This window comes from Homalodisca vitripennis, chromosome 4 (genome assembly GCF_021130785.1).
Source record: "Homalodisca vitripennis isolate AUS2020 chromosome 4, UT_GWSS_2.1, whole genome shotgun sequence".
Classification (NCBI taxonomy): domain Eukaryota; kingdom Metazoa; phylum Arthropoda; class Insecta; order Hemiptera; family Cicadellidae; genus Homalodisca; species Homalodisca vitripennis.
In genome coordinates, this window is record NC_060210.1 from 1,974,913 (window position 1) to 2,263,270 (window position 288,358).

The 288,358-nt window shown below is 31.4% G+C and overlaps 1 protein-coding gene across 2 annotated transcripts; it reads left to right on the forward strand.

The window, feature by feature from the left end:
* Window positions 1-35,098: 35,098 nt before the first annotated feature.
* LOC124358889 (tachykinin-like peptides receptor 99D) lies at window positions 35,099-206,630 on the forward strand. Of its 2 annotated transcripts, none has more exons than XM_046811132.1 (8): window positions 35,099-35,198; window positions 185,067-185,109; window positions 186,607-187,356; window positions 189,342-189,557; window positions 190,883-191,033; window positions 194,398-194,594; window positions 200,929-201,074; window positions 202,924-206,630. In XM_046811132.1, exons 3-8 carry the CDS (start codon window positions 186,926-186,928, stop codon window positions 203,046-203,048), a joined length of 1,266 nt encoding a protein of 421 aa, XP_046667088.1. In that variant the 5' UTR covers window positions 35,099-35,198; window positions 185,067-185,109; window positions 186,607-186,925; the 3' UTR covers window positions 203,049-206,630. The 2 variants fall into 2 exon arrangements, with proteins under 2 accessions (XP_046667088.1, XP_046667087.1); XM_046811131.1 differs by lacking the exon at window positions 35,099-35,198 and adding an exon at window positions 62,728-62,874.
* The last annotated feature ends 81,728 nt before the right edge of the window (window positions 206,631-288,358 follow it).

Consider the following 288,358-nt stretch of genomic DNA (forward strand, 5'->3'; position numbering starts at 1 on the left):
TTTCATCGTGTAATTTAGATATTCTATAAATCAGTCGAGATTCTGCCATATTTGTAGTAAAATGATTTCCGTTGTATAAAATATTCAAAGATTCTTTCATTTGGTTGTAGAGATTGATAGAATTTGGTTCGTCATCAATGAACAAAATCTCTAATTCAGGATAATTTATTTTTAGATGTTTTAATCGGTTTGGTATTTCTCGTTTCTGAGCTCTGATAACGTAATAAGGCCATTCCCACATGTGATTCTTCTTAACTAACACAAAAACATGGTGTTTTTTCTTATCAAAATCTTTACATACCATATCTCTCTTCATTAATTCCATTCGCAATTCTTGATTCTCTATTTTCAATGATTTCATTTCATCTTTAATTTGTAACTGTTTTATTTTATCTTTTAACTGCTTATTTTCGTTTTCAAGTTTGTACTCGCCATATTTTCTAATACTCGGTAAAACTTCTTCTAAAACCCAATTTTGAAACGTTTCTGCAATCTTCATTTTAGATTTCAGTATTAAAGAATATATGCCTGGTTCATTGATGAAAATAGTGTCTGGATGTAATTTTTGTAAGAGTCGCGATTCGATACCCTTGTCAGAATCTATGTTTTCAAAGCTTTTTTTGTATTTTTCTTTAACATGATCTATGATAGCTTGTCTCGTATTTTTAAATTCCAATATTTCTGCAACATCTTTAGCCTTAAACCAAAATTCATTATTTTCGTCAACAATTGTAAAGATATGTTTGCTTTTAAATCTAAGTTGATTATTGAGTAGGTCTACAACTGACTCCATTTAGATAGAAAAGAAATTTAACTAGTAATTTTTATTTTGAGAATGAAGGCCAGATTCATTGATAAAAACAGTGTCAGGATGAAGATTTTGAAAGGGTCTATGGCATAGACTCTTGTTTTTTAAGTAAAAATATTGAATTTTGTCATCATCATCAACTCATTTTTATTCCTTTTTCAATCTTAAATATATTGTTGTTTTACTCTCATTATTTAATAAATTTCCCTCAGAGGAACAGTTAAGACGATTTTTTGAATTCTTTTAATATTTTTTCTAATTGGAATATAATCGATTTCATTCGGTTTTTCACTGATTTTTGATCCATAAGCAACATTTGGGAAAAAAGTGTACAAAATTTCAGATTCTTTGTGTAAATGTTCGGTATGATTTTCAAAACTAGGTTCAACGAGATTGCAGTGCACTTCAATTACATCGAACGGTCTAAATTTTGGCGTTTTATTTCCTAAATATACCTGATTTGGCTCAATAGTTTCTTGAACAAACCCTAACAAATCTACAATAATTGCTGAAAACATTATTCTTACTGGTAATTTTATTTGAATTTTATTAGAGAGATAATTTTTTTGCATTTCAAACTTGTTTTCGTCAAAGTTTAAAGATTTATCTGATTGTTTGAATGTTTTCAGATAATTTTTAAGGGAATTTTTAATTTGATCGAAAGTATAATATCCTTTGTTTAAACCATAATATTTTGTTATGTTCTTCTCACTAAATCCTATGCAATAAGGAGAACTTTCACTAATATTTATTACAAAATTGTCAGAATAAAAACCGCTTAAACCGATAAAATAATTTGATTCTTCCTCTAAGTGTATAGGATGTTCCAAGTTTAAAACTAATTTAGAGCTTTCTGAAGTCAACTTGAACAGCTTCATTTTCGCAAGCGTTGCTTCAAGATGAAAATCTTCTATTTAAATGGAGAAATTTTTAAAGCAAAAAGATCAGATAAAACTTCAAACGTTTGAAGAAAATAAGAAAGATCAACCAATCAGATTGTTAATTGTTGGTTCAAGTGGATGTGGAAAAACAACTTTATTATTGAATTTTATCTACAATAGGTTGATTCCTTATTCCAATTTGTATGTTTTTAGTAAATCTTTAGAACAAGACGCCTATAAAAAATTACAAGAAAGATTTGAAAATATTGAGAAAAACTTAAACAAAAAAATATCACATTTTTATAATGCTTCTGAGGACATAGTTCCGTTAAGCGAATGTAAACCCAATTCGTTAATCGTTTTTGATGATTGTATTTTGGAAAATCAGGACGTTATTAAGGAATATTTCGTAATGTCTCGTCACAAAAACATATCTTGTATCTATCTTTCTCAATGCTTTTCAAAGGTTGATAAACAAGTTATTAGAAATAATTTGAATATGTTGTGTGTTTTTAAGCAAGACGATCACTATTCGAGAAAGATTTACAACAATTATGTGGGATCTGATATGAGTTTTAACCACTTTAATGAATTGTGTGATAAAATTTGGAAAGAAGACTATGGATTTTTAACTATTAATCTAACTTTGAAGCCTAAAAATGGTAAATATTTGAATAAATTTTTCCAATATAAACGTGTGATAATCTAGTTGTTTTCATGATTTTACGTTCACGTTTACGTTTCGTGTTCTCGTTTTTACGTTCCACGTTCATGTTTCACGTTCATGTTTCACGTTCACGTTTTACGTTCCACGTTTCGTGTTCTCGTTTCGTGTTCACGTTTCCACGTTCCACCATCACGTTTTACGTTCCGTGTTCTCGTTTCGTGTTCACGTTTCCACGTTCCACGTTCACGTTTTACGTTCCACGTTCACGTTTACGTTTCGTGTTCACGTTTTACGTTCCACGTTTCGTGTTCTCGTTTCGTGTTCACGTTTCCACGTTCCACGTTCACGTTTCAAAATTTTCCTAAATAAATGGCGAACGTAACTTCTGAAGAAGCGAAAAAACTTGATCAAATCGAAAAGAAATTAATCAAAGAATTTAAAGAACAGATTCGAATTGATGAAAAAGAACAAGAATTTATTCAAAAAATTAATCAACCTGTAACATCTGCAATAAAAAATGTTGAGGGCAAAATTGAAAATGTTTTAAGCGATAATCAAAATTTGATGAATTTGGTTCCAGTTGTACGACAATTTGCTGATATTTCGATACCAGAATCTGAGTTTGAATTGCCAAAATTACCATCTTCAACACCATTTAGACCTCGAATCATTGAAGACTCTACCATAGTTGAACCAATAAGTCCTGGAACAACGGATATAATAATTGGTGAAATTCGTAAAAAATTTCTTCCTAGAGCAAAGGATGATAAATTTGGTTTGTATTGGGACAGAAAAAAGAAAATTTTTATGATTGGAAATTTGCCCGTGAATTTTGAGCATAATGATATCATTATTAATGAAAAAAACATATGAAGGAACTCAAGGTTTATGGAGATTATTAACAGGCACTGATGTTCCAAAAGACGGTTTATATTCTGAAGAAGACTTGAAAAAGTATACTGAAATTTTATGGAAATCTGATTCAATTTACAAAAATAATGATCCATCAACTAAGAAACCAAAGTCAAGTAAAGGTAAAAAATATCTCAATTTGATTAAACCAATTTGGGAAAAAAGAATCGAAGGATCAGGTGTGAGAAAATACAGTGATAATAAGATTGAATACAGATATATCGACGATTTGACAAAACTCGATGGAATTATTAATTATATTTATGCTCAAGAAAAGGCTGGAAACAACAATTTTTTGAACGAAAAGAAAGCGATTAAAGATTTTATTTCGAACAAACTTGATGAAATGATTGAAAAACCTGATGGAATTAAATATTTAAAACGAGTTTTGCCGGCAATAAGTTCATCTATGATTGAGGGTAGTGGACTTTTGAATGATTTTATCAACAATTTACCTTTTTAATTACACGTACCAACTTATCAGTATCTGGGGCCTGGCACAAAACTCGAAAAAAGACTAAAAAGAGGAGATCCTGGTATAAATAAATTAGATCAAGCTGCTATTGAACACGATATTTTTTATGCAAAACATAGAGACACAAATTCCAGACATATAGCAGATAAAGTTTTGCAAGATAAAGCAATGGATAGATTTTTATCAAAAGATGCTAGTTTAGGTGAAAGATTTGTTGCGCTTCCAACAGCTGGAGCAATGTTTTTGAAGAGAAAACTAGGAATGGGAATCGAAGAGAACTTGAAATTTTAACTATATAAATGGAGGTGAACGTAAATTTCAGCAAAAATCAGAAAGAAAAAATAAAATCCGCTTTTAAGAAGAAAATACCCGTTAGTATTCAATTTAAAATAGATCAACTAAAAAATGGCGAAGATAAGATATTTTTAACAAATAGACAATACAATAAACTCGAAAAACATAAGAAAAACAATAAAGGAACCAGAATAGAATTTTCTTATAATCAGTTGAAAGAACTTAAAAATGGTGGACATTTGAAAGATTTATTAGATTTTGGAGAAAATATTCCAGTTGTTAAAAAATGTTGTTCCTTATGTTCGTAAAGCTGCTCCAATCGTTAAAAAGGATGTGATTCCTATTGTTCGAAACATTTTAAATTGGTTAGATAAAGAGTTGGAAGATGTTACAGGATCTGGATTAGATGAAAAAACTTTGAATTACGTGAAATCAAACATTGAAAAAAAAAATTTAAACCTTTAACATTCGGGGAATTGGAAGAAATCTGCAAAAATATTAAACATTTTAGAGGAATCTTCATGAGAGATACATTACCTGAAAAAGTTAAGAAATTTGAATGTGGAATTGTGAATTTAGACTCGATTATGGGAAGTGGAACGCATTGGATTTGTTATTATAAAAATGATAAGAATGCATGTTATTTTGATTCGTATGGAAGAATTGAGGACAAACCACCTATAGAATTGATTAAATATTTGAAAAAATCAAGCGTCTACTACAATGATTCTCAGATTCAAGACTATAAAGATCCCCCAATTTGTGGTCATTTATGTGTTTTTTGTTTTGAATGAACTGAGTACTGGTAAAGATTTTTAAAGAAGTTGTTAACAAATTATTACTTAATAAATATGGATTCACAAAATATTTTTGACGTATTTGGAACACAAATTATTCAAAATGTAGATAATAGTTTGAATTTTGATAGTTTGAGAAATGAGTTTGATAACAAGTTAGAAAATTTATTACAAAACCTTCCAGATTCAGATATGTTTGCTGTCGAGATTGAAGATTTTAAAGCAGAATATGATAACAAACTTGCAAATTTCATGAGTTCAAATGAAGTTGCTGATAAAATAAAAACATTGGAAAAAGAAGTTGATGATGGTGTAAAAAAAATTATTTACCAATTTAATGTCTCATATCGAAAAAGCTGATAAAATTACTGAAGCAATCAAAGTTGAAAAGAATTATGTTAGTTTGGCTAATAAAAAAAGAATTGTCGGTGTTCGACCTGGTATTGACAAACATGATGTTGTTGTTAAAGAACAAATTTTAAAACCTCTAAAATTATCAAAAAACATCGATATTGTTGATTTACATGACCCGAATGTTAAAAATGCCTTAGATTTTAAAGGAAAAAGAATTAGCAGTGTTAGTAAAGGAATTAATCCATTTGATGTTGTTGTTATGATTCAATTAGAAGATCCTATTAAAATGTTTAATGAACTAAAACAAAATTATGAGAATCATAAACAGCATGTTAAAGATTTTACAACAGAAGTCTATGAAAAACTTGATGAAAGAAGTAAAAGATCAGTAGACGATGTTGGTGAAATTAATGAAAAACTTACTAAATTTAAAGAGTCTTTTGATAAGTTTAGTTTAGATGCTACGAAAACTTTTGAGAATATTGGTCATAAATTTGTTGAATACAATGATTCTTATGCTGTCAAATTTCAAAAATTAGAAGAAAACTTTAATAAATTTAAAGAAGATGTTGTTATAAGTTTTAGAGCCATCGACATCAGATTTAATGGATTAGGTGGTTACGATGACTCAATTTAAATTTTTCTTTTATAAATGGCGCTCATATACTGTGTGAGATGTAAAGAAAAAACTGCAACAAATGATATAAAATATTACGCAAATATCAATGGAGTTAAAAGAATTTCTGGAAAATGTGCTGAATGTAACGCAAAAAAGAGCCAATTTATAAAAACTTGAAATTTTTTCTTAATAAATAGAGATGGTGGGACATTACAGTGCTTTCGATCTTTTTATAATGCAACACGAAAGAGATTTGAAAAAAGAACATTGGGATGATATTTCTCAAAAATATGAATTATCCGAAGATATGATGAGATTATACGTAAACAAATTGAATTGCTATAACATTGCTAAATATCAAAATCTGTCCCCAGAGTTCATTCAAGAAAATATACATTATCAATTAAAAGATCATATGTCTGTTCTTTGTCTCTATCAACACTTGAGTATAAAATTTTTGGATGAAAATAAAGATACAGTTGATTGGAACAATATTATAGATAGCGGTTACTATCCTGTGCAGATTTTATTGAAATATGTGACCGAGATCGCAAAATTTAAGGAAGAGAATCCTGAATATGACGAAGTAGATCATTAAAAATGACTAAAATTTATATCTTTTCTTATAAAAACGTACATTAGATCGATGAAAAAATGATACACGATGTTTAAATTTTCTCTTATTAAATGGTGGACTACAGAAAGTATGCTAGTGATATTGAAAGGGCGGAGTTTAAAAATTTCTATCCAATTAGTAAACAACATTTGAATGAACCGAATAAAAGAACTGAGTTTAATATTGATTTTGGAGATAACTTTTGCTCGTCTAACTTCCAGTTTTATATTTCTGGAACTTTAACAAAACAAGATGGTCAAGCATATCTTGGAACTGATAATGTTAGATTTAATCGATAATTTTATACCGTTTTTATTTTCTAAGATTGAAGTAAGAAAACACAATAAATTGATAGAAGAAGTCGAAAACTGTGGTCAATTAAGCACAATTAAAGGAACTATTTGTTATTCCAAAAGTGATGTATTTTCAAACAGTTTTGAATCAACTTTTAAATTTGGACAATTTGAAGCGGTCGGTGATTTAGCACATTTCGGCTTAGGATTTTTTGAAAATGTTACTATTCCGATCTATAAAGGAGGATTTTATCTAAGTTTTATAAGAGCAGAAGACGATGATGTGATTCTGAAGACTGCAACTGGAAATGTTATGCCTGTTGATGGCAAAATTACAATTAACGAGTTTTTCATTAGAGTTCCGATGATTGATTACAAAACCACGAGTAAAATTCAGTTGATTGATGAAATTATAAAATCTCAAAACATCACGTTTAATTTTCTAGATTGGCAATGTATTGAGCAAAAAGGTATTTCCGGAACAAACTTATTCGTTCGATATCACAAATATTTATAGAAATATCTTCAATCCCAAGTTCGTTATCATTGGTTTTCAAACAGATAGACAGAATAATCAAGAAAAAAAATCCTTCAAAGTTCGATAGTTTGAATGTGAAAAATATCAGAGTAAAATTGAATGGTTCTTATTATCCAGATGAATTACAAAATTTAAACATTTCCGGTGGTCTTTTCAGAATCATGTATCAGATGTATCAAGATTTTTAAGAAAGTTTACTACAAAAATATGGAAATGTATTACAACCCCAAAGAATTTATAGCAAATAGAACCCATTTATGTCATTGATACAACAAAGAGTTTGACAAATATTTCTAGTTCAAAGAACGATATAATTATCAATATGGATTTTCAAAATGCTGTTACAAACGCGATTTGTTATGTTGTTGTTGTTTCTGAGAAATTTTTAGCCTATGATGTGATTAAGAACGATATTAGAGAAATTCAGTAGTTAATGATGTTCATATTGTTCTCTTTCATTCCTTCTAAAACTTTCAAAAATATACTCTTTCGCTGATGAAAAATCTCGATTTCTTCCGGAATAATCTTTGTAATCATAAACAAAATATCCTAAATAGTTGTACAATAGAATGAAATTATTTCTTTTTATCTCGGTAGTTGAAATATAAACATAAACATTTGCGCTGAAAAATTTATATCTCGGCAGACTTAGTTCCATAGCTTCCATTTATTCTTTTTGTAAAAATGGAAGAGTATAATGCCAACTGTTACAAGTGTTTATAATAGAGGAGAAATTATTGATAAAAGATTAGTTTGTAGAGATTGTAATTTAATTTTGTACGAAAGACCTAAGCCTAAGAAATTTCGAAATAAATTAACATATTTGAATAATCTGCTTATGAAATTACAATACGGAGACAAGAAGCAAACAAAATTTGTTACAGAATTTAGAAAACAGAATAAAAATTTTTACTTATCTCTTGGAACCATTGACAAAATTATTTTCCTTTTCAAAGAATACATTAGGTTTGTAGGTTTAAATACACACGTTTATTATGAGAAGATTTTACCTATAATCTTTCACTATTTGGACATTGAATTTGACTACGATTTTAAACCTGAAATCTTTGATGATTTTATAGTACATTTGGAGAAAGTAAATGAAGAACCTCGTGAAAAGAATGCGGTTTTACTCACATTCTCCCCGACTTCTCGAGTGATTGTTAGCAAATTTCATTATTTCCGTTTATAGATTTTTTATTAAGATTTCTGGATTTTTTCATTAAAACAGCTTAAGAAATTAGAAGCCTACAATGAACAGTAAAACAGCTATAGATTCGGTTAATTTTTCATTCGTGAGTTTACAGATTAGTTTATTGTCCTTTAAACAGTATTTTACGTTGATTTTCTGACTGTCCCAAAAGTGAGCTAGAACCCTCACATTCATATCTACTTACATACACATTTATAGAATTATATTTCAATTTTTTTTGGAGAGGAATCTTTGAAGGAATTGCTTGGTGATGTGCATTATTAATAAAGTACCAAATGTGGACCGAGTTGTGGCTGCGATACAAAGTACTGAGAGTTTATCACTGCTATCAGCGATAACCAAAGTTGTGTACAAGTTGGGTCCAATAGGAAGTTGTAAATCAAAGCTGCTAATTCAAAAGATTCAAGAGAATTAGAGTATTGATCAGCTAAGACAGCGAGGCACGGCCGCTCTCTGCAGTTTCACTTAACTGCCTTACTTAACGTCGCTGCTTTCAGACTTTCGTTACTCAATAACGCACCTTGAAACTTGGAACCGTTATCAATTGTAGGAAGTTTTCTCATTATTTCTTATCTATAAGTCTAACGTTGTTAAGCACGAATTGATACTTGGTAATTTACTAACGCAAATTCAAATTATTAATAAGGTAGAAGTACACTGTGGTTATGGGTCGTCTTCATTAAGTAGCATACAAAGTTTGTACGTCAATTCGATTTTAAGATTATCAGTGAAAATCACGCACACAGGCAGACAGACAGACAAACATACTGACAGAGAAGACGTTTGCTGAATTCCTTAATGGAAACCTAGAAAACAAAACGTACAAACATTTCATAAATTAATTCCCCCCACCCCCCCCCCCCCCCACCCCCCCCCCCCCCCACCCCCCCCCCCCCCCACCCCCCCCCCCCCCCACCCCCCCCCCCCCCCACCCCCCCCCCCCCCAAGACGCTAAAAACGCGCTTCAGACGAGTTTTTAACGCCTTGGGCGTTTGTACGTTTTTTCAATGGAATCCGGCAAACTGTTGATGAAACGGACACCTTGCCTGCGAGGGCAGGTGTTCATAAACCACCGTTCTGTGTCGCCCAGTACGGTAGTTGTCTCTGCCTCTCGTTCTATTTCATATTCATGCACGTCACGGCCCCTAGTCAGGGCACATTTTGACTTACAGAATAAAACTGCCTCCAAGATATAGAGACATGGCAGGGTCAACAGCTGCAATTTTTTGAAAGCTGGTCTACACGACTCTCTGAAGTTAATGTTGGCGATTGTTCTAATCGCTTTCTTTTGAAGCCTGAAAACTCTCAAAATTTGATTGTTTGAACAAGCTCCCCACAAAATCACTCCGTAGGAAAGATGTGGGTAAATCAGGCCGTAATACGCCGCCATCAGAACCTGACTTGGGCAGTATTTGGCTAAAGATCTTAAAACATAAACGCCAGATGCTAATTTTTGAACAAACTGAATCAATGTGAACAGTCCCATGTCAAACCTCGATCAAGGTATATACCAAGGAATTTGGAGGAGTAAAACTTCTTCTAATGTGGAGTCTCCCAGCATGACGGAAGGCCCACACCCCAACGTCCATTGGTCGCAGGGCGAAATTCAGAAAAATTAGATTTTGTGGAATTTGTTGTGAGATTGAGGCTATGAAAGTGTTGGACGCAATTGTTAAGGTCAACAAAAGCTTTTTGTTCCAAAACTTCTTTTGATTTATCGTTAAAACAGAGAGTCGTGTCATCAGCATACTGCAACTGCACGAGATTCCCGTACAGAAGTGATGACTCGATGTCATTGACATATAGGCCAGAAAAAAGGATTGGACTGAGAATGGAGCCTTGGGGAACTCCATATCTCAAATTCAATGGACTTGAAAGGTGATTTGTAATTTGGACAGTCTGTGTTCTATGGCTTAGAAATGATTTAATCCACAGCAGGGGCACACCTCGAATGCCATGAGATTCAAGTTTGTCAAGAAGTGTATTATGGTCAACACAGTCGAATGCTTTGGATAAGTCGAGAAAACACACTTATGGTGGGATTCCGACACTCTAACCCCTCTACAACCATTTCGACCAGACTCACCACAGCGTCTACCGTCGATTTTCCCGTTCTGAAGCCAAATTGGTCTTCAGAGAGCTGGTTGTGTTTGCTAAGAAAACAAAGCATTCTTGTCAAAAATAGTTTTTCGAAAATCTTGCTCACAGTTGGCAAAATAGAGACAGGCCGATAATTGTTAAGGGAGCATGGGTCATCTTTTTTGAAAATGGGGTGTACTTTAGCAATTTTTCAGGAGGGAGGGGAAAACTCCTGTTTGAAAAGACAGATTTACCAATTGAGTCAGAGGGCTCACAATATGCTTGGCACATTTTTTCAAGATCCACATGGACAATAAATTTAGATCGGTTGATTTTTTGGCCGGGAGCTGCTGAATAATTTTTTCCAATTATTCCTCAAGTACAGGTGCCAGTATCATTGATTCTACTGGAATACGTCTTCGCGCGTGATTAACCTGGGGCTCTGACGGTCGAGGACCTCGCCCACAAGCAACAGACGCAAAAAATCTATTAAACTCATGGGCGATCCCAGCTTCATCCTGCACCAAGGTATCTCCAATTTTAATTTTGATCTGTTTGTGAGCTTTATTTTTATTGTTAATAATGTCCCAGTTTTAGAAACATTTTTAGAAGAAAGAATTTTTTTTGAGACATCATATGATAGAAGACCAATTCGGGTTCAGAAAGGGTAAATCGACAGTAGACGCGGTAGCAAGTCTGGTCGATTTGGTTGTAGAGGGATTTGAAAATCGTAGGTCCACCCTCGGTGTGTTCCTCGACTTGTCTAAGGCATTCGACTGTGTTGACCACAAAACGCTGCTCGAGAGACTGGAATTCTACGGCATCCGAGGCGTGCCACTCTTGTGGCTCAGATCATTTCTGAGCAACAGAACTCAAGTTGTCCAAATTTCAGACCAACAATCCCAACCAATTCAGCTGAACTATGGAGTCCCTCAGGGATCAATCCTCAGCCCAATCTTGTTTCTCATTTATGTCAATGACATTGGGTCATCACTACTACATGGAAAAATTGTGCAGTATGCTGATGACACGACTCTCTGTTTCAGTGAAAAGACAAAATCTTTGTTGGAAGAACGATCTTTTGTTGATATCAACAACTGTGTTCAGTAACTTCAACAGCCTCAATCTCATAACAAAACACACAAAAATCCAACGCCATGAACTTTTCTCTTCGATCTGTAGACTCAGAGTGTGACCATGCCATCATGTTGGCAGATTCCATTCTGGAAGAAGTTTTACCAGTATCAAATTCCTTGGAATACACCTCGATCGGGGGTTGACATGGAATGTTCATATCGACCATGTTTGCAAAAAATTGTCCTCAGGCATTTATGTCTTCAGGTCTTTAGCCAAATATTGCCCTACTCAGGTCTTTATGACGGCATATTATGGTTTGATATACCCCCACCTTACCTACGGAGTAGTATTGTGGGGTGCCAGTGCAAACAACCAGTTGATGAGAGTGTTCAAACTGCAAAAACAAGCGGTTCGGATAATCGCTCATTTGAATTTTCGAGAGTCCTGCCGAGAAACCTTCAAAAATTTGCAGCTATTGACTCTGCCTAGTCTCTACATTTGCGAAACGACGCTGTTTTGTATGTCTAAGTGTGCCTTAACAACTGGCCGAGACATTCATTCGTATGAGACTAGAGGCAGGGAAAACTACCGAACTGGACAACACAGAACGGGGGTTTATGAACACCTGCCCTCACAAGCAGGTGTGCATTTCATCAACAAGCTGCCCAATGTGATCAAAAATGCACCATCGCCCCAGGCGGTCAAAACTCGGTTGAAAAGCTTTTTAGTGTCACAAGCATTTTAACAATGTGGCCGAGTTTTTGGCATTTAACTGGGAGACCACCCAACAGGGAGATTGACTTTGGCTGAGGAGGTGGGGAAATTGGCGAATGGAAGTGCGATGAGTGAATGCGGATTTGTATGTATGAGTGTGATCTTGATGTGGGGAGAGTGGAAAAAAATTTTAGTTATTATAGTGACGTTTGCTATACATGTTATACATGTCTATTGCAATAAAAAATGATTGATTGATTGATTGATTGATTGATTGATTGATTGACTGGTCATAATTGTACATATGAGGAGCTTAAGAACAATTTTTAAAGCATTTTGTAGCAGAGTTAAATAGGTAGAATAATATCCTGACATTATAATTGTGAAAAAATTTGGATTAAAAATGAAAAAAGTCTGTTAATGCAACTACCAATTTTTCAAAGTAGAAATCAGAACCATAGAGCAGGTGGATTTGTGGTGTTTGTCAATATCTATATAAATGTACTCTAATATGTAGATCAGTAGATTACTTACACTGAACTAAAACACACATTTAGCACGATAGCACTACACAAACATCATTTATTTAATGGACGTTGTTATGGAGAAATTGCAGGATCGCTTTAATTGACAACATAATTATACACGTGAAATAACGTTGCATTTTTCGGAGACATGAACCTAAATTTACTCAGTTATAGCGAGACTGTGGACTCTTACAAAACATTTCTGACATATAATGGGTTAGAGCCACTAATAAATATTCCAACAAGAATTACGCCAGCTACGGCTACTTTTGTTGATCACTTTTTTGCCAAGTTTGCTGATAAGGACTGGGTACGGTGCGGGTTTTGTTGACCTGCGACTGACAGACCACTGCTGTGGCTGAGCGGTAATGAGGTCTGCACAGACACTGTAAGTGTCTGGTGCACCGACTACACCAAGCCTCACTTGACTGTCTGCTTCACTTGGGGCCTAGTCTGATGTAAACAGGTGTTCAAACGCTTCAGTCGCGTTTAAAAAATTTTGTGATGTAAAAATTAAATGATTTTGAAAATTCTGGAAAAATATACAATTTAGTTAGGAGAGTTAAGTAATAGAAATAAATTATAAATAACAATAAAAATGGCAAGAATTGCTATTATTCTATATAATGCTTGAGATATATGCTAGGGACTCAAAGAACACGGGGAAATAATTAATGAAATTGATCATAACCTTCAACATCACCATCGTTAACAACATAAATACTACACCGCTTCCGTCAAAGATCATCAATCAGATACAATACAACTGACTAAACAAATTCTGAAACAATTAGTCCTCATACATGTCAACTTAACAGGAATGTTTAATTTCTTTTATCTGACAGGTAAAAAAGTACCGATCAATGTTTAGAGTACTAAATTAACTGTTATAAATTATAATCAGATAACATGAACAATTTGTCATCGCTGTCAATCATATCACTTCATAACGTTGTTATCCACTCTCAATTACAGGTGATTTAGTGAAGCTAATTGACAGTTTTTTATTCAAACTGAAATAACGGTGCTGTAATTAAAAACGATAATGTCTCCTCACACCCTTCTGTTTTATAGGAAGACCAATATTTTTAACTGTAACGAAATGTTTTCTTATCGTTGACTTCATATACGTTATTATACACATTTTGTAATTTTCTAATTACCTCTAGCGTTAATAATACAGTAACTAATATATCGAATAAATAAATAGTACAAATACGTATTTTTCATGTACTAATTTATCCTAGTAAACATTAAATACTGTTTAAATAGTGACGCAAGTGTTAGGCACAGTATTCAAAAGTTTAAAAAAAATGTCCAATGAGTGTAGAAGGTGAAAAAATGAAACACATTAGACTGTACTTTCTCTTGAATGACATGAACCTTTGTGTTGCTAGAGTTATAACTTTAACGTTGTCACTAGCAGACATGTACTTCGTTTTTTGAAGTCCACCTTACATATTTAACTTCACTAAAAAATAGAGTTATCATTCTAACAAAATACATATAAAAGAAATATTCTGACAGAAGAAGCCTAAATAAAGTTATAACCATGTCAAGAATAAAAAAAGCAAATAATCTAAAACTAGTTTGTTCCAGAACTGACATTGTGAAATTTCTAAATATACTTCCTTATTTGTATCTCAGTATATAACCATAAATAAAACTACTGATATACTTTAAACCGAAAGTAAACAAAATCCCAAACTAAATTCAAAAATGAAGAACATTTATGGTTATAATAAATATTTAATAATTAACTTACAACGATTGAAAATGATAAACCCTTAGAGGAAAAACACATATTTGTATAATATTGAAGTTAAGTCGTTTTTTAAATGTTCTATACTTTCAAAGGAAAACAGCCACAACCTAATCAACGAAAAGATATAGCTGTACCATTTTGTGATGTAATAATTAATGGTAAATTGTTGCACAGTTTAGGACCCAATAAATTAAAACTCTGAAAATTGCATTTGCAGGTCTGAGCACATATACTTTATCTTTTGATCTCGGTTTGTTGTCTTGTCAAAAATTTAATTTCCCCTTCTTTGATAAAATCTCGTTAATACTTTGTAAACAAATTGAAACCTTAAATGCAAAATTTATAATTATATAAATATTGGCTAGGATGTCAAAAAAGATCTTCCACTTATAATTCTTATGTTTTATTATTGCATGTTAATTTATTACTAAAAAAGTACCTCCTAGCATGCAATATCAAATTGTAGTTTATTTTGCACTAAAGAAAATTACAATGATTTAAAAGCAAAAGATAAAAAAGGCTGCGTAAAAGAAAGAAAACATTTTTCGCTACCTAATCTGTTTACATGGCTCTTATAATTTAATTGTTTAACCCAAATGATTCGTAAATATTTGATGTAATACACTCTTTTGATTTCCATACAGTTATTACCACATTCATTATCTCTACACAAACTTTCTATATATTTATATTTATTGGGTGCAATAAAAGTACAATTACCTGCTATTATAAGCTGTTTTCTCCGGTCTTAGGTAAATTTTTTTCAAACCACAATTTAAGTGGCATGAGATATTTAGATATCAACCTCTGCACATGTTGTCAACTACCTCCGACATAGCAAAGGGCAGTATCATCAGGGAAAGCTCTCGTTCAAAAACCTCCATTTCAAAGGTAATTGCTAAACATAATATGTATATATATATATAAAATTTCAATAAACATTGAATCGCCAAAAAGTACTCGCTCCGCCTGGAGTCGAACTCGGATTTCTCACTTGCCGGGTGAATGTGCTACCATTACATATTATTACATATATATATATATATATATATATGTTTTATACATGTAAGAAGCTAAGCATCAGAGACCAATGTTAATTAGCTGAAATATGTTTGTCTTGATCTGAGCAATAACGTTGTATACCGTTTTACCATAGTATTACTGGACACCCTGTATGCATAATCTTTACCGTATTACAAAGCATAGAGGTGGGATTCGCGAATTTCGAAAATAAAGCTTACTATCCCAGGTTATGCGGTTTTAAATGAGTGGGGAAAATATCTTCGAATGTTATGAAATTATTGACTTGCCTTTACAAATTGTTAAAAACAAGATAATGGACTGCTGAACTGACAGAAACGACTTCACACTTGGGGTTGGATGTCTTTGATTTTTAGTGATAAATACTGGATATTATGAAACAGAAAATACTTAATTATTCCAAATAAAATTTACAAGCACCACTTTTAGATGATAAATTAAAAAATATGCATATGTCTTGCCAAGTTGCTGCTAACATTGAGTGTAATGAACTAAAATGGTATCTGGAGGGCGTTCGTAATAATTTAAATTCATTGGAGATTTTCCTACGAACTTAATTATTTAATAAACATTCTAAATTGACTTCCCCTTAAGTTGACGTCGACTCACGTGCGCGGCGGCCAGCATATTGACACGACATTGCAGCCGTAGTCGAAAAAGAAAGTTAGAAAACTAGACAGTGTATACAGTACTTGAACTTGAACTTTATCTCAGACTAAGAGATAAACCGAATCTCCACTATAGAATATAGCGACCATATCAGCTATTTTTAGAAGCAAATTAAAATCACGACAACGTGATCTCCTCAGGAGGACATTATATGATCCGCATTGATCTGGCAAATAAGACATCATTACAGGAAATTACTCAAATATTTAAAATTTTTCATTATAAAACATTGAATATAGTTGTCTCGCACGAAAGGGCTAGTCATAATAAAAACAATTTACCATTTACTGATCTGTCGAATGGTTACAAATTTCAAGAGAGAAAAATTACTACACATTTAAGTTATTATTCCAACTAGAACTTCCGGGAACATCGGATATAAATAGTACTAAGCAGTAATAGGGTTACGAACACAAACACAAACACACACATACACATACATGTAACAACAACATAATGGTACATGCTGTTATACAAATAGTATAAAAATTAACTAAAATTTCAAGAAAGGGTAAATTAAATAACAATTATCTTAAATTACCATTAAGGGTGTTAAATACTATTGTGTTTTGATAAGGAAATTACAGATGTGGTTCTGTTTGATTTTTTTGCATAGATAAAATTAGGCATACATTAGCCTAGTGGACCATAATACATTTTACGGTTGGTTGTTGCTTTCATTTATATTTAATCTAAGTTTTCCAATGTTTTACCAAGTGTTTACCTAGACAAATAAATAAATGTATATATTTGTATATGTTTTTTCAAGGCCACGTGTAACTAACTTTCTGTGTTATGAACCTGTAAAGGTAGCGCGGCACAGAATGTCGTGCACCTCCCTACAAACCCAGACATCATATATCATGGCTGTCACGCCCTCCCTGTCACCGACAGGCAATAAACCCACATTATCCCACATTCATCCTCTTCTGCGTCAAGCTTTAATTAGAACTAAATATATAAAACTGTCAGATTCATGAGTGCCGTACAATGTAATATTTTTGGATATAATTTTTAATTGACACACAGGCGCATACATATTCAGAATGTACTATAATTCATAGAAGGTTACTTTCTGTTTGTCAATTCCTCTGTAGGTAGAGTCTTATAGCAACAATATTTGTAGTTTGCCGGGGACATAAATACATAAAATATTGAAGTATTGACGATGATTCCAATAAAATCTATTTTAAAAACTACCTTGGTGATTTAAAACTTTCGTATTGTGATTTTTAAAGTACCTCAAAAATAAACACCTGGTAAGTCAATAGTTGTTAAAATGCCAATTTTAATGAATGTACCCCTTTAAATCAACTTATCGAGGTAATCGATTAGTAACAGAACAAGAGCTTTATAATAGGTTTTCTGTTTAAAATTAGTAACATTATTATTATTATTCAGGTTTATTTTTCAGGTTTTGCACTTTCCCAGAACATTCCCAATTTTAGTTAATTACATTAAAGACGGGAAATTAAAATTCGCTATTTTGCTAAGTGAAAGAATATTTCTGGAGGCATGTATAATGTTGGTCTAAATGCATAAAAAACCATAATGGCGATGAGAAAACCTCAGAACAGATTAATATCTACGCAAATCGAGTACAAGAGGGTGATATTTTAACGCGTGACTTCGTAACACATTTAGCCTAATCATCAGAATAAAATGCGTTGTAAACTTAAATTTTAAGTGTAACCACACCGTTTTACGTGGCGTTGCAAACTTCTATCGAGTATTAATATTTCTACACAAGAATAATTGTTATAACTGTTTTGTGTTAGTATGAAATACTAATTATTTAAACTATGACGAAAATTAGTTGAAGTATTATTTTGTTTAATTTTATAAATATATGAAATAAGGTTATAAAACTCAAAATAGTTATTTGTGTTAAAAAGATTAATACAAAGATGCCATCAAGTATAATATTTAATGGCAATTATTTCTAAAAATTTACCATTTAAAGCTTGAACAAAGTTTTCGCTTGAAAAATAAAGTATAATATCTATGTAAAATTATTCATGCCCACAATCCTGTGGCGGTATCAAGGTAGGTTAGATAAGCAGCTAATCCTTCTCAAGGTTACCCAACCCTGATATTTGCATAATCCTGTAGGTGATGCCAGGGGCAGAGATAAACTCAGCTCTTATCATTTCTGTTTTTCTCCAGAAACTGTGCCGGAAATATAATGACGTGTCGTCGTTTCTGTTAAACTGACATTATACAAGGATTAGAGCTATTCAACATATGAAAAACTATAGTTTTTTCACTTAGTCTACTTTTAAACTACTTTTAACTTTGGTGTGGTTTAAAATTGTATTTCCCCTAATAAAGAAGGATAAATATTTACGGATACTCTTATACATACATTCTATATAGTTATGCGCTTCTTTGTTGCAAATTAAATTAATATTACAATATCAGCCTTGAAAGATAGGCAATAATAAAAATATCACATTATAATATTCTTGTAATACGACAATGAAATTACTTAAATCTTTGTATTACTCAACATTTTACACGGCCCACGCACTTTACATATGTTTAGCATGTTACTGCAGTAGAAATAAATCATTATAATTTCTAATTTATGATTCATATTTTTTTGATCATTAATATAATATACTAGCTGTTTAACACGGCTTCGCACGCTTTTCTGAAGCTTTGCCCGTGAATGTGCACTTCTGGTTAAAGTGAATTATATTTACAACTTCGATTTAGACTTTACCTAATTAGCACGATCAAGAAAAACAGTGTATATTTAAAGCCCGTGTACACGTGAATGTACTTTATTATAAAGTTGTCTAACACTCAACCTTTAAGTCTAACCAGAAATTTATCTTAAATACAAGTACCTTAAAATAGTGTTTGGCTTTTTAAGATATGTAACTATCTAGTAATCGCCGTTTATAATGTGCAGGCGCTTTGAAAAACATCTTTTGCAGCGCCGCTTTCTGGCGAGTTACATCAATGGGCATAACGTATAAAACTTCTCCATGGAAAAATACATAAATAACTTATACATATTTATGTAATATTAATAATTTTAAGTACTACTGTCTTGGTTAGTGGTGAAACAAAATGCGGGTGATATCTAACCCTATAATATTATATTGGGTGTGCCAGCCCCTGCCTACTTTGACTGGAGAGTCTAATTCAGATCTGCGCTCCCCTTCTTCCGGGGAGGCATGGCTTTGAGATGTAGTGCCCTAATTATTTCCCATGGATATTTCTAATAGGGGGCTGCCCGTAGCCCCTAACCTTACCCATCCTGTCACTCCAGAAGCAGCGCGAAGGTTCTTACAGGACTAATTTAAAATATCATTTGAGTGTACTCGTTTTGTTTACAAATACTTTTTTCCCGGTATTTTCTAGTAAACATCAAAATAAAAATCGAAAAATTTCGTTTTCGTTCAGTCAAACCCTATAGAGTGACACGCACAATGCTCGAATTCAGTGTTTCCTACAGAGAAACGAATTTTTATTTAAAATTTTATGTTTATTAGGCCGGATTGCTTTTGGTACAATGTGTGGGGAGATAGATTGAAAGACGGTTATGAAAATATACCAGCCAATTAAATCATAGTATTTGTTAACTCAGCCAATTAAAGAAGCAAATAAGAAAACTTTACCAAAAAAAAAGATTAAAATAGGTAACATATAAGACTAAATAATACGACGGGGAATGTATGATAATCAACCATTACTTTAAAATGTGACAAAAAAACTCTTTGTTATTTACATGAACCACATAGTTTTCCTGTTATTATTACACATTTGTACAAGTTACATTCAAGATTTGATTAGTTTTGGAAATGTTTTATCTATCTAGGAGAATAAAGTTACATCAATAAGACGAATAGATATATAATAGATTCAGTGCATTTATAAATTTAAATTAGCCATGTTATTTGAACGTTTTCAGTTTGTGGAGAAACATTTTTTTGTATTATGAAATAAAATATCCAGATTTATTAACAGTGCAATCTTGATTTCTTGAGTACTTTTCAATAAGTTTTTTTTTTAAGTAATTAAAAGTTGTCTGAAGTTATTAGATGCTTATTAATTACGAAAACGTTTTTCAATTAATCATATTTTCATTATTCTACTAATTTTATTCAGTTACAGAAAAATTTAAACCTCTTCAAATCTTTTCATTAAAATAACTATATCATTAGTTACACCTAAAAGTTATTGTATTCTAGTAAAACAATTTGACTGGAATTAAAAGAATATCTTTTAAGATACTTTGCGTAGGAATATTTTAAATCGTACAAGATCTTTCTCTCTCACCCCACTTTTTTGTCAGAGCCTTGTCAGAAACCGAAATAAATCTTAGTTACTAGGTCAGTCCGTGTAGCTCGTTGAGTGCGGACTGGGCCGCTGTGTCTTATACGGTGGGTACTTGCCGAACCATCTGCGTTTGGTGCAAGTTGATGGATATCGAACGTTAAAACTTAATTTCTAGTACTGTTTCACTTAAACTCTTCACATTAGGTTTTAGTTTTAGATTTCAACCTCTCTCTGCTACCTAATAAATATATTTTAGGGCAATTACATAACTTTGAACCCAGGGATATTTTTTTCATCAAATCATAGCTTTTTATTAACAATAAAAATATAGCAGAAGGAGCGTCCCCATTTAAACTGGCCTATCGCAGCTGTCACCACCACTACCATGCTTGTTTAGTCAACAAGGGTGAGTAAACGCTCCAAACGGAATACATTTTCTGCGCACAATTTTCAATTACACACATTTTCATACATTTAGGAACAAGTTAAAACTTTTAAAAGTTCTTTTAGAAATTACAATATAAGTTATACCGAATTCTATATAAACAATGTAGAAATTTGCCACATCATGTGTCGAGTAACAGGTTTCGCTGGGGTCAGTGCAGAATTGGAAGTCAACTGCTCATTTTATTATTGACAGAGAGACCGAGTGATAATCATAAGAACAAATATTACTAAATCTCTCAGAAAACCAGAGAAACATTTTGTGAGCCTACAGTGAAAGCCTTTAATGGCGCTAAGTAAATGACTGGACGTGCATCATCATAGAACTGAAACTCATCTCTTTAACTTCAGTTCTATATAGACAAGACTAAGTCTAGATATAACATTTTTCTCTAGGACCGTTCCACATGACACATTTATATTTTCTTTTTAAGTTGGGTTTATTATGGCTTTTAATAATAAAAGACTACATACCATGTAACCATAAAATGATGTCGGATAATGTATTACAAGTATCCTGAGTTGGTTAAAAAGATACTTAATTCAAATTCAAAATGTTCTAATAGCTATTTATAGCATAATAAAAATGGAAAAATCTGATAAGGTCAGCCAATAAATAAAATTAACATTCAGTAGGATAAAACACGAACGAAGCAAACTGTCCGGAAAAATCCTGTTTCCTTCACAATCCTTCCATCGTCAAAAATAACGCTAGCGTTCAAGATGGTTTTGCAGTTATCTTCTATAAAGATTGTTGAAGTAAATAGTCATACAAGAAGAAATTTCATTTTAAAAATATTCTTGTTGACAACACTTACCTGAAAAGTTAAATTTTATCAGCAGACCATAGTTTTCACGTCATAATATTGCAGAATATTACAATAACTTATTTTATTTATTTACACTTGGTTATTTAATGACTGAAACGCACTTCACTAAAACTTGACTGTTAAACTACTTCCTAAAACAAAGTAAAGGCATTGTGGTATATGGTAACTAATCAAAAGATCGGTACAAAGACATATAAAATATGCGGTGTGTTATTGTTAAACATTATCCATATTAATAAAAATCTAACTTGGTTACACGTATTATGCGTATAGGGTGAAAAACTATTACTATTATTCATATATTCTTACACATCTCATTTTAAGGAGCTTGGTTGGGCTAATTCAATAGCAAGTATTTAATGTTTTCTTCGTTTAAAACCATTTACGTGTATTTTAGTAGGATACAAATCCCTTTATCTAGGATAAGCTAGTCGTGATTTAAAATTGTTTGTGTAAGTCACTATTTATTACTTTCTTTATATTTATAAATATATAGGATTTACTTTCATTGTTTTAAAATCACAATAAATTCAAATTTCATTTTATAAATGTGAACAGAAGCTTTTTCTGTATTCAAAATTTGCATAGGTAAAATAAGTACGTGAGGAGTAACTATATAAAATTACGTTTGTATTATTATAAAGCAAATTGGGACTATTTATAAAAGTTCTAATGTTACATTAATACAAGTTTAAATTGTTTAATCGGAAAATTATTCTTTACCTATAATAATTTATTTTAATGTTCAGAATCCATCAATGCATTTATATACTCGCATTATTCGTAGGTAAACCTCAAAGTTTGATATGATTAACACCACTTGTGAGACTCAGCTGTTTGTAGAAGTTGTAATCGTACTTTGATATAGGCTAGGCAGGTGTTATGAAAGCTATACACAACACTTAGTAACGTACGATTTAGAAGCGTTAGTTAGGCAAGTTCGGATTACCACGTGACTTTGAGTACCTACGTTATATCAAAGTTTGACAAATTAATACATTTTTTAATTATTGTTTTTACATTCTGTTATAAAACAAATTACTAATGTTAGAAATGAAAATAAAATCGAAATAAAATTGTATTTTTAAATGTATACTCTTGTCAGCAATAATTGTAATCCTATCAAAGATATTTATATAATAACGAATTAATATATAATAAGCTATAACTAATTTGTCCATGAAGGAAACCCTTACCAATAACATGAATTCTTCATGTAAAGTTCACGCATATGCATTTTGTAAAAACCGAGTGTTATACAAATTACGTTATCAACTTCTTTATTTACATAATTTTCAAGGAAAACCCATTGGAACAAAAAGACACCTATTCCGGAGAGCCTAAATCATCATACCTTAAATCTTTCCACAAAAAGTAACAACACAATTCTAAAACTCTCTACCGTATTCGCTAAATATTGAAAGTAGTCTGCGTGTGTTTGAGATGCTTTTAAAGCGTTGTTTTTGGTTTGGCATTGCAGTGTTGAGTAGTGTACTTGAATATTGGACCTTTTCTTAAAAGTTATCTAACTGATACCATATATATTTCTACATTTTAAATAAATGCATGTACAAAATTAGCATTGTCTAAACGAATGTAAATGTAAAATAGTTGTCAAAGATGTGTTTAAGTGTAACACTATTATGTGGTATTGCAGCTGATAAAAATAGAATGTATAATGTTCTAGCCCCCCTATCTATCTCTCTCACTCTATATCTCCTTTCTCTCTGTCTCAGTAGTTACAGTAGTAAACACTTGCGTGTAGTTTAAATATCAAGGAAGTAGAATTTCATATTTTAGAGTTATTGAAATGCTCTCGAACAGGTGGTATACCTGACGTATCGTTATGTGTCACAAATTATAACAGTAAATTTCGAAAACTGAAATGTACCTTATTCGTCAGGTGTACAAAACCTTAAAACTTAAATTTTGTACACCACAAGGAACTCTATACTAAAAAGTACGATAATCTAGTGCCCTAAAAGGAGAAAAGAGCACAAAAACCAAGCCTCGCAGGCATTGGGGAATGTGTTCCACTGACGAGGAATCACTGACGATATTTCCTGTTGGATCTTAGTGCGTTACTATAAAAAACAGGAAGGCGATGGTCAGGAGGGACATAAGTGAAGGGCAGTTACATCCTACCTTATGTTGTAGTTTCTGGACCTCAATCAATAGTGTGTGTGTGAGTGTGTACGCATTACACTAAATAATGTTTGTTTGGTTGTTAAAATTGGTATATATTTCCTTGTTAATAATGTTCTTTAATATTAATATCCGAATATGGCTAACTTCAACAAAGCTAATTTTATGTATGATCTCCCAACAATGTTGCTTCCGAAATCCCACTATCCTTTCAAATCATCCATCATGAATAACAGTCTTTAAGAAACTTAGTCTCAAAAGGTTATACGCAATACAAAAGCTAGAAGAAACTTATAAATCTAGTCCATTCTTACTAGAGCCATTTTGGGATTGCATTTTAATTTGGCTAAAAGCACCACGTCGTCCCTACAAAAGGCGCTAGACAGTTTATACCCCAATAACCCGCAATTGATGTCTTCATATGGTTTACGAACCCCCTTTTCCAGTATCAATATACATTTGATAGAGTCTGCTTTTATATATAGAACATGTATTATTGCTTTAGTGAAATACACCAAGCTCATGAAAGTCGATACATGGTGCTATTTCATCCAAGCAGATCAAACGAGCAATATGGTTTACATTATTAAAACTTACTTTATATTCTATAATTAAGGTCATTATTTGTATATTGTTCGTTATGTTCATGTTTTATTATGTGTTCAGCTAGGAGAATTAGGCTTCATGACAAGTTTTGTTATTTTGTAGCTGCGGCTAGGATTACACCTGTTAAAACAAGTTTATTTTACTGCCAGTCTCGGATGTGTCATTTTCAATACGTTGATATCCATGGGCTGCTGGCCTCAAAGTCAAATCTACAACATCTATGTATATCCATAAGCAATTTATCTCTAAAACGGTCTTCCAAAGATGCTCTAAACTGACAGTATACTACAGGAGATTTAACTTGCAGCCTGAGTATTAACTTACTATCACGATCTGTTCCTATAATGTCTGCCACAAGTTCACCTAATGTATAGGAACCATCTTCGTAATAAGCCTCAATACCTTTTCAAGTTATGTCGAAGATTTAATAGTTAAAAATACAAAATTTTGCATCAGAAGAGGTATGCAAAATTTTATTACTATCACAATTTGGCGCAACGCTGTTTAATTTATTAATTATATAAGTAATAAATTAAATAGCTGTTATAAATATATCAGTAGAATATAATAATAAAACACAGTTTGCGCCAAACAGTGCTCAATATTGTACAAAAACACACACGAATATTGTAAATATGCCTTCATATGATGGTTTCCATGTCTGATAGTCTCGTATCGATGCGCAAGTTGAGGATTTTGTTCGTCCCTATAGTAAATTTAAAAAGCTAAGAATCAAGGATCCTGAGTTTTCTTCGTTTTCATAGGCAGTACTAAAAGACATATAGGTGATTTACGATGAGCAATATTGATTAGTGGAAATTTATTCAAAAACCAAGTGGTTGACAAATAAGTTATTGAAAGAAACATTTCTAAATGTTTTAGGAAGTGACAATCCCTCCCAGCCTACTTCTTTCATTCTCAAAAGCAGTTAGGCGATTCCAAAAATATTCGGCAGCTAAAATACGATCTTATCACCCGAAATAAATTTCGATTGTTGAGATATATGTTTAGATAAGGGTTGTATGAAGCAAAAGGTGAAATTGTGCTGAATTAAAAATTCTTATAAAATAAACCTTTTCCAACATAGCTGTGTAGAAAAATATGTTGCTCCACCATGATTCGGCATCGTGTTCAAACATCGCAGTTAAATTATTTTTGCACTAGAGAAGACAGTTAGATTACGTCTTCACCTATATTACACTGTACTTTGTAGTCTAGTGTCTGAGGTGTCAAAACGAAGTAAAGGGTTTATAAGCTTCTTAGTCGGTGACATTTTAAATCTCTTTAAACAAAAAATACATTTCTGGAGTCAAGCCTATGACAACATAACGTTTCAAATACTGCACTAAGAGGAATATGAACTGAAACTAAATACAATATTCAACCTGCTGTGAAACTAGATAATATCGAACTTAGTTTGAGTATATGGGACCAAACTTTCTTGGGGATTAAGATGGCTGCACCAGTATCTTTGCAGTTCACGGAGCTATCATTATGAACAAAAATATACATTTGAAAACATAATGTTTGTGTTTTTTAGGTTATGTTAGTTGCTAGGAGTTGTAATTATTGCTGCTTTAAAATTCGATTAGTATTCCCTTTCTTTAAATTCTTATGATTAAATCTGATACCTAAATGTCACAAATTGTCCTAATTTTCAAGTTGTACCTTCTTCAGATCTTCAGTTTTGAAGTTCGTCACTATGAATTTTGTGGTTTTATTTGAGGAGTTATTAGACCCCTGAAGAATCTGAATCCTAAATTTTTCTTGTTTAATCTTTATATATATATATATATATATATATATATATATATATATATATTATATATATATATTTTTTTTCTGTGTGTGTGTTTTTTTATGTTACTGAACTCCTCCTAAACGGCTGGACTGATTTTAATTTGTTGTGTTCTCAGGTGGGTTTGTGAATGGTTTAAATTCACGATTCGATTCAATTAAAATTTTTTATTTAAAAAATTTTTATTTTTAAACTTTTGTTGATTTTGGAGTGTTTTATATTGGTTGTGACACATAATGCATAGTGAACTGTTACCTAGCAGCTGTTAAAACTTTTATCTGAAGTTCGTTAAAGAGGCACAACAATTTGTTTACATCAAAACTTTTATTAAATTATTATTCTCTAATAATAATTTATTATTATTATCTAATTTTAAATTTTGATTGGGCCAATGATCAATAAACCACATAATGCTATTTATTCGTTGTTATAAAAATTACCTTATTGTACAAAGTTGTAAATGTTCCCAAATAAGATAATCGAATCTGGTTAGCTCCTGTCACATTACAAATGGTATTGTTATTGTAGCTGAAAAAAGTAAAATGGGGATAACACAGTCTTGCCCTTATACTAGAAGCTATATGCTTATACATATTTATTAATCGTTAAAAATATCAAAATCACTTATGCACAAAAAATTTATTTAAATTGGATTCCGAAACTAACTTATGAGATAATTTTTTTTGTTTGTGCAACAGAATAATTCAATTATAGAACCGTAAATAGACTAGAACGGGAGTGAATTTAAACGACCGGAAGACTCATATTGACCGCAGCAACGTTTTATGCGGTATACTTTCGTCACTGAAACAAAGAGGCAAACTTTTATTGTTATTGTAATCGTCGGCCAACTTTGATATATTATTATGGCATGTTGGAGTGAAATACGAATCTTATAAAAACTGTTTCACTTTACGAGTTTAGGATCCCAAAAAAATTTTCTTTAAATTTAAATCTGAAATGGGCCAGGAGATTGGAATAGCTTTGAGTGACTATCGATTATCTCACGACTGTTTATTATGTCATAGAAAAGAATACATTAATGTATCTTTCAACAGGAAATTGCGTGCGAAACCGAGGGAAACTGCTAGTACTTTTACATCATTTAAAATTTTAAGTGACTGGGAATATTTAGGCTGAATATAAGCAGCATCTCCTTGACGCTGGATGACAAAATTTGAAATTATGCTTGTATGGTTGTATCCAAACAATGTATATCGATGTATATAAAAGCCAAATACTATTGATAGATTAAACTTCTGCGCGTTATTTTTTGTAAGATTCGGGGAAAAGAAGTTGGTCAAATATTTAAACAGAAATACAGGCACTGAGTATGTTGTCTCAATCTGAAGATGTTCTACTATTAAAAACTGAATTCTTAATGTAGTCAGGAAAATTCACCACTGTAATATGCGTAGTATTTTTCTTATCTTACTCTGAAGGGAAATCAGGAAGAAAAGCGGTTTCTTACATTGGATCTGAGAGACATTCATCTCAAGCTTCCTTATCATCGCTATCACCAACGTTATTGGTTGTATATAAACTATATTCTAAATTAATAATTAATTTTAGAATGTATATATTCGTTTAAATCTTTATGAAAGATGCCAAGGCGAGCTAGGACAAAGATTCGTACTTATTTATGTTTTTCCATTTAGTAATATTACAATATTATTGAATTTACAACTGCATTTTAAACAAAAAGCCACTGTGAATACAGTGAATAATACTTAAATTGTAATCACTCTAACTGTTCGTTGTATTGAGGCGTAATAAAATATTCTATCACATAACCAATGTTTAGGAATTTAAAATATTTAAGAAATTACCCCACCAAATTTTGTCCTTTGAGAAAAATTTTAGAGATAAATTAATGTTATGAAAATATTTAATGTAAGATTTAGGGTACGAAAAAAGAATATGTGTAATATTTTATTAATATTATCAATAAAGATAGCGTACTACACGGTGATCAGCATCACTATGTAGGCTATATAATGTGTTCATTTTGAATTCTCTACTTGGAAATGGTGGTAAATAACTTCAAAAGTGTTTAGGATCATAGGACAAATTTAAATAATCGATTTTGTAATTTAATACAATTAAATTAAACACTAATTCGTAAACGGCTAACATATTAAAGTGAGTAGGCTATCTTTCAAATAACTGTTTAAAATTAGTGGTCTTCTTACATTTAACCGTAACTGGGAAGAGAGAGCATAGAAGTGTATAACACAGAGTTAATTTCTAAATAAATAAATAATATATATATATATATATATATATATATATATATATATATATACACAAATTAATTGTTTACTTGGTCCTAAAAATATTGATTACATTTATATAATTGGTATTTCTATTGAATTTATAATACTATAACTCCTAATTTGTATGACTAAAGAAAATTCGTATCAGAAATCATTTTTCTTTTAGTTTGGTAGGAACTGCAGATTACTCCTAGCACTTGAACTGTTAGTAAAATATAATAACTGGGGTTCAATATTTTCTTTTTATTTTGGACTAAAATGTTACCTATTTCTAATGTAGAAACTATACAAATGTGAGTTATTGTACTGAACTTAAAGCATGAAATATCTGGACGCACACAAATTTTATTCTTATATTGTATAAAGAACGTTTTATTGAGATGAAAATTTTTTGAATTAGATGAAATTTCTAAAGAAATCGGTATTTGTACATAAGCATATTTAATAGTTTTTCATCAAATCGTTTTTTTTATCTATCACAAAATCACAAATCTTAGACGCTGAAGTTTGAAGTTGAAATGATTGCACATCCTTGAGCCATAAGTGTTCGACAAGAAGTAGTAATGAAACTTTCTCTTAACTTTTGAAACTTTAGTTTAATTAAGGAAACCGTACATTAGAATGTATCAAAATATACCAGCGCGTTAATAAAATTAAACTCTAGGTTCTAGCACGAGAACCGAATTTTATTATACATGTAAGTTTACATGAATATTTTTTTACTCATTTGCACGATATGACATTTTATGTCTGAGAGTTTAAATATTTTCCCAGCCCCATTGCAAAATTTAATGTAAGCATTTTATAAATAATTAAAATGTTTATTCACTGATGTTCACTGTGTTTGTGATCAATCCTCACTGAGTCATTTTCGGGCCTCAAGTTTTGTAACATCCTTATATAGTAGTTCTCTCTATCTTTCAGTACACATAGTTTACTTTTTAAGTTGCATAAGTAAGATAAGAGCAATCTAAAAACTTTACTCCGTCATAGCTCTCCGACTTTATTAGTGATTTTTACGATGCTTTAAAGCACTATGGTTACTTTTCCAATGAAAAATATTCAATAATGGGTAAAGAAACATCTAGTTGTTACGCCCTTAGTAACATCTTTATAATCGATATAATGTAATCGATATTTATAATCGAGTCAATCGATATAATAATACTTTATTATCTGATAATAGAAATCGATATAATCCATGATGGCATCTCACAATTTAAGCAATAAAGTAACTTCATTTACGAGGGAATTTAAAAACTCCCGGTCCATAAGCGATCACGTATATACTGATCTTTCTGAAGACATTTTCAGTTGCTCTGTCGTGATAAATGCTCTTTCTGATCACCATGCACAAATCTCACATGTCAGGTATTTATCTAGTCCTGATTGCCCTAAGTTTATGCTTAAGCGATCATTTGTAGAGGATAATGTTCGTATTTTTAGACATCTTCTGGGTGGGGAAACATGGCATGATGTTTATGCAGCTAGAACAATGGATGATAAGATGAGCTTGTTTATGTCCTCTATAGAGTTTTATTTCATTCAGGCTTTTCCTGAAAAAGAGTTCGGATTCATGGGCGTTCTCCAAATGCCAAAATGTCTTTAATCCAGGAGCAAATTGAGCCACGTGATTTGGTTGAGCATTGGTATTATAAAACTAAAGATCTGAGTTCTTCTGATGAGAGAAGAAAACAATACCTTTCTTTGAAGAGGCAATATAGGGCTAGTGTGAGGGAAGCTAAGTCATCTAAAGTTAAACATTTACTGCAGACTTCCTCAAATAAAGTTTAGACTGTGTGGGACATAATGAACGAGCATAGAGGTAAGGCAAGAGTTTCAGCAGATATCCCTCGAACCATCAAGGATAGTAATGGAGTCATTGTTAGGGAACCGAAGGACGTTTCCAACTTGTTCAATGATTTTTTCATTAATGTGTCGTATGCAAGTTCATCTTCCATATCGTTGTCTCTTCTTCAACAACAATCATGTGCAGGGATGTCTTCATTTTTCTTTTCACCTGTTTCTGAAGTGGAAGTATCTGACATCATCAGTTCTATAAAAGCAAAGGCTTCTTCTGGCTTCGACAATATATCATCGAAGCTTCTTAAATCATGTATGGAGTATTTTGTTAGGCCACTTGCTCATTTGATAAATTTTTTGTTTGAAAATGGCGTGTTTCCTGACATTTTAAAGTTGTCTATAGTGAAGCCGTTACATAAAAGGGGACTGGTTGAGAAACTTGATAATTTCAGGCCTATTTCGGTTGGATCGACATTTTCTAAGGTGTTTGAGAAGGCAGTTTTGATAAGGTTAACGGCTTTCCTGGAGAGTATTAACGTTTTGTTTGACAAACAGTTTGGCTTTGTCAAGGGAGGCTCAACTGTGAAGGCAATGTTTGCTCTCTTGGATAGAGGTGTTAAAGCTCTTGATGAAGGAAAGTTTTCTGCTGGTATCTTTTTTGATTTGAGAAAAGCATTTGACATGGTTTCGCATGAACCTCTTTTACAAAAGCTTGACAGAGTGGGTGTGCGTGGCTTGGCATATCAATGGCTGTCATCTTTCTTGAGTCAGCGTAGACAAGTTGTGGAAATTCCATACGTTGACGTAAATACTAGGAAAAGATGCTTTTCTGACGAGCAGATTGTCAAGACGGGTGTGCCACAGGGCTCCATACTTGGACCCTTCCTCTTTATTTTGTATGTGAATGATCTCAGCAGTTGTGTTTCGAGGGGCTTGTTGTGTTTGTTTGCTGACGACACATCACTTGTAATTGATGAGTCTTGTAGTTTCAATATGGAGATAGATACGTTTGTACAGTACAATTCAATAATCCAGTGGTTTCAGAGAAATGGTTTGGCCGTGAATAGTGATAAAACTACATTGCTAGACCTTTTCAATTTCATCAAGACGCAATGAGTGTTTGGGTTGGTGATACAGAGGTTTGTTCTGAGCAAATTGGTCAAGTTTTTAGGCCTAATTGTTGATAGGAATCTTAGCTTCTCCTTTCATGTAAATCATGTCGCACGTAAAGTCTGTTCTAGTATTTTTGTTCTTCTTAGACTTTCATCTTTCACGGGCACCGATGTGCTTCTCACTTCATATTTTGCATTAGTTTATCCCTAACTTTCATACGCTGTTGAAATTTGGGGTTTTGAAAGTTGCAGAACAAACCATGTCTTTCTTTTGCAGAAGAAAGCGGTGAGAGCTATCGCTGACATCCGTCAATCAGAATCATGCAAATCACACATTATGAAGTTCAATCTTCTTACTATTCCAAGTATATATATTTACCACACATTGGTCTTCGAAAGCAGGGCATTTTCGAGTAACTAATTCCGCAGTCCGGACACTATCTCAGGAATAGCAACAAATTAAATATCCCCCCCCATGCAACCTCTTTTTTTCAAACATCACTGTTTTTATAATGCCGTAATTTTTTATAATTCTCTTCCTGTGGACCTGAAGAATTTATATGATGTAATGGTCTTTAAGAGAACACTGAAGGGCTTTTTTAATAGAAAAATGTTTCTACACCCTCAGTGAATTTATTGGAAATAAACAGTCTGAATGTATAGATATAAAAACTGTACATGTATTTTTTAAATATTTATGACGCAATCCAATGCATGTTACATGTCTGATGGAAATAAAGAATATTTTATTTGATTTGATTAATGTAGTTTGATAACCCCATAAAGTTTCTTTTACAACTTTACTAACATACAATTAATGTTTTATTTAAGCCTTCCAATTTCAAATGTTTTGGTGTCTCACTGATAGTAACTTATTTTAAAATAATATAAATGCTTAAAATTTAATTATATTAAACCGTAAAATTATTGAAAAATAGCTTTAAAATTGCATACTAGCTAATGAATCCTATTAGTAAACTGACAGTATATTCTTATACTCATAGATTCCATTATTGCTACTTAACACTTTGTGTGATTAAAAAACCTTTACCTTGACATTAGAATTGTAAGCACCAAACCAATTCCCGTATAAAATGTAATAATTAATGGTTTACGGCAACGTTTGACATATCTTTGAAGTTTTATTAAAGCATGGAATGGTTACATATTAGCATAAGCTTTTTAATTATTACTTGAGTTCAATACTGATAGATATTACACTTAATTACTTATTAAAGTGGGTCAAGCAATGTTTATATTGACAAATTAATAAACAGTTTAAAAAAGACCATTAATACATCTAATAACTTAGACAAAATTTTAAACACTACAGTTAGTCATATACTGTTTTATAAAACTAAATTGCTGAATTAAGTTATTGTGTAAACTCTAGTACTGAAAACACTTAGATAATAGTGTCGGTAAAAGATGAGCGTATGTACATTTCAAGTAATACGTTTTTAATAAATATTGTCAAGCATTGTTATTATATTGAGTGTTGAAGTTTTCTCTGATGTAAGATACTTATTACATGAGATCATTCAAAGTTAAAGGACAATGTTGCAGGTTGGTAAGACATAACCTCCTGACAAATAGAGTTTTATTATCTTTAGTTGATTTCATTCAGATTACATAGATAAGGCCCACCGTATATTTTGCTTCATTAAATTGGACAGTATAAACAACTTTAAGTATTAAATTAAACAAAAATGTCAAAACGGAAAAAGCAGTATTATAATAACGATCATTTGAAATTTACATAATTAAAGTTACGAATAATGAAGGTACATTTCGTATAATATATCGTACAACTAAAACAATACCCGGAAGTAAAATCATATGAATTATACATGGAGTTCGCCTATAGTTACCTAATAATTAACCTAGTTTGCAATAATTTAAAACTACACACACTAGTTTTTGCCTCTAATTTGTATGCAATTTGCTGCAGAATACCATGATTACTAATAGTATATCTTTTTTAACACGTACAGAATCGAGAAATCAAAGCCCTTTATTTTCCTTTTTGGGCACATTTATACATAACAGTATAAAATGCACTCAACTCTCATTCACTTAATTCTCACGTGCCCGTGGTTCTATTATTGCAGCTGCATTGAACTCAGAAAGTAGTCAGAGTCTTGTAACGCCCTCTAGGTCATAGGTTTATAGAGTTCAATGTAATGCGATGGTATGCTATGAACTCTAATATAACAAGGTTGGTAACAATGTACGCCACACCATGCATCACGTAATATTCGTTGCTGAGGTTCTTCGAAAAATTTCAAATATATAACTCATTTAATTCTAATTATATCTTGCGAGCGTATATACATACATATAATCAGACAGAGAAGAAATTGTCATAAAAATTACGGTCAGCCAAAATCCATGGTTGGCTGAACCATCATAAAACATATTTTTGCCTATATAGAAAAGTAATTCCATGTTAAGTTGTAATTGCAGCGGTGAAATCTTGTTTGTCTTACCACTTGATAATTTAATATTTTTCTTCATTAAGTTAGGTTTTATTGCAGTTTTTAAATAATAAAAATCTCGGTGAGTAGTTAGTGTACTATAACGCAAGAGTGAGCTGCTTAAAATATTCTCATAGACTTTTAAAATTTACTTTCCACTCGCTTTACGCTGAAAAATTTTTCATGTTCAAATATAATTACTTTAATCTTTATTTTGTAATTTTCTCGTTGCCATCAGAGACATGGAGTGACATACACTATCATCGAAATCAGTGTTGACTATAGAAAAACAAAGCTTCATGGAAAACAAGTCTTTTCATTATGTTACGTAGACAGACAAAAATTAATTTTTCCAACCTCTTCTAAATCTCATAACTTTCATAAAACTCAGCCAATAAATACATTAATAAAGTCAATAGCATATTAATTTACCCAAGTACACAATTGTAAAACTGTGTTATGCGTAACAATGCGACACAAATAACAGCAAAAATACAATTTTTTATTTGCTCATGATCGTATTAAATAGTTTTTTAAATGTGGTCGTATAAAATAATATGCAACCGCGTTTTTTTAATTCTCAATAGTAATTTGTGGTTATGAATACCTGACAGGTAAACCATGCAGGCCTTGAATTACATATTATTAGACTAAAGGTTATCACATATCTCCATTGAAAACCAATTCAAAGCTAAAACTAACATACGTTCTATATTTAGTTTGCACTCGATTATTTTTATTTAAAAGTTATTAAATCATTAGACATTATTTTCACTTATGTTTTACAATTTACAATTTGTTCATCATGATAATATTTTTGGGATAGAATGCAATGGCCAGACTTTGTGATAGCCTTTTGATTATTAGACAATAAAATACGTATCAAATCATGCAAACAATCGTTGTGAAATAAAAACAAGACAGAAGTGAGATAACTTCTGGCAATGACATGAGGGCGTGACTTCTGTGATATATGGTCTGGGACGGTCAGACAAACATACGCGTGTGGTAATATTGGACACAATGTTTTTACATTTATACCTTACTCTCCAAACTGTTGTGTACAATATAACTAACCGTAAGTAACAAAACATTCCAGTTTTAGAACTACTTTGTATACATATTAATCAATGCAGTTACATAATATTTAACCTGAATTTCTTTTCTTATGAATAACGAGTTAATATTTAATTTTAACAAAGTTTTATTAGTGATTTCATTTTTTACGATATTTGTTTACTTCTGTCCTTGTGGATTAATATAACAAGATTATATATACATTTTACCGGCTTCTCCTTATTTGAAACTAATTGCTTAATATATTTTTAAACACTCCAATAAATGAAAGATTTTTTGAGGCCTTTCGTGCTCAATGAACACATCGTCAGACCCACATAAGTGAAATAAAAGTAAAGTAATAATACAAACAATTTAGACTTCAATAAAAATATATGTCTTGAAAAATACAAAGAGATAAGATTTTAAAGGCCAGGAAGTATGTCTACTGTATATGTAAAAATTAATATTTAATTAGATTAAAGGCAGTAACGGTGAATTTTGTAGAGGTCCAGGCTCAGTATTTACTAAATAATTTTGGTTCTTCTGCATAAAAATAGTTTCGTAAGCATCGAGGAATTTGTTGTTTTTTGATTTCTTTTAATAATTTGACTTGTGAAAAGCAGTGTCCAGTATGAAGTGCATGTTTCACCATGGCCGATCTTTCCTCTTGTTGATACTTCAGACATGCTTTATGTTCCTTTACTCTCTTTTTTGTTTTCATTTTTATTTGGTCAATATATTTTAAATTACAGTTGTCACAATTATTTTGATAGATTCCAGAATTGTTTTTACCGTATGGAATAAAATTCATATTTAAGAAGCATATTGTGTATAATGATAACTTATATAACATCTAAATACAAGATAGGAATATGCGGATAGTATAACTTATATTTTATATTAGCATAAGCTGCGACATTGACGTTCTGTATTAGGGTAGCTATTTAAATTCCTATTTACATTAGGAGTTTTTAGGAGGTTTTCTCTATATGTCCGTGAAAAGAAATTTCCTTTGGTAGTTATATCATACTACTAAGTACCTTAATGTTCGTAATGGTTGAACTGTAGAGAGAACCATTATAATTTCTCAAGTTGTGTTTCAAATAAAATATTGTGGTCAACTAACTCAGTTCAGGATTTAGCGCTTAGGACTACCATTGCCGCAAGATTTATGTTACGAATTGCCACTTAACCCATTTAGCGTGATTTGTGTACAAAAAATAGTCCGACAACAGTAAGTCACATTCTCTGAAATTTTAGTGCATATATTTAATAAAATGTATTTCTATATCCTCTAAGCCATTTTATATACTATAAATATGTTTATACTGTAAAATATTGCATATAATTTGCAATTATATAACGTATACACAGTTATTACTATTTAGTACAAACATTCATACATCTTCAAAGAGACCGTTTGATAAGAGATCATAGCCTTCATCTTCACAGTTCTGTGCTCTGCTATTCATAGCTAGTACTTCCCATTAGTTAACGTTAATGTATATATAATGTATAGTCTAATATTAGGTACATACCACTAATAAAAACGTGAAATGAGTATCTTAGGTATAATACAAGAAGCGTAAATTATATATAATTTATAGTGTAATTTAAAAAATATTTGCTGAAATTACCACTTTATCATGCGTAAAATAAGCTTTACAGTAAAAGAATGCATGGTTTTCAATTTCAGTGCAATACTGTGCATGTGTTTGGAGTAGGGAATGATTACCTTGTTATCGTAAAAATTAAATTGTGTACAAGTGCAGTGTAAATGTTTGAATTCCAGCGCAAATCAAAATTCATTTATTTGAACATTTAAGTGAAAAAGGGAGATCGTTCATTTGTAAATCAAAACCCAAAACACAATTTAACTTAATATTAAAACCGCACCAACAGAACTATTATCAACCAAATCCTAGTTCAACCCGTAATGTATGTATATAAGATAAGGTGAATAAAGACAGATCAATATCATAGAGCATAGTGTTACAGGTTACTCTAATAACTTTCACAATGTACTATAACGTTTATGTTATAATAACGTTTTTACAATAATAAGTTTACGGATGACATTTAGTAAAAAGGTGAAATTAACTATTAGTAAGTAAATATAAAAAAAGTTTAGGTTACATACTTGCGTTTAAAATTTAAAGAGGGTTGATAGGCCATTATGATCTCCGCCTCTGCAATAAATAAATAAATAACGGCCTACGTTGTTTACCGTTGATAATTGAGTCGGCAACTGCGTAATAGCTTCATAAGTTCATTGTTAAGTAGAATATGAAAATAATTGATCTGTTTCTTTCTCTAAATGCCTGTGAAAGTTAAATCGAGATATCTAAAGTTTGAGGTTGCTAATATGTTTCAAAACACGCTCTAATTAAATCCTATTAAGGTCCGTAATGAGATAGGTCTTTTAATGCTTGCAAATATACACGATGGCTATACTAAAAATGCCAAAATAAATGAACATTTTTTAGTTGTGGAGTTTCGCTACCTAAATTTACTCCCAGAAAAAGTACAACCAATAAAACAGCTTCATAAGAGACCTATGACTTTTTTCTCCTGAATGCACATTGCGTTGTATTAAGTGCAAGTAGCTGAAGGCAATGGCTCAGAATTGTATCCAGAAGATAGTTTAGACGATATCATACACTCTAAATAGTTTGTGTGTGCCTTTGAAGTCTTACGGTCTCACTTATAAATATTTAACAATTCTTTGGCACACAAAATTAAATTTTTAATTTGAAGGTATGTTTCTTGGTCAATATCACATGTTGCGATATAAATGTTTATGATACGCTATATTTAAAGTCATTTTAGACGTAAAAAAGGTTTTATTTTAAAAATACAACTGTGAAAAATTAGAACATTTTTACTTAAATATAAAATTAGATTTGATTGCTTTAGCATAGATTAGGCCCTTATTGAGCAGAGCCTACGCATAAGCTTTTACTGAATAGAATTTGTGTTAGAAGTTCCCACCCCATATTTACGGATTATTGGATTATGACAACTTGTAAAATTGTTGAAATAGTACATGTTCCAATAAATGAATTTTAAAGAAATTTATAATTGAATCAATGCTGAACGGATTTACTAAATGATCATACTTTTTGGAAAAGTGTAGACTTTAAGCTACCATTGCTCAAAACACAGTTTTGACACTGAAGCTTACATAGCAGTCTCATTTTTGTGTTTTTTGCTGATAAATTTATATGACGGATCACAAAGCTAGAAAAACATTTAAGGCCCATGGGCAGATTTGACTCTATTTAACAATGAGTAAAAAGAAACAAGTCGGGATTTGCTCAAAAGAAAGATGTTAATATAGAATAACATTTTCCAGACGCACCACAAGAGATTCTTAATTTAAAGTTCTCAAATAACTCGTTTAATACCTATAGCAGCAAATATACTCCAATCATCGTATTGGTAACTGAAAGTCCATAGTATCACGTTATGTAACATTGATATGAGACAATTATAGACAAAAATAATATTACGAACACAATATAATTGTTTTTATGATACGAACCAGATTTATAATAGGATAAAAAGTTGAAAATAACAAATATAAACATCCATTTGTTACTGAATTTCTTAAATTAATTATCATTTAATTCTTTGGCATAGATTGAATAACTAACCGATTAACGTGACGATACTCTTGCGATATGTAATATAATACTTTTGGCCAAATTGTGTCTGATTAATTGTACTAGGAATAAAATAATGCTACCACTAAGTTAGATTGAGGAGATATATCCGGTTCAAGCTTAATGGACTTGAATGTTCTCCATCAAGACACCGTTTGATGTCTGAAACCAGTCAATTCACCGATACTGATTTCAAATCTTGCGTAACGTTAATTGATTGGATTTGCTGTCATAAAAATAATGTTACGTAAAGTTTTATATATTCATATTTATTATGTAACGTTTTCAAGTATTTTCTTTAAAAGTTACACTTTGTACACCTCATTTATTGATTTTATTAAGTACATATTTGTCACCATGACCACAATTTAACTTTTATCCTGATCAAGATCAGTTTGAACATTTTTTATTTCAAAATACATTGAATATGACATTATTATAGTCTTTACCTATTTTTCGTGCGTGAAAGCCTAATTGTGACGAATTTGTTATGATATATTTCCCACACATCTGTTATCGTGACAATATTTTACACATCTCATGTTATTTCTTGACCTATAATATATATATATATATATATATATATATATATATATATATATATATATATATATATATATATATATATATATTATAGGTTATATATATATATATATATATATATATATTATAGGTTTTATATATATATATATATATATATAAATATATATATAAAACCCTTAAAAGTTCATAAAGAACAGAGGAAATTTAAAATTTCGTAGCACTTGAAAATGGAAGTGATCAGATAATAGCAACGCAGTTGTAAATGACTAATAATTTACTATCATATCTAAACAATCTGTACGAGGCAAGAGGTTATTACATAAACAAATTTTTCTAACTTTATAAGAAATTGTTATCAAATAGTATTACTATTATAATTAATTACATTTAACCAACAGAAACCAGTACTGACTGCTAATTAAATATTTTTTATTGTTCTAATTATAACTTTATACAAACTGTAATCGTTATAAGTCTGGATTCACAATTGGAATCTGCAACATAAGTATACACGATTACTTTAAGAGTCTGTGTGGAGGAGGATTACGGTTGTCTCTTGACTCGCCTACTAGTAGCGATGTTTTCATCTTACTAGGTGAAAACATCTAGTAATAAAAGTGTTTCCAATGAGGATGTTTTAAATAATATAATCCATCTCGCAATATTAAAATAAACTTAAGTTCCCCAAGTTTATGGCACGATTGACTGGCTTGTCAAGTAGCTCAAGTTTCAGCCCCCACCCAAAGTAATTAACGTTAACCTTTGTTTGACAGTTTAAGTATCGAACAGAGAGCAGATTAAGTGGTAAGATTACATTTTTGAAAGTAAAGCATTCATAAACATATAAATTGTTTTAATATCAGTGGGTAGACAATTTAAATCATTACAACAATTGTCACTGTAAAGTATCCTTGAGAAATCTAATGTTTCATTGTTTGAAGTAATAACCTTCACTATTGTAATTCAACTATTATTTCTTTCATTCAACATTGGTATATTCATTTTCTGGGTTTCCAGTGGAAGAAGTTGATAATCACTTTCAAAATTTGAGTAATTGTACACATACATACATACAGCTACTACCTGATACAATATATTTGAGGATGGGTTGATAATAGGGTTAGCGTAAGTATTTTTAATCTGTTAACAACGTAATAATATGTTTCCAGTTTATTTTTACCTATATTTAGATACAGTATGTTACCATACCAAACTATATGTAAAAGTACAACATTTATAATGCATTGTGAAATACATCAGTCTGATAATACGACTGACTCAGCAGCGCTGATCACCTGCTGATATCATATCGGGTGTCTTTAGTGAGTTCGTCAGCGCCTGATGTACTCCAGAAATATTACTTTACCAATTAAAATCCAATCAGCGCAATCGTGATTGCTGTTTCTATTAGGGTTAACAGGAATGCCTGGATTATAAAGTACGTAAGCAACGAAAGTACGAGTAGATTATTACTAAGATTGACATATTTTAGTATTACATATCAATTTATGTTAAATATCATGCTCAAAAGAAGTATGTTTACTTATTGATTTGTAATAGATAGAAAAATACAGGTATGCACGTCAAAGCGGTCTATATATACATTTGTAAGCAATTGTTTTAAGACTCATTGAAGATATATTTAATGGTTACAATTATGTACAAACGACGCGCGCTCGTGTTTCTCCTGCGTTTAAATTACTCTAAACATATTATTGGGAATAAATAATCTGGGAGCATTCGAAAAAAGTTTAATTCATTCTCACAGGTAAATGAATACAAAATTTTGCAATATTTATTTTATTATTGCAAGGCCTTTCGGAATCAATGATTCCATCTTCAGGCACTTCACAAATCTCAAATCTCTTGCATACATCTTATCTGACTGATATTTTAAATTGGCATGCATTGTGTTTTCTTCCCAGTTTAGGTAACAAAAAAATCGCCTGTAAGGAACTTTGCGATGGCTTTACAAGAAAACAAGGATCACAACAAACCGGGGTTGGTCTGTTGACGTGCATCGTTTTTAGCAAGCGGAGCTTATTTAGCAGAAAAGAAGCCAAAGTAATTTACAAGTTTGCAATAAGGTTTGAAAGTTAAGCCGGTTGCTGATAACTGTCATAAAATCTAATAACGCAATCATTGTTTTGTAGTAATAAATGTTGATATCTAAACCGATATTGCCTGTTGTGCAGAGCGATAAGTTGTGAAATACTTTAAATGCATTTAGTTTATTACAGGAATTCGTGCATATATGTTTTCTTCATAGAATTCAGCACTTGTGTCTCAAGAACATATTTGATAATTTACATATAGTTTATCATCAAGGTTGCACAATCAGTTTTTTATTGTTAATGATTCATACATTACTTCTCGTTAATAAAACGTCATTAAAAATAGGAAAAGCCTAAAATACTTTTATGAAACTACAAAGATTGATTGGCATTAAATGTGGGGAACTTTTCTAACCAAGGCCTAGGCCAAAAGGCTACAGATAAGATTGCAAGTTTGTTTCAGTACGTTTACGCGTTATAAATTCAGGAAATGCTATGTTTTTAATGACATATAATTGGAAAAGTAAAATTTTAATGACACTTAAATTTAAGGAAGTGGAATTTATTTTTATCAAGTACTACTCAAGTGAGTTGTACATTTATTTGAATAAAGAAACATATCACACCATTCAATAACCTTTCATCTAAAGTTTTATATTCCTATTTTTTATCTCTGGGCCTGGTTATAAACTGCTCTTAAACTATACTTAATATCACACAGTTCTTAATAGAAGAGCATTTTAATTCATTATAACTCATTAAGAATCCTATAACTTCATTATAACTCCAAAATGTCGTCGTGCAATATATTATCTCCACCTATGCTTTGAATAATCTTGTAAATTATAGTTGTTTATTATTTGTAATGTATCCAATAGAGTATATTTAATATTCAGTAGAAGACTCTTTGATAAAAGTGGAAATAGTTTAGGACATTCATATGATAAATTAATAACTGGTGGGCTATGCAGTGACCTTTACACCTTTCGTCATATGTAACTAAACCTTCTCTCATTGGTGGACACATCACGTTGTCCCATCAGTCTGTCTGTCCGCCGTCCGGTGTGTCACTTAGACGCCCGAACGTTCAGTGGTACCGTAGGAGCCATTCGGGAGATATAGTCCAGTCGCGGTCACTCACAAAGTGCGATTTGTTCTCTCTTGGGCAAAGTAGTGCCGTCTTGGGTCTTCATATCCTCTTTCTTCGTTCTAGTTCAAAGTGCCTCGATAGTATTTTCGGAAGTGTCATTGTCCGGCCGTAGTAATTCCAAAGACCCGCACAGCGATTATTTTTTATTAGGCTATATAAAATAACTGGTCTATGTTCATCCCAACACTGACCCTGACGCAATTGAAGAACGCTATTCAGCAAGCTATAGCGGATATACTGATCGAAAGTTGGAAAATGTTGAACGAATTTCAGAGCCAAATTAATGCAGTGCATTGAAAACAATGGGCGAAATCTGTCAATGTCAACTTTAAAATTAAACAAAAATTAACTTTAAACGTATATGAAAGAATCTACGTATATGTTTTCATTAATTATTTTTCAATTCATAAATAAGAAAATTCCTCTGCCTCACCGTGTATTTATTATTTTGCAATTCAGAACTCTTTCTGTACAAATAAAATATTAAGAATCAAAGGTGCTTGCCAGCCTAGACATCCACCACCTGGCTGCTTTAACTGGAGAGGCTTCTCCTTTTTCCGAGTGACTTGAGATTAAGGCCCTAAACTTTTCTTCATGAATCTCGACAGGAGGCGGCTCCTATTCCCAACCTTACCCATCCAAAATATTCTGTCATTCCGGAAGCAGCGCAAAGGTCCATACAGGACTAGATTGAACTTCCTAACCTTCTTTAACTATAAGAACAAAAAAATAAAACAAAATAATTTGGTGCATATATTTACTGGAAAGAAATTTATAAATTTGTCAGACTTGGACATTAATCCCTGACGTCTCCTATTAGATAATTAGTCTGTCTGGGAAAGCGTGACGTGGACGCTGTACCCAAGAGTGCGCTGTCGGATTCCATCTCGGTATAATCTAGAACGTGATTGGTCGCTTAAAAATGTGCGGTCGTTGATTCGATTACCCCTTAAAAAGCAGTGTGCTGGTAAATTTGCTCTAGGAATAACCCAGAACACACGATCTCGTTTTTCTCTTTTATCGAGGTGTGGGGTATCTAGTATTCCCCTTGTCCCCCTTTTTGAAGTTGCAGCCCGTTTGTTTGTGGAATTTATGTTGTTGGTCAGACAAGTGACTTCCTTTTGTACCACTTGTCCTCCCCTTATACCAATGACTTTGTGAAAGCGATGACTCCAACTGCCTGTCTACTAGTGGACATCGGTCGACTCCATTAGAGCCCTGGGGATCCAACCTGGAAGTAGCGACCCGTGTGGCTGAGATTAAGCTAGAGCGACGTCGTTGAATTGGCATCAATTTAACCCTTCTCTGTATCCTCTCCTGAATCACTTGTTTCCTTAAGTGAATATAAGTATGTTTTAATTTTATTCAATAATCCATCAACCGTCAATAGGCTTGTTCTTTCTCTCATATAATTATTTATTTCATGGATTGAAGTATACGATTGAAAAAGGTTTTTTTTTTTTTTAACTTGGTTCACTTCAAAATTGTTGATGGTTGAAGAAACACACATCATTAAATTAGGATTAGCTGGTGGAGTTATCAATCGTCCTCGCTTAGAGGAAGAAGGATCGGATGTCATGAAATCAGCATTATTAGGGCTTTGTATTTTTCTTGTACTTCAAAGGCCACAGGGCATTAAACTATTTCCTTCACTCTGAAATTTCTGTTTTTCATTGTTCCTGCGATTGTCTTTTGCTTTCCTTCCAAGACCAATGTATGTACATTTTGTACATAGTTCAATGTAAAAAACACCACGAAACTTATAAAGCAACTAAATAGGTATATAAATTGGCCAGAACAACCGCTACATTAAACTTACATGAACAGGTTAAAATAATCTGAATGTAAACAAACCTCTCTGGACATGCCTAATGTACAGCTGACAATGGCTTCACTACATAAAATATCGTTTAAAACAAAATTAAGTCAGGTAAAATGTCCGCGCCGTCTTACTCAATTTGAGTAGCTCAAAATAATGAGCACATTTCACTTAATACTCTGAAATAAAAACGAAGTACGTAAGAGCATTAAAACAGGAGAAATTGAAAAAGAAATGGTAACTCTAGGTTTCAGATCCCCATAAAAATATATATGAGGGAAACTTGTTTGTATAAAACGTGAAAAACGCCATAAATAAGTGACTTAATACTTGATGCCTGATCTGTAAACAAATACCCTTCATTTAAAATCAAAATGATGGAAATAGTCCGTACGGAATTGCTATACTGACTTTCATTATATTCTCGTAAATTATTTTAATATATACATGGTGTTTACATACCACAGATACAAGTTACAATGCAAATGATAAATTAAATTAACCTTATTGTGAAAATCAGGGTAAATGAAAAATTCTTAACTCATATAATCTTTTAATAATATAATAATGTATTCTTTAAACACAAAATGATAGGCATCAATAAGTAAACCTTTGTAGCCTATCAATATTAGATAGTCTTGAAACATATGTTGAACTACGATGTTAATATAATGGATCGGTAAATCTATTTAGTATAGATAAATTTGTAATTTAAAATAAAAATAATAACATAATATTTTTAAAAAACTAATAAAATAAGTCTAAACTCAGTTAATATCAACCCTGAGAGTAAATTAGGCAGTAAATCTTAAAAATACGCCACGAGCAGGTTCTTGTTTAATGTGAATTTTACAACAATATCGGACTTATTTATGTTTTTATTTTGCTTGCTGGATTACGATTCAAATATTTTTCTGCATAGATCGTGAATTATTATAATACAAATATATAAATCTGTATTTAAAACCGTTTAAAATGTATAAGAGACTTTAATTATCCCCTAAACAAGTATTTTTATAAGATGCAATTTGACATTTTCAATTTGTTGTAGAACAGGGAATTCAGAGAATGTAACATTAAAAATTACTTAATTTATTCAAAATTTAACACAAAACTAAAAACACCGTGTATTGTTTGTAATGTTAAAGTACCATCATGTATTTGATTATTTGCTCAAAACTTGTTTTCGACGATGAAAGTATTGTGAAACAATCAGATTTTTTCGGAAACTTTCCATTGAGTGGTAAAACAAGAATTTGACTTTCCAGATTTTCAAGGGATTGCAATCTGATCCCTCCCTCAGGTGTAAATACTTAAAACATAAGTACAATATAGATTAGTAAACACAAATCATACCACAGCATTGTGACACGCAAATATAATGAATGACATCAAACAAGTTGTCTATGACTTTACGTACACTATCAAAAAAATGATAAAACAATACCACCAAATTTAAAACATTATTACAGAATTAATTTAAGTCTGCAGCAAAGGATCAACCACTGAAAACCGTCCAGAGGTCAATAATAAATGGTACGGCAAAAGGAAGATCGCGAAATATATTTACTTATTTGTTAAAGTAAAGTAAAATACAAAACGTTTTACCGGTTGAATTTAGGGCAAAAAAGCCCTCTCCAAGACAGCCTGAGCACCAACGGCTTAAAGGTGTCTTCCGCACCACCTGTATTGGCTGGGAAGGCGTACTGCTTGCGGGGATTTTTTGAGTTCGTCTTGTTATAAAAATATAATAAAATGTTTATACAGTGTGTTTAAAATATTACTGAATGTTTATCACTGAACGATGGAAAATGTCCAGTAAAATCCGGTTTTCTTATAATCCTTTCTTTGTCAAAAGCAAACTTCAAAGAAAGAATAAAATAGTAGGTGATTTAGTATATTGCACATCTCATTTAAATACTTATAACATAATAACTAAGTATATCTTTTGGATTAAAAAAACAAACACAATATGTCATTAAAAAGCCTCGGAGTGTGGATGTAGCAAGATTTTTTAAATCCTAGAGACATTTTTTAATCCCTTATTTGTTTGTGTAAAACATTTGAAATATTAAATCTATCTTGCCAGTGAAATTGCCTTATGATTAATGACTAATGTACATATGTTACACAATTTTTAACATGTATAAATAGAGCCACCTGTGTATGAATAAAAATTCTTATAAATAATCCTTTACATTCCTGAAGCAGAACATTTCAGATCACAAAACAAGAAAAAGTTATATAACTTCGATAAACGTTGCATAATCCGCAGCAAACAAGGCTCGGCGCGCGGCTTCTATTTAAATAACTTTAATCAATTACTACAGGCAATCATATTTTCCTGACGAGTAGAGTCAGACTTTATTTTATTAATCTAGTGTAAGGTATGAGTACGGTACAATACACGCCACATAAAAGCCATTGCTGAGGTTTCCATCGAGTTTAGTTATAGTATCAAGATAATATTATCTGATAACTCGAGTTCAATGGAGTGACGTATGCTATCATCTAACTCTATGTTGCCTACAAAGAATGAAATCTATAGGTCAGTTAGTTCTTCAAATATCGGTAGACAGACAGACAATTAGTAAATATACATACATTACATTTTTTGAGCCCCTCAAGTAATGGGTTTTGCTAACGGTGAGTCAATAAAAGTAACTAACTCTTAAATGCTTGCAACATTTATTTAGTTGGAATAAATTATATCACACCTGTTATTGTAACTAGCACTAAAAACACATCAAGTGAGTAAAAGATTTTTAATAAAAAAATGTCTTTATCGTTTTAATTGCACCATACCTGATGAATTTTACGTAAAACCAGATGATACAGCAGTTTTTAGAGTTTTTATTGTACTAGTTTTTATTTAGCTTTCTTCATGGCTCAAAATAATATAGTACATCTCCAAGTTGTAAGGCTAATACTAGCATAATATTTTCAGGAGTACAGGTATTGGAAGGTTAGTTGAGTGTTTTTTTTCTTTTTTTTTGGAATACGAGATCTAAGACGAATATTACCCCATTTATAGGAACATTCCTTACAAATGTTACTATTCAAATCGGGCTATTTTTATATATAAACTTTGTTTAATGTTTAATATGTATTACGTATGCGTATCTTTCTTTGGTTGCTAAGCTGATAATCGAAACTTCCTTAATGGGCTTTATAATTTGATTTGAGTAATTACTTATTACCTCTGAATAAACGTTACTGAATTAGTCAAAAATAGATTAAAAAGTTTGATAAGACACAGCAAACCTACATTATACCCTTGGAAATTATTTTAAGCTAATGTTCCTACGTTCACAACAGAAATGTACAATGATTCTAATTTAGAGAAGAGGTTTTAGTAATGAAGTAATTTGAATTCAAGTGTGCTGTAGCGCATGATTGTAGAGTTGTTGCTGCTTTGGGTTAAGTAGTACAACCCGATGATGGCATTAGTGTAATGTACACAGAGACATTGGATATTACGGAATCGGTATGAGATTTTCCCTCAGTTAGTTATTATAAATTTGACGACCAGTAATGACGATTAAAATTTAATATGGTTTATACCTTAATATTCCCTGCATACAGGTTATTTGACAATTCTTAGCAAAAACTTTAAAATATTTTTCAAAGGGCCAATAGCAGGCAAAAACGAAATGTAATAACGGTCAATCTCTTTTTGTTACCGTCTGAATGTCTATATGCATTTTCACTTAAACACATTTTTTGAAGAAATTAACAAACTTGAACAAATATTTACTCAGATTTTCATCTGGATAGATATATAAAACATACAAAACGACACTTAATTGCTTGATAGATAGTGAAAAAAGTGATGCATGTTAAAGTTTTTGTCACAATACAACTATTTGGGATATTCCATTTGAATATTTGAATTGGTGAATGTTAGCTTTAGAACATAAGTTAGAAATTTAAATATAAAAATAAAGAGAGAGGGAGAGAGAGAGAGAGAGAGAGAGAGAGAGAGAGAGAGAGAGAGAGGAGAGAGAGAGAGAGAGAGAGAGAGAGAGAGAGAGAGAGAGAGAGAGAGAGAGAGAGAGAGAGAGAGAGAGAAACGAAGAGAGAAGTCTGTGAGTTATCTGTTATGATTTATGTAAGTCTGTGTTTGCCTTATGCTACACTATTTGACTGTTACCCAATCTCGATAACGTGTAGATACAAATTCATTTTTAAATCCATTTCCAGGGAATTATCTATAATTCTACATAATATTTTTCTCATTTGACTTTGATTTAATAACACATGATTATGTCCATTAAATAGTATAATACTTCAGTCAGCAGACAGTAAAATCGTAAGATCTCTTTGCGATTCCTTTAGCGTGCTCCCATAACACTAAAAGAAAGACCAGAGTTTTCTTGTTGTGCCACCATGTAATTGATATTGTAGGTTCGAATGGCTTAACTCTTTGTCCACCCTCTTCGTGACCTCTCTCACGGTTCACATTTTTGATATCTCATCTCTCTCTCTCTCAATATATATATATATATATATATATATATATATATATATATATATATATAATGTCCTAGCATACCCATTTTCTTATTCTTTAATACGGTACAACTAGTATATTACAAGACGTTGATAAAAGGTCCTGTGAATTTTTTATTCAATACCAATGGTGCAAGGGAGATTTGAATACTTGATACGGTGCCAATGGTCGATATCAGTGTGAAACCCACACATTGTTCAAGGCGCATGTGAACTGTAAACCCAATAAACCGTTACATGTTGTCGTGAACAATTCCCGATTAAATGCGCCTCGTTCCATAAGTAAAGTTTCCCATCGCTTTTCGTGTTCTTCTATAATCCTTTACAATTACTTGAATTAATATATTTTTGTAATTTTTTGCTACTAATAATATTTTCATATTAAACTTTATTCATAGGATTACAATATAATTATATCAAAAATTCTATTTATTAAACATAATTAAAAAGACTATACATTTGTCATGTGTATATTACAAACCGTTATTAACCGTCTAAGCATAACATGTGAATTTGCAGTCAACAAATATTATATATTGGTATCAGGAGATAGAGAGTGTATCAGTAGCTAGCTGTTAAATATGATGCCGTTATTAGATCTTGGAACAGTTATAAGCGACAAGATGTCGGGGAAACTCGGTTGATGTTGTCAAACTTATAACTCAGTCAAGGTGCTATCTTGATAAATGTTATAAAAATATCCCTCTTCCTGACACAATTATAAAGTTCTTCTAATAGTTTTTTCGTTTAATAAGAAGACATTCTTTACCATGACACTTTATATAAACATATTTACGGTTCATAGGATCTGCCTTTTGAATTTAATTTTCTTTTTGTAGGGAAATAACCACGTTCCTAGCTTAGATTTTCTTTGAAAGTTATATCCTCGTTTCACAAGTATAATTTCATACATTACGTTATATTTGCGTAATAAATTACCACTGTGAATAAAGACTGGTTCCACATATGTGAATGGCAATCATTTGTTTACAAAACCCTATCAAACGACCTGGTCTACAGTTTTTCCTGTGTTACATGTTAGTATCTACAAACATTCGAATGCTTATGGAAGACAGTTGCTTAGCCGTTTTAGGAGGGCGTCTAGTGAAAAGCTTGACAATACTAGACCTGGCTATGAAGAAACATACCACCTGGTACCAAAAGAGAAAAGATGTCATAAAAAACTGAACCCAAACAAAATCGAAAATTAAACATCGGTATATGGGTGATGGAAATTCTTGAAATTTTCTGATATATTCTTTAGTCTTAAAGGGAGAAACGTAAATCTTTGTACAGTGACATACGACATACAATTGAACTTTTTGATGCAATCAGGAGCCCTTTACCATCTCAGGGGATGGTCCTTAAGGAGTCAGTAGAAAACTCTAAATGTAAAGATAGGTCGATGTGCATAAAATTTTAAAGGTCTAAATTAGTAGAACATCTTGCCGAAATTAGACCTTAAAAGGTTAATCCTAAGCAAAATGGCGGCGCTCGATCTCTAGATTTATCACTCCTTGATTAATTTTTCTGGGGTCATACCAAAATCAGGTTTATCGAACCAAACCACAAGATTTGCTACGGCTGACACACCTTATTGTAGAAGAAGTTACGCGTATTCCAGTAGATATAATAAACACTTTATCAACGTTTTACATCGGCTAGAATATTGCCATGAATACGAGAGGAAACATTTTGAACACCTCCTATAACAATATTGGTACGAGATTTTGTGGTCTTATTGTTACTAGGGACTAAAAATTTTTAATATGAAAGCATAATAATTAAATCAACTTCCTGAAATTTCTGATAAATTTACATTTTACTTTAAATTAAAAGCACCACCATTTTGTAACGAATAAAGCTTTTTAAGTGTATTTACACTATACTTTTCTTTGCTTGTCTGGGCCTTTAAAATGATGATATCAACCTATGTTTACTTTAAAAAGTTTCTACTACCTCCCCGTGGACCGTTACTATAGAAGAATACCAGAGCACTGAATACATCTTAAAGTAGTTGATTAATCAAATATGTGAATTTTTGTAGCTTCATATGGTTACAATAAAATTATCGAGCGCCGCAGTTTTGTTTATGATTAACCCTTTAAGGCCTAATTTGCAGCGTGAGTTTCTGATAATTAAGACCTTTAAATTTGTCTATGTATTGATTGAAATATGCTTACAAAGTTTCCACTGACTACTTATGGGCCATCCCCTGAGGTGGGGAAGAGTTCATGATAGCATCAAAAGGTTTACTTGAATTTATATTTCTACATGTTTACAGCATCATTAGATGCATTAAAAACAGATAAAAGCTTATAGATTCATTATTTACACATAAAATATTTTAAGTTTTAGGTGACAAAGTTTTTGTACTTAAATTTAACAACTTTTATTAGTCTTCAAAAGCATTTTCAATGTGAATAGTTTTACGTTATATAGGTTTGAATATTTTCACCATATACCATCTTTAAATGTAACATGATAATGAAACCTTAACTTTATTATAAATTTGAAACTTTGAGAACAGTACCTGTGATATATTTGTTTTTGGAATTAAAAATATAATCTAAAAACACGTGTATATGGAGAAAGAGGATAAACTATGCATTTCTGACCCATATCTATATTATCTTTTTCTTGGTGCAAAGAAAAATTCCCAAAATACAACCATAGCTTTTTAAAAAAACCTGTATATTTACTCCTAGCACCATTTTAATTTAGTAACCTCGTGCACATTAGCGACGAACTAGGGTTCTTTATAAGTACAAAAATACAGTGAGGATTGAATATTAATTAGCAGTATAAGAAGATACCTTAACCGGTTTTTAAGCGAAAACAACAGTTTTCCATTTAGATTCTCGTGATAAATGTAGAGGTATAAATTACAGCAACATCAGTAAAGTTGGAGTGTAAATTAGCTTTTTCGAACGAACGCCAATCACCTGTAATCGAGAGTGGTCATCGAAGGGGAGAACCGATACGATTGACATCGGTGACTAATCGTCAATGTTATCAGCGTACGCTTTTAACTGTTAATTCACTAATGCGCTGATGCGTCTTTTTGGGTTGACAAATAAAACAGTTTCTAATTTCGTGACAAATTAGTATTAACGTGATTAAGGACTGATTCATTGTTTGGGAATTAGTGCATCACATTGTGCTGCCAAGTAATGTATCATCGTTGCAGGCTTTTAATTACGGAACGTGATGAGGTGGAGGTGTAGGATGTGTAATAGTAAAGGTAGGAGTGCCGATGGTTGAGCAATTTCATCTAATCTCAGTTAGAAATAGTCACAAATCCTGTATGTGGTTGTTGCACTTTTTATCAGTATCATTGGCCTTGTACTATATCAACAATCTTCCTATTAAGTTTGATAAGATCCTTGCTAAGCCAGTGGCCCATGAGGCCGGGATGATTAAGGTTTGAGAGATATTTGGCCTATTCTTTAGGAAAAAGTAATAAAAATAGTAATAGAATCGGTAGTCGTAAGTTCGGTTAGTGTAAAAGAAATTTTGCATTTATTTTGCAAAATATGTTTTTAGATAACGCTACATATTTACCATAAAAATTTAACTATTAAAAAAATTATTGGAATATAATCAGCATCATTCTACACGTTTTTTTTATAAAAATGCCTTTTGCCAAATCTCATGCAATTTTTATTTATAAATTCTCCAGTTCACGAAATATTTCGGGCTAGTTGTAAAGAGAACTCTTTTATAATAAATTAAATCTGTAAGGAATTGAAAACAAATGGAGTTTTTCAAAAGCTATCTTCTACATGCTCAAAAATCTGGGCCAAGAAACAATCCAAACATGTCTTATAAAAAATATTAATCAAGGCAAATCCCTGCATTCAATATATGCCTCTTGTTCATGCATTTAGTGTGGGTATTGCAAGTAAGGTACTATAAATTCTGCTTATCAGATTTACATGTAGAGTGCGCATCTGTGTCTCTCTAATGAAGAGCAATTTCAGTTTTTAGATTACTCTTTTATCAAATCTAAATAAAAATTTTAAATGTGTGTTACCAAAAGTACACTCATAATGTCATAATTTACATAAAAATTTACAAATTCTTTGTTTGAAGTTTGATTTTGACGATGGAAGGATTGAAAAGGAAACAGGATTTCCAGACTATTCTGACACATAATTACAAACTAGGTTGAAATTATTTGTTAGGTATCGTATTGACCTGCAGATATTTACAAGAACAAATTGCAGATCTAGAAACGTAGTGTTATTGAATCCACACTTTAGTAGTATAAAAATAAAGCTAATCTATATACATTTATCTATATCTAATACCATATCTTCTAGACAAAACATGTTAAACACCATATCTAGTATAATCACACTATCATAACCTACAACAGATGGGTGTAACTGAACATGAGTCACATTAAAGAATAAATTAATATATTACTAAACAGTAATACATATATTACCGGTACTATCAATTACTACATATTAATTTACATATTTTTGCACAAATTTATTTGACTTCTCGTACGTCTCATATAATTTTTTTATTAGTTAAATTCTCAGAATGGTTACTTAATAATGACAAGAGTACCTAAGCTTACTGTCAATACAATATATATATATATATATATATATATATATATATATATATATATATATATATATATATATATATATATATATATTAGAATAATAAATCGTAAACTAAAAACCCTTTTAAATTTCTTTTCTTTCAGACACGTGTTTCGGTATAAACCATCTTCAGTGTGAACATTAACCTCTAATTAAATAATAAACAAAACAAATAAATATACACCTGTCGACTATTTAAACAGATGTTAAACTTATATGACACAGTTGTAATTTTGATTAAGATTATGTGTTTAATATTTTTTCAAAGATAGGATTTGTTTTATTTTTTAAATTGCTATTTAATATGTTGTGAGGGTCTTTGTTATAATTTAGATAAATATGTAATTCTTCTTTCGTGTTTAATTTTTCTCCTTTCCTTTCGATATCCAAAATTTCCATGTTATTTTCAATATTTTTGTAGTTATGTCCAGTTTCTAATAAATGTTCAGCGAAATTTGATTTTATTGTAGACATGTTATTTGTTTTCAAAGCTTGTATATGTTCTTTAAACCTTTTATTACAATTTCTGCCAGTTTGTCCAATATAATAGCTTTCACAGTCACTACAGTTAATTTTGTATACTCCATATTGTTTGTATAAATCTTGTTTCTCATCTTTTTGGCTTACTTTGTTTTCAATTAGTTTAAACGTATTATTTCTTGTTTTGTAACTGATGGAAAATTTTGAATTTTGAAAGGTTTTTCGAACAGCTTTGTTGATTTTAGTGAGATAGAGAGAGAGAGGGAGATAGAGAGAGAGAGAGAGAGAGAGAGAGAGAGAGAGAGAGAGAGAGAGAGAGAGAGAGAGAGAGAGAGAGGAGAGAGAGAGAGAGAGAGAGAGAGAGAGAGAGAGAGAGAGAGAGAGAGAGAGAGAGAGAGAGAGAGGAGAGAGAGAGAGAGAGAGAGAGGAATGAGTTATATGCTGGTGTAGATGAGCGGCATTTAAGTTTATCATAAAGCTCTTTGTTATCATAAAATTTTACTCTGAATGAAGATTTTTACTTACAAACTAACAGACATTTTACCATTTAAACTACCTAATATTTCAGAATTGTGGTAAAGTTGCGCGCGTGTTTTCTAAAAAAGTGGTATTTCCAATAGTTCATTAGAATATGGGTTATTTGGAAGTTTTACATTTACATAGCATTTACTGCAATGTACGTTAACATTATTGCCTTCAATGTTAGTAAAGGAAAAACTATTTTATCCGGTAAATTACATTAGCAAAATACAAATTAAATTTGTTGAAACGCCTCTAGACAATTGTATGGCTTTTATGAAGGGAAAAAATTTAGCGCTTTGTTATTATGTCATTCCATCAACGAGGTACGCAAATTGTCATCAACAGGGAGACGGTCCTTTAATGAGCTCTCCACGTTCTCCACCCACGTTGTGCACCCGGGGAATTACTTCGGCGTCTCATCAGGGTTATCTCGGTTCTTGTGTAACAGCTATTGATCACAAAAAATAGATAATCATCACAATCTGAATGAGGGGGGATGGTTCTCTACTGCCCTTACCTGTTAGTTATGTAGTGTCCCGTTTATTATTATTATTATAGGGAAATCTGTATTTGTTTATATTTTAAAACTCATAGCCCTTTAAGAAACTAATCCCTTAAGTAACAACCTAAATCCCTTAAATATAGAAACTATAGAAAAAAAGGCATTGATTATTCCATGAGGATTTTCAGGCATAGTTCGGAAATACAGTGAATATTTGTAATCCGGCCGAAATAATAAAGGTTGAATTGTTTTAACTGTACAGTATATAAACGACTTTTATATATTACTTACTATTAAAAAAATGTTTTATATAAAATAATTTGATAAATGATGCGTTTTAAAATAATATTGATATTATTAATAGTTTTTTTATGTATGGATAGTAACAGTTTAGTAATCATAAAGAATCCTACTATTCCTCCATTCATACTTCATATGTCATAGAGAAAGCAAATAAGTTGACATACTCTTATTAACGTTTTCAGTTGGCTAAGATTACAAAATCTCCCAGAATTGACCTTCAATTACATATAAACTTTTATTAGAATAATCAGTAAATATTTTGTTATTTTTACGTCTCCAGAAATGTTATCTGTAGAGCTGTGAGCAACACATTTTATTAAACTTAAGAACAATACCATTCCAACCAAAATCCAACTTCGCTACCTTTATTTATTCAAAAGCACAGCTGAAAATTTGTGTTGTATTATTTATACGAAATACATTCCACAAAACGGATAATAATTAGTTTGATCATCTAAAAATAGTAAACATTATTGGATATTTTTGCAGATTTCATTCATTCTATAGTATATTCTGATGAAATGAAACGTGATTTTGTTAGTACCATTAATGAAAGTGAATTAAACGGGAATAACACTCCTTTATATGTACCCAGTGTTTTAAAATTATTACGGAGTTAAATATTTTAATGATTTACACTATTTCTGGCAACTGGAACTTATAAATAGAATCAAAGAGCAGCCAATACAGTTTCGTTGGATATAGCTGTTTTTGTGTGCGTACACAGTTATTATTGTGTAATATATATATTAAGGGAATATATATAATAATATCATTATTAAATAATAATGGTTTTTTATCCCTCGTCAATTCTCCCACTAGATCAACCAATAGTACGGAATCTTGTATTGACCACGTTTTTGTGAGAAATAGAAATATAAGTTATTTTACAACGGATACTTTTGATCTGGGTTTGACTGATCACTGCCTGATTGGTTTAATGTATTCGGCTCCCAAAGTAAATGTCAAGAATGTTTTGTCTGATGGTTCCAGCGTATCGTTTAAAAAAAACTGTTATTGATTTTCATTCGGTTAGGACACATTTAAATGATGTTGACTGGAACATATTATACTCAGATGCCAATGTAAATAGTTGTTTATGATAAGTTTTATGACATACTTAATACTATTTTAAGTAAGAGTAGCAGATTTGTGGATACCACTGACAAACTAAATAAAGCCAGGTTAGTGAGTCCTTTGGATGAATGTTAACATCTTGAATAAAATTAAAAAGAGAAAGAAGTTATATAGAATATCTAAGAGAAGGCCATATGATACGATTTTTTTGAATTATTACAGACGTTTTTGCCTAGATTTAAGAGTTGAAATAGACAACACTGAATATAAATATTTTAAAAAAACGAATTGACGACTGCAATGGTGACTCAGGCATGCAATGGAAACTGATCAATGAGTTGACCGGTTCGGCGAGTGATAAGAGTGTAACAAAGGTTGAGGTTGATAACGAAATGATTACAGAGCCTCGAGTAGTTGCAGAGACAATCAACGACTATCTTATCAGCGTGCAGGACTGGCAGACTGCTCACCCTGTCCAGCGCCCTCGCCTCTAACACTTACCCGCGCTCCTTCTTTATCGCTCCGACTAATGTACTTGAACTTTTGGAAATTGTAAAAAGCCTGAAAAATAAAAGATCAACGGGTTTCGATAATATTAGTACTTGTTTGGTTAAACATATTGTCGACCTCATTGCACCAGTTTTGGTTCATGTAATTAATGTCAGTTTTAGCAATGGGATTTTTCCAGAAAAACTAAAAACTAAGTACGGTTATTCCCATTCATAAAAAAAATCATTCAAATAAACTTGATAATCTTAGACCTATCAGTTTGTTATCTGTTTTCTCCAAGATCTTTGAAAAAATTAATGTTGAAAAAGACTTTTAACATATTTAAATAGGTTAAATTTTCTTAGCGAAAAAACAATATGGTTTCACAAAGGGAAAATCAACGGAAGACGCTTTAATGTCTGTAACTAATCAAATTTACAACAATATTAACTCAAATAATAAAAACTACAGGTATCTTTATTGATTTTAAAAAAGCCTTGTTGATCATGAAATTCTTATGTTTAAACTTGAAACAGTGGGAATCAGGGGTTCAGCATTGGATTGGTTCGGAAGCTTTTAGGGGCAGGAAACAGCAAGTAAAAATCAGTAACCATTTTTATAGTTCGCAAAAAGAAGTCAAGGCTGGAGTCCCTCAGGGTTCCGTGCTCTCAGCAACTTTATTCTTAATCTTTATTAATGATTTGCTAAAATTGAATTGGAAAGGAAATATATCAGCTTTTGCTGATGACGTAGCCCTTTTTTACACTGACAGAAACGCTGAAGTGTTATCATAATACCGTGTAACGCAAGATTTATTATTGCTGAGAGATTGGTGTAAAATCAATAAAATGCACGTAAATGTTGACAAAACAAAACTTATGAATTTTGACCAGACTGGTTTTGAATTGCCACGTCAGATAAACTTTCATTCCCAATATTGCGATTTGTTGTTGTGTAACTGTAAAATAATAGAAAATGTTAAAAGATAAAGTATCTTGGACTCATTTTTGATGATAAAATGAAATGGGGATGTTCATGTCTCGTCTTTACACACTAAAATAAGATCATCTATTAGAAAATTTTATTTCTTAAGGAACTTTTGTGAAAGGTCGTTGTTAACAACGCTTTATTTTGCTTTAATTCATTCCCGTATGCAGTATGGCATTGTCTGTTTTGGTGGTACATTTAAGTACTTAACGCAAAAATTGCGAACTTCACAGTATTATTTTTTTACGTGTTATTTTGAAGAAGCATAAAAGGGAAAGTTCATTTCCATTATTTCAGGGATTTGAGTGTGCTGCCTTTCCAACACCTTTTTATATTTAAAGTCTTGAAACTATTTTACAATCGGAGTGGTAAGTGGGGAAAATAATTTCATTTATCACGTTACAAGGGGTGTTTCTTCTGGTTTTACCAAACTTACCCAAGGTGAATTAAATCCATTTTTAGACACTCGTATAATTATCTTGGACCTAAATATTTTAATCAGCTACCTCCTAATCTAAGACAAACAAGTAACTTAAATGAATTCTGTAAAAACTTAAAAGAGTGGCTACTTATGCAACCTAATGTAGAATATTTACATGAAGTAGTTAGTTAAAATGTATCATCTCACTGCAGGTATTTTCTTTTGTAGGTTTTATTGTTTTTTTGATTTTAGTTTACGAACTTATGAGACAGTTTGATTGTACATTATTGCTTAGTTAACATTTATTTTCACTTGTGCAAGCATTATGGATTGTGTCTTTGTTTTTAAAATGTATGCTGGGCTAGACTCAAGAATTGTTATTTTTGTTATAAATAAAAGTATTAAAAAACTGACCATACTACTGGAAATTTGGTCAGCTAATTTCCAAGAGATTAATTTGTTTTTATTGTATTTTTATTTGAGGAAATAAATCATTTACTCATTTACTCATTACTCATTTACTCATTATCATTTACAAATTGATAAAAAAAATGTTAGTACAGTTATTACGAGTAGCAGAAAGCATTTGGGTTTTTTCATTTGCGAACACTGGATCAATAGTTAAAAAAAGTTAAAATTGCATTCCGTATTATTTTCCATTGTAAGTAATATGCTATACATAACATTATAAGTGACATTAATAGCTGGAAGAATACGAAACAACCAAGAGTGACTGATGAATGTGTTGTACGAAAGAGAGGGAAGAGTTTTGAGGGGTCGATTACGACTACTTCCTATCAGTTTTCAATCTCTACGAACTAAAAAATACTGCTTCGTGACGATTCATACCTGTATGTACTAATCGAGTATTTATTGATGCAAGTTTACAGGTCAGAAGGTACAAATAACTCCATGAGATATTAAATATGAAAAAATGTTCATCAAAACTGAATATTACGTTTAGAAGTTTAGGAGGGAGTACCTTCTCCTACCCACTTTGACTGGAAAAGGCAGGAATAGAGCTAAACCCTTTATTCCAATGTAATATTGCGATACCCGCTACCATCTGCTATTCCTTCTCAAGTGATTTGAATAAGATGCGACTTCTGTCACGAATCTTACCAATTCTTTAAACCCTATATTCCGGAAATAAGGGAAACATTCGTTCTTGAACTATGTACATGATGAGTTATCTCAGCTAGTAAAAAAATACGACCGGTTATATTTCTTTGACGAAACCGAAGTTTGTGCTTATTATTTTGATGCATTGTGAATAAATTAGGAAAATATGAATTCATGAGGAATTCATTCCCAACAATTGTGCTCTACCTCATGGGCACGGTGAAATACGTCATTGGGCAAACTACGTTATACCAAACCGGTGGATGGATCATTGGAGGCCAGATGACGTAGGTTATTATCTATCCTACACGTTTATCCGATAGTATACTAGACAACACATAGTTTTAGATTATTATAGAGAATCCTATATGTATTTATCCATCTTTATTGTGGGGATAGGCTAGGAAACGCAGGCAGGGGGCCAGCCTGTTGTGTGGGACTCTCACAAAATACTTGAACTACTCTTTAAAGTCCTCTTTTATGCAGATAACACTATGAAAGCTGTCTTTGATGAAATTATTCAACAATTCTGACCTAGGTTAGACAAAATTATGTATTGACTATATCTTTTTCTGCAATATTGCTAAATTATGTAATTTTGTTGAAAACTAATTTGAAAACTATAAATACTAACAAAATTGTATTCTTTTTAATGTAAATACTTACATAGAAATATAATAATATTGTTAATTTATCGATGATGAATTCAAGAAAGCTTGATTTAAGTGACGTCTATTAATAACGGACTCTGATGCGATGCCATAGCCAGACACTGAAAGTTAGGATGAAGAGCAACGGTTATAACTTCTATTGGATAATCAGAAACAGTTTCTCTGCTAGTTCTCTACGAGTTCAAAACTGATAGGTAATCATTTAGAGGTTCAATAATTCTAAACTGGCGTACAGAAAATATAAGCGATAAGAGTTAAAATATAGACGTTTTTATCTAAGGAAATTACGAGATGATGATATGATTATACATTCTTTACAAATAAGATTTTAAACATTGTTTTTATTATATATATATATATATAAAATAAAAACAATGTTTAAACATATATATATGTGTGTGTGTGTGTGTGTGTGTGTGTGTGTGTGTGTGTGTGTGTGTGTGTGTGTGTGTGTGTGTGTGTGTGTGTGTGTGTGTGTGTGTGTGGGTGGGTGGGTGTGTGTGTGTGTGTGTGTGGGTGTTATACATGTAGGAAGCTAAGCATCAGAGACTAATGTTAATTAGCTGAAATATGTTTGTCTTGATCTGAGCAATAACGTTGTATACCGTTTAACATAGTATTACCGGATACCCTGTATGCATATAAGTTTTACCGTATTACAAAGCATTGAGGTGGGATTTACGAATTTCGAAAATAAAGCTTACTATCCGAGGTTATGCAGTTTCAAATGAGTAGGGAAAATATCTTCGAATTTTATGAAATTATTGACTTGCCTTTACAAATTGTTAAAAACAAGATAATGGACTGCTGAACTGACAGAAACGACTTAACACTTGGGGTTGGATGTCTTTGATTTTTAGTGATAAATACTGGATATTATGAAATCGGAAATACTTAATTATTCCAAATAAAATTTACAAGCATCACTTTTAGATGATAAATTAAAAAATATGCATATGCCTTGCCAAGTTGCTGCTAAAATAGAGTTTCATGAACTAAAATGGTATCTGGAGGGTGTTTGTAGTGAAAAAAAAATTGACTTTTTTAAAACTATAATTATGTGTGTCAAAATCATAAACGTCTAATCAATACTTGTGCTTTTGTACTAAAGTTTTTTCACGATGAATTTCATATAAATTATTGTTTATTTGTCTTATTTTTCCATGTTAAATTAGGGCTATACGCCCTATCTAACACTTTACCTGGAGACCAACGGGTAAAAACACTTACGAATCCCAACCAACGGCCGGGCAGGCGGGCTGCTTGCAAAAACAGGATCGCTCAGCGGTCACCCATCCAAGCAGCAGCCACGCTCAATGTTGCTTGCTTGATCTGGTTATCTTGCGATAATCGTTTTACCCGCTACTGCGCTATTGGCTGCGCAGTGTAGGTATCTACGGAATGTTTTAATCAGTCAAATATCCATATATCCATTAAATTTATTACGAGATTACTGAACTGGTCTTTGCTCTAATGTAGATCATATGCACACGAGGAGAAGAGTACAATAAATATAACCCACAAATGTCTTGTACTTGTTTGGGAGTCAATTGCATAATACGTTCGTTCAGAAAATCCAACTAAGCGTTGAACCAAATGAAAATGCAATATATCTACTCATTCAGAGTATTGAACTTATTCGTTCCATTAATAGACTTACCATGGGTTTAACAAAATATTGTATGTAACTAAATAAAACAAGATAGGAGTACACAATCTATGTGTCGTGTAATATGTGGACACATAGACAGATAGAAAATCATACACTAAAGAAATTGACAAAAAATGTAAGCATATCTAGATTCCAAGCCATATGGACATGCACCATCTTAAATATAATTCTTGTCTATGTTCGGATAAAATATGTTTCGATATATCCTGCCATATGATACATTCACAGTATTTTCTCAAGGTTTCTCGGAAGTATTAAAATATTGAAATTTTTGGAAGTATAGAGGTGTTACTACACGCAACTGTGCGCTTCAATCAAAAAAATTTGTGACTTCTAACATTGAATTTAAAAATTTAAAAACATGCACCATCCTAAAGTTTATTTGAAATTATGCTTTTGGTAAATAATGCGGAAGGACATAAATACAGAAATAGAAGTAAAAATTCCAACCTATGGCGAGATAGACTACGCTGTTTACGACATCCGGTGGAATTAAATCTTTTAGCCTCAGTTTTAATACTAACAGTATATTTTACTTGGTCAGTCTCTGGTATATAAATGTTATTATCGGAATTAGGTCTGAAAATTACATTGCAGAATGAATTTTAAAAATTATTTTAAATATATGTGTTGTACGTGTGATAAATAATAATTATGCGTAGATACTAACACAATTTAATTTCATACAAACTTAGTTTTACAGTAAGAAAATGTTCTAATTTAGTACCATAACTCTTATACAAAAAGTTTTTTCAATAAATATCATTGCCTTGTATTTAAACTCTTTTTACATAAGATGTAATATTTATGAGAGTAATTAACTAAAATTGCACAGTCGATTGTAACTCGTGTCTATCAGTGAATGACGTGATGGGTGGGCAGTGGGGGTTGTCTGCGGGGGAGGGGGCTGGACGCGGACGCCAGTCTACGCCGCGACGCCACCAGAGCTACTGCACGAGAGTCAGCTCCAGACTCGCCGATACGCGGGTCTAATCTACGTGAGTGAATAAAATGTGCTTTCTACTGTTCAACTGCATCTGAAGAGCACCAACCTGCGTTTTCTCACAGTTAACTTAACTAATTGGTAAGTTTTTCAGGATACATTTTAATGTGGGAATTTAATTAAACAAATTTTGTATTTAGTTTGGGCTCGAATCCGTTTAGCAACTCTAGTAACCGGACTTTGAGTACTAAATTTGAGTATTAACATCGGTGTGCTATATTAACTGTTTACTGCTTTACTTCAAATTCTAATAAGAAGTACAATTTCTACGATATACATAGCTAAAATAATAGTTAATTATAATATTGTAATGTAATTTATAAACAATACAATATCTAGCGTAATAAGTAATATTACATTTTAAAGATGGGTTGGAATGACATAATCACAACTTTTGTAACTTTTTACGTGTAATCATACGTTTTACGTCCCATTGCATACTAAGTATTAATATCGTAATCACAAAACAAACCTAGTTATACAATAATGTAAAGTGTTACTAAGAAATATTAAAAATGACAAATTAAATGAAACATCAGTGTAAACCAAATTAATACTTATACTGCCGTTAATACTTATAATCTGAAAGTCTTGAATGTTCACAATAACTGTATAATATACAAGGGTAACTTATGAATTTGTCTAAGAAAATAAACACTATAGTATTTTATAAATAAATCACCTAGTTCAGCCTACCTACCTAGTTGGTTCAGTACCTAGTTTGTGGTACGTAGGTACTTAACAAAATTTAAAATAAAAATTTGTTTTTTAAGCAAATATATTAGTGTAAAATTTAATTATACATTAGTAACCATAATTGTAATTTTTTAAATTTAATATTTACAATTTAATATGTGTAAATCATTTTCCTTAACATCATCATATCGATTTCCAGTAGTCAGCTTGTTTAAGCGTGGTTCTTAGAATAGGTTAATATACTTCACCAACTGACAGAAAATTTCATTCTGTTTGACGACATCGGAAATACACAAAAGCTCTTTACAGCTCAAAATAACATTTTTAAAAACACGGATTACATACACTATTTTATGATTATATATACGTGTATTTTTATTCTATGCAATAGTAAAGTTATAGATGACAATATTATTTATCAGCAAAAGAGGAAGATTTAATTAACTTCAGTTTTTCAAGGTACTGTTTTGTTATGTTTCAACAGACTTTACATCCAGTTTAAATTTTTCACGTTTCAAAAATGAAACAATATAACTCAAATTACAAGCTAATTGAATTAAACATTTTGGACATGCTTTTAAAACTTTATATTGGATGTTTTCTAATAGAAAAAATACAAACTTTTAGTATACATTAAAATAATTTATTTGATTTTTATAAAACCAGACATATAGCTGAATGCCATCTTATTACTATATTATTCTTAAACCTGACGTTATTTTAGCAGTTTTGCTAATTAAGTGGCTTTTCAGAAAATGCAGCAACTTAAAACTAACTGGAAGAAATTTCAAACTTTGTTTAAAAATTATTTTCAATATTGTTGAACAGAATTAGTTACCTACGGTCTTTGGTTAATTAACGATTAAAACATTTATAAGTAAATAAATATATTTATCACCGGGAACTATTTAGAACTAAACATTATTTAAAATTTGATCTTTAAGTATAGATTCTACTAAAAATCTTGTATACTGATATATCAAAAGTGAATTTCTACATCCGAAAGTGCATTATTTTTTACACCTTATACTAGAATATGCATATCAGTATAAGCTATAACAGAAGTGTTATTGATGCATTGAAAGTACAAAACATAAGGAAGAAGGAAACGTTTCTACATGTTACATACATAAAAACATGTACTGATAAGCATATTCTAGTATAAGGTGTAAAACATAATGCACTTTCGGATGTGTATATATATATATATATATATATATATATATATATATATATATATATATATATATATATATATATATATATATATATATATAAATAATTTAATTAACTAGACACAAAAGTATATAACTTAAAATATATCGAACACATTTTTCTATATTCCTAGTTTATTCGCTTCGGAACTACATATGTACGTGCGTAAATATTAGTTTAGAGAAACCTATCAATATTATATTAATATTTAAAGTAGTATTAAATCGTTTAAATTACTTGAGATATACTGGATCAAAATATTTAATTGGTTTTAGGAAAAAAAGCCTATATTAGGGATATTTTTTATAAATGCAATTTAAACTTGTATATTGATCAGCATGCATTTGTATATACTATGACGAGACTAATAATTTCCGTTATTTTAATTAACAGAGATGACTAATCTACAATGATGAAAAGAACTAAAAAATTTTAGTTTACAAGAATAATAGGAAAGACATTAGAGATAACTTAGGAGACACTGATGGTTTTACATTAGTAGAGATAATTATTGGCTAGGTTGGCGTCAGTAAAAATTATACAGTCCATTATCTTCCAATGTATTTTCTGATCGTTAGCAAAGGCATTAACTGAGGTGGTATAGAAAATATTCGCTTTCTGTTTTTGCCCCCTTTTTTTTTTGCTTTATTTGACTTTATTTATTTATTTCGACATTTAAATTTTATATACACGTTCAAAGTATCATTTTAAATACGAATGTAAGTATGTACTGCTCAGAGATAAAGTATTGTTAAAAGAATAGTTCTCGGAGAATTTCAGAAGTGTTTAGAAAACAGAGCCCAAAGTACGAGATGAAAAAAAGTAAATTCAAATCAAAGAGAACACGCGAAAACGAAATTAAAGAGATCAGTTGAAGTTTTTTGTAAGCAAACTGTATAGAATGTAATCAAGAATGTAAATTCTAAGGATATATGGTGATATATAACATAATGACCATAATGACTTGCATCCTTTCAGAATATCGCTATATTGAAAGGGACTAGTAGTGTATATTATATGTTGTAATAAGTCCCAATATGAGAAATTCTTCAATTCTATTCCTGTACAAACGTTTCACAAAACATAGTCTTTTTCCATACATAAATTTCTGATAAATATTCAACCTGGGTTTATATTGTAACTTTGAAGACTAACAAAAATATTAATTATTATCTTGGTATTATTGAAACGTAACTTATAAAGATTTGGTTATTTAAAGATAAATATTAGAAATATCATAAATATTCAAAATTTTTAAAATAAATAATTTATCATTTGGAAAATTTAAAAGAATCAGAAACGTAAGAATCTTTAGTATATAAATGTTTACAGTGGACCATGTTAAATAAATACATTGAAAAATTAGTTTTCCACCATGAAGATTCATGAAAATAAATTTATATTTTCAAGTAATAAACAAATTGTACTTATACATCACAAAGTTTCTGTATAATATATAGTCATTATTTTTTGGGGTTCTAAATTACTCAGGATATTATTTATTACATAAATTATTTATTTCGTTTAAAATATGTTTTACCGTAAAACTAATAGATTCTTATTACTTTGTCAATATAAGTTTTTTGTGGGGATGATTACGTCACGTCATTTTTATTTTGAGAAATGTTTGAGATGCAAGTAGATGAGCTAGTGCTAATAATAAGACATGATACATGTATTGATTTAGTAATTTCCTTTATTTATAAATTTAAAAGTATCTGTACAGAATTAATAAAATCTATATGGATAATTAAAGTTTTCAAAAAATAATTTAATCTAAAATTTTATATTTTTTACCATCATGGGTTTGCAAGAAAAAAGGAAACTTTGTTTAAGATTTACAGTAAAAATATTTGGACCTGTCATTATAAGATTTCCAATAGTAAATTAAATGGTAAAAATAGATATTTAAATATTTTAGTAAAACAACTATTTTAAACAGTAATTGACATAATATACAATTTTTAAGAAATGAATTTACATTACAATATGTATATGTGATCCATTGTTTATGTATCGCAATTAACATTCCTTTTATTAATTAAATTACATTAATTAAACTTAAAATCATTTGATACAAAATGTAACTATTTACTATATATAATTGCATTTCATATTCTACGGAAACTTTTGATTGAGATACAGAAAAGAACGCATGGGCTAAATATTGTAAATTTGTAATTAAATAAAAAAATTATATTTATTACACATTTTTATACTGAAACCTAACTTTTGAAAGTATAGTATTGAAACTGTACCTCCTCTTAAGGCACATATAAAATATAATGAAATAGTGTTTGTTAAGTTGATTGCTAATTAAAATATCTAAAAGTAAAAAAAGATGAGTTTAAGTTTTTCACCAAAAAGTAAACTCAAAATAATTATTAAAATAACATTTAACATATTTATTTATTTGTAATAAAACATTTTAAAACACAAACATTGAGTGTGTTAGTAGGAAGTAGAGTAAATCAAAAGTGAGAAACTCTTTGAAATGTAATCCTAAATATCCTGATAAAACTCTTTATAATAATTGGTTATACAGCAACTAGTCATTAAAATTACATTTTTAATTATATAAATAAGTTCATCTTGATTAATAATAAATTTGTCGAAAGAAATAGTAGAGGATTGGCGATTAACGCCGTTTAATATGTGTAATTTTTTATACTTTGAACGAAAGTGTAATAACAGTATAGTCACTATTCTCATAGTTCTAAAGCTCTCATTTCGATAGTTTGTAATATATTATAATATGACGTTATGATCCGATAGAGTTTTTATAACCATTTAGTTTAAATGTAAATGCCAATGCAACATAATTACCTATTACTAGACATATGTTATGAGTTTCAATGAGTGTAAACTTATAAAAAACCACACAGATGTGTAATCTTAGGACAAATACAGCACCCATGGTATATTCTTTTAATCAAGAGAATACAATTACTAATCCAACAACATTTATTTAAACATATAATAAAACATTTAGATTATGATTTTAGACTTGTTTTATTAAAAATAAAGTATTAATTAATTCCTAAGAATTTACAAAAGTTATGTAAAAAAATGTTTTAACAAATAACTATTGGTTTCACTTTACATATGGCTAAAGTAAACGAATAATTCCTAATATTAGACGATTCTATGCATAGTAATAGTTGTTTGCGTTTCTTAAACGTTTTTGTCGAAAAAGATGAATGATTTCAAAAGTTTAACGATGAATATTCATTTATGCAGTGATAAGCTCAGAACAGCGCGCTGGGGTAGGAGATCCATCAAAATGCAATGTTTTATTTCGGAGTATAGTTATTCAGTCATCTGTATTAGCGTTTACACAATTTCCATGTAAATTGCTAAGAGTTTTAATTAATATTATTAAACACCTAATTTATATAATTGAAAAAAAACTTTTTATTAGGTATTTACATTACATTGTTTGATTTCCATGAAAGAGATTTCAGATCTTAAGTTGAGAAAAACACTAAGAATTTGTGATTGGTAACTTGAAAATATTTATATACAAGATTGTGGCCTTTATGTTTATGTATAGTAATAAATTGTAGAAAAATAAAGAAAAGGTTAAAATGAAGGCAACTTCACTAATAACATTAAAGGAAAATAAATAAGTTCCTGAACAGGTTGTACACAGAGAACAGTTAAATTAAACAAAGTGTTTCTTGCATGTTATATGTACGTTTTGTCGCTTACACCGAGTCAATGATTGATGTAAATTTGGTTCACTATAAAAAATAGTTTAAAACTAGTCAATTAGTGTGATGGGATTAGATATGCTATAGACATAACAAAGAACACAATAAAGTATTATATACGATATATCACTGATGGTACTTATGTCCTAAAATAATACAAATAATACGTATAGCCTAGAAAATCCTTAAAAAATATTATTTTGTTTCTAACGATTAATATGTTTTATTTCTTTTTAGTACGCTGACGAAATATTAATTTGAAATCAACTGCAGTGTTTTAGATTATAGGTACCATTTTTTACTCTTAGTATTGCCTTTGCAACTTGGAAACTCATTCATTTCAATAAACTCAGTTTAGTGATGAAAAGATTATAATTGTATTTGGAATACTTTAAAATTAAACACTTGTGGTTTACATCTACATTATGCTCTAAATTAGAGGGTCCTAATTATCGGAAATCGGGAATAAATGATGACGTGCGCCGTAATTATCCCTTAGGAAATTGACGCTTGATGAAATAAATTCCGCCTCTATATTACAACCCGTCTAGTTCCATAAATGATGTTATCCATAAATTTAGTGAAAGCTTAAATCAATGAAAGGATAATAGGATCTCAGACATTTAGCATATTTGTATGTTACAAAATATATAACAAGTTTAGGACTTAGTCTCCCTTTAGACTTAGGATTTCTCAATATGTGCATAAAATTGTGCAATTGGTACCGACATTCTAAGAGCTATTAAATAACAAATCAGGAAACATTACAGACAAATTCAAAAAATTTCAGAGCTACTTATGACAAAACCTTTTATTCCTCGACTTCAGGGACTCATTTTTAAACTTGATATTGAAAGATATTGCAATAAATTTCAGTGACTATCTAGGGATTGTTTGGAATGTCGTTTCAAAATAATCATGTAATGGTATCCCTGTTTTTCAAATTTAAATTGGTTGCAAAGTTGTGGTTAACTGCTAGCGATGACTAAAAGTTGTTTGTCAAAACAAATTGCCTTTTATTCTGTAAAGGCACTGTTCCTTACCAACCACAACTAATGTTAAAAGGCAATTAAATTCCATAACCAAAGGAACCAAATGCTGTGAAATTGTGCTCATCTTACCTCACAATTTAGCACAAAAACGTTTTCCCTCTCAAATGTATGTAGGTACTACTCAGATCTATCTATTACTGTCGAAAAATAATAAATTTTATGATCATTTACCTTAAAATACCGTCTACAAGACACGACCTAAAACATCTATTTTTCTTTGAGATACCAGCGTTTCAAAATTATTGTTTCAAATTTCAGGAAATCATCAATAAGTGTTTCACGATAGCTATTAATAAATCTGAAAATGTTTACAATGCAACGTATATGTATGTTGCGTAGCACTTATACTATACTCCGGTGAAACTATGGCAAAGCCACGGTTCAAATGTATAATGTTATAAAAATTTAGTAACAATAAATATATAAACGTAACATCCTAGACATATCATTACATTCATATAATCCTATTAGAGCATTGTAAGCTATACATTATTAAGTTGTTTCAGTTTGAAATGTTTCAATTACATTTTTACTCATAACAATAAACAATTTCAATCGATTAGACATTCCAATAAAATTTTAGAATTGATATCGTTAATTGAACTTTAAATAGTGAAAGTTATTTAGAGGTTGTAGAAATTTTACTTGGCATTCTGGTATTTACACCTTATTATAAATAAGTAATTAAAAGTTTTATAAGGAAATAATCATAGATTACTTTAGATGTATTCACATACAAACTCACACACACATAGAGAACTATAATAGAAATATTTTGCAAACTCAGATTCATAAACGATACTAAAAATTTATTCTGAAAATAAAAGTTTTAAATTATAATATTACAATACTTTTTCATATAGTTATTGGAACGTAAATATTAGGTATTGGTACATGTAACCTGTATTTATACAACTAGTTCAGAACGTTTTCACTTAAACATTACTAGAAAAATAATTGTAACTGTGGTGTAAACTCTTTCAAATTAAAAACTTGTAAATAAAATATGTGTCTAATAGGCTTGTGCTCATACTTGCGTTTGTCGATACATCAATGTTAAATTATACTTCTAAGCTTCTCCCTTTCAAAGTTCAGAATATTTTCATCAGAGATATAATATTGTTGAATGCTAAGCTACCAGTAAAATAGTGGTGATTTCTCTAAGCTTATCGGAGCGTATTTACCGTTTGTTACTTACATAAATTTACAACGAAGGAAGGAGTACGTCACACCATGTGTCGTAACAGGCTTCATGGATGTTCCATGCAAACTTATAGTGTGATGTAGCTCATTTCATTCTCGAAGTGTTCTGTAGACAGATAGACAAACGGACAATCGTACAAAACAAAAAGTCGACAAAAAAAGTCGTGCGCATCATAAGACTCATTCAGGCATATTAAAGATACATGCAAATTTTAAATCTAAATATAACATTTTTCTTGCTACATTTTACATTCACATTACATACTAATTCACTATAAAATATGTTTTATGTGTTGGGATAGTTTGGTTATTTTTGATAATATTTTACATTTTCGAATATTTTTGGGTGTATTTACAAAGTAATGTATTCTGATATTTTCTCGTTGACATCATTGTTACTCATAAAACCATTGTAATCATATTCATCAACGTGCAGCCAAATTCCATGGATTGACATGCACAAAAAAACTGTTATCTATTTTGTTATTACGATTTGAAGGTTTTTAGTATTGTCTTCCCTACATACACGGATATCTGTACCTGCGTAGCACTTACACGGGGAATTCATGAATCATATAACTTTCTCTTTTATCAATTAATTTTTAGCTCATGAATTCCCAAGGTAATAAAGCACATGTAACGGACAGTAAACAATCTTGACTAAAAGCTTAGTGCAGTAAGAAAAAATATACCCTTATTGGAGGATTTTTATTTATACTCTATTCAGGAAACCGTGGCTCCTGAAGTATTACCGACCTTCTCCAGCTCAAGCCCTCTTACAAGCGCACACTGATATTATGGTTGGGATACGCTCTAAGTACTCTACTGTCATCTTGTTGACGACTACATTTAATAGTTCTTATTTAATGTAATAATTATTATGAAATATTTAGTATTGTTTCTAAACAAGTTCGTGTACAATGTATCAGGAAAGAGCAAAAATGTACAAGGTTATATACAAGAAGGTAGGAGTATCTAGACCATCTGTCGCGTAAACAGGGTTCGCTAATGTTTCCTGCAAAAGTTGATTTATAGCTTAATTTATTATTTACAAAAAGGTGGACATTCGATAATAAAAACAAATTTTACATCCCCTGGCAAACAAAAGCGATAATATGTAAACTGAGTGAAAGGCTCAGTTCGATGCAAGTTCGACACTCTGCAAAGTTCGATGTTAAAAGCTTCACTAAACTTAGGCTGGACGGCGCTTATCAATTAATTTTTGTCTTTCTAGAAAAGAAGTGTCAAGGAAACTTTACAGTCTAAGGAGTAAACCATCCTCGAGATATCTTGTCACATACCACATTCACACTTTTATTCACAAGTTAATTTTTATACCAGTGTTAAAATAACAAATGTGCCTTTGGGTTTAGAGGGTACTACAACTCAAGGGTTACTGAAATCAAATCTTGTCACCAACTTTTAAGGATGAACGTGCCGGGACTAGTTCCTAACTAAGCCACCACGGAGCAGCACCGCAATAAAGCTGATTTCCTTTTCTGCTCTTTTAGTTTACTTCAATTAATTTTAATTTTGAAAACTGATTTTCACAATGTTATCATAGAACTTTATGTATAGAAGAATATAAAATAGTTTATTTACAGTAACAGATTTACTGTGCTGAACTTCTGGATAAATTTGAAAATTTAAATTAGCAGGTATCACTTTATGGGCAATATTGTTTCCTTATTTCTGGTATTTATCTCAAAAGTATGAATCAACGCCACCCTGCCGCACCGTGCCTTTCCTACTGATATTCATAGATACTCGGTTCTCGATCAAAATTATTGGTCAAATAATAGTTCTTCGCTAATAACTACCATTGCACACCTATCTAAACCTGACAACTATCCCATTATTGCAATGACATTATTCATGTCATAACAATATTTATGCCATAATACATCTCTACTTCATCATTTTAATTTATTTTAGCTAGAGTGCATAAGCAATTTAACTCTAACTATGAAATAACGAAAAGAAAAAATAGTTACATTTAATTATTAATCTCCCTTAAAACTACAAAGGCAATATGGCCATGCTTGAAGAGTTGAATTAATATGAATGTTGAGTGTAGCTGCAGTTTATGGGCGAAAATGGCTCCAGATTCAAAGTGTAAAGTCCCTCGGTAGTTCATCACTATAAAGCAACATACATTTAAAAGTAAAAGTGTTTTATGTTTTAATTTTTTGTTCATGGGTACGGTTTATTTGATAAAATAATGCACTGATGATTTTGTTCTACTAACACATTATTTTTCACAAATTACTTTTCATTTTATACCAAACAGCTTTGCAAATTCTAGTCTGACGCAATATTTTATCTATAGGGCCCAACTATGACAATGCAAATTATAAAATACGAGTATAATGAACTAGCTAATAATGTAGTAGTAGTAAATAATGTGATAATATCATGACTAGCTCTCTGTTGGTGATATTAAGGCACGTGGTATACGGAGTAAGTGGAGAAATCATGTGCTAAAAAGTTAATTTAAATCTTCGTTCCCCTGATACTATGCGGCGACATAGACAGGCAGTGAGAAATAATGAAAGTTGTACTACTTGCATTTGCAATTTAAATATAAGTTCTGTACAATAATTTAGTCATTATAAATAACAAAGTTTTATGCCCCGATAAAACTTATGTAATTGTCTAGTTTACAAATCAGTTTTCAAAATTAAAATAGGTTAAAATGTAGAGGAAAGAATAAAAAAAGGCTACATAGGTGCTGCCATAAATTGGATAGATTTCGTACTATTTTTGGAATGTTTAACCTTGACTTTCTCTCCACTCACGTATTACTCATTTTACTTTATGAATAAAACTAATAAATTTCAATATCGTACAGTTACCCACAAGACAAAAAAATTGCTGAAGTGCACCATTATGAAACTCCCTGATGCTTGTATATAAAATAAAAAGCAACAGTTATTGCAAGCAGCACTGCAAACGTTTTAATTTTATAGGTTAGTTTGTTTCAGAGATATCGTGTGGCCAGACAGATAGATATTCATTTAGACAGTAATGAACGTTTTAAAGTTCCATGAGTAATAAGTTTTTGATAAAGCTCAGCCTTTTTCGTTTTAGGTTTTTTTTTAATATTGTGCTGAAATACTGACAGAAATTATATTTATTCACCCCCCTGAGTAAGAGGGTGGGGTAATAACATTATTTCACTAGTTTAACAAATCATATTTACATCAGGTTTAATTTAAAATTGTACTAGTCTGCCAGTAACGCTGGTTCTTCAGACAGAGCATAGGAATATTTAAGCACTTAGAGGCAAAGTAAATATTTGGAAAGCTGACAGTTTGTTTATAAAGATTTTGAGTCTTAAAAACATTATTTAAATCGAAATTTATTAATTTGGAAATAATTAAACCAAGTAGTACTTTAAAGCAGAGAAACAGGACCTAGATGGCAATTATGACATCTAGATAGAATAACTGGCACGTAGAAAAAGTAAGATTGATGGCTAGTTTTTTTAAGCTCAAATAAAAAAAACACTGAATATAAACCTAGAAATGGAAAATAAACGATGAAAATATAGTGTATTATTAGATAGATTTTAACTTTTACGAGTAGCTGAGATTCGATTCTAGAAGAATACAGTGATAATGTAATTAATCTTATAATATCTGACGTATAACATTTGCTAGTTGACAAGTAGATCGACTGATGTGACATTGAGATTGATGGATCTATTCCACTTGCAGACCAACAGAAATCTGATCTAACATTTCTTGCACATCCTAAATGGTGTAAATATTGGTTTTGGTATAGATTTTGAAGTCGTGCTTGGATTTAATAAGGTGTTTAACAAATAAATTACGTTATAAGTGACAACTGCATTAGAAATAGGGGAAGATTTAAAAATAATTGATTATTTTAAATTATTAATAAATACATTTGAGTTATAACGATTATACGTCCACCTAAAAATATTTATTTGATTTTCATTTATGGTTCGAATTAAATTGATACATAAACAAAGTGCTCAATTTAATTTATTCCGTACGTTTGAACAAAGGTGATAATTAATGCATACTAAATTGCATTTTAATTTTATTGATCCTTAACGGTTAATTTGTTTAATGCAGGTTTATTTAACTGCTGGTCCACATTTATCGGTTTTCCTGCCAACTGAAAGCTTTCATTAAACTCCAGTCAACCGGGAAAAATCAATTACCAGGTCAGTTATAGAGCCCTCACTTATAATGACTGAACGTATTGTTGATCTTTTGCAAACATTCAACTGTGGTCAATCTGTCTATCTCAGTCAATTGCATTTCCTGTGAATTTATACATAACTGTAAATTGATAAAACAGTAAAACTAACTTCAATTTGCCATTAATTGAAGAAAATAAATAATTAGGAATGGTTTTAATAATTATGGGGAATCCTTATAAACCGTTAAATAGTAGGCCAGAAATAAAACAAACCATTACTAACTACATTAAGGAGCAATGTTTGTGTTTGTGCTTAAGGTATAAATGATGTTTATATAATTTTACTATTGTACATATTTTCAAGAAATAAATATTTTTTCTATCTATCTATCTATCTATCTTCTATCTACATTTCTCTATAGCAAAATGTAACAAACTGGTAGAGTAGGTATTCAATGGAACGATAGGTTCTTGCTTAAGGTTAAATTGACGTACTCAACACTTCGATTAATTATGTTCATAGAAAAAGTTTAAGAAAACTTTCAGACACAAGTAAAATAAACATTCATTTCTTTAATTTGTATTTCGAACACTTTAAATCGTTTTATGATCAATGAAAGAACACTACGATTTAAGGATTGGAATTGATCCTCTTCATCAGGATGAAAACCCTAAATGCAAATAGAATAAACAAAGTGGACTTGTGGAGATTAACCGAAGTAGTAGAAAGCAACTAACAAAGCTGTACGTGAAAAGAAACTAAAGCGCACACCAGAAGGTCTAAGATGACTGTAGCTGGCAACAATCACATCACAACACAGAACAAGGAAATCCATAAAATACTAAATAATAAATATTAAAATTTTCTTGCTATTTAATTTTGAAAAAAACGATAAAAATGTTTACGGAAAAATTGTTGAAAATATTAAAACCTGTTACTTAGGTAATTATTACACATGTAAATATTACATGGAAGTTATATCCTTTAGTAATAACTTACTATTTGGTTGTACTATAGACGAAAAATATTGCAATTTAAATTCAAAATATAATAATATGCTAAATATTAAACAAACTTAATAAAAATCGGTAACACATTCATTCGAATTTGAAATATGTGTTAGTAAAACTCTTGTCACTGAATATGCTGTATGCAGCGGGAGTTTGTAACGTAACGAGAAAGTTCGCGGTTGGGTCGACTCTGCAAGTGGTAAAAGCTCCCGGTGATATAAAATAGAATATCCAGTGTAGCAATAGAGAAAATGATCAGAATTCGCCTTTTCATCCACATGATACATCAGAAAAGCTCGTTAGTGTTGGAATGACCTGCCATGAATGATTACCTCTGGAGTCTTTCAACTCGTAAAGTACATTCATTACATTAAGTTAGTTCTTTATCTTCTTCTACATACAACGATAATTATCATGTCGATACAAAAATTTAATATACAGATTTCTAATACTTGTGGACTTTATCATGATTATATTGTTAGTGCTTTCGAAAATTATTGTCTTGAAAACTTTTATTGTATATATAATTTTTTTTCAATTCATTCTGATAATTAGGCTACATATGTTATTATGCCACATGTTTAAATTCCTTATAATTCTACTCAATTTTATAAACTTTGTGATTTTCAACAATATATTTCACGGTTTTTGACTATACTAAAGGCTAATATAAAAACGCTTGCTCTAACGCTCAGTAAAATGTTTGCAGCCCATTGTGTGATAGGTGTTGCAAAAGCTTCGAACTTTATGTTTTCATCTAAAACTGAGTTAACGCTTTGCTAGGAAGTGAAGTTTATTGATAAAGATTAATGTAAAAATATATGTGTTACATAAAGAGTAAATATATGCATATAAGTATGCATATAAATATAAGTATTCAACCACAAATTGTTTTAAAGAATTCATAATTAACAAGTCCCGGGTTTTCCCACATGTACTCGGAAACTCATAGATTTCCAAGAACAAAGTATTAGGTTAAATTATTACCAAAAGCTTTGTTTTATCAAATATGAGTTTTCCCGCTATAAAAGATTGCCACACACTGTTTTTGATTTCCAGGAATCCTTTTTAATGAGCAAAATATTCAGAATAACCAACGAACTTCGTTCCGTTTATATAAGTACAAAATCACTAATTAAACTGAAAAGCAAATCTCCTTATTGGTTAAACTAATCGTAAAGAAATACTACATAACTCATTTTGCATGTACGATTCTTTGTTCTCCGCATTATCCTAGTTTCTGAAAGCTGATCATAACATTAACGTTTTTTTAGCTTTTTCTTCTAAAAATTAAAGATTTATTGACTATTTAGTCTCGTCAACAGGTTTATGAGACTCTAAACTTGATTCTTAAAGATTAGGTTTAATATTCCTAGTATATTTATATTCATTACGCTCTATTAGTTTGTGTGAAGTTACAAAAGTCTTTTTTTTCTTTTGTTATTTTGTTACCTTAAAATATTTAATTACGTTAACATTTCGTCTTACTATCTTAATATACGAATTATGAGCAAAGTATTAATATTACATCAATAATTAATTAAATGATTAGTTTAAACCATTTGAAGTAAATTAAACTTTGCTGTTAGCAATAAATGCATAGCAAATTTAAGGTAATATGACCTCTTTGAATTACGTCACATAGCTTATTCGTTATTTATAACGAATATTTAATAGTAGCTGAACAGTGTTTATTTCAACGATTATTAAAAATTTACAGAAACACGATTAGACATAGCTTTAAACTTCTGCAAGGAGAAAATATACCTAGACTATATTTTTGGTATATTTAATACTCTCAACACATAATTTCTGTAAAAATTCTATATTTCCTATTGGACAAATGATTACAAAGATAAAACTATTCCACACAAGACACGTTATGAAGTGATAGTGTCAGCGTAGTATCAAAAAGGCTACACTAAATATATTTTCAAAAGGTATAAATTAATAAAATAATAATTAATATAAACCCGTTAGTAAAAATCAATACAAAAACCTGCGAAATTAACATTTTACTTCTATTCTTTGTTTTATTTCATTTAATAATGTAAATCATGAAATTATACAAAAATGTATGGTGCTGTAAAACTTTTCCCTAGAAAGTGTTTTTTTTTATATCATTTACACATTTCGGAACAGATAATCTTTTCAAAAATATCTCGCAACAATGTAGCGTTTATTAAATTAGTTATATCTTGTTACAGTTTCACGCCAAAACAATAAATACGCATTTATTTCACTTCATTTGATATTATTTTGAATGTAATTATTGTTGACTAGTATTGTAAGTAATAACTGTTGATTAATTATTGTTCTTGGAGAAAGCCTAATCATTAGACATAGAACGTCAATTAAGTGTAGTAAATGGGTCTAATTCATTATCGACTTATAATCATTACACACAATCCTGAACGCTAAGGTTGCTCGAATGAAAGGATAAGCAAGAGCCGATAGGTTTTCTATTTTAAATACTTTTTTACAGTTGTTGATTACAAAATCTTGTCAACAGTCCGATTGTGCTCCTAACATTAGTCAGCCACGCGATATTGATCGATACCTTCAATGGAGCATTGCTCTTCAAGAATGGCTGTGAGTTTTATCTGAAACAGATGTAATTATTTATCTACAACGAAAAAGAAAAATCTTATATGAATTGAGATTAAATAATGGAGAGCTTAAAGAAGTTTTAAACTCTTCATATACATTAAGCTACACTTAAAAAAGTATGCTAATTGGTTTAACAGCATTTGACCGTTCCAACGAAAAAAAGGTTTTGTTCTCCCGATGAGTTAGATTAATCTTTTGTCACACATTGTTAAAAAAAGTTTTATTATTGTATTATTAGGTGTAATTTACAGATGTAAAATAAGTTTTAAAGTGTGATGAGCCGTTGTGTATTACTGAAAATCATTAAGTATTGCAAAATATCACTAAGTTTTTATGAAATACGTGTAATAATGGATTTAGTTTTAAAAGTAAAAAGATAAAGATTGTCTCATTTTAACAGGCAGGGTTAGGTCTAAGAAGCACTCTCTATCACTTGACCTAGGGATCAACTTTTAAGGGCGACCTGCAAACAACCACCAGTTGCCGGGCAGGCGGGCTGCTTGCAAGGACAGCATCGCTCAGCGGTCACCCATCCAAGCAGTAGCTCGACTTTGCTTGCTTCGTTTATCTTGTGATTTACGCCGTACCGAATACTCTCCGCCAGTTTTACACAAGAAGGCTGCAATGCATTAATTATACACTTGACAGTGAAGTAATGAGGAGTGTGAAATAAAACATTGATATTTCATGTACAAGGATGAGTGTATAAATCAATTGCTTGATTAGCTTTTTATCGTCTGACTTACAAAATACATTATGGATGAAAAGTAACATATAAATCAGAGAGGAAAAGTATGGCCCTTACATTTTAACAAGTACTTCAAAGGTGAATATGGGGTTTTAATGCAGTTTACGCAATGACACTACAAGCCGTCAATATAAAGTATATTAAATATTTTATTTGTGTAAAAATACATGTTTGATAATAAAAATAATTGTTAGAAGAAGTGATAGGAGAACTGTGGTGCATGAATTTATTATTTTAGCAAGGAAAGGCGAGGGATGCAGGTTCGACCCTGGTAAAGCTAACATTATTTGTTCATGAATCTTATCAGTGCTATCGTTGACTTTTTTATTAAATTTTTTAACCGGATATAGGAATAGTAACTGATGTTACATTTGAAGTTTTTAAGAGATTAAAAGTTATAATTTAAGGCAGGCCGCCTCTTCAAAAATAGAGGCCGTAAAAATGTAACATTTTTAAAGTATGTTATTAATTCATAAAGATAGTACCAAATTTCAATGTACAACAGGTAGCCTGTTTCATATAAAAAGTTAACTAAGAAAAAAATGTTTTGTAATTAGTGAGTTTTGAATGTTTAAATACGATATTTTGAGATTTTTTGTCCATGAATAGCGTTTAAAAAGTTGATTGGGAGCTAGAGGCCCCCTATTTGTCACAGATGAACAAAACAAAACAAATTGTAGGCCTTCTGAGGTGTTAAATATTTACTTACATCATTCTGTTTTCGTCAATATATTCTGTGTATATATTCATTCAACAATATTTCTGCCCATTCCTGTCCCCCTTCCTTTTTATTTCCGCCATCTTGTTTTTTTCTGCCGTGACGATTACCATTGGCTAGCGCCCTCTGGTCAGTCGTAGGTGGTCAGTAGACGAATGAAGACGTATTGTGACCTGTATTCCGTAGTTCAGTTATAATGATTAGTGTTTTGTATAGTTTTTTTTATTAAGTGCATGGTTATAGAGTTAGTGAAGTTGACAAACAACATGGTGGTTGTGATTCCTGACCTAGGCGTGCCACAACGCTTTGGTAAGATTTTTTTATTTTAGCCTAGTTTGTAATTATGTATTAGGTTAGTTCTTTACCTGAAGAAGAGTTCAGATTGCAGATCTCGAAACGTAGTGTTACTGATTTCTTGTTTCCGGAAAAATCCTGTTTCCTTCACAATCCTAAAATAAATAAATAAATAAATAAGTAACTGGTGAACAGTTCTGGGTACCCTTGTTATTGCAGATGTAGGAAACACTTCCTGCAAATGATCTCCTCGCTTTAGGATTGTAATATGGAAACCACCCTTGAAAATAAAAACATAATAACAGGTCAAAGGGAATTAAATAACTCATATAATTCTGTTTGTACGGAGATAAAGAACAAAAGTTTTAAAACGATGTACAGTGGAGTGTAGCAAAGTTACTACTGTACAAATGGCTTGTATCCCATCATTTTATTCATATTTCTCTGGCGTTAATTGTAGCGTCACTAACACCACTTATTTCGCACTGGTTCCCGCTAACTACGTGGCAACTTTTACGTATTATACTGTATCCTGCACCAGACGGGTCTGAATGTGGCCTATCTGATGTATTTAATTTGTGAAACTTATCGCCAAAATATTCATTGAGCATTTACGTATATAATTGCTTATAGAATTATTTCTCTGGTATAATAATAGTTTTTTATATATTCGTTTTGATATGGAATTTTATTTTATATGTAATAGACTAACACATTTTTATTCCTACTATATTACTTTATTATAGTAATTTAATGTAGTAACACTATATTAATTTTAATAGTGTGTGAAAGATTCCAAATATTTGACTTAAATTTTTGTATTGCCATTACATGTATTAAGCTCTTTAATTGTGATTATCATCAAACAAAATTATTTTGCTTTACGAAATAAAAAATTATTTACACCATAACGAGCGATTTAGTTAAATATTATTTACCGAATAATAAATATTGCTACAGTTGTAACATACTGAAATTATAAACTTGAGCTCTTTACGAAAGCTCTTTATATTAAAGTACTAATGCAAATTTGACATATTGTAATTGATGCATGATTTGGTAAGACAGTTTACAGTCAAATAAAGAGAATATAAAACAAAATAAAATAAATTGCTCAGGATAGGTCTTTAAAAAGAGAAAGGGTTTTATTACGAGCCATACTACCTCACTAACACTGTACTCACTAACGAAGCAGTATATAGCTTGCTCAGGGCTACCTCATGGGTAGGCACATTTGTAGACTCACTGAGAGCTGAAGGCGACACCTCTCTCACTCCACTATAACAGCTACTGGCAACGAACGCACGTTCAAGGGATTATATCTGACATCAAAAACGATTATGGGCTCAATGTAGTAATGAACTTCGGTGACTCAGTGTCTTCCCATCCAGGAACGATGTGTAATATGTTCAGCACGTTCTTCTCTTCAGTGTATGCGCCTGCTGACAACAGTTCACCACCAACAAAGGCATATGAGACTCCTTTTATCTTTTCCGAGGTCTTAGTTACTGCTGAAGCAATCAATAAAAGGCTGAAAGCTCTCGACGCTTCTAAGGGATGCGGCCCAGATAACATTACTCCTGGAGTCCTGAAGCATTGCCGCGCCGAATTAGCCCCCATCCTTCTCTTTTTGTTTAACTTGAGCCTTGCCAAGGGAGTTTTTCCTGAAATCCTGAAGGAGGGTTACGTCGTACCCATTTTCAAATCTGGTGACAGACAGAACATAACTAATTACCGGCCGATTGTGATCCTCTCAGTGTTGGGCAAGGTATTCGAGGGTCTGGTACTGGACATCCTTTAGCCGCTCTTTAAGAACATCTTCATTGAAGAACAGCATGGCTTCATGGCGGGGATATCCACCGTGACTAATCTTCTCGTATTCCAAAGTTATGTTGAGGCTTTCAGTCGTAGGCGCCAAGTTGATGCTGTTTACATTGATTTTAGCAAGGCGTTCGACAGGATCAGCCACAATCACCTACTTAATAAACTTGAGGGCTATGGTGTCTTGGAAACTATGCAGGCATGGTTCCGTAGCTATCTTACCGACCGCAAGCTGGTGGTTCGCTTTGAAAATCAGAATTCTGACGCCTTTGTCCCATCTTCTGGTGTGCCTCAGAGCTCCCACCTTGGCCCGCTTTTATTTTCCATATTTATTAATGACATCAAGGAGGCCACCAAAGTTCCTTTCTTACTGTTTGCTGACGACATAAAACTTTTTCTTGAAGTGTCCTCCAGCGCAGACTGCGAACATCTTCAGCAAGCTCTTAACTGTATATCGAAATGGTGTCAGTGCAACGGGATATCCATTAATGCCAGCAAGACCAAGCTTATGACATTCAAGAGAACCACCTCCACAATTGATTTCAACTACTCCCTTGATGACAAGCTTCTTGATCATTGTACATCCATCAAAGATCTTGGAATAGTTCTCGACTCCTCGTTTGGCTACAGTCTCCATATTGACCAATTATGCTGCCGAGCGTCTGGTATGATGGGGCTGATTATGAGAACTGCTAGGCATGGCCTCGGCTCTAATGCTCTTGTACTCCTCTACAAGTCCCTTGTCCTCCAGCTGCTCGAGTACGCTTCAGTTGTTTGGTCTCCTTACCAAGTGGGCCTCATTGACAGACTGCAGTCCGTGCAAAATAAATTCCTTAGGTATTTGAACTGGAGAGAGCCTGATAGGCCTCTGAACTTGCTTCGGCTACATCCACTGGTCGTTAGAAGGGAGGTTGCAGATGTTGTCTTTCTTTATAAGATTCTCAACTTTGTGGTAGTCTGCCCCCTCTTTTGGAGCGAATTGCTTTCCGTCTCCCTTCTGGCACAAGGTCGCGCCGCCTCTTCGAGCTGAGCCACTTAAACCGCAACTATCTCCAGTTCAGCTCTGTCCCAAGAATACTTCGGCTTGGCAACGAGGTGTGCAGTGAAGTAGACTTTTTCTGCAATCGACTGGGAGCTTTGAGACGTGCTGTGTTGACAGTGAGGCTGGAGACATTTGAGTCAGAGTGAGCTTGCCGAGTCCTGCACAGTATTACATTAATAGTTACTCCATTGTTATCTTTGATGATTTAGTCTATTACTGTTATCATTATTGTTATTGTTGTATTATTATTTTTTATTACTTGTTATATCACTACTTGTTATTGTTATTGCACTATTGTTATTGGTACCACTTTCGTTATGTTTCACATTGTATTAGTTTTATCTTTGTTATATCTGTTTATTTCACTATGTCGTAGGCATGGTCAATTGCTGAACTTGATTTTTCATACTGTACTCTTTTTATGAGAATTTATTACTGTTCTAGTCATCTTAAGTATTGTAATTTAGCAAAATGGTTATACCGTGGTAATGTAAATAAATAAATAAATGTCTCAGTCATGCAACCTAGGAAGCAGAAGAGGATAGCACTGTTTCTGCCTCTTATATAGCAGAGGTGTTCCCTCAAGTTTAGGCTAGCTAAATTCTTCGAGCAGACCTCCACCCAATCCAACCATGTTCTTCCGACTAGACTTACCGATCCACCCTTCTACCTCAATTACTTGACATTTGCTGTAAGTGATCTGCTACTTTTGGACATCCTTGGGGTTTCCAGGAGTAAGTTACAGATCGGTATTCCCTGTACTTACGTAGGTTCAACTGGAAGTTTTAGCAAGTCAGAAGTGAACCCTATTTGGGTTATTGTGTACAGTCTTGCATAACTAATAGTTAACAAAACAAAACAAAGTGTAGGCCTTCACACTTATGAACATACTTTGAAGAAATTAAGCGATTTTATTCTTTACTTACTTTTTATAAAAATTCGGAATTTATACTGATAGAATATGTGGTAAAAACGTAAGGTATCCGATTTTAGGTAATCACACATTTTATTGATTTTTTTTATTTTCTTAGACACTGTCATATTTAAAGCTGTTGAAATAGTTTTAAAAACACGTTTAACGTAAATGTGTTCAAATTCGATACTATATTTTCATAAGATCAAACTGTTTACACCATTGCATAAGCTTACTGAGTAATGTAAGAGCAATACGTGTTGACATGATTTTTCCAAACAGGCTTCTCTTATACTCCACCCGTAAATTTGTATTACTTTTGACTAATTATTAGACTGAAACACATATGCAATGATGAATACAAAGTATAGAAATATTGAACTGTGATAAATAATGTCAAGTCAATATGGATAGCAGAGATATTCGTGTCTTAACCAGTTCTGTATTTCGGGTGTAGCCATTTCCGCAGGAAACCACTGCCGTAGAGAGGGTGGCTCCATGGCCTGGAGATAAGTGGTGTAGCCCGTTATTTCCCATTTCCAAAATGATGTTCTCTTTTCAGAAACAGATAACATCTTCTTTGCTTAATCTTTTCCTTAAGGGTTTTTATTTGGGCATTGCGTTTTAAAACACCACTGTTGATATTTATAACTGTATAAAGATTGATTAAGTATTGTGCAAACATACCAATGTCATAACATATTCGTAAAATGTTAGATAATTTTCATAGAAGACAATTTATTATAATTATAAATTACACTTTACTCTTTTAAACAACTCTTTACATCCATAACTATTCGACAAAATTAAGAAGGACGTATTGAGTTGAAATTATGCGTATTAATTTATTTGTAATTAGCTAAAGAATTGAGTTTGACATATTGTAACGCAATCATGTTTACACTAGTAGTTACCCGCGTCTTCGCAAGCAAATTCGTAGACTTTACATGTATATGAGAACTTTTGGTTGGAGTGAATTATGTTACCATTGTGAAGGTTGCGGTTACCACAATCAAGAAAATATTCTAAAATGTCTGTATTAAATTGTAGTCATTATAACTTACTCCAGGTTTTTTTTATTTTTTATGTATACTTGTACCGTTAGTTAGTTCCATTTTATATAATGCAACATTTCACAACCTAGTTAGCCAGTACAACTTAATATTATTTTTTATCTAATGTTCCGGAACTAAATTATTGACGGAATAACTACCTAATTGGCACGCGTATGAATATTTTATTGTAAACCTTCGTAGCAGCCCACCTACGTGACAGATTTCACCTCGCACGCTATGTCCGTAAGTAAAATTTATATTTTCGTATTATTAAATTAGCCCTTTGATGCCAAACATATAAAAATGAATGTAACGTAAAGTAAAGTTGTAAATAGTAAAGTAACTTACCCTTGAAGATCTTTTATTTGCTTGATTGAAATGGATACAGGTTTTGGCGTCGTCCTTCTGACGAGCACGTTGTCGTGATAAGTTTTTTGTCTCATTAAATGGCTAATACCGTCGCGAATTTGTTTTAGGCGAGCTCACGTATTATTTGAGTAGATGGCTACCACTTTCATAACTTCTACTCCTCTTCTAGTAATTACCGACTAGAAATAACCCTTCTTAGACTACAGCTTCAATGCCTTGTGCCAAGCCCGGTTTGTGAGTCTACATATTGCGAAGGGAAGTAAAATCTTAAAGTTTTATAAAGTAAAATATCGTAGGCATAATTCCATAAAACATTGGATATTTCAGGCCCACCTATCAGATATACATTTTTAGTTCTTGTACTCTAATTGGCAGCAACGTGGCAAGGCATACATTTAATTTACCAACTAAAAGTGGTGCTTGTAAGTTTCATTAATTAAATTGAATTTATAAGTAAACTTAGCAATTCGAGTATTTATTACTATGACCTCAGAAGTCACCACCCCCATGTGTTATCGTCATTCGGTACACATAATATTTCTACAATGGAGACTAAAAACTATACGGTAACTTGGTCTTTACTGCCTTCATTATATTACTGACCATATACCGCTTAATTAATAACAATATTAGAAAAAAATTATAGTTAAGAGGAAATGTATGCACAGATCAGTTGGTTACATTTTATAGGCATTTACAAATAATGCGTTTTCTGTAATACAAATTTAAACTCGAAGATGGGGTTTTTTTTTAACCGAAGATGGTTCACTTAGAGAACAGTAGCCTGGAGTGATTTTAGAAATAGGAATATTCCATGTATGTTAACCAGGGAACCCATAAATTTCTTGTAAAATTTCAATACAAGCCTAAGTTAACTGTCTTTTGACAAAATTAGGGTTCTCAGAGTTTTTAGTCACAAGTGCTAAAATCAAATATGGAGGCAAAAATACTAACCTTAAAGTAAATACAATGACTATAAATATATAAATTTTAGCATATTTCCTTTATCATGTGAAGAAGGCGAAATAATCATTGGCGTCTGAAATGTAATTCACTTGAACCAGAAGTGCTCATAAATGTGCAAAACCTACAAAATTGAGTTTGAGTACACGAGTAACTGCTAGAATACAATATTTATCTTATAATTAGGAAGATGTACTACTCTCGTAACTGTTAAAAACATATTTTCTCAATTTAAGATTAATCTGCTTTATGAATTGAAACTAAACACGATCGCACAGTGAGTAATTGTGTTCGGTAATGGGTTGTTTCTCACAAGTACCGATACAACTCCAGTCCTATTTATCAAACCGAATTGGAAAAATGCCTGGAATGCTCTTGTAACATTGCCTTTTATTACATTCCTGAAAAATTGATTGAACCAATTTTGAGCCGGCTCTGGTTTAATTATGTTTAAATTGATTTTGGTAAAAAAGTGCAATACATAAACCCAAATAAAAAATGTACTGTAAGATCGTTTCATATCGCCTACGTGTAAGTCATACGTAAGTCACTTGCTGAACGTTTAACCGAAAACTTGCATATATTTTAAATGAAGTACGCACGATCTTCTCGATATATTGTGCGACAATCATACATTATAACCAAGTATAATTATATGATAATGTTAAATAAAATGACGTTTTATAGTAATTTTAATTCAATTCAATTGTTGTCTCCGGAGGTTGATAAAAATCCAACGAAACATTCTTATAATAGAACTTTATTTATAGAGTTAGATTACTCTACTTATTTGTTATTAATATAATATGTTGATTGGGTTAACATAACTTAATATGTAATGCAGACAGTAGCTGATTTTCTTTTGATGGTCTTGTTAAGAAATATGATCGTTTGCTTATAAAGATAGTTCTCATCATATATGTTTAAAATCACCCGGTGAAAAATTACTCTCGGGAATAGCAAATATATAAAAAATTATTTTAGTTATAAATATGATATAAAGTTCTTTCAGCGGCTTTGTGGAAAGCTCATAAGGGAAATGTTATTACAGTAAACGTGATGTCTATTTGCGAGCGAATACTGCAAATCTGGGGACGAATTAGAGTAGTATATTGCGGTGTAAGACCACCGAATTTTTACCTACAACTAAGAACTTTTTATAATCAGTGCTATTAAAGGATATTTAACATTTTTCCGAAAATTATTCTAAAGTATAAAACAATTTTATATTTAATGTAACTGTTCTATTATTATGTGTCAATTGTTATAATAGTTTATATCACTATACTCATGTTTCTCTATTTATATACATTTATTTATATAGTTGGGACATTAAAACTATGAAAAGTTCAAGTATAAATTGTATCTAAAGGATTCGTTCTATATGGGCTGACAAGCATAGAAAATAACATTTTTTTTAATTTTATTTTGGAAGTTTAATTCGTTCAAGTCATCCCGCGACCACCTAGGCTTTACTGACACTTTGCCAAAGCACAAAGTGGTTTCCTGTCGGTATTAGAATTCTTACATTTGTGTTATACTTAGTTAAAATAAGTATAGAATGTAAACAAAGGAGGAACAGGCAACGTAACGTGTCACTTGTTTGAGGTGGGATGGTAAAATGTCTTCAGCCCTTTTAATTTTTGAGATGTCCTGCGGACCTACGGATGGTGAATTAAAGAGACAAGCAGTAAATTATTATATATTCTTTTTGATAAAGTGAAATTAGGTTAGGCTCTCGTTGACAGATAACTTTAAAAGGCTTTTTGGCAAACTCAATATAGGCCAGTTCGTTCTTGAAATATGTTATAGAAAGGAAGACAGTCAGGTATGATATTATTCCAACCACTACTGTGGTAGGATTTGTTTATGCTTAGACAAGGAATGCTTTAATTTTGATACACACAAATTTAATAGTTTTAATGAATGAATTACACAACGTCTAATTTTTAGGAACCCAAACTACTACACTACCTAATATTCCATCAATCGTCTTCTTTCCATAGGTAACCCGGAGGATGTGTTATTGCACATTCCCATAATGTCTTAAATATCTCCAACTACTAAAATATTTGTCTATTTAAAACGATATTTTATAGTAAAGAATGTGCTCTGTATGTTATCGCTGTAGACACAATTGTCTTCTTTCCGTTCCATAGAGATGTTCATACAATTAGTAGTTGTGAAGATCTCATATAAAAAGTTTATCTTTAGTTGTTTTTAGCAAAATTATAGTGTTACACATTTTCATACAACTATTGTTTGAAAGGTAAGAGGATTAGATAGCATTAACAAACAATGTGGCTCGCCCATTTCGTAACCATAATGGTATGCACGCATTGATTTATGTTATTCCAAATCCTCTCTCTCAGTTACGTGAAAATATTGTTTCCCATACAGTGTTCAAACAGCGTACTTTTTCCAACCATTTCCCCCTGCTAGTGCCGAAACTTATTTAATTTTTACAGTGTATAATATATTGGAAAGAAATTATTTATTTGGTAATAATTTGGTAGTTGGTAATTAGTAATTACCAATAAATTGGTAATTGTATTTGGTTTTAACTAGCTTCTTATTTTATTTAACTAAACACATTACAAAATATGCATGTAACTAAATTTAAAACTCATTTTATATAATTGTTAAAACTGATAGTTCTCTAACCCCATTCACTCGATAGGGGACTATATTTCAACCCTTAATTTCCCTATTTAGGGTTGGGAGTTTAAGTTCTCATATATCCCAAACATAATATTTTTTATTGTGATTGCTTCCCCATGAATCTTTTTTAGTATTTTGCTCTTCAAAAGTTGTTACATGGGAAGAAGGAACCTTTTAGATAACTCGTATATAAATAATGTAACTAGTCAAATTAAATGGGAACCCTAGTAGTAAAGATTTAGAAATTATACAATTTCTTAAGAAACACAAATACTACGTTAACGTTAAAGAATTAACGCATTAATAAATGTTTATTCGTATACAATTTATAGCTTATGTTTAAACATTTAGAGCTCGGGATTCACTGTGAGAAGTTTGAGATGAGTCCCAGGTGTACCAACAATAATTTTGTAGCGTCACTAAAATCACTATATTCAAATTTAATACAAATAGGTGTTCTCAAAAGAAAATCTGTAATGAAAAGAGAACAATTTTAGGGATTCTAAGGTTAAATAGTGAGGTCTTAAATATTTAAATATAGTATTTCATTTTCTTGGTCTAGTAATGATGTTTAAATAGTTGGATAAGAGTTCTGGACACCCTAGCTATTACAGGTATAAAAACCTTTTTCTATACATTTTTTCCACTCTTTAGGATAGTAATCAAATCCACACATGAGGAGACAATAATAACAGCTCATAGATTTTAATTACTTCAATTCTTACCCTATGCAAAGTGGTGAAGATGTAAAAATTGTAAAACCACTTGGGAGTATTGCCGTTGCAGTACAAGTGGTTTATGTGTTTATATAATTTTATTCATTTTCCCTCACGATAATTGTACCGTAACTAACTCCTCTTCTTCCGCACTGGTTCCCTCTAACTACGTGGCAACTTTAGCATATTATAATGTACCCTCCCAACAAGAGCGGCTCAGTGCAACATAACTAAGTATTCAGTTAAAAAATGTTTTGCACTTGTCGCCAAACTATCATTGACCATTTACAAATTTAATTGCTTATAAAATATGCTTCTCTGAAATAGAGCTGTTTTTACATGCGAATTTTTTAACATAGATTTTCGAAATAATATGATTTGGTATGATTTGTTTATTTTAACCCAGTTTGTAATTATGTATTAGGTCAGTTATTAACCTGAAGAAGAGATCAGATTGCAGATCTCGAAACGTAGTGTTACTGATTTTTTTCACTAAACGATGTCTAATGTCCGGAAATATCCTTTTTCCTTTACAATTACAATGTTCTTCTACATGACTTATTAGTGTTGTTCCCCTACTGATTAATAGTTTACTGACTATTTTGTATTGCACTTCTGAAGTACCTTATTTTTCATTATTACACGGTATTAAATTGTTTAAATGCATTTGAATTGGTTGTGTTATAAATTTTCTTAAATCTTTACTTACATTTCGTTTTGTTTCTTAAAGTAACGGTATTTTTTACCATAGATTTTTTAAATACACAAAGTTGTTGTTATGATTTTAATTCACCTTATAAAATATATGAATTTCATCTTACATTATGAAAGTTATAGATTAAATTAAATGAGATTTATTTGGTAGCACAACAGTGTTAGTTTTATTTATGAAATTTATTATCAATTTATTTGCATTTTATTATCATTCCAACTGTAATTACTCTTATTATGCCAAGTATTAAGCCTGTCACTGTTACGAACTTTCAGTGAATTTTGTGTAATCAAAGACATTTTATATTACAGTATGCATTTTGGGTGCAATATGAGTGGAAATTCAAACGAAGCCTATCTTATTGCATTTGCAGAGTTCAAAATACTTAATAGAGTAAATTTAATTATTGCTAATCCCATTAACTGTCAACGTAACCATACAGTTTAATTACGTGCATGTGGCTGAATTCTACGAAATCGTCACTAACGCTCAGTATCCGTTTTGGTTGCTCCTTTAAATAATTCTGTGGCAAATAATTAACAGTCATCTGTAACTCTCAAATCAGCGCATATCCGATTATGTACGCATATCCGCTAAATAATCTATAGATTAAATAAATAATGGCTTACGTTCAGGATATTTAAGTACTTATTTCCCATTATATAACGTAATTTATCATTTGCATATAAATATAAATGTAGTTTTTGATATTTGCCAAAATTTCACAAGAACAGTATTTACGCGAATGCTTAGTTTATTAATATAATTTATACAATATTAAATTTAAATCTGTTTTCACTTTTACATAAAAAATATCTGATGATATGCGTTTATTATTTTAAAATAAATCAAACATACGTAATCTATTTACAATCACAAACAGTTTAATTGATTCAATCACATCTATCAAGAAGACAAACAAGAACGTCCGCATTCATTTTATTGTCGCTGGCGGTTGATACATTGAAGGTTACCTATTTTGTTAATGTGTTATGGTTCGCTGTTTACTGAAGATAAGGTGCTAAGAAAATCCTTCATTGCACTTATTCCTAAAAAGTCCTTTACTCTTGCTTCCTGATCGATATGCTTTTCAGGATAACTAACATCGGTGCTAGATACCACATACTTTGGAGATCTCATTAGTAGTAAATACGGGCTGCATGTGTCAGTAATGTCACATTGGAAGCAGGGGAGACTAGTTCTGATATAACCAAAGGTAAAGCAGGTAGCAGAAGATAATCCCTCAAGGTTAGATTGCAAAATCCTTTAACACAAACAGAGCTCTATCGACTCCAACAGTCATCCTCTGCAGTAGAATAAACCTGTTTATCGCCTATAATATAATTAAATTTTCAGTTAGTAATTCGCCATTCCACAACATGTATAGGGTTGCCAGTTGTAAGTTACATGTGAGTTTACTGTACTTACGTATGTTCATGTGGAAACTACAAACAAAGCACAAGTGAACCCTTCTTGGGTTATTGTACATCCTTGCATATTTATAAGCAATTACATATGCATTAAAAAGGTAAGCTGAATGTTTTATGTATTTAAAAAAATCACATTTGTTTCCCAACCTGCTAGACTTGAAGGGAAAAAATATATTATAGATACGTAATGTGTCAAACTTGGAATAATTAAAAATGTAAATAACTGTTTATATTGAAAGGTAACATATTCAATAAAGAGAGGCTTTATTTTAATGCTGTGCAAAATGAAATCTTATAGCACACTTTTATTGATCAACAGTGTAAATTGATATAACGTTATATATTTTACTATACGTTATTTAAGCAATTTTGAAACAATTTATTACATTCATAATTATTGCTTAGAAATGACAATGTTGTGTTGTGTGCTGAGGACGCCTATTTCCTTCATTATAATTTTATATTTATTCTCTAATGAATTGAATATAGATATATTATAACGTCATAATGTTTACAATAATAGTTACACTCAGCTTTCGTGCGTAATTTCGTAGGCTTTGAACGTTTATGAGAACTTCTGAAAACAGTGAATGATATTTTTAAGTATGTATATATGTATAGATAAAAAGCCTTGAGAGGCATACTTGTGTCAATAAGCAACTAAGATCAGTTTTATAACAATCAACACTAACCATACTAGTGAGCAATAGTAGTAGTGCTTTAGTAAGCAATTGATAATTATCTGTCTGATATCTGAATTACAATGTTGAACAAGAACTGTATAACGTATATTCGCTAAAAGTTACTGTTAAAACTATTTTTTTTAATTTTAAAAATGGGATTTTTCGCACTAGGGACTCTAGGGACCATGGGGCAAATCCTTCAAGGGATTTTTGAGAAATTAATAAGCCTATATGGTAACCAGGGACATTAACAATGTCCATGTCAAATATTTTTACAATAAGTGCAGTAGTTATTAATTGAGTTATTGATTGAGTAACAAACAGAAACGACACTATTGAAGTCGCAGTTTAAAAATATGTACCTCAATATAATTTTGATCTGCTTTATGAATTGAAACTACAGACGATAACACAGGGAGCAATTGTAATTGGTTATGCGTTGTTTCTCACGAGTACCGACACTACTCCAGTTCTATTTATCAAACTGAATTGGAAAAGTGCCTGGAATGCTCATGAAACGACCTTTTATTGCATTCCTGAAAGATTTATTTCACCAATTCTGACCCAACTCCGGTTCAATTTATGTTTAAATCGAGTTTGGTAAAAAAATATGTAGTATGTTTTACCTAAATCCGATTTTAAAATCGCCACAGTACAAATGAACTTTATGATTTACCTAAACCTTAATTTGCAGAAGTTCACCTAAAAATTATTTAATGTTGAAGTAAAATACTACGTTATTAAAAATTTTTTATGTTATATTCTTTAAAAATAATACTATAATTAGTGAGTTTAACAATGTAGAATAAGATAATAATGGTACTGATTATCTCATTCTACAAGATGTCTTTGGTTTTTAGTTTCAATTCAATAGAATTGCTGCAATTATTGCATCCAAGTGGTTTGATTGGAATCTAATGCCATGTTTTTAATTTAAACATAAAGTTAGGATTTATGTTGTTCATGTAATGCAATTTTATTACCATTCTTACTGAAAGTTGTAGTGCGTCAATACGAACTTAATATATAATGGAAACTATTTAAATGTTAGTTACTATAAATAATAATTTGTTTATGAATTTCGATTACATAAGATACATTTAAACTGAGATAATGTGCATTTTCTTTCTTGATAATAATAATATTTAAAATGATTTTAATTTTAGATGTATTATATAGAATATTTCAGCAGCTTGCTGGAAGGCTCATAAGGGAAAAGTTATTACAGCGAACGTGTTGTCTCTTTACACGCGAATATTGCATGTCTGGGGATAAATTAGACTGGTATATTGCTATGTAAGGCCACTGACTCGTTAAGAACAAATGAGGATTTTGCTATCAACAGTCCTATTGTTCGTACATTATTTAACTTTTTGCTGTTAGTATTTATTATTATTTCTGTGATATCAAAACTTTGCCAAATTATAAACAATCAAACTTTAAAATTATTAGTAATTGTTCTTTATTTAGTTAAACAGTGAATCCATTTCCATTCTTTCACGTTTCATTTGAATTTTAAATGATAGCCGGGACGTAGAAAATCATGATATGTCCACGACAAATTTATATCTTGAAGATTAGCTAGGATGTAGTTCTATATTGGCTAATAAACGTATATACCAACTATTATTAGCTCCTTAACTGATAGCAAATTATTCAGCTGTAGTTAGGAGTCTAAATCCATTCTAAAGATATTCCGAGACCATTTCGGCTTTGATAATGTTCACAAAAGCACTGAGCGGTTTTCTGTAGGTAGTAAAATTTTAAATTAGCTTGACTATACTTACAAACAAAGAATGGACACGCCACGGTACGTGTCGCAAATCATACTTCACTGAGATGGGATGGAAATCTTCAGCTGTTTTAATTTTTGAGATGTCCTGCGGACCCCCGATTGGAATATTGACGGTAGGTAGTAAATTTTTAAACTCCCTGCTGGACAAATGTGAACTAATGTCTGGCTTCTGAGTTATAGGGTTTAATGGCGTGCAAACAAATCCAATGTAGGTTAGTTTGTTTTTTAAGATCGTACAAACAAATAGTCATAAGGAAATTTCTATTTATATATTTCCAATATTCTATGTACAACGAGCATTTACCTATGCTTATTAAAAACAATGTATTAATGTTTATATACACAAAGGTCATAAATTTTAATATAAATCAAATACTCAACTTAATATTCAAGTAATCGTCTTCTTGTAATAAGGAGCCTTGGAGGATGAGTTTTAGTGCAAATTTCTTGAATGTTTCCACATCTCTATCTACCGAAACATGTTACAGACAAAAATGGTTTATTATTATGAAATACATATTATTACTGCACAAACAATTGTCCTCTTCCATTCAATTCCTTAGAAACGTACATAAATTTGCTCTTTTGAATATATCATCTACTAATTCTCTAGTTGTGTATAACAACATAATTATTTTTAGCTAGTGTTTTACACAACTAGTGCTTGCAATACAATAGGATTAGATAGGATTTATCAACAGTGTGGCTCGCCCATTTCGTAACCATAATGATATGTACGTATTGATTGACGTTATTTCAAATCCTCCCTCGCTGTTGTCTGAAAATATTGTTTTCAATATTGTTTTCCAACCGAATAGTAACTTATTCCATATTCAGAGCGTATAATATATTAAAAAAGGGGTGGTTTTTTGGTGTTTACCAACTGTGTACATCTGTGATATCAAATATACATAGTTTTGCTGATTTTGATCATTGGTTATAACAAAATAACTATTTTACAATATTTCCGTCGTTAAAACCCATTTCTGTACGACCCAGCGATAAGCAAATTTTTGTGAAACCCACTTAGACCACTAGTGTACATTGGATAGTTTTGTGCTTTCTGAGATTTGTGTATAGGTATTAAAAATTTATTATAGCTAAATGCTGATAATGACGGGTTACTTTCTTATAACAACAATACCCTCTTAATGTATTATTAACTAGGTATTGTATCTATTAATTGTAAATTTTAGTTAAATCGCCGTAGGAAACTAAAATGTTTATTGCATTAGATGGAAAGCATTGCAGTATATCTTCCATTAAACTCCCGATATTCATAGTGGTTGGGACTAACTTCTTTGGCACTATTTCTTCCGTTATAGTTTTACGTTAATGTGTTACTACCTTAAAACCACTATATCCACAATCATTTTAAGACATGGTTTTTATATTGGTACATGGCTTAGAATAGTAAAATGTTTTGGAAATATCATTTTAAATGGGTTCCATCATCACTCAATTATTCTTACAACCTATTAGAGGCACGCAATTCATTCATAGTAATTTTTAATCCCTTTAGCTTAGAATTTACGAAGTTACTATTTCAAAAGTTACAATTTCCTTAAGTTTTTAAAATTATGTAGTATCCCTTTTACAATGTTAAGGTAAAGGTATAAACAGCTTGGTTCAGATAGTTATTCCACAACCGCCCCTCTGCTATGCAGGACTAAAACTGCCTACAGCAATTACTTCCCTTTAAACGATCGCGCTTCCTCTCCTCTAAGACACAATCCTCATTTCCTTTTTCCATTATTTATATAATATTTCAGTTCCTTGTTTTGTATCACTTTTATTCTAAATCCTTAGGGTTATAACTTCCCAATAAATCAGTCCAAATCTACTGTATGTAGTATAAAAGTATAGTAGTATATCATTGTAATCATCACGCCTATTTTTAATATTGCTAATCTTGGATCAATTCAATCAAGTAGTTCTACCATAATACTGAATATTTATACCAGTTGTCATAAAAGTGTCACCCTCCCCCCATTAGATATTGAACTCAAATATATCAAGTCATATACATAGAAGGGGTCTGCTATAATACAAAAATTCATGGTTTCGTTATAAATGAGAACTTAAACCTCCGAATTTAAGAAAACTAACACCATTTTCAAGAGATCTCATTTTCACTCTCGTAAAATATTTTGGCCTGCTACACTTTACATTCTAAAACACTCAAACAATCTAAATCTGTCTTTACAATCTATTAATTTTTGTGATAAGATAAGTTTGCAATACATAAATAAATTAATGTTTGAGATATTAGTGCTACAAAAATAAAATGATTATGGATACTTACAAAAATTTTGTATAATTTTGATAATTTCGATTTTTATTTTCATTTACTAAACAAATGTTATAAATATGAATGTATTAACAATTACCTATACGAATACCAAGTATTACATACAGTTAGTTGTTTTAAGTAACATATTACTCGTGGAAAAATATGTGTCAATATTACAGATGTCAAAAATACAGAATTAGTTGAAACTAAGTATTTAAATATAGTACCATTTAAAAAAACTTGTGATAACTATGTATTGCGGACATTGTATTGTGGGTTGATTTTTCGAGAATTCTGTAAAAGGGTGTATATTTTGGAGCTACCGACATAATGTTGATTGAAAATTCAAGAACCCTCAGTACATATTTATATGTATAATAAAGAATAAATGTAAACTTAACCCATCACGTCCTTTATATTAATAACTAAAAATATTTAAAATTCAGCATCTCTTTGTTTGAAAAATTGTGAGCATGTTATATATTGTGAGTGAAAACAGATCTGATATATGAGTAAGCTATAGGTACAAACATAATAATGTATTAACCATAAAGTGGGTTTATTCATATTCAATCACATGTTTCTCTGTCTTAGTCCATGCATTTTCACTAAACTACCTCTAGAAATTATGAAATATTCAATTTTTATAAAAGTCTGTATGTAGGATGCACATAAATTTATAAAGATTGATAAGCTTTTAATCTCCATTACCTAATTACAATTTTAGCTATATTACACACTATACAAGTCACCATTATGATACTCTGATATTTATAACCTCAGATTTCTGAGGTCAAACCTATCACACCTTCAGATAGAATAACTTCGGTCGTTTGGAAGCTCAAAGGAGGGGGCGAACCATGTCGATTATCCTTGCTATTAAAACATTTGGACTTCGTCCAATCTATTTGGTTGAGACCGGGATACTCCCCGTGCTTAGAGACCATTTTCATCGTAGTACACTCGATAGTGTATCTGACGAGTAATATAAATTAACATTAGTGTTTTTGTTTTTACTGCAATCGGTGCAGTCTATGATTGCAGAGCTTACAGAAATTTAGCATTTGTTTCTAATTTCAAAACGACTTGACATTAAATACCTTGTGTCACATAACGGTTCAAATATTACGTTAACACTGCGCAATGGATTGTCAACGCGTTGGTTGTTGTCTTAGACAGTCACCGTTTATCCATACAGGCGACTTTTCCCCGACTTAGGTTCGGGAGATTAGGTTCATCCTTTATGAGTTTCAAAGTCTTCAATTGGTTTGAACGATTATTGTATTGGTCCTCTTGGATGAATTGCTTCCAAGGATCAAGATTACATCCACACCGAAATGATTATTACTCTTTCTTCGTATTTTGTTTCTGAAGATATTTCGTGTTTTTGTTTCTTCTGGTAAATGTGTGACATAAATTCATATATTGCTAATTATTTCTAGACATATTTCAAAAATAGTTTCCACAAAAATCATATTTATATGTTTTCCATGTTTTTGCCATAGGGCTTGGCTCAGATTAAGTATATTCTATTCTTAAACATTATAAATACCTATCGCTTCTGCTAGAAGCTGTGGTTAGGGTACATTCCTTGTCTCGTATAATTTATACAAACACGTAAATCATGGGTATGGATCAGTATTTCCTATTTCATTAATTGCGCATTTTTGCTTGGATTTTAGATTAAAAATCTTTAATATTTTATAACATTTAGTCTCTAGTATTTAGTTAAAAACTGCATGTTTTAAATCTATTATGTTATTTGTTCACACTAATATAATGTTGAATTTATCTGGTGTGCATTATAATCTGAGAGATATCATTATCAAGTACTGTAATAAAAGTGACGAAAATATAATTAAAAAATATCAGAAGAAAATTATTATGTAATATTTGTTAACAACAAATTGGTATTCTAATATTCGTAGGATGAATAGAAATGTATCCGATTTCTCCATATTTTCATCACTGAAATCACAAAATATAATTTAACTATTACCATGAAGTTGTACAGAAATCCTAAATTCATAATAAATGCTTCCCATCTTCATAATATTCTGATATCATGCAAATTTCTGCTTAAACTTCAAATGTAGAGCTTTTTCTCTTGACTAGAAATTATCGCACTTTTACAAATAATTAAGTCAAAGGAAAGTAAGGTTTCTGGAAGGAATATTTGAACAAAACTTTGCACTAATAAAAAATATGTATCCGTATCTTATAACATCTGTGTCACAAAGTTAAATGAGAGCCAATTTAAATATATGTTATTCGATGTTACAACAACTTGTTCAAAATTAATGTGGACAAATTGTTATAATTAATATTAGATAAGTTAAATACATACAGCGAAATGCAATTATCGTTAAATATTTTTTTCTAAAATTTTGATTTAAGTCATTATAGCATATAGGTTGTAATTCAACTGATAATAAATGAGTAAATGAGTAATTTTGAATTTCTTCAAATAAACTGTATAATATAGAATATTGAACATAAAATTATTAATTAAAAAAATCTAAAACCATACGGTAACATCTAACAGGTTTTATAGCGCATTGAAAAGAAATGCAATGATCAACAAATTTAAATTTTAACTATAATAATTTTTTAAATAATTTTTTTTTAATATAATTATTAATGAAATAAGTTTTTACTATTTTTGAAATAGTTTTATGATATAGATCCATATTGAAAACAAACTTTTAGATTTTAAAAATTCATGATCAAAAAGCAAGATAACTGCCAACAGGTTTTATAGCGCATTGCACGTCTTGTTGACAACATACGCCAGGTGTGCGAGCAGTCTGCAGCGGCAGGTGGGGTAGATGTTACTAGTAATTAACTTGTCCCCCTACCCCTGACTGGTCACATCTCCCTTAACAATACCGTACGTGCCATAACTCTCCGCCAGTTTTCTCTCGGTCGACGCTGAAAACCGCTTAGTTCATGATTTTAGTAATCATACCGATGAAAATAACAATAATGATAAATATTACGTATTTTATTTTAAATTTAAACCATTAAATATAATTAATTTTTACATTTCAATTCTATACCTGTATGTTTAAAGTCAATATTAAATAGTTACTAGCAAAATGTTTTATACGATAATAATCTATTTTCCATTTGCCTACAATCAATTAACAGGCAAGGTATAACTATACCACACCTCATGTCACTTAACAGGTTTTGCCCAGGTTGCATACACAGTTTTAATTTAGTAACAGATTTCATTTTTCAAATTTCCGGCAAAGAGTATGCCGGTCAGAGAGAAGTAACATTTGTACTTCTCCCCGGCATATTCAAATTATTGCCAGTCTACTGAGGTAGAAATGACGCTCAGTCAATAACACGGAATGGCATGGCACCGAAATTGAAGTTGTAGTTGCCTATTTAGAAATAAACTTTAATGCAAAACCCCATAGGCCAATCAAGATATTGTGCATACATACAGGTAGACAGACTGAAAATACATTTCCAGTGTAAATTGTTGTTGTCGCTAACGCTCAGCCAATAAGTTTTATTTCTGTTATGTTTATTTACACATCATTATGTTACAATAAAACATAGTTTATACAATTTCTTTGAAAAAAGGACAAGCCAATTTCCATTCATACGTCTCGGTACGGAAATATATTCTTGATTATACGAGTAAATTTGGGTTTGAAAATAGATAATTATCTATTTATTACTGCTCCCCACCTCTATATTTAATCAACTGTAAGCTTGATTCATATTAACTAAATTTTATATTTTTATCACTTCGGTGATACCTGTTATGCGACACATGGTGGGACGTACACCTACCTTGTTTTTTAAATGATACAATATGAAACTTGATAATAGGGTATAACCTTTAAATACCTGTTGTAAACAGTAATACGTTTTTGTATCTATTACTAAATTCAAAATAAATCTTTAATTATGAACCTGTTTTAATGCATTCCAGAGAAGCTTTAGCCCGCTCCGAGGAGCAGATCCAGTGAACTCATTTTATCTTTCAGTAACGTCATCCACATCTTAAGTACACCCACTTGTTTATCTAACGTTCATTCCAAAATAACTGGCTTTACTGGCTCTGCAACCCTTACCATTTACTAGCTCCATTGTAATGTATAATATAATCAATCTATGTTCTATAAAAGCGAAATTCAAAAATAACTTTTGAATATGGCATTTAAAGTATTTATTAGTGTATTGCAATCCCACTAAAAGTATCAAAGTTTTTTTAAATAAATGAGAAAGGTCGCTTGAAAACCAATGATTATATAATTTACTAAAATCCACATACAAGCTCACCGTAATGAGTTATAAGTAACTATTTTCAATAGATCATTTTATTGTGTAGAAGAAAATAACGCAAAGGTAAATTTCCTCAAACTTTGTACTTGAAGAAGGCGACGACATATGAGAACAAGGTATCGTCCTAGGGGAGAGAATTGTGTGATTGTTTTAGGAAAGTAATTGCTGTAGGGAAGTTGAGATACTGCATAGCGTTACGGTGCTTGTGTAATAACGTAACTCAACCATATGTGACTTTACTTTATAGAACACCGAATTTGAGTTTTACCTTTTCTGAACAATTTTACATAACATTAATGGTACTTATTGTCGTTGATACTTAGTAACTATGTAATTACTTACACTGTGTAACTTTCAATGCTGCCTAAATGGCACCCTTATGTATTGATTGATACATCATTGTTTGACAAAATTTTACATAAAGTAAGAATATTTTTTTCAAATAGTGTAACATTAACGATGCAGGCCGGATACGTAATATACATAGGCTTCTAGCGGTTATTATAATCACGAAGCTAAATCATTAATGTGAATTTACAATATACACTAAACTAAAGATAAACTAATTCGAAAGCTACATAATATTATAATGAATAAAGATATTCATAAAAGTATATTACAACCACATGGAAATATTATAATCATTTTAATAAATCAACAAAAGAATAATAAATACGATTTTAATCTAAATTTAACCATATTTAAGAATAATTTAAAGATAGATGACTTATTGAGAGCTCATTGGAACCGTCTTTAACATATTTTTACATTAAATACCATGCTCAGTAATTATAGGATTCATATTCTGATTAGTTGATAGAATCCACAAACGTTTTTTTTTGTATACACGCCTTAGAAAAATTCTTTAAAGATTAATTTAAAAATTATTATTAAAAATTACTGCGCTTTGATTAAGTATTAGTGATAAATTTAGGCAAAGAGTTATATTCTATCAAATTTCAGAATTGGGTCTCTATAGTGATTACAGTTTATCACCATTCATAAAAATAGTTTGATAAGAATTATCTGTGTTCACAAAAACCATATTAAACCAAAACTATATCCTACAAAAATCTGATAATAGTTTAACTTTCTACGTTAAACTAAAGGGCTTATATCGAAGAGTTGTTACCTAAAAGTGGGCTAAAATAATAATATTAGGAAAAAGAAGCTTTATTTATTATAAATTAATCGCCTTTTCGTAAGATAGTTCCTAAAGTGTCGCCATTGCAGTGTTTAGAAAATGCATACCTTCTTTCAATTTTAAAACAACTGCTTAAAACACTTTATTTTTGGGAAATTTGTCCACTTTTTGGTAATTTTCAATTTGCCTGATCTTTTTTTTCATGCTTCGGGACAGCGATAGCTACTGCTAACGAAGTATATTCCTTAAGGTTTATCTAATCTACAGTATCCGAAGATGAACTCTACTTGAGTGGGGATCATAAATAATTCGTCTAAACTATGACGTCAAAGCTTCCATAAAGAAATTTTCAGCTTGGTGGTGATTGCATTGATATGTCCAGTTATGCTGGTTCGAAAAAGCTCACCATGTGGATGTGAGCAGGCTTTCAGGAGATATGTTGTTTAATTTAAAGTTTATTTAGAAGTATTCTTATTTAATTATTAAATTTAGTTTAAACAAGGAGTGAGCGAGAGATATGTGATGTTCTAAGAGAAATAACAATTCTAAATTTATCACGTCGCGCAGCTCTGCTTGGGCCTGGGCAGTAGGGCTTTGCCTCTCGACTTGAAAGGACGTTAATAGGTCGTTGCCTCACTTGGCACTATCTATGTTTTCTCTTCTTTCCACCTGGGTCATTGTGCCTTCTGCACAGATTGTCACTTTCCTGTTAACAATCTTATATCATTCTCTCAATCTCAATTTTTTATTATTTACGTTACTTTTCTTCTGGTTGTTTACCCTTTGATATACCTTATTGTGCGTGGTAAAGTGACTTGCCTCTCGTGAACTTAGACTATTCCATCAGTGTGGAAGCTGGAGCCCCTCCCCTGGAACTCTCGCTGGTTTATTTCTCTCTGGTCCACAGACTCTTCTTTTGTTTGTGAAAAACACTTGTGTTGGTGAGTGACTTCATTTGGCACATCGTTTGAAATTTTTCCTATCCTTATTTAACCCTCTTAAACTGTCGGTAGTTGAACACTCCGAATGGTTTAAAAACATGTTTGAATAATTATTGTCAAATAGCTTATTGATTTGTTTAAACTTTCTTTTTTGCATAACACGTGTAGTTTTAGAAAAAAGCTGCTAGTTAAAGAATGTATTATTAAGCGATTTATTAATAAATGACTTGACAAAGAAGGAATAACATGTGTTTTTTATACTTAAAGTATTTTGTAACTGGATTTCTTGTTTACTTGTTTTAGTTTTCACATCATGACAGTGACAGAGTATTATGATGTGCATGTATTTATTCTGATTCTTCTTTTTCCGGCAATGTAAGAATTTTTTTATATTAATAGAATCTCAATATTACAAGTACATAAAATTATCGCTAAACATAAATATAATTTTGTCTGTACAAATTTATATATTTTGGTAAGAAGCACATAGAAACGTCGTAATAATATAATATATTTCTATTTTCAGTTATAAATTGCAAATTATAAAGTAGTAGGAACTGCAAAAGTGTTTATATTTCAACTCTTACGAGTTCTCAAACAGCACGCTTGAAATTTAACTGTTTCAATTACTGGAGAAACGCCTGACAAATTACATTCCGACCCGACGCCTGCTTATCCAAAGCCTTTTGTGTAAAATGCTCGTCCAAGATGCTAGAAATACTTTGTACTTTATTCTATTGATGTTATAACTCTTAGATATTAAGCTATATATGGTGTAATTATTTTTATTTTGGGAACTTTTACACGCTTAATAAAACATGCTTGTAATATAATACCATTATAATATAATACGAAGTAACCCTATGTTATTTTAAGAAAGTATATGTTATGTACAATTTATTTAATTTAAATAACAAAAGAGATAAAAATTTTAATATCATAGTAATGTCTAAATGCATTCTCTCCATTTCAACCGTCTAAATACATACCAGGCTGATGAACACCAAACTTGAATGTGTAACTTAAATGAACACATTTTTAAAGTGAGCTTAAGTTTAATAAATATTACAGAGAAATAAACGAACATGTTTATACCATCTGCAATGTAGAATACTTTTAATACCAAGAAATATAGATAGTAAAAAGGAGGAATAGAGAACTTATATATTGATCGTTTTAATCCAAAGATTTAAAAATTAGGTAGTTTGGAATTTCAAAATTCAACCATCAATTTATATTATGTTCACAATCTGGTTCAAAATGATACCTTTACGTTGAAGCAGTTTTATAAATGATATACGTTATGTCCAATGTATGTGTTTAGGGGTTATTTGAAACTATTTAAAACCAGTGATTGGTTAATCAATCTTTCCCTTAAAGGGTGATTGTTTTGTCAATATTAATTTTGGCACCGTCAAATGTTTAAACGTGCTAATTCTTTCCATGCATATTAACATCTGGTATTTGAGGCAGATGAATCGTATGCCTTTTTGTGGTTGTAAGAAATTTTAAGTGTTATTAGATTGGATTTGAATGAAGCACATTTTGGCCGATGGTAATATCCAAGCTAAACTTTGTTAAAACTAAATTTTGCTTCTTTAACTTTTAATTTAGGAAATTTTAAAAAATAATTCCCTTACTATACGAGTTTTTAAATCAATAGTTTAAATTCCCTACAAAACCTAATTATATTCTTAATTAGAGGTAATCCGAGAATGTTAGGTACTTTTCTGTATTAGGTAGTTCTGTATAGTTTAAATTAAACAATTATTAATAAAACATCATATGATGGAACCACATTATGCTAAGACTGTAAAAAGTAAACTCAAAAGCTGAGTGACTTCCATTCTGACACACTCTTACGTCATTCTATGTCTCAAGTTGCCTACAGCAATTACTTCCCTAAAACAATCACGCTTCTCCCCGAGGATATTAGCTCGCTTTGTTGTTGCATTATCTTATATCGTTGTGATTTGTCGTCCAAAAGAGGTAAGATGAAGTTTCTGTTTATTTGCCTGTAAAAAATTACTTTAAATGCATTTGAGAATTTGTGATCTTAAATTTAACTTGGTTCTATAAGAAGATAGTAGTTATATTCTTTCTTAAACTAAACCGTATATTAATTTAGTGGTTTATTAATAATAGTTGTGGTTACGATCTTCAGGATATCAAATATACAGTTATGCATTTATAAATCTGAGATATACTATAGAAAAAAATGACGTGCTTAATGAACATATTGAATTTTAGGCCTAAAATCTTTGTATTAAAGGAATGTTTATACATAACTGCGTAATTCAAATTATATCAAAAGGAGGAAAACATATGATGTTCAATCTAAACTTAAAACATATAGTTACAATATATAAGTATTTCGTTTTATACAGATGAACTTATTTAAAATTATGAGGCTTTCTGACCATGTTGTGGACAGCTATTAGCTGTTAAAGTGTGTTGAAACAAACTTTACAATACGAGAAACGCACAGGTACGTGAGGGGACGGAGATTTATCGTGATTCGCTGAAGTTTGATCCATCACCCATTAATCGAACAATCAACGAGCGATATGGTATTTTATCGATCATGTAATGCCTTTTCCTTAGGTAAAGTTGTTTTTCTTCTGGTGTAAGTCAATAATTTTTGTAGCATGACACGTTGCAAGAAATTATGTTTTGTAGAGTTCAATTGCGTTTTCGGTGCTGTATCTAAGATATTCTCTGCATATTTTTTCATTTCTTGATTTTTCTAATTTCTAAAAGTGCAATTTCGGTTTTTTCTGTACCTGTCTGACATTAATCATGCAAAACTGGCAAAGCCTATTATAAACTCTTATGTTATTGTCTAGAATATTATTAATACCTAAATTAAAAATGTTTATAGCATCAAGACCGAGCATTATCGCGTAAAAGAAAATTCTTTTAAGTGCTTTAAGTTTGTATTTATATTAAACGATAAGTATTAATTAGCTGTGTCTAAGAGATTTAATCTAGTTTTATAGCCTGAAATAGTGATTAAAAGTTAATTAATAATCAACATTTTTTCCATGTCGTATCAGAAGTGGACTGAAGCGAGGGATGTAGCTCGCACTGTATTGTTAACAGAGATGAGAGCAGTCCAGTGAGGGCAATGCGTTAATTACAGGGAAACTCTGCCTCGGATACCACTGTTTAAAACTCGTCAACACGCCATTCGTTGTGAAATAAAACCTGTTGGCTCGCTGCCATCAAATTGAACTTTATATTTACAAAGTATGTGTCTTTACCTGAATAGAGATCTATGTTTAACTAGGAATTAAATCCTTCATTACACTCATTTAAAGCAACATATAAATGTTGATTTGATATTCACTTGATATCTTCTTTTAAAATATGAAAATCACTTGAAAAGCTTATTATCTGCACTTATGAAATTATCTAAATTAGTAATTATTGGGGAATAGTACATGAGATAAGGCTAAGAGCAAATTATGGTTTGGCTGTGCAGTACACGCGGTCTTAAAATTGAAAGAATGAATACGTAACACAATCTTACCTTATTAAGATCGTTGTCATTCTTTTTAAATAAGCAGCTGTTCAGGTTTTAAAACAGTAATGGTGTTACAAAATTTCAGCTTCACAAGTTATTGCTTATACAACATGTATTATGATATATACACTAAGTAAAATACACACACACACACACGCATATATATATATATATATATATATATATATATATATATATAACTTAGTATTATACAATAAATATATACAGGGTGTCCAGCAACCATTCGTACAAACTTTGCCACATTGTTCAGCAGGCCAAAAAAAAAAAAAAAAAATGCAATATAAAAGGTGCCCTATTTCGCGTCGTTTAGCGTTTGTCTGTCTGTATGTGTTTTTTGGGGAAAAAATTACTACTCAAAAAGCATTAAAGATACAAAATTCAAACTTAACAGTGATGTTAACCTAGTGTTGGTTCTTTTCTGTAAAAAAATTAAAACAAATATCTCATTGCATTTCATAATTTGCGGCCGTTCAAAATTTTCAAATTGTATTAGCTATGAAACGGCTACTTTGAAAACAAATTCACCAGTATAACTTTTTTTAGCGTATTTTATTACCAATTCAACAATTTTTTTTTCAAAAATATTGAATAACATATAACTGAGTTACAGCACCAAACGTATAAACAGGCTAAATCCATGCATTGCAAGTACATACAACAATGTAGTGGATTTTTACGAATAAACTTTTTAAGGTTCTTTATTAAAATAGTGAACAATATTATAACCTGAAATTTAATATTTATTTTTTAAATTTGATTTAAAGGTAAAGTAAAAAAAATGTTCTTAACCAATTGTGAATCCTGGTTTTTAAATCTTAAAAAAAAATTTAATAGGGGTACGTTATGGTTGGGTATAGGGTTTTCTTACAATTGTGTGAAACAGCGTAATTAATTCAATGTGTTTAAAACATTTTATTGAATATGATATTTTTTATTAAGAAATCAATGATTACATTACTGTAAAACTTTCATAATCGTTGCTCAATGTGGCGTCCTTGTAACTCGTTGCAGATTCCGAAGCTTCGTAAGCACGATTCCCTCAAACCTTCAAAAGGATTATTGTCTTGAATAACTGCAGCAGCCTCAACAACTCTAGCTACTAGATCCATTTCATTCTGTATGGGAGTGGTATACACTAATTGCTTCATGTGTCCCCACAAGTAAAAATCAATGGGTGTTAGGTCAGGTGACCGTGGAGGCCAAGGGACGGGAACCTCCACGTCCAATCCAACGATCTCCATACACTTCATTCAAATGTTGTCTAGCAATCAGGGAAAAGTGGGCCGGTGCTCCATCGTTTTGGAACCACATTCTTTGTCTAGTTTCAATAGGAACATGTTCCAACAGCTCAGGTAAGATTTCCCTCAAAAAAACTTCATAAGTAGGTCCGTTCAGTCTATTTGGTATAATGTGTGGCCCAATCAAATATCCGTCTACTATTCCAGCCCAGATATTGACAGAAAATTTGTGCTGAAACTTACGTTGCACAATTTCATGAGGGTTCTCTTCAGCCCATAAATGGCAGTTTCGGCTATTAAATATGCCATCTCGAGTAAATGACGCTTCGTCAGTAAAGAGAACATACCTTGAAAAATCGGTTTCATCAACTAATTTGTGAAGGAACCAACGAGAGCAGTCGACCCTGAGAGGAAAATCTGCAAGTTCTAAGGCTTGTACTTTCTGATGTCTGTAAGGGCATAAACGTTGAAAATTTTGAACGGCCGCCATTTTGAAATGCAATGAGATATTTGTTTTATTTTTTTCACTGAAAAGGACCAACACTAGGTTAACATAACTGTTAAGTTTGAATTCTGTATCTTAAGTGGTTTTTGAGTAGTTATTTTTTTACCAAAAAACACATACAGACAGACAGACGATAAACGAAGTGAAATAGGGCACCTGTTAAATTGCATTATTTGTTAGTTTTGGCCTGCTGAACAATGTGGCAAAGTTTTTTCGATTGGTTGCTGGACACCCTGTATATATATATATATATATATATATATATATAATACTATAGTTTTGTTTTATTATTAAACAATAAATAGTTAAATTTCAGTTGAATTCCGTATCTATGTTTTTGTTATCCTAAAAGTTTTGGTGTTTCGTACAAATCACACTTATATTCCTCACAAGGTGTATAAAAGTAAACAATGAGAGTTTTATTATTAAGTCCTAACCACTTAATCTGGGAACCAATGTTTTAAAAGTGGTTTTAGAACCACCGTCAAGATCGCTCAGCTATTACCAATCCAAGCAGCAACCACTCTCGTCACAGGTTCCTTTTATCCGATGGAACTTATTTATATATATATATATACATATATATATATATATATATATATATATATATATATATATATATATCTACATGTACATAAAAAAATGTGTTACAGTTTTTAAAGGTTACATAAATACTGGCTTTGTTCTGATATTTGTGTGTCTATCAGTTCACTGGTATATATGATTCACGTTCTACATTTATTTGCAACTATAGATTAGATCTTTAGTAAGTCGTTAATTGATTAGAAGCTCTGTTTACTGTAATTAGCAAGCTGTGGTGCGCGAAAGTAAACTAAATTTTATCATGTGTATCAATGTTTAATCAATTAAAAGCGCCTGACTACCTGTATGCATACCACTTACGTCTAAATACTCCAAATGGACTATCCCATGAAAAGTTAAAGCTATTTATAGATGTGTGTATGTTCTGTTAGATTTGAGCCTTCTTGCTAATGGGTTTACAAATTCCTGGTCTATTCTGAGATGGCTTATCGCACGAAATGAATATCACTTAAATAAAATACACAGTCATCCACATCGAAACGGTTCATTTTTAGCTAAGCAATCTATCGTATGTTTATTAATGTAATATCAACCAGGTCAGTGAAGCAATATATACCAAGATTATTTAGTTTTTACAATTAATTAGTATATAATGTTTGTTTAATTTCAAAGACCGGGACTACTTCTAAGAGAGTTTATAACTTATGTCTTGTGCACCTTGAGGAATATTAACTATAAAACTTTTCTAGGTCGCTCCCGTTTTATATTGTAGCAACACGGATGATTAAAAATGTACATTTCATTGAATGATTTAATCCAACCGTTAACACTTTGTCGTACAATTGTAAGTGGCGAATTATGGATTAACTGCACGGTTTAAGGCATACTGTTCTTGCATTTTGAGTATGCTATATACAAATCGTTTCTCACAACAATATCAATTTTAAATTTTGTTTGAAATATAAACGTGTCCAAAAATATTCTATGCAAACTACTTATCTACATGCTTATTTTTGTTCCGTATTTTCGTATGTATTAATATTTTTATTGGATAGACACATGTATTTTAGAGTTAAGTAAGAAATATAAAATGTTGGAAAGAGTTTTAACTCTCTGACAGAATGCTCTGGAATTGATTGTATTACTCAACCAACAGAAGGAAGGTTTTCAGCCCCAGCATGTCAATAAGGCAATAAAGCTTTTATCAAACTGGTTCTATCAAAGAGTGCGTGTGTCCTGAGGTTTAAAACCATACTAGAACTATTGACATAAAATATTTTAATCCACGTTAATAATTTAGGCCTGTAATTGAATTACAAAGTATAGAAGAGTTTGAATGTATAGTACAAATTAGCTTAATATTGTTGATACCTATATAAAAATCTGCTTGGTTAAGATCCTTACTCTATTTACCTGTATATATGGCCTCAAAGTATTTATAGGGGTAAAATAACTGAGGAATATCCTAATACTATGTAATATTTATAAAATGAATGTTACCCGCTGCTTCGTAAGTAATTTCGCAGGCTTTGCATTTGTTGAGCATTTATGGTTCGAGTAAATTATATTTCCGACTCCATTTTTATGTTTGGTTTGTTGCTACAGTCAAGAAAATATATCAAAGAGTATATATATATATATATTTAGATCAATTGTAAATTTAACCAGTTAAGGAAATTATGTGCATACACAGATCAGAGAAACCTGATATTGTAAAAAGCCAAATAACACGGGTTCTAAAACAGTTTTTAATCGATATTAACGCTAGATAGTTACTGGTGTTTTATAACTAAAACACCAAAATAATAATAATAATATATAATATAATAATTAAAATATAATAATATTATAATATGTAGTAATTAATAATATAATAAATTAATAATAATTAATTAATTATTTATAAATCTGTATTATTAATTTATTATTTATATTATACGGGAAACAATGATAAAGCGCATATTTTAATCTGATACCGTCACACAACATTTTAATTATAACGAAATTTAGGTACATAACAAATTAGTCACCTTGCTTCGTAAATTAGGATCAGTACATATCTCATTCTTCCGGTTATGTGTTTTTTAGAAAAATACGTATTTGATCTTTAGAATTCTATCCACGATGAGAAAATGTTTGTAGAAGACATTGATTGACGTCTAGCATGCGTTTTCGTAGGCTTTATATTGCTAAAGTTTCTGGCTATGAAGGCTATTCTCCTTCCTGCAGAATCTCATTATACCTGTACGCCATGGCAGACAGGCCTAATATGCAATCAGACATGATGTATTAAGTTTTACGCTAAAACCTGGAAAACTAGAATATCATTAACAAAGTCAGCAAATATTCAGTAAGCACACTTTAATATGTGTTAATTCACGTATAATAATAGTTTAATAATAATAACGTAAATCGCGTTACAATTGGATGTTAGTTAGATTTTAAAGCTGATTTCGATGGTCATAAATTAAAACAGCAATACCACCAGACAACCTTCTTCTTGATTCTTTAACCTTTGTAAAATTTATGAGTATGGAGTTTAAGAGTTTAATTTAACTTAAAACGTGAATTAACATTAGGAATTGAACATTTGTATATAAGATGGTGAATTTCATATGTTACTTAATAGTACTGTATATTGCATATGTTTGATTTGCAGACTTAAATTCCATATAGAGCATGTTTACCTAGACTAATTAGTAAGGACCCGCTTGACCGACTTAAATTGTTTTGTAGACAGTCCGTCTGTCCATATGTGTGATATCCCTTTATACAAGTTTATAAACTAATAATTCATCTTCAAGTTGACAGCCTCGTGTAAAATATACACTTTGCCACCCGAGCCGGAAGGGGTATTTACAGTTCTAATTGTTTTTAATATAAAGTATTTCACAACACAAAAACTTAAAAAGGAGAATGGCTATCATCCGAAATAAAGAAATTTCTCCTTGTAATAATAAGTTCAACTTATGATACTTCCTACTCCAATACAAATCTTGAGTAAACGCTGTAAATATAATTGACCTTTACTTACTTAACTTTAAGAAAATTAAATATTAAAAACTAAAATTGCTTGACAATTATCCACATGTGCAATTGCCACAAGTATAATCTGTAGTTTAAAATTTACTCAAAATTTAAAAATTCCGAAAGGTAGCATATCCAAAACCTAAAAGCTACTCCGAAAGTTTCCTCAAACCAAACAGTTATGTTACAAATTGACCGGGCGTAAACAGTACACTTCTTACTTTAATGTGTAAACATTTTCAGACTTTTAAATTACGAGGAACAGTTTTTAATAAATATAAAAATATTGAAGTATAGTTATTTAATGGAATCACAAGGCGGCTTAAAATTGATGACAATTGGAGAGTAGCACAAGTACACGTATTAAAAGCTTCATATATCTATCGTACACTGAGCTAGTTCATCAGCTTGGGCTAGGAGCAAGGAGATAGTGGGATAGTGAGGAGTGGGTGAGATGGTCAGGCCTCCCTCACTGGTGAAACAATGAAAAAAAAGAATCGGACCGGTCCGATAACCGGCATCGGTCGCGGTTCTGATCCAGCCAAATGTTCCTTGACAAATACTAGACAAACCCTTGCCTTATTCCAAAAAAGAGACATAGTCATGGGTAATTGTCACAAAAAATAGGTACAGTACAATAGAATGGTACTACAGTCATGTAACTTAGTATACAGGTTTCTCCTAATCCACTTGAAAGCTCTATTGATTTTGGAATTAATTATGATAAAAAGGTCCGTCCGCATATATGTATGTGCTCTAAATATTGATAAAAAAGGTCGTAGAGAGTTCAATTTCTGAGTGTTTTAGAAGAATTTTTTGTAACGACTTAGTGAAAAGAGTTACATTTTCTTCACAAACATTTCCGATTTGAAATTTTTTTACCAATTTCCTCCAAAAAACAAACAATTTACATGTTAAAACCACATACACGAACTTGCAGCTGAGATCGTATAGAATTAACGTAATCAAAATTAACAATTCTGAACTCGTAGAAAAACAATGTTGTCTTTCAAATTTAAAATTAATAAAATGTTTCCTAAACTTAACAACCTAATACTTTTTAATGTAAGTAAGGTAATAAATACATAGTTAATTAATACCAGGAGTTCGCTTTGTACGTACACAAAACAGTTGAGATTTCAAAAAGTCTTCATAAAGGATTTCAATAATTTTGTCATAAAATAGTTACTGATCTACTTGCTCATTAATTCTATTGGCTATAATATTTCTTAGAATGCCCTTTTAGTTATGCATTTTATATCATATCTTATTAATTTTTGCGCAAAGTCAAACTTACAAAAGACAAAGTTTATCAGCTTCCCTTAATAATAAGCTTCTATTACTTAAATAGTAATTAACTACCCAGTTAATATGTATTTGTGTTAATAAAAAAACTCACAGGAGAGTCAATTGCCTGCTACGATTACTCGTAATCTCGGTGTCGAACTGACGATTGAGGACAGGACCATTTCCATTCCGCTGGATCGCCGACCGATATTTCCCGTATTGTAATTTTATTCAATCATAATTGGAAAACTTTAGAAAGTTATTATGTAATCCATAAAGTATAGTCGTATGTTTATTTAGGTCTTTTAAGACATTAAATATTACGTTAAATATTGAAGATTTCAAACTGGTAAATGAAAAAGCTAAACTGTACAAAATGTATTGTAATCCTCCATTTCTTTACAGGTAAGCTACTGCATAAGGTTGCGTGGGATATCTGAGAGTAATAATGTAATAAAATTTATCATCTGTATAGTATATCTACACTCCTGACCCTATCCTTCACAGAATTGTATTAGAGATGCTTCTCAGCTTTTGTGTGTCAACGATAAAGCTACAGCACACACAAAAGCTTGTACTACAGTACAAACTCTCTTCTTTTTTGTGTTTGTTTAGTTGGTCGGTCTATACAAGTTATAAACATACATCATTATACTTCAGTAAGATTTTCTTGAGAATATAATTATTTATATAGTTTGTTTACTAGGTATTTGAATACTTTCATATGGAGCTTCACTATTAACAAAATATCTTCTGCACCATATTATCATTACACACAGGCCTCGTCTTATGTGATAATATTTTCAGGAAAATAAAGGAAATGGTAAGTATTATTTGTTTAAAATGAAGATGAATTGGAATTTAAAAGTTTTAAATAAATATTTCAATTGAAACAAATTAAATATCACAAGGACAGCAGTGTGGATAGTGTATACAGAAAGAATTAACTCTAATAAAAGCACGAGAATATGTTGTGTAAGTTGCAAATATTTCGAAGCTATATGTCATTTATATTGCATAAGAAAATTGGGATCACTTTTTATATTTAATTATAATTTTATAATAACATAATTATTTATAATCAATCAATAAACAAAGTTAAAATTTATTTTATAAGTTCTAATAATTTGAAATTTTTTGTCCAATATTTTTGTTTTAAAAATTAATTATTTTATATAGGAAACAGCTGGTAGAAATCATACCACTAATAATTGCTCTTGTGCGTCAATTGAGATAAAAAAATTCTAAATAATCGTACCGAATGAACTAATCCAGCTGTAGCCAGCGATTACACAGAATGTTGATGAACTTTGCTGAACTCAACCTTAGACATCAACCCAATAAAATATCCGAGAATAGAAGCTTTGCACGAACAATAAATTGTATTTATTCTTTGATATTCATGAAACAAGAGAAATGAGTTCATCTTGCCGCAAATGTTTGCATTTATTCAAAGACGTCAGACGCTAAATAAATATTGGCTTCCCTTTCTCTATTACTGAATGTAATCACAAGCCGCTCACTACGGTGCAGGGAATGGAAAGATGAAGGAAAGAAAAATTCCAGTGAAATCATTCATAGAGCTTATAGAATTATACGATTTAAATACTACTTATTCGTCAAATGAACTGAAACTTAAAAATATATTTCAATATAAATTTAAAAATATATGTAACTAGTCGGGACAATTAAATTTTTCCCGAATGCCAGCAACTGGAATAAGCACTGAAAAGACATATTATTTCGTGTGTGTTAAAAACTATTTTACACGATACTACATTATAATATAAGTAATGTGATGATTCATGTTACATAATAGATTTGAAAACTCATAGGGATGCAAAGACATGTATTTTCTAATGATTTTGCGTGGTTCAGAAGATTACACTTTTTTAGTACTTTTATAAAGTACTGTTTTGATATTGTTAATATACTTCGAAAAATCTACAGTTGTCTTTAACATTACCAATTAATTGCTTCGAGCGGTTGTAGAATTTCATAAAACAGTAATAGTGAGAATCTTATAATCCAAATACTACAGATACCACTAACTTTGTTAGGTATTATACATCATATAAAGCAGCTAATATCCTGATAGTATCGAGAAAAGGTAATAAACGTCAATGCAAAGTAATATGTTATTATTTTTCCAAACAAAGTCCCTATAAAAATATACATTGAAAATTTTCAGATACTATATAATAAAATTAAGACTTATTCATAGTTTTACATATAAAATTAAAGGACTATCGTTTTAGCCCTGTACACTTTTGTTGTAAGCATTGCGTACCATTTGTGTTCCTGATTTTTGTATCTATATCATAATATGGTTTCACGTGTTACTTTCTCCTGGAAAAAACGTGTAAAGAATAAGTGGAACATTATCCTCGTAAATTACACCTAAAACACTCAAGAGGTAAATGTTGGTCACTGAAAATATTTCAATATCTTTATGTATATTTTACTAATTAATCTATACGTTGAAAAAGCAATATTTTCGGACCCAGACGATGGAAAGCGAAAGAATTTACCAATAATATACCATAAAATATATTGAATAAATAATAAAAATTCAATTAGGCTGAACAGCTCAAAAGATTTCAATAACGTGAACTATTTCAAGACACACTGGCGCAAATGATGAACTTAGGTAAAGCAACTCTTGTGTTAATGTGCGAACAGGCACACACACAGGAGACAGGAGAGCATTTTGCGTGAAGTATATTCAGATTTAATAATTGGAAAGGATGGCACTTGAGAGGCTTAAAATGTAATTTCTCTCTGTATGTATGTCTGTCTGTCTGTCTGTCTGTCTATATGCATGATACCTTTAGAATGAACTGCTCTATGGTCTTGAAATTTTGCTTGATGCTTAACTTTTCTATAGGCAGCACGGAACTCGATAATTAAGCATTTCAATAAATGGAAGTTGGCTGAGCGTTAGGAAACATTTTTACATTGGTTTCATGTGCTCATTCATATTTTGCTTCATTATGTTTAATTATATAATAATTGAGAATTCATAAAATTCCAAATGATAGTGAAATATTTATAATATTCTTATAATCATGATTTAGCACACTACATCAGATGGTATTTTTTACTGAATGCTAGAGTAATTTCTTATTAATGGATATTTCAGAATGAGGTGAGGAAATATAAAATATTTACTGTTTTATATGCAACTTGGGAATTATTATTTAACAGTTTCGTAATAAATAGTACCAAAGTATAATTACAGTAAGCATTTAAGGAAATATAGATAAAATTTAAAATTTCATTCATTTAAACAAAGACACAAATTAGAAGACTTTTTACCGGATTTAAAATTGGAAATAAAATATTCGCAGAATAGAGTATATAAAACGGTGTTGCTCTCTACGGACGGAGATTAAAAACTGCCGCATGGACTTGCTATTAGGGCAGGTATTACTGCAACACAACGGTTACACGGATACAGTTTCTATTCGTTTGCAAAGGTTAATCAAATTGCATTTGACAATTCATTTATGCCTGTGGAGAATGTTCCAATTTGGTACAGTGTGTTTTATCGTAACACAGTCAATATCAAGACATGCGTACCTATATAAACAAATACGTATGTTGAAAGCAAAGTCAAATTACATACTTCACAGAAAAATCTTGCAACATTCGAACTAAAAGATCTTGGTTTGACAATGAAGTAAGTCCTTTGTCGGAGATTCCATTCACTTTATTCAATCAGGTTCCATTGTCGGGGCTCAGAGAATGAAATGTGACAAAGAAAATCACTTTCCGTATTTTCTGGAGTGCCACTGATAAATCGTGAGAGGGTGAGAAGGAATTCATGTTTGAATTCTATGTAATATCAGCGAGTATATATTTCAGCACCCGAAGTCAGAAATTCACAGACATTAGGTATAAGAATCCCAGATACTTTTATGTTAGTAATGGATATGAGGTTTTATAAGAATGTGTTTATAGGTTTATATACCTTCATGAGGAGGTGTTCAGGAAATTTACCAAAAATCTGAATTGATTATTTAACTTATTCCGTTTAAGTAAAACATTGAGAATGCCAAGTGTTTATATAATGCATTAAACTTTTCTTAATTGCATCGTTTGGTTTCTAGTTCAATAGTTTGCTATTACCTTAACAATTGTTTAAACCTCTACATACAGTGACAAATTTTAATTTACTTTCCACAATTAATTCTTTCTTACCAAAGGATGATCTGTGTGTGATTAGATGGATCCAACAGAGACAAGATTGTACAGGATAATCTTGTCTCCAATTGATATCCTCGAAGGGGTTAGTGTGGACTTTGGTTGCTGAGTCGACACCGCCACAAGCAACATAATTGATTTATCTCTTCTTTTCCAATTGCGGTTTTATTTTATTGAGTTTTTTTACAGTAACCTGTTTAGAATATTTGTCTGTCTAAAATGTTTAATCAACATACAGTGGTGTATAATTTACTTTAATGTGCCTATTGTAAAATATAACATCTGTTTATAAAATAAAATCTAATACTGTCAGAAAAAAATGTAAAAACAATGTTAGTGTACGATATTCTGACCAAATAATTTTGCACCAAACTTAAGAAAAAAAAACATTATGAGATATCACTCAGTGGCATCAGGAACGATTAAATAAAAATGCATGTTTTTCTCAGTAACGTGGTAAATTTAAATAACCAAGGTAAGCTTTTTGTAGAATATTTGGTACGAAAGAAGGATGAAGATTAGACAATCTCTGGGTCTATTTAAATAATGAAGATTGTAGTAAGAAAAAAAATAATAAATAGGGATTTAAAATGTATTAGTAATTATTTACACTATAAATAATTGCGTGCCGTATTTTTCCGAGAAGTGTTTTAATCCCAAAAATACGAAAGGTTTCCTTTAGAGAAGTAAGTAATTAACTCAAAAATTGTCAGAGATTATGAGATGTCAGAGTGTACTCGCAAACTAAAGGCTACTAAATTGTAATTCATAGATTTAGTAGCATCCCTTAGTTGAACAAAAACATTTCTTGGTTGAATATAAATATCTCTTTATTCTGTGAGATTATTTTGTACTAATATTTTTTAAGTATAAGAGACACAGGGACACTTGCTAACTTAATATCTAAAAAAAACATAGACGTTTTATAATCTCTTCTTAAGTTGAAAATTATAAATATAACACAAAGTAATAAAAACTATATATTATTCAATAAAAAAATAAAAGTACTAGTAAAATCCATTTTCTAATTATTAAAATTAAAGAAACCTTATCCAATGTAGACGGACGGACAGTATAGTTGTTACATTAAGAAAAACAAGTAATAGATTAAAGGAGTCTCATGCACCATTAGTACCTATAATGTTCTAGATATTGATTTTAAATATTATATACGTATGGAATTGAATAATATAAAGAGTCAAAAATATAACAGAATGAGATAAAAGGTACTGTTTTAACTAATGATAAACATTTATTGACATTATCAATGTATTACTACATTAAATATGAAATAAACAAGATGAGCAGTAAAAATTAATTTCCAAACAAAAGTAGCTGCTTCTCTGATTATTCATACGACAAAAACAACGGTACGTTATGGTACTATTTTTATGGCTGTTATACCTGTTAAGGCAAGTGTTTTCTCTAACAAAAGAATCATTGATTATTCCTATTAATCATAGGAATAATCAATGATTCTTCATTCATCCCTATTAATCAAACACCAATGTTTGCTTTTAGTACTATTCAAATTACCAAATATGGATAGCTCATATTTAAACGTGAATGATAGCTTATCGCATATCTACTTCTCAAACATGTATGATCTGTCTTAGCATTATAATTTGTTACAATTTAAAACACTTTATTAAATTTAAGTACCTTCTCAACCGTGATAGTGTGATACAAATTAATGTGCAAGAGGATGGTGGATTTTGTGGTTTAATTTAGTATAATATATGGAATTATTTGAAAAAGTACTATGTATACAAAGCAATTTTTGTACCGGAAGAATAATTGAAGAGTACGGTACTTCAGGAAATAATTTGAAATCACCTATTTCAACGGTTTCATTTAGTAACTTACTAATTATAATCATTACAATTTTGTTTACTTTAGTAAACAATACTTAAAATAACATATCGTGACTATTCACAACTCATGCTTCTACAAACGTATGGCTTGTTAATAAACAAAAACAATTTGAGGTGAAAAACAACGGTGGTGCTCGAAATAAAGGGTAATTAAGAGTCAAGTGGTCAGTAATGCCACCAGGCTGCCCGTTTCCAGCTAGGGTTAATCCCAGCGTGCTAACATTTCAAATCGTTAAATTATATATATATATATATATATATATATATATATATATATACAAATAGATAGATACATATATTTATATTACATAACAAATGCGTTAATACAGTGCATAATAATGTTAGTATATTTTTTAACTAAATACCATTAAAACCCTTATAAGGAATAATGAAATCAATTTATTTATAAATGTTCCAAATACATTTTCTATACATTGGTAGTCTATAAAATTTCGTGAGACTTTATACTACCAGGGATAGGTACGAGATCTTTATTTTAATATTTAATGGGAAGATAAATTGGGTTAATCAACCATAACCCATCTCAAAGCGCATATTAATTCAGTTTTGCGTAGAAAATCTGTAAATATAAAGAATATCTAAGCAAGTAAGTCAACCAACAAAATAGATATTGGGAATCCACTGTTCAAAAAGTTTCGGACGTATATTTTAAAATACCTTTTCAAGTACGGTTTACGTGAGTTAGAAAAGTTTTAAGGGCAATTATTTAATTATACTTCATCTGCTCTACGTCTTAATATCATAGCCATGCACTAAACAACTTTACCTATTTTATACTGTATATATCTCCAACTCACATTGATGTAGTTACTAGAGCTCTGAGCCTACTAAAAATCTGTAATGTAAACATGAGATAGTCATAATGCAGCAGATCAGAATGTCCAAAGGAATTCAGGAAGTGTTCAGAACCAGCAGACGTGTTGGAATTCTGTCTCTGATAATACGAGAGGAAATTCTATAGAATACGTCATTGGACATTGAGAACTCCTTAAGAAAACTAAATATACTATCTAAAACAGAGACTGATTGTAATCTATCACAAGTGTTTTGGAACGGACGTTACAATTCACAATGACAATTTTTATTCTCTGCACTGGAAATATGAAACTTATTTTTATAGGTTTTTACCTACCATGAATGTGAATCTTGCGAAGCTTAGAGAAATCTTGTACATTCTTCGAAATGACAGTCATAGTCAGGAAATTGTTACCATCTGTATTCTTGATTATAAACTATCGTGCCAAGTAATTAACAATTATCCGTATCACTCATAGACTTAAAGTTTTACTCTATTTTACTTTATTTTTTATAGGATGGTAATAATTTACATGATTCAGCAAGAGAGTTTCTTGCAGTAAGAGGAACATATACGGTAAGTATCATATCTCCTTGATCTTATTCTCAAGAGTTAACTACATACAAACAGGCAGCGAACCAGGTGGTTATTAGAACACCCTATCTGGTCCTTAATTAAGGACTTTTAAATCCTAATATTATTAAATGTGATATGAAGTGTTTTGAACAAAGCCAGGTCATAAACCGCATTAAAGTAGCGAGTTTAATACAATTATCCCCAACGTGATCCCGAAATTAGACTTGTGTTGTCTGAGCTCGTTGCCCAAAATATCCCTCAATTAAGCAAGTTCCATTATACAAAATTATCCTTATAATGAGGATTTAAAATAAAATACCACGTGATTGTATTCTAACTTCATGTTACGCCTCTCCATTATTTGAACAAGATCAAATGTTTTATATGGATTCAGAGATAATGAACATTAAAGCATTTTCTCACAAAGTCTGCCACATTCCCAATTTTTGTTATAAGTTACTATTCAATTATCATTGATAAAAGTTTTAATTTTTATGCACACTGTCACTGATATAATTTTTATAAGTAGGGTATTGCTAACTTCTTGTGGTAGAAAGTTAATCTTTATATTTAATTTCAGATTACTAAATATTTTAATAGAAGCAATATCCCGGTTAAACCAAATTCGAACAAGGAATAATGGAATTCTTCTTACACATCAACGGGTTTTCAACAAAACCCGAGGCTTGTGAGAGTAAAGTTAATACCAAAAGTGTAATATCCTCCCACACAGGCATATTGCTTGTTTATGGATAATCTGGGACTGAATATTACAAGACAAGTGGGTTAAACAACTTTAGGCATCTTCTTTAGTCAATTTTACAAATACGTCAGTGTGTATTGGTCAGTGACACAAAAATTACTTTTCGATTTTACTGAAAGGATCTTAGTAATTTATTAGCGTTATCATTTAAATTAAGAAAAGTGCTATTTTAACATAAAGTAAATGGAACATAGCATCCTGTGTAAAAATAATATATAATATCGTTAAGTTTTGTAAATAGGTTTAAAAATAAATCTTTCCAACTAGAAAAAACGTGGAATACATAAATTCCTAAACAAAATACGATAATCAGAATAAGCTAGAACACGTTTTATATGGTTTTTCTTGCATTAATAAGAGTAGAGGCTATATCCCGAAAAGACTAATCAACCGAAAAAGTGTATTCAGCACACAGAACCACCCAAAAATGAGCAGTTATGTCATTTAAGTGGTTATAAAAAGGACGTTTGGAATAGCCCAGATCGGTTCAAAAATGATATCACACACGAATTAAAGTGCCATAGAATACGTCTTCACACGTTGTGCGATTTGTAACAGATACAAGATGGTAAAATGTTGTACTAAAAAATACTATTGGTGCTATAGCAAAATATCTTGTATCATCAAATTTTGAATGAAAGGCATTTTCTTATAATTGATTTATACCATTTATTCAACTTCTACATATTTGTTATAACAATGAAAATATTTTAATAATTATTTCTATTATTTAAAAAACTATTTCACAATTAAACTCCTATGAATTAATGTATATATTGTGAATAAATAGGAAAGAGCTCATACAATATGTCCTCCTTTCTAAAAGTCCCATGAATTCGGTTTATAATGAAAAAAAAATTGTATTCATAAAATCTATCACAATGTATTAATTTATAATAGATTAGAAAGAGAGTTTTTTATCAATCATTAAATTGAAATAAATCTCTTGGAATAAAGAAGTACTAATTTTTTGTGAAATATATACTGAAGGAGTTTTTCCTTTGTAATTATTCGCCTATTTACAATCACATAAGGTCACGTGACACTCGTTAAAATTTAAAAATTTTGGTTCAATCCCTTAATTGATACCAAATTAGGAGAGAAGAATTTTGCCAGGACCCTTGGTGATTGCTAAGCAAGGTTTAAACCTCAATTCATGCATGAGAAGTCACCCTAAGCTATAGGCTTAGCAAACACACATTTAATCTCGTGACTTGCACTGTCACCGAACTCAGCGATATTTTAACTATTCTAATTAAATAATATCACGGGGTATCGAAAGATGATTTTTTATGTCACGATATTCTCATACGTAAACATTCCATATGATTATGGTTTTTACAGTTGTTATCATGGTTCCCTATATCTCTTGTGTAAAACTTTTAAGTAATGCCGAACCACGATTATATTTACATAGTAATTACGCTTCATACATATTATAGTCTATAGATCGAATGGTTTTCCAGATATATTGCAGATACACAAGCAGAATGAAAAGAATTTTCACCGCCTTGATTTATAAGCTTCGCTAACGCTCAGCTAATAATTGATAAATTGCTGCTAGTTTTTATATACCCATGGCTTTTTTAAAGTAGTCCGTATAACTTCTAGATCTTTATTGTAATTCTAATATTAAAAATTTAGCCTCTAGCGTCCTTTAAATTTACATATCACAAAATTTAAGTATATTTAAATTTATATAAGTATAATATGGGAATGGCGTTTATTTTAATGCATTTCCTATAAGGCGAAAAGAGATAATATGGTCTAAGCCTCGCATAATAAATTGTTAATATAATAATGTTTAGTTAATAAATCCTGAATGAAGACCACAATGAGCATTAACCACGAGTATAAGCCTTTGAGGAAAATCATATGATGTATCGAAAGCACTCACCTACAAACTCTTTTATTGACATTCCTTGTGCTCCTCGGTGCACATGACGCTTCTGTTGTCAAAGTAATGCAATTTGCCAGAAGTTTTCACGTTCTCATTTCTGGCCTTTCACGGACATGGTTCCAAATATAATCCACAAACTATTTTACAGAGAACACGTGTTTCCAGTTGAGTTAGCTTGGTTTTCGTTTTTGATATCCTACATGGCATACCACAAAAGAAAAGCTAAACCAGTACACCCTATTTATATAAAAATGTATTTATATTCCTTACTTCTATTTATTCATGTTATTGTAAATTTTTGCGTAAATCTATCGATATTTAAATTAAACCTAAAGAAGACTTCTCTCTATAAACATTCCTTTAACATTCCAGCATTTTTATTCTCAAACAAAGATAAAAAGTTATCTTTAAAGACTTGTAATAACAAAGTGAATATAGAGTGTAGCTCTAGTTTGCCTTCCTTATAGTGCAGTATCTGAAACACATCGTATTGCACTCAGTTCTGCACCTGATAAGACAATGTGAAAACTCTTTACCTAGATTAAACCATATTTTGTAGTCTAGGTGTCTCTGGTGTCGAAGCGATGTAAAGAATCAATTTCCAGCTTCTTCTTAGGCAAATATTTTTCATCTATGGCTTCTGACTCTAAGAGATTCCAGACGCTGTACTAAGAGAAAGATGAAGTACAATTTTTATGTCTTTTATATTCATACCATACTTTGTATTTAAAGATTTAAATTGATGTAGGGCTACATATTAAAGGAAGAGTATTTTGTAAAAAATAGTGTAAAAAGAGAGTAAATACGAGTAAATTCTCGTAACTATTTTTGAGAAAAAGTTTTAAAAAGTTTTTTAATCCTATCAGGAAGAAACTGCTTATGATTTCTTCTATTCCAAGAATAGATACCTGTAGACTGCAGGCAATACCTTGGACTAGTTAAAAATTGTCTAGCACTTCCGGATATTGTTTCCGGCTGAACTGCAGAGAACATTGTTTTGGAACTGCAAACAAAAGAGAATTCTTTTTGTTAATTCCGTTAGGTAGTTGCTCACTTTGATCTTCTAGTTCTTACTCAATATTCCGAATTATACAATGAAACTATTGATGCCTTCTAGATGTGTACATTAGGAATAAAGAGCTATTTTCAAGCTCTATATAAGGTTTTCTCAATGCAGTTTTGGAGTTTTTATTAATGACAAACCCAAACGTTGGCAAAAAGATCTTTTCCACACTAACCCTAATCTAATCCTGATAAAGGATATGTGCAAGCATTTTAGGAATACTATTAGATCCCTGGATATAGTAACAAATTAGCATTCTTGACCATATATCCATTATTAGTAATAACTTTAATTACACTAGTAAATTGGTAGTGGATTTAAATTGTATTTAAAGGTTAAATTTTCTTTTTTTTTGACAGACGCTAGCTTTGAAAAATAGTTGATCACTTCAATGATTTACATAATTAATTTTGATTCAGAATACTGAAAATGTAACAAATAAGTATACACGAATTACGCTCTTAGCACTCTCACTATATTGAGAGTTAATTTCCTTGGTACCTACTCAAAACCTTTTTCCAGATGTACGTACGCAACACTATTTGTTGATAAACTTTCCAAATAGATTATTCACGCATTAAATTCCTGTTAGTTAAATTGAGCTTATACTTTATAGAAAAGTTATAGCATAAACACAATACACAAAATAATATATCTAAATTTTAATATATTAACTAAAGATTTACAAAAACCATTCTACAGTGACTAAAAAATCACCAATTTGCCAAATAAATTTCATATATTATTAAGTATATTATATTATTAGTATTTAATTAAATTATACAGTGAGTACAATAAATCTGAAAGTAAGGTAAAGAAAGCTCGAGTAGTGTTCACTAAGCTCTTCATGTGAGGTATGCTTTGCCAATGTGCACTTAGAACAAACATTATAATAATCTAACAGACGACTGTTCAAAAGATTTTATAATAGCCGTAACCATAAATATCTGTCTATACGTGAGGATCATTTTTCATAAATTTATTGATTAATGATGTAAAGTGATGGTGGAACAAAGGGTGGATAAATGGATTTTCCTTCCTGTTTTTACAGAAAGAAGATGATTTTTTATTGAAAAATTCCTTTACATTGCGTATATTTTAATACTAAATTACATTAGCAGACTTTGATATTTTATAGTTAAAATAAATTTCTTTAGTAATAGTTTTAAGCAGTATTAAGTTTGTAAATCTATTCTTATGGATCCAATCCTTTATGACATTCGTTAAATTATTTTTTTAATGAAACTAATTTGTAAAATATTTGATTATTGGAGAATTATTATATTCTGTTAATTTAGTGATTTTTTTATATTTAGAAATATTTAGATTTCAAATAATTTAGTGCATTTTGTTAATCAAAGTGAAAATAAAATCGTTTACAAAATATATTGTTGTTTTCAGTTTTTGAATTGTTTCATATATACTCTACCTTTAATGCCGTTTAATATATCTATTTGGCGCTGTTAAATTAAAGTAATTTTTGATTTATTTTTAAAATGAATTATTATTAGAAAACTGTGTATGCTGTGTAATATTTATAATAATGTTTGTAGCTATTTAAATTTAAACTGATCTATGAAAGACTTTAAACTGATCTATGAAAGTTAGTTATTATTTGATCGACTAATTTTTATTTTACACATTAAAAAACTCAAAACATAGTGATCTGTAATAGATTTAATTTAAGTAATATTCAATGCGATAGAAGTTAAAATTCATGTTTATGTTTTTGTGTAAGCCATTCAACGTGCAATTGCCGTTATTCATCAGCAAAACTAATTAACACCAAACAATTTAACTTTATCACTGACACACAATTACACCCATTTGAACTTGAGTGACACCTAATTTTCATGAAAGCTTGTGGTTTAGTATCATTAAAGTTTTATATAAAAATTTATGTAGAAAATTTACTCTCGATAAACATTAAGAGATATACAGTTCAAAATACAGTTTATCATAACGTTGTTACAAAAGCTTTCCTTTGATATTATGATAAATATTTTAGAAAATGTTGCCTATATTTATATTTATAATAACACTGGAATTAGTATAGAATACAGGATTCATGTCCAAATTGCAGAATTGTGTTATCTTTATTGACCTATGAATAAAATATATTATTAGTCCTAATTTTATATGGGCTGGTAATATTGAAACAAGTGAACCAACTAAACAAGTTTCAAGAGTCAAAACAGGAGAAAATTATAATATTGGCGAACCTTTTATTCACTACAGAATGGCTACAATGAAGTAAAAACGAATATTTCTCTTAGTTATGTTGTACTGCACGGAATCTGCTCTTTTCATATTTGAAATGTATTTAAATATTGAATTATACGAGAAGTTGGAAATAAAAAAAATTCCATATACTAATAGTGTTATAGTTAAAAATTTACTGAATTAGTAGAAACTTTGTAAATATGCATAGTAACCAAGGAAATGTCTTGAAGTATGATAATCAGATAAAAAGTAATTTTATAGCAGTAAGAAAATATAACTATTACAAGCTATTCGAGTGATAGTAGCGTAATCAAACTATTTAAACAAAAACTTCTAAAACAATGTATACATAAAAAGTCTTAATGTATTGATAAAAATATTTAGAAAATAAGTGAGCAATGTTTTATAGTAGGCTAGAAAAAACTCAATATAGATACTAATACCACCCGATTACCGTTTCCAATTCAAAAGGATGCAAATTTCTCTTAACTTTGTTATACAACTATGTTTTACCAAATCGCACAAAAATATTTAAATATGGCGGGAATAAATTTTAAAGATGACTGTTTGCACACAGTTTTACATTTCTTGCTACAGGATAAGTTCCTTTAGCAGTTTATTGATTTTATCTGCTGCTGGAGAGACGTCGTCTATAAAAGTTTCCAAGATAATATAAGCATTAGGGTTTTAATTTTTTTAATCTACCTCATTTTGTGAAAAAATTGCAATGTATTTGTTTTTCTCACAAAGTAATAATTTTACAAATTAATATCTATATAAATAGCAAAAATTTAAAACTTATCAAAAAGTTATAGGCATTTTCGCAAATATAAATTGCTTGAGTGAACCACGACTGGAGACTATAGTTACGTAAAGTTTCTTACAGATGATCTGATAAACTCAGTTTTTACAACATCTGGGGGTCTAGAATCACTTTGAGTAATTGTAAGTACCACGTTTTTAGGTTTTTTTTACAAGTAATCCATGTTTACACACTCTGAGGCTTTAGTAAAGTCAAGATCAAATAAAGCGGTAGGTAACTATTCCGGTATCTCTAGTTCAAGGGTTTTATTCCTATTTCTGTTGAGGTAGTGTTAGATTCATGATAAAAGATCTGCTTCTCTGAAGTATAACTAACTGATCTACATGTGTGCGTGTTTACAAGAAGCTTTGGCGCTTATTCTGAATATGACCTCTTGAAAGAGCTTACCGATTCTCAAAATAACTTACACGTTTACAGTACGCATTGTGATAATCTATTTTGCTGTGAACACTTTTCTGGGTATGTTTGGTGGTCTTGGTGGGAAAAGGTTTCTTTTATTAGAGTTTGTATTTTATTCGTCTAAATCTGACTGCTAAGTTTTGTGTGATATAATATAATATATCCTAAATATATTCACATACTTTAAATTTCGCATTACTAATATTATAAAAATTATATAAAAAGTACACCACATGTAGCGTAACTGGATTTGCTGAGTTTGCATTCACAATTTAAAATCTATTACGTCATTTTATTATTGAGATATCCTTCGGACATATTATAGCCGATGAATAATTGACGAAATTGAATTGAAGAAATAGACGTGACATAAGGGCAAAGACATTAAGTATACATTAAATGGCTTACCGTCTTCAATCTTTAAAGGCGAAATACTAAAAAATCTTTGTGAATGGGACTCTGAAGATTCTTCTCCTTGGCTTTACATTTATACAGAGTGATTCTTATAAATCTGCGCATTGTATCAGGGTTAATAGACAATGTAAATACTAAAACTTTTTGTCCAGTACACAAGGCTTGGAAAATTGTTAATTTCAGAGAAAATTTAGAATCTATGAAACACCTCCTTGTAGGCAACACTTAGTTGCACCATTAACATTCGGCCAGAAAGTCGCAAAGCTACCAAAAATATGTTTTTGCCTTGTTAATTACAAATTTAGAAACAAATTATGCAAACAAGGATGTTAAAAATACTAATGATAAGCAGAAGTAAGGAAAACTCCTGTCACTTTCAACATCTAAGACAGACGGTGTTACGAAGAGCTCAGCCTTACGTGAACACAAGCGTGAGACATTTTGAACATTTGCTGTAATAATATTTTTTTTACTCTGAAGGGTTTCTATTATGTAGTTGTTTGATGTGTTGTTACGAGGGAAATATTTTTTCTTTCAGGAGCTTAGCAATTTCTTTGCCGAATCTCAATGTTTTGCCCTTGATTATGAATCCTTCTAAAAGAGAGGTGTTTTTCACAAATTCTCAATTTTCTAAAAAAAAAAAAAAAAAAAAAATTAAAGACCTTGTGTGTATCGTACGAAACATTATTGTTTTCACGTCCTCTATCAACCCTGAATGTATTGGAATCACCCTGTGTATACCGCCTGCAGACAAAAATGTAATAGTTCAAACTTACTGAATAATAGTCTTAAGTAACGATCGTTCATGTACAAACGTGATATCATACAACTCATTATCGTTTATCAAGAAATTAACTTCAGGCAAATTGAAAGTGTACACGTCAAATCTTGCCAACAAGTTTAACTGTACTACTGTGACTGGTTCTAAAATAATTTATTTATCGTTATATCCGAACCCCGTGGAATGACATGCATCATCAATGAACTCTGGGTTACCTATATCAAATAAAGCTTCGAAGAAAAATTCAAGTATGTAGGTCTGTTTTCTCCGACTGAAAGAGAGAAAGAGAGACTGGCAAACTGAAAGAAATTTTTCCAACCCCTCAAGTTATAGGCTTCGGTGACAAGTATCCAATAATAATATTTTAATAAAAATATAAAGAAAGTTCTGGGTGAAAGTTATATCATAAAAAATAATACTATTATAATTTTTTACTCATAATGACAATCCTTTTATATTTTGTGAGATTAATTTCACCTCTCGCCTGTACAGTTGAGAACGTGAAATACTCTGAGAGATGATATACTGGTGGTAACAATTGCGCCACTCAGGTGGTCTGAACATGCCGCTTCCAGGCATGTCGACTTTCATATTAATGATGCATTCTCGTTATGTTTTTACCCTGGTTATCATTGAGAATTATTACACTACTATTTTTACCTCTAAGTTTTATGGTTTACCAAAAGTTTGGTAATTGTTCTCGTTAGGGACTTTGAAAAAGTATTTTCATACGAACTCATATTTTACAATGCTTTTGGTTTTAATATTTTTTAATTATTGGAAGAAATAGGCCCGCTGCAATTATCACCGTAGGATTGTGATGAACCTTTATGTTGGCGTTTTTCTTCTGAGACATTATTTATTTATTATATCATTAATAATAGTATAAATCACCCTAACTCTTTCATCTGCACCAGATTATATTTTCATGAGTTAAAACAAGCACATTATCGAATACAATCCATAAAAAATTAATAACCCAAATTTAAACCCTCGATATCGAATACTAGGAGGATGCTTAGTTAATGTTAGTGATATCACGATTTTAAACGAGTTTTCACAATTTGCAATAAAGACATGCAACAAGAATCCATCTTGAGCGTATCTGTAGGACATATTTGGAACCATAAAGGTAATTGTAACATTACCCAGTGTGATAGAACTTCTTATTACAATTATCGAAGGTTTTGGGAAATTTCGTTAACGTTGAAAATTAAAAGCAAATTTCTTAGCAAGCAACTGAGAGGTAAGGAAAGTTTGTGTATAAAAAAATAATTTTTTTATTTCTGAGATCACGATGATGAAAATGATCATTATCAGTATTTAAATCATTTCTGGGATATGAGAATTTTTTTTAATTATTTTCTTTTTAAAATACACATATATATACTTTTAGGTAAGTATTAACCTTGGCTATATCTTTAATGATTAAATTTTTACATATGTTTATACTTAGAGTCTGACATAGAGTAAGCATTATAATAAAAAACTGAAGTTATGTGATGATTTTATTTTCAAAATCAAATGAATACGGACACAATATTTCGACATACAAAAGAATAAAGCCTGGCATGGAACCGAAACAACTGATTGCGTAAAATGAATTGTAAAGGGATACTAATTGCAAATTGTATTTACACGATTACGAGACTTGAAATCGAATGAACCACGTTTTTGTCATTAAAACAATTGAATTCCATCTCCCTCAGCAACTCTCCTGATTTTAATTTAGCGTTTCAGATCATTGTCAAAATATCATCTATCTTAATTATTCATTTATACATTCGTGATGATAATCATACTCTCTCCCGCATGTAAAGGAAACATTATATTGGCAGACCATAATTTATTTCTCTGAAGAGTATTCAGATACAAATTTTACTTTTAAAGATTTATATTAATTCTTAACTACATATAAAATTTAAGTTTTCTCAAAAGTGTCAAGAAAGTATTTTATCGTTTATTTATTATTTTTTTACAAAGTACTTTCAATTCACGTAAATCTGTAGTTAAAAGCTATAACTTCTAGAATAATGGATACATTTACAAATTAAACTACGGTTTAAGACGAATTTACCAAAGACATACGTACCGTAAATGATAATTTGATAATAAAATATAGTAGTGATAGTGAATATGATGAAATTCCTGTCGTAGTTGTGTATAAAAATAGATATGTTTACTATTGCATTTATTATTGTTCTTTGTACCAATACCATAACGTACCTAATTTAGAATTTATCGATTAATCATTAGAATTTTAATTATACACCAACCATTTAAAAATATATCGGCTGCGTGTAGTAATGTACTCCTACGACTAACTTAAAGGAATTTTATGGAAATCAATGACGTATATTTTATATAATGAAAGTACTACATACATTATTGAGTAAACTACAATTATTTGAACAATTATTTTTAAAATATTACACTTAAAACAAGTTATTTAAATAGTTGTTCTAATTTAATCGAGAGTATTTTATTTCTAAGAGATGCTATTACCGTTTCCGTCAGCCACTACTATAGCCAGGAAATACTCACCTATTTCTCAGAGGGATAGTGAACTGGCGGAAATAAGATATCTGCCTTTGACAGCTAATTACAAGTCGAGAGGAACTTGCTCAAATGATGTATGATTTATACGCCATTAGTAAGTCTCGATTGTTCACCACAATGTTGTTGTTAGATTGCATTTCCATTGAATGAATGGGGATTCACTATGAAGATGTAGGTTTAGGTTTTTGTAGAAATAAATGCAATTGTATAGATACATCAAATCCATTGTAAATATTTGGCATTTATTTTACAGACTTTCCAAAAATTAAAATTTTTGTACGGATCTGTAAAAACATTTTTATTTGATATAAATAATTTAAGCTTAATTAAAATTAATGTATTATATATTTATATATGTTTTAAAATAACAGTGTTTAATATTAGTAACTTATATGTAGCAATGAGGATTAAAAAGATTTAAATGTAGATAATTAACCATTGATTCGAATAAATGTATTTTTTACTAAATTCACAGAGATAATTGTAATACGTAATTATTTTCTTTATATTAATATAAAAATAAGTTTATTTTATTATAAATAAAACATATGAAGTAATAATATATTATTAACAATTTTATGAGTAAATCTAATATATAAACAGCCGCAAATGTATCGCACTGACTGATAATGTTTAAAAATTTTAAGCCACTTCTAGTAGTGCTGGAAACATGAAATTTGGTATGCACTTAGCTTTTACCTTCAAACCACTGGGAAAAAAACCATTAAAATATGTAAAATTTAGCACTTTTTACCTTTTCAAGACTTTTTTTAGAAGCACTATAGCGGGCAAAAAGTAGGAAATAGCTCAAATTTCATGAAAATGCTTACTTTTAAAATAAATTTAAGTGCAACAAATTTATGTTAACTTCTTGCTTTATCTCCATTGGTTTACGTGTAAAATTTTGGTAATTTTAACTTAAAAAGTTAGCTTTCGGGTTCAATAGAGGCCAAACTGTTCGTCGTAGCTCAAACCAAATTAACAATTTGAAATATGAATAGAAGTGATATACAAAAAAGGTCACGTAACATTTTGCCCTATCCGTAATAGTTCGGCTGCAAAGCACCTTTAAATGCAATACTTTTTTAAGTATTAAGTAAAAATTTTGTTTCTGGGCTCGATTACAGTCAAACCATTTTTCGTAACTTGTTACTTATATTACAATTTTACTTAAATACAAAAGTAATATAATCTGTAAATAATATCTAGTGGACCCAATGCTCTATCGTCAATAATTTGGCCAAAAGCCGTTTAAATGCAAATATTTTATAATTTGGACATGAGAATTTTGTTGTTGGAATTGATAGAGACCAAATAATCGATAGTAGCTTGAATATAGAACTCTTATTAAACAGGAAATGGTAGGATGTACGAAAAAGGTCAAGTAGCGTCTTGTCGAATATCCCTAAATTAAGCCCTAAAACGCTTGTAATGTAGAATTTTTGTCTTGATTTGGCAATTTTAGTTTAAAATTAGTGTAATTCGATCCGGTTCCGCATTGGGTGACATAGGTTTGCTATGTCAATATAACCCACCTGGTGGTAATTGTTTTTAGATTAAATCCATGTTAAAAAGACATAGTTCAATGACAGCAGACATCCTCCGGGGAATTGACATTTATTATATAGGATATTAATTCGCAAAGGTTTCTTGTGTAATAGCTCAGATCTAATCAAATTAGTTAAACTTCTCACTCATTTTAACCCCCGGTAGATTTATTCCTCTGGTAAAGACTTGACCTTCCACCTCATAAACACCCCTTTAGTTATCCAGACCTTCCGTAATACCTGTCTCCTGACTTAATTATTCTCATGAGACACAAAACTCTATAGAACAGGACCCTTGTCCATTTGTCCCCCGGTGCCCCCTCTCTGATATGGAAAGATAATTCCCTGTGATAATTAATTCCAGTGATCCATTTATTCTGATCCGTACGTTTATTATCATAGCATAGACACAACTATCTCCAGAAAAAATAATTTTTTTCCTTTTAAAACCTGTAAATTCGAACTGGTATGGTCAGATAATCTTCTGCATAAATTACAACTCCTTATCAACCAATCCTGGTTATAAATATAACTGTTTTAGATGAAGAACTCTTTAGATAATAAATCGGTTTGTTCCCACCCACTGCGGTACTAAGTACACAGAGTCTAACACACTTCCTAGCAAGCTAGAAATTGGAAATTTTGTACAGTTCTAGAGTCCATGTAGGTATTAAAACGTCTGAAAGCCAACTCAATTTCTTCATTTGAATTGCTTTACGAAATCACAATTGTTGACCGTTGTAGTATTTTCTCCCAAGAGCTGTACCAGATAAACTAAAGGTTGTAGCATAAATCTGAGAGCATAATTGAAATTAAATGTCCTACAATAAACCTTCAGTCACTTTTTGTAGTGTCTGTAACAGTTAAGCCAAAAAAACACCTTTAAAGTCATAATTTTGTTTAAATCCAGGAGATTTGTAATAACTACCGGTCTACTTCAAACTACCTGGAAAACCTCATCTAAGAAACCAAATAGTCACCTAATTCCTCTTACATCTGAATTTTCAAAGCAATAGAATACACCTAAAAGCAGCAATTTCTACATCTACATACAATTTTAAACATCTGAATAGCCGACCTGTGCATTTTTTCCTCCCATGCTCTGTATCGGCTAAACTATACTTCGTAACTCAAGTCCAAGGGCAGATTCAGTCTTAATATTTAATTTTCAACAAGAAAGGCGCAGTGACTTTTTTCTGTATCTGTAACGGCTAAGCCGCATTTAAATTCAAAAAATGTAGTTACACCTTAGACATTTTCTGTTGTTATTCATGTTCCATGGACAATTATGACCGATATTGAGGTGGGAACACAAATTTAAGTCAAGACCTATATTGGAAATTAAGTGCCTTTTAACAAAGGTCATGTTGTATTTTCTCTGATATTTATTAGTCGTCCAGAAAATATCCCTTAAATTTGTAACTTTAGTAAACTCTTGCCAATTTCAGAACTTAAATTATTATTTTACTTCGTTATACTACTACATTTCGTCTGATTAAATTCGGTCTCGTATTAAGTTCAATTTTCTATGAAATCCGTTGATATTTGTATATACAACACATAATTTAGCTGAGCGTTAGCGTATCATTACGACACACACCATTCTCGAAGACATAATATACAGCTGTCGACATAAATGTTTCAAACCTTATTTTTTGAATTGAAATAATACCTATTTCCCCTTATCCCCCAATTTGAAAACACTCATCTCTGGGGGTCTGGTGGACTTGAGACGTATTCCCAGTGAACCAAAGGCAAGTTTAATTTCATACAATGGTATATTCCATAAACCCATTCATAATGATATAAAAACTGATAAACGTATCTAAAATCGGTAAAAACAACTGATACTTGACATTAGTAGTTCGATTACCATCGTGTTTAAAATAGTCTGAGATTAATGTTTTGGTACTGCTAAAATGTACGCTTTAACGTTTGTATTAATTTTTAATTAGTATATTTAATAAGATTAATTTACTGTTTCTATGTTAACAAGATGAAATAGAAGCAAGAATGCTAAAGCACCTCCTCTAAAGGGTAATTACCAATAAAGGCCTTTGTGTACATATACTCGAGCTCGTAACAAGATGTTAATTAGTTGGAATTGACAGATTCTGATGATTTAAAGGGCGAGTAAAACCTTTATTTGGTGAAAACAAATTAACTTTTAGGTTTCCAATTTATTATTAAAACTGGATTAAAAGTCTTATTTTTCTAAGATTTCAGAGAATAATTTGAACTTCGGTCCTGTTGTTTTACATTTCTGTACTACATTCAACATTTTAATATAATAAATAATACTTTCTACGTAATTTTTAATTCGTCACCTTCACAAGAAAGCTTTGTATAGTCTTATAAATCCTCATTTTATGATTTAAGCAATTTTAACCTCAGCTAAGAATACAAATTAAATTTGTATGTGAAATCACACGACATTTTTACTTATACTTTAACAGTGTGTTATCCTTCCCACGTACAATAATTTCTGTTCTTACGGGAAAAATGTTCCTTTTGTCTGTCTGTATATCATCTGTCCGCTCGATTTATTGGAAACTAATTAGGTTACATACTTAAAACTTTACAGGTAGGTGATTAATTCATCGCGGAAGAGAAAAATGAATAGACAATCTCTAGAGAAACATTTTGTTAGTGTGGGGAAGAAATTTAAGGTTGCTGATGTAAATTTAAGGCTGGAGGGTTATGTAGATTATCAACTGATGATTGAAGGTGTTCATGATCATATTCTCTATTCTAATTTGTTACTTAGTAGACACAGTGTAGAGGAAAACATTTAGTTCATTATTTTTTAAGTTTAACTTTTATACATTATAATTAATTCAGGCGTAATTAATGCTCAAAAAATCTTTTATCTATGAAATGAAATGAAATGAAATGAAATGAAATGAAACGTTTATTCTCTCTTCACAATCAATTAATTGTAACAAAACAACAACAATATTATACTTCTATACTTAGTGTTTGATCAAATAACGTGTTAACTAATTAGGATGTGTTTTTTCTATTATTGAAAATAAATGTTTTTAATAGAAATTATTAAACAAAACAGAAATATAAGCTGATGCAGAACTGCTGAGAGAATAAATACACACGCAAGAGAAGATAAACTCTTCTGATTTTGCGTGGGAGTTACCAGTATTTTATATTTCAATTTGAATTTTACTGTTGTCTCCTATTAACCAAACACACACACACACACACACACACACACACACCACAAAACACACATATCCACACATCCAATATGAAAAACATAAGCTATCACATGCAATATCATTACTGTATCTATTATCTGTCTTGAGGCAACTACTGTACATTTGAGGCAAAAATAATTTACCCAAAAGTAAATTTGTTTATAACTTTATTTTTTTAAATAGATTTTTTACTTATTCTTTAGAGGGACATATTATCTTACCTGTTTGGTTATTATAGTATTGTTTAAGAAAAGTGTAGTTATTAACTAGTTTAATACAGCAAACAATTGTTCCAATTGATTAGTATCATGATTCAAGAGCCAATCCTTGACACGGATATTTTTAAGGTATTCATTGTGGGTGAGTTTTTAATATAAACAGGTAAACTGTTGTAAAACTTGGGTCCGAGGTATATAAAAGACTTCTGTAGCAAAGAGCTATTAACTCTCGGTGGCCTGATCAATGCCGATCTGCCTGGTAATATTACCTCCAAGAGTTGTTTGCAGATCAACAGTGACTCCTGGATTACCACTAATTTGGAAAAAAAATAACCATAGCACTTTAAAAACATATAGATGCCGCAGTGGAAGTATTCTTAGCCTAAAAAACAATGGAAAAGCATGTTCACATCTATTTTTCCGAAAAAAATAATTCTAATGAATGATTTTTGAATACTTGTAATTTTCTTTAAATGTGATTTAAATGTACTGCCCAGCATGACAGACCATAGTTTTAATTTAGAATGAACAGATGCAAAATACATTTTTTATTAATACATTGTCATGACAAAGTTGTCTAATAAAATAAAACTTTCTAAGAAATACAAGTAAATATGTTCTAATTGTTTTTATATGTACTTTCCAAAGAAGGTTTTCATCAATGTGGAGTCCCAAGTACTTCACAGTGTTGCCCTGAGTAAGGGTTGACACAATCACATTGATTCTGTTGACAACTCAAATTATGGTACTTCAAAGGTTCATCCATAATTGAAAGTTTGAGTTAATGAAAAATTTATATATAGTGATTTTCTGAGCATTTAATGCAAGTCCATTGTTACTAAACCATAATCGAAGATAGTATAGATCTTGTTGTAATATAATTCCATAGAAGTAGTTCAGTTGGGGCACTATAAGATAAAGCTGTATCATCAGCGAACCCAGTTTAGTTTACCATAAAAAGGGGCCTCTATAAAGATCATTTATAAAAATTAAAAAAATAATATGGGACCCAAAACAGATCCTTGTGGCACACCGCACATAATTGTGCTAGTCGAGCTTTCATAGCCACCAATACAAACAAACTGTTTCCGCTCACGGAGGTATGATCTGAACCACTCATGGCTACACCCACGCACTCCCCGCCCTATCCAGCTTTTTTAGTAACAGCTCATGGTTGACTGAGTCAGAAGGCCTTGCTGATATCCAAAAAAACAAACCCGATGCTTTGGAACTTTTTGGATTATTCAAATTTAATTGAATTTGCGATATAAAATGTTTGTAGAGCCATTTCCGTGTTCATTCCCTCTCTAAAACCAAATTGTGTTGAAGCTATAAAGTTATAATGGTCTAAAAAATGGCATAAGTCTTGATTTAACGATTTTTTCTAATAATTTTGAGAAAACTGAAGTAATGATATTGGCCTATTAGTTTTCGATGGACGTACTTTTGTCCTTTCTTAAACACAGGCACAATTTGGCAATTTTTAGTTTTTCAGGAAACACCCCCCTCACTCAAACTCTTATTAAAAATATATGTTAGAACTGGAAACTATATGTGATGAGATATTTTTTTACTATGAAACTAGAGATAGAATCAGCACCAGGCGCCTTATTTCCAGATATCGAGTTTATCAATTTTACTAATTCATTTTCTGCTACAGGAAGCCAAAAAAATGGAATGAGGAGGCGAGTAAGTCCTGAACAACCTCTCATGATCAAGTCTTTGGTGCTCATTTGGTTGCTCAAGTGAGGGCAGCTAGATCAATAGGTCCACTAATAAAAAATTTGTTAAATTCATCCACAATTTGTTGCTGATTACTCGTCAATTCATTGCCTATCTCTAGTGTTAATGTTTTGTCAACACATTTCATCGCTGGGACTAGACCACTCAATTTATTAATTATATTCCACTGCTGACGTGGGGTTATTTGAACATTTATCAAACAACCCCTCGTAATATCGCTTTTTAGCGTCTTTGATCCACTTTTCAATTTTCCTTCTAAAAATGTCAAATTTAAATTTTTAATCGCTCATTGGTTGGCTGGCGTTTTAATAATTTAAGCAGTTCTAATCCCGATTAGCCATAGCTCTGAGAAGACCATTTGTCATCCATGGTTTCAATTTTTTAGATTTATTTACGTTGAATTTATTTTTTTATCTCAATTTTAGAGGAGGGCGATCGCCTCGTTTATAATATCAATAAACTTATTAAACGAGCTGTTTACATCACTGCTCATAAATACACTATCCCAAGATTCAAGCTCTAACAGATTGTTTAGCAGTTTTAAGTCAGTGGAATATCTACGCTTATTAAGCAAATTATTTTTTTCAGTATTGTCTACACATACAGACAGGCAGATAGTGCGATGATCCGTAATTAACGAGTCTATGACAGCAGGAATAGCCACGGTAGGCCGCTGAGTTCTAAACAGGACGTGATCTATACAGCTAGTGGTAGTTGTCAGTAACTCTAGTATCGACGTCAATTAACTGCTCAAACCCGAAACTACTCACAATCTCTACATAGTTAATCAATATGATTGTTATCAAGTTTAGTATTAATGTTCATATCTCCCAGACAAAAAACATTACTTCCGCCTATTGCATCCAAACATATCTTAAAATGTTTCTAAAAAATCAGATATTGACATTTCATGCCACCTATAGATTGCTAAGATAAAAAATGTATAATTATTACTAAGGGTAAAAACTTGCCAACAACGAATCAGCTCCTCGCAAACTAACTTCTCGGCGCTGACATCTTATGTTAGATTTATAATAAACTATTATTCCGCCACATCTGTTTGTACTGCCAACAGCTATCATATTGTTTCCGTCAAGTGAAAACACTGAGGCGTCATTCTCAGTGGATAGCCATGCTTCAGTCATATAATGGATATCAGGCTGGACAGTAAACCCATTGGCGACCGCCCGCAAACAAATCAAAGTTCTTTCTTACACTTCTAATGTTCTGATGAAGCACGAATAAATTTTGTTGTTGATTAAAGTCGGCATTAAATGATTCAACACTAGAGTAAACTTTTGTTTTTTGAGACATGGCATTGAGGTAAGATTCAACGTTATTCTGATTTAAAAGGTTAAATTGCTTGTCAATGTCAATAAACTATCCCCTATCAACACTCAATTAATTACCTGCTAGTTAATAAATTTTCTCATCTCATGTTTGCTTATAAATTTAGAACTTAGCGCCTAATTTCTAAAATATCAAAATTAATCATGACAAACAGTTAATAAAACACGGCCAATAAGAGATGATCGAGAAAATAACTAATGTGAATAAACTAAACTGAAACATTTACACAGAGCACCCAGACAATCAGACACAAAACATAACAGGAAAAAAAAAAAACAAAATTCATACACATGAGACAACCAAGATGGTCATATATAATGGATAATTAGTTTTGTTTTTGTATCCAATATGTTTTACCTTCTTTTAGCATTGTAAAAAATTTAAATCTGAATATTCCAGCTTTAAAAACATGAAATATAAAAACATAAAAAAAACATAAAAAAATATAATTAAACATGAAAAACATATTTTGTGTCTTTTTCCAAAATTTTTAATATAATACAATTCCTTATGACCTATCGAATTTCATTAAATAAGCGTAATTCTATTTTATGCATTAACATACTGAAAACCATTTTACATGGGTATTTCAGAGAATGAAAACTGTCAAGAAGGGAGACAAGTCCATTATTTTGTACGTTTGGTAGTGGTTGGCTGTACAACATTTCATATTGGTGACATTAGAGTCTATGTGAACGCCATTGTTTACATATTTGTTCTGGTATTGACATCCAGATATACAAGAATGTGATTCCTATATTTTATTTTTGACACAGAATACCTTTTGTTGGATGGGATATAAAGTGTTATTTACTGAATGGATGGACTAGTGTGGGGAAGCTATTGATATTGCAAGTAAATAATAATTACAGATTGTTCCTTTTATACATAACGATTTGGCACACTAATGTGTTTTCCAAGGGAAAATTTATATGTATTAAATTGCAATGATGTGGTACCACACTCACCCGGTAAGTGAGAGATCCGTGTTCGAGTCCCCACGGAGCAACTAAATTTTGTGACTAGCCACTATTGTGTAAATTTAGGCTATTGCGGTTTGTACAAATTTATATATATATATATATATATATATATATATAATAAATATATAATATTATATATAGTCTTTATTATATGACCCCTGGATATGAGCTGGATGTTATTTAAACTTTTTAAACATGTTATTTTGATTATGATGAACAGTCTTCGTAGCATTCCTTTCATTTATATTTGAAAAGGCAAATCAACAATTCACAGTGCTGTAGAAAAATATTGTTTATTTTGTCAGTAATTTTTTTTTAAAGGCAGGTATGTTCAATGAACGAAGTTAGGCAGATTTATAAAAGTACTACACCTCAAACTTCCATTACATAAGTAATTAATATTGAAAAAGCAAAAACGTTTTACAAATTGCGATGTTAAATAATTTTTTAAAATCATTAAGTCATCAATGTTATTATGATTTTATGAATATTCTATAACTCACGTTCTACAACTACTGCCGGTTCTATTTTATATTCTTCGTAATTTTCTCAATGACTTAAAATGAAAAATAATTATCCCTGCGAAGATTTTTATAAATTAATGCTGTACATATCTGTATACAATTTGTATATAAAAAAATAAATTGAAAAAAGTACTTATTTTAGTAATTATTTATTTTATTATTTTAATCTTTTCATTATTTATTAGTTTTTTCATCTCCTTGTGGCTGGTTACCCTTTATAAATTAATGCTGTACATTTCTGTATACAATTTGTATATAAAAAAAATAAATTAAAAAAGTACTTATTTTAGTAATTATTTATTTTATTATTTTAATATTTTCATTATTTATTAGTTTTTTCATCTCCTTGTGGCTGGTTACCCTTTATAACTTTAGTTAGTTAAATTTATTACTAGCGTAGTAATTATAAACATAAAATTGTAGAAAATATTTCATAGGAAGGACTTTAAGCTTTTTTACAGTTCTCTGAGGAAAAGTATGATTAGAATTCATCAACCGAACACAAAAGGAGAAAGACGTTACACAGCAAATCTGTAATATGACAGAGGTCAGTCTGACATGAAGCAGATGTTGTTTACGAGGGCCTCTGTTGTGTTCCGCCACGTAGTGCCTTGTTTCTTGTCGAATGGCGGCTTGTTTGCTTTGGAATTTCGTGTGGAAGTATAAACTAACAATAAGCTAAAATAAACTGATAGACAACAACGGGTTTTCAGGAGAGGTTTCTTAAATAAATTTTGAACATACTTTGACTCCAATTTAAGAATGATTATCTGGAAAGAATTAGTTTTCGATTCAGTAATTGTAACTATAAATTGTTGAGTAATTTAAACTTCTAATGTTACGGAGAAGAGTAAAATTTCTACGTTTGATGTAACTTTTCTACAATGGAAGATAGTGAAAGGAAAATTATTTTGAAATTCGCCATCGATATGTTGAAAAAACCAGACAAATCTCATTTAAATATACATTCTGATCTGTTACTTGGGTGTAACACGAACGTAACATAAAACACCGCTCTACTTTAAAGTAATAATTTTATTCTTTCTTTGAAGTTTGTTATTAACGATGGATGGTTTGAAATTATGACGGGAGTTTTGGCTTTTGATATCGTTGTGGTCCCACATCAAGCCGTTATCAGATAATATATGTGTATAAATATATTTTTGAGTAGCTGATCATTGCATCACATTGTAGGTTTTTAGTACATGTTTATGTATTAGGCTTCTTATACCTGAGGAAGAGGATGAATGTAAATCCTCGGAGCGTAGTACTATACATTTTGTAACATGTAAAGTTCGCAAATGCCGAAATCATATTATACTTTCAACCAGTTTATACCAAAACGTTGTGACACACAAAAAAAACTTACTGTGTCTCAACTTAATACTCAATATCGTTCAGATATGTACTTAGTAGCAACTTACATGTAATAACTAATACCTGATAACTGAAAAGTGGCTAATGTTAGACCACATTCATACCAAGGTTAGAGTTACCATATTATTAGACTCCTATACTATAAACCAAAGTGTATTCGATTATTCTTCAAGTTCTTACGTAATAGATGTAACATTATTTCATTGCTTGAGAGGTAAATAAAATCTCGCTTCTGGATTAATGAGGAATTACGTAACTCGTAATAATGCTTGACGCTTAATTATATCTTATTTATCATTGATGAAATAAAATTTATTTATAAATTAAATTTTTAATTTCTTTTTATTGTTGATTTTGAGTAGATAAATAACTTGTTAACAATCGTCTCTTTCGATAACTGTTTAAGACATGGATATCTGTTATTTTATTTTCAATAAGTAATCATGAATACGCTGTTTACTACCAGATGTGTAATATAAGGGCTTTAACCTATAAACCACTGTGTATATAATTTAAAAATAACTGCATCACAATTTAAGCCCTGCTTATCGTTAAAACAGTATATTTATGCAGTAAACAACACACTGATATAAATACCTATAGACTTAATCTTATGTTTAAAGTCGTTAAGATTATATTTTTATTGGTAATAGTAGCCATTACATTTATACGGTGTCGGTGGGTATACATGTTTAAATACAGGATCTGGGCTACAGGGACTATGTTGGAAAAACATAGCGGATACAAGTTTCCCATGCTTTATTTAATTAAATCTTATACCACCCTAATTGTTGTAATAATTTGTAGAAATAACTCATTATAAATAATAAATGATAGTGTTAATATTAATAACTGATTGTAAATCAGGCTAACTGTCAATACCTGTTTATCGTAAAAAAACAGGCTTCAGTGTTATCGTAAAGACGTTAAAAATTTACGACATTGTTAAAAACTATGTTTATATTATAATAATATTTCCAGTAAGATTACAGCTATTAGCAACTATGCAGAATATACATATATGATTGAGTGTATGTGTGTGTGTGCGCGCGCGCGCGTGTGTGTACGTTATACCAATTAACGGCTAATTAACATTATTGCTACGAATCTGTTGATTCCATGGTGGATTTCCCACAATTTTGCAAGAAAATGGAATGTCTCCAAGCAACTCCTTCTAAGTTTATGGTCATTGGATGGGCTTTATCGAAAAGGGCTGTCAAATTATTTTCTGTCCGCAAAAGTCCTCGAGGTCTAACTGAGCTACAAACTTACCATTTTGAACTCGACTTTTAGAAGTACAAGATAGATTTTGACGATGCAAAAGCTCCGCCATGGGATTTGCCAGAGGGTAAGCAAAGTAAAACTGCCTTTAAGATATTTTCGAGAATAAATTGATTTATAAACTTGATAAAGTAGGAAACTTCATTTTAACCAAGAAAATGTTTAGGGTCTTTTAGTTGATACTGTGTGCCCCTCTTTTTCTCTATTCAGGTAATCTACAAAATTTATACTAAGTAGAAATGTAGAAGCATGATTTAGCATATCCCTCTATGATATATGGATTAGCAATAGAGTAGCCAAACTATCCAAAGCGTATCTCTAGAACGAAATGATATCTAGACATTTGTATGAAATTTCAACGAACTTGTTACGCGATACATTGCTCTCGATTCGAAATTTCGAATATCATGTTCTGCTTTCAAGAATACTAATTTTGTTTACAATGGATAACGCAAGTATAAGGCAACAAATAGACCTAGCACTCTAACTTAATCTGGAATATGACTGGTTCGGATTCCAAGTGATTCTGCAAGAAAAAACGTGACAATTTGCTTATTGTTTTCTTTTCGAATCAGAACCAGACTTCATGTTGATTTATATTTTTAAATCTTAAACAATCAACTCGACATAATTATTTCAGTGTTTAAAAACTCCATAGTAAATTCATACTAAAAACATGTTTAAATTATTTGAATAACAAATAAATCCATTATGCCCGAGTTGCAAGAGATAGGAAGCTTACGTGTAAGTACATGTTGAGTGTATTGTTGTATCTCGTTAATGAATAGTACATCAAGGAAGGAAGTTACTGCAATCGGTGTAGTAGGTTCCTTGTTTACCGACGGGGTTAGGCAGACACGGCACACCTGCTGTTTACGGTATGGCAACCTTGTTCTGCTTAGCCCTTTGTTTGTTATATGCGGCAGCGTTGCTTAGACGACGGTGTTTTGGGAAACAAAACATTGTCGGTTAACATTTAGCACTTACAATTTTAAATATACTGCTGTATTAGAGCTTTAAACGAGCAAAATCTTAAATTTTGATTCAAATACGTGGAAGTTATATTATTAGGACATATAAAAGCACAATTAAAATAGACGAGAAAATTACGATGATGATGTAGCCTATGTAAAAAGATTTGGAAAATAAATAAATGATTACAGGTTGCTTAAACTGCTATTACGCAAATACTTAGCGTTGAGGTAACTCACTACATACAACGTTTTTAAAATACAAGATTAGTCCATAATGAAGTTTTTAGTTAGTAGCATAAAGAAATAACAGAAAAACTAGTAGAAATAACAATTTACACAATAGGAAATAACAAATAATAATTTTTCGAACGAGTTTCTTACATTCCTCATTCAGAATCCTTTTTGTAAATCCTATTACAAGGTTTATAACAGACTATGTATTGTAGATTAATGAGAGCCCACTCTATTCGTGTTTGAACAGATTCCAGTTTAAATTGAGTTAAATTACTACTGTATCAATAATTAGTATCCAGAAAGTTTCTACTTACAAAATTAATTAATGAGAGCCCACTTTATTGGTGGATTGCTGATAAATATTGCAAGTAGTAACAATTATTTTGAAACAAATTAAAATATTTTCAACTTAAATTATGTAGACAGATACCGAAAATATGTAAATATACAGCTTTCATGAAAAATTTCCAAATTTAAATTGAGTTTAATTACTACTGTGTCAATAATTTTCATCGAGAAATACTTTACTTACTAGATAAATAATTTTGGTTAGTGAAATAAAATTTTCCAGTTTGAGCTATTTTAAAATATGTTTTATGAATATGTTTGAACAAAATAAAAATGTTTAACGTAAAATATAAGGATATAGCCATCACAAGTAAATTTAAGGTTTTGGCTATAAATATACTGTAAAAATTTACAGTATAAATTGACTTAAATTACTAATGTGTCAATAGTTTGAATCCAGAAATATTCTACTTACTAATATAATAATCTTACTCAATAGATAAATAATCTTTGTTAGCAAAATATAATTTTCCAGTATAAGTATTTTTGAAATATGTTCCTTATGAGTGGCTGAGTAATACCAAACCGTGATATTACTCACATTAATAAAACAGTTGAGCTGAAAGTAGCATATTCAGAACGTAATGGAGCGTCACACTCATCCTCAACAATAAATCATTAATAAAACAGTTGAGTCTGAAAGTAGCATATTCAGAACGTAATGGAGCGTCACACTCATCCTCAACAATAAACCATTAATAAAACAGTTGAGTCTGAAAGTAGCATATTCAGAACGTAATGGAGCGTCACACTCATCCTCAACAATAAACCATTAATAAAACAGTTGAGTCTGAAAGTAGCATATTCAGAACGTAATGGAGCGTCACACTCATCCTCAACAATAAATCATTAATAAAACAGTTGAGCTGAAAGTAGCATATTCAGAACGTAATGGAGCGTCACACTCATCCTCAACAATAAACCATTAATAAAACAGTTGAGTCTGAAAGTAGCATATTCAGAACGTAATGGAGCGTCACACTCATCCTCAACAATAAATCATTAATAAAACAGTTGAGTCTGAAAGTAGCATATTCAGAACGTAATGGAGCGTCACACTCATCCTCAACAATAAATCATTAATAAAACAGTTGAGTCTGAAAGTAGCATATTCAGAACGTAATGGAGCGTCACACTCATCCTCAACAATAAATCATTAATAAAACAGTTGAGCTGAAAGTAGCATATTCAGAACGTAATGGAGCGTCACACTCATCCTCAACAATAAACCATTAATAAAACAGTTGAGTCTGAAAGTAGCATATTCAGAACGTAATGGAGCGTCACACTCATCCTCAACAATAAACCATTAATAAAACAGTTGAGCTGAAAGTAGCATATTCAGAACGTAATGGAGCGTCACACTCATCCTCAACAATAAACCATTAATAAAACAGTTGAGTCTGAAAGTAGCATATTCAGAACGTAATGGAGCGTCACACTCATCCTCAACAATAAACCATTAATAAAACAGTTGAGTCTGAAAGTAGCATATTCAGAACGTAATGGAGCGTCACACTCATCCTCAACAATAAACCATTAATAAAACAGTTGAGCTGAAAGTAGCATATTCAGAACGTAATGGAGCGTCACACTCATCCTCAACAATAAACCATTAATAAAACAGTTGAGCTGAAAGTAGCATATTCAGAACGTAATGGAGCGTCACACTCATCCTCAACAATAAACCATTAATAAAACAGTTGAGTCTGAAAGTAGCATATTCAGAACGTAATGGAGCGTCACACTCATCCTCAACAATAAACCATTAATAAAACAGTTGAGCTGAAAGTAGCATATTCAGAACGTAATGGAGCGTCACACTCATCCTCAACAATAAATCATTAATAAAACAGTTGAGCTGAAAGTAGCATATTCAGAACGTAATGGAGCGTCACACTCATCCTCAACAATAAACCATTAATAAAACAGTTGAGCTGAAAGTAGCATATTCAGAACGTAATGGAGCGTCACACTCATCCTCAACAATAAATCATTAATAAAACAGTTGAGTCTGAAAGTAGCATATTCAGAACGTAATGGAGCGTCACACTCATCCTCAACAATAAACCATTAATAAAACAGTTGAGTCTGAAAGTAGCATATTCAGAACGTAATGGAGCGTCACACTCATCCTCAACAATAAACCATTAATAAAACAGTTGAGTCTGAAAGTAGCATATTCAGAACGTAATGGAGCGTCACACTCATCCTCAACAATAAACCATTAATAAAACAGTTGAGTCTGAAAGTAGCATATTCAGAACGTAATGGAGCGTCACACTCATCCTCAACAATAAACCATTAATAAAACAGTTGAGTCTGAAAGTAGCATATTCAGAACGTAATGGAGCGTCACACTCATCCTCAACAATAAACCATTAATAAAACAGTTGAGTCTGAAAGTAGCATATTCAGAACGTAATGGAGCGTCACACTCATCCTCAACAATAAACCATTAATAAAACAGTTGAGTCTGAAAGTAGCATATTCAGAACGTAATGGAGCGTCACACTCATCCTCAACAATAAATCATCTTCAAAAGTGATCTCACCTTTCCACTGCGGTTCCTTCTCATCACGAAATTCCTGGTGGATTGGACGAAATAATATATTACTAGATATGTCGCATGGGGAGAGCTATAAACTGCATTCATCAAAGTGACCGCTTCCATAGTATGAGAATACGTACAGTAATACTATAATATAATATTACATTTATTTTCTCAATCAAGCATTACAAGTGTACATAACTGTTAAAATAGTACAAACTTAACTTATTCTAAATTCCAAATCTGACCAGTACAATGCAGCCGATTATACTAATATAACAATGATATAAAAAACACATAAAAAAGCTGGAAGAGAAAATAAGGGTGAACCTCCAAGGCCAAGGCTATTTAGAGGGGTCATTTTAATAAAAGCAAAACATTTTAAATAGGTTTAAGCAGTAAAAAACTGATAAAACAATTTCATTATAGAATCAGAAGAAAAAACTTCCAAAATTTTAACAAGTATATTTAACTTTTTATTGCAGCCTTGATCACAGCGTGTTTACGGTAGGGCTTTTCTGACGATTTCATAAAATCTTGTGGACAGACATAAGGGCTTTTAATCTTCTTTGAGAAGTAAATTCCTTTGAGCATGTAAAGTTTATCCATACATAGCTGTTTTTATGTGGAGAATATTTATTCCTGGACTAATTCCGTATAACTTGTGGTGGTGTGCCTAAATTTACTCTTTTCATATTTTCTGAATGTTTATTTGTTGCTTAGTCGCCAGGCAGTGCGACTTAAAATCTTGGAATTTATATCCAGCTTCTTTGAAATACTGGAAGTTGTCGTTGCATTTAAAAGGAAGGTTTCTTCAATTTAATCATAATTTTCTGCCTTATATGCTCGTAAAACACCATGATAAAGCGCATATCTGTGTTGCATCAGGTTGCTTTTGAGGTAGATCTAATCATAATAACTACAAGTCATTTGAGAGCTCTAGGTAGCTTTGATATCATTTAACTCTGAACTGGAACTTCTGTATCATCTGCATTTAAGAACTACTTGATATCAGTTGCAATAGTTGATCTATAATATAGATTATACGGAGATGGGGTAATTTAGATAAAATATACAGAATATCATTAATTTTTTTTTTAAAGCATATAATTAAAAATGTAAAGCAGACACAAGAATTCCATACCTAGTGTCTGCAAAGTTGTACACTACTGTATATAACACATGAGACTCCTGGGATCAGCTCACATATGAGAACCATTGTCTACATATTGGTTCTGGTATTGACATTCAGACGTACAAAGCATATGACTCCTATATTTGTTTGTTACACAGGGTTTGTAAATTCAAACTATATTTCACATATGCATGGAGTACGGTAACAAAATCAATAGAGTATTAAACAATGTTTTACTCCAAAGCTGTAACAAAAATATGAGTACATAAAACACTTAAATATATAGAAAACATAATTGGTTAAGAAAAAATAATTAGTTTAAAAACCTGTTCTTTAACTTTGTACTGAAAAGTTTATTTATATTTCATAATTTTTTACGTATAAATAAACTTTTTATAATTAAATTATTTTGTTTTTATAGAAAGCTTCAATGTGTTTAGGTTGGCAATAACGTATTTATCTCTAATTCTTAAACTTTCAATTTGGAATAGTAGTCATTGACTTCATTTCATAGCAGATTTTAAATAGTAATCTATTTGTTTGCATTAAGGAAGATGCTACAGCAGGTGTGTGTTTTAAGGAGAGATGTACGCCTATACGCCCGTAATGTAGAACTTATAGATAGAATGACTCTTTATCTCAGAAAGTATATAAAATATTTTTATATACACTAACGACACAGTAATTATTTTATTTTATTTCATGTATTTATTCAGTATTTTTATAATATGGTAAATATATATTTAATTTCTTTATATATACACACACACATATATATATATATATATATATATATATATGTGTGTGTGTGTGTGTGTGTGTGTGTGTGTGTGTGTGTGTGTGTGTGTGTGTGTGTGTGTGTGTGTGTGTGTGTGTGTGTGTGTGTGTGTGTGTTGTGTGTGTGTGTGTGTGTGTGTGTGTGTGTGTGTGTGTGTGTGTGTGTGTGTGTGTGGTGGTGTGTGTGTGTGGTGGGTGGAACTTTGATTAGAGTTAAAATGACGAAAAGAGAATAACTAGAGGCAAAATAGATATTTTAAATAACTTGCTTTTATTTCTAAGCTAATTTGTTAAATATTAGTTAAAGTCAAATTTTACTATCATTGTTTATCTAAGGCAAATAACAGTTTTATAAAGTGTATTAATCAATGTTTACAGAAAATAAAGACCAATAAAATTCTTGCCATTGGAATAATAAACAGAGTTTATATGGCTTTAAAATGTATCTTTTACCATAAACATGGAGTTTATTTCATTCTTTGGTTAGTGAATCATCCGACTAGATGCTCTCACAATCTAGACTCGTGGAATATTGATTAATATTGTTCTGGAGAGGTCCCAAACAAAGGTTGTTGCTGAAGACGTTCGAAACGATCTCCTTTCATCGTTTCTATCTAGGTGCGATACTATTTTGGCATTCGTATGCGGTAACAATTTACATCCTTTGTGATGTCCGTGGATTTTCATAACATGGTTAAAAAGCGATCTTATGATATTATTAAATACAATTTCACCTCCCTAACTTTACATTTTACATACCATTGTTATAAATCTTTTCATGATTACCTTTTACTTAAAAGCTAACTATTTTCAGAGTTGACGGCTATTTATAGCGTATACAAAATAAATAGTTGCATAACTCGATAACAAGAATGTATAATATAATAAGCTCTACTAAACGAAACAGTGCCACATGCAATCACGATTCTATCAAATAACTGTTTCTTGTTACATCATTGTAAATCTGATTGAATATTACATTGCGTGATATTACGTAACAGTATATTTGTTACACAACTATTTATTTATTTATTTATTTATCTCCACTTCCTTCGTATTTCGTACTAATTACCAATTTCTTATAACAAATTTATAACTGAATAATTTGTAATTAAATGTTTAAGGTCCTCTCTCATGTATATCGACGAAAGAAGACCTCTACCCTAACCTTACCAATTCAGAATATCATGACACACCGGAAGCAGAGATGAGGTCCTATTAAGACTATTTCTAGTGCAATTCCTCACCAAAAAGTTTTGGTGAGAGACCAAAACATTTTCAGGTTAATTTTTGATCTGAATACTTTTAACAGGTACCTAACTAGAAACGTACATTTACCGCTATTTTATCTTAAACATTTCACCACTTAGTTTTGAGAAATGGAGTATATTATCTTCTTAGGGGTAAAATTCTTACTTAGCGTAATGTCCTACTTTTGTAACATAATATCGATAGAAAATGTATAAAATATATTACAACGTCAAAGACAAAATTTTGTCTTAAACACGTACATATTATACCAAAAAGAACGAATTTACTTGCTTTTAAAAACTTCTTACTTAACATCCTATACGGTGCATTATTGTTTAAAAAAAATGTTTTTTTAATTTTTATATAGGTAGTTTGACCTTCACAGCATTCTAGCGGAAAGCTAAGATCTCATACGGAGAGGTTACAGGTTCGATTTCTTGAGAAGAAAATTATAAGTTTTTGATTATATGAGCCATATTAGTTTTAAATCGACTGAAATTCAATAATTAAAATGCTAAGGGCGTTATAGGATTACTCTTAATTATAAAATGAGTATTCAAATGTTTAAGACAGCAACATAGTAACTGAATATAATACATTGTTTAGAAAAAAATCTGGCAGGGTAAAGAAGAATAAGAACTATTCAGAAAAAGAGCTAAAGGGAAGAGCTTTGTAGGAACCGTGGGTAATCTGGAGAATTAAAAGCAGGGCTTAGGATGGATTTGAATAGCGCTTTTTTGGTATATACCTGAAATAATAATTTAAGAAATCATAATTTTTCCAATTAATTAATGTATGCAATTTTAAGTGTGAAACATTTGAAACCTCAGGTAGGCATACAAAATGTAAACCATCAATATACATACATATGAAGGCATTAAATAAAAAATAATAAAAAAACCTCTCTATGTCTTCCTGTTAGCACTTAAAAATATTTTTAAAGACTAGAATAATTTGTTTTCTAAGAGATTGTTAATAAGTTAAATCATCATAAATTTGTTTGTAAGTGTGGAAAATATATATAATGTATTGATACATCTCCTAGGATAGCTTTTAATGGTCTTAAACGTCCAATTAGTTGTAGATATTGCTAGTAACTGTACTATCGTTATATCTGACTGTTACAATAAAACAGACCATTACAACAAGGTAAAATGCTTTTAGCATCATTACAGCAATGAGTGATAACGACAACACGCAACTTGTTCGTGTCTCTGGCATTAAAAAGCTAATTAAATAATTTCTCTAATTAGAAACAGTTCAATATGATGAATAAAGTATGAGTCTAGCACTTTTATTCATAGACCAGCATAAGATAGTGTTACTTGTTTGTTCAAACAGAATATGATTAACATATTTAACTGAATATAAAAAACTACAACTGGCTTTACCTATATAAATATTCATATATATGTGTGTGTATCTGTGTCACTGCTAATTTGTTATATTGGAACATTAAATTAGTTTTAACATTTAAGGGACAGTTTGAAAATTTTGTACAGTCTTAAGGATAACAATGGTTGCAACGAGGAAATAGCAAAATATATAGCTTTTAAAACTAAACTTAAGCTTCAGTTATAAACATAAGCCATTTATTTCTGTGACATCAAAACATATGTAGCCATCTGAAATGAGCTATAGACTAGAAATATTGCATACAAACTCAGCGTAATATTAACATAATAAATATTATAACATTTACCAAAATCCCTCAATGAAGGGTAATAGAACAACTACGTCCAACTCTACGCAACCTCTAATAACATACCCTCTATAAATATAGAATAATGCATAATTTATTTACGATTCGAGAAATAAAATCAAATATGTTGTAAAACACATTTAGTAATTTCCATCTGCAGCTTATCATGCCTTAAATATAGACATAGTATGCGTTTTAAAAATTTGCCCTGTGCTATTATAAGCATTGGTATTAATTTTTTAGTTTCTTTACTTGGAAACAACAATTTGATGAACCACTTTCGAAGCGTTGAGTCTTAACATAAACAGTACTTCACCACAAATTCTTGCAGCAGTAAATAATGAATAGTTTTAATAATTTTACGAACGCAACCAACCACTTTTACTTTGAGAACTAGACGGTAGTTGATATAAATTTATTTACTAGAATTTTCTACCTTCAGAGATAAGTGAGAGTAGAACCGGAAAACAAAAGAAATATTTATTTAGGTACGCATTTCTGGGGTAACATAAATTGTACACGAATATTTTAGGGTAATGGTTTTATCCTGCATTAAATTAAGTATAACAACTACTTTCATAATCTAAAAGACGAGTGAGCTGGAACTGTGAATTTAAATATCAAATCAATTTCTCAGGAGGCACTTATGAGGTAAAATGAGTTACAGAGCAAAACATTGCTGATATTGCCTAAGATTTTAATAAAGGTTTTATCACATTCGTTACTTAAGTCTGTGATGACAGTATACATATATACACCTGTTCCCATATGCACTACAGCAATCTACAAACTGAACCATTAAATGCTTATACAATTCTATTGAAATGTAATTCTGACTAAAAGGTCATAATTGTTACTTTAAAGAATTTTGACTATGGCAAAGTACAGTAAGAGAACACGGGAACATATGTACTGCTAGAGGTTACACTTTACATGAAAATTTTAAAGCATATAGCTCTTTTCATTCTCGAAATGTCCTATAGGCAGACATAGAACGAGACAGAAAGTAAACTTAAGCAAATATAAGAGAACATTTGTCAGCCTGTTGAGACTATATGGACATCCAAGACAAAAATTTCACCTATTGCCTATATAGAAAATTGAGTTTTATGAAAAATTAAATGTCTATGGTAGATCTCTGTGATACTGCTATCAGGCTACAAAAACGCATAGTCATATTCCACAGACGAACGCACCACTCAACAACATGACGCTTTCTATGTAGAAATAGTGTTACATGGAAAATATTAAGTCTATAGCGCAAATCGGTCTTTAGATATCAAGCAGAATACATTTACGCATGTACATGGAGAGAAAGGCAGAATAAAAATTTGTCCGGCAGAAAAATCCTATTGGGAACCATTTAACATTAACTTTGACTCTTCTGTAAACGTACAGCCCTATAAAACACTCTAAGAGTATGAGAGGCCCTATAATAAATTAAAAGAACTTGCAGATCAATCCAACAAAGGAGTATCATTACTGCAACACATGATAACATGTAAAATAATTACTTTCCAAGTTATCTTCCTAAAGATATCTTGCGGAGATTTGTGCCACATGTGTTACGTGTTAACATTTCGTATGTGTGTACTCAAAGTTTAGACTTCATATAAAATTAAAATATATTTTATGGTATAAATATTTGCCACATAGAGAAAAAATATCACCATAATACTCCAAGTTATAATAGAAACTGTTGCCTTAACTATTTATTGGCAGTTAATTATGCATCAACTCACGTTCTTCATCGCTCTTACTTAGTTAATAAGATATTATTAACTCTACTTTTATGATGGATATCATATCACAAATGAACAATAATATATTTAGAAGCAAAGCACGTAAAAGAAAAAAGAACATTTTAAGTAATACACAGTGGTATGTTTAGTTTGTTAATCGCATGTATCTATGTAAAAAGATTTAAATAAAATTCTGTATTATAAACACCATTGATGATTTTAAAAAGATTTTTAACAAACATTTAGTGGTGAAATTTGAGGTGTTTTTCACTGCTAGCAGTGCTCTGTTTACAGTTCCACAGGAGCGAAAACACAATTGAAATGAGAATTCACGCACTGCTGCTTCCGTCTGGGAACAATATCCGGTTTGTTGGTAACTAAAGTGCTTTTGGTTTTCGGTAATAGACAGTAATCCCGGAATGGATGCTTTTATTTTTCAGTACGTGCGCGATAAAGGTTGCCTCATAAAGAGTTGTCATTAATTTTAACCAGGTACATATAACCTGTATTGTACTGACGCAGTTATATTACCACAATACAATTTGTCCACAATAATTGTGAAGCTATCTGTATGCTACTAAAAATAAACTGTATTCGGTTATAAATTGTTATAAAAATTGTTCAAGAGTTTTTAAAAATGTGAATTCAAATTAAAAAGATTTAATTAAACATTAACTTAACATTTAATACAGTTTTGTAGATTTTTTTAGACAAAATAAATGGTACGATTAAAATTGTTTTATTTACGAGAAATACTTTGCATCCTTATATATTTAAAATCGTAAATATAGGTTGCTTATTCGAAGAAGTTAAATTTAGGTGATTTAATCTGTTTTGTTTTCTGGTGCAGTGTGCTAAGGGAAATAATAAAACATTTAAAGATGAACAGCCTTATGTACGGCTTCTGGAGTGACAGGATGTTTAGCTCAGATAGGTGTAGTCGATTAGGAATGAGATCCAGTAGTAGACTCACCATGAAGAAGATTAAACATTTTATTGTAGCCTTATTTGATAGGGGGGGAAATGGGAAGTTGGCTTTTTTCCAGACCCTTATGAACGGTTTCCGGAGTGACAGGATTTAAAGAACGGATAAGCGTGGTGGATTAGCTCCAAAACCTAACGGTACAGTCACCATAAAAAGGGATGAAGACACTGTCGTATCTATATTACCTGGGACCAAATTCGAAGTTGGATCTGATAAAGCCTCTAGCGTTGTGGTAAAGGAAGGATTTCCTTCTCATTTGGGCTTCCAAAAGACTTTAACAGTAAGTACATTACCACATAAACATTATCTTTGAAAGGTTTTGCCTACAAATTATTCCTTTACACTAATGTCTTAGAGTTTGCGGTTAACGATAGGCTCCTGCTGGATATTCAAGAGGTTTCCAATATGTAAATAACGTGGTAGGTTTCTACTGAATCTAGTGTAGATTTTTACATGTTGGAATTAAAAATTTATTTTTTCAGATAAAACATCTTTTTAGCGAAATACGTATAATATTTTCGTTTTCGGGTGCTTTCTGTTGTTCCCCAAAACGTCTAATACAACTTTCAAATTTGAAAAATTTTATCAAATTAAATAAGTTCAAAGGTTTCTTATATTATGTAATTCATTAATAAAAATACTAGCATGAAACTTCTAGCAAACAAATACTCGCTCACTTTGATAAAGTTCAGTAGGAATCTGTACAGTTGAGTGCGCCAACATACACTGATTGCACATCCAACCATAGCAAAGTCTTGCTCACTTCAGTTGGTCTATGTCTCGACACTGGCCACACAAGAGCCAGGTGTAGTCGGCGTAAACCTTTGTCCACGACCAAATGAGCTCTAAAGTTTGTTGTTCTTTGTTCCTTTCGTCACAGCATTTTGAGCTGCTCTGGTTTTACAAGGTACATGCAGCTACAAATGAATTCATTGTAACTATCTTAAAATTATTATGTATTGTTATTATTATTTATTTATTATTTTTACGTATTAACAATGTATAACTTTAAATAACTCGTGCTATGGGGTAAGACTTTTACGATATTAAACTACCACGTGGATCTGGGTTCTTAATTATATATTTGGTTTACAATGATAAAAAGGCAGTGACACGATAATAACAGTTTAATTGTGCTTATTGATGATTTTTACCAATACATCAATGAACATTCCACACAAATACATATGTTCATTACAATTATTAATAGCTTTTTAAATGATTTCATATAGATATTCAAGCTGTAGAACCTCTCATGGTTACTTTCATTACGTTAATAGTAATAATTATATGTTATATTCAGAAGTACGTGTCATCTGAAATGTTACACAATGTTCTTACAAGAACGTACTGTGATGTTAAGCGCGCAAAAGATGCAACAAATGTAGTTGGTTTCTGGTATGAAAATGATTTTAATTCATTTAAGTAGACAAAGAACGGAATTCACGTTTGACGTTTAATGACCGATTTGGTATCATTATCATCATTATCAAAATGTTCAGTCATCTTGTTAGCATGTCAAAAGTAGATACATTTCAATTCGTTACAATTACAATAAAAATTATAATTAAACTTCTTACGTTAAATGGAAAAAATGGTAACTTTACAAACTAATAGAGCAATATAATATAGAACTTAATATAGAAGTAACACGTTCAATGAAATGTTAAAAAAAAACATGAACATATTGTAGTTGATCATTTTATGTACGTTTATAAATACAGTAACTTGTGTTGCAAACGGCACTATTGTATTTTATTACATTAGTTATATAAAACTATTGTAACTGGTATAATGAAATCTATTACTATTACTTTGGTGGCGTTAAAAACACTGCTATTAATTTTGTGGTTAACTATTATGTATGTTAAATTCATACTTGCTTATATAACTCCTCTGAAAACAGAAATGTAAGACGATTTCTGTACGATTATTCGTAAAATTACAGGCACCTGCTTTAAAGCAATTAAAGACCTTTTTGTAATCAAGCTTAAATACAAACGGCTGAAGATACAAATTTTAAAAATTTACAGTTTCTATGTGAATTGCAGCTTCAAATAATAACTTGTTTCATTATTCATCTGTGAAAACTTTTTTACGAAATGTTATGTGGCAAATTTCATTTTTTTAAAGATCTTTTAACTAACGAAATTAATTTTTAGGAGCTGTATATGGTTAGATGACTGTGACACAACATCTATGTCTGTGTCTGGTAGTTGGTTTTAATTTTTCCAAGGTAATATAATTGTAGTATGAGGAAAATATTTGACTTTATCCATGTACTAGATTCCAGTACATTTTGACCTGGACCAAAAATAAAGGTCAATTGCATTCTTTTTTAGGGGAATTTGTTTATCTCAAGAAAATTCTGGTTGTGTAGATCATAAAATAAAATGTTTGTACTTGTGTGAGATAATCTTCATGCAAATCCCTTGGCATGCGTCACTTATGTGGTAATTGATATTGGACTGACGCGTGATAGCCCACATGTGAATCTCTTGGCACGCGTCACTTATGTGATAATTGATATTGGACTGACACGAGATAGTCCTCATGTAAATATCTTAGCACGCGTCACTTATGTGGATATTGGTATTGGACTGACGCGAGATAGTCCTCATGTGAATATCTTGGCACGAGTCACTTATGTGGTAATTGATATTGGACTGACGCGAGATAGTCCTAATGTAAATCTTTTTGCACTCGTCTTTTGTGTGGTTATTGATGTTTGACTGACGTTAATATACCCGAGAGACGTATAAGTTGCGTAACACGCTACTGACGTGGGGTGTTTTTATATCAGTAACATAGAAACATGTGACAGGCAGAGATTCAGTATTGGTTGACAAGGTAAAGCTTGCACATAACACGTGTGACATGGACTATATCATAACTTTATTTTATTAATTTTTAAGTTAACAATTTCTTTGAGATGTACAATTACATAACAAATTAAAAACGGTTTATTATAAGATATAAGTAAGTCACCCCACGTGCCGAGTAACACGTATATCTGAGTTACATGCAAAATTTTCAAGCCCATACCTCTTTTATTAGTCTACATGTGTTACTATGTCAAAAGTCTTATTTGATTTTATTTTATGTGTTTTAAAGAATTTTCACTCTGGGGTTTTTTGTTCCATTATGTTTTTTTATAAAGAGAATTAATTGAGTAATTAGCTAAATTCCATAAATAGACGTAAACAATTATTGAATTAGACATAAATGAAAATGAAGCTCCATGGAAAAATATAGGTCAATTTCACGTCAATATATCATGCGGATGGACTGAAAAATAAATATAAAGACAGAAAGGAGTATTTACAGCATAAGTTTTCTTCACACTGCACAATTTAATTTTTAAAATTACGTGATTAATATGCAACTCTGTATGAAAAGGTCCGTGTTAAATGAATGAGTTTTAAGATCACAATGTAAACGCGTTTAAGAGATTTTATAAAAACTGCAGACAAATTTGGTGCAGTTTTAAATTTTCAGTTATTTGTAGGACTAATTATTAAAAATGTGTTATGCTATATTTATGAGATGTAAACCTACCAACAACATTGAATAGTTATGTGTACCTATTAAATTAAAGAGCGATGGTAATGTTTATTAATTATAGTGAACTAACTGATGTACTACATAAAAGTTCAAACCTGAATGATAAATTAAAGGTATAAAAATAATAAAATATTTGTTTTAGTATAAATATTAAACCTTTTCATTCATCCCCTCGCTCTGAAAGGTAAGTCAAGTCTATAGTCAAGTAAACTATGGCAGACAGTTTCAATGCCTTCAATGGATAAATATTCCTATGATAGTAATGGAAAGTAAACATGCGTTGTTGGTTATAATGTTGTGGTTAGGGAAGCTGCAATACAATTGAGGGAGGAAGCAGTGGTGAGGGGAGGTTACATTGTTACCACAATTACAAGCACTCAACCCTCCTGGCAAGTTTCTCGCTGATATTAGCACAACCGGAGTGGGAATTTTATTTTATATTCATTTCTAAACTAGCAGTTACTCGCGGCTCCCATTATATCACTTCGGGTACGAGTCATTTTTATTTCAGACGCCAATATTGATAAACAAAATATGTATTCAAGATTTCAAGAGAGTACGTGCAAGTATATTTCAGAGTAAAGACTTAAATTTTAATATTATTTAAAAGTAATTAAAAATAACCATTTAGTATATATATATATATATATATATATATATATATATATATATATATATATATATATATATTTATACAGATCTGAAAAGCCTACTTCTGTCAAAAGGCAACTAAGATGGATTTTGACATATAAAATGGCTTTTAAAATATGTTTAGAAACTTAATTTCGATATTTTAGCTAAATTTGGTTCTAGTTTCGAGTGCCATTCCGTTTATTGTAGTATTTCAGATCTTTTACAGCAGTGACCCAATGTTTCGTACTTGTAGGCTTGGAAAGTTTATGAGCACGTCTGGTTCAAATTAATCATATGTATTAGGCTCCAATGTTGAGTTTGCCTCTGATCAACTCTATCAACTAGAACATATTTCATAAATTTATATTTATAGCGATTCAAATTTACTCTGGTCTTAGTATTCTATCCCATAGTATTCGTCCCATATTTCTCATTATTTCCCGATGAAGAAATTACAAAAACATTCACAATTTTAAAGTGCATAAGAGAGTTTTAAAACTTTTTTTAAAGTTATAGTCAAAGTTAGGTATTAAATTGTCTTTTATATCTGTATTTGCATTAAAGTACTCACCAAGTACTCCATGTTTGCTAAAATGTATACTTAAAAGTATATTTTACTTAAAGGTTGTATTTTATTATCTTAATACATTCTTACGTTGTGATCAACAGCGGTTAATGAAAAAATTTCTAACACTATTGAACACAAATTGAAAATAGTGGCAAAATTAATCGAAATATATGGTTGTGTTGTCATAAAATTATGTACATTCATAACGGTTCATTACCTTTAAAAGGCTCCTTCAATTACTTTTCCAAGCTTAAGAGACAATGGCTGAATTTTTTGTTACTTTATAGACCAATACGACGTAGCATAGTGGGATTTCGAAAGGAAATATGCATATATTTTTGTATATACATATACAAGGTAACAGTAGAATGTCCATCTAACATTTCAGTATAATCAGTTTCATTGTTTATGTATGAATGCAAAACAAACAAACAAAGTGACTATTGCACTTATAATATTATTATGATTTTACTTAAACGCGTATAATAAAGTTGGTAAATATCTTACTTTTCAAAGTAAAACACATTCATATTCATTTTTCAGCAATTATGTAACAAATATTGCTCTTTAAAACAGTTTTCTTAATATATGTAAATATTACATATAATATTCATACTGTGTTAGGGCATTACAATTATGACTTCTACTATGAAAAAAATAAAGCGGTTCGCTTTTGCATTGTCACAGGCTTTATGCTGTATCATGCCCCTTTTGTCCGTAGTACAATAGGATGGTGCAATCAATTTAATATTTTATTTAGAAGTTCAATATACTCATATAAAAGGTATAAAAAATACTTCTATAAAAGAAACTGTGGACTTACTGAAAACTAACTATTGTGTTAAAAATAAAGTAGACAAAAATTAATTAACGAACACATACAATAATTTGTTTGAGCCACACAGTCCTAGAAAAACTATTTAGAATATAATATTGCTTCTCACAAGAAAAAGGGATATGTATGAGTACAAATTATTTCTAGCATCATAGCTGAAACATCGCACCGCAAAAAAATTACCTCATAGTCGATAAAACTAAAAATAAACAAGCATTGAAAACCACTAATATCGTAAACTTCATATAATTCGTTCATTAACGGCAGTAGAAAGAAGGTGATATATAACAACATTTTTCCAAAAATTCAATCACAACCTAAACATATAAATGCATAACCAAATCCGGAGACAAAAACTAAGGGCTGGATTATTTTTATCTCTAAATAAATGTTATAAAACACAACAAAACTTTAAAATATACGTTAAATAATATATAATATTGGTTAGAATTATTTTAATTTAGTGAAGAATATACGTTTACAACGATTTCTAAGGAACATGCATGTAATGCATACTTTCAGGAACCAACTCATTATAAATGCGCGAGTTTTTGTTACGAAACAGACGGATATAAGGTGATTTTTTTTTTCAACTAACATATTGGAAAATACAATTTAAGTATGCTTATTTTTAATTTTGATATAATTACACAGATAAGATGTGGAAATTTTCCGCATTTTATTACTCGACATTGTCCACTATTGTCCATTTAATATATAAAAGTCCATAACATGTTTATTGAGTATTTTATATAGATGAATAATTATAAAAGTATACTTAAAAAAATTTATGTCAATCGTCACTAAATGAAATCGTTTCATTCAATGAATGGAGCTTACTGTCGCTTTCAAAGCAAAGTAAATAAATCTGAATGAAAATGCCTTTATTAAAGAGGCGGAGTTAGGGCTGTAAAGCCCTTATTACCATTCAGTCTCATATCATATACAGTTAATTAACAAAACTTGAATACAGGCAAATGTAAATTTCTAACATACTTAACTTTATGACAAATGTAAACAACATTGCTTGGTTCACAATAAAAAAAAAAAATAGTGTCCTATTGAAATCAGTTGGGGCAGTGACCAATGTTACCCTTATTGTTTGCATTTTGGTCTTGTATTTCAAAAGTGATATACAGTCATACCATTTATTTAATCGTTACAATATTGTACAAGATATGAGTTAGTGTAAGAAAAAAGTTTTATAGTAGCCAAAATTAGAATTCATTTACTATCTTGTTCTTTGACCATTGATAATACAGTTACTTCTCTACCTAATAAATTTTGAATATTGCTATCCTATTTTTTTTACAATTTAATAAAATTAAAATTCTTTTAAATTACATATCTTTAAAAATACTGCTTGTTTATACGTTGATTAATAGTTAGCAAATAACGGGAAGTGAAAGTGATATTTTTGTAGAGAAAAATGCTTATTGGCTGAACTTAGCGAATCCTGTCACTGAAGGGGCTGGAAGAATTTAAGTAATGTGTGTCTCTTTGTCTATCTGTTAGTCTGTTTGTTGTCATTATAACCTAACAACTAACTGAAGTATACCTAAAATTGCGTATGAAGTTTCATTTCTATAATAAAAACGCCGAGTTCGATGATCGTGCATGTCACTACATGGAATTTGTCTGAGAGTTAGAATATTTTTTTATATCGGTCTTATGGAAAACTATCATGACAACGAGAAATTAGCAGGATAAATCAATTGTAAAAAATCTGAACGCAAGCATGCGAGATTATAACCCTTATATTTTCACCCATCACGTGGTTTAACTACTCCAATACGTAAAAATATTCGTACAGTTTTGCATAGTTGTGTAGCGTAGAGTAAATAACAAAAGGGATTAGATTCCTATTATATAGACATTGCACCAGATGTCATGAACAAAACATGAATGTATCATATGGCAACATATCTCAAGAAATATTTTACCTGTATAAGTCATATCTCATATGAAACGTCATTTCCGTATAGGCAGGAATACATTTATGACGGTCGGTGTCCATCCATTAGCTGAATGTTATTGACGCCTATCCCTTAGTAGGCTAACTCAATTTTCTTTAACATTCCAATGGGATACAAAAATGTTATTTTCTATATAATTGTCTTCATGTGTACTGGGCTACATTAAATTTCGATATTAAAATGAGCTATACTTCATATATTGCACGCAACCTCAGCGAAGCCTGTTACGTGACACGTGGTGAGCGTACTCCTACCTTGTAATTTTTAACTCTGTCATTAAGGATGGATGGTTTTAAAAGGATAACAGGTGTATAGATGTTTGCTATTGTTAGAATACTACAATAATTTTTGTGCTTATATCCATCCCGTTGATTCGCTTGACCGTCAGGTATATCTTGAGATTTTATCTTTCAACCGGTGTATGAAAAATATTACCAACTGATTAGCTTTTAATTTTTTACATGTTTTACGTTTGCCTAAAGGTTTTTACATCTGCAGAAGACGTAACCTTCTATTTTTGGAGCGTAGTGCTCTATTTTTTTAACATTAGCATTATAAAGAGTGGCTGAAAACTTCTATATCTGTATACAAAAATAACACATTTTTCAGTAAGTTTTTAATGATTCGTTATTATTGTCTTGCTGAGCTCCATTTGATGTTATTAGATAGCGTTATAATCATTACATTTTTATTTTAGTCGTAAAGTTGTTTACCACAAATTTATAAAATGCAAAGACAAACAATTCTACTAAGTTATATATCAATCATTATCGGAGATCTGGTAGCTGTCGGGGAAGTTAAGTGTTATTTACACCAGTAACCACTTTAAAAAATGTCACGACTTTTTGTTATTTTTGTACACGTGACGTCAGTTGCTGAACCTGTACCAACCTGTAGTTGCGTGACAAGGAAAATAAGATACTAAATATCAAACTAGTTTTTATAAGAAGTATTGTGGTAAAATAATGTACCAATGCTAATTGGTAAATTGGTAATTGGTATCATCAATAACATAAACATCATTAGCATATCTTGTGTAGCATTTGCAGACTGTAAACTGTAAACATATTAACCAATACTAGGATAAATTTAAACTACTACTAGTAGTCTCTTTCATGTTTTGTTTTAATAAAAACTCATGCATAGTCCTGAGTTATTACGAAATTAAAGTGTTATATTCTAAAAGGCTACAAATTACAAATTATATTGTGATAAATAATAAAACTTAGTTTAATATAAATTGCACAAAACTACAAAGTCATCACTTTAATATAACTAGTGCTCTTTCATAGAGTATGCACAAAGCTGATTCCATTACAACCGAGAGTTCATTGTGTTCAAAAGTAACACATGCGTTATAGTAAAATACGTCACTATTACAGGAACGGTTAGTAATGTTCGAATGACATCGCGTTATGTGATATGGTGTATGACCGACCACGTCACCACACTGTTGTGTCAGAATCAGAAGTCATTCATATCAGAAATATCAAATTATTGTATGAAATGTCATATACTAATAGGGACCAATCAAATAGAATAACTTACAATAATTCACTTGTTGGTACAATCTGACAAGAATTATAATACGAAACATAGACATTTGTTCCGTACCATATAAACATGGTTTTAACTGTTTTTTTTTTAATTTTTTGAGCTGGATTGGTTTTTTATTTGCCGAAGCAGTGCGTTTGAAAGCCGCAGAGTAAATAATGCATGGCCCTTTCAAGAAATCTTGGGCAGGCCATGTTACCCTTGTGGAGGCATTTATGCTGATAGGTATTTTATTTTAACGTATTTTATGCAAAAAAATTTGCATGATATATTTCAAAAATTTAAAGTTCAAGAATGTTGGACAATAATCCTGTTGTTGAAAAAAGTCTTACAGTGAACCCGGTTACCAGATCCTGACCTAATAAGAAGCCTCCTCTTTTAGAGGATACTACAAATTCCGTTAGACGACCTCTAATAGCCAATAGCATTTTTAATCTACTGGACGCGTAAGTATTTTATGGAAACTTTATTTACCAACCTGTAGCATTAACATTCGAAAAGCGACAGTAATTAAAAACAGCTTCTTGCTTAGGGTATCAATATTTTATATACGGATGAACAAAATGCGAATTGGGGGAATGTTTTAATATTGGGAACATTGGTACGTATGACAAACCGAGATCTGCACAGACAGGTCGATAAGATCACTGGGGCGATTACACTGCTCTGGGAACTAAAGATAGCATATTTTTTTATCAAAAACACATAACACGTTTGTCTGACTTGAATTCGCGTATTGGTTCACGGGGGAATGCTTATACATTAAGGATGTGATTTTATATAAATTGCTATATTTATTAAAGGACTGCAGTGTAATAAAAAGACGACATAAAAAGAATTAAACGCCTAAAACTTTATCAATGGATTTATAGTTTTGTGAAAAAATTTGAAGTTGCAGTTTATCTCCGTTTCTAACGGAAAACAGGACAAAATAATAAAATATTCCTTAGATTATTGGAGTGTAAATGCACAAAGTTGGATAACGTAATGCGCAAGCTTTCAAGTTTCCCTCACAATGCACAATTTTATTTTATTACCGACTGTGTTGAACGTATTACAAGGTTTATCGTACCGTTAACTCGAATTAGTTTTCATAACTCTGTTTAAGTGCGACAAAGAGACTATAATTATAGTAAAGGAACAGAAAGCCAACTTCGTTGTAAAAGTAAGTAATGGATATTTTCATGTAGTGTTTAAAGGAATTTACTCTAAGAAATAATCGATGATTTTAAAAAAAGCTAAAGATTGCAAACAATATATTTTTATGATCAGAGTGTCAGTAGCATAATACCCTTAAAACTAACCGTTGGAAATTACAATTTAAGTTAAAACAGCGTACGTCAGCCAACCCGATGAAGAAAAATTTTATGTGCCTTAGATTTGTGACATTATTTTGTAATCTAGCATTGATATAGTTATGGTTTATACGAATGGCAGCCGGTTTAAGTTTTTCAAGCTCAAAATGTAATTTAGTAGATATAGACGTTTTGTTTTTGATATTTTAAATCTTTCAAATAACATTTCCCATCACGACCACACCAAAATAAAGAGGCAGACTATTTCTTTATTTGTGGAATATAGTTTATAGATTTCATGAAATATTATTACGGTATGTGATTATATAATACAAATTAGTTCCTAAACAGATGGTGAAATGTTTTAATGGCGACAATTGATGAATATTCTCGTAATAGTAATTAAAAGAATCCGCAAGTTGTTGGGTAGACTGTTGTGATTAGGGGAGCTACTTCACAATGGAGAGAAGAAGCAGTGGTTTGAAGAAGTTATATTGTTATAACATTGATTATTACACTTAACCCTGCCCATAAGTGGTATTTCATCAATTACAATATGAGTTATAACACAAAATATTGAACATTTAATTTGGCATATGAAATAATACAATTATCACTAAATATATAACTGGAATTATTATAATGGTAAGATTTGTAATTTTCTTAAAATCCTTCACATATTTACGGTTAATTAATATAGAGTCATTTAATTTATAAAATCAAGGTAACATTTTGAAAAATAATGTAATATGTAGTATCTACTAGTGGTTTATTACGTACACAGAAGCTTAGCACTCGTTTTAAATAATTAAAAACTAGTGTAATAAATCAAATACTTTTTTTAAACAAGCTGTTATTTCTGCATAGGAAAAACCCGCGTGGCGGTAGCTTAACAGGCTTTGCTAAGGTGGAATTAGAAATTTCATTTAAAGCCACAATTTAATTTACTTCATATTTAATTGATACGTTCAAATCAATTCATGATTTTTGTCACAACAACCTTAAATGTGAATGATAAAGGTGTGGGCAATGGGTACGCACTAAGAAAGCAGCTACAATTATCCGCGTCTATTGTCTTGCATGTGATGTTGGAAAACCCACAACGGCGTGTTAAAAAAACGTGTGCTTCCGGAAAAAAAAATATCCATGTAGCACAACAAATTACATTCTACACTGCTCATACTCTGTATGCATGTTTACACACAGTCACATGTGGCATTCCAGCAATTATAAAATTTAATATACTTCTAGGAGTCTAACGTTTTAATAATCATAGTTAATTATTAAATGTTATTAGCGCCTTTAATAACGGGCTACCTACCAACCATAATTTACATTAATAAGGAATTTTTCTGTTTACGTAAAAATTAAGCCTCGTTAGTTGTTTTTTATACGTGATACCTAATAAAATGTAATAATTTATATTTTGGAATTTTTACAGTTTTACATGTTAGAGAATGTTATTAAGAATTTAATTGCGGGTATGCTTGGGAATAAAATAACTTAAAACCACTATTTTATTTTTTTATTTTTTTTAGATTTTCAAGTTTTAAATAGCCTGAAATGTTATCCATACAATGATATATAACATGTATATGTTTTATTATAGTTGGTTAGTTTAAAACAATATTTTATTTTCTGACGGCTTGCATGCTTTAGCCCACACAACCAAGAATTGAGCACGACGTAACCCTATGTGACTTCTTTTACACTAGTGCTAGTATGTCAATAATAGATAGGAATAATGAGTAAATATGCGATAGAGAAACTTCAGGCAGTATAGTTTACTTACTTGTTTATTACTTTTTTAACATTATAAAAAATCATAAATACAAAACTAAATTATATTGTACAAAATCCTCTAGTTTAAAGATGTTAATGTGTGTGAATTGGAATACATGCAAAACTTTCATTCCTGTAACTATTATAGTTTTTAGAGTAATGGGTACACGAGCTAAGATGGTGGAGATAGGGATATTAAATGTGGTCAGTAGATAAGAATATAAGGTTCCCTAGCTCACTTTCGGAGCCAACAGTAAATCAAGGGGAAAATACTGTTTAAAGGACAATAAACGAATCTGTAAATCACGTATGAAAAATTAACCGAATCTATAGCTGTTTGCTTATACTTTCTTGAGCAGTCTAGTCAATCTATTTGTCTGCTACGAATAAACGAAAAATCTTCTATTCTACAAAATTGATAGTAACACAGTCTTTATCTTTAATAGTCTTCTTTCCAGTAACAACCAAGTGTAAATTTATCATGTTTATTCAATTCTTTAATCTTTTTTTCATCCAAAACCGTCAAAAATCTATTTGGCAAATGTACTTTGAAATCTTCCCAACTCGGCAATTATTGTAAGCCCAAATTTATCTTTCATTTTATCCAATGTCACAATTTTTTATACTTCTTATTTTCTTCTATATCAATCAATTTCTTTAAATTCTTTGAACTTTAAATCACCAACCTCATTTAATTTCCTTTAGTAGCTCCATTTATATAGAACAAAAAATGTATTAGAGATTTTCTAAATTCCAATTTTATAGTGAATTTTCGAGAAATATCGTTCAAATTATCAACTTTTTAAGGTACATACAAACTGGTACTTTTGAAAAATCCTGAAAAATCTACCGAACTATCTCTAATTATTGCGAAGTTTTAGCTTAAAAGTTTGATAATTTGAAACGATATTTCTCAAAATTCACTATAAAATTGGAATTTAGAAAAAATTGGTACTTAAAATTTTTCTTATATAAATGAAGGGTGAAAAAAGTAACATGTCCGTTTTGTAAGAAAGAAATCCTAAAACATAACTATGATCGACATTATAGCTCAAAAATCCATTTAAAAAACAAACAAATTTACGAAAGTGAACTGAATTATTTTAGGAATTGGGCTAAAGAAAATCAAATTGGTCGATCATGAAAAGATGTACAATATAGAAAAATTACGAGAATTAAAGAAAAACTTTAAGGAAGATAAAAAAGATCTCAATCTATTTAAAAGATGAAAAAAATTCAATCAATCGCTGAAAAATTGTCCATAGAAACAAACGATAAAACTAAGTCTGAAATGATCGAAGAAATTGACAAAACTCTTAACGAAAAACATAAAAATATCATTGATGTAGAAGTTTTATCCTCAATTCACCGTCTTTTCAAGCAATACATTTTAACAAACTTAAACGACAATTCCCATGTCAATTTACAAATACCTATCAATTATGAGGCCAGAAATTAAAAGTTTAATCGAAAAATTTCAAGAAAAATGTTAAAAATATGAAAAGGTTATATCTCTTTGGAATGTGAATACGAAAGAACTTTAGTAAACGGTGAACCACAAACTTGCCCAATGTACTTTACTATAAAAGCAGACGAGATCTTTGATGTAAACGACTTTATTTACTAAGCAATTTAATAAATTAACACATCGAGAACAGACAAATCATCCAAATAGAGGTTCTGGATGGACATTTTAAAGTTTGTAAACAATTAGTTTTGAGCCTTAATAAAACACGAATTTATGAACGCAGGATCATATATCGATTTACCACAAGAGATCAAGGTAAAGAAAGCTTGTGTAAATATCAAAAATAAAGATGATTTTCTGTTTTGTTTATTCTATCCGATGTGCTATTGGAAAACCCGAAAAAGAAATGCTGACAGAGCAAAGCAATACGAGAAATTTGTAAATGACGAGATATTTTCGGGCTTTGAGTATCCAATTTCTTTAAAAAGATATACAATTATTTGAGAAACGCAGCTCCAATTCCAAGTACAAATATCCAAAAATGTCTATAAATATCTATACTTAATGACGAAAAACTCAACATTGTTCCATTACAAATTTCCGAAGTTTATAATGCAGAGTTAGAAATCGATTTATTGTATGTTAAACAAGAAGACAAATCTCGTTATGTTTTGATCACGGATTTAAATAAACTCGTTTTCTCTCAATTATCTAAATGTAAAAATAAAAAATTTCTTTGTAAAAGATGTTTGAGTCATTTCTACAAATATAGTGCTTTAGCTGATCATTTAGAAATTTGCAAGCAACATGAAGTTTGTAAACCAATTATGCCATTTCCAGGTCAAACAACATCATTTACTAATTATCAAAAGAAGTTTAGCCATCCGTACGTTATTTATATGGATTTTGAGAGCATATTAGAAAAAAATTCCGACATGCAAGAACAATCCACAAAGATCGACTACAACCAAGATTCAGAAGCACATTCCTTATGGTTTTTACTCTATATGTAGTGTCGAATGTGACCAATCGTATGTACAAGCCGATATGTTTATCGAGCAAAAAATGAAGAAGATTTGCCAAATGTTCCTGCAAAATTGTTTGAAGAACTCAATAAAATATCAAAATACATAGCTACAAAATATAATTCTAAGAACAAAAAACCTATGAAATTGACTGAAGAAGAAGAAATTTCATACCAAAATGCAAACGTTTGTCATATTTGCGAATGGTCTGCTTATGATGTTGAGTCAATTCAGTATGGTTTTACTCCTGATAGTTGGAAAGATAAGAGTTATAATAAAGTAAGAGATCATTGTCATTTAACAGGTAAATTTCGAGGCGCAGCTCATTCATGTTGTAATCTGAATCTCAAATTTCCTCAAATATTCCAGTTTTTCTGTCACAATATGAGTAACTACGATACTCATTTGTACATAAAAGAATTGGCTAAACAATATGGAAATGTCGATTTGATCGCAAACACAGATGAAAAATATATAAATTATTCAGTAAATTCAGGATATGGGTATGAGTTTGAAGATGATAAAACCAAGAAAGTTCATCAAGTTTTCATTCGTAGATACGTTCAGATTTATGGCATCATCTATTGAAAAGTTAGCTAAAAACCTCAAAAAAGATGATTTCAAGCATACAAATCATTTCATACAAGAGATGGACGAATACTGAACGCAATTCTAGATAGACAACCAAATGACGAAGAAGAAATCTTTAAAATTCTATCTGGAAAAGGCATATTTCCTTACGAATTTATCGATAGTATTGAAAAACTTGATTACACAGAAGACCTGAAAGTTCAAGATTTCTATTCACTTTTGACAGACGAGAGCATATCTGAGAAAGATTATCAACACTACTTGAGTGTATGGAACAAATTAAAAGATAAAAATCTTGGAAATTACTCTGATTTGTACAATATCCAAGATGTACTATTGCTCGCTGATAAATTTGAAAACTTCAAAAACATTTGTTTAAATTGTTACAAACTTGATCCAGCACATTATCTAACAGCTCCAAGTCTCGCATGGGACGCTATGTTAAAATTAACGAAAATAGAATTACAATTGATTAGTGATTATAATATGTATTTAATGATTGAATAAGGTATTCGCGGAGGCATTTCCTCAAATGTATTAAACGATATGTTAAAGCAAATAACAAATATTTGAAAGATTTTGATGAATCAAAGCCTGAAAACTATCTGTTGTACGTCGATTCCAATAACCTTTATGGTTACGGGCTTATGCAAAATTTACCATATAACGAAATCAAGTGGATGAATCCTAAAACATATACAAAAAGAAGAGTGGGCAAGAAACAATTTTAGAACTCACTGGCGACGAAGATTATGGCTATATTCTCGAAGTTGATCTAGGATATCCAACAAATTTACATGAACATCACAAGGATTTACCTCTTGCTCGCCCGAACATTATAAAAACAAACTTTGCACAACTTTACTGGATAAAACTGAATACGTTGTTCATTCAAGAAATTTGAAATTCTATCTGGAACAAGGTATGATTTTGAAACATGTGAATAGAGTTATTGCATTTGATCAGAAGCCTTTTAAGAAAAAGTACATTGATTTTAACACAAACATGAGAACCAAAGCTACAAGTGACTTTGAGAAAGATTTTTACAAGCTGATGAACAACTCAGTTTTTGGAAAATCTATGGAAAATGTGCGAAATAGATGTGATATCAAACTAGGAAATGAAGAATTTTTTCAATGAAACAAGCTAAGAAAACAAATTTCAAATGCTTTAATATCTTTGACGACAACTGTATAGCGAGTCACATGTACAAACAAAAGGTTAAATTTAACAAACCGATCTACATAGGATTTTCAGTTCTTGACCTATCAAAATTGTTAATGTACGAGTTTTATTTACGATAAATTAAAGAAGTTTGACCCAGATTTGAATCTGTGTTACATGGATACAGACAGTTATTTCCTAGAATTGAAACGAGATCCTTTTAAAATTATTAAAGAAAAAATTTAGATGACTTTGATTACAAGTGATTATCCAAAAGATCACGAATGTTTCACTACTAAAAATAAGAAGGTAATAGGGAAATTTCAAAGATGAGTTAAATAGCGAAGTTTTAGAAGAATTTTGTGGATTGAGATCGAAAATGTACTCGTACAAATATCTAGACAAAAATCCAGTAAGATGCAAAGGGATTAAGAGAAGCGTTGTAAATAAAACAATAAATATCGAAAACTTGAAGAAATGTTTGTTCGAAGATAAAGAAGAATTTTAGGGAGATGACAGTAATCAAAAGCTACAAACATGAGTTGTACACAGTTACCATAAACAAGCTGGCACTGAACGCTAAAGATGATAAGAGAATTGTCCTAGAAAAATAAGATCGATACAGTACCGTATGGCTATAAAAATGAAGCAAAATCTGATATATTAGACGAATTAAATAAACTTGGAAACTTTGAAAAATGAGAAATAACCTGAAGTTTTTTACGAATATGAATTGAGAAAGTCAAAGCTGTAATTTTTTTTATATAAATGGAGGCCCAAAAAGAAGTGTACAAAAGTGTCAAGAATTTAAAGATTTTGAAGAATTTTTATAAGAATAAGCAAAGAAAATATGGATTTTGAATATAATTGTAAAGACTGTCATAGTAAATATCATAAAGAATTATACGATAAAAAATGGGAAAAAAATTAACTTTAGAAGAGAAAGAGTGCACACGGTGTAAAAAGGTTAAGAATATTTCAGAATTTTATAATCTCCATTATAGTAAAGACAACAAACAAGTATATTGTAAAGATTGTGCTAAAAAACAAATCTTTGCTAGACCAGTTCTTTGCGTATGCGGAAGAGAGAATTCAACATTTCTATATAGTCTTAAAAGACATTTTACAAACAAAATATCATAATTCGAATGTTTAGTAAAATTTTAGAAACATTTTCATCGTGTAATGTAGTTATTCTATAAATCAGTCGAGATTCTGCCATATTTGTAGTAAAATGATTTCCGTTGTATAAAAAATATTCAAAGATTCTTTCATTTGGTTGTAGAGATTTATACTATTTGGATCTCCATATCTTAATAAAATTTCCATTTCTTTCTGGGTAATCAATTTCAAGCTCTTTCAATCTTTTCGGTATTTCTCTCTTTTGAGCCTCTGATAACGTAATAAGGATATTCCCACATGTGATTCTTCTTAATTAATACAAAAACATAGTGTTTTTTCTTATCAAAATCTTTACAAACAAGGTCTGGGTTTCATTAAAGTCAATTTTTACACTTTGTTTTGCGATTATTTCCGTTTTTATTTCATCTTTAATTTGCAAGTGTTTTACTTCGTCCTCTAAATATTTAATCTTGTTTTCAAGTTTGTACTCACCAAATTTACGAATACTTGGCAAAACTTCTTTTGTAACCCAATTTTTAAACAATTTCGCTTCTGATTTATGCGATCTCAAAAATTAAAGAATAAAGTCCAGATTCATTAACGAAAAACAGTGTTGTTTTGAAAGTTTGAAGGTAAGCTATTCAATAGCTCCCCTTGATTCATGTCTTTAAACGTTAATTTATCATCTTTGTCAACGTTTAATCTGATCGTTTGCATAGTATTTTCATATTCTAGAATTTTTGCAACATCTTTAGCCTTAAACCAGATCATATTGTTTTCGTCTACAATCGTAAGATATTTTTGTGTTATTGAATTTGAGTTGATTATTGAGTAGGCCTACAAGTGACTCCATTTAGATAGAAAAATTTTTAACTAGTAATTTTTATTTTTGAGAATAAAGTCCAGATTCATTAATGAAAACAGTGTTTTTTTGAAAGTTTGAAGGCGGGGGCGAATCACCCCTACCTTCATAATGTATGTTTTCGAAGCTTTTTTTATATTTTGGGGTCCATTTTTAATCCTTTTTCAATCTTAAATATATTGTTGTTTTACTCTCATTATTTAATAAATTTCCCTCAGAGTCTTGTATAGTTAGAACGATTTTTTGAATTCTTTTAATATTTTTTCTAATTGGAATATAATCGATTTCATTCGGTTTTTTCACTGATTTTTGATCCATAAGCAACATTTGGGAAAAATGTGTACAAAATTTCAGATTCTTTGTGTAAATGTTCGGTATGATTTTCAAAACTAGGTTCAACGAGATTACAATGTACTTCAATTACATCAAAACGGTCTAAATTTTGGCGTTTTATTTCCTAAATATAACCTGATTTTGGCTCAATAGTTTCTTGAACAAACCCTAATAAATCTACAGTAATTGCTGAAAACATTATTCTTACTGGTGATTTTATTTGAATTTTATTAGAGAGATAATTTTTTTTGCATTTCAAACTTGTTTTCGTCAAAGTTTAAGGATTTATCTGATTGTTTGAATGTTTTCAGATAATTTTTAAGGGAATTTTTTATTTGATCGAAAGTATAATATCCTTTGTTTAAACCATATATTTTGTTACGTTCTTCTCACTAAATCCTATACAATAAGGAGAACTTTTCACTAATATTTATTACAAAATTGTCAGAATAAAAACCGCTTAAACCGATGAAATAATTTGATTCTTCCTCTAAATGAATAGGATGTTCCAAGTTTAAAAAATAATTGAGAGCTTTCTGAAGTCAACTTGAACAGCTTCATTTTCGCTATTTAAATGGAGAAATTTTTTAAAGCAAAAAAGATCAGATTAAAACTTCAAACGTTTGAAGAAAGTAAGAAAGATCAACCAATCAGATTGTTTAATTGTTGGTTCAAGTGGATGTGGAAAAACAACTTGGTTGATACAATAGGTTGATTCCTTATTCCAATTTGTATGTTTTTAGTAAATCTTTAGAACAAGACGCCTATAAAAAATTACAAGAAAGATTTGTAAATATTGAGAAAACTTAAACAAAAAAATATCACATTTTATAATGCTTCCGAGGACATAGTTCACTTAAGCGAATGTAAACCAAATTCTTTAATCGTTTTCGATGATTGTATTTTAGAAAATCAAGACGTTATTAAAGAATATTTCGTAATGTCTCGTCACAAAAACATATCTTTGTATCTATCTTTCCTCAATGCTTTTCAAAGGTTGATAAACAAGTTATAAGAAATAATTTGAATATGTTGTGTGTTTTTAAACAAGATGATCATTATTCCAGAAAGATTTATAACAATTATGTGGGATCTGATATGAGTTTTAAACCACTTTATTGAGTTGTGTGATAAAATTTGGAAAGAAAGAAGACTACGGTTTTTTAACTATTAATCTAACTTTGAAGCCTAAAAATGGTAAATATTTGAATAAATTTTCTAATATAAATGCTGCTCAATGGTATGACAAATCTACTTGATAAAATATATTTGTTACAATTATTTTTTACATTATATCTTTACTTTTTATTTACATTATGAAAATAACAGAAAAACGGTTAAATCTGTTCACGTTCCACGTTCACGTTCATGTTTCACGTTCATGTTTCACGTTCGTGTTTACGTTTTCACGTTCATGTTTTACGTTCGTGTTTTACGTTTTCACGTTCGTGTTTCACGTTCATGTTTTACGTTCGTGTTTACGTTCACGTTCGTGTTTCACGTTCGTGTTTCACGTTCGTGTTTCACGTTCGTGTTTCACGTTCATGTTTTACGTTTCGTGTTCACGTTTATACGTTCCACGTTCACGTTTCAACATTTTTCTAATTAAATGGCGAACATAACTTCTGAAGAGGCGAAAAAAAACTTGACCAAATCGAAAAAAGATTAATCAAAGAATTTAAAGAACAGATTCGAATTGATGAAAAAGAACAAGGAATTTATTCAAAAAATCAATCAACCTGTAACTTCTGCAATAAAAAACGTTGAGGGCAAAATTGAAAAATGTTTTAAGTGATAATCAAAATTTGATGAATTTGGTTCCAGTTGTACGACAATTTGCCGATATTTCAATTCCAGAATCTGAAGAGTTTGAATTGCCAAAATTACCATCTTCAACACCATTTAGACCTCGAATCATTGAAGACTCTACCATAGTTGAACCAATAAGTCCTGGAACAACGGATATAATAATTGGTGAAATTGGTAAAAAATTTTCTTCCTAGAGCAAAGGATGATAAATTTGGTTTGTATTGGGACAGAAAAAAGAGAAGTTTTATGATTGGAAATTTACCCGTTAATTTTGAACATAATGATATCATTATTAATGAAAAAACATATGAAGGAACTCAAGGTTTATGGAGATTATTAACAGACTATGACGCTCCAAAAGATAATTTATATTCTGAAGAAGATTTGAAAAAGTATACAGAAATTTTATGGGAATCTGACTCCAATTTACAAAAATAATGATCCATCTACTAAGAAGCCTAAGTCAAGTAGAGGTAAAAAATATATTAACTTAATTAAACCAATTTGGGAAAAAAGAATCGAAGGATCAGGTGTGAGAAAATACAGTGATAATTAGATTGAATACAGATATATCGACGATTTTGACAAAACTCGATGGAATTATTAATTATATTTATGCTCAAGAGAAGGCTGGAAAATAACAATTTTTTGAATGAAAAGAAAGCAATTAAAGATTTTATTTCGAACAAACTTGACGAAATGATTGAAAAACCTGATGGAATTAAATATTTAAAACGAATTTTGCCGACAATAAGTTCATCTATGATTGAGGGTAGTGGACTTTTGAATGATTTTATCAACAATTTACCTTTTGAATTACACGTACCAACTTATCAGTATCTGGGGCCTGGCACAAAACTCGAAAAAAGACTAAAAATAGGAGATCCTGGTATAAATAAATTAGATCAAGCTGCTATGGAACACGTGATATTTTTTATGCAAAACATAGAGACACAAATTCCAGACATATAGCAGATAAAGTTTTGCAAGATAAAAGCAATGGATAGATTTTTTATCAAAAGATGCTAGTTTAGAGGTGAAAGATTTGTTGCGCTTCCAAACAGCTGGAGCAATGTTTTTGAAGAGAAAACTAGGAATGGGAATCGAAGAGAACTTGAAATTTTAACTATATAAATGGAGGTGAATGTAAATTTCAGCAAAAATCAGAAAGAAAAAATAAAATCCGCTTTTAAGAAGAAAATACCCGTTTAGTATTCAATTTAAAATAGATCAACTAAAAAATGGCGAAGATAAGATATTTTTAACAAATAGACAATACAATAAACTCGAAAAACATAAGAAAAACAATAAAGGAACCAGAATAGAATTTTCCTTATAATCAGTTGAAAGAACTTAAAAATGGTGGACTTTTGAAAGATTTATTAGATTTTGGAGAAAATATTCCAGTTGTTAAAAATGTTGTTCCTTATGTTTTCGTAAAGCTGCTCCAATCGTTTAAAAAGGATGTGATTCCTATTGTTCGAAACATTTTAAATTGGTTAGATAAAGAGTTGGAAGATGTTTACAGGATCTGGATTAGATGAAAAAACTTTGAATTACGTGAAATCAAACATTGAAAAAAAAATTTAAAACCTTTAACATTCGGGGTATTGGAAGAAATCTGCAAAAATATTAAACATTTTAGAGGAATCTTCATGAGAGATACATTAACTGAAAAAAGTTAAAAAAAATTTGAATGTGGAATTGTGAATTTAGACTCGATTATGGGAAGTGGAACGCATTGGATTTGTTATTATAAAAATGATAAGAATGCATGTTATTTTGATTCGTATGGAAGAATTGAGGACAAACCACCTATATAGAATTGATTAAATATTTGAAAAAAATCAAGCGTCTACTACAATGATTCTCAGATTCAAGACTATAAAGATCCCCCAATTTGTGGTCATTTATGTGTTTTTTGTGTTGAATGAACTGAGTGATGGTAAAGATTTTAAAGAAGTTGTTAACAAATTATTACTTAATAAATATGGATTCACAAAATATTTTTGACGTATTTGGAACAACAAATTATTCAAAATGTAGATAATAGTTTGAATTTTGATAGTTTGAGAAATGAGTTTGATAACAAGTTAGAAAATTTATTACAAAACCTTCCAGATTCAGATATGTTTGCTGTCGAGATTGAAGATTTTAAAGCAGAATATGATAACAAACTTGCAAATTTCATGAGTTCAAATGAAGTTGCTGATAAAATAAAAACATTGAAAAAAGAATTTGAAGATGGTGCAAAAAAAATATTTACCAATTTAATGTCTCATATCGAAAAAGCTGATAAAATTACTGAAGCGATCAAAGTTGAAAAGAATTATGTTAGTTTGGCTAATAAAAAAAGAATTGTCGGTGTTCGACCTGGTATTGACAAACATGATGTTGTTGTTAAAGAACAAATTTTTAAAAACCTCTAAAATTATCAGAAAACATCGATATTGTTGATTTTACATGATCCGAATGTTAAAAATGCCTTAGATTTTAAAGGAAAAAGAATTAGCAGTGTTAGTAAAGGAATTAATCCATTTGATGTTGTTGTAATGATTCAATTAGAAGATCCTATTAAAATGTTTAATGAACTAAAACAAAATTATGAGAATCATAAACAGCATGTTAAAGATTTTACAACAGAAGTCTATGAAAAACTTGAATGAAAGAAGTAAAAGATCAGTAGACGATGTTGGTGAAATTAATGAAAAACTTACTAAATTTAAAGAGTCTGTTTGATAAGTTTTAGTTTAGATGCTACGAAAACTTTTGAGAATATTGGTCATAAATTTGTTGAATACAATGATTCTTATGCTGACAAATTTCAAAAAATAGAAGAAAAACTTAATAAGTTCGAGGAAGATCTTACTGAAATAGGTATTCTCGCAGGGTTTTTATGCCTGATAAAATTTCCTTATATAAATGACTCTCATATATTGTGTGAGATGTAAAGAAAAAACTGAAACAAATGATATAAAATACTATGCAAACATCAATGGACTTAAAAAGAGTTTTTCTGGAAAATATACTGAATGTAACGCTAAAAAGAGCCAATTTATAAAAACTTGAAATTTTTTCCTAATAAATAGAGATGGCGGGACATTACAGTGCTTTCGATCTTTTTATAATGCAACACGAAAGAGATTTGAAAAAAGAACATTGGGATGATATTTCTCAAAAATATGAATTATCCGAAGATATGATGAGATTATACGTAAACAAATTGAATTGGTATAACATTGCTAAATATCAAAATCTGTCCCCAGAGTTCATTCAAGAAAATATACATTATCAATTAAAAGATCATATGTCTGTTCTTTGTCTCTATCAACACTTGAGTATAAAATTTTTGGATGAAAATAAAGATACAGTTGATTGGAACAATATTATAGATAGCGGTTACTATCCTGTGCAAATTTTATTGAAATATGTGACCAAGATCGCAAAATTTAAGGAAGAGAATCCCGAATATGACGAAGTAGATCATTAAAAATGACTCTAATCTTTTTAATTATTTTACTAAAATTTATATCTTTTCTTATAAAAACGTACATTAGATCGATGAAAAAATGATATCTTTCTTATACATGATGTTTAAAAATTTCTAAATTTTCTCTTATTAAATGGCGGACTACAGAAAAATATGCTAGTGATATTGAAAGGGCGGAGTTTTAAAAATTTCTATCCAATTAGTAAACAACATTTGAATGAACCGAATAAAAGAACTGAGTTTAATATTGATTTTTGGAGATAACTTTTGCTCGTCTAACTTCCAGTTTTATATTTCTGGAACTTTAACAAAACAAAGATGGTCAAGCATATCTTGGAACTGATAATGTTAGATTAATCGATAATTTTTTATACCGTTTTTTATTTTCTAAGATTGAAGTAAGAAAACACAATAAATTTGATAGAAGAAGTCGAAAAATGTGGCCAATTAAGCACAATTAAAGGAACTATTTCGTATTCAAAAAGTGATGTTATTTCTCAAACTTCTAATGGCTTTGAATCAGATTTTAAATTTTTGGTGTTTTTGAAGCAGCTGGAAATTTATCTCATTTTGGATTAGGATTTTTTGAAAATGTTACTATTCCGATCTATAAAGATGGATTTTATCTAAGTTTTATAAGAGCAGAAGACGATGATGTGATTCTGAAGACTGCAACTGGAAATGTTATGCCTGTTGATGGAAAAATAACAATTACAGATTTTTTTTATTAGAGTTCCAATGATTGATTATAAAATCACGAGTAAAATAAGGTTGATTGATGAAATTTACAAAAGTCAAAACATTATGTTTAATTTTCTAGATTGGCAATGTATTGAACAAAAAGGTATTTCCGGAACAAACTTATTCGTTCGATATTACAAATATTTATAGAAAATATCTTCAATCCCAAGTTCGTTATCATAGGTTTTCAAACAGATAGACAGAATAATCAAGAAAAAAATCCTTCAAAGTTTGATAGTATGGATGTAAAAAATATCAGAGTAAAATTGAACGGTTCTTATTATCCAGATGAAATTACAAAATTTAAACATTTCAGGAGGTCTTTTCAGAATCATGTATCAGATGTATCAAGATTTTAAGAAAGTTTACTGTAATAATAAGAAAATGTATTACAATCCTAAAGAATTTTTAGCGAATAGACCTGTTTATGTCCATTGATACAACAAAGAGTTTGACAAATATTTCTGGTTCAAAGAACGATATAATTATCAATATGGATTTTCAAAATGCTATTACTAACTCGACATGTTATGTGGTTGTGGTTTCTGAGAAATCTTTAGCCTATGATGTGATTAAGAACGATATTAGAGAAATTCAGTAAAATTTTTGAAAAAATCGTCTTATTGTCTATATTATTCATTGGATAATTCTACAACTTTACAGAATTGTTAAAGACATTGATATAAGTATTTCATTTTTAATTTCAAAAGAATATCTTAAAAATTGGGGATGATATTAACAAAAAACTATTCCAAGGTCATCTTAAGGGTTGGACCGGAAGTTATGATTTTAAAAAATACTTTAATATTTACTGATCCTATATACCAAATTTTCAGCAAAAAAGCTCCAATAGTTCTCGAGATATAAGAGTATTAAGAAAAGGATGATTGGGGTAGATTTTGAAAATTTTGTTATTTTCATGAAATTTTAAGTTGAACTCGCTTGTTTTTGAAGTTTCAGATTTTTCTGATTATTGTTTTTTATTTTTTTATGAATATTAATAGAAATAGGGGATGATTTCACCCTTATGGATAAGTTAAGTCGAAAGAGTTAAGTATTTACTATATGTGTACCAAATTTCATTAAAATCGGTTGAGTGGTTTTTTGAAATATAAAAATTATTAATAAATTTGTAAACTAGCACTCCTAATTGAACAACTTATATAGCAGAGATATAGCTTATAACTTTCGAGACTCTCCGTAGCTCAGTTGGTAAGACGCTTGCCTTCAAAGCCTGAGGTTCTGGGTTCAAATCCCAGAGCTTCAGGCGCGCTTTTTATTGAGGAAGACATGGTTGTCGTTCAGTGGTTGGGGACAAGTCTTTACACGAGTGGCCATAGTGTAATGACTATAGAAACAAGCCGAGTAATGACAACTGTGGTTGGCGCGCCATTTGCTTCCTCACCTTTCACTTCATTCCTTAATTCCTTCTCTTCCTTAATTCGTTCATTACATTCATCATTCACATCGTTCATTAATACAACATTACACTTACAAAACACCCAACACAAATTCCCTAATTGTATCTCTCCATCAACTTCTACACAGTAGTTACCAAAGAAAATTGAGACTTGGGAACAAAAAAATTCCAGAGTCTAAGACCCGAATTACAGCTCCTAGCCATTAACTTGGTTGGACAGTAGCAGTGCAGGGCCAAGTCTCTAAACAATAGACACCGTAGAAGTTGAATGTGATGTGATTCCCATAGCGCAAACACGCACACTAACAACACTACACCCAGAGACACAATCATTAATTTTGTATGTCTTTCATTATATCGTAATGAATTGCTGAATGGCAAACGTTTTTCTCTTTTCTTCGTCAGAACCACACACACACAATATATCTGTTTCGTAAATGTTTTTTTCCATATAATTTATCCCAATCTACAACAAAAGCGTGATCTCTTATAAATTCCTTTGATAAATCTTGTTGTTTACAAAGACTTGTTAAAAAACTAGCTGTATGCATAATTTCTTGTCCAGTATGGATATTGTCTTCTCAACATTTCAACAAATAAGCAATGAAATTTAGCATAAAAGCGATGAAAAATGTCAGATTGTTGGTGTTTTAGTTTATTTTGTAAAAATCGGAATATTTTTCTTATTTTTCTATTATTTAATTTAAAATCTCCTATTACATTTAACAAATTTATACTATCTAAGTTGTCTGTAATAATAAATTGCATTGAACACTTTTTTAAGTACTTAAAAGTTCTCTGAATTCGTTTTCATTTAAGGATTCGTTTTCACTTAAGGAAAATATCAACATTTGTTTAACATATTTAGGTAATTCAAAGAAAGTCTTTATAACTATTTCCTGTGGTAAGTTCTTTAAATGCTAGAAACTGAAGTGATTTTGGAGAGTTCATGTTGTTTGATGACTATTTAGTAGAATAGATTTTTTATTTAAGAAAAATAATTTGCTAAATTCATATTATTCTCTTACATTCCTTCTAAAACTTCAAAAATATACTCTTTCGCTGATGAAAAATCTCGATTTCTTCCGGAATAATCTTTGTAATCATAGACAAAATATCCTAAATAGTTGAATAATAAAATAAAATCATTTCTTTTTATCTCGGTAGTTGAAATATAAACATAAACATTTGTGCTAAAAAATTTATATCTCGGCAGAGTTAGTTCCATAATCTCCATTTATAACAAAAAATCTTTTTGTTTAAATGGAAGAGTATAATGCCAACTGTTACAAGTGTTTGTAATAGAGGAGAAATTATTGATACAAGATATTTAGTTTGTAGAGATTGTAATTTAATTTTGTACGAAAGACCTAAACCTAAGAAATTTCGAAATAAACTAACACATTTGAATAACCTGCTTACACAATTGCAATATGGAGGTAAAAAACAAACAAAATTTGTTACAGAATTTAGAAAAACAGAATAAAAATTTTTACTTATCTCTTATAACCGTTGAAAAAATTATTTTCCTTTTCAAAGAATACATTAGGTTTGTAGGTATCGATACACATGTTTATTATGAGAAGATTTTACCTGTAATCTTTTTTCATTATCTGGATGTTGAATTTGATTACGATTTTAAGCCTGAAATCTTTGATGATTTTATAGTACATTTGGAGAAATTAAATGAAGAACCTCGTCAAAAGAATGTGGTTTTTACTCACATTCTCCCCGACTTCTCGAGTGATTGTTAGCAAATTCCATCATTTCCTCCGTTTATAAGTTTTTAATTTATAGTTTATTTGTAGCAGACATTTCATTCAAATAGATTGATTTGAGAAGTAGAAGCAAACAGCTATATATTCGGTTAATTTTTCATTCGTGATTTACAGATTAGTTTTATTGTCCTTTAAACAGTATTTTTCCCTTGATTTACTGTTGGCTCCGAAAATGAGCTAGGAACCTTATATTCTTATCTACTGTGGTCTGCTCCTCTTTAGAAAAACAATAGTGGAAAACAATATTTTGACCAACGTGAGCTGAATCAATACGTACATTACAAACGATCTTGCCCCCTTACTCTCTTTTCCCTGCCCATATACTTTTTGTAATGGCAATCTGACCGTTGCATTGTCTTCAAGTTCTGTACTGGTGAAATCAATGTTCAAATTCAATACTCTGTGTTGTTTTTGTTTTAGACCTAGCCACCTTTGGTCAGGCATTAAACTGCGCGACTACTATATAAAAACGTTGAATTAATTAACAATCCAAATCCTCATCCCTGTGCTTATTTAGTTATCATAACGTCAATTTACAGACACATTAAATAATTAATATTTCTTATATTTAACTGTTAATTGCTAGAAACATTCTTTAATTGTGGCTGTAGTTTTAGGTACGTCGGCTGAAAACCTACTTAAGACTACCCATAGAAATCGCACGCTGATATACTGTACAACATATTCTTATTATGTTTTATTCCTAAAGATTTGGACAGATAAAATGTCACCTTATTATATTCAGTTGATTAAACTTTATGACAGATTGAGACGAATTGCTTTTAAATTCCAAAAGGTGTTCTTAAATCTATTTATCACCAAAATTAAATCCAACTGCTATGGATCCTAAAAGGGCATTTCCCTCTACATATTCCAAAGTTAACATCTGTAAAATATGTGTACATACCTACGATGCATATTAGAAAACAGTTTATGCAGTTTATTACTGCAGCGAATGGCTAGTTTTTGTTTTCCAGTCTTATCCTGCAAAACTAAATTATTTTGTTAATATCCGACTTAAACTTTTCTACTTATAGGATTGTATAACAATAATATTATATTCTGGGTACAATACCGTCATAAGTATAATTTTATAACTCTTCGGAGAATAGAGTCGTTGATCTTAGAACAACATACTGTACACGACATTAAGTTCTATATACCTTCTATTGAATCTTACACTTGATTAATTTCATTGTATACTATATTATTGAGTTTTTCTAATTTTTTTAAGTTCGTAAGTATTAATTATTAAGTTTACGAATATGTTGCATAGGCCATTTTAGCTATTATTAAATAGGTAATGCAATATTTATATATGTAGATAAAATGGTGAAATAAACTCGAAAAACTCAATGATATGATTTATTCTCTTTCGGTAGTAACGAAATACACAAACAGTTATTTCATATTTACTTGCTGTTTCCAGTTGTGTATTTTTTTAAGCCATGTTCAATACAAATTTTCACAACGATATCAGGTAAGTTAACAAAACATTTTTGTTTCAGTTTGCAGCGTGGCTCTAGTTGGAGTTAATTTTGAAGATTAAAGGTATGTGTAGTAATCATTTTTTTTCTTTCATTATTATTTACATGAACCCATCAAGGCATATTCTCAAACAAGTCCTTTAAAATAAAGATTTGCTGTTGTGTGACTGTCTAATGAATGGAAATCATACTAAATTGTAAAAAACAATTGTGCACTGGATTTAAAAATGAAAAAAACTACACAATGTTCAAATTGATTGTTATTCCAAATTCTTTATTGCTTCGTACACAACGTACGATACATTGAGAGGAACTTTTCCGTTAATTTACTAGTATAACATTGTTATCAGTTCACCCGTTTATTCACTATCAAATATTGTTTTATGATATCAAACACTCAAACACATAACACACATAATACCAAACGAACTATAATGTTTCATTGTTTGTTTTTTACGATAGAAGGATTGTAAAGGAGATATGATTTTTCCAGAAATACGTGATGTATCACATACCATCGGTATGATTTTTTTATTTTAACATAGATTGTGGTTATGTATTAGTTTAGTTAATTTGTTAATAGTTTGAGGAAGAGATCTAATTTCAGATCTCGTAACATCTGATTATAGGACATGGCCGGAAAATTGTGTTTTCTTCAAGTTTCATTTATTCTGAAAATATAGTTATTGGCATTTTATAAATCGAAAATAATGGCAAGCCTACAAAGAAAGTGTCACCAAGTAATTACAGATACGGTACTCACTGTTTACTAGGCGGCAAACTTGATTAACTTTCCCTTAGTAGTTTCACTCTTGAGTATTATACAATGATCCTTAAGTCACATTAAACATAGTCAAGAACACACGGTCCTATCCTTCGTGTCACATTCGCTATTGGTCCTGAGAAGGTTGGTAGTTGCCGCCATACAACAGTAAGTTGTAAATAATCGTCCAAGTATCTCTGTTCAGTGCCCAAAACGCAGCATATCTCGTCCGAATAAGATAAGGGAAGTGTGCAACGCCCTGTCAGTTACCTAATAGATTACAAGAGGGAACACTTGACCCAAAAGTACACTGCTTTTCAGGAGTTAATGAACTAACCAATTCTTAATTTAAATAATGGATTTTCAAATCAATTGCAGGTATTATATTAATTATATTATACTTACAATAGTTACTTTGAGTTATGTTGCACATTATTAAGACACTCACCTGCTTTAGCCATATCTAGTGAAACAACTAAATGTATTATCTAATAAGAATATTATAAAACATAAGACACACTTTTATTTGTGATCATACAGTTGTACGTATCTCTAAAGTAAAACATGTTGAAGATTTTTCCTTAATAACCTAAAGAAATATCTATACCCATAAATGCAATTACGCATAGATATACGAGTATTCATGATAGCTACGGCCAAAAATGAGGCAGTAAAAGAGTGTAAACAGTTTTTATTCTATTGGTTTAAAAAATATGAGGATTAATATATGAAGTAAATAATATATTTATTCCGTTACCAAAAATATTTTATGCATGTCTAACCCACTTTATGTTTCAGACGGTGGTAACGTTGGGGCGTACAGTAGAAAGAAAAAGTGCAAACAGTTTTTCAGTTGTATTTTGTGGTATTTTAAAATTCCATTCTAATTAACCGCCGCTAACTTCCCTATAGTGTAAAATAGTGTGGAGAATTTACAAATAGGAACTATCCGCAATGAAATTATGTAGTTTCAATGACAATACTCGGAAACAGACTTTGTGGGAGAATCAGATGAATATTTGTAATGATTTATAAACCCTAAAACATAGCTATATTTTATACAAAGAAACTAATATTGTAGATAATATGCAATCGGGAGTGAAAGCTATGTCAGGATATGACAAGTGAAAGTGCACTAAACGCAACTTTCACAGCACTCGTCAACGGAAGTGGCCTTGAAAACGGAAACAGTTCGCTGAACTTCACAAATCAGGATGAGCAGTTCAACCAGTTTGTCCCACCGCTATGGAAGAAGCTGCTGTGGACATTCCTGTTCACGGGGATGGTGGTGGTGGCTACTGGAGGAAACTTGATAGTTATCTGGATCGTGTTGGCTCACAAGCGTATGCGCACTGTTACCAATTACTTCCTGGTGAATCTGTCCATCGCCGACGCCATGGTCTCCACTCTCAATGTTACCTTCAACTTTGTCTACATGGTGAATAGCGACTGGCCCTTTGGGAACCTCTACTGCAAAATCAGCCAGTTCGTCGCTGTACTCTCCATCTGCGCCAGCGTTTTCACACTCATGGCCATCTCCATCGACAGGTACAGGATTATTACTTTTCTGTCATACGTCTAGCACCATACAACCAGAGTACAGTACAGTATGGTTTGGTTAGCTCTATTATAGGTTCAGCAAAATAGATTAACATAATAGCATTTTTATATTATTTTAAAACATTTTGTAATGGAAAATTCTTTGAAAACACGAGATAAATAAATTCCTACAAACTATTCTAAAAAAACTTTTTCATATAACTACTGTATTTAAATTTGTGTGCGTAGCATTTAGATAAAAAAAAATCAATAAATATTCATTCAGTCATTCCTTTTACTGCAAATTGTTTATTATATTCTCATAGAGCATCGGGAGTACATTTTCCTTTACGAGATTCTGATCAATGTAGCAAAAAGGGGAAAATGTAAACCTGGTTTATAATGTTGGCAATAAATGTACAACGTAAAAGTAGAAAAGTAACTTTGAAAAAATTACTGTTTAATGTGTCGGTTTGGTTTTATTAACCCGCTTAGTAAGAAAACTGAACAAATGTAACTTTTTGGTGATATTAGCTATTCAGCATATTCAAGAACTTCAGGTAATTACTTCAAATAAATATGTAACATGATAAAATAAATGTAGGACACAAAAAATCCCTCGATGTACCTTATTATATGTGTTGCAAAGTATCTATGAAAATTGATAACCTAACATCTCTATTGAATCGATCATCAAAAACATATAAAAAAGGTGCATACGATTCAGAACATTGTAATTCTGGTGATGTATTACATCACGATTCAGGAGATGTAATCAGAACATACTTTAATAAATTAAATAAATACCATGTACACTTTAACCCACTATACTGAAGTTTTCAAATTTTGGATGGTGTAAAACAATAGCCATAGATTTTGATCAAAGGGAAACGATTACCAACTATAAGGTTTTATTGGTTGTTGCTGGCTTTGAAACATATGCAAAGCCCTGTACAATAAGTGTTATCACTGTAAAAAGGTTATTTTGAATCCTTTAAAAATTACAGAATTTTTCTTCCATGTTATTGTGTTTCTAGGATACATTACAATTTACCACAAATTAAAGGCAATATCATCTAACTTGAAGTTTTTGCGTTGTTACTGGTTAATGGATTCAGCCAAGTCAAATATAATATCTTGGTATCAAATTTTATTCCTTATCTATCAATAATTACCGGCAGTTTTCGTGTATACATTATATTGCATATGAAAACTTACACAAATTCATATAAATACACGTATAAAAGCTTAATTGTAGTGAAGGTTTTGGATTCTATGACCATGAGTGGTGAATGAAGAAATATCTCAGAAATTATTTCAAAAAAGCGACTTAATAAGTCGATTTTTATAAAATCCGCAAAATATAAACGGAAAGCCCGGTTAATTGAAACGACAGAGTACCTGGATGTTGAGTGAATACTTTTATAAATACTTTTCACTCCCTTTTATGAAGTTTGTTTTTGACAATGAAAGGATTGTGAAGGCAACAGGATTTCCGGACATTTTCCATAGTTCAGTGATGCAAAAAATTAGTAACACCAAGTTTAAAGATCTGCAATCTGATCTCTTCTTTAAGTAAATAAATAATCTAACATAATTGACATAATTTAACTGTTGACGGGACGATGGCAAATGTCCGGAAAATCCTGTTTACTATTCACTGTGGTTCAGGATCTAATGAAAATATATGTTGCAATAGAAAGATTTTTGAAAACATATATTCACATATATTTTTTAGTATCAACTACAGATCGGTAAATGGTCCAAAATATCTAGGATGTATGCAATTAATATTAATTAGTATATAATAAGAAAATATAATCTAATTTTTTCCCACAAATTTCTCTTTGAACGACATTTAATGTACAAAAGAACGCAGGCATTACAAATAATCTCTAGAATATATAGCTCATAAAATTTATATTAAAGAATTCTACTTAGTGGAAGAAATATAGAAGAACAATATTAATGCTGTGTTAATGTTTGCTCATCAGATACATGGCGATCATTCATCCACTGAGGCCCCGTATGGGAAAGAGAGCTACGATGTGTATAGTCATAGCTATCTGGGTAGTCGGCATCCTATTCTCCATACCGAACTTCATCTTCTTCACCACCTACGTGCAAGACTTCCCCAACGGTGACCAGCGGGTCGTGTGCTACCAGGAGTGGCCTGACGGTCCCACAAACGAGAGCAAGCAAGAGTATCTGTAAGTCTTCTCATACACGTAGGATGAGTTTTTAAGGAGAGGCTAAACCCCTTTTAAGCTTAGTTCGGCCCATCCTGATGGTTCACTGCGAGAGTCTTGTCAAACTGAATATGCGACAAAGTCCATACATTAGGACGATGGTACTAATAAAAACTGCTACGTTCACAGGCAGAATTTGAACCAGCGTTATATATATCTCGGATATAAAGTCCAAAGACATAGACCGCTCGGCCATTGGCACTTCCGATAATTATGTAAAAACACCGTAACTCTTTCCGACTTTAAATTACTATCCACCATTATGTTTATAAATCATTAGATATATCTAGACATATTATATTCTGTGAACTGCACTTTTATATTGTTATGTATTTATACTAAAAATATGGAAATGAACATTAATAAGCACCGTTTTTGAATTCCATCAATCTCATGTTTCTCTGTTTACAAAAAAACATTTTTACCGCTAGTAATGTTACTGTATTTTTAATTACTAAAATCCTGTAAAATACACTAATACCCATTGCGGGATACGTGGAAGAAAATTATGGTGAAATAAGTGGACCATAAATTGAAACTTGATGGATTTTGGGACTTTGTTACTAAATGTAGCAGGCTTTTAATTATATTGATAGTCTGCTGATTTGAAATGTTTTGAACATATTGGCAATATATATTCGAAAGTAAAAGCAATTATTTATTGAATTACCAGTAACTGTACATAACCAACTGTATTAATGGCTAACAATGAAAATTACTGATATCATATCGTTGTTTTAGGGAAGAAGGAATGTAGCTTTATCTGTTTGGCTTATTACATTATGCATTACTACAGAAAACTACAAATATGGATTAATTCAATTTAATCTGTTTACATCTAGCTTTCAGTTGTAATTGTATTATTCATAATACTTACGTAAATTTACCCCTACTGGCATTAAATTGTAGTTATTTGGTTATGTGTGTTACTAAAAAGCCAATCAACTTACCTAAGCGTTGTATTCAACATTATTAGAGCTTCCGGAGTAACGTTATTTCTGTTTTTTGTCTGTACGCAACGACATTGTAAAAACGAACTAACCTATAGCCTTGACATTTTGAATGAGGCTTCATTTCTATGCAGAAAACACGGAGTTCTAGGACGGGGGCATCCGCCCTCCATGGTATCCACATTGTAACTCCATACGGATGAATTGGGGTATTATAAAATAGGTGGATGTGTAGTACAACATTTTTAATATGAAAAGTTTTTTTAGGTTAACTGTTGGATTTATTACATTGCAAATGCATCATGATAAAACGTAACTTTTACCTCTATTTTGCAGGTACAATGTGGTATTCATGATACTTACGTACTTCCTACCCATCAGCTCGATGAGCCTGACATATGTTCGTGTGGGTCTTGAACTGTGGGGAAGTCAGAGTATAGGCGAGTGTACACAAAGGCAGCTGGAGAACATTAAGTCCAAGCGACGAGTAAGTGGCAAAAAATAACTTGTTATTATAAGAATGTACAGGAATAATGCATTTAAACTAGATATTAACAAAGGACAGTAACGTAGAGGTAAACAACCAAATCTGATTCCCTCTTAATTAAACCACTTGTAAATAAGTTTAATAAGTTTAATATTACAGTAACTAAAACAGTTTATGGCGTAGCTTTGGTAGAAAGGAGTGATCCACTGAGAATATTGAGTTTAGATCCCTTCCACCTTCCACTTAGTGCAGCGTCCAAAATTATTAGATTATATTAGATGGTTGCTGCATAAACAATGTATACCTGTTTTTTTTAGTCTAGGTAACTCTGGTACTGAAAACGATGTAAAGAGAACATTAAGAACGTCTTTTTTACTATCGAATTTTTTATAGTTTCAAGCAGTTTTAAGCTTCAGATTTATGAAGTCATGGCTGTTACAATATCAGACTTCAGACGCTGAACTAAGCAAGCTAAACTCGACATTCACATTAGAAGGTTTATATATATATATATATATATATATATATATATATATATATATATATATATTTATAAAACAAATTGTTGTCGTAACCAATTTAATCTCATCATATGTTGTGGTTTTGCCGGGAAAGAGTGGTAATATGACGTATCTTCAACACTACACAACTGATTCAGTTTAAATACGTTAGTGAAGTCGTGGCACACACTAACTTGAAGTATATGACATGCTATAGTTCTTACAACAAACTTTATTGTTTTATTACTAGGTTTTTATACAGCTTAAATAAATATCTATTTATTTCAGATATAGTTGGATTTTATAAAAGATTCATAATAAGCCCTTTTAATACCATAGTGTAACGCTGGATAATTCCGGAGTCTGTCAGATCGGATGGATCACAGGCCTTTATACATCAATAAATTAAAAACATACTCCAATGCAGACAATTGAAGATGTGTTTAATAACTTGAATTTGTCATCAATTTTTTAAATACATAAAACTGAATCTATCGTCGTTCATAGAATGAATTATTAACTTTGCACCGTTAAAGTATATATATATATATATATGTATATATATATATATATATATATGTGTATATATATATATGTATATATATATATGTGTATATATATATATGTATATATATATATGTATATATATATATGTATATATATATATATGTATATATATATATATATATATATATATATATATTATTATTATTATCCTTCAGTTATGTTATATAACATTTCAATTTTGACGAGAGATATTCATGATATAATAATGTAATTAAAACTGAGAATGAAAAGAAATATTACTGACAGTGAAACCTACGTTCTTTGCTATCGATATTGTATTGAACAATGATCAATGAAAAGAATATTGCAAGTGAATTTATGTTACGGAATTCAAAACAAGAAGTAATTGATCAAGTGATTAATTTTAAAAACATTTATAGAAGAAAATGGTATTGTTGTAACATAGCCGTACGTATTTGATAAAAGATATAAGCATCAGTATTTATTCGCCTATGGCTAAATTTTTATTTGATTTGAAGTTTATAGACTTGGTTATGAATGGCGAATGTTGATTAAAGTAAATTATGACAAGATAGTATCAATGAAGTTGAAAAAGTAAGGAAGCCTCACCTCGGCAGCTGAGCACCTCGCCCTCAAGTGCCCATTACGCGGAACCTACCGGGGAGGTAATGGCGCTTCTACGCTGAACCAGCTCTCCATTATCTAAATGGACTTTCCAACTTTTACAACGCCTAATTTTGTGTTGGGTTTATAAAACCACACAAAACTAAACTTTGTTATGTTATAACTTGAGACATTCGAATACATATGGAAATATTAATCAAATCTGGAATAAAAACCAAACGTTAAACATAAGTGACATACTAATGATTAAAATTATGGTAATAAGGAGTTTAAGTTTGCTTTTTCATACACCATTACATGTTAAAAAATAAAAGATGGAAGAATTCAGGCTGTAGGTGAAAGCATTCATATTGGAATTTCATCGCGTATGTATGTGAAACACTCGAAATTGAATGTGATGTATGAACTGTATTGGCGTATAAACATTTTGTTGAAGTTAATTATTACTATTTTAAGAGCCGAGAGTCTATTAGTTCAGTTTAAGGATAAACCCTGCTATTGTAAACCAATACAGGAGTTTTGATTAACTGTATGATGAATATTAACCAAAATTTGTACTGATTTTATTAGATGTTGAAATAAAGGGCAAATAAATTAAAGGAGAGTATATTTAAAACTTGAATAATTCAATATACTGAATGTTGAATAATTATATTATCATTATAAAACCAGATAAAAAGACTGATAGTATTTTAAGTGCTACATAGTTATCTTACTATGATTTCAAACTCATTTGCACGTCCAATGATTGGATTTAGGTATTCCAAGCTAATACATTGAAGATATCACGATTTTATCTCATATTATTTAAAATTTACTACTTTAATGCTTTTTTGGTGATATCCACCTAATAGAGTGTTGTAGACAATCGATTTTATTCTTTATGTTCGTAAACTATGAAGTAATGTTGCTACTATTTTGCTTTGTTTTTTTAACAATAGGTACGTAAAGAAATATAAAATTTTATACAAATTATCTAGATAATTTAAGTTAGGTATTATAAATCCATTGAATGTAAAAATAATTATAACCCAAGTCTTATCTATGGCAAGGTTGAAATAGATTTGACTGCTGAAAAACGTAACAGATATTACATTTTCTTCCTTCGTAAATCGAATTGTAGAAGAGGTTTTATCGTGCACTTGTAGCTTGCTTTCCCACGCTCACTCTGATTCTAATCTTCCGATGGTGAAAATGATGATTGTGGTGGTGCTAATTATCGCGTCTAATGGCCGCCGTCCCGCATCTACATTATCGCCTCGCAGATGCCGGAGATCACACATGCTGGGCACATCCAGGACTCTAAATGTATATATATATAATGATTTGCTTTCCCATGCTCTGACTGTTTCTAATCTTTAGGTGGTGAAAATGATGATTGTGGTGGTGCTAATTATCGCGTCTAATGGCCGCCGTCCCGCATCTACATTATCGCCTCTCAGATGCCGGAGATCACACATGCTGGGCACATCCAGGACTCTAAATGTATATATATATAATGATTTGCTTTCCCATGCTCTGACTGTTTCTAATCTTTAGGTGGTGAAAATGATGATTGTGGTGGTGCTAATTATCGCGTCTAATGGCCGCCGTCCCACATCTACATTATCGCCTCTCAGATGCCGGAGGTTACACATGCTGGGCACATCCAGGACTCTAAATGTATATATAATGATTTGATTTCCCATGCTCTGACTGTTTCTAATCTTTAGGTGGTGAAAATGATGATTGTGGTGGTGCTAATTTTCGCCGTGTGTTGGCTGCCGTTCCACATCTACTTCATCATCACCGCTCACATGCCGGAGATCACACAGACTGCATACATCCAGGATATCTACCTGTTTATATACTGGCTTGCCATGTCCAACTCCATGTACAATCCTATTATTTACTGCTGGATGAATCACAGGTTCGAGTTATAAGTTGTTAAGTGATTTAAAATGCATGCAACATTCAATTAGACCTATATTTTATATCTTAAAAAATTACAAATTGTATATCTCCCCTGAAATTATTTTTGCGTCGGTATATTTAAATCAAAAGATTGATATTTATGAAAAACACCTACGTCCATTACACCCTTTCTTAGCGTACACGTAAGATCTGACTTTAGTGACCTTCAGTTTCTCTATAGAAAAGTATTACACCTCATGGACATTTATTTCCTTATTTTTATCTTAGCATTATGAGTAAAACATAGTATTTTGAAGATCCTATTAGTAACATACTATGCAATGGCTTTTGAGATTTTCTAGTAAATTTTACATTTTTTTAATGTTTATAGTTATAAAGTTATATAAACAAACTGAATACATATGTAAAATTAAAATTAAAAGGAGAAAAATAAAACAGCTATGAAATTATATACTTTGACCTTTATTGTTAGTCTTTAATCCAGAATAGTCACTCTTGAGCCTCACGACTAGGAGTATTCGCTCCAAAATTTCCATAATAGTTGAAGGAAACCGATTTCTGAAAGATATTTTTACATATGGCATGCAGTTACAACAACATATTCACTGTACTTAAATGATTATATAGCGAGAGATTTGCAACGTTAACGGGCATTCGCCAGTGCTCCTTGCTACTTCCTTCAACAGAAAAGCTACTGAAATTTCTTTTGAATACCGAATATTTGTTTTAATATAAGGAAATGAAAATATATTTAATTATTATCAGTGGTAATTCTATATATTTAAGTTGTACATTATCAAATTATCCTCATAAAACACGTATCAGATATACATAGAATTACGTACATTATACTAGCGGCTATCCGCGGCTTCGCACGCAACTTTGTATGTTTTGCACCTGCATGAGCACTTTTGGTACGAGTTAATTATATTTCCGCCGCCAATGTTGAATTTGACTTTTTCCCACAATCAATAAAGTATTTTCAATAGTGTTTTATAGGCGTTATAATTTAACCTGGTCTGAATATTTTTTTGGTTCCAACACTGGTTTTGCCTCTCCCCCACAAATCTCTCAAAGAATACTTTTGTCAAAAGACAACTTAGATAAATTTAATTAGAGTCTTTAAATTTATATTAAAAGTTAAACTATATTGTCTCTTGTATCTGCACCGTTAGCAGAAATTCGCTTCTTTGCATGAAATTTAGTGCACGTTTATGACCATCGCTAGTTCGAGTGAATTATATTTCCGATACCAAAGTTGAGTTTGTCTTGTTGCCACGATCAAGAAAATACATAAAAAAGTTTGTAACTAAGACTATTATAATTTACTTCGTTCTTAGTATATTAGTAGGGCATTGATTACAGACCTTCCCTAGGCGCTTTACTCGTCTAGACTTGCCTTCCATCCTAAAACTCCGCTGACCACGTACATACTTTTTATTGTTCATCTACTTATTATTGTCTTGACTCCATTAACTAAACTTCAGAAAACGCACAATTCTCTCCCAGCACTGAGATGTATACTAGTCATTGGGACATTTGTTTCAGAAGCTTCTCTGAGGGGAACCAACCCGTCTTCCACGATTTAGTTCAGTTCACTTACTATAAATTCTATGCCATAGAAACTAACAGACACTTTCAAATTTATAATATTATTAGGATATAATATCTTTAAAATTATACGTTTTACCGAAGCTTATGACACCTTCTGGACATATCATAGTCTGTAATCTGAATGTTTGGAGCCCTCCTAAGTACGCTCTAAGAAATTGTATGCATAAATCCCGGTTAGTAGAAAAAGGCCTGAAAATTTTTGTCTTTGGGAATGATAAAAAATGCTTACCTAATACTGAAATATTTTAAATCAGCTCCAAGTACCATAACACATTCCACGCATCATTTCTTAGTCTCAAGTTGTTTTCCAAATGCGCCAAAGCTAGTTGACTATTTATGTTTTTTATTAGTTGGAAAAGATTATAATGATTCATCACTAAACATTTAAAACTACTTTCTAGTAAATATCCTAAGAAAAATTCAGTGTATAAGTTCTCCCAATAAATAAATCGTACCATATTTTCTCATAGTAAGATTAATATGGATGGATTTTACATATTGGTATGTGCTATGATTAAATGGGTCCCTGCAAAAACGTTGTACGTATTTGAAAACGTCAGTTAAAATTATTTAACTTTTTATTTAGATGAATCGCAAATTGGGGTTCTGAGTTATCTGTTTGAAGTGGCAGGAAATAGGCCTTCACTCACTGAACAATGTACAAATATTTAGAAAGAGCTCATCGCTTCAGACATGTGTTTTCACTTCGTTCTGTGAATAATTGGAGCAATGGAAAATATTAAGATGAGAAGTTCTCAGTGTGAGAAAAATAATCTCAAGAAATGTATTTACGCACTAATACATACATACATATATATATATATATATATATATATATATATATATATATATATATACATATATATATATATATATATATGTATATGTATATATAATCCATTATAAATTTAATTATAATCCATTATATATATAATATTGTGTAATTATACTGTAAATATTATTATTAGCAATATTTCTTCAATCCAATTTAGATATAAATAAAAAATTATTGTAATTACACAATATTATACGTATATAATGGATTATTATTATAATATTATTATTAAAAATTACAATATTTAAATGTTCTTAATGCATTTTTCTGTAAAAATAATTAGTATATATATTTTACTATATATACTCACATAAACTATCTTGTTCATGGATTGAAATTTATGAATTTTAGGAGTTCGTTAAAACTTATTATTCAAATCATTAATTCGAGTTATATGTCTATTTTCACAGACATATTGTTATAAAATATTGATTTGTGGCTACTTTGAGCAGTTATACAAGTAAAAACTAAATAAAGGTAACTAAACCTGTTTCTCATAAGTTGCAATATTGTCAGATGCATCATTGTTATAGGAACTATTAATATAAAGCTAGTAAAATAGTTCATAGAACAGCAAGACTTAGTGTCGATAACTACTTAAAACATGAGTAGAGGAGAACTACGTGCCCCGAGAATCTTTAGTCAAAGGCTTTGCCACTTCATCTGTTTAATAGCTCTTAGAAAGCGTCAAAGCCATTAGCACTATACCGAAACTTTCCTGGAAGTAGAATACATATTTGTAGTTAACATAATATTTTCAAATTGATGCAAATAGCAACTTTCATAGAAAACCCCAAACGAATTGTGATTGGCTCTAATATGCATTAGCTTTCTGGTTCACACCGAAGTATTGCTTCCATGATTAAATTCATGAAATATTCCCGTCTCACTTTGAGGAGCTATCCCCACTTCACAGATGAGGACAAGAATTAATTTATATTAATAGTAAGTTGGTGTGGTTTTAACCAGGAAACTTAGATCATATTTGTAACACCGATGGCGTACACCTAAGCAATATGAAGGAACTCGTTGCATACGTCAAGTTGTTGAAGTTCCGTTCATGTTAACGTAATCACCTAAATTATTCAAGTTTCAATTCACGGTGTAAAATGTGTATGGACTAAGTTACAGGAATATCTTTAGTAACACATCACTTCTTGGTAATATCAATGTTCAATTAATAACAAAATCAATAAAAATAATTTACTAATTTGGTTATATAACACATAACTGTGTCTACTGATTTCATCCCACAATCAGTAACAGAGTTTTTAAGGGAACATTATTTTATGTTTTCTCAAAAATCATTTCAAAGAACACTTTGGAATTCAATCCCAAAATATAACCATAGTGATGAGAATCATGTAAATATTATTTAAATAGTATAGCAAAATCTTAAACGTTCAGAAGGTCCAGGTTGATTTCCGTTGTTGTTGGTAAGCCTGGTACATAAAATCTTGATAAAAACCACGCGGTTTCAGAAATACCCTAAAACCTAAACTAAACAAATACCAAAAAACTACAAAATTCAGATATAGGATTTTCTACATTGAAAATATTCCCTCTTGGTTCAAAATTCAGAGGAAATCCCTAAAAGTTGCAATTTATTCCATAGAACGTTCATTTTAGTTAAAACACATCAAAAGCCAGTTCGTACAGACTAATTGGTTATGTCAATTATTTTGAAAGAGCTGAGACCACTTGTCTGTAAAAATCACCTATTAATATTTTTTACATGTAAGTAGTTGTATACTAAACAGTTTTGGTCTGGGAATCCACTTCTTTAGCTCTAAAGTATTTTATGAGGTTTCCTTATGTTATTAATTGCTCAATAAAATAGCAACGTAAAATTTTGCCAAAACCATACAACATCAGCGTGTTTTGTATTATAACTAATATAAAATGGCTCTATTTCCTAAAAGGGCACCAAAAACCTATCAAACCTCAGTTCAATAGAACGTACGTGCCACTTTGTGTAAAATCCATCACTCATCGAGACATCTGCATTATTTGTGTAGAAAGCTCATTTCACCCGGGAGCCTTCATAATTACAATGCCGGTTATGCGTTATATTTTGTTACTATTTATTCTATAAAACATTCATTTAAATTTTACCCAAAATCCATCCAAGCATACTCACTGTTTACAAATGGATTTCATCCTAGATTATACCGCTTATATTTTCAAAAGTTGAAGAACCTCTTTCCAGGGCAATAATGCTTTTCATAGAACAAACCTTCTAATGTTTTTTTATAATCCAACTAGCAACAAGATGTTGTTAGTATCACGTAGAAAATGTTTTTTACCCAAAGGTTTAGCCCCTTGGTGCAATTGGCCTCAACAAGGAATATGACCCTTTTATTCACACATAGAACACCCATAGTGAGTTTCGGAAAATGCAAGAATTGCAAACGTAATCGAATGATACAAAAAAAATAAATAAATAAATTTATTTACAAATAACAACAAATAATTACAATAAATCCAACAGTAATACATAATTCAAAATAAGGTAAACATTACATAGCATATATAAAAAACACAACATAGCATATACAAAACAAAAATGATTTGCTCAGGATGACCAAGTTTACACTTACTAGTTAATTAAAAGGAAAATACAGTACACAGTATTTTTGTTGGTTGTTTTTGGAAAATGAAACCTCCAAGGCAAAGCCTGATTGGAGGAAATAACGTGTACTTATTGGATAAGAAATTGCCGTCAAGTAATACAGGGCTCTATATTCCAGTATCATTGACCCAACTCCCTAAGATTTAAAATAGTATATGAAATTTGAATTCTTATAAAAGACATTATTATAAATTATATAAGCAACACGCACTTAAACGGCTTTATTATATAATTGCTTATTATATAAGCAATTATATAATATAAATTATATATTATATGATACACGTAGGTACATAAAATAAAAATTTTTCATCTACATGCTACAAAAGGTTCATTATAAATCTACCTAAAACAACAACAATTTATTGTATTATATGTGTAATATATTTACTGGTTATATAAAAAACATATAGGTCATATATTTTTTTTATTAGAAAATCGTTGTCTGTCCATCCGTATACGCTACAACTCTTCATAAAGAAACTATAAATTTCAAATCTGATATATAGATATATGTTGGTCCAAGGAAGAACTCTTTTGGTTTTAGAGTAAAACAATTAAATAGAAATAAAAATGTTTACTTTATTTAAATTCAGTAGCGTTGAGATATATTTAGATGGATTGAAATATTATTACCCCTTTCAAAAAAACCCATTGAAGTGTAGATATTATCCATTATATTTACCTTCCCTTCTATATCTTACTCAAATATCTTGATAAAAGAAAACGTAAGCGCACATTTGATAGATTTATGTGAAAAAAGACATGTTACACTATAAATTCCATTTACTACAATATTGTTTTTACAGTTTTCAGGGTTTTTTTAATGAACCATAAAAGAAAGGAATTATTTTGTATGTATATATTATTACCACTAGTATAGTGTTTATGTTTTAAATGTGTTTACGAAAGAGAAAACATTATTGTAATATGTCATTGAATAGGTTACACAACTATTACATGCAAATTACCTACGTGTAAAATAAAAGTAATTTCTGATTGTGTGACGAATGAAAACGTTAATATTTAACATTTTCCAGCGCCTCAAAAGTAAATCAAAATCACATACGTATAAAATTTGTATTATAACAGTATGAATTAGTTTTCAGTTACATCTGCAATTCCACAAACAGTCAGTAAAATTATTAAAGTTAGCATCTGAATTCAAAGAAATTCAAATTTAAAAGCCATGTTTTATTACAGCGGCTGCTTTAATTATAATAACTAATATGTTTCTTTACTCCTTAGGTTTCGGCGAGGTTTCAAGCAGTTCTTTTCGTGTTGCCCCTTCGTGCACGTGACGCCAGATGGTCTTACACGACGGGAAGCAGTCACCAGTCGTTACAACAGCTGTTCTGGCTCCCCGGAGGCCCAATACCGTATAGTCCGTAATGGTACGACATAATAACCTATATTTTGATAGTTTATAAAATGATAAATTTCATGTTTTAAGTCTTTACTATTACATATTACCTTCATGTGTTATTTCTCCGAAATTATCCGTAGATATTCTCTCCTACAGTGTTAACAAAGAAAGTCAACTGTACCATTTCTTGAACATTAATATTCTAAAAGTCCGTATATACTATGCAATATGGGAATATAAGTACATCCACATTAAATATTAACAACTTTGAACAAACAAGAATACGAGAATCTCACGTATTTCCTTTACAATGCATTTTATGTATTATTTATCAATCTGTAGTTTTTGCGTGTGAGATATATTTTAATAGATTAGTTTTGATAGGTTATAAAAATATATTGTTAATGAAGTGTTACAACTACATAATTGTAAATGAATTAAAATAAGGTTTTATTTCTAAATTATATGTTTGTTAAGTGCAGAATCTGCAATCGAGCATCATACAATAAAGCGTACTATACATTTTAATATACATAGTATTATATAATTGGCTGATCGTTAGCGAAGCCTACTACTAAAAGGCTGGAAAATTTTTCTGTTGTCTGTAGGACGAATTTAGTTATAGATTCAAAATATAATGTGTTGTATTTCATTCAAGCCCAAAGACTGACATCCTCCGTTTGCTCTCCAATGGTGTCTATAAAATACTTATAACTAAATATTAAGGTTACTGTTGCATAAGTGTAATATTTTTCACTTTTCAGAATTCATAAATAATATATCCTTTGACAAAATGTTCGAATTGTGGTAAATTTCCAAATTTATATTGTCTAAATACATTTCAGGACAAATATTCACTAGTATAACTGAAAAAATATGCACAAATACGGTAGAGAAACCAATAGCAATGCCTAGGCTTTAGGGTAAGTTTCCCTAAATGCGAGGCTGTTGATGTAACTCAATTTAATTTAAATCAAGCTCAATTATATTGTACTACTTGTATTTTTATAGCAAAAATATTATAATTACCGTAGTATATAGATTACGTCATTTTTTCAATAAGTAGTCACAAATTTTGCAATTAACGCCTGATCAATCCGTTTCCCACCAATTCTTTTACTATTTTTATTAAAAATTTGCAATAATTTTCATGATTTCATAGAGGACATAACGCAATATAAATTTAAAAATTATACTCCAAACTCATAAAAAACGTAAACCACGTTGTTCAGCATGTGAAACTGACAAATAATATACGATAACTGAATTAGTCATATTATTACTGTATTAGTGTCTAGCTTATTTTAGTACATGTCTATATGCATGTGTGTTTATGGAAATCATTATCTCATAAACGATTTAATGTAAATTCATGAAGTTGGGAGGAAGACTTTACCATACCAATATACTCCATCATTCAAAATATCACGTTTAACCAGATATCCATTTCAAATTCCGGTGGTTTGTAATTTTGAAAGATGTTTGATCGATAACTAATAATTTTCAGAAATACGAAATATTTGATCTATGGTAGGCAAACCCATAGACGTATCAGGTTTTATCATCAAGTTGATGTTATTTTTCTATTAGTACCTTCACTGATTATTAATAAAACTCATTGAAGTGGCGCATAAACTTTGATAAAAGCACAGCCTAAATTGGGGAATAAGAAAATAACCTTGTGTATTTCGCTAATTATATTGTTTACCAAGTCTCAACGAAAGAAATGAAACACTTTGGAGTTTACAGGTTAATTTTTCTAAAGTTTTATATCTTGTAATTAATAATCCAACAACATCGAATGTAATCCAAAATCATTTAAGACTTTACAATGCCAGCTTACAATGGAACTAAACTTATACCGATCGTCTTTCCAGGGGCACTGCAGCCAGGTTCAATGGAGACAGGGTTGACCACGCTCGGGGACTCCCCCTCGTACTACCAACAACAGGGAGGGTACAGAGCGCGCCGGAGGTGGAAGAACAACGGAAGTGACTCCTGACAGGACAGTAGGGCTGCCCGGGTCCAGACCTGGATATAGCCCTCGGATAACTAAAGCAATTTGCCTTCAGAGGAACTCGCCATTTAGGCATGCTATGACGTCATTCCAAAATTCTATAACTAAGATGCCACTTGGAATAGATTTTTACACCCTAATTTGTGTACTGCAATGAAAGAATAAGCGTGTGTTACAATAGCCACGTTCATTGCAAATTACAGGTACCTATTATCAGTGGCAAATAATAGAATTAGACTGGTAATCATATTGTGAAATTAGGTGTAGCGAGATGAAAGTGGTGTTGCGGGGTAGGGGGACAGCACAGCGCGTTGTATGTTTGGCTGTCAACACTACGACAATTTGGTTGAAACCGAATAGGCAGACTCTCCCGTATGGATCATCAGTCTACTTCTGTTCTTGGTCTCTGCCGTTATAATACGTTAAAACTTATGTAAAAACCTAAAAAAGATATTGTTATAATAAATATATCGATACAGAATTTCAATTTAATAACATATCAGTAGTACTTGAATAATACTTTCACAACTTATTTATTGGCTTAAGTACCTTGATGTTTTTTATTCTTCGTAAAGTGCTTTTCCGGTATGTATAATCATGTAAGCGATTTATTTTCTTTATTTTCCTCAGTATGATCAAAAACATGTTCCTCAATATAATGTATAATATTGTTAAGCTGCAATATTTGCTACTGCACACGATTAGTATACTACTATAGTACAAGACATATCATTGCAAGCCGGGCCGTATATAACTAAAGCCCTCGTATATAACTAAAGATCTTTACAGCACCCCACTTCCCCCCTTACCATGCGGCGCTGCCACATTGACATATCAGCTAATTTCTTAGGATGATATGGCGCCACGAGTTCTTCGGCGTTCAGTGATTAGTATTTTTGCTCACGGTCTGAGTAAATAGTACAGTTTAATCGTGGAAGTAAAGGATTCAAGCTAATAGATTAGAGGTAAAGATGAGCAGTAACGATCGATCGAATGCTGAATTCAATTGAATAACCAATCATTAGTTATTCTTCCGTTACAGTTGGCAACATTGCGCCACTACCCAGGCTTGCATTTGTTTGTCACGTACTAAAACATTAGCTTTTCATTTGCTTTATTAATGCTTATATTACCTTGGAACTAAATTTATTTGAAACAAAATTCAAATATTATGTATTTCAGACAAATTTAAATGCTATCATTATTATTATACATGATATCTGACATAAATAAAAATGATGTAATAGAAAGAAAAAAATAAGTGTATTGCATTTTAAAACTAATTGGTAACATAGCTATAGAATTGAATACTCAATCTTAAAAGCTGGTTGATGAATAGGATTGTTAAGATACTGGTTGAGTTCCTCTGTCGCTAAGACCACTTGGCTTGAATATCATATTGAAAATTGTTTTAAGATATGTGCAGTCATCGTGAGTTCCTTCGTATATTTGTTACCTTTGCTACACAATACATATATCGTGTGTCCTTAAATTACTTTTTAAATTTTAATACTTGATTTTACAGATCAAAATAAGTAAAAACGTTAATTAAAAGTATTATCCTTCTTGTTTAATTTATTACGTGTACGTTTGTATGTTTTTCTTTATAGGGGAAGTGAATTTATCATTAACTTTCATACACTTTTTATATTCAGGTCTTGCCAAACCTTTTGCATAATTGAGACGAGTTTCTAAAAAAGTTCCATTCGAAAAGATTCAAAACAGTGGTTATATCAATAACAGTGTTTCTTAAAAACGAAATATTGTATGAACAATATTTAGTATTAGTGAAATGTGATTTATATTTGGTTAAACATGCAAAGTTTATTCTCTTCCATAAATAGTAACTGAGTTACTGTAAACAACTTATTGAGCGCAATTTTAATGTACGGATAAATTTGTTGTTCTATAACTCCTGATTCATAATAAGATAATGCATTTCACAGATAAGATCACTATTTCATTATAATAATTTCTTACCGTGTAAATTAAATTATTATTATTAATTAATTGGTTAAATGCATTATAAGATATTTTCTCAATTAATCTGCTATTAGTTTTATTTCTTTAAATATTATAATAAAACCCCAGATATTAGTTTACTTTTATAGCCGATTATAAAATGAATTGACTAAAATGTCTAGCTCATTGTTGTTAATTACGTTTAGTAAACAATCTAATTTAAATTAAGACAAAAATAAAATGATAAATTCATTAAACTAAACGAATTATATATTTCGTAACTGCTTTTTAAACACAACATATAATAAATTTCAATTTTTAATTCGTCAAAAAACGGGCACTCCATAAATATACATTACGAATATACAAATTGGCCAAACTTAAAATGTAATTTGAGCTGTTAGATTTAACCATTAGCTGTTTATTACCAACAGATAAAAAACTACGATATTTTTATATTTTGTACACAGTTTTAAAACCTTGTAGCCTATGGCCTCAATTTTGAAACTTAATATTGTATTTTTCAAAACAAGTCTTATTTACACTAAAAAGTTTTGAAAGGTAGAAGATTATACATTCATACACTTTAATGATATATTGTTTTCGTAAATTACACCAAAAGACGGCAAAAGTAGAATATTATTGTGTATTTTATTTGAAATTTATAACTTAATTCCATGTGAAAAATTTAAAAGTTTAATACAGTAGAGTAATTTATGGGCACCCTGTATATGATGTATATGTATATGCGACCTCAAATCTGTGATGATCTCAACGGGTTATAAATTGTATATATAGCCACTGTCATGTGTAATATTATTATTATTGGAACATGTATTGCACTATGAAATGTTTAAAATAACTTATATAGTGTTTTGTACAAAGTCATACTATATGTTTATGGATCAAAGAAATTATATATTATTGTCTAACCTTAGGAGGTAGTACATTCTAACTTTAGTAAAATTTATTAAAAAGTGAAATATTATATTTTAAAATAAGAAACAATAGCCGATGCTCGTATTTTTGGAAGAACTAATACTAAAATTATTATAAATTTATTGTTTATTACTTTACGACATTTGAGTGGAATGATAATTTTTAAGTAATGACTTCAAACTATTTATTATAAATATTGTTATTTGAATTTTTCTGATGTTTTAGGTTTTCATGCTTTTTGTGTGTCTATTTTGGAAAATTAAATTACATTAAAGAAACCTGTTTATTGGAACGATCCGATGTTTCTTTCTTCGAACTGAAACCAAAAATATTTATTAAAATCACGCACAAACTGCATTATTTAACTGAATACTATGTTTGACTGCTTAAGAAAACATTTATGACTCTTTAAAAAAGGTTAATTTGTGTACTTTGGTAGCAAATAGAGTTCATGCTGTATTTTGTAAATTTGAACTTTCAAGCTTTATTTTTAAACTGCAAAAAGTGAATATTTCTAGAAGAAGTATTTAATACAAATATTCCATTTAAATATTCTTACACCACTGAGATTATCTAAGGCAACTTTGCTTCTACACTAGAGTAAGGGAAGTAAAACGCTTTGTATAAAACATTGTACAGTAAAATAAAACTGTCCCCCTTTTTTAAGTCTCGTATTATTTTTTTATTACCTTTACCCATTACTACAACTTTATTAAATTGTAAACCAATCTTTTACTACGTAAAATTAATAGTTAGTTCAATGTATTAATCGGTACTGAAATCAACATTTGGAATTATGGTTACAAGAATTCCGTCTAATAGAAAGTTAGTATAGTCTGTTATATAGTTATTTGAGGGTGATGAAGTTTTATTTATCTGTTATCATTATTAGCTGTTTTATTATCTAAACATTAAAACTTATAGATAACTCAAAACAATTGATTTATCATATTTGTTATTAAGGAAGACGTAAAAATACGAAGAAAACCCTAAGTTTAAAAATTGATTCCAAAATGAAATATTTCATAGTCAATAATAAAAAAATACATTATTAAAAACAAAGCTAGCCGCCATATAAAAAAAACTGTGTTTAAAGGTTTGATATAAATATGTTTAAATATCCCTAAAAACAAGAAAAGTTTCCCCATTAAACGTTAGCTGTCAGATTTGTACATCCGAATGGTTTTAAGAGACAACCTGGATACACGTAATAAACCAAGTATTATTATATAAGCGAGAATGTAGGAAGACTTTATTCCGACATTTGCTTTGCTACGAGATAACCTTATATTAGAAAAAATGGTTTAATACATTATTTTTTCAGAAGAACATTTTCTTGTGTCAAATGCATAGGCAGTTATTCGTTAATGCTTTTAAAATATTCTTCTGTTCCATAACAGTATTATTTATATCATAATTAATTTTATGATTAGGAACACAGTTATATTTACAAAATCTGTAAGACTTCAGTTTGGTTGCTCTCCGAAAATTTCAAACAAATTATTTCGTTGTACTAAATCATCAAGAGTTTTTAACATGCTTAGCATAGGTAGCGAGAATGGATGGTTTAATTTAAATTTAGTTATCATAATTAGTGATAAAAAACTTAAGGAAAGAATCTGTTTGATTTTTAGGTTAGGGAAGTTGTTAAGACTTTGGTAAAACTTCGAGACGTGAGATAACTGTAGAGCGTCCTTTAAACTTTGTGCGATATACTTCAAGAACTACTGAACAGAATTATTCTGAAGTGGTTCGTAACCTTTGAAACATCTGAAGATGAAAGGCTATAACAAACCAACACATGAACATGTAAAGTTTGGCCGTTCGTTTGGGCATTATTCTTGAGCTTACATTCTGAGTAATAAGTTACATTTACACATTTTAAATAAAGTTCCAGAATACTTAAAATGATAACGTAAGAACAGTAATACCTGTTTTCAGATTTAGAAGCATTTAAAGTATCATTCATGATTCGAGACATTATTTTCACTTGATTTAAATTGTCTTAAGTTTATTTATGGGAGGTAACGATTATTTAAAAGATATTTATTAATACTATTTAAGAAGTCGTTGTACCTGTATTTGATTGAGACTTTGGAGGAATCAGACACAGTATATAAACATCAGCTCCTTATCGAGTTTGTTACCTTTCTAAAAATGAAAAATATCATGGAAAAAAACTTCACTCAAAAATTAAAACATACGGTTGTACAATGTTTGCGAAAGCACATATTAGGCCACACTAAACATTTCATAATTATATTTTATGTGTATGAAATGTCACCATTTGTCATAGCCTACACTATATATCTGAAAATTGGGGGTAAGAACAAAACTGCACTTTTTTCTGTTAACTTGGAAAATGTTTTATATGCATTCCCATATCAGTTACAAAACTAACTTGAACATTTTATATTATGCACCTATGTTAGATTTAATGTGGTTTAAAAAATTTTAATTTTTCAATCTACTGTAAGGGTAGATTTGACAAGACCAGTTATTGAGTTACGTGCTTCGCAAATGTCTTAAGCACATTTCAAATCTAAAGCTTATTTCGGTCTGACATATCCATGACACATATTGCTGAGAGACAGACTAGCATATAATCAGACAGAGAAATAATTTTATAACGCCCTTCACTAACGCTGTCAAACCCGATGGGAGAAGGATAAACACTAAACATGATTTTAAAAATTCAAACATGAATTTTGACTCAAAATCTAAAGTCAATAGGTCTAATAATTTTTGGGCAACAGTTTGACAGTTAGTCTTTGAGAACGCTCAGGCCAATCACATGGAAGCACATGTAACATTACTGAACTTGTTCATGCCTGTATATGAAGATTTATACACTATTTAATCTATTTAATCTGTACAGCTCAATTTCTTCTACAATGTCTTGCGGGCAGGCACTAAGCAGATTGTAGAGAACTTTTGCCACTATACTGAGTCAGTGTTCAACCAATTACTATTTCCGGATACATTCCAATATGTTTGCTTGATCCTGTGATATTCAAAGTTCAGGTAAGCAATGAAAAGTTGCCAACGTGTTCCAATCGGTACTTTAACGTTTCTCGTGTGGTATTGCTTTAGAGCTCTACGGCAAACAAGAGAAACCAACTTCTCTCCTATTTTAGGCTGCAAGGCACTTCAAAGGATTGGACTGTTTGAACAGCAAATATTCCTGACTGCCAAGTAAGCTTACAACTCCGCCTACTGTTAAATATACTTCGGATACAACGCAAGATTTATTATTCATTCCTATGAAACTGTTGATTTGTATCAATCATCAGATCAAAGTGTTCTTAACGGAGGTTGCATTAATTTTTGTTATAGTTTCTTTTACATATTGGTAATCTCCTGGATGCCTTTTTATTAAGTGCTAAATATATAAAAGTTGTGTAGAAAAGAGTGTCAAGAACGTATGTGGCTGATTTAAAACAAAACATGTCATACAAACACATGTCAATAAATGTGTATTTTAGCCACTACCGGCAATTTTTTCATTTATAAAAAATATAATCTCTGGATCTAGTTAAACTGCAAATGCTAAACTTTATATACATACCTTATTAAAAAAGAAATAAACCTAAAAATATAACTACGTTATTTCTTCTAGTGTTAACTAAATGGCGCCTATTGACAATTTTTCAGGGCAAATATGCAAAAAAGACATCAACAATCTTGCAATTGTTAATAAGATTCCAAAATGTAACAACGCATGGGCGAGCACGACTAATTTAGAGGTATACTTGCCCAAGCCGGGAGGTACAATCATTTTTGTGAGTTGCGAGACATAAGCTATTTTACATAGCTTTGAAAATATTTATTCAGACATTTGATATGGAAATTATATATTTTCCTTCTCATGAGCTACCTTTATTTATCTATATCATTTTATTCTCCTCAAAAGAAACATGCCGACTAAATCAGCATATATTGTTTACAAAAGGCTGTCTCTCCTTTCTGCAAAACAACAAGATTTACAACAAGCTGGCTTCGCTACGCTCCCACTCTCATTTTAGTCCCGGCTGTTTGTTGCGGAAAAGGCACTTGGGTTGCCGCTCAACCGTTCCCTTTTATGTCGCATAAAACCTCAAATTAGACTGTCAGCTTTACCCTTAACCGAATCAAACTCAGTCATCCGAATTATGGAGTGAAAATGAATATCTAGTGTTCCCAAAATGGTGATCCATCCAAATATAACTTTGTCTAATTAAGCCTATCACTCGGAGGCCTTGAAATAAATAATTTCTCTCTGTATGTTTGTATATCGGTCTGTCTGTCTGTCCGCACGACATCTCGAAAACGAACTGACCTATAGACTAGGAATTGTGCATAAGGCTTCACTTTTTTATAAGTAACACCGAGTTTGATGATGGTGAATGATAACACAATGGAATTAGTCTGATCGGTAACGAATACTTTTACATTGATCTTACCAATGGCAATGAGTAAAAAAGTAGAATAAATAATTTTTTTAGCAAACTACATACACATGTAAGAAATTCAGACATTTGACGTACTAATATATGTAGCCTAAAACATTCAACATTATGTAATAGTGATTTGGTGTGTGGAATTTTAAATTTACATTAAAACCACTTTAATGAGCATAAACGTGAATGCATCATATGGAAAGTTATGTCGAGAAATATATCATGTGTAGGCCTTAAATTTTCCATGAACTACATTTCTACAAGAATGAGTTATATCATGCGTCCTTTTGTGTCAATATTTATTTTATAATGGTCTGTATGTCTGTCTGTCCGAAATACATCTTGAGAATGAAATGAACTGTATATGTAAATTTTCTGCTCTACTCCTACATTGTATTTATTACCGGAGCGTTTTTGTCTTATTCGGCCAATCTGATAAATTTTAAATATTTTAAGATAGTATAGTTATTCAACAAAACGTACTAGATCATTTTAAATGTTTTTGCATTTATAGTGCTTTGTGGTCGACGGTATTTGACATATATTATATTATTTAATGCACGAGATATGTCACTATTTGATTCATTGCGTAAGCTGTGCAACTCATTATATTTGAGATATTTATAATATATGATATGTTTCACAACGAAATGTTTGGTAGTTTTGCCTCTTTCCTTCTTAATTTAGCGGGAAATTATGTTTTTGGGACTTTTAAGGGGGTCGGCATGTCCTATCTTCCCTATGTAAAATACCATATCTTTAGGTACACATATCTCAATAACTAATAAAGATATCCAGTTAATTCTTTTTTTGTTGTGTTCCCCACACCTTAATCTTTAATTAGAGCGATTGGTTTCTATTTCTCAAAAATGTTTTCCCAAAAAAATCTTTTTTTTAATTAGTCATTAAATATTTGCGGATGTTATTTGTATATTTTTTTAATGACAAATTTAAAAATAGGAATATCATAAAACCCATCGCTTAAAACAAAAGATATAAGTGTGGGGAACACAACAAAAAAAGAATTAACTGGATATCTTTAGTAGTTTTTGATATATGTGTACCTAAATGTAAAAAAATCTACTTTTCGGAAAACGCCAAAAAACCAACTTTATTATGAAAAACGGAAAAAAACCTACCTTAGTGCATGCCTGCTCCATAGGAAGGGTTGTCAGGGTCTTCCATATCTTCATAAACATCTTCTAACCTCTTATTGGCAATGCTGAGCTGTTTACGGCACCGTTTTTCAATTTCTTGCATAGCTTTATCCGATTTTTTTTTATCCGCACCTCGTCAAGCTCCTTCATGACACGGATGCAGTTTGACCCAGGATTGATTCCAAGTTTGTGTAAAATTTTACACTTTATAATATTACCACGGTTGTAAGTAGCTATTGCTTCACACACTCCTAGTTCCAAGGTATTCTTCATTACAAAAACTGCTTTAGGAACCCGAGACCAGATGACACTGTTCAGGGATTCGCTAGGATTCTGCGTGCCCCCCGTGCAGACACTACGCAGCAGATGCTCTTGAGGAGAGATCCCTGAAAATAGGCTTTATTTCATCCATAACAATTGGAGGCAGATGGGTGTGGTCCTTATGATTGTATGGGTTTTTTCCTCAGCTATAGCTTTCTTGAATTTGCACCATGTATCAGGTCCATTGGGGCATAGTGCATGAGCAGGTTCAGCGTTAGATGAAAACAAGATGAAAGTAAGTCGCCCAGACTGCTGCTTTCATTTTCTGCAAACTATCTGTATTCCTCATAATTGCCAGACCATAATATGTCTGTATTTCATCTATAACAGAGTTAGTCAAGCGACCACGGCCTCCTATCTTTTTACCATCGGAAAGATCTTTTTTCCCTATTTTAAGTCTTTAGAGTTCGGAGCCTGGTGCCCATACGTTTTCTAACATGAGCTATACACTCTAACTTTTCTGTTACATACTCTGGGCCATAAGGGGCTTCCTTTTGAATGGTTGGAATGCAGCACTGTCGCCGTCACCTAAGTAATATCTGTATTTGATACCCCTAGTAGCCTCTGATTTCCTGAACATGTCAACAACACCGGCCACCTCCATTCCACCACTTGTCCCGGCATAGTTAGCAGCACAATTACCTTCATGTTGTTGATTTAGTCTGTTTTTGCACCTACAAAATCTGCTAAATACCCTAACATCTACTACTTTCCCGGTATTAGCGGCAATAGCAGTAATAACACCGTTGTGTGAGACATGGCGCGGGCGCTGCCAGGTTCCGTCAAAAATACCAGTTATATTCATATCGCCATCATTTTCAACCACAGCTTCTGTGGCTGCTTGTTTCATTTCTTCTTCACAATTTCTTTTGCTGTTGCTGCAAGGGTTTTTGTTGTATACCTTGAAAAGAAGGATGGCTTTGTAAGTTCATAACTGAACAAAATGTCTTCGCTGCCTGCTCCCCCTTCCCAATACAGCGAAAAGCATAAACTGCTCGAACATTTACTTCTGATCTACGGTTTTCCTAATTTTTCACTGTTACTAGATGATACAGAAAATCCACACTCATTACACTTTATTTCAATTGTCACAGATAGGCCTACTCTGTTACTTGTTTGAAGTGAAAGTGAACCATTGCATTGAGAGCAAACCGCCATGTCTAAAAGCAACTTCTCAAAACTCAGCAAGTTTATAATATCATTACTACAATTGTTACTCATACTTATGTATTGCTCATACTCATCTAAACTACTAACTAACTTTTTCCCTGATGTGCTCTGTTTATTTAGATTACAATCATCACTTGGTCCAGGAGTAGGCGTAAGTTTCAGTGACATTGGAGCTAACACTAGGCCTAGCAGAAGTATCACCACCACTTCCATTGTTTGTCTTCCAAGCTGGTACCCCACTGAATAAACTTTTAACGTTTTCTAAATGTCTTACTAGGTACGCGAGGCATTTCGAATAAAAATATAAACTACAACCACTTTCAATAACTTGGTAACTAAATTTCACCATTGAAGCATAAACAATCACTGTCACAACATTACAAACACAAACATAACCAACAAGTCAGACAAACAATAAACAGAACATCTGACTGACACAACCAAAGTGTATCACGTGATGAAGTGTTGCCAACACAGCTATAATAACAAAAAAAATCTTTCGTAACAGTTTTAGAGTGAGTACTATATTGAAGCCCAGTTGGCGTGGTGGGAGCCACGAAAAAACTACGGTGCATACTGTAATAAAATGTCTCATAAAAAAAAATAAATATAATAATAAGGTAACTTTGGGATTATACCGACCACACTAGTATGAAGAACACAAAAATAGAAATTTATAGAAACAAACATGATAGAACGAAAAAACAACTCTTCAATTACAAAATTACAAACTTACAAGCATTTCCAGGTATTGTGATCGGTATTGTTGTCGCTGTTATCTTATCTTATCTCGAGAATCCTGATTACGGCAGGCCGCGCGGCATCACGTGAATTTGCACGGTACATAATTGCCTTTCCATTACAATTCAATTTATATTTCTGATTAGCCCCTCTAGAATTTGATATTTTACTGATAGGTACTATCTCGAGGGATGTTTTTCTTTCATCGACATCAGCGCGGGGCAGCACCGAAGGTGCTGCCAAGGCCCGCGCTGATGGCCGGAGGCACTCGCATTTTGGGTGGCGGAATGTGATCAAGAATAAAAACAAGTTTTAGTGTTTTTTTAATAAAGAGTTTAGTTTGGTAAATGATTGTTTTTGTTGAATTTTTGTGTTTGGAGAAATGTAGAGGTAAAACACGGAAGTACAACAAAGCGATGCACCAGCTGAACGGGCGGCGAGACTGCAATCACGTTATCTACTAGACGCTCGACTTTGAACCTCTGTCTGAGGATGGGGAGGGGTTTGCGATAAGACAATTCCTGTTTTATATTGACGAAATATTGTTCTACGCTAATCTAGTAATCAGTAGAAACGAAATGTGAAATAACGATTAATGTCTGGGTGTGGTCGGTATAATCCCAAAGTACCAATAATAATAACAGTAATTTTGGTATCAAATTAAAGCTAAAAAAGTAGAGGAATTTAGATAGCTAAAAATCTAAAAAATCGATTAATTTTGACGAAAATTCGTTCCGACCCCCCTTAATATGTTTATGCAGATGTAAGCACAGTATTGAAAATGACTGCTAAATTTTAGGTTAATGCTACGTTAAAAATCTCTTTGTAAATTAGTAAGCTATTTAAACTACATTATATCCTAACAGATCAAAGCAACCTGATCAGGTTCTATTAGTGTATTGTATTTCACACGATCACGGCATTGTCCGAAGGAAGCATTCTTGTATAAATAAAATACCTACATCCAAAATGAAGTAACAATTGACAAAAATGTAACTAGCTTTAAATTTAAACTATATTATTAATACCGTGAATGCTTGAATGGTTCACAGACAGCCCTAAAACAAAAAGCGCCACCGGCGCTGGAATTGTGGGAGTGAGACCATGTAGGAAGCTGGTGGTCTCTATAGGTCCGTATCCGACAGTTTTTCAGGCGGGGATCGCAGCTATTATGGAATGTGCTCGTGGGAATCTTCGTCTGGAGAAAGACGGTTAATATTTACACGGAGAGTCAGGCACAACTGATGGCGCTGGACTCTTGTGTGATCAAATCCAAACTAGTTTGAGATTGCTATCAAGCCGTTTCCTCCCTTGCAAGAATCAACAATGTGACCGTTTGTTAAGTTCCTGGTCATGGGGTGATCCCTGGAAACGAAAGAGTTGATTCCCTAGCCAACCGAAGCTCAGCGTCAATTATGACTGGCCCTCAATCGTTCTGCGGTATTCCAAGGTGTGAATCCTTTAGGGCTGTTTCCAAATGGGTTCGCGCGGAGCATGAGAGAAGGTGGAGGTTGCATCCGGGCTTGAGAATGAGCAGAATGGCATTACAGTCGCCTTCCTCTAGAGTGGCGTCGGACCTTCTCTCACTAAATAGATCAATTTTCGGGTTATTGGTCTTATCACGGAACATGGTCACCTGAGGAAGCATCTTCACAGAGTCGGCATCCTTCAGGAGGATCCACTCTGTAGAATGTGTCACGAGCAGGATGCAACTGCTGAATACCTGCTTTTTGATTGCCCTTCAATAGCAAGGGAGCTGTATGCCATCTTTGGTAGTTTGGACAAGGGTGGTGAATTTCCCCAGGAGGACCTAATAGGTAGTTTTCGGCGGTTTGTGGAACTGCTGAAATCATAGACTGGTAGGCCTCATAGTGTGTTTCCGGGGGGCTAAAAAAGCCCTTGAGGCTTAAGGGCATGGCAGTAGGCCGCCCTAATGGAAAAAAAACCGTGAATCCTAGAATCAAATCCAAAACATTACGTCATAGATTTAAATTTAATATCCACCAGTTAAGGAATTTTTAATGTTTTATATTTTGAAAAATCTTATACATTACTGTACAATAAATTATACCTTCAAATGCCTATCTAGTTACGTAAAAGTTGCTTTTTATTTACGAGTTTATTTTGAAGGAAACGGGATTTTTCCGAACATTTGCCATCGTTCAGTGAAACAAGAAATCAGTAACACTACGTTTCGAGATCTGCAATCTGATCTCTTCTTCAGGTGAGTTTATTTTTTCTGCTATTTCCTCGTTGCCATCATGGTGTCCTACACTAATGCCCAGTAAAATCCCATGGAGTTGACATGCTCCATCTTCGAACATTGCCAGGGTGCAAATGAATATACTTGCCACTTTTCAAGTTTATATAATATTTTAGTTTTAATAAATCGTGCTGAGAGGCACACGGAGGCACAGAAATCAAGGTTTTCCTGCCTCTTGAGTGATAGGCTTCGTTAATGCTCGTCCGTTTATTTATACAGCCAAAACAAAATTCCTTTTATTTGATAAGATTATCTGTTGAAATACTACGAAACATCCACATACAGTCATAAATGCTGTTAAAATAAATATCTAAAACGAATATCGTTTTAATGTCTATTAACAATTTACGCGATTTTCTATGTTTAAAAGCATTAAATTACTTATTTACTGAAAGCAACCTGGCCTAAATAAATGATAGATTAATATTCAATCTCATCATGGAGAGAGTGCGTAACCGTTTCATTGAAGACTCCCTATCCTTTCTGGTGGAAGACACTCATTAAAATTATTATCTGCCCTAAAGCATGGAAAGAAAAAGCTTTAGAAAAGATGAAGTGGGGTCTCACTACATTAAAGCCCTCGCTCCTCGGTGTAGGCTGTGCCTTTGAATAGTTTTGTATGCTGTATCGACCACACATTTTCTACAATGTACGTGGCATTCTTCTTTAACACACTCACAGATGGTTATTATTTGCTACGGAATTTTCTTCATAATTTAAAAATATTAAATCCAACCAATATTAATAATTTATTAGAATTAAAACTAAATTGGGATGTAGTAAAGCTTTAAATAAAAATACGTCTGATTTCAAATGCGATAGGCATACATATTTTATTTATTATCAATACATGCTAAATAGGATGTACAGTACGTGTTTTACAACACGCTTATTTGCAAGTGTGAAACATTTTTTCTTATTAGCAGGGTATTATATCAAACTTAAGCAGGCACATAGACTTAAGCGAGTTTATTGAGTAATGTTTAATGCACTTCGAGTCCGTTAATATTTTAATAGATTATTAAAGCAATGAACTTTGGTTTATTGTTTGAGACATTATAACCAATAAAAACATTTCTGTAGTTTTTAATTACTTTTAACGCTATAGTTTTCAATTCATTATGGATGAAATATAGTAATGGTTTGGGCTTGCTAGTATACTGTTGTTTCCGGTTAGTTTGTTTTCGAAATACCTGCACTTTTATAATGAATCGAATTATAAAATTTCATTTCCAAATGCACACAGTTCATAAAAATACATGCGTCAAAAATACAGTATCTCAATGACCTATGGATATTATATAAAAAACACGATTTTTTATACCGGTATTCAAATGAACAGGATATTTGACCAATGCTTGTTTAGAAAAGCCTCTCACAAAATATAAATTTTCATTCTAAATTAAATTGGCACTTTGGTATTATCTGTAAACCACTATATTTCAAGGACTTTTTATTACAGAGCCATTACTACATTATTTAAAGGAATAGATTTGATTTATTTTACTGTGAAAATTATATATCATTTTGACGATCAGTTATTGTTTTCTGCCTTCCAAAAGGAAGCGATGTCGGCGAGAAGGAGGTAACTTTATATCTATCTACTATGTGTTATTAGGCTCTATAGGCTGGTAAATACATACGTACGTATTATAAATATAAAAAGTTAAATTTAATATCTAAGAGCGCTCATGTGACGTTTTTCTTCTTTAGACATAAGTGCCAGAACGTTCAACATGATCTTACGTCGGAAATTTTGGATGGTCTGTGACGAAGTCTGAAGTCAGGAAAGTACCGATCGCAAATGCCCATGGCCATCAGTGATGGCACTCACATTTCCGGCTCAAAGAAAACATCCCTCGAGATAATACCCAAATTCAAGCTCAGATCACGTGAGCGCCCGTAATGGTTACTTTTATCTTTGGTACTAGTGACTTATTTACGATAATCTAATCTAAACCTACATATATCACGTAATAACAAGTATTACATAATGACAGAGTAATCTCATTTTCACGGACATCGTTTCCTTTTGGGAGGTAAATAAAAAAAACTAACGTCGTAATTATATGTAAATGGTGTAAAAATCAAAGAAAATTACAATAAAACCTATGCCCTTTTTAATATTGTAGTTTTTTTAGGTCCCCATTTCCCAAAAACATTGGCCTCTGGATAATAACAAAATACCACTGTTTTTATTATTAGTTAGATTGAATTAAAAAGATTACAATTCCTCAAAGAATCTTTTACACATCATACAATATCGAAAAAAATATATAAAATTATGAAATTTTTTCAAGTCTGAATTAATAAATTACTATTTAAAAAACTATCATTACAAGTAATAACTTATAATACTACGTAAAACATTTAGGTAATATCTAAATATTTGAAGATTTTTGAGGAATTTTTGTAGCTCAAATCAAGGTATAAATTGTATAAAACAAAATTTTGTTTATCGGAGAAGTTTCAAATAGTGAGTGTCGAATAATGTCAGGTCTGAGCTGACTTCGGCAGCATGTCAATCAGTTCCACCGCAAAGATAACAACGTCAGTTGGGGGGATTGGTAAGGGGGGGGGGTATAAAATCATACGTCGCATTCGCTTAGGGAGCTTTCCGTTTGTGTCGGGAGTCTAAATTTATTCAGAGATATTTCAAATCAGGTTGAAGGAATAAAAATATGTCTTTACATTATGAGAAACGTTAGCTTTATTTTAAATGTTACGAAAATAATATTTTGAAAAGATAGCGTATCAATTTATAGAATCAAGAGATTTACAAATCACACTTAAACCTACAGGAAAAGAAACCTACAGCTGTATTATAAGATTTTATATTAGTATTTGCAGCTTCCACTTAATCATTGTACATATTAAAGTTATATTTAACGCTTTAAATTGAAGGTGAGTTTAAATTTCTCATAAAAATATTTAGCAATTAGGGCTTAGTGTTATTTAATTAATACTTCTTGTAATATTGAAAAATCTAAATTGTTGTATTTTATTTTATTTTTAACGATTTTGAAGTGATATTATTTTAAAGTTAGAATAATTTGTTAAAAAACGTAGTTCATATATTTTTAGAAAGTTTATTTATACGTTTAGTTAGTTTAATAAAAATTATAGTTTACTCTAGGCCAGTCAGATGGTTTCCCAAATATGCAATTGATCTTAGGCTCTTTTCGTAACATGTTATTATTTATTGTAAATTAGAATAACATTTTTGGTTATTGTGATATAAAAAAGATAATTTAAATTAATTTTACACATAAAAAATAAAACAATGCTATATTCAATGTAGTTTACAGTGTTTTATCACTAGAGAAAAATAAATTAAATGAAATTGTAACCAATTTAACTTAAAATCCGTTGCAGTAAAGTATGCTAATCAGTGTATACAACATTTCACTTCCTCTCCAATGGCTTTATGTCTTTTATTGTAGCGTTACCAATTTACGAAAGTTTTCAAAACATAGAAAATTATAGAATTGTACTTAACAGTAAGTAAAGCAATTATAAGTTTTGGCAGAATTGATTGTTTAGCAATTTTGATGTAAAGAAAAGAGCAAAAGCACAGTTTTATTATCTCTACTAGTTATTAGTACATAGAACTCTTTCACTTCCAACGTGTGTAGTGTAACTACAAGTTGAAGTGTAGCATAAGCGTGACTTTATCGGCTTTAAGTACGCGTTGCTAATCCTTCCACTTTGTTCTGTGGAAAACGACTTATCTGGAATGGAATATTATTTAAACGCTTTCTATTTTTAATAGTGTAGTAGTAAGCTACACCACGTGGTTTATAACCAGCTTCACTGAGATGTTTATATAATTTAAAATATATGCCTCTTTCTGTGGCAGAGATACAGATAGACACAGGAAAAAACATTTCTATATTCTCGAGGGCGACAAATGAGAAATTTTGTCGGCCTACTGAAAGACAGCACAGAAATATCTCTAGTCTTTGGTGATACACTTTAATAACCCTGCACCACCACAGACCTAGTTTTCTTAGATGTATAAGTGGTTTCATGCTAACCCTAAAACATAAAAATGAAGTTTATCTAGAAATATTTTCCACATAATATGTTAAAATTTTATTTCATTCACATGCATTTCATAGCATTGTTCAATATAAAGCATTCCGGTGAAAAAGGGATTATTAATCTTCAGCCAATCACGAGAAATCTTGTCTTTCAACTCTCTTATACAGACGACTGATTATTATTGGTAATATTACGCAAGAGTGCAATTCAAACAAATCTAGTCTCCGAATTTTAATATATGTCTTTCAAATCTATAAATTTTATAATCAAATGTCAAATATTTAACACGTTCGCTGCGGCAAGAGCGGCCAATGATGTACCCGATATTCTGCAAAATTCGAACTTGCTATTTTCGTTGAATTGGCGTTATTTTGGTTTGATGCGCTATAAAATAATAATATTGGATTATATTACGTTCTTATGCGTTCGTAATCATCGGGACTGTCCGGACAGTGGCCCGCATTTTTGGCATGGCATCATTTATGTTAACATATGACGGGCTATATAAAATTTAACTATAACTTACCAAATTTGTTGTGTGATGTCCAAAAGTAGCAAGAATACTTCAATCGACTTTGATATGCATCAGGTTCCGTTGCTAGACAACGCTACTGTCCGGACAGTAGTCCCGCACATAGCGTAAAACACCCACAGAGCCCGCGGTACAGATCGCCGCCACGTGCTGTCCGCACAGTAAAACAAATAAAAATATCGTTTGAATAAATTTACTAAGGAGACAATACATACTGTATAAAAAAAGCAAAATATGTGTATAATGTGTACAAGAAAAATATTGATACCACACATATAGATAAAATCGCAATACCGGTAAAAGATTACCTTACTTTTAATTTTGTAGTAATAACCTATCCAATTTGTAAACAAGCCTAGCTGCTAATACGTCTACTCACGAAAACAATAACACAAGGGAAAAGAAATTAGGAACACGTGTTTTATTGTTTTCCTACTGGTTCATAATAGCAATAAACATGTGAAATTTCAGCTGTTTCGCTGGCACTGTCCGGACAGTGCCTCGCAGTTTTGGCGAGGGTCACGGGAATGTCCGGACAGTGGCTTGCAGCGAACGTGTTAAAAAAATTACTCTATTCAGCTTAATTTATACATTTATTTTTTGGTACTTTTTTAGTGCAGTTACTATTATCGTAAAAATATGCATTAATGTTCTACCAAACTCATGAAGAGGCATGCACCTTTTTAAATTCATTTTTGTTTCATATATATTAAAACGTGCCAAGTGTTATTAAAACAATTTATCCCAGAGCAGCGTACAGGATAATGACCTGATAGAGTCTGATTCTGCTTTTTAACACTCCGCATTAACATTGATGACTGTTTATTGTTCATGAAAAATTACAGATACATCTCAAAATATTTTGAAATAAACAAATACCATCAGGTTACGTACAACATTTCTACGTATTTTTGTAAATGTAACTAGTTTGAAGACGACATGTACATTAAGCAGACAATATGTGTCTACTAACAATGTTATATCGAAAACGCTGATAGTAAGAAGCGATATGGTAACACCGCCGCGCCTTGTAGAGTGAAAGATTACTATCTCATCAGTCACTGAACATGCCTTTCAACCTCACTTTAATTAACTTTCAGTACTGCATTCTAGATAATGTTAAAACTACTTTTCTACTTCTTGGTATGGAGTTAAATGTATTAAATAGTGATGTTATTGTACTATTAGCAGCACCGGTAAGCAGCTGTCAATAAAACAATGCATTACTTAATGTATTTTAAGTATTTTAAAGTATTCAAGAGTTGATATTTCCCTAAAGCACGATGGTATTGAAATACTCGGGAGGTATAACGCTCAAACTCATGGTTTAATTGTATTAAGATGAACAGATTAGATAAAGTCAACATATGTAGATTAAGAATAAGCCATACATCTATAAATAAGACATAATTAAAAACCTACTTCATTTTTCATTTTACCCCACTTAGCTTAGGGTACACAGAAGGAGTAGAACATTTAATTTTGATATGTCCTCACTATAAATGTATTTGAAATAATCAGCTCAAGGTAAAATTAAAGAAATAAATTTGAGATATTACATGAGCTCTTAAATTATACGACTTTGAAATTAATACATTTTTAGTAACAATAAATATAACTGTGAAGGAGCGATACATTAAATACATTAGAAAACAAGTATATTTTCATTTATGGGTTTCTCGGTCCATGGTTTCCACCCAATTTCTGATTGTTAGGAAAGTTTGGCGGTTCCCAGACAAAAATATATTCTTCATCCCGACATCCTGCTTTCCATTTCATACATCCTTAGAATCTTCCCTCTTTGACTAACATTACACTTATAGGACATCTTTTATATGTAAATTTTATATGTTCCTTATAACAATATATATATATATATATATATTTACCATAAGTCAGAACTTGTCATACGTAACATGTTATATTGTATGGCACAGTATGTCTTTCAGAGGGGAACCATAGGCGCACAGCGTATTTTTGTGCTCAATGCCCAGGAGAACCAAGACTTTGCCCAGTGGCTTGTTATGACATGTTCAAAACTCTGTAGAATTTAGACTAAGCAAGGTTGGACGGGGTTGTAAATAGCATTTTTGCTAAAAAATATTAGGTTAAAGTGTAAAGAAAACTAGACGATTTTATTTGTTAAATAAATACAGTTTATGATAAAACAAGTTACTGTGTTTTTTTTTTTGTGATGTAGATTACGTAGTGCGCAGAGTCGCCGGCAGCCCTATGAAGTGTTTCATTCCAGTACTCAGGGTACGCCCATGAATGATACATTACTTCCTCCATTGAATGAAGTTGAAAATTTTTTTCTACATCAATTGTTTACCTCATATATAAGAACCAAGTAGAATTGTATTTACTTTAATTCAAGTTTACCAAGAGTTTTTTTTTTAATTTTCTTAATAGTGAATGTGATGTCTTAATGTCTTGTGATTGTTTTTTTACAATTGCAAATTTATCATAAATACTCTGATTTGAAATATTCTTATCGTTTTCTTTATGTTTTGCGCTTTACAAGTGAAAAAGTCTTAATTTCTTTCCAAAATATCACATATATTGTTCCAAAAACTCAATTGCTCCATTAACTTAGAGAAATATTTTTTTTCAAATTGCTAGTTTCCCAAATTAATATTCTATATACTATTTGATGCATAGCTTTGGATAAAATTAAATAACTATTAAAATGTGTCAAACTAATTCCCTTATCTGAATAATATATTTTTAACTAATGATACATTCCGTTATATTGAGAAGAGTTGCACATAGCTTATTTTTATAATATTTTTGAGAAAGTGGTGGATCTTTATGAAATTAGTGTAAATATGTGGGATATTGTATATCAACTTCAATAGCATATCCTCATAAATTATTACAAAAGTTACAAAATTGATTGATTGATTTTCTTCTTCAACTTTATCAGTTTTCGTATTCCATTTTATATTATTAAAATTAAATTTCGTGAAAGTGCCCAGGATCTTGTACATATGTTACAATAAAAGATGACGTGCTTTTTATGGATATTGTTAGTTTAGTTATTCTGATAGTAGGGGGAGTAGTTTTTCTCTTTTCTAAGTTGTTTCTTTTATTTTGTGAAATGTTTTATTTTTTTAAACGATAGTTTAGAAAAATCATTGAATGAAAACAGATAATGAGTAGAACGATTGATATTTATATACTTATTGTCAGAATTGTAAGGCCTATTCACTAAGATAAATTGGCTAATTCAATAGTATTAAGGAATACAAATCAAACAAGTGATATTTTAGTCAGTATAAACTAATTAACAATAATTTATGGTTTAACAACACTACAACTTGAGCAAATTAAGATATTACTCAATATAATAGTACTCATATATGTGTATTGCAAAAAGTATATGATTTGAAATTGACCGTTCGTGTCTTCATGATGGACATTCATAAACATATTTAAAGTCTAAGTTAGATCTCTGCATAATTCGACGACGTCCTAGATGAATTCATGATATCTATTTAACATATTGTTTTATTTTTCTGTCCAATTTATGATCTTCATGAAATTATCAGGTTTAGGCTTATCATAACTAGTTTTCAATTAGTCATACCTGCAAATGAAACCTACACATTTATTATTCGTATAGTTGTTAAACCAAATATGTATAATTTATAAGAGTACCTAATGATATAAATTTTATAAGCTATACAGTGTTTTGTGACTATTGGAAAGATTGTTAGGCTACACCGAATTACATACACATCACCCATGTCATTATTGATGTCTCCCTCCACCATTCCTTAACATGGGCTAGTTAAAACTCCATGATGCGAAATAGTGCACATTACTCTGTAAGATTATCGGTAACACTTATCAATTAGAAGTATACACTCCGGAAATTCACAAACATTATCAATACTTAGCTCTTTGCGACAACCACATTATTAAGTGCTAGATTAGATATTATTTGCTGAACTTGAGCAAGTCTAAGACTCATAGCGTTGGAAAATTTATATTTCTGTCAGTAAATCTGTCTACACGATATCTCGATAGCGAACTGACCTATATACTTGAATTTGGTTTTATTTTGAATTTCTAAATAAGAATTTTCCATTCATCATTAGATTGCACGATCTATAAGCTATTTATGAAATTATTCAGGATATTCATAATTGGGTTACAGTCCTTTAGTACTTTACTATGAGGAGTTATTGTCATGTCATTATTAAATGAGTGCGAAATTAGGTACTATTCAGAAAACACTATATGGAATTATAGTGAATTATAGTAAATAAATATTATTAAACTAACAACGTCATTGAAACATGATCCGAAAAGAGGTATTGAGAACATTTATAGTTTCATTTTTAAGAACTTACAGCAAGAAAAGGAGAGATAGTATCTGGCTTTGCTTTAAAAAAAGAATTTGAATATTTTAAAAAGTATGAAATAAAAAGAATAATTATTTTATTCACACTATAAATGACCTGGGTAAGTAAAAGACTATTCAATTTATTATTAAAATTAAAAAACACAAGAACATATATTTTGTGTAACTTTATTTTAATATTGATAAAGAAGCGTTGGTTAGTTACTCTAAAATATGTAACCATATAGTAACTAATTTTAAGCGCCAAATACCACACTAAAGCTTTCTGTAAAGAGATGCAGCCATTATGATTGATTACCCACAACAGTGCACTCAATTCTTTCCTTTAATATAGAGTGTAAGGTTAAGATCGCACGCTACAGCCATTGATTTAGAATGCTTGGTTGATTACTGCTAGTGAGATATTGTTATGTGGCCTATCCCGTAACTGCTACACGATGAGTCCATTTATTTCCTGTACTCTAGGATTAACGATTTAATCCACCCTTAGAGGAGATGAGCTATATAACTTAGCAAGAAATGTTGTTAACAATAGTAGTTATTGTAATAAGACCGATATGAACATCTCTAATATCTGGTCGTAAAATAAATATTTTTTGTTAAGGTTTAAGTCAGTAGCTTTTCAAATCAATAGTGATATAGTTACTCATTTAAATCGCTACTGGCCACAGCAATGTACTACACACTCACTACTCACTCCACTCAATCAGTGATTAAATAACATGTATGGGACTCTGTGTTCATACTTAAAGTGGACAAATACACTTGGCTCCAAATCATTGGCCAAACTTCTCTTTGTAAGTTAACCAGATACCCAAGAAACTATTCAAGGAAATTGACGTTATCCCGTTAGTAAGCACCTGAAAATGTGAGAATTCACTTTCAGTTCTAAAAATATGGAGCATTAAATTACAATGTTTGATCAGAAAGGGACGGCATTTTAAATAGTAATATGTGTTATATTTAATTTGTATATAATATTTCCGACATAATTCTTCAAAACCTTTGCCAGGCAGACAAATCTTCTGATGTACTTATTTAAGTCGAAACGTAGAATCTTTACCAATAGAAATAAATTATTAGTACAAATTTTTGTTTAGTTTATTCAAATAAACTTAGGGTACATGATAAATAACCCAATTTTTCATTTTCCAGTAAATTGCATAATAATACAATTATATTATATTATAGTTTACTGACGTAGGACTGAAAATAATTTGATTATAAATAAAAAAATATTAAATGTCAAGTACGCAACTCGCCGGAATTAATAACGTTTATCATATTAGCATGGTACTGAAACTAGTATAACTTGTGTGGGACTTAGTGTTCATACTTAAAGTTGACAAATACACTTGGCTCCAAATCATTGGCCAAACTTCTCTTAGTAAGTTAACCAGATACCCAACAACTGTTTCATTGTATAAGCATGAAACTATAATTATATTTTTGTTTAGTTGTGCTACATAAAATATAACTATAGAAAACTCAAATGCATATAAAATTGCTCTTGGTCGTATTTGCAAGTATTTTTATAACGTTCATGTCGGTTTTAACAGTTCTAGTCTGACTGTAATAAGTGAATGTTAAAATTGAAATTATGATCGGCCTAAGTCAAAATACAATATATAATATATACAATTATTTCTAACATGTTCGAACATACGGTAGAAATCTCCTATAGTACTAAAATTAAAAGAATATAAAAAAAATTCTCACCAAGCTGTAGAATATATTACGTTACCGTGGACAGTGTGTTAAAAGTAGGTCAACACATGACAGTTATTGCGCCAGATAATGGAGGTGTGAGAGGACGCGTCAGTCCGCAGCAAATCCCCGTGTCAGATTCGACATCACGGCTGAACAGCCTGTAGCGCCGCTGTGATACCCTTGTCGGTCAACTATACCGAGTATGTTTTTTCTGCTAATGATAGCATTCTTTCAAATCAATGTACATAATTTATAAAACGTTTCATTTCCATGTATCATAAACACATCAATTAACAGAACTGGGAAAAAACACAAAGAGTATACAGATTTGTATTGAAAAAGAATAAAAACAGTAACAGATTTAAAAATTGTAAAAAACTGTTACGAAAAGTATAAATGTTTGTTTATTTAGTATAACAACAAGGAGTACACCAGACAACATATTATGTAAAGATATCAATGAGTCTGCTAGCAAAATTTCATGTTTATAGCTCATTTATTCTTGAGATGTCCCATGAACAGAAAGATAACCGAATAATAATACAGAAAAGACATGTTCATATGGCCTGGTAGAAAAGGGAAATTCTACCAGCCTAATAAGACATTCAATGACGCTCAGCAAGTTCCATGGGCGGACATACAAGATAAATCCATCTTGTCTATGTATAAATAAAATAAAATAAAAATGTATTGTAAATATCTTTCTTGGGATATCTTACAATTGATTAGATTACATGTGCTACTATGGTAATTCTTAAAATGTCCTATGAATATATACATTTTTACAAGTATATTTATTCTGGAATTCTCTCGATGTACTTATAAAAAGCCAATGTACAAGTGATAGCTCACGCTCAGTTAAATTTCCAGACAGAGGTCTTTTATCAACTCGATGTTGGCTCTATTAAAATGAAACTTTATAGAAAATTTCAAGTATACTTGTCAGATTGATATCTATATTGCACGCGCAGACTTAAGAACACAAAAAAAATTATTTTATTGAACGAGTGATAGGCTTTGATTAGCACTAAATAATCAGTTATGAGAATTAGATCATTTATTTAAAAACGGTAGTCTGAGATAGATAAATTTTTAGTAATACAGAAAAGTTATATATAAAATTATAAAAATCCATACGACTGTAAACTATATGCTAGTTTTAGCAAAACCTGATCGTTGGTCTTTGAATTATTAAAATACCTATGAGAAAGTGTCATGCATGCATTGACGGTATTATATGTTATATCAGGTTATCCTAGTATATAAATTTCTAATGTTATTAAAACTTCATAAAAAGCTTGTGATACCATTCCAATACAATTGAACTCTACATACAGATATAGAGATACGGATATTTTATGAATGAAATAATTGATATCCTAAATTTTAAAATTGTATTTTATCATAAAAATTTACCAGTTATTTTGTTATTTCTCAAATATATTAAACAAGAATTATAATTAATACGTGTCAATAAAATGAATTGGTTTTCCAATAACTGTGTTTAGTGTAATAAGGTTAAGTATAACAAAATTAATTCTATTGTTAGTACTGAAAAATTACTTTTATCCAAGTTTAAAAGTTAGTGAATTACATAGTTTATTTAAAAAATATACTAAATTTGTAACTATTTACATCTAGCCTTTATTCTATATATGCCTGCAATATCTGATTTTGCAGGATTTAAAACAAAAACATGAAGCTCCAAATATCCAGGGGCGCTCAATAAGACGTACTAAACATAAAAATTTAAGTCCCTTTCCATTTCTTCAAGAATTGGTTTTTAAGGAGGCCTGTTGAATTGCCAAATCCGATTTCGTGTTTAAATTAATTGAAAAAGACATATATAATCAAAATCAAAGTAATATTACAAAAAGTAGTGGCAAAAAAGAAGTTAAACTACATATTAAGTTTTTTTGGTCTTTTTGTATGTAACTAAATATAGGTGTCAGTTTTAACTCAACTATACGATATTAAAAATATAAAAAATTATTCCCTACAAAATTTAATATAATTTTTTTAAGTAAGATGATGTTCAATTATTAATTGTGTCTTTTTGTTAATTGCGGAAGTGTACATTAGTATACTACAATATATAAGAGATACATAATTCCCAACCCAACGTGTATATTACGCGATTTTGAATAACGTAACAACATAATGGTGACTTAAAATTATGAAATAAGCAATGTTCTTACATGTACCTAATTGATAACAGGTTGAGCTTAATAATAGCTTCGACGGTACGTTCCGTCAACTGAGAGCAACTTCTAACTTTGCACTCTCCAGGTAATATCGTGGCGTATTGACCAAACCTGACACAGTGACCCTTTCAGCAAACTGCGTCTTCAGGCTATATGAAACGTGGCTTAAATAATTTTAAAGATCACAAGTATTATTAAAAAGGAACTTACCACTCGTATTAAAACTGAACCCTAAATTACAGTGCCCTTATTAATATAGGCCCTTAAACAAATACTTTTTAATACAGATGTATAATTTAATTTTTATAAGAAAAGTAAGGATTCACTTCTTCAGTGAACTCAGAAATGAGGCTTGACATGAATTAAAGATTTTAAAAATGTACTAATTCTTAAACTTTTTCAGAGTTTATAGAAAAATGTTTTCGAGCCTATTCAAATTGATAGATATTTTTAAATAACAAGTTCTATATCGAACGTTTTCACAGCATCAATAAAAGTAAAATTTTATATTTCGTTGTATTGCATAAATAGAATTTTACACAGTTTACTTAAATTAAAGGTTAAGGAAAATAGTACATTTTTCAAGTCAGTACTGTCAATTAATAATACTTTTTATATTAACAACTTTTTAAAGATAAACATCCTACAAGGTAGCTTGTAACGCTATTCTCTTTGCATATCCTCAGAAAGAAGGTTAACGAATGATGACTGGAACACACTGGGTAAAGTGAAGAACAAAAGGAAATTTTAAACAAAGGGCTCATACAAGCATAGCATCACAAATGAGAACGTTTAGCAGCGTGGGCATGGACAAAGTGAATGGACGTATAGGGTGGGGAGTCTGGGTGGTAAGTATATGCGGCAGCTATAACTTCCATTAGTTGTAAATACTGTTTGATACTTCCTTGAATGCAGAAATACAACCCTAAGAAATGTGTAACCTCAAAACGAGTTTCTTTGAGAACGAACGTAAGGGTGGCTGACCAGAAAAGTGTTTAATTTATTATTCACGATTAGAATGAGATTTTCTCAGGGAATACTCCTAATATTATATAAAGAATTATATAATAATATAACATAATTATATAAGGAATTTCAGACACATTGAACTTTATAAGACATTCATTAAAATGTCTTTGGTCTACACTAATTTTTGCAGAGGATTTTATTTTAAAAAAAAAAGCCAAACATTATCCCCCCTTGATTGAAATAAAGATGTTGAAGGTCTTTTTTAAAATACAACTACTTCCACCGTCTTTGTTCTAAAAATTATATATCTGATGCTACTAATCAAGAAAGAAATATAAGGTGGTATGAAGTACTCTAATTTTTTTCCGTAAGAGAATTTGGGAAATAAATTGATCCACAAATGGCTCTTGTATACAGTTTTACGCATTTTTGGGCATTTTTGGTTCGAGTGAATTACATTTTCGGACTCATAATTGAGTTTGCGTGTTACCTCAATCAAGAATGTATAGGTAAGTATACAGTGTGGATTACTGACCCTTAATGCTATATTGTGTTACAAAAAGTCTTATTTTCTAGTTTAAAGATACAAATAGGATAAATACTGCTACATAAAGGTCTTGTACTAAATTAGATTTAAACACGCAATTATGGTGTACTATCTGTAATCAAAAACTCGTATAGCCTCGAATATAAACATAAGAGCGTCATTCTTCCAATCCCTTTCATTTCACAGTCCATATGAAGTAAATTTCCCCATAATGCGTCCAATTAATACTCCATAAATGTTATGGAATTATTTCCAGCCAGGAAATGTGTACAAAACTGGAATAAATGTAGTTTTTAAGGAACAAAGGAAGAAGAAATCTCCAATCGCGGGGGAATTTGGTGAATGCAAATTTTGTTCAATGTAGATGTAAAAGTGCAAAATTGTTGTTGGTTGAATTCACTTTAGTATCACATTCTCTTCTAATTTTTCAAATTCCAGAGTTTATAAAACCATACTGTAAGTGATCCATGTTGAAGAAAACATAATTTTAAATAAAAAGTCTTTTACATCCCCGGTAGGGATTAGTTTGAATCATATTATTTAATTATTCCATTCTATACCTACAAAATCATTCTAACCAGTTAAATCAAACGAGATTATTTCCTCAGTATTACAAACCTATAAAAGCATTATAGAGCATAATGGAGAATTTAAGAGAGTAGAGAATAAATTATTATAACAATAACCCTATATTGTGGAGTTCATATTAGTGTATCTTACTTAAACGGAAAAAAAGATATTAACAAATAATAATGTTCAGTTTATTCTCAATTAAACAACAGTGATCGAAATAATAAATATAAACATATATCATCCATATATTAGAACAAGTTTAATCAACTGTTCAAGGTGGATCGAAGCCATAGCAAGAAAGGATAGATTCATACGTTAAAGAATTTGGGAAACTTTTTACCTCATTTGGACTTCCAGGTGTGGGCAGGAAAATGGCGTTATTCAAAGAACTACTGCCTGACATCATCCATGATAAAGAACAGGCAATCGAAGAGATTCTTGGAAACGGGTGAGAAATCACTGAGTGTTAAGCAGAATGAGGGAAGTAAAACTAAGGAAATATGAACCATTAACTTACTATAAACTCGGCTCTTTTAACATCAATCCATTTAAAGTTTGGCAGACCTTACAGAACTCATTTTGGACTATTTAACCCTATTTAACTCTCTCTCTCTCTCTCTCTCTCTCTTCTCTCTCTCTCTCTCTCTCTCTCTCTCTCTCTCTCTCTCCTCTCTCTCTCTCTCTCTCTCTCTCTCTCTCTCTCCCCCCCCCTCTCTCTCTCTCTCTCTCTCTCTCTCCCTCTCTCTCTCTCTCTCTCTCTCTCTATAACACACACACATTATTTTGGGTATTATATAAAATATCCGTCGTTAAAATATCATAGAGTTCCATACAAAAAAGATGAAGATGGAGATGAAGTTTTATTGTGACATCATTTTAAAAGGTTTAATTATTAATAACGTTTTTAATTTTAGTTTTCCTGCTTATTTGTTATTTTATTATTTTGAGGCATTTTAATTTTGAAATACATACTTTAATTAATTCTCGTGTTTATAAGATCAATGACACGAGAGCCAATTAAAAAAGCTACTAAGATAAGATCATTTACTTTTTGAAATCTGAGAATTTTAAATTCCTTTACGGAAATTAAACAAGCTTTAACTATTATTAAGTTATTTAAATCATAACGTGATGCTTTTTTGCCAAGAATATTTCAATACTATTACTAACTGTTCCCACGTCAATTCAAATAAAAGTCCGTGTTGCGTGCATTGTGTGTTTCCAAATGAGTGGTCAATGCTTCGTTATAGCTTAACAATGAAAGGCATATTTTGCTTTATATAACTTCGTTATGAATATATCGTTAGTTGGTTCAATCACAATCATTGTATTCAGATTGTTAAGAAAAATCAAATAATAAGGTATATAAAAAAATCTTTACTTTTATTGTTGTACTTTAGTTCTTAACCCGTTTTGATGAAGGCATTTTTATCAGATATGCTGATTCTAACCACTTTCTTACTAGTTTATAATTTGTTTTTAATCGTGTCTACTTGTATTTATTCATTAACACACTAACTACAACAACACCTAAATTACCTAATTTTCATAGTGCATGTGAAAAAATATTTTTAAAACATGTTTATTTATAAGGTACATGTAATAAATGAACATTATAGTTACTTTAAAATATTGACGCAACATATTACCTACATTTTATGCTTGAAAATGTATTCTATGAGTACAAACAATTTAATTTATATTACAAATATATCACTGTTAAATTTTGCGTACGATTCAACCTACTGAAATGGTTGGAGAAGGTCAATTGTGCCTGACAACATTGTATTTTTTATTTAAATGTGGATGGGAGAGTTAAACTACAACATGCAACACAGTATGGTTCACGCTGACTTTTACACTTATTACAATTTTACGATAAAACAAAAATCCCTAAACTTGCTAGGACATCCATAGTTCGACATACGTTCTTCCAGAATGTGTACTTACTTACATAAAACCATGTTTAAAGCCAAAACTCACACATACATATTTTGCGATTACCCGTGTGTAACAAGTACTACACTGTGCAATAAAACGTGGATGCACAATATTGCTGCATGTCTCTCGTTTGTTACACGTCTACAAGTCGGTCAGCCTATCTTTATCAATCAATCTTCACGTTTAAATGCATTGAATTACCTTATAATCAATTTATTGCGTCAATTGTACAATTCACAGAGTAAAGAGTCCTAATAATTTTATTTCAATGCAAAATCCATATTTTAAGGCATTGACAATGAGATTTGTCTGAAAGTATTTAAAAATACTTTATCGTTCACAACGAGCTACACTTTTCCAAATAAAATTGTGAAATAAATTTGTTTACAACTCACCTAAGTTATATTAAAGTGCTTGTAAAATCTTTACATTACTTTTGCTTATTCATTAATCGTAATATAATACAGAATTATTAAAACCCTTCTTGACATTAATTATTTATGTTTACTTTGTTATTTTGTTTGAAAAGCTATTCATTGGTGAGGTTGATATAAATTATATTTTTAGAAATTACTGGTCGAATACTAAAAATTTGGATATAACTTATCTTATCATTTCATGTCCTTATCATCACCTTACTAGGAAAATCATATGAGTAATTGCAACATGTTGTAAGTTTGACTACTTAATCCATGTATAAATAATACCTGAACTTTCTTTTTTTCTTCATAACGTCTTTGTAATTATCGTATAATGAATATTAAATCTGAAAATAGGTATTTTATTACCTAATCATCGGTGAAAAAAAATATACACAACTGTTTTGTATAAGACGGCTAAATCTGGAAATCCAGAAGAAGTTTTGCGTTTTCACCTATCATTGGCCAAAACACATAGTTCATAGTAACATATTCCAAAACAAATTAAAATAATCACAAAGTTAGTAAACGTATAATTAAACTATTTTGAATAAAGATTTATTAATAAGACTAATACTACGAGTATGTATAATATATATATATATAAGTAAAAACTTTCCTACAAAATCGTTCCTATTTCCCAAAAAGCAACGTGAAGGATAATGATTGAAAAATTTTGAATGTTTAATTAATGTACGTTATCTCATATATGAATTATTACATATACAATATTTTCATAAACGAATTTGAACTTAGGAACGCTTTTTGTCACATTAAAGTTTACGGACTTATGTTGCATTTTGAAATTTGCATATAGTTTGGGGGAGGTTTCAGACGCTTTTAATAAATTTGTGAAACGTTCCTATCTCAAATTCTTTCGCAAAAATTCTTTTAAAATTACACATTTTTTAATTGCTTATTATATTTCAAATGTTTCTAAAATTTATTAAATAAAATATATGTTGGGATTGAACTCAATCTTCTTTAATGAAAAGGAGAGATCAGTCAAGTAGGTGTGTTTGCCAGCATTCAAACTGCTTTAAGTTGTGTTGTAGCACAGGAGGCTACCATATAGACATAAGTAAACATCCTACGTACTCCTATATATCATTGATATGTGGAAAGAAATTTCAAAAAAAATTTCTCTGCTATCGCTGAACTGATTATGAGGAAAAAATGCTAAACGGGTTTTAAGACAGACCTACCTCGCTCAGTCAGTAATGTTATTCCACCCATATAATTATTCCCCATTAGTCAATGCCAAGTTCAATCACAGAATATCTATTCTTACATTTTTAGTTACGTCTCTTTTTACAGTAAATTAGGATAATTTGAAATATTTTTCGATTGGACTTTTAGGCTTTGTGGCCTAGTTACTATCGAAAAATCAGTAACCACCGTTTCTATATTTCTATTTTTACTCTTTGATTGTTATAAGATTGTTATTTTATTTTGTCGAAATTGACAGTTTTATTTTAAATATTTTTTAATAGACAACTTATTTCCTTGTTATCTACTTCCCGGCAATTTGAGTGCTGCGGTTTTGCCAATGAAAAACACCATTTCCGTTTGAATTTTACGCAACGCATATACAAGGTAGGAGTACGCAACACAACGTGTCGCGTAAAACAGGCTACGCTGAAGTTAATAAAAGATTGTCAAGTCTGCACAAAATAATTCCATTAGTTAGCCAAAATGTTACCTAGTCACATGTTAAACTGTGACAGGATGAAATTGTACACAGTTTGTTAATAAATTTAACCTGCACTTTTTCGTTTGCCATCATTTTTACCTGTAAAACCAATGCAAAAATGATCTTCTAAATCATATAACACGCGCGATTGCCAAGCGCAATGTCGGTTGTATAGAAATAAGGCTTCTTGTATATTGTAGAGAATCCCTTATCATATCCGTGTGATTGATAACACCTTTCATCATCAATGACGTGTATCACGGTGTCTATACTTATGATATTACGGTTGATTTTTACTTAAATTTCTTTTCGTTAGTACTCATTTTATTAATAGTAACTATTAGATTTTCAGTGAATATGAACTCATGGTTCATATTAAAATGTTGTACAAGGCTTGAAAATTAACACCAAAATTTAAACCTCTTTATATTTAAACATGAGTTCTCTCTTTATGAAATGCCCTATAAATGTATCTCAACGAAAAAGTTTAAAGTTTATTTAAATAACATACAGTTTGGATCTTCAACCGAGTAAGTTTACGATCGTGTTATGTAAGTTTGCACAATGAATGTGTTATGGTAGGGATTTGTAAACTAATTACACCAAGCGATTATATTACCAGATGGTGTCGGAGGTACATTTAGTATTCATTCACTTAAAAGTTTACCCTTTCCCAAGTTGTTGATAGTATTAACTTTGTCACTTAACATAATGAATAATTTATGCTCAAGACTTTTGAGCCGTAACATCTTATCTTTGTTAGAGTGGTAATAGTTTCTATAATACTCACATTTTCCTCTCTTCTACGTTATTAAAGCCATATGTTATACTATTTATAACATCTTTTGAATTCTGTGCATATTTAAATTTAACTTGTTCTGTTACCAAAATCCAAATATGATAAAATCACAACACACTGCTTGATGATCGACTTTACGCTAGAAATTTTGGTCCTTCCTAATATATTTTTGGTACTAAGTAACTGAAAACGTAACAATAACAGTTAGATATTTGATTATGTTGATTTAAAAATTTCTCGCCTAAAATATTTTTAGTTTGTAAAATGTGTCCTTAACTTCCATACATTTAAGAACGTGTGAATATATCGTCTTCATCTACAATTATTGACTATATTGTAATTGTAATAATGATATAAGTTATTGTGTCATTATTATTCTTTATGCTTCTTCATCTAAATTTTAAGTTAGTAAATTATTCATTCCAAAAAGGAGTGTTTCCCTCTCTCCTGAAAATTCCTAAAGTTATTCCTATTTTTAAGAAAGACGACCCAGCTTCAATTACTAATTATCGGCCTGTCTCAATTTTGCCAGTGATAAGCAAAAGTTTTGAAAAGCTATTTCTTATAAGAAGGCTTCACTTTTTGGACAAATACAATCAGCTCTCAAGTGAAAAATTTGGTTTCAGAAAGGGCAAATCGACAACAGACGCAGTTGTGATTCTTGTTGATATGATTGTAGAGGGAATTGAATGTCGAAACCACACAATGAGTTTGTTTTTAGACCAGTCCAAAGCATTCGACTGCGTAGATCACGGTACACTGCTCGACAAACTTGAGTCCCACGGCATTCGAGGCGTGCCTCTTAAATGGCTTAGCTCGTTCCTAAGTCAGAGATCCCAAGTTTTCCAAATATCAAATAAATCATCCAAACCAATAGACCTGAGATATGGAGTCCCTCAAGGTCTATCCTCAGTCCTGTGCTTTTCCTGCTTTACGTGAACGATATAAAATCATCGCTTCTGCATGGAAAATTAATGCAGTTTGCCGATGATACGACTCTTTTTTTCAATGCAATGTCAAGCGACGTTTTGGAACAACAGGCTTTTGTTGACATCAACAACTGTGTCCAATACTTCCACAGCCTCAATCTAAAAACAAATTCTTCAAAAACCAACGTTTTGAATTTTGCTTTGCGCACTGCAGGCAACCAGTGTGAGCCGGCCATTTTGTTAGATGACTCCACACTGGAAGAAGTCTGCTCTTCAAAATTCCTAGGAATGCACCTCGATCGAGGGCTGACTTGGAATGAACACATTGACCATGTTTGCGCAAAAATCTGCTCAGGCATTTTTGTTTTGAGATCTTTAGCCAAATACTGTCCGAGTCAGGTACTGATTACGGCGTATTATGGCTTGATTTAACCCATCTTGCCTACGGAGTGGTCCTTGGGGAGCTTGCGCAAACACTCAGTTTCAAAGAGCATTCAGACTCCAAAAAAAAGTAATTAGAGTAATCGCCAAAATCAAATTTAGAGAGTCGTGCAGGGAAGCTTTCAAGAAATTGCAGCTGTTGACTCTGGCGTGCCTCTACATTTTGGAAACAACTTTGTTTTGTATGAGTAAATGTGCCTTAACCAGAGGCCAAGACATACACATGTATGAGACGCGTGTCAAAGCAAATATACAATTTCGCTGCAATAAAAAAGATTTGGATTTGGATTTAGAGGCTTCATGATGAGGCTAATGATTATATACTGTATACGTACGTTGGACCTACATCTGCCTATTACATTCAAAATCTTGTAATACCGCCACTTCTAATCTGTTTCAGATATAAAGAATAGCTTAAACATAGAATTATTTAATCGCGTGTTTCTTCCAATTGTAGCTACAATTGGTTTAAAGAAATATTTTTGTATCACTTCTCAGTGTATCAGTGTTTCGTTCAGCTTCTTCACCTATGCCCTCCCTCAGTATCAAAGAATATCAATTTGAGTACCTCACATAAATATATCACAATTTAATTTAGTAGAATTCTGTATTAACTAATTGGGTTGAATTCTCATCCGCTGCTATGTACGTTAAAACTGTACTCAAGTACTATATAATTATAGTTGTTAAGCCATATTTTATTATCTAAATGTCATTGTAACTAATGTAATTATCAATACAGTTGTTAATAAATAATGTCAGTTTATATTTATTCATGCAAAAAGAAAATAATGGAAAACTAAATAGCGTCTATATAAAACACTGCATATTGCTACAATAAATACATTTTAATTAAATTACTTTTCAGAATATTTGTGAGTGATATTTTGAGATTTAAATATTAAAAATTTTATTTTAATATACAAGTAATTTACATGCCAAATTTGGTTCAAATCTGTCCAATTGACCTATACACCCAACAGCCTCAAAAACCTTCACATTATCATACAAGATAGAATATGCCACAAACCGCGTAAATAAACATTGTTCGCGGAGAGATATTCGAAATCTCCCAGTCTGTATTTAATAATTTGTTGACAGATAGGAGGGCAGACAATCAAATCGAAAATATAAGTTTAAATGCACTAGCAAACGAAATATTTGTTAACATAGTGAGCGATAGAACTTATTTACGCTCAGCCAAATTCCATGGTTGGGCAATTTGCTACATCATAGTACTGTTCAATTCTTATCTATTAATGAAAGAATTTTCAAGATATCTGGTCAAACGATTCATTAACATTTTTACAGTAACTGGATTTTATATCAGTGGTAAATAACTAAAGTCTGTAAATCAAGTAATTATAAAATGATGGCAGATACGTTGGGATAGCAAGGCTACATGTGTTTATTTGTTACAAGGTAAAATCTGAAATGTATGCATTAAGTTTGTTTTTAAATGTATTCATTCTACTATTTTCTTGTTGACCAAAAAGCCAATGTAGAAATACTCTCTAACGCTCACCTAAGTACTAGGGAGGATTCACATGCATTATAATTGAACTCAGCCTTCTTCATATAAAAATTAAGCTTCATGTAAAATTTCATTCTATATTTCAGTTCCGTTTTCTTTAAATCATGTGGCTACACTGACAGCGAGAAATAAAATTGTTCAGCTCCACAAGTGACAGGGTTCATTAACGCTCAGCTAATTAGTAGAATTGCAATTTTTATCTAAGAATATCTATCTTGGCACATTTATTGAGTACACCCGAATATTTTTGTTACAAATACCACTAGCAGTGTATTCCCTATATGTATTATCCTAGTTCCCAATTTCAGCATTAAATTGTATTTTTTTTGTTTTGTCGAAATGACAAAGTTTTTTTACATTGTAAAACACTATAAAAACGAAAAGTAGATTAATTTTACATCAATATAAACAACGATAAAGAAGAAATTTTTCGGGGTCTTGAGATTTAATTTACTCTTCTTATTCACTGCAAATAAAAAATCCATCACCCTAAAAAGTGCGCTTAATACTACGATAACGTTGTTTACGACCTCTTAATTTGTTGAGATTTGGTATTCTGGTATTTAGTTAAAATTTGGTATTCTTTTCGAACAAAATCTCATAAAATTATCGTATTTAACATAATTGAACATATTGCACTTGTTATATTATGGTATGTGGGGATGTTTAGGGGCACTAACTGAAAAATATATTGTATTTAATTAATTAATTAATTTAAAATTGTTTGACTTAAATTAACCTAAATTATCGTTTCCTACCAGTAATGCATCTAACTTTTTCTGAATATTTAAAATATACCAGATCCAATAAATATACTGTATATTCAACCATTAATTACTCATTATTACCTTTAATAACCCAATCAAATCATATTTTAACATATTATATTACAGGAAAGGTGATCGGTATTTTCTTTTTTGTAACACGATTTATCAATTTGATTAACCTTTCATTAATTTTTTAACGTTTATTTTTTAACTTTCGTTAACAAAAAATAAATATATATTGTAATTTCAACTCAGAATTCTTGTTGAAACCAAAGTCGTATGGTCACTTGCCACATACGAAAAATATGATTAGAATTGACCTTTATAAAAGTATGATATTTATATAACACGAGAAGGTTCAAATATAACATTTTTGCAGCGTATGTATATCGTATAAATATATACAGAATTCAATAGAAATTTCAGCGAATAGTTGTATGAAATACATCAAAGATATCAAAGGCTACCTTTACTGAATGACCGGATGTCTATGACTTCTTTTATAAATATGTACACATATAAAATAAAAAATATTATGAAAGAAAATATTTATGTAAATGAAACTTAAGTTGTTTTATAGTATTAAGTCACATACACGTTAAAACCTATGAGACTATATATTTTTGCAAATTTATTGTGTGCATTAGTCGAATAATCAAGTATAAATAAATCTATACCAGTGATTATTGGCTGAAATTAAAAAAAAATGTTGGTTGCGGAAACAATATGAGGATTATCATTGTAACAAACTTAACGATTGATTAATTAGTTTAAATACAGTCTAATCCTATACATGTACTATTATACATATTATATAAATTTTTAAAATGTTTTGAAATATGTTACAAAAACTTGTGTTTGGATGTTGTACGATAATGCATACAGAATAATATAATATGAATATATTTCGGAGAGGCAAGACCCACGCGGTCTAAGACAGGTTTAAGGTTTTTTTCAGAATCTTCAACCTTATTCTCTATAGACTCTTCTACTTAATTTTTATTTAAAGTTTGTTATTTACGATTTAAGTTTGAAAGGATAACAGGATTCCGCATATGTGCCATCTTTTTAGGATATAACGGTTATAACACAACAGGATTTTTCCGGACATTTGCCATCGTTCAGTGAAACAATAAATAAAAAATCTGTCAAAGAAGGAGTAGCCTACTCGTTGTTTGATAGAGCAAAGAGCTTGTGCTCAGATAAAGATGGATTAAAAGAAGAATTTAAGAAAGTTGAATCGGATCTTAGAAGAAATGGATACCCTCAATTAGTAATTAGTAATAAATAAGTACAAAAGAACCAGAAGAATCATTCCTGAGTCAGAAAAACAGAATTGTGATAAATTTGCGTTTATGTCAATCCCTTATGTGCCGGGATTATCGGAGAAAATTAGAAGAGTAGGTAGAAAGTACAACATTAGAACCGCGTTTAAAACACACAACACTCTTAGACAAAGTCTCGTAAAAACAAAACCAAAAAATGGCACACAGGATTCCAAAAACTGTTTACAGTATAAAATGTAGTTGCAATAGGGAATACATAGGCGAGACAAAAAGACCACTAAACGTAAGGATAAAAGAGCACAAATAAAACACGAGAAATGGTCTCACAGAAAAGTCAAAAATTCCACACCATTGTTGGTCCGAAGACCATCATATGAATTGGGATGAAGCCAACATAATACATCGGGAACCACATTTCTTTAAAAGGAAATTAATTGAGGCAACATACGTTAAATTGGCAGACCAACCAATCAGTCAACCATCAGTCGAGATTAGGCCGCTTTGGTTGCCAATTCTAAAAAATGAACTAAAGAGAAAACCAAAAATATCAAACGGATCAGAAATTCGTAATAAACCAATGCGGAGTCACAATATGGTTTTAAGAAGTTCATCTCGCATGAACCAATAATAACAAAAGGGCCCATTCCTGTCCTCCTTCCTTTTTATTTCCGCCATCTTGTTTTAGTCTGCCGTCACGATTACCATTGGCTAGCCCCTTTGGTCAGTCGTAGGTGGTTAGTAGACGAATGAAGACGTATTGTGACCTGTATTCCATAGTTTAGTTTTAATGATTAGTGTTTTGTATAGTTTTTTATTAAGTGCATGTTTATAGAGTTAGTAAAGTTGACAAACAGCATGTAGGTTGTAATTCCTGACTTAGGCGTGCCACAACGCTTTGGTAAGATTTGTTTCTTTTAACCTAGTTTGTAATATTATGTATTAGGTTAGTTCTTTACCTGAAGAAGAGATCAGATTGCAGATCTCGAAACGTAGTGTTACTGATTTATTGTTTCACTGAACGACGTCAAATGTCCGGAAAAATCCTGTTTCCTTCACAATCCTTCCATCGTCAAAAATAACCTTGAAAAAAAAGAAGTATAACACAACGTTTCGAGGATTGGAATCTATCCTCTTCGTCTGGTGATACCAATATCTCCCCACCTGAGATTCCAATCCTCGAAACGTTATGTTTTACCCTTTATAACCAATAACGATGACAAATGTCCGATATCCTGTTATCCTTTTTTCTAATTAACTCTGTATAGTAAGATTATCGCACAGGCCAGTGATCCGTGAGAATACGCAGAACAAGGCTTAAAACTGTATTATCTTCACCTTAGAAAAATAATATTTTATACGATTGTTTTCAAAAATCAGTATAAGTAAAATTTATGTTACTTGGGTCCTGTCTAGGCTTCGATTGTACTACTCCTTGATGAATTTAATTATTGCGTACTAAAGGGATTAAACATTTTGAAACTGACTTGAATAATAGAACTAAGTAACAAAATAACTGGGTAATAATGTAAGTTAATGAAATTAACGCAGGAAGCAGGCATTAGCATATGATTTACATGTATTTACGTGCAATATTTCAGGGAATAAAATCCATGAAAAATGTAATAGTCCTAATAAAATCACCAGTCAAAGAAAACACTGTTTGAAGAATCAAAAAAGCCATGTGATTCTTATCCAATAAGTCTTGCCTTTAGCGTGGTTAGTTCAAAGAGCTTCAACCTATTTGTTTTGGTGCCCTTTTTCTTCTTTTCCCTTTTCTGGACTCCTGTAAAATAATATGAATTGAATTTATTTTTTTGCAGCTACATTTGTATTACTATTGTTGATGTTATGATTACTGTTTTTTTTAAATTTGTTATTGCTGTTTAATTTATATCCAAGTTAAACTATTACTGTAACAGTCACATTTATTTATTTCTATACTATTTATTTTTGTTATGCAATCTACTTTATTACGTTATTTAGTATTTTAGTGATATTTATTGTTATTAATCCTTGGTTTATTACATTATTGTTTTTCATTTTAGACCTTAAGAAATTATATATATATATATATATATATATATATATATATATATATATATATATATGTGTGTGTGTGTGTGTGTGTGTGTGTGTGTGTGTGTTTGATAAATTTTACGAATCTCCTGTTTTTTACATTTTCTTTTTAGTCTAGTCTATTAATTTAGAAAATATTTATTGGTACTCTGTTTGTATATTTTATATTTGAAAAGGCATTGCCATTGGTAAAATAAATAAATAAGTCAACAAATACTAAAATACTAATAGACGAAACCAGTTTATTTGATATATGATCACAACAAAATTGCTCGTTTGGAAACAGGTTGAATGAAGATTGTAATTTCGCCTGCTAGATGCAAATGTAGTCCGGATACTGATTTTAGATTGGTGTCTCCTCAATACCAATTCCTTTATTTCTAGAAAGTTATGAGGAATATTTCCTTTTATAACTTACACCAATTATTACATCATCATTTACAGACTTGCTTAGTTAGAGTGAATGTATTTGTGTGTGCATGCGAGCGTGAGCCTAAGTTCACGTAAGTATCTTGTGATACTCTAGCACACACACACACACACACACACACACACACACACACACACACACACACACACACACACACACACACACACACACACACACACACACACACACACACACACACACACACACACACACACACATGTATATATATATATATATATATATATATATATATATATAATGGAATCGTCAATGAATAACCAGTTCGTAGGAACCGCATTGTTAATGAACTTTTTTATCGGAAGATACAAGGCAAAATAACACAATCCAACAACCATTCCACTTTATTACTTTTCAATCACTTACACTTATACTACCACTTATCACCATGTACATAAGCTCATTATAATACTCTGCTTGGTAACCTAGATTAACTTTCATGGTAAAAATAATTTGATTATAATAAAATATTTAGTTACATTAAAAGGTGCGACATTGAATTGACCAATCTACAGCTATATTTCAACCAAATAAGTATGAACTTCTCATTTGTTTCGCACTTGAAAAAATGCCGCTAGCATGCAGCAAGGCAACTGTACAAACATTGTCAACACAAAGACAACAGAGAGTCAACACAGAGGCCAAGTTGGCTCATTACACAAAGTCAGTTCTGACCCGGCACGTTGTCTCTTTTTTGTAGCATATAGTTATGTCCCATACACCTTTACATGTTGGCTGATTTTACGTGATATTTTATGAATTGTGCAAGATATTGTTAATAATAAGATATTGTTAATAATTGCATTTAACGTTATTCATATTTCAAGTATATATGTAATAGTTATTTTTTAATATACTGTTTTCATATAATAGAATTAAAACTGTACCTCTCAACATTTATGGTGGGTGTACTCTATTTCTTTTGACAACTCCTATTTTGATGTAATATTGTGTATAAACAAATTAATTTAAATACGTAAATTTGTATTGTTAAGTTATTTTAGCCTATATTGTAAACTTACTTAGCTTAAGCTGTCAAAAATTGTTTTTTAATTAATAGAGGATAGCCGACTTTTTTATAGCTAATCATAATAAAGGAAACAGGATTTTTCCGGACATTTGCCATCGTTCAGTGAAACAATAAATCAGTAACACTAACTTTCAAGATCTGCAATCTGATCTCTTCTTCAGGTAATAACTAACCTAATATATAATTATAAACTAGTTTATACATAATTATAAACATAATAGTTTTTTTATTTTATACACTTTCGGAGTGTAGACGGTTTTTACACTCTTCCCCCCTTAAGGAAATTTCAAAATTATCTTTGGAGTAATTTTATCCACAGTACTTTTTTCCATCACTTTTAGAGCCTATTTTGTATTTTTTTCGTATTTTCTGTATCGAATTGAACCTTGACCAAAACCAAATGTTTTCCTAGTCTTGGACCATATTTCAAAAAACTACGGAATTCTCTATCCACCTAACTTTTATATGCTCTTAGGCCGGAAAATTAATAAATATTTTCGGAATTTGGCTACATATAATGTTAATCTATATAACCACTTAATTCATTCAATAAATGAGCAAATAATTATATATTCGAAGTAAACATTTTAGTTTTCCTAAACACATTTTACGTACGTTTTCTAAACGCAAAAATTCCTTCCAGCGTCTTATCTGACAGGTCTTGAATTACAAATTACATAAAAATCAGTAATGTGTTAAATAAAAACACTAAAAATATGACGTTTTCAATAACAATATGGACTCTGATTTTTATTATAGAAGCGTTCTTGTCAAACTCATATGAATGAAATATTTACACAGAATTAAATTTAAATAAAATTTGAGTGGTATATACCATTCTGAGCTATAAATTTGCAAAATAAGTGGTTTTATAAAACTTTATTTTTAACAACTGTAAAATACAGTTTTACAGAAAACTGTATTTTAGAAATAGGTAAGTGTTATATATTAGGTTTTATATATATCCAGAAGAATAAGTTTAATTGCCCTATTTTTATCCCTATAGCAAATTAAATATTTATTTAAAGTATCTGAAAGCAGATAAAATATTTATTTTTGTACCGCTCTTAAAATTTTAGTTTGCTATATACAATTATGACCAAGAGTTTGCTATTGCCAACACAAATTTCTTATACAGTTTCAAATATATCCTGTATTTGGTAAACAATTTAATAAAAGCTATAATGTATAGTAGAGGGCAATATTGATAATATTAAACTATAAAAGCATTTCAGTCCAGTATAAGCCAACCACGACAGAAGCTACTGATTCAGGGCTCTGCACCGTTACCAAATCCAATTAATTCCTCTGTAAAACGTCAAACCTGACCTTAAAGCTCTGGATTTAATCAATTTGTTCATACATTTGGTTTTATAGTATACTGTATAATATTATGTAAAGTGCAGGTTTTGAATTAAATAAGTTATTGTTAAAAATTGTTTAGCAGTTAACATAAAAACATGTTTTACTACATCGTTTAAACACGCACAGAGATTCATGAAAACTTATAAATATATGAAACTAACTTAGTGCAATATTAAGCAGTCTATGTTACCTGTAGAGACCTTTCTTCCCCTCTCTTACATATGTAATACCTATCATATCTTAGCTGTTATTTATATTTTCAGTGATTGTGTTCCAAATTCCATGTAATATGTCCATTTATCCTTGAAAAATATTCAATCACCCGTAAAGCCTAAAATTCCTAGGTACTGCAATATAAAATAAACTACAATGGAGCAATTGTGATCATTGAATGAATTAGCAAAATGTAAAAAATTTTCGTTTAAAATTAAAAATAAATTTGAACAATCTGCCAATGAATGTTTTGAAAGGACGAATACAGGATTTGTAAAACATGTGTTTATAACTCTCATATAAACATACTTATAGTAACTATACTCTTTAAATTAGAATTATATTTAAATTAAAAAAAAATTAAATAAAAAACCCCGACATATTGGATATTTTTCATTCACTTCATAAAACTTTACCTTTTCTTGACTTATGAAAGTGCTTCAAATGTAAATTGTTCTAGTGAACCTTGGCATTTTTTTATACGTTTTGTTTATACTAGTAATTAGATATGCATGCATGCTTAAGCATGCGACTAGTTTACTAAGTCAAGCGCATTTACTCATTTAATCAAGATTAGTCAAAAATTTTGCGAATAATTAAAAAAAATTTAAAGGCAACATATGAATGCGGCTGATAGTAAACAACCATTACCTGCCTCGTGGAAAACTGCTATGTGATTTTCCTACAAACACATAATAATTGAATGTCGTTTTACAACCTCTTTTAGGTCGCTCAGTTATGTTGCCTAGCAACTTACATCTCCATTTCAATTGCTTAAATATATATATATATATATATATATATATATATATATATATATATATATATATATATATATATATATATTTAAGCAATTGAAATTTAAGCATATATATAAACGTATTTCAACCAAAATCTTACTTATTGGAATAATACAATGCAGTGTGTTCTATTGAGCTGTCCACTTTCAACATTTGTTGTTTGGATACTATTTTTTTTATTATATATTTTTTATAGGGAGAGGAAGGAAAATGCATAACCGTTTGGTTACTACTAAGACGACGACTATAGTAATTAATAGTAAATAATAATTTACAACGTGTTAAGTCAGTACCATAATTAAAATGTAAACTACTTTATTTAGTTAGAGAGATAGCTATGCTGTTTCACTTACAATTGCCTTTTTGAATAATATAATAACATTGTTTTCATTGGTGTTTAGATTTATTTTCGATTTGAATGTACGTATTAAAAGGACAGTACAAAGGCACTAGCAGTACAAAAAAATTATAACATCATATGTAACTTCTTAATCTTTGATAGTATTTAGATATTTTTCTGTGGAGTTTTGTGATTTGAGAGTTATATAATTTTGTTTATATTTTTACGAGCCACTTATATTAAATGGCCGAAAACTATAAAAGAAAGGCCCGTTCTAGGTCCATGACACGCGTAACTGGGCAAGCGCCAGGTCATAAAGTTATGGCACTAATGTGTTGAACCTCTAGCCACCCTATTCTTTATGGGGTTTGCCTGGAACAGCTTGTGCGGCCCAGCGCTTCACTTCAGTTACATTTTTCTTCATATTTTGCCAGGATGTAAATTTTTTAAACTGGTTTGTTTTTAATCTCACTTGCTTATTAAAACTTCGAAGCAAAATTGTTGAAAATAAATTATTGCCATCCCGTTTTAACAAGATATCTATTAAATAATGACGTTTTCAATACATTGTTATAAATTGTTTAACAATAATTTAAAAAATTACAACAATACTCATACTATATCAATCTTCAATAAGGCTTAATAATTCATATTCATTATAATACCAAATATGTCATCAAATAATACTAAGTACTATGTGTTAGTTCTTGATTTCCACTAATGAGAATATAACTCGAAGAACTCAACCGTCCCTAATATCACAAATGTCTGGTCCAGTTGGCAGAGTCCTCTTAGAAAAATTCCAGTCGTTAATGATTTAACCTAGAATTCAAATGATTTGTTTAGTTTGTGAAAAATATATGCATTATCCTGTAAAATTTTGAAATTTTTCATACAAAATTATTGTGAAATATGCACGCACAATCTATAACTGCTTAGAATTAGGATTTTTAAAGTGACTAAATCTGTTGGAGGGCAATTGATGTACATTTTCCGTGGGGGAAAATTTTCGTTCACGGATCGTATCGTCAAGTTTCCTTTTAGTCTGTTGTATTATGGTTGGTACAGTATACTAAAAGCTACTAAACTTCATCAAAAGCTTATTAAGAGTTTGATTCAAGTCTAAGTAATATTTTCCGGTAGATGATTACTGTTATTGTCCATGTAAAGACAGGTCAGGAAATGTCTCGTTTAGCCGCTATCCCTCAGTTAATATTATTAATCAAAATGGTATTATCTATAAAACTAGTTAAAATAATGAAATCAAATTTATCGCATAGGTTAAAATAAATAGGAGGTAAATAGAAACCTATTTGGTTATTATCTTTAAGTTTAAAAAAGTAGTGTGTGTTTAAATCCAAATAATAAAAATACCAGTATAGCTATGAAAAATATAATATCTAATAACTATATAAAAAATGTTATTGCAATTATAACAGTACTTCTTTCAACAATATCTGCCAATGACTAAGCGAGCAGGGCTACTTTAAAGATTCGCTTGTATAAGCCGGTAGCGCCAAACTTGTCACAGTTGTTGGCTTATGCATTGGCTGATATCGTCCAAACAAGTACCGTTGGAATTGTATTAACCTTGTTACATAGTTAGTGACAAGTAGATTTATTATAATTATATTGGTTTTTGTTGTTCTCTCAGTTAATAAAATATTAAGAGACGCCATTTTGTGAACACTAAAGAAAACAATTTTTTTACTTTTCTCATATCTATTCTAACCTATATGCCAAATTTTCTTTCTATATTTTAGATAGTTTCAGAAATATTAACTTTTAAAATAAAAAATGGCGACTATAGGCTAAACGAGACATTTCTTGACCTAAGCTTACATGACAGTTTGTGTTTGAAAAGATGAGTTCTATCAGCCACAGAACATTTGACACCCTTTTGTGAACCCTGTACATACACAAATATAAATACAAACACATAAATGACATGACACATAAATTTGTAAAATAATATTTATGTCATATTTAATAGGAAAATCTAAAACATAGCTTCTCAAAATTAGAAAGGATTATATGATTTAATATAGACCAATAATAGACCGAATAATAACATGACTGAATGTTAATGTTAATTTAAAAAATTTACTTCATATAATATATATATATATATATATATATATATATATATATATATATATGCATATATATATCAAGTATTATTTAAGTATATATATATATATATATATATATATATATATATTTATTTATTTATTTATGTACTTGAAAAAGCTAATACAATTATAAATTCTACTATTAAAAATATCTAATTATTTAAACAATCATTTTTTTCTTCTTTCTGAGGTTTTTCTTAATTTTAAAACTATAAATACATTACATTACATAAACGTATTTTGAAGAGATAGTTCATTGCAGATTAACTAGGCTCGCCACAACAGAATAACTAACATAATCCATAAGATACTTTGTAAACTTTTGCCTTTCATTTAAATATTATATGGAATGAAATTGTCCCTCAAAATGAAGAAGAAACAGCTTACAGATGTTAAATGAATATCAAAATTCATTTAACTGTACTTTAGTTAAAAACCTTTTAGCTAATGCTCCATGAATGATTAAAATAAGCATATACTGTAAAAAATAATGGCAAACAACAATTATTATTATTATGAACTAGACGAGATGAATCTAAATATCTATCCATCTATCACGACAGAAATCTTCCTGAAGAGCATTTTGTTGTTGTTGCCAAACACTGAGAGCGTATGTTCACCTAACCGGTTGAAGCGTATTTTTAGAGAGTGAATACAAATGATGTAATGTTGCTAACACATATAAATGGTTTGTCTTTGACAGGCTAACCATTTGTCTACGTTATAGCCTTCAAGTGGTGTGGGAATCCTGATTTCCTTTCTTTATTTTTCATCATGGGATTATTAATTATAAAATAAAAACAAATATTTTACTTTTAGAATCAGTAATTGTGTTTCTCCAAGCTTTGAAACAATATTTATATTTAATTCTGATTTGTTTAATTAATACGAGGGTCGTCCACAAAGTAACCTCCGTTTTTAAATAAAATTTAAACTAGTTGAGATACAAAAATTTTATTATATAAATGTTATAACTGCAGCTTTTCTCTACTTTTCTACATATTCACCATACAAATTCAAGCACTTATCATATCTTTTAACAGTTTTTTAAATTTCGTCTTTAAAAAAATCTGCCGCCTGAGAACGTAGCCAACATGTTACAGCGTTTTGAAGCTCTTCATCACTCGCAAACCTCTGAGATGCAAGCCACCGCTTCATGTACGGGAAAAGATGGAAATCACTAGGACCCAAATCCGGGCTGTAGGGGGGGGTGGTCAAAAACGTCTCATTTGAACTTTTTCAAAAGTTCTGTCGTTCTTTGAGCTGTATGAGGGCGGGCGTTGTCATGGACAAACACAACACCAGATGTCAGAAGACCTCGTCGTAGCAGTTTTAAGGTTTCACAGTAAGCTGCAGCTGTAATGGTCGTACCACGCTCCATAAATTCAACGAGCAAGATGCCCTTAGCATCCCAAAAAACTGTAGCCATCAATTTTCTCGCTGAAAAAGATTGGCGAACTTTCTTCGGCTTGCTTGGCGAAGCGGTATGACCCCATTGCATTGACGGAATACACCTTCGCTCTTAATGTTTGGGTAATGCACCGCACTCAATTCACGATGAATTTCAGCTGCTGTGTAACTTTTCGACCACAGAAATCTTATTACACCTCGCACTTCACACGTGGCGGGATTTTCTATCATGGTGCTCATGTTTTTACGTTGTATCAAAAGAACGCGCGATCGCACGATGCTCTCCTTTGCACAGCTAGAAGCGTACTGAACGGCTGCGTACACCGATGTGAGAATGGCGGCGCTACCCCTACTACTTATCGCGCCACGCCCAAACGGCGGTTACTTTATGGACGACCCTCGTATTACATGTAATTTTTGTACGTCAATGCCTTTAATGTGAGGTTTTATGCTAATTATATTCATAGAGTCACTATTCTATAAGAGGATGGGTTATTATAAAACACATAAATAAAACTTTAATGGCTTATAATTACATACCGCACACCGCATTTCAAGGGGCGTCCGGGGGCCATATGCTGCGCATGTTAAATTAGTCATTTTAAGGTACACATATCTCTAAAACCTTACGACGTAACCTACTATAATTTTTTTATTTTGTTATGTATGTCTTTTAGAATATTTATGGCACAGGAATTTCTAAAATAACTTTATTTAGGTATTTTAACAAATTTTTCTAAAATTTACTTTTTTTATTTGAAAATTTTGACTTTGCAACCATGTAGAATTGGTTTTAGGTTTTTAAAACAAAATTTCCTGTGCTGCAAATAAAAACCATGAAATTGTGAACAAAACAAAACAAAAACTATACGAATATCTCGAGTAGTTTAGAAGATATGGGTACCGAAGTGTAAAAAAACAAGTTTTTCGGGAATTCAATTTTTTCTAAGCTATAACCTAAACAATAGCGACTCATGTATCGCAGTGCATTCCTGCTGCATAGGCTGGGTTATCTGGATACTCCTGCTGCTGATATATATCCTACAGACGTCTTTTAGCTGCCTCCCGCTTCTGGCGACACTTCTTTTCAATCTCTTCCACCGCCTTTTGCGCCTTCCTTATGCGTATCCTGTCGAATCCCTTCATAACCTCAACACAGTTTTTGGTGGCATTATACCTACTTTCTTGAGTACTTCACATTTAACAATGTTTCCTTTGTTGAAACAGGCAATGGCTTCATAAACACCAAACTCAAGGGTTTTATTCATAACTAAAGTCGATTTTGGAATACGCGACCACACCACACTGTTTAGCGACTCGCTCGGATTTTGGGTCTGTCCATGAGACATTTCGCCAGCAGCGTGGAGTTAGCTAAGTCCTTGAAAATTTGTGTAACTTGTTCCATTACTACAGGGGCAAGTTGGAAGTGTTCATTGTGGTCATAGGCTTCTTTCTTCTGGATAGCTTGTTGGTATTTGCACCACGTATCAGCAGTTTTCGGACACAAACTGTGCGCTGGTTCTGGAAATGAGATGGAAATCCTCCGCCTAAACAGCCCTCTTCATATTTTCCAGACTTTCAACATCTTATAATGGCCAGCCCATAGTATAATTAAATTTCATTTATAGCCTCAAGAGTCAGCCTACCTTTCCCTCCAATAGTTTTATCATCAGGAAGTGTAAACAACACAATTCACAAAGCAAATAACAGAAACTTTGGTTATAACAGATGACAACAAATCAGAAAGAACCATATGACATTAAAGAACAAACAGTGTTACCAACACAACAAGTATGTGTAGCTTATATTATTACAACTGTAGTGTGTATAAAAATACGTCCCTCGCCTTGATGCCCCTCCCAGCGAAAAACACAGTGCAGACCATTACAAATAAATTAATTACATAAGGTTGCACTCGTCCAAATTGTATGTATGATATGTCAAATTACTCGTAAGATTCCAAAGAATACAAAAATGTCAAAAAATAAAAATTGAAATTTTGACCCAAAATGGACCCCGGACGCCCCCTCAAAGCGTTTCACTCGTGTAAAACTACTGAAAGTAATGCCTCTTTTTCCGATATCCGATATAAAGACATACTCTGCATTGCTTCAGCTACTGATTAGAGGAGGATGGATTCCAAACCAAAACATTTCCACGAAGTTCCAAACCATCATTTACTCATTGTGGTTTATTTAGTAAAGGTTTAGGTTTGGGAATATTAGTAAACAGTAAAACGTACTTGAATTTGTTGGTTAAAGAGCACAAAACTACCATTGTCTCTTTTATAAAACGGTGTGCCACTATCAATCAGGTTATAGGTCTTTTACTGTTAGCGGTAAATTCAAATTAGGATAAAATTGCATATTAGCTATTGGTTTAATAATATACCGTACTGTTAATCCGTTTCAGTTTACTGTCAATAGATTACATTTGTACTCGTATGTTTTATTTGTACGACAGTCTATGTTTCTTGGATTCCTATACTGAAATTTTTAAAGTGCCAGGTGCCTAATTTTTAAGCAGATGTCAGCATGATTAGAGAGGGAAGACACGTCACATACATATCATCAGAAATCAAATTAACCATACTTTCCACCGTAATGGTCTCGCCTATTATCTACCTATGTGTCCGCGTGCAAAATAAAACGACACTACCCACATCTGAAATCTCTAGCACGTTAACTGCCACCATAAAGAATTCTAGAGCTCCCCGTATTGCCAACATTTATTGCAGTCGTTTTCTATGTGATATTGTTTTTGTAGTGAAAATAACGGTAAATGAGAACGGTTTATGCAAATTTTATGAGATGGGGTGTGGGGCTTAACTTTGGACCGATCGGGTCGGAAAATTTATTTTTCATCCTAAATTGCTTGAAAAAAATTCTTGCCGACCCGATCGGGCCGACATAGAAATTTCCGTACACTTTGGGATATTTAGTTTAAACGGCTGTGAAGACAGCGTGCGTTTCTTTTTTATTACTCTATGGTGCGTGTGCAATGAATTGATGACTGAATAAACATTCCAAACTGCTTCCCGCTCACAGCCGATACGTCGCGTAGTTCGCGCCAATTTATGTAACCACACTTGCACTCGCTGCTTTCATTGTGGTTATTCGTTACATAGTTGTATGGTGGTTTATGTTAGTTCAAGCTTTATTAAATATCAGAGATGAATGAAAATCTAAGTGAAAGTGATGCAGAGATGTTTTTGGACGAACCGATGAGTAGTGAACGAGAGAGATATGGAGGTAATTATGGTGAATAGGAAAATTATAGTGGATCTGAGTTTTCTGATTTGGAAGACATTTTCGAAGCGCTGGTACCGCAAGATTGCAGAAGAACTTCTTCTTGGAACAGCTGTTGTCATTGCATTGCTAGCGTACAAGAATGGTGTAGAAGTTACTGCTCAACGTAGAAGAAGTCACGTGTATTCCATCAAAACGTCCAGAGATAAGTATGTGTATTCACTCTTGGGTCTAGAATACGAAATTCTGTCTGCAATGCCATGACTACATTATTTTCTGAGTCAACAACTTTCGTTGGCGAGGGGGAAAAAAACAAACGGAGATCAAGGAAAACTGCAAGTTTTGATACAATAAGGCTACGCGTGAGGGAGGTCGTCATATTTAAAAAATCTGAAGAAAGTGACAACTTTCCGTGAGCTGTGCCCAGGAAAGCGCTACCTCTGCAAAGACTGTTTTAAGAAAGTCCACAAGTAGACCTTAATCTCTATTACAGAAATATTAATCCTCTTTTATGTATCTAATGAAAATAAACTTTGTTTTTATAAATATTGAAATATTAGATATTATTTTATATCCAATAATTCCAATATAAACACTCCCAAAATTGTTTTTCTAATTTCATTCACAGCGATAATGAGGTAAATGAAACAAGAATAATTAATAAAACAATATAATCACATAATAAAATAAATTAACGAAATTATAGGACAAAAATATATTAAAAAATTGGTAAAAAGATAAATTTTGCCGACACGATCGGGAGATAAAAGTTCATAATATTCCGGGGTGTTTTAGTAAACCTAAAAAATAACGAAACAATTTCAAACAACGTTCTCTGTTCATTCTTGAATCTATTTAGAACATTTAGTCCACTGGTTTGCCACCAGAGCTAAACGCAATGCTCGTAGCTGCAATAAAGTAAAACTATGTTATCGTCATGGTGAGGCCCGTTAGGGTCGACAGTGAATAGTAGCAACAAAATATTCGCCGTCCCGATCGGGTCGGCATGGCAGTTACGTGATAGACTACGGGGCAATATACACTGAAGAAGCGACTTGCATGTGTTGGTTGTGTTGCTGATACACACGTCTCATTGTTAGGATTTGATTCACAGTTAAACATTAACTCTACACCGCTCCTCCATCTTGAATCCACGACAGAAATAATGATGAAGTCATGAGGATTCGTTCAGTGCAAGCAACAATCATACTGACGGTGGAGAGATTTCTGGAACAAATTTCCAGAACTGTCATCTTTTCACCTGGTTGCTAGCAATAATTAAAGGTCTGGAATTATTAACAAAGGTGCTAACAATGTTAACCCCTATCATAGTAAGTTCTGATGTTTTACCCTTACATAATACTTTACAGTCTTTTGTGAACATTTTGATACCAAAAACATGCAAGTTCCATGCTTTTATTACTTTTATATAAATATTTCAAAATATGCTTACACGGTTACATTTTCACTGTGACGGACTGAACAGCACAGAGTTATGAACTGCAATGTTTCTCGTTAAACTCTTTATAGTATAGAGGTTAAAAATACATTGAGATTTTTCTGTTAGTTGTTTTGGCAACAGTATAGTTGACAAACAACAATAAACAGTAGGGTGGAGTGAAAAAAATCAATAATGTTTTTCGGAAACGGGTACCTTTCAATGACTGTGTATGAGGCCCAATAACAATTCTGTAAAATATTTAATTTTTATCATGCCATCTTCAGTCTGCGCATTTGGTATAAAATTTTAAATTTTTGAAAATTTTTAGATTTTTAAATATTTTTTATTTAGGATAGGATACGAAAAACGCAGGTGGGTGGTTGTCAAATGGTTGAAATTGGTCTAAAATATTCACGTAAGTTTTTTCATACATTTTTTGAAAGGTTGTCAGTCTGCGCATTAGGCATTAAATTTGTGGAAATTCCCGAAAAACGTTCATTTTTCGATGTTTTTTCTAACAATTATTAATTGCATTCAATGCCATAAAAATTATTTTCTAGTTTCTTTCGTAATCATTTTTATATTGTGCAACTCTTCGCTAGCTCATATGGAACTACCCAGGACTCACCACGAGGAGGTGGTTGCACTTCGAGTCCCACCCGTGCCCTCTCTTCAACCCAACCATGAGGACACATCTTTACATTCACAAAATCAGTCTTTAAACAGTTAAATTGTTTCTTTGTGTTAAAGATTGGCCTGATATTCCTATCAAAATTCTCTGTCTTTATTAGGCTTTCTCTTTTCTTGTTATCATAGACCAATTTAGAAGCGGCAGTGACCTCTTTTACGGCTCTTTCAACCGCTTGAGTATGTGATGGAAGCTCAAAAAGTAGTGCATTCGGAAATCATATTTACATTCTCGGTTTCCAGTAACCTTTGTAAATCCTGATTCGTCAGATGGCGTGTAAGAGGTGGTTCTGTAACCGCTTCTAGATCACTCTAAAAAATCATGTCGATATATTCAGATGCTCCAAAAATTATTTTTGGAATCTCAAATCTCCTTATTTGCTTATTGGGCTAGTTGTCTAGATCGAGCGTTGATTATACGTCTTAAAGCTAGTTTCTTTATATGCTCTCTGTCATCAGTCAACATGGATAAGAGCATGTTTTCAGGATGGTGCATAGTAACCCATTGTCTTGAATGCATTTGAATACAATCGTTTTTTATTTTCTTCAGAGAGATAAGAGCAATTGTCTACGGTATGCCACAATTTTTTAGCTCCATTGATCACTTTTGGATTGCACTTGATCCGGAACCAGCTAGGAGCATACACTTTTACGATAAAAAGTTGCGTGCTCAATTAAAGTTTGACTAGGATTAGTCGTAGCAACATACAACCTTAAGATCCTGTTTGCTGAAGTTAACCATCTCGCGTGGGAAAGCTTTCCTGGACTTTTGTTTTCTAGTTCTTGGGATATTTCCCCACTAGAAAATGCCTGGCATATATCGTAAAGATATTGTTGGTCGGTACTTAAATAGTTTTCATCTCCACGATCGACTTTATCAGCTACAAACTCGATGGGTTCAAACTGAAACTGATTTCAAAGAATGGCAAGTTGGTAGGCTTTGCCCAACAGGTCCAAAAATCCTTTCGGTCCTCTAGTTGGACCGAGAAGCAACGACTAAAGTGGAAAAGGAGAGGGGGGATTCAAGTCGCAACTTGTCTGTACCGTCAACGTCAAAACTACAGTCAGCGCTACCACCTCACTCGTTCCGCACAGCGGCCGTCAGAAATGTTGACACACATGCTTCTTAAAACTTTTATTGAGCTTCATGAATGAGTTTTTTTAATATGAGGTTGCGAAGATATTCACAGTATACAATTGATTACAAAAGAAATAAGAAAAAAAAGTAATTGTTAAACAAAAAAACGCAAAAAATCTGATATTTCTGGGATTGTTAATGCCTAATGCGCAGACTAACACCCTATCCATAAACCTTTGAAAAAAATTACGTGGATATTTTACCCTCTTTGGAACTTTGGAAATTGGCAACTACCCAACTGCATTTTTTTTTATATTTATACAAAATAAAAAAATATTAAAAAATCGAAAAAAAATTTGGAAAAAATTGAAAACTTTATAACCAAATGCGCAGACTGAAGATGATATGATAAAAATTAAATATTTCACAGAATTGCTATTGGGCCTCATACACAATCATTGAAAGGTACCCGTTTTCCGAAAAAAATTATTGATTTTTTTCACTCTACCCTAATAAACAGTTCATTTGTCACATCTCCAATGTTTTGTTTACATATAATTGTGTTGGTTTAGTTTTCGTGATTTAGGATATGATTTTGTTCATGTTTTGATTGGTTTATACACATTGTATGTCATAAATCGTTCCCAGACAGAAGAGTTGGTGCAGCAAGCGTAACACACATACCAGAAAACTCACTGAAGCTAAAGGTAGTTTATCCAAGCCTACTTCTAAAGAGGTAGGATCTAATTCAGGCTTAGGCCAGTGAAAATGAGACTAGGCATAGTGCTTCTAAGAACAAACTATCAACTAGTTTTGAAAAAAAGTGATCAATTCAGTTCTTATTCCTGTAATATATTATTGTCTTTTGAGATATTCCTTTCTGTTATATATCAATTTGCAGCGTGTAAACTATGTAGTGCTGTTTTTCAACTTATTGAGAACACCAGTTGTCGGAATGGACTTGCCTGTAAACTTATACTGAAATGTTCTAGCATAAATGGCGACTTTAGTACATATTTTTGGAATTCCAGTAAATGTAAAGATGTTTTTGAGGTTAACTTAAGATTTTTATGGACTCCGCTGTATAGGAAAAGGCCCTGAAACGGGGAAAATTATGGGGGTGTTTGCATAGTTCTTCCCGGCCGCAGGACCTCCGACCCCACAGCCAATCCCTAGTCTCGTCATTGCCTCAGAACATGATGAGAGCTCTTATTTCAGGAAAGTACCTCTGCACACACCCTCTACCGAGTAAACCTCGTCAATAATGAGTCCCTAGGCTGTTTCTTTGCTTAATCTTTGCCCTATTGCTTTCTACAATCGTTATCCGGAAGCCAGGTGCCATCAGCCTTCTTTTGCTCTTTCAACCACTGCTTGTGCAATATGAAAGGGAGCATGAGGTTGCAGTAAATGATTCTTGGACTCACCCTCTACATCGAATTCACCTATTATTGAGTCTTCGTCGATGGTTCCTAAGCTTGATTAACAGGCAGAGACATCCAAAGCCAAGCTGCCGGGTGCAACTGCCTGTTTAATGTGTTCCAGATTGAGATCTGTTGTGTTTTTTCTATTTTTACTATTAGACTCCATAACGATTTCACGGGTACTGAGGAAGTAATAGGTCCACCTAGTCAGTGCCCTCAAGACCATGTAAGGAGTTTCACGCTAGTAAATGCTCCAAACTCCTTGGGACTTCGTTCCCGGCGCACTAGTCTTGCGCCATGCGTCCCTTAGGCATGGGTCGCTTAATACCGTGGGGTTGAAAGTCCCAAATTCATACAATAATATGTGTGTTGTACGATTCCGGATAGACCAGTCGAGGCTGGGTAACCAGCTACTGTTTCCGATCTGGCACCACTACTGTCAGGCGCCAAGTGCAACCGTCGTCACAGAGTGAACAGCAGGGCACTAGCCTAGAGTCCTTGGGTTCTGTTAACAGCAGGGCCACCTCATGCAGGAAGCCTGACAAGTGTTGATCCGAGCCTGAAACTGGTTGGATTTGGATCCCCCATTGGTCTGAAGTGGAACTAGAGGCCCCTGGGAGGTACTTTCCCAGTTCATTCGGGATCGCTCGATCTAAGGTCAGCCCATCCCCTAGACCGAAAATTTGTAATTTTAAAACGTATTTTCAATTTGTATACATTAATAGTCTTCAAAGCATACCAGATAATAACAACACTTTTTCAAACTTATATGCAATCGGTATTGAGCACTTATTAAGAAATATACAGATAAGGAAATAGAATGTTTTAGTAGAAAAACAATTTTAACTGCAAATTCTAGCAAATATTAACTAATGTATTGCAGAAATCAGTTTTTAGAATTTTTTTATAAATTTAAAGAATTGTATAAAACCCATCTTGTTTGTATTTTTCCAGAAGTACATTTCTCAGATTTGTGCATGTATGTATATTATGTGATCAGGGGAAATGGTTAAAGATGTTTACACTCATCACGTATAATACGGTATACATGGTAGATGTCTTAGAATCATCCCTTCTCACCAAACTACGTTATGTATAGAAAGATCAGTTTCTCTACGTGCTTTGAGATCGGGTCTAAAACATCGGAGTGCACTCAATAGTATTCCTAATGAAATAAGGTTGAAACGATACAAAAAGGTAGTTTTTAGCTCCATCGCCTCCGATTTTAGATCTCTTAAATCTGAGATAGACTCCTAATTCCAGGAGCAAAGTTTATGACAGTGTCAGATTTTAGACCCTGCACTAAGCGGAAGATGAAAAGGAGCTGAAATTAACATTCCTATTACAATTATCAGTTAAACACTGTTGGAAACTTTAACCATAATGCGGTAATCAAAATAAGGTTTCCAACATTAAATTTTTAATCATGCTAACCAAATACGGAAGTTATCATGAAAGTCTCTCGCAAAAAGCATATGTAGTTGACATGTTGGAGAGTCGCAAACCACTTGTCAATAATCAATTACCGGAATCATTTATTACTGTCCCAGCCGCTACTGACAGAATTTGTATCAAGTTGGCGTGTCGTTACGTCAATCTGGTTACCAAATTTGTATCTGTAACGTAGTTAATTTGACCAATTGACCTTAATTGCTCATAATAAACCCAGAAACATTCCATTATCACACAAATTAAAACTTCCGTAGTTTTAGCGTAACACTCAAACGCTTAAGATTTTACAATAAAAACATTACGTACAATGGTTTATTATAGGTAAACACTGTTACAACTAAATTAAAATCTGCAGTTAATTTATCATAAATTTAAGTGTACCATTAAGGTGAGGATTGTAGTTGACAACGGTAAACTTTAGTTTTAAAGAATATAAACTCGCCTTCGGCTCACTTCGGGCCCGAAATGGCGTTATTTAAAAATCCGGAGATAAGCAGAATTCGGGGACAGGATAAGTCCGAAAATTATATTAGGGATCTGAGAGTTTAAAGTAGACCTATTTTATTGATTTTTCTAGATTTATCTAAAGTTTAGAGTTCAAGGGGAAGTTTAATTTAATTTTCAAATTTGGCTTCGGATTTAATCTATGGCATCTGGTTTTTTTCAGTATTGAGATTGGGTAGAAAGACTGCACTGGACAGATTTCGTGAATTTTAAGAGTAATTTCCATTTAGATTTTGCTACTATTCGGTGTTTTTTATAGGGGCCACATAAGCTATAGTAGATGTATGTCAAATTTCAAGTCTGTAGCATATACCGGGAAACTGCAGAGGGTGGGAGGGATTAATTAACGTTTCATGTGGATAAAAGACGCGTCGTTCCTTATTGAAGTGTGTCGTGTGTGTGCAATTAAAATAAATAGAGAGAGTCAAATATTTATCAGAAGAATAAGTATATATGCTAATAAAACCTTTCAAATCAGGTACGACTAATTATTCGGCCGTTATCGACCTCAGAAACAGAAATCCCGCTTAAAAATTATAAAATATTTGCATTTAAACGGGTTTTGCTGCCAAACCATTGAGGATAGGGAAATATTTACTGGCCCTTTTTTGTAGATTACGTTATTACTTAGTTCTGATATACGATTTGTTTTGAATGCTCAAACAGAGCAACTGAAATAATTGCGTAGATTTCGGTATCCCTCAAAAGGGAGGATGAAGTAGTGAGATGTCTCAAGCACTTAGTCGGGATACTTAAAACTATTGGCGATTCATAAGGACCTAAGTTAGGTGCGTAAATTGCTACACCGAACGTTGCATTGGATAGAACGAGTTCTGGAGCTAGTTGCCTGGCCTGTGTTGGGCTAGGGAACATTTATGCGAGTAGTATAAAATTTATCAGTTCGAACCCAGACATCGTGTGCGTAAAATCTCTCTTGCATCAACGTAGGAGACCACTAACACTTACACTTCGAGGTTATATTCGTCTTACCAGTCAAACATGTAGTTCATGGCGACACAGTCCGCGGATTTCAATGTTTACTCATCTATATACACTTTTATCGTTTAATTGCAACTTCTTGACCCAAATACTTACGACATCATCATAATATACACGCAATAGTTGCAGATTATCTTTGATATAAAAACAAAATATATTCCTGTCCTAAAATAAAACGAAAAGAAGTGAGGTATATAGTGAAGTAATTATATTGAACCTTTCAACGAATAATGTATCATTGAATATAGAGGTTAATGTGTACAACAGCTACGGTATGAGGATTTATTATTGGAGGGTATACTTGTAAAATGTTCCCAAACTTTAAACTTTATTATTTTCATACTAATTTTGAGAATTATAAGTGTATATATTGCTACACGACAGAAAAGCGGAAGTCACGAATGTAAAAGTAGTATATGATAGTATAAATTCACTTTATGATTAAATCTATAAACATAAATTGTAACTTACAACAATGAAATGAAGGGTCTAATTTTAGAAACGTATTTATATGCCTATATTATTTTATGTGTTTATTATTCGAAAGGCTGGAAAAATAATTCGTATCTTTCAGTTTGTCCGCAAGACATCTTGAAAACGAACTGACCAAATCATTTTAAATTGTGGATGAACCTTCATCCCTATCTGCGGAACACTGAGTTCGACGATGGAGCATGTCGCTCTAAGTGATTTTCCTGTGGTAACGACGAATAGTTTTACTCAAACATATGTCTTATGGTAACAAGAAAATAGCAGAATAAATTATTTATGAACAAAATCTATAGAACCCCAATAGACCCAAAGATGTAACAAATTACTACATTTAGCCAAAATATCATAAAACATTATATAGTGACTTGGTGTGTAGGCTTTTGGTATTACGTAAACACTGATACAAAACACAATATAATAAAATAAATATCTGAATTTATCGTTTGTAGATTTAATATGTAGACTTAAAATTTTGCATATTACTTCATTTCTAAAAGAATAAGGTATTTTGGGTTATTTTCGTGTCAACTTATTTTTTATATAATTCTCTTAGTGAATATTTGAAATTTCTTAGTGAGGCATGTTACGACTGTGGTGAAGGATAGAGTTAAGTGAGAGGATCGTATTTACTAAATGTTTTTCAAAGGCATGAAGTTGTACTTACTTGCTTTTAATTTTAACACTAAGTTTGAAGTAAAAATATATCTTTCATTTTAACTAACTTAGACATTGATAATTAGGAAATTGTTATTTTTGGTAACTTTTGGATTGAGTAAATTTGTTTTCAACTTTACAAAGATTTTTTTTCTAAGCTATGTCTAATAACTTACAAACATACAACTATTTTATGCACCATTGGTTCATTTAATTTTACTTAAATTACAATATATGAGCACGTTGTGTACGTGTCGCGTATCAGGTTTCATTGAGGTTCCATTAAAAGTTTGTCAGTAGCTACAAATTGTATTATGATACATGTTAAAATAACGCACAATCGTACTGACTTTGATTATGAACTAATTAATTCTGACACTTTCTGGCTTACATTTTTGTTACACATAAAATCGATGCAATACTATTCGCTAACTATCACTTAAATCCGACGTAGTTATTTGCACCAATATCGAACTTACTCGTGTAAAAGTGAAGCTCTTAAAATATTTAAAGTCTATAAATAAATAAATTTGTACTCGAGATATCGTGCTAGCATACAGAAATACTGAAAGAAATTTGTCATTCTCTTCGAATTCAGGCTTTCTTATCGCTTAAGCTAAATGTTTTGGGTATTACGAATCAACAAGCCCTTGGTACAATTACATTACAAAATGCAAAGCGCAACTGCATGAATCATTTTCATAGGTTGGCAGCGTTATAGAAACTAAAAATGAAATATAACAATATAACAGAAATCGATGAGAGCATGTAAAAGAGCAAGTAATAAATACATTTATTAGGGCTAAGATATCCATATTTTAAAGCTGAGTTACAGTTTCAGTAAGAACAACCAACTGAGTATCTGAGTACTCTATTATCAATACACCAGTTTATCCAACATAAGTAAAGAATGCTAGAACGTGCAGCAATGAACTGCCATAAAAAAGAAAGAAAACATACGATGAAAATATGAAACGTACGCAAACTACTGTGAATTCTTGCAGAAGAAAATGAACTCAAGCATTGTCACTGCACAGGATGCAAGTCGCGACTACGACAAGTCACAATCGCAAACACACGTCATACCAACACAAGCGTAAGTGAGGCAATGCACCGAATCGCTATAGAAAGCATTTTGTAACATATAACGATGGGAAATTTCCAAAACCCTACTATCCTTTGAAAAACCTTCCATCGAAGATAACAAATCTATAACGATGAATCATTACACTTGTAACGATTTTTTCCCAGGGATCGCTGAGTGTCACATGTTCAGACACTGAAGTGTCACAGTGTTCGTGTTAACAACTTGTTGTGTCGGCACCCTACAGTAGTAGAGCGATGTGGAGAGAGGCTCTTAATAATAGATGATAAACTGTGTGACGTCGTCACCTTCGGGAGTGGCAGATTCAACATGCTAAACTATTTGCTACAAACTATATAATGACTGTACCCAGCTTATTGTCATATATTATTAACGTACACAACTATCTGTTGGTAAAAGTACCTGTGATAGAAAGATTTTAAGTTAAATAAAATATGTATACTTTTATAAACAATATAATTTAAACATTCGCCTAATTTTTAACCCTATGAAATAAAGAAATGAGTATATTTAGTTATAAATTTAATATATATTATGAATGTGTATGAAATCTTTAGCTATATAATTCTAGTTAAAACTATAGTACCATAAAGATTATTCGTTGAAATAGCTAGAAAATTTAAAGAAAAGCATATAGTTTTATTTATATTGCGAAATAAACTACAACAAGTTTCTTGCCAGATGTGAATGGCTGCTGTAAGGTTTTATTGGTGTAAGAATGTGTGTGTGTGTGTGTGTTGTCTCTCTCTCTCTCTCTCTCTCTCTCTCTCTCTCTCTCTCTCTCTCTCTCTCTCTCTCTCTCTCTCTCTCTCTCTCTCTCTCTCTCTCGCACATACACACTCTTTTTGGATTATAGTTCTTTTGGGTTCTGGAGGTAATATTTGGAAAAAATCCTAAAGATCTTGAAATTCCATGAGGGCGATTGCAATGTGCAGTTTCTTTGAAATTTATCTAAAAAGACTAATTATTACACAATTTTATTTTTACGTAAACCAATTATTGGGTTTCTGTTGCTATACTATTTTTACTGTTAAACAGATTTTGAGTTATAAATGCAAGTCAAAGGAAGATCTTCATTATACTTCGGCAGGATAATGCCTTAATACTGTAGACAACCCACGCAGTGCAGTAATGGACCCTGAAGTGGAAATCCGTGTAGTAAGTAGTTCTTGATAAATGTCCTCTCGACGAGTCGAGATTAAAACAGTGGCCAGAGTTAGGTTAGAGCACCATGGTCCATTGTGCCATGCTGGACTCTTCGCACGTAGTTCAGACAGTGTATGATTATTAAGATACGTTCCAAAATATTAACGTTTGAATGTCCAACGGCAGTCAATAGATTACTGAATCTACTCACTTTATGGATTTCAGATTAATTAAATAATTTTGAGTTTTTGCGAACATTATATGTGACAGTAGTAATTGTAGATCAAAAGGTATTTAAGCATTACAACCCACTTACTTTTGGCATATTTCTGGTTAAATAACAGATAGTTATAACAGAAATTAAATAATAGTTACCTAATAGTCTTTTAACCAACAGCTAATTGTGCATTGCGTAGGTGCACACCCTTCTTGTTATTCAAATGGAAGTAAATCGATCGTTAACAGTACGAAAAATAAAAAGTAAGGTATAAAAGGTGTAAAATAATAAGATTATTTTTATCAAATCTTATTGTTATTACCTTTACATAATTAAAATCTATCATCAGTGAAACCGTACATCGCCGCTCGCACACCCACATGGCGGATTCCGTGCCCAAAGCACATTCTTTTAAAGATATTGGAGACAAACTGTGAACCATTATCGGAAACTAAGGTGGCGGGGATTCCAAAGTGTTGAAAAAAATGGTTACGAAGTGCTTGCACCGTGAGCTGCGCGGTAGCACTCCGCAATGGGAACAACCAAACAAACTTGGAGAAGGCATCACACAAACAAGTAGGAACTTATTTCCGGACTTGCTACGCGGGAGAGGCCCAACATAGTCAATGAAAAACCTTCTCCAAAGGTTTTTTCCGCCACCTCAGATGACAAAAGACCCAACTTGGTATTTTGAGCGGGTTTGCTTAGCGAGCACAGTTCACAAGAACGTACTCGAGCTGCAATATCCCGGTCCATACCTTTCCAGATGAACTGATCCCTAATCTTCGCGATGGTCTTATGAATTCCTAGATGTCCGCCCACAGGAGAAGAATGAAAATACTGAAAGACCATCGGTACAAGAAAGCTTGGCAGCACTAACTTAGGTTTTCTCCCGCTGCTTGTCACGGCAGCATAGAGCACCTCGGTACAGAAAATAAGGAGGGTGGGCACCTCCGTTTTTAAGCTCATTGATGATAGCAGTCAGCTCGGGATCCTTAAGTTGGTGTGGAACAATGTCCGAAAATGCCAGAGGAAAGTCTAGGAGCACGCCACAACATGGCGGCTCTGATAAATTCTGGTGGTCGTTGGGTAAGTGATACATGCGTGACAGAGTGTCCGCTATGATATTTTGGGTGCCTCGCACGTGCTGCACTGTGAACTTAAGGGCAGAAAATTTGGACTACCCAGCGACCAATCTTCCCGAGCTGACGGGGGTGGGCAAGGAGCCAAGAAAGTGCCTGGTTGTCGGTTCCCAACAAAAATTCTTTATGTTCTAGGTAACGCCTGAACTTATTAATTCCAAACACGACAGCCAAACATTCCAGCTCATAAACAGAACAACTCTTCTTCTCACAAGGGGTTAACGTGCGTGAAGCATAAGCTATGGGCTGCCGGATACCATCTACTTCTTGCGATAAAACAGCAGCAACGGCTAAGGAGGAAGCATCAGTTTGCAAGACGAACTTACGACTGAAATCAGGCATAGCCAAGACTGGAGGCTGCTTCACTGCCTCTTTCAGCTGCTCAAAAGCAGTCTGTTGCGCTTCACCCCACTCAAACTTGGCACCCTTTTTCCTAAGAGAGTTCAGAGGGGCCGCCACTTCAGCAACATTGGGGATGAAACGACGATAAAAATTTATCATTCCCACAAAATGGGCAATCCCCTTGGCATCCTTAGGAGGAGGAAACTCCCTGATTGCCTGGGTTCTCTCTGGATCAATACAAACACCTCGAGAAGAGACAAGATGACCCAGAAACGATATTTCAGGCTGAGCAAAACTCACCTTTTCAGGATTGACGGTAAGGCCAGACTCTCGCAGCCTAGTTAGAACTTCCTCTAGATGAGTCAAGTGCTCCTCATAACTCTCACTGTACACAAGCAGGTCATCCAGAAAGTTGAAACACGAACTTAAATTTGACATCATGAAAGATAGAATCCAGGAGTCTGGTGAGTGTCTGGGCCCCCCACAGCCAAGCCCATTGGCACTCGGGTGAACTGGTACAAATTCCAAGGCACACAAAAGGCAGTGAGAGGTCGAGACTCGTGTTTTTAGAAGAATCTGATGATATGCCTGATTAAGATAAAAAATGGAGAAATACTTGGCCTTACCAAACCAGTCGAAAGCAGAATGCAAATCGGGGAGAGGCACGGAGTCAATTTCTATATCTGAGCATTGAGCTTTCGATAATCCAGGACCAATCTGGACTTCCCATTAGGTTTCGGCACTAGAAACGCTGGACTGGAAAAATTTGAGCAAGACGGCTCGATTACCCCACTCTTAAGTAAATCATCAATCATATTTCTCAGAATTTCCATCTTGGGCGGAGCAAGCTTATATGGATGGGAACGTACAGGGACGGGTGTCTGTAAGACGAATCTCGTATTCCAAGAGATTGGTCGTGCCCAGTTTGTCAGTTAGGACTTCAGGAAAACTGGAAACAAATCTGCCTTATGTCCTCAGCCTCTTTCGGCGTAAGATGTCCTAGTTGGTCAGGAGGAGTCAAGCTCTTATCTTCCATCTCTAAGGCAGCAGTCCCACGAGACTCGACATCTGAAAAGGGAACGAGCACCCGCCTGGCGAAAGCAAAGAAAACATGACTGGAGGCCAAATCCAAAAATCATGCCAGTTTTTCCGATAAAATCTGCTCCCAAGATGAAAGGAAAAGTCAGGTCCTTAGCCACCAAAAAGCTCCAATCCCAAGAGAAATAATTAATTTTGATGTGAATCTGGGCACTACAGATAATAGGTAAAGGTGTGCGTGAAGCAGTCCAGCAGATAAGTGAACTAGGCTCAAACCTGCCGTATTAGCCCAGAGGATTTTAGATCTTCAAAAAACGACACAGAAATCAGGCTGCGTGCTGACCCAGAATCAACCAGGGCCTTCTGCACCACATTCCCCACAAGTACATCCAGTTGTGGGCAGGTTGAGCGGGCAGCCCTTACTCCCTGCGCAGCCAGAGCAGCAAACCTCCCCTCTCGGCCAAACGATGATAACTGTCCCCAAGTCTATTTCTTTCTGTTTTCTTTCTGTTCTGCATTAAACCAGCTACCCCTTTACCATCAAAATCAGGTACATATTTGCCCTCAAAATTACCTTTACGGCACGAGTCGGGCTTACTCGTCCGCAAGCTTACTAGTTTTTTTTTTATTAAGTGGACAAAAACGGTCTAATATGTCCCACTTGCTTTGCAGCCATAACAGGTAGGAGGCTGCCTACGGGAAGGAGCAGCTGCTGGCTCTGACTGCACCGGAGCATGGACCGGCCCCGGAGGCAAGTGAGGAAGATGCCTCGACATGGCCTCCCTTTGGATCATCCGCATCCTGAACCCCTCTAGAGATGATGGAGAGGCGGTCCAAATCCGCAAAAGATGCGGGACGGCTACAAAAAAATCAAACGGGAGCGTTTCTTCAGGTTTAATGCCCTCAAAATAAGGCTCACCAACTCCGTTTCGCTCAAGCTTAAGCGCAACACCCGGGCTACATCCCGTATCTCCCCGACAAAAATGGCTCAACGTCTCGTCTGGTGCCTGAGGACGATATAAACGCGTTCCACCCGCAAGCGCTCCCTAACCCGAGCAGGTACAAAGAACTCCAAGATCTCGGCGTGGAACTGGTCAAAGGTGGCACCTCTCTTAAGGCAGTCTAGAAGGCGATCAAAAAAGCGGCCTTAAGGAAAAAACTGCGCTAAAATCTGCATAAGAATGGCATCTGTCATACCAGGAAATTCTCTTAGCTTAAAAACTTCCAGAAGGAAATGGATAAGTAAATTAGTGTCAAGCCCATCAACTCTGGGGAAGTGTTGTAAAACACTCCCCAAAGGATGGGGCAGTTTGCCAAAGCTAGAAAAAGGAAGGCACAACTATAGTTGATGCCTCACCAGCCGCTTCAGGAGGGCCACTACCCATTCGGAGACATAGTAACTCTGGGGAGGCTCGAAAGAAAGAGCCGGAGGATGGTTAGCAAAAGTAATGGTTAGTGGGAACCTCCGTTGGAGTGACAGCGGTAAATAGTACCCCCTTCTCTTTCACCGAGCGCACCTCACTCAAACCATCTAAGGCTTGTTTTAATTTGTTACTGGCCGAAAAAAGCCCAACTTTTAATATCAGAGTCTAAACTAGGAGCTGACATAAGTAAAAACTATTCTGTCACGCCAATGTAAAAAGCTGAGATGCCAATCTAGCTTTTGCTGACCCGGACATGGGGAAGTGACTCAAAATTAATATCGTCTTCTAATTCCTCCATTCGGGTTTTACAAAACTCAATTCTGTGTTAATTTGGAACTCTGCATTCCAGCTGCGGTCCAACGCTATACAAGCCCGTAATTGAGCCCTTAATGCCCTCACATCTCCCTCGGGGCTTCTGTCCTCTCGCCAGGACTCAAAACCCAACTTGGGCTTGCGTAGTAGATGTTCAGGCACCAGGGAAAACGCCATACCAAACAATTAAGACAAATTAAATACAACAATAAACAACAAAGCGTACGCAACAAATTACTTAGTAACCTAAGTGGACTCAACTCACAAAAAGGCTTACACTGACGAGGTCCAAGTGAAGAAACTTAATACCTGCTACCTAATAGAAGGATACCCTGCAAATATACACTAACCACAACCTACAAACACAGAAGCAATAAATATAACAAAAACAACACATTGATAGGGGAGAAGTAGAGTACAGTTAGATAAATTTAGCGGTTAAAGCAATTTAGAGTCCCTTGCTCCCTGCAAAGGGTAAGTCTGCAGGAAGCAAGACACTAAACCAATTCCACCCGGTATCCTGTGCTAGGGCGAGCTCCTAATGAAAAAAAGTTGTGTACTCTAACCTCCCCCTACCTAACACTAACCTACACAACAAACAAAACCAGAACTGAGAGACAGCTGAGAGAGCAGCTAACCACGCTCTGCTACCATTGAAACCGTACATCGCCGCTCGCACACCCACAGCAAAACCATCAGGGAAGCGCGCGCCCATGGTGGCGAACGGGATGCCGGATCAAAACTAAAACTAGGTAAAAAAAAGAACACCGTGGTCAGCATACTCAGGTTCATTTACTAAGACACAATATAGGCCTATCTAGTCAATATAAATATATAAGTATATATACTATAAATAAAAAAAAAATAAAAAAGTGCCTGCAGTAGTATATACCTCAAACAATCCTTATCAGGTGCACCTGCATACAAAAATTAGAAACACTATAATTTGAAACAATAAATGCCAATTCCACCCGGTATCCTTCGGCTAAGGGCGGGCTCCTAATGAAATCCAAGAAATAACTAAATAATATCTAAAACTAACTTAAAATTAAATAACAAAATATAAACTATATAAATAGCAACAATAACAATAACAAATAAATAAAGAATATGAGCAGGGTATCACAGATGTTGACTAGTAGAAATGTCCATCATGGTGGCCGTCCTTCAGCAGAGCGCAAAATCGAAGGTTCTCTGCGGACCACGCATGATGGAGAGATTGACAGCAGAAAATCAATTCATCTCCTGGACCCTGAAACCAGGTTTCAGCCTAGTACCCTTTTAAAGTTAATAATAATTAAAAAATAGTTGCTAAACAATATAGATTTTAATAAAAGTAAAGTTGCCAAAAGTTATCTATCAAGAATTTTAAGTTAAGTTAAATTACCAAAATTTCAAAATATCACAGACCAATCAATTACTGATAAAAATTAAAATAACCTTAATATAGAAGCTGGTAATATTAGAAAACAATAAATAAACAAGATATTCCATTTAAAAGACTAAAACAATAAGTTTATAAAGAAATTTATTTGAGGTATACGCAGTAGCCTACCATACGTAACAATTTGGTTAAAAACATTTTTAAAACAGGCATTTATTGACAGAATTGGCTCAAAATTGGTGAAAAGCAGGGGAAGGGCATCCTGCACTTAAAATAAAATTCCCAACTCAAAACAACAACCCCAAAGAAAGTATGAAAATCCCCTCTATCACAGAAAAAAAAATTTAAGCGTTTTACTCTTGGTAAAAAAAAATTAAATTATTAGAAAAAAAACTGATGGCCATAAGTAGCAGCCTATTAACAGGAATCTAAATTTAAAATTTGATGGCAGAAGGCCTTAAATTAACCAATTAGGCTATAAGGGGGAGTTATGGGCCTAAAAGACCCGAAGAAACGTTACATCTCTCAGAAAGGCTTAAAAATTTAGTAAAATGAAACCTTCAGCAGTCTCTCTGGGTTTGTTTACAAAAAACTACATAACAAGTGACACATAACACACAATATTGGCTGCAGAATAAAAATGAACTGTAACATATAGCCTAGGACTGGTCCTCACTGAGAGACAGAAAAATTAAATTTAGGCCGAATAGAAAGGGTGAAAACTAATAAAAGTGTAAGAGAATTAATTTGAAAGCCAATTTAAAAATTAGTTAACAGCCAGAAGTACTAAAATTTAATAAAAGGCAAAAACTACAATTTGGAAAACCATGTGCTCTTAACCTTCACAGTATGAAAAATAAAAAATTAATCACTAAAATTTAAAAGAAAGCAAAAACTTACTCATCAGTGAGGGGCCGTAAACTTAGCCGCACATGTTAGAAGGAGAACAGCTCAGCAAAACTAAATAAAACACTTAGTTAAACAAAAAATTTTAACTTGGAGCTACTCCTAACTTGTACACCACGGCTCGGAGTCTTTGCCACTCTACCGGAAAGGCCAAAACGCCTTCAAATGGTCAGTGGCCTCTGCAGCCAATAAACCACACACACATACACTATAATAAAACACACATGAGCCGGGGAGATATAGGTATTGAACCGGCTCAGACTCCCCCCCCAAAAGGAGGAACTCCCCTCTGTTAATTTCTTCAAAATGAAGAACCAAACGAAATGCCTCTCCCCCCAATGGTTGAAGAATTATAAACCGGAAACCCTGAAGTCTGCAGAAGGTAAAACCAAGAAAATCCAGTTGGAGGCAAGAAATCCCTCCAAGAGTTGCGTGGGTACAAAGAAGAAAACAGGGAACCTTGATCAGGAAGAAGGAGCAGAGGTGATCAGGCCTCTGGACCTAAAACCCTCCCGCACAGACTAAAGAGAAATCACGGATGACTCCGGCAAGGCTTCAGATGGGAATATGTGCGCCTTCCTGAAAAATCTTCCCGGACCGAGTATCTCCCAGTCGGGCAGTCACCGGAGTCAGAAACTTCAAGATGCGGTGGGGACCAGTCCACCTGTAGCAAAGTTTAGCAGCTCTTTTATCCACAGCCGAACTGACTGGGTGAGCCTTGCAGTAAACTAGATCCCCACCTGGAAGGGATTGGCAATACGACCTCGGTTGTACTTCCTCCTTACTAACTCCCTAGCCCGAATGAGATTCCGCCTGGCTGCCTCCCAAGTGGCTTTCACATTGGGAGTACCAGGAGGTGGCAGAAGATCGCTAATTTTCCAAAGGTTCGCCAAAGGGTTGTTTGGCGGAAAGCCAATAATAAATCGAAAGGTACCGCCTTGTGACTATCATGCTGGGCCGTATTAAAGGCAAATTGGATCCAAGGTAGTTGTTGATCCAGGTGGTCTGATTTTCCGCATGAAAGGCAATGAGAGCAGATCGAAGATTGCGATTAAACCGTTCGGCGTGAGAAGGCTGAGGATAGAAAGGGGAAGTAGTCACATGGCGGATTCCGTGCCCAAAGCACATTTCTTTTAAAGATATTGGAGACAAACTGTGAACCATTATCGGAAACTAAGGTGGCGGGGATTCCAAAGTGTTGAAAAAAAATGGTTACGAAGTGCTTGCACCGTGAGCTGTGCGGGTAGCACTCCGCAATGGGAACAAACCAAACAAACTTGGAGAAGGCATCCACACACAAACAAGTAGGAACTTATTTCCGGACTTGCTACGCGGGAGAGGCCCAACATAGTCAATGAAAACCTTCTCCAAAGGTTTTTCCGCCACCTCAGATGACAAAAGACCCAACATGGTATTTTGAGCGGGTTTGCTTAGCGAGCACAGTTCACAAGAACGTACTCGAGCTGCAATATCCCGGTCCATACCTTTCCAGATGAACTGATCCCTAATCTTCGCGATGGTCTTATGAATTCCTAGATGTCCGCCCACAGGAGAAGAATGAAAATACTGAAAGACCATCGGTACAAGGAAAGCTTGGCAGCACTAACTTACAATTTCTTACAAAAACAACTTACTTCAATTTTTGAGATATTATACAATTGTAATGTCAATTATTACTCTAAAATCAAAATTTATTCTTCACTAAAACATTTTTTTTAAAACACTACACAAAGTTTCAAAACATTTTCATTCTGGGTTCTTATAACGACAATGTTCACTCCATAAACAGTACTGAAATGTTCCCTAGCACACGGGTACTGTACTGGACAAGTCTCTCGTCTTCATTCTCCATTTCACAAAATTCAAATAAAATAAATTGTAAAACTTAAAAAGAAACCATCACAGGTCACACATTTAGGAGCACACGGATTACTACTCCATAAAAAACTAAACACTATAAGGCGCTCACGGAGATTTCGTCAAGCAACTACAAACACAACATCGGGCGCTCACGGAGGAATCGTCCAGTCTCGCACGGAAGTAGACCTCATACTGACAGATTTTGACAAAGATAAGCGGGAGGCTATTGTTTCGCTTCCCCGAAAGATGCTCGTGAAGTACACTGCGGGAAACGACTGCCAACATCAGAAAAGTAGTACTATTTGTAATAATAAAAAATACACGGAGGAAAACTCCGTTTAGCGCCCCGATGTAGGGTTAATAGCCTCCTATTTTGACCCCAACCAAACCTATCATGGCTGATGATCGATTTCTTCCTTAGAAGAAATTTCTTGATCGATTTCAAGAAAGACCGTTTTGTGTATGTAAAATGAAAATGGGCTCTTGGCCTCTGGAATAAGAATAAGTATTCTCTTGCTTTGGTATTTTCGTGCTTTTTTTACCTCTGTGTTCAAAATAACAACAGAGGTTTTTTTACCTTCCCTTGGTGACCAATCACGTCGCGTTGCAGTGAGCTACTCGGTTATGCTCCCCGGTAACATCTTGAACTACGGGTAGTTTGGAGCAAATGCGTGATAGTCAGGTAGTTACTTTGGAAATCTTCTTTTCTATATTTTTCAAGACTACTATATTTTTCCTTACTAAAAATAGGTTTTTGATACAGTCCAGACAGGTTAAGATATGGTTTGAGAGGTTAATCTTGGATAGAGAAGGTACACATGCGATAGGTTGAAGCTTATTTAAAGTTCATTTATTTTTAGCTACACAAAAAATACAGAAGATTATAGAAGTGGGCGTGATGCAGGATAAAAATCAACAAGACAAAAATAATAATTCGTAAGTACCCATAATTAGGAACTTGTACATGGAGGACAGGAAAATTTAACTTCTGCCTTTCATTTTCAGTCTTCCAGCACCATCTATCGAAAACGGACAACAGACTTGAAATTGTTCATGAATCTTTATTTCTAGCTATATAGAAATGGATAAAGTTCGATATTGATGCATGTTATTCCGTCATATTTGGCTGATTATTAGCGAACATTTGTTATATCAAGATGGTTATATCAACATTTGTTGTATCAAGCTGTTAAATTAAGATGGTTATGTAAAATGATAGGATATATAAATTTTTAACAAAAAAGTACGTTTACAAATATTTTAACACGAGGCATAATACAAAATGACGTAACCAAACTATATGCTAGGCAACTCAAGAGAGAATGTATCTATACATTTCAAATGCTACACAGAAAAGAATGAGTGTGATGGCGTATGTCCGTCCATAAGAACTGTCTGCGTATATTTGAAGCCTATCTTAGTAGACTGGCACAATGTCGGTTTGGACTGCCGGCGGATGTAAATTATTTGTTCTTAACGACTTTCTGTCAAAAGAATCTCTCAAGAATCAAATAAATGCATTATGTACACCTTTTACATGAGACGTAGTGCGGTGTATTCCAACCTTGTGTTAATAAGTGTACTATTAGTTATATATCATGAACGTAATTTTGAAAGTACCTTTATTGGTATGCTTAGTAACTAAGTTTTTGTATTCCTATAAATAAGTTACTTAATGTGCCGTATATTGAAATATTAATCAAGTAATATTCAGTACTTAAGTTATTATTATTTCATTCCATGGATTCCAGTGAAACTTAGATTTCATAAAGCATGATCACCTGTAATTTAGATTCGGCACGATTTAATCGGCAGATAAAACTGCTGATTAACCATATCAATATATCCAGGAAAGGTAATTTGTTGAGTATTGGTCTATATTATATGTATTATTGACCTTGTGAATTACCTCTATACCATTACATTTAGTATAGTATTATCATTATTTTTAATATTCCCGTTAGCTTTAGTACAAACAACCAAATGTTTGAAATATTGGTTAATATATATATATATATATATATATATATATATATATATATATATATATCCAGAAACTGTCGATATCGTTTTTTAAGCTTAAACCTTTTGAAAAATTATTTCATTCGAAAACAACTAACTTTTCCAAAAAGAATATTTTAATTAATTTATTAAAAGGTTCGACATATTTTATAGTTATAGAAAAGAATTTTCATAATTTTTTGGAAATTTTTTTTGATAAAATAAAATTTATTTACACATATATTACAAACATTTTTATAATTTTCATATACTTTAAAATGTTTAAAATAGTTATTTCTAAAATGTGTGCCATAATAATATGATTTTTTTAATGAAATAATATTCTTATAAATGATATACTAAAAAAAAACACACAAGGTTTATTGTTATTTTGTGAATTTACATTATTTGATGAAGGACATAGAAATTATTTTCGATTTTTTTTAGAATAAGCATGTTTGAAGGTAAACATTGTATTTTTGGTTGTTATTATCCATTGACTATTTTAAAATTAGGATAATTGAAAGGCTTAGTGATAATTTGAAAGTTAAATATAGCTTTATAAAATAGACATTGGACTGTTAATTATACTTTTGGAGGAATTAAAATTTGTCATGATAATGTTCTTAGTTACATGTATCTCAAACATATTCCTGTACGTGTCCTTAATGCTACAAATTGTGTTACAATATAATTCTTCTTTTGCAGTAAATTATTAACTTTTAAAAGAATAGTATCCCAATGAACGGAAGAAACAAGCTCTGTTTAACGTAAAATACTCAGGAAAAGTGTGTCTGCCAAATTGACTTTGTCATCAAAGGTTTACAGGGACGGCAGAGTGTTGGGATTTTAGTCTTTTAATTAATTAATCTTACTTTGAAATTCTTGCAGCTTTCCGGGTAATCAGCTTTGTTTCATCTCTGAACAATGTTACACCAAAAAAGTTTATTATACTTGACAGACTTTTATAATCGGTATTTTAATCATATGACCTATCGTTTAATGTACACTATGTGTATCATCTACAGACGAAACAGTAACTTGTTTTAAAACGCGTCCAAATAATTGAAATACACATTAAATAAAATAAAATATTTTATAGAGATACAAATGCACGACACAAAGCATTTATACAACGCTATAATTATATATTTTAATCTTATAAACTTAAAATAACATTATTTTATTTCTTTAAGCTGTTTTAGGAACAAATAAATATGGAGTTTTTTATTTTTCTGCCAATGCCTTATATAACAGACACTTTTTCCATAAATAGGAATACTTTAGTGCAAATTAAAGAATTTAAAAAAATTTTTAGGCTTCACAATAATCTCTAATAAAGAAAAAAGTTAATTAAAAAACAATTTCTTTCTATAACTGCATTCCATTAAAGTTCTAAAAATATACAATTACATAGTGTAATAAAACTATAATTTAAAAATACTTAATTTAACAACCGTTTGTTGAGAAAAATCTTATAGCTTGATTTAAAATTTACGTAAATATATTACAAATAGATATACTACACTTACACCTAAATGTATACGTATATTTCATTAACCTCCACAGATGTAGAGTTGTTGTTTCATTTTACGGATTTGATAATTAACCATCAATATTTTATATATAATCTTTCTCAAAAAACGCTGAGTATTTAAAAGAAAGACACAGTAAAAAATAGTTACAGATTTTTCTTAAATAAAGAGCAAAATCATACAGAAAACTTCAAAATACTCCTTTAAGATGTATTTTAAGAAAAAATAATTAGGCGTCTAAAACTTTAAACACTTACTCAATACCTTACATAACTATGTAAACGGCTTAAAATATGAAAGAAAAAGTTATATAAGTTCAATATTGCTCATATTTCAATAAAACTAAGATGAAAAGCAGTGCAAACGCGTCTTATATGATGGTTAGGTTACTGAAGTGCTAAATACATATATAAGGAAACTATACTAGAGCATATATTTCTCAACTAACAGAATCCAAAAAATCTCCCATGACCATTACAGTCATGGATTTGGAAAATACTAGCTTTTGAGGTTTAACAGGATGTGTAAGCATTTTATCGTTACGATGTTTAGTATTCAAACTGCTGCTTCTTTTATGTTTACGTCTAACATAAAGTGGACATATTTCATAGTACACAATTGCTGCCACGTGTGTAACATCACTGTATATTGCTTTCATCACGTTTAATCACTACTGAAATTTCCAGTTAGTACTTATACAAATATAATATACTTTAATTTCTACATTAAAAGTATTACATGTTTAAATATAACACAAATTAAAGCAATATGTTGAATATATAACGAGAATATTAACATCTGTGCTGAATATGGAATGTGAAAATATATGTCGAAATAACCTTTCCGGCTTATTAGGAAGAACGGTTGATTTCATATATTCCTGTCATCTCAAAATTGTAACTGAAGATACATACTACTTGTGACATTTTGTTTACACAAAACTAAAAGGATGATAAAAGCATTGATAACAACATTTAAGTTCGGAATGTTTCCACTTGGAATACTTAAAACATTTTTAAACGCCATCCTGAAACCTCAAAAACTTTTTATAAACATCAGCAAATCTTTGTACAAACGTGGACCTAATTTAGTTACAATTAATACAAAATTATTTTTGATAAAATAATCACTTTAACGATACGATTGTATATTTATAAAGTTCTTGAGCTTGCGTCATCTTGACCCTATTAGAGTTATTGAAGTATTTATAATGACAAATGTTAAATTGTTTTAACATATTGTAAAATTTAGCAATTTTCAAATGATGTACAACACCGCAGAGAAAAACCATTTTGTACAATTGCGAAATACCGTCATCTTGAAACATTTTTTGTTTGAGCCTAGCTAACAAACATGTTCAAGTAATGTATAAGTACGGTGTTAGTACTAAGTTTAGTTTTATTTACCAAGAATTTGCGGCATTTATAGTTTTTTACATCGTTTCTACACCTTTTTACAATGATACTCTACATTATTCAAATCTTTGTACAAAACTATCTGAAAATATTTAGATATAAAGAAATTGACATATGAACGAATATTATTGTAAATAATTTAAGGGTTCTATAACACTTTACAAATTTACCCTCCCCTCCATAAATAATAATTGGTTTAAATGAGAAGTATTTAGAAACATTAAGACAAGCAAGTGCGAGAACATAAGCGGTTTATAGTTGCTTAGTATTTTATAACCATTAATTTTTGTGTATAAATAGAAATAGTCTAATAAAATATTTGCACAAATACTAATGGCTACTATCTTAGATATGTTTGATTAACATTCAGGTCTACATAGGCAAGGTTTAGTTCCATGACTGTGCATATCTCTCGTTGATATATGGGTGTTATTGTTTGTCTTTCTTAGAGTTTTCTTTTTTCAGAACATTTCAAAAAATAATTTGCTAATAGTCTGAAATGTTCTATGTTATTTCATTTCTACATAGGCAACGTCAAATATGATTATTATATATGTTTCTATATGGGATTTGGCTGAGTGCCAGCCTAGATACAGATGAAAATTTGATATTACTTGTTATATTATTACCTATTTATTATAACAGCTCTTATTTCAATTAAAATATAACTGAAGATTTTTTACGCATTAATTTATTATCTAAATTAATACTACAAAATGTGTTTCTATATTGAACTTAGTTCGTAATATGATTATGAGACTTAAAATAAATAAATTACTCATATATTAGTGAAGGATTAAAAATCTTATGAATGTTGACAGTGGGATTTGGTTCAGCGTTGTTGAAGCCTATCCAGTCGGTTAATCTAATATCTATTTGTCTGTCTAGAGCAGTAAAATGGTTATTTCTGTATAACTGTCTATCCGTCCGTATATCCGCTGGATATCTCGATAATGATATGAGCTATTAAATAAAGCATGACCTAATAATATCAGTGAAACTTTTTAAGAGACATGCGTACTCCTACCTTATAATAATTAGGTATAGTATGTATATTATAGATACAATACAGAACTATCAATGAGTCATGTTTACTAGTCATAATATTTATTAGTATCAAGATAAATCATGAAGTATTAAAATACTCTAATAGATACTCTAATATCCACCTGAACTATTACTTATCGAACCACATATATTTATGTCTATATGAGCGAGGTATTCAGTAAACATTTATTGTAAAAACGTAGTTGCCTGTTTCAACATCTGATTTAAGGACCTATTGCTTTTAGCTACAGTAAATAAATTAATACTCTTGAATTAATGGAGCTTCTGCATTAGCATTAGTCAGAGCACACATTCTATTGTTTGTAGACGAGTAGTGAAAGTAAATTGAAATTGTTAAAATGTTGCTTTATTTTACCATTTTAGAGTGTGTTAAATACTCTTATTCCAATATAAGTTAAAATATCGTTTTAACACTAGTCTGGATACTATTGTTATTAGGTTTGTATGATTGGATTGTTCACGTGAACTGTAAATACACATTTTTTAAAGGTTTATGATACTAAAAATATAGGCTACTTCCAAATTTGTGTTACTCTACATTCAAAGGAATATAAAACGTTTATTTAGAATTGGTGACGTATTGCGAGCCTTTCTAAGCCAGGCACTATTTTTCATCAGGTTCCCTTCTTCACTAATATACCAGAAAAAGACACATTGTACAAAGTTCTTAATTTCGAGTATAAAGAGAATATAACCTTTGATAGCTACCACATTTATACCTGGTGGCACAGTGGTAGGCAGTATATTACAATAAAGGTGACACCTAAAAGCAAATAATGGAATGAAATGCATGAAATATTGGAAGAAAATGAACAAAAACGATAAAACCCATACTTAATTCAACACATTTGACTACAATAATTCAATGTAAAATTGGCTGTGATTATCAAACGATTAGTATCATATCTTTATGGATTAACGCTTTCAGTGTGTGTGTGTGTGTGTGTGTGTGTGTGTGTGTGTGTGTGTGTGTGTGTGTGTGTGTGTGTGTGTGTGTGTGTGTGTGTGTTTATATACATTTCATCTTCAAGAATATAATATAACAAAAATTTTGAAATGCTGATTCTATATTTTTTATAAATAGTCTTAAATAAACTTTATATTAAAGCAGTTGAAATAATTAATTTTATCGTTAATTTACGAGTCTTAGTGTACGAGCAGGTCTTAGTGTCTTTCCTTAGATTCAGAACTATATTTTGCAATCACTAAACGAGGACGATTATAAAAAAGTATTTCACATATAACGGTTCCAAATCGCGAATTTATATGTTTCCCTCATATAAGCTTTTGAAACAAATCAGTTATTTATTTATATTACCTCTAAATAAGTTGGACGTCAAAGGTATTTTCACATAAAACTAATAATGTTAAGTATAAAAAAAAATTTATTTTATAATTTGTGGTTGAAAACTCTTAACAATTTATTACGACTTATTGAATTCGGGCATTTTTATACTTGAAATGGGCTTCTATTGAAGCAAAATTAGTGAGTTTTACTTTATATATTTTTTGGAAATTCACTGAGGTGTTTGGATGTACCAGATTATTTCGTGGTGTCTTTACAATCCCGTCTGATTACAAACTATGATTTAGTTACCCTGCCAAGAACTCCCTCAGTTTCCATGGCAGAATATCGTAATTCACATAAGTAATTTTTTATAAATCGAGCTTATAAAATTTTTATTTAGATATAAAAACTCGAATTGTTCCAAATCTACATTTTATAATGTTTTAATTTATGTAACAATAATCAAAATATATTTTACAAATCCGGAGTAAGCAACTGGCACAGGAATTACTAACAAATTAAAACACAATACACGAACTTTTAACCTAGACATAATTGTAGCACAAGTACGGAAACATTAAACCCCTTCTCTAAATGTAAGCGAGGGTTTGGAGCGTCTCTGAAACAAACGGGAAGCAGTTAGCTCTCGGAATATCGACGTACGCCCATTGTCTCGTCAAGAGCTCCTCTGCTCAAGCTTGAGGGTTTGCTCACTAAATATGGACGTTTAAACTGTATGCGCGTAACATACAGTGTACAAGTAGGCTTACTAGATAGATTCATAGTTTGCTAGAGGTTTCATTGGTCGTTAAATTGAAACTGATTATGAATCAATGCATTTAATTATCCCACTTTCCTGTTCATTGACCGAGAGACTTGACAATGCTTAGTAACAGAATAGGAATCTAAACTTCGAAGTTAAGCTTCAGGGAATAAAAACGGATTGCTTTCACTCTTCTTTAAATTTTAATTTTTTTAACGTGTAATTGTTTATGAGTTCTTAATTATTGAATATGTGTTGACTTTACAGAGCCACTTGGAACATTGGTGTCAATTATATAAGTAAAATATTTTTAGGAATGTTTATTGTAACCAATTTTTTTGTTTACTATGAAAGAGATGTTGTTATTTGTACATTAAAACTTATTTTCTCCTTAGAATATGAAACGGGCCATTCTCTTTCGAATAACCTAAAGCAAAAAAATAAAGCAAATACAATTTGATGTGAATTTTAATTACAGCTTGGCCAATGAATTTTGGGTAACATTTTGATGAAACAGGCCTCAGCGCTCAATGGTAGTCTGTGGCGTGTTATCATGCACCAGATTCCTAAATTTCTTTTAATGTAAGAAAAGTATTTTAACTGTTGGAGTAAAAAAACTATAAAATTAGTTATTATAGGAGCAAAATGAGAGGTTTTGGTATAAAATCTACTTGGTTAGTTTAAGCAAAATAGTGAAGTACACTTCACTTATGAACTACAGGTTTACCTTTTTATTCAAATTATGGAAGGTGTTTAGACGCTATAAAAATAATTTATAAAACTGTTTAATTAATTAACTAATTATCATTAGAATGTTGTTTTGGATCCGCTGACTGTTTGTATGCTCCTATAACTGTAATAATTTGATCAAATCCTATACCATTTAATTGCTAACCTTAAATTCCTTGTATGATACTGAATATATAGATTTGTTCAATTAAAAAGAGAATAATAATACACTGTATGGCTAGTGAAATACAGTATTTTAACGAAAAACAAATAGGAAGGAAACAATCGTATACAATTCACGGAACGGCAACTCCATTTCGGAAATGCAATTTCAATACGTTAATTTTAGCCCTCTTTTCACAAAATTAGAAGTTTAGATGGTATACTCTCGTGGGAATCTTATTGGTAATCGAAGGAAGCAACCTGGATTTAGTGATAAAGCAACACCTAATAAGTTGTTTTTTTTTTTTACCGTACGTACCGATATTATTGAACAGTACAGGGAAGAAGCGATTACATTAGTTCCTTTCATTTTTACAATTCGTTTGGATAAGTGACAAGAAACCACCAAATAAACCTGTCATGTCACTCTGGAGAGTACTAGATAGTTATGATAATATCTTTGTGTAAATGTAAGGGACGTTAACCCAGGCTAATGTCATCGTCTCAGACGTCTTCATCGTGTTCTCAGTAACATCCACCCTTTAATGAAGGACGAGGACTTCCGTCACGCATAAAAATAAATTCCTTTTAACAATGATAAAAACTCGCTCTGACAGTTGAATAGATATGGTGTTGTAAGGTACCAGGCTGTGGTGTTGTGTTGTGCCAATCGATAAGTCCAAGCTCGGGTACGCCCGCAACAGAAGACAATTGTACATACATGCAACCATTGCTTGACCCTAAACCTGAACACTTTATGAAAGATCTAAATTAAAGGCATGAGAAAGATAAAGCGAGATCTGAACACTGTCTGAACGGAGTAAATCAAACGGAAACCGGTTGACTGGTGTGTTCCAAGGGAGTGAACGCTTTTCTTTTCTATGGTTTCACCACGGTGGGTTGACGTCGGGTGGACGTAGGTCACCCGCTTAATGTGGTTAAGTGAAGAAGCTTGAAATGCTTTTCTGGGATTCAAAGCATGAAGAGGCCAATAACACACAATTCAAGTAAAGCAATAACAGAGGGAAAAAATAGAGCTCAGGAATATATCGCAGTTATCACCGGTATTTTATGTCTGGAAATGATTTATAATCGGAATGGGCCAAGGTTCTGCCTGTAAAACATGATGATAAAACAGAAGTCAATTAAAGAAAAGTACAGAGCGGAATAACATATTTCCCTTTGAACTGTCCATGAATCGTGGCTGCGCCGAGGCTGTAGGACTATGAAGTGTTCCTACCAGTCAAAATATGCAACCACAAATATTGGCCATGAAGTCCTTGACCACGGATTTGCCTAAAATTAACACAAACTAATAAAACTTTAATCAAAAAAAGAAAACCTAGCTCACCAAAATGTTTAATGACATGCAAAACTCATTGCTTGCTTAATAATCAAAAAGAAAAATGAAGAACTTAATTATTGTTATCATTTACTAAATATTAAAGTACTGCATTTTTGATTATTTCCAGGTTTTCGGCTAACTATTACCAAACGCTAAATCCATACTTAAGGACAGATAAGTATGGGGTTGGTTTTCTCCATCGAGACTGAGACATACCAATTAGGTCGTGGATATTTAACTCGGCTTTATAGAAAAAATAACGTTCATGGCGACTATCAAATATTATAATTTACTGCATCATTTCTTTGTCTGAAGGTTATTTTTGACGATGGAATGATTGTGAAGGAAACAGGAATTTCCGGACATTTGCCATCGTTCAGTGAAACAAGAAATCAGTAACACTACGTTTTCGAGATCTGCAATCTGATCTATTATTCAGGTAAAGAACTAACCTAATACATAATTACAAAACTAGGTCAAAATAAACAAATCTTACCAAAGCGTTGTGGCACGCCTAGGTCAGGAATCATATCCACAATGTTGTTTTGTCAACTTCACTAACTCTATAACCATGTACTTAATAAAAAACTATACAAAACACTAATCATTATAACTGAACTACGGAATACAGGTCACAATACGTCTTCATTCGTTTACTGACCACCTACGACTGACCAGAGGGCGCTAGCCAATGGTAATCGTCACGGCAGACCAAATTTTACTGCATCAGGTAAATTCTCTAAAATGTTAGATTAATGTTATAAAATATATTTAAAATCAGTTAAGACAAACCTTTTTAGATTTTGCTTCAGAATTTTGCATGTATATTTTGCGTAAGTGAAATAGAAAATAAACAATCAATTATCAAACGTAATTACACTATGTCTCAGAAACCACGATTGATAGACGATTAATGCAACGAAATAAATATTTATCGAATTTAAAAGAGAGTGTTCTATATAATATATAGAAAAATATAATCAGTAAAGGATGTCAAAGCTATAACAGTGGTTTACGTTGAGGACATTTCGTAGGAAGTGAAGGGTAAAAATGTAAATGTATGAATGTTTAATAGCTGCTGGCGGCTTCCCACAGGTTTATTGTCGCCATAAACTGGGAACCCCATGTACAACTACTCAGCTGACATAACTGTTACCTCTTTCAGAGTTATATCTCCACCGTGGAAGTCTTATGTTAAAGTAAGTAAAGTTAAACTAAGGAGACTTTATTGAAATCATTTTTTTAAATATAATAGTTCTCTCTCCATTTTTTATTACTTTTAATAAAATAAGTTGAACAATAACTTTAGCTTTCTCATGATAAATCACAGTATCCTCAATACATAACTGTCACATGTGTTGATAACGAGTAGCTTACCGTTAAATTTACACATACATGTTTTTGAAATATGTATGATTCAATAATTTTCTTCAGCTTTGTATAAAGTACTTTAACTAAAACTATGAATAATAATTTGTATGAAGATATTATCCTATTCATACCCCCTTTCATACCCTAAATGCGAGTAAAATATCTTTTGAGCTTTAATACATGTAGTAACAACACTGCTGGTGTGTAACAAGTAAAAATGAGCATCATCCTCAAACCCTCATTGCTAGTGTCTTTTAAGTGTGATCGAACAGTACCCTCCCATCCTTACTGCTGGTATATAATAAGTGAGATGGACCAACACCCTCACACCGCCAATGTGTCTTAAGGCGTCTTCTGTTGTTAATGTGTAAATATGATTGTTTATTTTACTTATTATGAATTTATTTAGCAATAAAATTATAAAATATTTTATCTCTTTTTAGAAGAACTGCGTTTTAGATAATAGGATAGTGCGATTATGAATGTTAAATTTAGCCCTTCTTCAAGTTGCCCTTATCGCAGCGTCTGGAATCTGACGCTTTCAGACCTTTTTCCTGGAATCTGCAGTGTTGTTTGTCTGATGAGATTCAAAAATGTCGGTGACGAAGAAGTTCTAAATTAACTTTTATCCAGATTATTACATCAGCGAAACCTATAATACATAAAATAGTGGACTCTAAGTGAAAAGGTACTATAACTCCTTTACTATACTCATTACGTTTACAATTAAATACAATGAGAATACATCTTCACCTAGGACACATTCTTCAAACCAAGTGTCCAGATTCTGCACTAACAGAAAGATGAATCAGAACTAAGCCCAACATTCACATTGAATCGACCCTTCCCACCGTAGCTACGTTATGTATAGTGAAATTGCTTTTGATAAAAAAGTATAATAAAACTAAAGTTTCAACGCAAATTCCTAGGATTCAATTTCTAAAGGCAGTAATATAAAAAAACTTAACTCTCTAGTGTTGCTAGCTGGATATTTAAATAGTAATTCAGATACATCTTATGATAACTCCCAAGAATAAACTTTGAGGGTAATCATATGAAGTTTTACCACACGTACGTAATACGAGAAGAGTGGAGAAAATTAAACGTTTGTTTATAAAATTTATTATTCTGAGATAAAAAATATAATTTTTTAACTATGCTTTAATAAAGAATATATTTCTCTTAATCAATAACCAAATTAAAAGTATGTCACTTCTTGGAGTGATTACTCGAGTGACTAATCAATCCAATTTTTATCTATATCACTTTTTACTTGGTGCAGGTTCCAAATTTGCATAAATTTTGGTGGATCCTATGAAACAAATCTAAAGCCACTTCTAAATCAACAAAAGAAATTCATAAGGTTGATTAAACGAAAACGAAGAATGGAGAAATCTTTTCCTCTTTTTGTTGATTTAAATATTATTCCCCTTAAATATATGTTTGTTTATAAAGTTTTAAAAATATTTTATGTCATAAGTGGCAGTTTACCAGAATTAAAAAATAGTTACAAAAACAAATTAAGAAAGCAAGAACGAATACCAGTTCCAAAGCCTAACTCAGCATTTTTTTTCAAATTGTTATTGTTTTTTGGGTCCTACAATGTTTAGTATAATTTCTTCAATTATTAGATGTGAGAATATAAAGTTATTTTAAAAACATTAAAGAAGTGGTTATTGAGTTTTGATAAATTAGATTTCTTCTCTGCATAGATTCCTAGTTAATTAAAGAAGGTAACAGTAAATTTTAGTTTGAATTTATTTAAGTGGATTTTCATTTGCTTTGTAACTACAGCAGCACACTTTTAATCAATTTTGTTTAAGAGCTTATAAAAAAAATCAAAGTATTGTTGAAATTTTCTTTGAGTTGAAAAAGATTTTTGTTATTAAAGGAACCTCTCCACAGGCACTTGCCTCTAGAGGCCCTAGTTATTTTTGGAAATATTTCTTTTAATTTACGAGTGTATTTGTTTTAATTTTATTTACAAGAATGTTAAATTTTTATTTAAGTTTGCTCATTAGGTTTGTACATAGTGTATACATTTGGTTGTTTTAGGTTACGTTATTGATTTATTACATTGTGTATACCATTGTATATAATGTGTTATTGTAATATTTTCCAAAATAAATCATATTCTATTCTATTCTAAATTTCTTGATTTAAGTGACTTAAATATCTAATAGGATGATGAAACTACATGATGGCAACGAGCAAGTACGAGAATAATATTACACCTACAAGAGATTTGAATATGTTGACAAATACATCCTACCTATCCCAACAGTGAAACATATTTTATAGCGCATTGGTGTATACACTTTTTTAAACACTGATATGGAATCCAATTTAATAATCTGAATGTATAATAAGACGGGCTATGTCAAGAAAGATTTCATAGTTGACTTAAATTCTTGTATATCTTTTTAAATTCCTATAAGAATAAGCTATATGATGTGTCATTATCGCGTCACATTTTTATGATTGCTGCCTGCAGGACATCTGGAGAAACAAACGAACTATATATTAAAAATTTTGCATGAACATTAGCAAAGGCTGTTATGACACATAAGGTGGCGTACTTTTTTGTATTACAAGGCCTATCACTAATAAAATAGTTTTACCAACCAAACAATGGTTGGTTTAACTTAATCGAATTAATAAATTGAAAACATTCTGGATAATTGTGTTATGTAAAGGAAGTTTTCACGAGGTACTATTCCAGGTTAGGATTGGCAAAATCATACGCAACAGGAAAAATATTTCGTACAAGAATACATTTGAAATAATCACCTGGAAAGTGAGAGAGGCGGGTTTGAGCCCCGGTGGAACAATTAATTTTTTTGATTTAATGTTTGTTGCAATTAAATTAGGCTATTTCCCAAAAAAATTATTGAATGTAAATAAAAGTATTTTGACAGGCATTTTGTATTCCAATCATATTTTAGTATAGTCATTCAAACGCATATGATAAAAAATAATTGAATCTTAATCAGTAACGGCTCTGTGGTGTAGTAGTAGCACCCTGGCCCGGAAAGTAAGAGATCCGGGTCCGAGTTCCAAAAGAGGAAGTACCTTTATTGATCCAAAGTTTATTGAATTTTCATTTATTGGGTTCAAATTTAATATATTTTCATATATATTACCATAGTATAATTAGTGAGTTATGTAAAAATGAAAATTATTTTATAGATACTGATATAAAA

Coding starts and splice junctions, on each gene's coding strand:
- LOC124358889 (XM_046811132.1), top strand. CDS start 186,926: ATGACAAGTGAAAGTGCACTAAACGCAACTTTCACAGCACTCGTCAAC. Junction 187,357..189,341: donor ATGGCCATCTCCATCGACAG/GTACAGGATTAT, acceptor TTTGCTCATCAG/ATACATGGCGATCATTCATC. Junction 194,595..200,928: donor TACTGCTGGATGAATCACAG/GTTCGAGTTATA, acceptor TTTACTCCTTAG/GTTTCGGCGAGGTTTCAAGC.